General features: G+C 48.3%; 2 protein-coding genes and 1 long non-coding RNA gene across 5 annotated transcripts; 2 read left to right on the top strand and 1 right to left on the bottom strand.

The window, feature by feature from the left end:
* Positions 1 to 90,403: 90,403 nt before the first annotated feature.
* LOC140429610 (uncharacterized) lies at positions 90,404 to 101,827 on the bottom strand. Its single transcript, XR_011949137.1, has 3 exons — positions 101,337 to 101,827; positions 99,898 to 100,127; positions 90,404 to 92,001 (listed from the first exon to the last, which is right to left on the bottom strand). It is a non-coding gene; the product is annotated as an uncharacterized lncRNA (long non-coding RNA).
* On the top strand, positions 100,871 to 207,529 carry slc27a6 (solute carrier family 27 member 6). Its single transcript, XM_072516853.1, has 10 exons — positions 100,871 to 101,577; positions 123,207 to 123,416; positions 149,218 to 149,376; positions 151,935 to 152,059; positions 155,939 to 156,133; positions 185,027 to 185,117; positions 189,232 to 189,430; positions 190,553 to 190,650; positions 192,926 to 193,056; positions 206,109 to 207,529. Exons 1-10 carry the CDS (start codon positions 101,094 to 101,096, stop codon positions 206,283 to 206,285), a joined length of 1,869 nt encoding a protein of 622 aa, XP_072372954.1. The 5' UTR covers positions 100,871 to 101,093; the 3' UTR covers positions 206,286 to 207,529.
* Positions 207,530 to 258,964: 51,435 nt separating this feature from the next.
* isoc1 (isochorismatase domain containing 1) lies at positions 258,965 to 287,001 on the top strand. 3 transcript variants are annotated; one of them, XM_072516851.1, is made up of 6 exons: positions 258,965 to 259,319; positions 266,759 to 266,878; positions 275,630 to 275,833; positions 280,162 to 280,278; positions 284,107 to 284,224; positions 286,444 to 287,001. In XM_072516851.1, the coding sequence occupies exons 1-5, from the start codon at positions 259,071 to 259,073 to the stop codon at positions 284,176 to 284,178; spliced, it is 762 nt and encodes a 253-aa protein (XP_072372952.1). In that variant the 5' UTR covers positions 258,965 to 259,070; the 3' UTR covers positions 284,179 to 284,224; positions 286,444 to 287,001. The 3 variants fall into 3 exon arrangements, with proteins under 3 accessions (XP_072372952.1, XP_072372953.1, XP_072372951.1); XM_072516850.1 differs by lacking the exon at positions 284,107 to 284,224 and having other exon boundaries at positions 258,971 to 259,319; XM_072516852.1 differs by lacking the exons at positions 266,759 to 266,878; positions 284,107 to 284,224 and having other exon boundaries at positions 258,968 to 259,319.
* The last annotated feature ends 1,357 nt before the right edge of the window (positions 287,002 to 288,358 follow it).

Here is a 288,358-nt window from a genome sequence, read left to right as displayed (position 1 = left end):
TCGGATTGCCCAATATAAGGTCTTCTCCACCGTGGACCTCAAATCCGCCTACCATCAGCTCCCCATCCGCCCAAGTGACCGCAAGTACACAGCCTTCGAGGCAGACGGGCGATTAAACCATTTCCTAAGGGTCCCATTTGGCGTCACAAACGGGGTCTCGGTCTTCCAACGAGAGATGGACCGAATGGTTGATCAAAACGGGTTACGGGCCACGTTCCCGTATCTCGACAGTGTAACCATCTGCGGCCACGATCAGCAGGACCACGACGCCAACCTCCAAAAATTCCTCCAGACCGCTAAAGCCTTGAACCTCACGTACAACGAGGACAAGTGCGTCTTTAGCACAAACCGGCTAGCCATCCTGGGCTACGTAGTGCGCAATGGGATAATAGGCTCCGACCCCGAACGTATGCGCGCCCTCATGGAATTTCCCCTCCCGCACTGCTCAAAAGCCCTAAAACGCTTTTAGGGCTTTTTTAGGGGTTCTTTTCATACTACGCCCAGTGGGTCCCCCAGTACGCAGACAAGGCCCGCCCCCTAATACAGACCACGACCTTCCCTCTGTCGACAGAGGCTTGCCAGACCTTCAGCCGCATCAAAGCGGATATCGCAAAGGCCACGATGCGCGCCATCGACGAGTCCCTCCCCTTCCAGGTCGAGAGCGACGCCTCCGACGTAGCTCTAGCGGCCACCCTTAACCAAGCGGGCAGACCCGTGGCCTTTTTCTCCCGAACCCTCCACGCTTCAAAAATCCGCCACTCCTCAGTGGAAAAGGAAGCCCAAGCCATAGTGGAAGCTGTGCGACATTGGAGGCATTACCTGGCCGGCAGGAGATTCACTCTCCTCACGGACCAACGGTCGGTAGCCTTCATGTTCGATAATGCACAGCGGGGCAAAATCAAAAACGACAAGATCTTAAGGTGGAGGATCGAGCTCTCCACCTTCAACTACGAGATCTTGTATCTTCCCGGAAAGCTGAACGAGCCATCCGATGCCCTATCCGGCGGCACATGTGCCAACGCACAAATTAACCGCCTCCAAACCCTCCACGAGGACCTCTGCCACCCGGGGGTCACTCGGTTTTACCACTTTATCAAGTCCCGCAACCTCCCATACTCTTTAGAGGAGGTCCGTACAGTCACAAGGAACTGCCACATCTGCGCAGAGTGCAAACCGCATTTTTTCAGGCCGGATGGTGCGCACCTGATTAAGGCTTCCCGCCCCTTTGAACGCCTCAGTCTGGATTTCAAAGGACCCCTCCCCTCCACCGACCGCAACATATACTTCCTTAATGTGGTGGACGAGTACTCCCGCTTCCCATTCGCCATCCCCTGCTCTGACATGACCGCGGCCACAGTCATTAAAGCCCTGAACACTATATTCACACTGTTCGGTAGCCCCGCATACGTCCACAGCGACAGGGGGTCCTCCTTCATGAGTGACGAGCTGCGCCAGTTCCTGCTCAGCAACGGTATAGCCTCGAGCAGGACGACCAGCTACAACCCCCGGGGGAACGGGCAAGTAGAGAGGGAGAACGGCACGGTCTGGAAGACCGTCCTACTGGCCCTACAGTCCAGGGACCTCCCAGTTTCACGGTGGCAGGAGGTCCTCCCGGATGCCCTCCACTCCATCCGGCCACTACTGTGTACTAGCACTAACCAAACGCCTCATGAGCGCCTCCTTGTCTTCCCCAGGAAGTCCTCCTCTGGAACGTCGCTGCCGACCTGGCTGGCGGCCCCAGGACCCATCTTGCTCCGAAAAAATGTGCGGGCGCACAAGTCGGACCCGTTGGTCGAAAGGGTTCACCTCCTTCACGCGAACCCGCAGTACGCTTACGTGGAGTACCCCGACGGCCGACAGGCCACGGTCTCCCTGCGAGATCTGGCGCCCGCCGGCAACACACACACCCCCCCGACACCAATCACCCAACCCCCCCCCCCTTCCTGCCACCGCCGCACCCCAGCACCGCCCCCTTCCCAGGAGGATCGGCCCGACCAGGAATGAAGCCCAAGCTGAAACCGTAAGGCTCCCGGAGACGACAACACCGGAACAAGCACCACCACCACCGGGGCCGAGGCGATCGACACGGACGACCAGACCGCCCGACCGACTCGTGGCGTAGGTCTAACAGTACAATATGTGGACTTTTAACGAGAACATTTTGTCTTTTCCTGACGATTACTGTAAATAGTTTGAAACAAAAAAAAACCTTGTACATACTGTAATAACATGCGAAGGTTTTCCTCCCAGGACCAGCCTTGTAAACCCTTACCACCATGCGAAGCATCACCCCGCCGGGTTCATTTTTAACAAGAGGTGAATGTGGTAGTATGCATTAGGGGTCATGTGGGACTGTGAAGCCGTGATGTCATTGGCTGACAGATCCCGGGTCCTGGTTGGACGTTGACCTCTAGCTCCGCCCTGAAGGTATAAGTACCTGGAGTCCTCCCCCGCAGGCAGTCTACTACTGAACTGCGGGGGAACAGTCACGCTTAATAAAGCCTCATCGACTTCACTCTATTCGTCTCTCGGAGTCTTTGTGCGCTACAGCAATGTACCCCAATTCCCGGCTATCTGGATCCCCAAGTAGCGAAAGTCCCTTGTTACCTTCCTCAGCGGTAAGTCCTCTATTTCTCTGCTCTGCTCCCCTGGATGCACCACAAACAACTCACTTTTCCCCATGTTCAGTTTATATCCTGAAAATTCTCCAAACTCCCCAAGTATCCGCATTATCTCTGGCATCCCCTCCGCCAGGTCCACCACATACAACAACAAATCGTCCGCATACAGAGATACCCGGTGTACTTCTCCTCCCCCGAGCACTCCCCTCCACTTCCTGGAACCCCTCAATGCTATTGCCAGGGGCTCAATCGCCAGTGCAAACAATAATGGGGACAGAGGACATCCCTGCCTCGTCCCTCTATGGAGCCGAAAATACGCAGACCCCCGACCATTCGTGACCACGCTCGCCATCGGGGCCCTATACAGCAGCTGTACCCATCTAATATACTCATCTCCAAAGCCAAATCTCCTCAACACGTCCCACAAATAATCCCACTCCACTCTATCAAATGCTTTCTAGGCATCCATCGCCACCACTATCTCCGCTTCCCCCTCTGGTGGGGGCATCATCATTACCCCTAGCAGCCTCCGTATATTCGTATTCAGCTGTCTCCCCTTCACAAACCCAGTTTGGTCCTCGTGGACCACCCCCGGGACACAATCCTCTATCCTCATTGCCATTACCTTGGCCAGAATCTTAGCGTCTACGTTCAGGAGGGAAATAGGCCTATAGGACCCGCATTGCAGCGGGTCTTTTTCCTTCTTTAGGAGAAGCGATATCGTTGCCTCTGACATAGTCGGGGGCAGCTGTCCCCTTTCCCTCGCCTCATTAAAGGTTCTCATCAGTAGCAGGGCGAGCAAGTCCACATATTTCCTATAAAATTCAACTGGGAATCCATCCGGTCCCGGGGCCTTCCCCGCCTGCATGCTCCTAATTCCTTTCACTACTTCCTCCATTTCGATCTGTGCTCCCAGTCCCACCCTCTCCTGCTCCTCCACCTTAGGAAATTCCAGCTGGTCCAGAAAACACATCATTCTCTCCTTCCCATCCGGGGGCTGAGCTTCATATAATCTTTCATAGAATGCCTTGAACACTCCATTCACTCTCTCCGCTCCCCGCTCCATCTCTCCCTCCTCATCCCTCACTCCCCCTATTTCCCTCGCTGCTCCCCTTTTCCTCAATTGGTGGGCCAGCAACCTGCTCGCCTTCTCCCCATATTCGTACTGTACACCCTGTGCCTTCCTCCACTGTGCCTCTGCAGTACCCGTTGTCAGCAAATCAAATTCTACGTGTAGCCTTTGCCTTTCCCTGTACAGTCCCTCCTCCGGTGCCTCCGCATATTGCCTGTCCACCCTCAGAAGTTCTTGCAGCAACCACTCCCGTTCCCTACTCTCCTGCTTTCCTTTATGTGCCCTGATTGATATCAGCTCCCCTCTAACCACTGCCTTCAGCGCCTCCCAGACCACTCCCACCTGGACCTCCCCATTATCATTGAGTTCCAAGTACTTTTCAATACACCCCCTCACCCTTAGACACACACCCTCATCCGCCATTAGTCCCATATCCATTCTCCAGGGTGGACGCCGTTCTTTTTCCTCCCCTATCTCCAAGTCCACCCAGTGTGGAGCGTGATCCGAAATAGCTATCGCCGTATACTCCGTCCCCCTCACCTTCGGGATCAACGCCCTTCCCAAAACAAAAAAGTCTATTCGCGAATAAACTTTGTGGACATAGGAGAAAAACGAAAACTCCTTGCTCCTAGGTCTGCTAAATCTCCATGGGTCTACTCCTCCCATCTGCTCCATAAAGTCTTTAAGCACCTTGGCTGCTGCCGGCCTCCTTCCAGTCCTGGACCTCGATCTGTCCACCCCTGGTTCCAGCACCGTGTTAAAATCTCCACCCATTACCAACTTCCCCACCTCTAGGTCCGGGATACGTCCTAACATGCGCCTCATAAAGTTGGCATCATCCCAGTTCGGGGCATATACGTTCACCAAGACCACCGCCTCCCCCTGTAATTTGCCACTCACCATCGCGTATCTGCCCCCACTATCCGCCACTATGGTCTTTGCCTCAAACATTACCCGCTTCCCCACTAGTATAGCCACCCCCCTGTTTTTCGCATCTAGCCCCGAATGAAACACCTGCCCCACCCATCCTTTACGTAGTCTAACCTGGTCTATCAGTTTCAAATGCATCTCCTGTAACATAACCACGTCTGCCTTAAGTTTCTTAAGGTGTGCGAGTACCCGTGCCCTCCTTATCGGCCCGTTCAGCCCTCTCACATTCCACGTGATCAGCCGGGTTTGGGGGCTCTTTACCCCCCCCCCTTGTCGATTAGCCATCCCCTTTTATCCAGCTCCTCACCCGGTTCCCACGTAGCTGTGTCCCCCCCAGGCGGTGCCCTCCCGCCCCGCCCACCCCACCCCATACCAGCTCCCCCTTCTCCCCAGCAGCAGCAACCCAGTAAATCCCCCCTCCCACCCCCCCAGCTAGATCCCCCACTAGCGTAGTTACACCCCCCATGTTGCTCCCAGAAGTCAGCAAACTCTGGCCGACCTCAGCTTCCCCCCGTGACCTCGGCTCGCACCATGCGACGCCCCCTCCTTCCTGCTTCCCTATTCCTGCCATAATTATCATAGCGCGGGAACAAAGTCCGCGCTTCCCTTTTGGCCCCGCCCCCAATGGCCAACGCCCCCAGCTCCTCCACCTCCCTTCCTTCCTCCCCCACAACCTGTGGAAGCGAGAACAGTTACCGGGTCGCAGGATTAACAACATAAAAATCATCTCTCCCCCCTTTTTCCCCCCTCTTCGCCCCCCCATATTCGCCCCACCACTTTGTCTCAAACGTTCTTTTTTAATAACCTGCTTATTCCAATTTCTCTTCAACAATAAATGTCCACGCCTCATCCGCCGTTTCAAAGTAGTGGTGCTTCCCTTGATATGTGACCCACAGTCTTGCCGGCTGCAGCATTCCAAATTTAATCTTCTTTTTATGAAGCACCGCCTTGGCCCGATTAAAGCTCGCCCTCCTTCTCGCCACCTCCGCACTCCAGTCTTGATATACGTGGATCACCGCGTTCTCCCACTTACTGCTCCGAGTTTTCTTTGCCCATCTGAGGACCATCTCTCTGTCCTTAAAACGGAGGAATCTCACCACTATGGCTCTGGGAATTTCTCCTGCTCTCGGTCCTCGCGCCATCACTCGGTATGCTCCCTCCACCTCCAACGGACCCGTCGGGGCCTCCGCTCCCATTAACTCCCATATGTGTGCAGCATCGTGCTCACATATGCCCCGACGTCCGCCCCTTCTGCACCTTCAGGAAGACCAAGAATCCTTAAATTCTTCCTCCTCGCATTATTCTCCAGCACCTCCAGCCTTTCCACACATCGTTTACGGTGTGCCTCGTGCATCTCCGTCTTCACCACCAGGCCCTGTATATCGTCCTCGTTCTCGGCAGCCTTTGCCTTCACGACCCGAAGCTCCCGCTCCTGGGTCTTTTGCTCATCTTTTAGCCCTTCAATCGCCTGTAATATCGGGGCCAACAGCTCCTTCTTCATCTCCTTTTTAAGCTCTTCCACGCAGCGTTTCAAAAACTCGTGTTGTTCAGGGCCCCATATTAAACTGCCACCTTCCGACGCCATCTTGGTTTTTGCTTGCCTTCCTTGCCACTGCTCTAAAGGATCCACCGCAATCCGGCCACTTTCCTCTCCTTTTTCCATCCGTATCCAGGGGGGATTCCCTTCTGGTTTACCGCACAGTACTTTTAGCCGTTAAAATTGCCGTTGGGGCTCTTATTAAGAGCCCAAAAGTCCGTTCCACCGGGAGCTGCCGAAACGTGCGACTTAGCTGGTCATCGCCGCACCCGGAAGTCCTACAATGCTAAAATTAAGCTGGAAATTGTTAGGTCACCTATATTCGTACCTAGCACTTATTATATTTAATCGGGAAGAACAAGTACATGTTGGAAAGGAATAGTAAAACAGATATGAGTTTCTCAGACTAGAAAGAATTCAGTCAGCGGCTGCTTTTTATGTATTATACTGAGACATACCAGCTTTCCTGCAGAGATAAGGTCTGAGCAATATTTGTTACTGTCTGTATGTTAGTCCCACACCATTCTCCATTTATGCTGGAGGCGACCACCCACAATTGACATCCTCAGAGCAGTTAGCTATGAAACTGAATGGGTTACATAAATGGTAGGTGACGGAAGATGTTGACCTTTGTAAAATCTCTTCAATTCCCTGAATGGCTCACTTGGTAAGTTGTGTATGGACCTAAGGCAGGAAGGTTTCAGTTTAACATGAGTCCATGACAACACCAGTCTGAAGTTAACTCATATGAGCTGGAGCAGGTTGATGTGCCATCAATTAACACAAGACGAGTAGTGAACAAAACTGTGGCTTTAAAAAGCTAAACAGAAAGCCTCCTGGCCACTGATCCCGAACTGGGGCAGGGCCGGAGGTCAGCCACCTTTATACCGAGCCCGAGGGGAGGCGGAGCCATCAGGCAGTGGTTTACCACACTACATGTAGTACAGCAACAGTTTACCACAATACATATCATCCACTAACAGTGGTTTACCACGTTCACCCCCTGGTAAAAAAAAGAGTCCAGCAGGGGTGAAGTGGACTTAAAGGTCGAGTCTGTCGGGGGATTTGACCTTCCGCCGTAATCGCCTCAGTCCCGGCTGTGGTGCGTGCACTGGTGTCGAGACCTGCGCGTCCGGGAGTGTGTTGTCTCCTTCTTCACCCAGTAGTTGAGTCGGTGGAGGGGGGTGCAGTATAGGGGCGGGGGTGGTGATGATGGTCGCCGGTGGGCCTGCGGGTGCCAAATCTTGAAGTAGCCGGGTAGTGGTGGAGGGAGACGGTGTAGGGTCGGGGGTGGTGGTGATGGTCACTGGGGAACCTGCAGGTGCCAAATCCCGGAGAGAGACTGTGCCCTGCCGCCTGTCATGATGTGTCACGTAGGCATATTGTTGGTTGGCATGGAAGAGCAGGACTTTCTCGACGAGGGGATCCGATTTATGACTCCTTGCATGCTTCCGGAGGAGGACGGGCCCTGGGGCTGTCAGCCAGAATGTGAGCGAGACCCCTGACGTGGACTTCCTAGGGAAGGCAAGCATACGTTCGTGAGGGGTCTCATTGGTGGCAGTGGACAGGAGCGACCGGATGGAGTGGATCGCATCGGGAAGAACCTCCTGCTAGCGAGAGACTTCTAGACCGTAGGGCCAGAAGGACGGCCTTCCAGACCGTCGCGTTCTCCCTCTCCACCTGTCCGTTTCCCCGGGGGTTGTAGCTGGTCGTCCTGTTTGAGGCGATGCCCTTGCTAAGCAGGAACTGACGCAACTCGTCGCTCATGAAGGAGGAACCCCGATAGCTATGGATGTAGGTGGGGAAACCGAACAAGTTAAAAAAAGAGACTGTGCAGGGCCTTGATGACGGTGGCAGAGGTCATGTCAGGGCATGGGATGGCAAAGGGGAATTGTGAGTACTCGTCAACAACGTTGAGGAAGTACACGTTACGGTCAGTGGAGGGGAGGGGCCCTTTGAAGTTGATGCTGAGGCGCTCAAAGGGACGAGAGGCCTTTACCAGGTGTGCTCTGTCGGGCCGATAGAAGTGCGGTTTGCACTCCGCGCAGACGTAGTCCCTGGTCATGGTCCTGACCTCCTCGATGGAGTAAGGCAGGTTGCGAGCCTTGATAAAATGAAAAAACGGGTGATCCCCGGGTGACAGAGGTCATTGTGGAGGGCCCAAAGTCGGTCTACTTGTGCGCTGGCACATGTACCATGGGATAGGGCATCTGGGGGCTCATTGAGCTTCTCAGGTCGGTACAAGATATCATAGTTGTAGGTGGAGAGTTCGATCCTCCACCTCAGAATCTTTTCGTTCTTGATTTTGCCCCGCTGTGTATTATTAAGCATGAAGGCAACCGACCGTTGGTCAGTAAGGAGAGTGAATCGCCTGCCGGCCAGGTAATGCCTCCAATGTCGCACAGCTTCTACAATGGCTTGGGCTTCCTTTTCGACAGAGGAGTGTCGGATTTCGGAGGCATGGAGGGTACAGGAGAAGAAAGCCACGGGCCTGCCCACCTGGTTGAGGGTAGCGGCCAGGACAAAGTCCGATGCATCGCTCTCCACCTGAAACAGAATGGACTCGCCCACAGTGTGCATCGTGGCTTTGGCAATGTCTGCCTTGATGCCGTTGAAGGCCAGGTGGGCTTCAGCCGTCAGGGGAAAAATGGTGGATTTAATGAGTGGATGGGCCTTGTCCACATAATTGGGGACCCACTGAGCATAATAAGAGAAGAATCCCAGGCATCTAGAACATAGAACATAGAACAATACAGCGCAGTACAGGCCCTTCGGCCCACGATGTTGCACCGAAACAAAAGCCATCTAACCTACACTATGCCATTATCATCCATATGTTTATCCAATAAACTTTTAAATGCCCTCAATGTTGGTGAGTTCACTACTGTAGCAGGTAGGGCATTCCACGGCCTCACTACTCTTTGCGTAAAGAACCTACCTCTGACCTCTGTCCTATATCTATTACCCCTCAGTTTAAAGTTATGTCCCCTCGTGCCAGCCATATCCATCCGCGGGAGAAGGCTCTCACTGTCCACCCTATCCAACCCCCTGATCATTTTGTATGCCTCTATTAAGTCTCCTCTTAGCCTTCTTCTCTCCAACGAAAACAACCTCAAGTCCGTCAGCCTTTCCTCATAAGATTTTCCCTCCATACCAGGCAACATCCTGGTAAATCTCCTCTGCACCCGCTCCAAAGCCTCCACGTCCTTCCTATAATGCGGTGACCAGAACTGTACGCAATACTCCAAATGCGGTCGTACCAGAGTTCTGTACAGCTGCAACATGACCTCTCGACTACGGAACTCAATCCCTCTACCAATAAAGGCCAACACTCCATAGGCCTTCTTCACAACCCTATCAACCTGGGTGGCAACTTTCAGGGATCTATGTACATGGACACCTAGATCCCTCTGCTCATCCACACTTTCAAGAACTTTACCATTAGCCAAATATTCCGCATTCCTGTTATTCCTTCCAAAGTGAATCACCTCACACTTCTCTACATTAAACTCCATTTGCCACCTCTCAGCCCAGCTCTGCAGCTTATCTATATCCCTCTGTAACCTGCTACATCCTTCCACACTATCGACAACACCACCGACTTTAGTATCATCTGCAAATTTACTCACCCACCCTTCTGTGCCTTCCTCTAGGTCATTGATAAAAATGACAAACAGCAACGGCCCCAGAACAGATCCTTGTGGTACTCCACTTGTGACTGTACTCCATTCTGAACATTTCCCATCAACCACCACCCTCTGTCTTCTTTCAGCTAGCCAATTTCTGATCCACATCTCTAAATCGCCCTCAATCCCCAGCCTCCGTATTTTTTGCAATAGCCTACCGTGGGGAACCTTATCAAACGCTTTGCTGAAATCCATATACACCACATCAACTGCTCTACCCTCGTCTACCTGTTCAGTCACCTTCTCAAAGAACTCAATAAGGTTTGTGAGGCATGACCTACCCTTCACAAAGCCATGCTGACTATCCCTGATCATATCATTCCTATCTAGATGATTATAAATCTTGTCCCTTATAATCCCCTCCAAGACTTTACCCACTACAGACGTGAGGCTCACCGGTCTATAGTTGCCGGGGTTGTCTCTGCTCCCCTTTTTGAACAAAGGGACCACATTTGCTGTCCTCCAGTCCTCTGGCACTATTCCTGTAGCCAATGATGACATAAAAATCAAAGCCAAAGGTCCAGCAATCTCTTCCCTGGCCTCCCATAGAATCCTAGGATAAATCCCATCAGGTCCCGGGGACTTATCTATTTTCAGCCTGTCCAGAATTGCCAACACCTCTTCCCTACGTACCTCAATGCCATCTATTCTATTAGCCTGGGACTCAGCATTCTCCTCCACAACATTATCTTTTTCCTGAGTGAATACTGACGAAAAATATTCATTTAGTATCTCGCCTATCTCTTCAGTCTCCACACACAATTTCCCATCCCTGTCCTTGACTGGTCCTACTCTTTCCCTAGTCATTCGCTTATTCCTGACATACCTATAGAAAGCTTTCGGGTTTTCCTTGATCCTTCCTGCCAAATACTTCTCATGTCCCCTCCTTGCTCGTCTTAGCTCTCTCTTTAGATCCTTCCTCGCTACCTTGTAACTATCCATCGCCCCAACCGAAACTTCACACTTCATCTTCACATAGGCCTCCTTCTTCCTCTTAACAAGAGATTCCACTTCCCTGGTAAACCACGGTTCCCTCGCTCGACGCCTTCCTCCCTGTCTGACCGGTACATACTTATCAAGAACACGCAGTAGCTGATCCTTGAACAAGCCCCACTTATCCAGTGTGCCCAACACTTGCAGCCTACTTCTCCACCTTATCCCCCCCAAGTCACGTCTAATGGCATCATAATTGCCCTTCCCCCAGCTATAACTCTTGCCCTGCGGTGTATACTTATCCCTTTCCATCATTAACGTAAACGTCACCGAATTGTGGTCACTGTCCCCAAAGTGCTCTCCTACCTCCAAATCCAACACCTGGCCTGGTTCATTACCCAAAACCAAATCCAACGTGGCCTCGCCTCTTGTTGGCCTGTCAACATATTGGTTCAGGAAACCCTCCTGCACACACTGTACAAAAAACGACCCATCTATTGTACTCGAACTATATCTTTTCCAGTCAATATTTGGAAAGTTAAAGTCTCCCATAATAACTACCCTGTTACTTTCGCTCATATCCAGAATCATCTTCGCCATCCTTTCCTCTACATCCCTAGAACTATTAGGAGGCCTATAAAAAACTCCCAACAGGGTGACCTCTCCTTTCCTGTTTCTAACTTCAGCCAATACTACCTCGGAAGAAGAGTCCCCATCTAGCATCCTCTCCGCCACCGTAATACTGCTCTTGACTAGCAGCGCCACACCTCCCCCTCTTTTGCCTCCTTCTCTGAGCTTACTAAAACACCTAAACCCCGGAACCTGCAACATCCATTCCTGTCCCTGCTCTATCCATGTCTCCGAAATGGCCACAACATCGAAGTCTCTTCAGGGCCTTGGGGCAGTGGGGGAGGGGAAGTTCCAGGAGGGGGCGCATGCGGTCGGGGTCGCGCCTTAGGACTCTGTTTTCCACAACGTAGCCAAGGATGGCTGGGCGGGTTGTGCGGAAAACGCATTTCTCCTTATTGTATGTGAGGTTAAGGAGCTTAGCAGTGTGGAGGAAATGCCGGAGGTTTGCGTCATGGTCCTGCTAGTCATGGCCGCAAATGGTGACATTATCTAGGTACGGGAACATGGCCCGCAGCCCGTACTGGTCAACCATTCAGTCCGTTTCTCGCTGGAAGACCGGGACCCCATTGGTAACGCCAAAGGGACCCCTGAGGAAGTGGTAGAGGCGGCCATCTGCCTCAAAGGCAGTGTATTGGCGGTCCTCCGGGCGGATAGGGAGCTGGTGGTACGCGGACTTCAAGTCAACTGTGGAGGAGACTCAATACTGCGCAATCTGGTTGACCATGTCAGATATGAAATGAAAATGAAATGAAATGAAATGAAAAGAAAATGAAATGAAATTAAATGAAAATGAAATGAAAATCGCTTATTGTCACAAGTAGGCTTCAAATGAAGTTACTGTGAAAAGCCCCTAGTTGGGGTAGGGGTTACGCATCGAGCTACCTGTACCGGTTGATCGTCTGACTGTATTCGCTGACCATCCGGTGCTTCTCCCCAGTCTTGCCGACCACCACTTGGGCTCTCCACGGGCTGGTACTAGCCTCAATGATCCCCTCTCGTAGGAGTCGCTGGACCTCCGACCTGAAAAAGGCTCTGTCCCGGGCACTGTATCGTCTGCTCCTAGTGGCGACGGGCTTACAGTCCGGGGTGAAGTTAGCGAAGAGCGAGGGTGGGGCGACCTTAAGGGTCGCAAGGCTACAGACGGTGAGGAGGGGGCAGGGGTCCACCGAACTTTAAGGTAAGGCTTTGGAGGTGGCACTGAAAGTCGAGCCCCAGTAATAGGGCAGCGCAGAGATGGGTGAGGACGTAGAGCTTAAAGTTATTGTACTCTACGCCTTGTACCGAAAGGGTAGCGACACAGTACCCCTAGATTTCTACGGAAAGTGATCCGGAAGCCAGGGAGATTTTTTGGGTTGCGGGTAAAATTGGGAGGGAGCAGCGCCTTACCGTATCTGGGTGGATAAAGCTGTCTCTGCTCCCAGAGTCGAAGAGGCAGGCCGTCTCGTGCCCGTTGATCCGGACGGTCATCGTGGATTTCTTCAGATGATGAGGTCCAGACTAGTCGAGTGTGATGGAGGCGAGCTTCGGAAGGTGGTGGGTGGGCCGGTCGGAGGTAGCGGTGGCCAGCGTATGACTGGGTGAGCAAGGCTCCCGGGAAGTGGTGGAGTGGTTGCAATATAGCGGCCCCCATGGGTCGCACGTGGAGGGTGGCATCGAAGGTGGCGTCAAAGATGGCGGCCCCCATGGGTCGCGTGTGACGGGTGGAATCAAAGATGGCGGCGAAGATGGCGGCGCCCACCGGTCGCACACGGCGGGTGGCGCGGTAGATGGGGGTGGTCACGACAGACAACAGGCAGCACTACTGGCCTAGGAACTTTAGGGACAGGTTGGGCCTGGCAGACTTTGGCAAAGTGGCCCTTCCTCCCACACCCGTTGCAAATCGCTTTCCGTGCAAGGCAGCATTGTCTGGGGTGCTTACCCTGACCACAAAAGTAGCATTTTGGGCTTCCGCCATTGGCGGGCTGCTGCGCCGGACAGGCTTGCGCCGCACTCGAATCGGGTGATGGCGGCGCCCTCGACGTCCACAAGGGTGCCGCGTGTTCAGAGGTGTAGGCCTCCATGTTCTGGAAAGCCACTTCCAGCGAGTTTGAGAGCTGCATTGTCTCTGGGAGGCCGAGTCTACCCCTTCTAGCATGCGCTGGTAAATGTAATTGGATTTAATGCCCGCGGCATAGGCGTCCCTGATCAGCAGCTCCGTGTGTTGGACAGCCGATACCACCTGGCAAGCACAGTTCCGGCCGAGTACCCGCAAGGCAGGAATTCAGCTTGTGATTCTCCAGGGCGTTGTCGCCTCGTGGCAAGGTGGTGCCTGGCGTACACCTCGTTTACTGTCTTTATGTACTGTCCCTTCAGCAGCATTATCGCCTCCGTATACGAGGGGGCGTCTCTGATAAGAAGGAAAACTTGCGGGCTCACCCGTGCGTTGAGAATTTGAAGCTTTTGGAGGTCGGTGACGTCGTCGGTGGAGGATCCGAGGTAAGCTTCGAAGCAGCTTAGCCAGTGCGCGAATGTCGCAGCGGCGTCAGCTGCTTGTGGGTCCAGCTCCAGGCTTGAGTGATGAATTCATCTTAAAAGCTTAGCTTATTAAATTGATGTGCCATCAATTAACACAAGACGAGTGGTGAACGAAACTGTGGCTTTAATAAGCTAAACAGAAAGCCTCCTGGCCACTGATCCCGAACTGGGGCAGGGCCGGAGGTCAGCCACCTTTATACCGAGCCCGAGGGGAGGCGAAGCCATCAGGCAGTGGTTTACCACAATACATGTAGTACAGTAACAGTTTACCACAATACATATAGTACAGTAACAGTGGTTTACCACACAGGTGCGAAAAGTAGACTCGTCATAGTCCCAGATGACCATAAGCTGCTTTCCCCTTTGAGGGAGGTGGTGATTTAACCTCAGTGTGGTGAATGTGTTCACCATAGTATCAGCTGGCTGTGTTGCACTGTGGCCCAATGGTAATGTGATCTCCTTACACGTATTGTACTGGAACCTGGTGGGCTCCGCCTCTGGCTCCGCCCCCCCTCAGACAGTATATAGACTGGCCACCTGAGGGCGGCACACATTTGCACAGCAGACACAGGCAGGCAAGTTGTTGGTTAATAAAGCCTATGTTCACTCACTCTCATCGTCTTGCAGTGAATTAATGGTACATCAATTTATTAACCAAAGACATCATTATGGAAGCCACTCTAAAGCCTAATAAACTGGAACTCGACGCACGAGCAGCAGAAGCTAAGGAAATCGTCTCCCACTGGCTCTGCTGTTTTGAGGCCTACCTCGACTCCTTTGAAGCACCTCTCTCCGATGCCCTCGAGCTGCGCATCCTCCACAGCCGGGTGAGCCACCAAATATCGGGGATGATTCAGGATGCGGCCACGTACGAAGCGGCGGTCGCGATCCTAAAGAGGCAGTTCGTGAAGCCCGTGGATGAAGTGTTCGCGTGGCACCTCCTCACTACCCGCCGTCAATGCCCCGGGGAATCGCTGGACGAGTACCTAGAGAACCTGACGCTACTCGCCCGCAACTGCAACTGCAAGGACGTGACGGCCAATGAGCACATGAAGCTGATGATCCGGGACACCTACGTGGCTGGGGTCCGGTCTAACTACATCCGGCAGCGATTGCTGGAAAACGGGGCCACTGACCTACAGGACGCGGTAAAAACAGCCACCTCGTGGGAGGTGGCCTACCAGAGCCTCAGCGCGTTCCCGGCATACCCAGCGAACCCCTCGTGGGCACCACCGGCATGGCCGTCACCAGACCCGACTACGTCTCAGGCATGTGCTGCGCGGCTGCCTGTGCAGCCCGGGGGACCATCGTGCTACTTCTGCGGGCAGGGCCAACACCCCCGGCAACGTTGCCCAGCCCGCACCACGACATGCAGCAACTGTGGCAAAAAGGAATATTTTGCCAGAGTCTGTCTGGCCCGATCCAAAGCCCCGAAGTCGAAAGCTCACCAGGCCCGGTCCACGGACTCACAGACCCCACAAGGTGGCTGCATGCCTGCCGGTACTGCCCCCTTCAGATGCATCACCCGCCTCGTGCAGCTCATGGGGGGCGCCATCTTCAACTCAGCCCGACACGGGCGACCAGTGGGGGCGGCCATATTGGCCGGCATCTTCAACACCAGCCAACACGTGCGACCGATGGGGCGGCCATCTTGGTCGTCATCTTCGACTCAGCCCGACACGTGCGACCCGTGGAGGCCACCATCTTGTGACCTCGATATCTCAGACCACGCAGACTACCCGCAGCACGGCGCAGTAACCCTCGACCAGTCACGGCCAAAGCATCTGAGGAATTCGATGATGGCCGTCCGGGTCAATGGGCACAAAATCCCCTGTCTTTTCGACTCCGGGAGCACAGAGAGCTTCGTCCACCCCGAGACGGTAAGGCACTGCTCCCTCCACATCTACCCTGCATCCCAGACAATCTCCCTCGCCTCCGGATCCCATTCAGTACAGATCTGGGGGTACTGTGTCACGAACCTCGCGATACAGGGTGCTGAGTACGCCCAATTTAAACTGTATGTCCTCCCTCACCTCTGCGTACTCCTACTGCTTGGACTCGACTTCCAATGCAGTCACCGAAACCCGACGCTAAAGTTCGGCGGACCCTTACGCCCCCCTCACTGTATGCAGCCTCGCGACCCTTAAGGTCCCCCCCCCCTTCGCTCTTTGCGAACCTCTTCCCCGACTGTAAGCCCGTCACCACCAGGAGCAGGCGTTACAGTTCACAAGACATGATTTTTATCAAGTCGGAGGTCCAGCGACTCTTGACGGAGGAGAGCATCGAGGCCAGTAACAGCCCCTGTTAAGCACAAGTGGTGGTCGTCAGGACCGGGGAAAAGAATCGGATGGTTGTGGACTCCAGCCAGACCATTAACCGGTTCATGCAACTTGATGCGTACCCCCTCCCCCGCATAGCGGAGATGGCCAACCAGATTGCACAGTACCGGGTGTTCTCTGAAGTCTGCCTACCATCAGCTCCCGATCCGCCCGGAAGAGCGCCACTACACTGCTTTTGAAGCAGCCAGCCGACTCTTCCACTTCCTCAGGGTCCCTTTCGGCGTCACAAACGGGGTCTCGGTTTTTCAGAGAACGATGGACCGAATGGTGGACCAGTACGGGTTGCGGGCTACATACCCGTACTTGCACAATGTTACCATCTGTGGCCATGAACAGCAGGACCACGACGCCAACCTCCAGAGGTTCCTCCAGGCCGCCCAATCCCAGGGCAACCTCACATATAACAAAGAGAAGTGCGTTTTCTGCACTACCCGGCTAGCCATCCTCGGCTATGTCGTCGAAAACGTAGTTCTGGGGCCCAACCCCGACCGCATGCGCCCCCTCATCGAACTTCCATTTCCCCACAGCCCCAAGGCCCTCAAACGCTGCCTGGGGCCATTCTCCTATTACACCCAGTGAGTCCCCAACTATGCGGACAAAGCCCGCCCACATATCAAAGCCACGATATTCCCCCTGCCGGCTGAGGCCCTCTCGGCCTTCAGCCGCATCAAGGCAGATATTGCCAAAGCCGCGATGCACACGGTGGATGAGCCCATCCCTTTTCAGGTAGAGAGCGATGCGTCAGACGTCGCCCTGACAGCCATCCTCAACCAGGCGGGCAGGCCTGTAGCCTTCTTTTCTAGAACCCTCCACGCCTCCGAGATTCGACACTCCGCTGTCGAGAAGGAAGCATAAGCCATTGTGGAATCTGTGCGGCACTGGAGGCACTACCTAGCCGGTAGGAGATTCACACTCGTCACCGACCAACAGTCGGTAGCCTTCATGTTTGACAATGCACAACGAGGCAAAATAAAAAACGACAAAACCTTGAGGTGGAGGATCGAGCTCTCCACCTATACTTACGATATCAAGTATCGTCCTGGGAAGCTCAATGAGCCCTCAGATGCCATGTCCCGCGGCACGTGCGCCAGCGCACAAGATGACCGACTTCGGGCCATCCACAATGACCTTTGTCACCCGGGGGTCACCCGGCTCATCCACTTTATTAAGGCCCGCAACCTGCCCTACTCCACCGAGGAGGTCAGGGCCATGACCAGGGACTGCCAAGTCTGCGCAGAGTGCAAACCACACTTCTACCGACCAGACAAGGCCCACCTGGTAAAAGGCCTTCCGGCCCTTTAAGCGCCTCAGTATCGACTTCAAAGGGCCCTTCTCTTCCACCAACCGTAACGTATACTTCCTGACCGTCACTGACGAGTACTCCCACTTCCACTTCGCTATCCCATGTCCCGACATGTCCTCGGCCACCGTTATAAAGGCACTGCAAGGCATCTTCACCCTGTTCGGTTTCCCTGCATACGTCCACAGTGACCGGGACACCTCTTTCATGAGCGATGAGCTGCGTCAGTACCTGCTCAGTAAGAGCATCGCCTCGAGCAGGACTACGAGCTACAACCCGCAGGGAAACGGGCAAGTGGAGAGCGAGAACGCAACGGTATGGAAGGCTGTCCTTCTTGCCCTTCGGTCGAGAAGTCTCCAGATTCCCCGCTGGCAGGAGGTCCTCCCCGACGTGCTCCACTCCATTAGATCGCTCCTCTGCACAGCCACGAACGAGACCCCTCACGACCGTTTGTTTGTCTTCCCTAGGAAGTCCATCTCCGGGGTCTCGCTTCCATCCTGGCTAACGACTCCGAGACCTGTCCTTCTCCGGAAGCATACGAGGAGCCATAAGACCGACCCCCTGGTCGAGAGGGTCCAGCTGCTGCACGCCAACCCCCAGTATGCCTACGTCGCGCACCAAGACAGACGGCAAGACACGGTCTGCCTCCGGGACCTGGCGCCCGCTGGTTCCCAGGCCAACGCGACCCCCCCCCCTCCCCCCACCCCGCACTACCACTTATCGCCACCCCCCGAATCCCTTACGCCCCCCCAGGGCTCCTGTACTGTCCCGAGCCTACACTGCCGCCATCCACCACCCCCCTGCCGCCATCCACCACCCCCCCGCCTACCCCCATCCCTCAACCGTAGCCGACACACCGGACCGAAGCTCCAGACAACACGCTCTCGGAGTCATCAACTGCAACGCCCGTACCCACCGCACCGTCAGAGCTGAGGAGGTCCAAAAGAACAATCCGGCCTCCAGACAGACTGAACATATGATAATCCCACTTCATACCACTGGACTTCATTTTTTAACAGGGGGTGAATGTGGTGAATGCATTCACCATAGTATAAGCTGTCTGTGTAGCACAGTGACCCAATGGTAATGCGATCTCCTTACAGGTACTGTACTGGAACTTGGTGGGCTCCGCCCCCCCTCGGACGGTATATAGACCGGCCGCCTGGGGGCGGTGCTCATTTGTACAGCAGACACAGGCAAGCAAGTTCTTGGTTAATAAAGCCTATGTTCACTCACTCTCATTGTCTTGCAGTGAATTAATGGTATATCACTGAGGGTGACCACACCTTAGGCGAGGGGTAAGGTTGAGAAGGTGGGACCATCATGAATAACCAGCTGGTATGGGAATTGAACCCACATTGTGGGACTCACTCTGCATCACGAACCAGCTGTCCAGCCAACTGAGCGCAACTCTGGCAATTGCACAGAGAGTGGAGGAATTTGTCTCAAGAACAAGTGGGTTTGATGCTGTCTTGTGTCGTGATGGTCGACCCGCAAGGGAGAGGGGCAGCACTGTTGGGACTGCCATTTAAACATGCCCGACACAAATTCCGCTACCTGGGGATCCAAATCACTCATGACTGGACCGGGATCCCAAATTTACCCTGACCAGTCTGACAGAGAAAGTCAAAAAGGACCTGCAGAGGTGGAACACACTCCCACTCTCCCTGGCAGGGAGAGTACAGATGATCAAAATGTAGGATTGCCCAGATACCTCTTCCTACTAAGATCCATCCCGATCTATATTCCCAAAGCCTTTTTCAATGCACTGGACAAATTAATCATGGCGTTTGTATGGGGGGGCAGAATGCTTTGATCACAAAGAAGGTCCTACAGAAAACAAAATCCCTGGGGAGGGCTAGCCCTCCCAAACCTACAATTCTACCACTGGGCAGCGACAGCGGAAAGAGTGATGGGATGGATAAAGGGGCCAGAGGCCGAGTGGGTGCGTGCGGAGGAGGCCTCCTGCAAGGGGACCTACCTCTGGGCCCTCGCCACGGTGGCACTCCCATCCCAACCCAAGAAACACTCCAGCAGCCCAGTGGTGACAGCCATCCTCCACACGTGGAAGCAACTACAGCAGCAATTCGGACTGACCGAAATGTCCGACAAAGCCCCCATCTGCAATAACCACAGATTCACATCAACACTTACCGATGCCACCTTCAAAAGGTGGAGACAGGACGTGGTGACTTTGACAGTCAGGGACCTATACACTGACAGTAGGGTTACAACACTGGAAGAATTGACACAGAGATTCAAACTAGCTAAAGGTAACAAACTCAGATCGCTGCAGCTTAAAAACTTCCTATGGAAGGAGACAAGGACATACCCGCGACCACCACGACAGACACTATTAGAAGAGCTACGGGGCGCAGGCATCCTAGGCAGAGGGAACTGTCGTGACATGTACGAACGACTGCTAGAGAGGGCCGACACCGCAAGGAGGAAATCGGAGGCAGACTTGGGATTCGAAATAGGGTGGGGATTCTGGAGCGAAGCACTGCAGATGGTCAACTCTACCTCCACATGCGCAAGGCTCAACCTAACACAGTTAGAAGTGATACATAGGGCCCACTTGACCAGAACACGAATGAGCAGGTTCTTCCGGAGGTGGAGAATAGATGCGAATGGTGCCAAGGAGGACCAGTCAACCACGCCCACATGTTCTGGTCTTGCCAGGTACTGGACAGCCTTCTTCGAGGCAATGTCCAAAGTGGTGGGGTGAGGGTGGAGCCATGCCCGAAAGTGGTGGGCTTCGGGATTTCAGACCAGCCAAATCTCTTCATGGGGAGGAGGGGGGATGCCCTTATCTTTGCCTCCCTGATCGCCTGCCGTAGAATCCTGCTTGGTTGGCGATCAGCAGCACCACCTAAAGCTACAGACTGGCTCGCCGATCTATCAGAATTTTTCCAAATGATGAAAATCAAATTCACCATCCGTGGGTCGGAAGAGGGCTTCCACAAAACATGGGAGCCATTCACCCGACTGCTCCGAGACCTGTTTGTGGCCAACACATAAATAAATAGCCAGTAGCCAGGGGGAAATAGCCAGGACAAGATAGAAAGAGGAAATCGAAGGAGCACGGTGAGGTAGCAAAACCCAGCAAGAAAAAATAGGGAGCAGCAGTGAAAAAGGGGGAAAGGAAGCTGGGGGGGTGGGGGGGGGGTCAAGGAGAGAGGAGCTGGAGGTGGGGGGGGGAGGATAGGGAGGATTGTATGCTGAGCCAGACGGCGACAGACTGTAAATACAGAAATCTAAGAAGGAACCTTTGTGACTGTACAATAAATAAAAATGAACAGCAATGTATTAAATTTTGAAAATGCCAATAAATACATTTTTAAATCACATATGTTGCATTCCATAGGAATAATAGGACAAGGAAGAGTAAAGTTTTGTAGTTCCACATAGGTGTATAAGAAAATGTTATGTTCTTTAGTTCAATCACATAAATTCCATCCCTTCATACCACATCAGCTGAGGCTCATTTGGTAGCACTCTTATCTTTGAGTGCAAAAGTTGTGGATTGAACTTAGGACTGAAGGATAAAAGTTAAAATTAACACTCTGATGCAGTACTGAGGGAGTATTATGCTGTTGGAGGTGCTGTTTTCAAATAAGATGTCAAACTGAGGGCCTGACAAATGGAACAAAATAACCTCTACCCAAGTCTGAATCACAATCTCTATGGCAATGTGGCATGCTTTGGGATGTTTCAAACAAATATGTGAACAAATTGTTTTACCTTCAACACAACTCTTTGAGTTTGCAACCCACATGAATAATTTCTATCTCTAAGGAGTTTTACCACCTTTCCCCAGAATTTCTAGTTTTAGCTTTTCCTATGGTGATAATGATAGACCACGTGGCTCTGTCAAGATGTCCAGAAATAGGTCATCCATCACTGTTTACACTTCTAGCTTTGACCCTGAAGATAAATATAGGTTGGTTTTTAACTGCAATTACTTTGAACTTGTTCAGGGTTGTATATTCGTTTCTTAACCAAGTTTTTTTCCATTTAACACTTTAATTAAACGTTATATTCAAAAACATATGAATTAGATATTCACAACATTGGCAATGCATGGCATGCTCAGCAAGAAACAAGCATTTCTTAGTAGAGTGCAGATGACTACACATCGCCTGACATGACAAACTGAACACCCTGAAGCACAGCTGTTCTGACATGTCAAAGAATCTCAGCCTCTAGTTTTATGCACCCTGTGTTGCAGGTATTGCCTCTTCTGTAATGTTCTATGTTCTCTGTTCTATAGTTGCATCTCTCTGCTATTTCCACTATAGCCCAAATGCAAGTTTCTGAACAGCATGTACTGCTTCTGACCCCCTCACTGAATTTCAGCCACAGGTCTCTCAATAATAATAATGATCTTTATTGTCACAAAGAGGCTTACATTAACACTGCAATGAAGTTACTGTGCAAAGCCCCTAGTCGCCATATTCCGGCGCCTGTTCGGATACACAGTGGGAGAATTCAGAATGTTCAAATTATGTAACAGTAGGCTGTTGGTGCTGCTGGCCACATTGCCTTCATCTGAGATCCAATTGAAAACAGCCAAAGTGCCATCCTTTCTGATGGGATTCAGAAAACCTCTGTAGAAAGTAAACTCTCAACAAAATGCTGTGAACATCCCTTTTTCCAGTAGTAGGGAACAACATGGCTATGAGTGCTGAGTATTTAGTGCAGTATTTTCCATGCGTTTGATTCAGCACCCTGAATCACCATTGTGTTCACGCTTTGCTTTCTCTGACAAGTTTCAAGAAGGTTGGGAAACTGGTGGATGCAACATTAAATTTAAAAATAGGTTGAAACATTGCTCCAAGTGAGCACACATTGATAGACAAGCTGCACGTCCTGATGGGATTCTACACAAACCTCTGAATGTACCCAGTTACATAATGAATTGGCACGTTGGAGCTGGCTTCCCAACATGTTCACATTTTTCCCAGTCAGTTTTTACCCTCATCATCCAAGCCCAGACACACTCACTCCTCAATGTTACATTCACCCTTCACTGACTCAGTTCAGACATTTGGAAATCATTACTTGGGCGGAATAACAAAGTGCAGCCAGGGTCGATGGAACTTTGCCCAGCAAGAATCAATGCCTTCCGTAGAGGAAGGGAGGAGGTAAATCACACTAAATAGCAACCATTCAGTCATCAAGAAACCTACAGAATAAATGTTCCACTTGGATTTGGATTTGGATTTTGTTTATTGTCACCGAGGTACAGTGAAAAGTATTGTTCTGCGTACAGTTCAGACAGATCATTCCGTACGTGAAAAGAAAATACATAGGGAAAACATAAAATACACAATGTAAATACATAGACACAGGCATCGGGTGAAGCATACAGGAGTGTAGTACTACTCAGTAGAGAAGATGTGTGAAGAGATCAGATCAGTCCATAAGAGGGTCGTTTAGGAGTCTTGTAACAGCGGGGAAGAAGCTGTTTTTGAATTTGTTAGTGTGCATTCTCAGACTTTTGTATCGTCTGCCCAATGGAAGAAGTTGGAAGTGTGAAAAAGCAGGATGGGAGAGGTCTTTGATTATGCAGCCCGCTTTCCTGAGGCAGCGGGTGGTGTCGACAGAGTGAATGGATGGGAGGTGGGTTCGCATGATGGACTGGGCTGTGTCAGACTCTCTGTAGTTTCTTATGGTCTTGGGCCGAGCAGTTCCATACCAGGCTGTGATGCAGCCAGATAGGATGCTTTCTATGGTGCATCTGTAAAAGTTGGTCAAAATCAATGTGGACATGCCAAATTTCCTTAATTTCCTGAGGAAGTATAGGCACTGTTGTGCTTTGTTGGTCGTAGTTTCAACGTGAGTGGACCAGGACAGATTGTTGGTGATGTGCACACCTAGGAGTTTGAAGCTATCAACCATCTCCACCTTGGCCCCGTTGATGCAGACAGAGGTGTGTACGATACTTTGCTTCCTAAAGTCAACGGCCAGCTCTTTAGTTTTGCTGACATTGAGGGAGAGATTGTTGTTATTACACCACTCCACTAGATTCTCTATCTCCCTCATGTAATCTGACTCATCGTTGCTCGAGATCCAACCCATTCGGGTCATGTCATCAGCAAACCTGTAGATGGAATTGGAGCCAAATTTTGCCACGCAGTCTTGTGTGTATAAGAAGTATGGTAGGGGCTAAGTATGCAGCCTTGCGGGGCCCCGGTATTGAGGATTATCAAGGAGGTGTTGTTATTTATCCTTACTGATTGTGGCCTATGGGTCAGAAAGTTAAGGATCCAATTGCAGAGTGAGGAGCCAAATCCTAGATCTTGGAGCTTTGATATGAGTTTGGCTGGGATTATGGTGTTGAAGGCAGAGTTGTATTCAATAGACAGGAGTCTGATGTAGGAGTCCTTGTTGTCGAGATGCTCCAGGGATGAGGTAGGGCCAGGGAGATGGCATCTGCTGTGGACCGCTTGTGGCAGTATGCAAATTGCACTCAGTATGCAGAGCTTCAGTACATCAGGGTATTGGGTAAAGAGAATTGAGCTCCTGTTATGCAGCCAATCCAATTTTCTACCTATTACTTTTCACAGATGAAGATTTGGGTGGACCTCTTAGATTTCATTTGTGATTATATATGACTGAACCATCAATATATATTTAAATTCACATTCAGCCCACTTACTTATCATTGCAACATGATGGATTAAATTCAGTTTTTCAGAATCATCAACCTTTTTGTTAACTTACACATGGAAAGGTTGCAGTTTCCTGTCAGTTCACAATTTCTTTAAGTATAACGGAATGGACACTGAACCTCATTGAGCACTCTACGGGTGTAAATGGGATCCAATTTCATAGTCCAAAGTCCCACATCCCAAAGATGCCTGAAAAACATCCTGCCTGAGATGAGTGGTAATATTTTTCAGGTATCTGGAGTTGTCACCTCAAACAGAATAATGAACAAGTTACTGGCGGTTTTAGGACTGCCTCCATTAGATTGGTTTGAATAGGGGAGATGTCAGGTTTGCTCTACTGTGTGCGGGACCTGGATGCAGACTATCTGATAGCCACCACAGGAAAGATAAATGTAATAATTTTGTTTTAAATTGAACATCTAGCCAGAAGGAACAGGAATTCTCTTCCAGGATCCACATCACTCCTGATAACTACTGACAGATAACTACTACCTGATTACTATCACCTTCTCCCCAACTTACTTGAAGGCCACTATCAGCGACGCAGATGGCTACAATTGGATTCTTCAGTAGACCATGATTATATAGCTGTGGTCCAAAGAACAATTTATTGCGACCCTCGTGCTTTTGTCTTCATGGATGGGCGTCTTACCCTGCATGAATTAGCCGCTTCAAAATTGGTCTAACTAATTTCTAAGCTGCTGGTTAGCATAAATATGTATTCAAACATAATAAGCATTGATCATGCATGATACAGTCTGATGGGGTTTGCTTTAGAATTCATTGATTTTTAACATTGCGCCTTAGATAACATGTTGCATTTTGTTTCTGTCATCACACAGAATCATACGGTCCCACATATTTCTTTGATCGAATGGAGCATGCTGGAAGATTAATGGTGTATTTGAAAGTTTTCATAAATAACCCAACAGATATCCTGGAATGTTTACAATTGAATGATTATGTGACAGGATACTGTGGATACTTTGCTTTACAAGGAAACTATCTTATTAAAGTGAGAAAAAAACTCAGGTGTTTAAGGAAGAATAAATATATCATCATTGGGTATCCATTATGGCATCAATAACTTGGGAGTTCTCACTTTGACTATATTTCCCAAAATATGATGCCTTACTGAGGGGGTTGATTAAAAGTAACAATTGCTTTTCCTCAAGTCAGAGGCTTAAAGAGATAGGGCGGGATTCTCCGACCACCCGTCAGGTCGGAGAATCCCCGGGGGGCAGCGCAAATTCCGCCCCGACGCCGGCTACTGTATTCTCCGGCGCCGGTTTTCGGGCAGGGGCGGGGTTCACGATACGCCGGTCACCCCGGCAATTCTCCAGGCCCCGATGGGCCGAGCGGCCGTCCATTTTTGGCCAGTACTGCTGGCGTGGGTTACGCATGGTCCCACACGGTGGGACCTGGCAGGTAAGTCGGCGTGGGCGGGCCTCGTGGGGACACGGGGGGGATCCGACCCGGGGTGGCCCCCATGGTGGCCTGCCCCACGATCGGGGCCCACCAATCTGCAGGCGGGCATGTGCTGTGGGGGCACTCCTTCCTTCCCCTGTAGGGTTCCGCCATGGCCAGCGTGGAGAAGAAACCCCCCCCCCGGGCATGCGCCAAAATATGCCGGCCGGTCTGCGCATGGGCGGAACCACGCCGGCGGTTCCATGCATGCGCGAGACCACGCCATCCATTCGGCGCATGCCCAAACTCATACAGTCCCTTCTGCGTCAGCTAGAGTGGCGCCAACCCCACCGGCCTCCACCTAGCCCCCGGACGTGCGGAGAATTCCGCACTTTCGGGGGCTGTTGACGCCGGAGTGGTTGCCGCTGGTTTTCCCACCGGCGTAGTCCCCAGAAGGGAGAATCCCGCTGATAGAATTTTTAAAAACATAATTTTTTGAAGGCATTTCTTAAATTAACACTTTTCTTTCATTAGTACATAGCTCCCTCTCCTGTTCGACCGTATTAAAAATAAGTTAGGATTTCAACTGGGTCCATTGTTGGCAGCTGCTTGAACCAAGAGCCAAAGGTTGACCCCACATTGTGCCCGAGGCTCATGAGCATTATATACATGAGCAGTCAACACCGGTCAAACCCTCCAAAGGCAGCTTGAGAATTGCGGGAATCAAATGTCTAGTTTCTTTGCCTCACTGCTAGAAGCCGAATGGAAATGCCCAGGACGGCAGGAGGAGTGGGCTACAGTTAGGGAACCAATATGGAATGCAAACACTTGTCTCCTCCAGTGAGTAAACACTGAAGGAATTAGAGTTTGTAAAAGTTAATTTTCAGAGCAATAGACGTTGCTTGACAATAATCAAAATGTAACATGACAGTAACGTTTACTTAGACTGGAATGGAGCAAACCCTAACTTTTTCTGGGGTGTTTAGTTCACATGTGTGAGGTAAGTACAGCATATTTACACTGTTTAATGTATTTGAATGGCGAAGCAGATGCTGAGATGCAGCTGTAGAAGCATCACTGCATGACCTGCACCACCAGTGCAAAACCACACACCACAGTGGATACTGGATGTAGTTCAGGCAGGGTCTCACATTCTGGTGGTTGCCGCATGGACATGTGCCACAGCAGGAGGAGACAGGGTCAATCAAGCTCGGAATACTGCTGGGGTAGAAGCATCCGTGATGTCCATTTTGGACAACAAGCCTCTGGGATGGAACCTGCACGAGATGCTGGGGAAGCTGAAAGGGGTGTGGGAACATCAGGCAGAGGTGTCGGAGGCCATCAACAGAGTGGCATGTGAAGTGGAGAAGTCCGTCCACCTACTCTCTGATGAAGTGGTGCCAACATGTGCGTGCATTGAGGATTCCATGGGGAGAATTGTGAATGCCATGGAGAACCTGGTTCAGCAGAACGCCCAGTTTCTGCTGGAGATGCATGCAGACCTGCACTTCATCGTTGTAGACATTGGTGAGGTAAGATTTTGGAGACATGTGAGAGGGGGATAGGGTGGCACGGTAGCGCAGTGGTTAGCACTGCAGCCTCTTGGCACTGAGGACCCAGGTTCAATCCCAGGTCACTGGAGTTTGCACATTCTCCTCGTGTCTGCGTGGGTCTCATCCCCACAACCCAAAAAGATGTGCAGGGTCGGTGGATTGGCCACGCTAAATTGCCCCTTAATTGGAAAAAAAAAATTGGGTACTCTAAATTTATTTTTTTAAATGTGAGCGAGGGACCTTCAACCTCCCTCCAGTTGTTCCTCCACCTCATAGGGTCAGGCAGGGGCCATCGGGTACCCAAAGGAAGGAGGAACGGCTGTTGGACACCCCTGAAACTTCCACTCAGGACTCTAAGAGTGTCCAGCTCATCTGAATCCTCCTTGCTTGTGACTCCTTCAGTTTCATCACTGTGATTACACAGGAGCAGCTGCCCCACAGCAGTGTTCTTGTGTTAGAACACCAGTGGCACAGTCATCAAGAACATTAACGTACAACTGAAAGGGTCTGTCAAACATAGGTCATCCTAGCACTGGGGCGGTAGCAGGGCGTTTTTGAGAGTAACGAAAGATTGTTTTGCTGAATCAGGAAGTTCAAACTTAAGAGGAGCATTTTGAGAGGAGTACGGAGTTAAATCTTTAGTATGGACAGTAACATTCGGAATCCATTGTCTACAAAAGTTCACCAATCCTAAAAAGGCTCGCAGCTGCTTGGGCGATGTAGGAAATGGGGTCTGCAGTATAGGAGTAATGCGTTCCTGAGTAAGGGAGCGATCAGTAGCACTTATTAGGACAGCCAAAACTTTGACCTGCCGTTGGCCTTTATGAACTTTAGTGGGCGGGATCATATATCCCCATGAATGGAGACGGATGAGCAGGTAAATGGTGTCATGCTGGTTGTATACCACCACACTGGTTAGCGTTGAAGTCAGGGCTGGCAAGGAGTAAGTCATCAACATATTGGATGATGGTGGAGCCACCAGGAGTTGATAATGTCACTAACTGAGAGTGCAATGCTTGTGAGAAAAGGGTTGGAGAATGAATGAAGCCCTGCGGGAGCCTAGTCCAAGTGTATTGGTTGCCCTTAAATGTAAAGGCAAACAAATACTGTGATTCAGGGGCGAGGGGTATCGCAACAAAGGCATGTTGTAAATCAACAAGGGTGAAAACAGTCGCTTCCGGTGGGACATTACTAAGGATTGTCGCCGGGTTTGGGACAATAGGATGTCAGGGTTCCACTATCTGATTAATACGTCGGAGGTCTTGGACCAAACGCCATTCGTATGGTCTTCCCACCTTAGGAACTGGAAGAATCGGGGAGTTGCAGGGCGATTGGCATGGTACCACAATTCCCTGTTGAAGGAACGATTGAATCATGACCGAGACTCCTTCTTCAGCCTCGGGGCGCAAAGGCTACTATGAAATCGAGGGCAAGGGCATGTTAGGTTTAACTTTAATAACAACGGGAGGGACATTAGTGAGACCAACTTTGTGTTTGGAGGCTGCCCATAAATCTGCGGGTAGTTCAGAAGTCGTTGATTGGACTGAACGATGGTGGTGCAGTGTGCCAATGAGGACAAATGGGCGTGGAAAATATTCTAAAGTGCCTGCGGGTAGGATTTGACTTCCATTAAAGAAAGGATCAGCTTATCCTCGCAGTGCAGCTGCCAGAAATCCCAAGGACTTGGCACTGTAGCCTTCGTTCACAGAAAGGGTCAAGTGGGGTGACACAAGTCCCGACTGACGCCAGAGGCCATGAGGTAAATTGACAAGAAAGGTAGACCCTTCTTTTCCCCTAGTGAGGCCAACAAAGGAAATGGATTGCAGAGAACCGAGGGCGTCTTGGTAAATGCTCTCCAAATCAGGCGAGCATCCTGTATGATCGTAGCAAAGAGTGACATGTGGATCGGGAATATCTAAGGGAGGTGAAAAGTGTGAGGGATCAAAATCAACCAACCACCACTGTGGAGTAGTGAAAAGGGGAAAATTTCGAAGCTGGGCCTGCGGGATAGCTGATATAGTAATGCTGTTATCAAGGCAAACAATTTCCACCTGCAAGGGACACAGCAAGTCACGCCCGACACCGAGGACGCGGGTAACTGTAAAAGGGATGCAACATTCCCGGCCCTCAAATTGAACAGAGAGCGGCTTCGTAAGCGGATAAACAGCACCTTCCCCCATTAAACCAGCAAGTTCCACATGCTTATCAGAAAGGGGAAAGCAATGTTTCTGAATTAATGTTCAGTCCAGCGTAGAATGAGTCGTGCCGGTGTCAATCAGGAAGGGGATAGACACGCCCTCTATGTAAATCGTAGCGGTGGGCTCGTCAGAGTGGTCTGTTGAGAGGACCGGAAAGTTCGATCTGGCTAGTCAGTAGGGGTTAGAAGTAGTAAAGGGTGTCTGCCGACGGGGTTGAAATCTACCTTGTCGTCGGGGTGCTGGACAATCCCTAGTGTAATGGCCTGTACGTTGACAGTTGAAGCAAGTGACATTATATTTGGCAGGAGGACGACGCGGAGGAGCGCTGTCGAAATCCTCCATGTGTGGAGTGAAGGGGTAAGGAGCCTGTGAGCGATAACCAAATTCAGGAGGGTCCGTGCAATCTGGGCGATAGAAACGTGAATCTGTCTGAGAGTTCTGACCTTTAAGAGCTCTTCTTTGAGAGGGACGTTGGATGAATTCGGATTTAATTTTGGGCGAAGTGTCTTTGTAACAGGTCTCACGGTTGCGGCCATTGCTCCAATAATAAGACACAGCACGTTTCATTTGAGGTTTAGAATTGTCAGACCAGTCCATGTTATTAGTTTTAATACTGGATGCTACGCGGTCAGGCAAAACCTGCATTAATAGTGCATTAAATTGGGGAGACTGTGTGCCTGCATTGAAAGCAATGTCCCCGGGGTAAAGAGTGTACACGCCACAAAAACGGTCAAAACATTCTGGACCATCGTCCTCAGAAGTGGGGGTACATTCAAGGAGTTTGGCGATGTCAACGGGTTTACGGAGAGCCCGTTTTAGTGCAGGGAACATTAAAGTACGCTGATTGTCCTCCGTTTGGTGTGCGGCGCTGAAGGCCGTCCACGTGTCCCCGTGAAGTCTTAATTCATTTTTCCACCTTTCCCCTAATTCTGGGGGAAGAGATGAATAAATCAGTGAATATTGATCACGTGCGGTAGCACTGTACATGGTAGCAGTTCTACTCAAAAACTCAGTGAACCCCTCTGGGTCCTCTTTGCAGGAGGGACATTGGGCCATGATCAAACACAGCTCATGAGGTTTAAAAGCCTGCCACATCTCAATGAATGGGTTGTCATTATCACCAGCGTGGGGGTTGATAACACTCCTAATGGGATAATTTGCAGGGGGAGGTGGTGGCGGAAAAGTTTCCTCCTCCTTAAGTTGGATTGATAAATCAAGAAAAGCCTGATTAACAGAGGTGAAGGGTTGTTCCATATACGGCTTGCGTATGTGACCGAGTGCGTGTTGCTACGGGGGATGCGTTAGCAGGAGTTTCATTGGCAGTGGGACCATAAGGGGGAGTCTGAACTTGGGACGGTGGAATTGTAGGGTCAGGGTGTGCAGGATGAGGGTGGGGTCCAGGGGTTAAATCCTCCTCCTCCTCCGTATCGCCTGAATAGGGAAACATCGGCATGCCAGAACAACTGGGAGGATCCTCCTTTCGTTTAATTTGATTGGCTAGCCCTCTTTGCCTCTTGGTTGGAGATTTTTTTATTTTCACCTTGTTGTTTATGCTTCCTATCCCAAAGTTCACATTCCACTTTTAAAGTCTCCCAATTTTTTGCTTTACCATCCACACAATCATCAATTCCTTTTCTATGGGCGTTATCTCTCCAACTCATTAATAGTGATTGTTCGTGGCGCTTACTGGATTGCTTTTTCCACTCTGAGATTAAAAACTTCCACTTAAAACCGGCGTTTCTCTGCCAAATGATTTTCTCAGCAGAAATGCAATTATCGTAGTTCCAAGTGCCCCCTAGTGGCCAAATATCGTTATCCAATTTATGGCGCTGCAGATAATCTTCGTAAATTACGTTCATGAGAAGGGTTTTCAGAGCACATGAAAAATAGAGGGGACTTGCCCCCGGTTTTGTCTAAACTCTGTCCCATAATGTCAATAGAATGTGCCCCTGGCAATCAAAAAAAATCCCTGGTACCAAATCAAATTGCAGGGTCCCGGACCCAAAGTGTATAGAGGTCCCTGACCCAAATTTAAACCTGTAAAACAAGCAAGAGGTCCCTGACCTAAGGCTAACCACAATTGGGGTCCCTGACCCACAGTACTCTACTCACAATTTAATAAGTACAATTTAAATTCGAGCACCGTCACCTGTTTAGTTACTTCCATCAGGGATGAGGGGTCGAACCGCTAATCCGAGAGAGAGAGAGAGAGAGAGACCAAGGTTAATCTTACCTTGTGCCGGCGTCTGTCTCTTTCCTCTGGGTCTGGCTCGATCACTACTTCAGTCCCCCACGGAATTCACTCAGGATATTGGTAACTGCTCGCTTGAGCCAAATGTCATAGTCAATATTTTCCCGCTTCTGTGGTAGAAAAATTCAACACACTCGTTAAGACAGAATAACAAGCTTTATTTTCGAAAATAACTGCTTGCAGTAATGGCTGAAACTTAAAGTCAGAGGGCAGTCAACAAAACTGCTCAGTCTGTCACAAGTTCCGCGCTTTCGCGGAGAATTAAGTCAATATTTATACATTATCTTTATCAAAATTATATGACAACAGTATGGTCAGGAGTTTGATCGGAAATACAAACGGAAGCAAAGACCAGACCATGTTTGGTCATTTCACTCATATCATTATTTAGTCCTCGGAGGGAACATTGAAAGGTCAGGATAGACTTGTTTCTTCCTGAACTTATCTTTGTTTTAAATTCCTACGGCCCTGGGTTATGACGAGTTAGTTTTATCAGGAGTTGCCGAGGTCCGGTGTTTTGGAATGGCTCGACCTTCGCTGATCTTTTCAGACTTCAAGTTATGCAGAGTTGGCCTACGGCCATACTAGACTGAAAATAGTTAGGGCAGCATTCTTTTCCTGGGCCTGGGGAGCTGGAATGAGTAGTTTCAGTCTTTCTGGTATTGTATCAAACCTTTTGACCAGTCTTCCCATTGACCAGTTTTCCCATCATGCCATTACTTAATTCGTACCATATCACAACTGGCTCTTCCAGATTAGAAGCATCCGAGTCTACAGCAAGGACAGTCAAACCGGTAGAGTCCAAAACAGGGGTAGTATTCATGACCTGTTCAACTCCTTCTGTGGCCCCTGATGAATCCCCATGAGAAAATCTTGGTTCTACCACCACCACCTTTGCAAGTGGTATACTGGTAGCTGGGATTGGGTCCACCTGCCCCCTTTCAGGGATGGCAGTTTCTCGCCTTCTCAAATGATCAATGTGTTTTCAAATTTCATGGCCCTGTAGGTCTATGACATAGGATACGGGTCCAGTCCTGGCAACAACTCTTCCAAGTAACCATTCTGGTTCTCCACTAAACTTTCACATATACACTAAATGGCCTGCTTGAAATGATCTGTCATTCTTGGCTGTATCGTTGTGGCTTTTCTGTAGGGCCTCCACACTCCACAACAAATTTGGAAAAATAAGCCAAGTTCTGAGATGCCTGCCCATTAACAACTCTGCCAGGTTAACCCCAGTGATGGTATGCGAGGTTGAATTGTACAAGATCAAGAAGTCCACTAAGCAAAGCAGTAATGGCATATTTGCTTGTTTTTTCATTGATGTTTATGAAAGTTTGAACAGCTCTTTTGGCCAGCCCATTTGATATGGAGCAGTAGGGGGCTGTCCTTGGTGTGTTCTCTCACACAACGGTAACAAACCTCTAAGCCTTGTGACTACCGGTCACGTTTCTTCTTTTCTGGATCTGCTACTCCCTTGCTTCGGATGTCTCAAGAGGCAGCCACTTCCCGCCATAACTGGTTCACCTCGGTTTGCATGCTTTGTACTTCGAAAATGCTTTGCTCAGCACTTTCAGTTGCTTGAGCCAACTCAACCGCTTTGTCCAAGGTACCTTGGCTTCTGCCAGCAACGGCTTCTGAATATTTAAGTTGCTGATCCCACAGACCAACTGGTCACACAGCATGTCTCTGAGAGAAGTACCAATTTACAATGTTCCAACATTTGTCCAAGACTGGCTATAAAAGCACATACTGTTTTACCCAGACCTCTAACGGCTGTATACAATTTCTAGCATTGCATAATAATGGAGGGTCAGGGGTTGTAATGGGCCCTCACTCATTGTATCAATTGATCAAAGGACAGCTTCGCACAAGGTTATATGTTTGTGGTCGCATGGAGGTGGTGGGGGTGAAGTATGGGGAATCGGGATCTCAGATCATGCCCTGCAATGGCTGGAGGTTAGACTATGCTCGAGGCAGGAGCAGAGGGCAGGATGGAGGTTAGAAATGGGGCTTTTGGTGGACAAGGGGTTCTGTGAGAAGGGCGGTCGGTGATCAGAGACTATGTGGAGTTAAATCAGAATTGGGAGGTATCAGCGGCCACATTTTGGGAGGTGTTGAAGGCACCCCATTTTGCCACATTTTGGGAGGCGTTGTAGGATGAGGAGGGGGGAGTATGGATGGTTGTAGGACAAGATAGTCGAGGTGGGCAGAAATATTTTAATGCCCCCACCAAGGAGGGGTTGGTAGAGAGTAATATGTTACGGGGCAGTTTGACAGGATGATGATGGGGAAGTCAGTGAGGCAGCTACAGAGGTCGAGGAGAGTGCAGTATGAATATGGAGCCACATGATAGCCGATCAGCTACGGATGTAGGCCACGTCCAGGGAAATTCTGAGGCTACGGACAGGAAATGGGCAAGTTGTGTCTGAACAGGGAAGATTAATGAGGCATTCAGGGAATATTATGAGACGTTATATAGGGCTGACCCGGATCATAGATCATAGAATTTACAGTGTAGAAGGAGGCCATTTGGGCCATCGAGTCTGTACCGGCTCTTGGAAAGAGCACCCTACTTAAGCCCATGCCTCCACCCTATCCCCGTAACCCAGTAACCCTACCTAACCATTTTTTGGACACGAAGGGCAATTTATCATGGCCAATCCACCTAACCTGCACATCTTTGGACTGTGGGGGAAACCGAAGCACCCGGAGGAAACCCACGCAGACATGGGGAGAATGTGTAGACTCCGCACAGACAGTGACTCAAACCGGGAATCGAATCTGGGACCCTGGGGCTGTGAAGCAACTGTGCTAACCACTGTGCTACCGTGCTTCCCACCATGGTGACGAATGGGATATGGCGTGGTTTTTGGATAAGCTGGAATTCCCAAGGCTGAATGAGCAGAGGAGGTTGGCGCTGGAGGAGCTGCTAGGGCTGAGAGAGGTGATGGATAGCTTAAAAGGGATGAAGTCAGGGAAGGCCCCAGTGTTGGATGGTTACCCAGCAGAGTTCTATAAGGAGTTTGCAACAGGGTTGACACCACATTTACTGGGGATGTCTAGCGAGGTGCTCAAGAAAGGGAAGCCAACGGAGACATTGACACAGGCGTCGATCATGCTAATCCTGAAGAAAGGTAAGGACCCATTGGAGTGTGGGTCATACAGACCCATGTGACTGTTGAACATGGATGTGAATGTGTTGGTTCAGTTAGTGGCGGGGAGGATGGAAGGATGCGTTCTGGGTGTGGTTGCAGGACACCAAACCGGTTTTGTAAAGGGCAGCCAACTTTCTAGCAACATAAGGAAGATACTAAATGTGACTGTGACCCCGTCGAAGGGACAGGTACCAGAGGTAGTGGGGCTCTATGGACGCGGAGAATACTTTTGACCGGGTGGAGTGGCAGTATGTGTTTGTAATTTGGGGACGTTTTGGGTTTGGGCCGAGGTTTGTGTCATGGGCGCGTTTGCTGTACGTGGTCCCGGTGGCGAGTATACGGACAAACAAGATGAGTTCACGGAGCTTTGGGTTACACAGGGGAACGAGGCAGGGGTGTCCGCTGTCACTGCTGCTTTTCGTGCTGGCAATAGAGCCTTTGGCGATGGTCCTTAGCGGGTTAGTAGAGTGGTAGGGGATTGTGAGGGGGAGTAGGGAACACCGGGTGTCACTGTATGCAGACGACCTGCTGTTGTTCGTGTCGGGCTCGCTGAAGAGTATGGGGAGAAATATGGACATACGAGAGATGTTCGGGGTCTTCTTGACTATAAGCTGAATGTTGGAAAGAGTGAGGTATTTCCGGTGAATGCGGCAGGTCGGGAGCCAATCTTGCGGTGTTGCCATTTAGGGTTGCCAGGGACAGGTTCAGGTATGTGGGGGTTCAGGTGATGGGGGAATGGGTGACGATACACAAATGGAATCTGACATGGAGTTTGCACATTCTCCCCGTGTCTGCGTGGGTTTCACCATCACTACCCAAAGATGTGCATATTAGGAGGCTTGACCACGCTAAGTTGCCCCTTAATTGGAAAAAAGTAATTGGGTACTCAAGTTTATTTTTTATTTAAATCAAATGGAACCTGACAAAGTTGGTGGAGGAAGTTAGGGAGGACTTTAGGAGATGGAATATGTTACACCTGACATTGGCGGGGAGGGTCCAAGTGGTAAAAATAAGTGTTCTGCCCAGGTTCCTGTTTGTATTCCAAATCCTCCCGATCTTTATTCCAAAGCCCTTTTTCCAAGAATTGGATGCAGCGATTTTGGAGTTTATATGGGTGGGGAAGGTACCTAGGGTGAAGAGGGCCCTGCTACAGAGACAGAGGCACAAAAGGAAGGTTCGGGTTACCAAATCTGTTGCACAACTACCTGGCAGCAAAACCGGAGAAGGTAAGGTGGTGTGGGAAGGAGAGGGGTTCGAGGAGGAGTCTTGTAGGGGGTCGAGCCTGAGGGCCATGGTGACGGCGGCGCTATCACTGGCGCCGAGGAGGTACACGGTGAACCGGGTGGTACTGTCCACAACTAGGGTGTGGCACTTTAGGATGGAGGAGAGGTCCGAGCTAACACCGCTGTGTGGGAACCATGGGTTTAAGCCGGGGAGATGGTTGTCATGTATAGGTGGTGGAGAGATGTGGAGCTGGTGAGGGCAAGGGAATTATACCTGGAGGAGAGGTTTTCAAGTCTGGAAGAGCTGCACGAGAGGGTGGAATTGCCAAAGGGAAACGAGTTCAGGTATATGCAAGTGAGTGACTTTGTGCAGAAGGGATGGAGAGGGTTTCCCAAGCTGTTGGAGTACACCCTGTTGGAGTGGTTGCTGCTCCCTTTTGTAAAAGAGGAAGGTAGGATTGGGGATTTATACTGGTGGCTGGGGGAGAAGGGTGAGGATTAAGGAGAAATGGGAGGACCAGCTGGGGGGGGGGGGGGGGGGGCAGATAGGGTGGGGAGTGAGGTGATGTGCAGGGTCAATGCGACCTTCTTGTGTGCAAGAATGAGTGATTCAGTTTAAGATAGTGCATAGGGTGCATGTGACTCGGGCGAGGATAAGTGGGTTCTTCCAGGGGAGACAGACGGGTGTGAGAAGTGTAGCCGAGGACCAGCAAACCACACGCATATGTCTGTGGCTGTGTGGCGTTTTTCTCCGGGTGCTCCAGTTTCCTCCCACAAGTCCCGAAAGACGTGCTAGGTAATTTGGACATTCTGACTTCTGCCTCAGTGTGCCCGAACAAGTGCCGGAATGTGGCGACTAGGGGATTTTCACAGTAACTTCATTGCAGTGTTAATGTAATCCTACTTGTGACACTAATAAAGATTATTGTTATTAAAGTTGGGGAGAAACTGGGAGGGGGTGTTTGGGACGTTATCAAAGATTGTGGGGGTAGCGGCCGGGCCAGACCTATGGTGGCAATTTTTGGCATGTCAGAAATGCCGGAGCTGATGCAGGAGAGAAGGCTGACGTTGAGGCCTTCGCCTCTCTTGTTGCCCGGTGAAGGATTCTGTTGGAATGGCGGTCGACAACGCCACCAGGGGTGGCGGCCTGATTGGGGGACCTGTATGACTTTCTCCAGCTGGAAAAGATCAAGTTTGAATTGAGGGGATTAGCGGAGTGCTTTGAGACACGATGGGGACTGTTCACGACCATGTTTGAGGAATTGTTCGTTGCAGGAGGGAGGGGATGAGGGAAGGGGGGTGAAAAGGGGGGAAAACTTGCACAAACTGTGAACTGTGAGGTGTGGAGAATGTTTTCTGATTTAGTTACGTTTGTGTAACTTTGAATAAATTTGGAATAAAATACATTTTTTTTAAATGTTTGTGGGTCGCAATCTATAATAATATTGGGTGGTATTCTCCCCTACCCGGCGGGGCGGGCCGTACCGGCGCCGAGGAGTGGCGTGAACCACACCGGCGTCGGGCCGCCCAGAAGGTGCCCAACCGTGCCAACCAGCGTGTGCTGGCGTCATCCCAGCGCATGCGTAGGAGGGTTCTTCTCCGCGCCGGCCATGGCGGAGGTTGACAGCAGACGGCACGGAGGGAAAGAGTGCCCCCACGGCACAGGCCCGCCCACGGATCGGTGGGCCGCGAACGCGGGCCAGACCACCCTGCCCCCCCCCCCCCTCCCCCGAGGACTCTGCAGGCCGCCCATAGAGCCAGGTCCCGCCGTAACGGACCTGGTTTGATTTACACCGGCGGGACCGGCCGAAAACGGGTGGCCACTCGGCCCATCGCGGGCCGGAGAATCGCCGGGGGTGGCCGCTGCCAGCGGCTGACGACCGGCGTGGCGCAATTCCCTCCCCCGCCAAAACCCCGGCGCTGGAGAATTTGGCAGCCGACGTCGTTGTGGCAGGGCGGGATTCACCCCGCCCCCTGACGATTCTCTGGCCCGGCGGGGGGGGGGGGGGGGGGGGGGGGGTGGGGGGTGTCGGAGAATCCCGCCCATTATTTTTTGAGTCATCCAGACTTGAAACATTAGCTTCCTTCTCTCTCCACAGATGCTGTCAGACCTGCTGAGATTGTACAGTATTTTCTGCTTTTTGTTTCAGATTCCAGTATCCGCAGTAATTTGCTTTTATATAGCTATTTGTTTCTCTTCTGCCGTAATTTCACTGGCAGCGGAAAGGTATCGACACCTTTCGATCTATTGGTCCAATTTTCAACCCCCGGATCAATTTTTCTAAATAGTGGCATCGTGTCTGCGCCGGCCGTGTCTGCGCTGGCCATCAAGCGCCTATCTTTTCTAACCTCATTTTCCAGCACTTGGTCCATAACCTTGTATGCCATTGTGTTTCAAGGGCTCAACTAAATGCTTCTAAAGTGTTGTGAGGGCTCTTGCCTCTACCACCCTTTCAGACAGTGAGTTCCAGATACCCACCACCCTCTGGATGATAACTTTTTTTCTCAAATCCACTCTAACTCTCCTGCCGCTTACCTTAAATCTATGCCCCCTCATTATTGACCCCTCTACATTATTGACCCCTCTACTAAGGGGAAACGTCTCTCCCTATCTATGTCCCTTATATTTTTTACACCTCAATCAGGTTCCCCCTCAGCCATCTGTGCTGTAAAGAAAACAACCCCGGCCTAACCAGCCTCTCTTCATAGCTGAAAGGCTCCAGCCCTGGAAACATCCTGGTGAATCTCCTCTGCTCCCTTTCTAGTGGAATCAAATTCTTCCTATAGTGTGACGATCAGATCTGCATAAAGTACTCTAGTTGTGGCGTAAAGTGTGATTTATACAGCTCCACCGTAACGTCTCTGCTCTGGTAGTTTATGCCTCGGCTAATGAAGACAAGTATCCCATATGCCTTCTTAATCACTTCATCTACTTGTCCTGCTGCCTTTATTAGATGAGTCGTTAACCTGGCATCATTCGTACCTCATTCTCTCTCCATACTGAGCCCAATCTTACAGGCCTGCGTCGAAGGCCTCTAGCTCCCGAAAGAACAGCATTTTCGAACGTCTGCCCAATACATTGCTGCACGGCAATTTCCAGCAGTGGCTGGGTCGTCCAGAATCAAAGTTAAAGTTTATTTTGCTTCGTTGCCAGTATTAAGACCCAGGAAGCTGAAGGGTAGGGTGAAGCCGATTTATTTACAGTCACAAAAAGTCTGCCTCCAGCAGCAAATATATATACAGAGTAAAGTCCAGTTGGGACAACCAACATGCCGGTCCCTGTCTGGGCCGGCCTTTATACTGAGTTCTTATGAGCCCCAGCAGGGCAGGCCTCCACCTACGAGCAGGGAAGCTCATATTCCATGAGTCCATGGGGAGATCAATCAGGGTATCCCCGTGGGTCTTATGGCGTCATTACATTGGGCCTGGGGAATGGTTGGGCTGAAAACTGATGCTGAGCCAGATCGATGCATCAGTGCTCTTGCACCCTGGTTCAAGTCTGTGCAACTTTAGCATGACGACCTTATCGACTGACTCAACAAACCTTGTGTGGCAAAATAGAATGTTAATCTTGATACACCATCAATAATAGATGATGAATGATAAACGTAACTGAGGCTTTAATACACTAAACAGCAAGCCTCCTGCCTCTGGACCCGAACTGGGTCCGGAGGCGGAGACTTGCCACTTTTATACAGAAGCCCCGAGGGGAGGAGCCACAGACGGAGACAGCCTGGACAAGCCCAGGCATGTACAATACAGCACAGTGAATATAAGACAATAATACCCCCTGTTTCAAAAAAGTCCGGCGGGGGTGAAGTGGTCTTAAAAGTCCAGTCTGTTGGGGGCCTTGACCTTCCGCTGTGACCGCCTCAGTCCCGACTGTAATGTGTGCGCCGGCTTCGAGACCTGCGGCTCCGGGAGCGTGTTGACTTCTTCTTCACCCAGATGTTGAGTCGGCGAAGTGGGGGGCGGTGTATGGGCGGAGGTGGTGGTGCCTGTCCTCGGTGGGCCTGCGGGAGTCAGTTCGTGAGCGAGGTGGGCGGAGGTGGCGGATGACGGTGCAGGGTGGGGTGTGGTGGTGATGGTCGCCGGGGAGCCTGCAGGAGCCAAATCCCGAAGGGAGACTGTGTCCTTGGTGTATAACGTAGGCATATTGGGGGTTTGCATGGAGCAGCAGGACCTTCCCGACGAGGGGGTCGGTTTTACGGCTCCTCGCATGCTTGCGGAGAAGGACGGGCCCCGGGTCTGTCAGCCAGGACAGAAGCGAGACCCCGGAGGTGGACTTCCTGGGGAAGGCAAACATACGCTCATGAGGAGTCTCGCTAGTGGCCGTACATAGAAGCGACCGGATAGAGTGGAGTACATCGGGGAGGACCTCCTGCCAGCGGGAGACTGGGAGACTTTTCGATCGTAGGGCCAGGAGGACAGCCTTCCAGACCGTCGCGTTCTCCCTCTCCACCTGTCCATTTCCCCGGGGGATGTAGCTGGTCGTCCTGCTGGAGGCGATGCCTTTGCTGAGCAGGAACTGACGCAACTCGTCGCTCATAAAGGAGGAGCCCCGATCACTGTGGATGTAGGAGGGGAACCCGAACAGGGTGAAAAGGCTGTGCAGGGCCTTGATAACGGTGGCAGAGGTCATGTCAGAGCAGGGGATGATGAAGGGGAATCTGGAGTACTCGTCAACGATGTTGAGGAAGTACACGTTACGGTCAGTGGAGGGGAGGGGCCCTTTGAAGTCCATGCTGAGGCGCTCAAAAGGGCGGGAGGCCTTTACCAGATGTGCTCTGTCTGGCCGATAGAAGTGCGGTTTGCACTCCGCGAAGACCTGGCAGTCCCTGGTCACAGACCTGACCTCCTCAATGGAGTAGGGCAGGTTGCGAGCCTTGATAAAATGGGAAAAGTGGGTGGCCCCCAGGTGACAGAGGTCGTTGTGGAGGGTACGGATTCGGTCTACTTGTGAGCTGGCACATGTACCAGGGGATAGGGAATCTGGGGGCTCATTGAACTTCCCAGGTCGATACAAGATATCGTAATTGTAGGTGGAGAGCTCGATCCTCCGCCTCAGAATCTTGTCATTCTTAATCTTGCCCAGCTGTGTGTTATTGAATATGAAGGCAACCGACCGTTGGTCAGTGAGGAGAGTGAATCACCTGCCGGCCAGGTAATGCCGCCAATGTCTCACAGTTTCTACTATGGCTTGTGCCTCCTTTTCAACGGAGGAGTGTCGAATCTCGGAGGCATGGATGGTACGGAAGAAAGCCATGGGCCAGCCCGCCTGGTTGAGTGTAGCGGCCAGAGCAAAGGCCGATGCATCGCTCTCCACTTGGAAAGGGATAGACTTGGCCACAGCGTGCATCGCGGCTTTGGCGATGTCTGCTTTGATGCGATCGAAGGCCAGTCAGGCCTCAGTCGTCAGGGGAAACATGGTGGACTTGATCATTGGGCGGGCCTTGTCCGTGTAGTTGGGGACCCACTGGGCATAGTAAGAGAAGAACCGCAGTCATCTCTTCAGGGCCTTGGGGCAGTGGGGGAGGTGGAGTTCCAGGAAGGGGCACATGTGGTCGGGGTCAGGCCCTAGGACTCCGTGTTCCACGATGTAGCCGAGGATGGCCAGGCAGGTTGTGCGGAAGACGCATTTCTCTCTATTGTAAGTGAGGTTCAGGAGTTTGGCGGTGTGGAGGAAGCGGCGGAGGCTCTTATCATGGTCCTGCTGGTCACGGCCGCAGATGGTGACGTTGTCTAGGTACGGGAACGTGACCCGCAGCCTGTACTTGTCGACCATTCGGTCCATTTCCCTTTGGAAGACCGATACCACGTTGGTGACGCCGAAGGGAACCCTGAGGAAATGATAGAGGCGGCCGTCTGCCTCGAAGGCAGTGTATTGGCGGTCCTCCGGGCGGATAGGGAGCTGGTGGTACGCGGACTTCAAGTCGACTGTAGAGAAGACTCAATACTGCGTAATCTGATTGACCATGTCAGATATGCAGGTGAGTGGGTACGCATCGAGCTGTGTGTACCGGTTGATGGTATGGCTATGGTATGGGTGCTTCTCCCAGTCTTGACGACCACCACTTGGGCTCTCCAGGGGCTGTTACTAGCCTCAATGATCCCCTCTTGCAGGAGTCGCTGGACCTCTGACCTGATGAAGGCCCTGTCTTGGGCCCTGTAGCGGCTGCTTCTGGTAGCGATGGGCTTACAGTCCGAGGTAGGTTTGTGAAGGAGGGTGGGGTGACCTTAAGGGTCGTGAGGCTACAGACGGTGAGGGGGGGGCAGGGGTCTATTGAACTTTAGGGTAAGGCTCTGGAGATGGCACTGGAAGTTGAGCCCCAGTAATAGGGCAGCGCAGAGATGGGGGAGGACGTAGAGCCTAAAGTTGGTGTACTCTACACCTTGCACAGTGAGGGTCGCGACACAGTACCCCCGGATTTCCACTGCGTGGGATCCGGAAGCCAGGGAGATTTTCTGGGTCGCAGGTAGGATGGGGAGGGAGCAGCGCCTCACCGTATCTGGGTGTATGAAGCTGTCTGTGCTCCCGGAGTTGAATAGGCAGGCCGTCTCGTGCCCGTTGATCCGGACGGTCATTGTGGACTTCGCGAGGTGGTGCGGCCGGGACTGGTCGAGTGTGACGGAGGCGAGTGTCGGAAGGCGGTCGGTAGGCCGGTCGGAGGTGGCGGCGGCCAGCGTATGGTCAGGTGAGCAGGGCTCCCGGGAGGCCACAGAGTGGTCGCAAGATGGCGGCCCCCATGAGTCGCCCGTGGCGGGTGAGGTGCAAGATGGCGTCCAAGATGGCAGCCCCCGTGGGTCGCACCTGGCGGCCGAAAATAATGATGGCAGCGCCCACGGGTCGCACATGGCGGATGGCGCGGCAGCTGGGGGTGGCCCCGACGGGCAGCAGGCAACGCTGCTGGGCCTAGACGATTTAGGGGGGGTCGGGCCTGGCAGGCTTTTGCGAAGTGTCCCTTCTTCCCACAGCCGGTACAGGTCACGTTCCGTGCCGGGCAGCGTTGTCGGGGGTGATTACTCCGGCCGCAGAAGTAGCACTTCGGGCCTCTGCCGTTGGCGGGCAGCTGCGTGGCGCAGGCTTGCGTCCCACCTGGGTCGGTTGATGGCTGCGCCCACGAGGGTACCGCGCCATCGGAGGTGTAGGCCCCCATGTTCTGGGAGGCCACCTCCAGTGAGTTGGATAGTTGTACTGTCTCTGGGAGGCCGAGTGTCCCCCCTTCTAATAATCGTTGGCAGATATAAATCGAGTGCATGCCCGCGACATAGGCGTCCCTGATCAGCAGCTCCGTGTGCTGGGTAACCGATATCGCCCGGCAGTCACAGTTCCAGCAGAGGATGCGCAAGGCATACAGGAATTCCGCAAGTGATTCCCCAGGGCATTGGCGTCTCGTGGCGAGGAGGTGCCTAGCATATACCTGGTTAACGAATTTCACATAATGTCCCTTTAGCAGCGTTATTGCCTTTGCATACGAGGGGGCATCCCTGATGAGGTTAAAGACTCTTGGGCTCACCCATGCGTGGATGACCTGCTTCTTCTGGAGGTCTGTAAAGTCTTCGTTGAAAGATGCGAGGTACACCTCGAAGCAGCTTAGCCAGTGTTCAAAAGTCTCTGTAGCGTCAGCTGCTTGTGGGACCAGTTGCAAGCGATCAGGCTTGAGTGAGGAGGTCATATTGAGTGAAGAGTCCATCTTTAGAAGTTTAGTGTATTAAATTGATACACCATCAATAATGGACGACGAGTGATAAACGTAACTGAGGCTTTAATACACTAAACAGCAAGTCTCCTGACCTCTGGACCTGAACTGGGTCCGGAGGCGGAGACTTGCCACTTTTATACAGAAGCCTGAGGGGAGGAGCCACAGGCGGAGCCAGCCTGGACAAGCCCAGGCATGTACAAAACAGCACAGTGAATAGAAGACAATAACGTGGTTTACCACAAATCTGACAGAAGATAACAAGGTCCAGAGAAACTTTGGGCCTGAACCATTGTTGATTTTCTTGAGGTCATTTATTGTAGTGCACCTTTAATGCCAGTTTTCTTCAATGGTAGGATTCTTGTCTGTCAGTGAGATGGTCGTGGGTTTAGGTTTTATTCCAGGATTTAAGCATATAATCTAGACTGGCACGCTAGTACTGAAGGAATGCTGCAATGACAGAGCTATATGTGGGAATTATACAACTCTCTCTCCACCCTCAACTCCCCCGTGTCACACTGCCAAGCTTGGGGAACATAAAATTGGACACCCTGGCAGAAGCACCATGCCTGTTGACTACCCATCTGTGAGTATTGTATCCACGGTGGAGTAGGCATTGGCAGCTCACTCGCCCCTCGTCAATTTATGTCCATTTAGGGGCCACCTCCCGCCACTGTCAGGATTTTACCCATGACTGAGGAGGGCGGCGTTAAGTGTCAATCAGCATTTCTTCAGGCTGAGGATTAATGCTCCCTGGCTCGGGTTATGGCCGCACTGCATTTTCCTCCACTACCCAGGCAACCATTGGCCCCACCAGCCCCTCCCCCCACAACCACCTCACTGGGCTCTACCATAGTTCAGGCCCCATTGGCTCATTTTCTTCAGGGACACCACTGTTTCCAGCAGCATTGCTGGGATCAAAGAGTTTCCAGCCATTTTATCGTCTGGCAGATTTCAGAGGTGGGTCTTTCTCCTTGATGGTGGAAATCCTACCTCATGCCAATTAATGACCCAAAGACCATAAAATCACTGTGGGGTGACCTTGCCAAGTGGAAGTGGGCTTGCCCCCAATTTTATGTCAGGCGGTAGGGTATTTCCCCTGTCGCCCCCTCCTCTCCCACATCAAATTCACCTCACTGTCTTTTGGATCTTTTGAGCAAAAATAAATCATTTATATTCTTGCTGTTTATGAGATCTTGCGAAATGCAAATAAACTGTTTTATTTGCTTACATGCACTTGAAAAGTAATTCATTGGTTATAAAGTGATAGTATGTACTGAAGACATGAAAGGCAGTATATTAATGCAAATTCTCTCTTTATTACAGGAAGCACGTCTGTCAAAACTCAACAGCTCCTCATTAACCGAGCGAGACTCTCGGCTTCCCTCATGCGCCTCCCAACAGCCATTTACTGAAGTCTCATCGATGTCGGCTGCGAAACAGATGGTCAATGTCCTAACCTCTTATTTAGGAGAATATCATTGAGCCAACCAGCAACAACAATTCTTGTTTTAGACAAGGATTAGGTAACAGAGGCCAGTACAGGAGGGAAGAGAGAAAAGTGACTTAATAATGAAAGTAAAGAAAAGCATAATACTATTCTGCACCTTAATGGGGAACATTTTGTGAAACTGAAGTATTACTGCGTCATCTGATTTGAACTGCAGTGATTCTAAGCATTTTTAGCTGTAAGCAATGGGGAAACTGTATTCCCTCTATACAATTATATTACAATAGCAGCTGCGTCAGAATTTGGAAAATAGATCCAGTACTCAAGGCAGGTTTACTTTATAATTTTTGATACTTATATGCCAAGACTTTCTCAGGGCTTTACCTTTTCTACTGCCATACATTTGGTGAATGATACAATGGGTAGAGATAATTCACCAGTTTGAACAACAGTAGCATTTCAACATCACAATTCCACGCAGGAGATCTTGGCTCCAAAATTCAGCTCTGTGGTGCCTCTGGAATTGGCGTTGTAAAAGTCGGAGGTCCTTAAAATGATGCGCGCCGCTTTTCTGGTCACTTTCAGTATCGCCTGAGTTGTGCCCCACACTGGTAAGGGGGCTAGAGCAAGAGTGTCGTGGTGTCAAACATTCTCTCAGATTGGTTTGACACATGTTCAGCTAACATGGACTACGCAGGTCCAGCAGGATAACCTATGTTGCAGCTTGAGGCTGAACAGGCATCTAGCTGCACAAGAGACCTGCCTGCTAGTGCTATTTAAAGGCAGAGGTGCTTGCAAAGGCATTGTGGTGCAGTGGCAGCGTTTCTTCCAGCTCTGGGTTCAAATCCCACTTCAGGGTTTTGTGGCCACATCAGGATGGTACATATTGTGGCCAAGGAGGTTGGCTACCAGCCTGTAAATCCTTCCTGTCTGCCTGATGGAGAGCTGAATAATTTCCTGGTCAGCTATAATCCAGAAGTCAATGGCAATTCACTACAATATTTCTGCAATCATAATTATGGGCCAGTCCAATGGAAATCGATGGCTGCCAATGCCCTCTTAGGGCATGGTGCCTGAAGGAGGAGGTGCTCAACTTATTTTGGTGTTGGGCAATTTGTGGAAGTGTTGGGTTCTTGGAGAGGTTTGTGTGACTTGGGCTTCCTCTTGTGAGGCATTCCAAAATGAAAGGTCATAGTCTCAGGATAAGGGGTAGCAAATGTAAAACAGAGATGAGGAGAAACTACTTCTCCCAAAGGGTCGTGAATCTGTGGGGTTTTTCTACCCCAGAGTGGGTGGGACCATGCTGGGACAGTGAGTCAATTTAAGGAGGAGTTAGCAGATCTTTTATTAATAATGGGTTGAGGGTTGTGGAAAACGGGCAGGACGGTGGAGTTGAGGCCAGGATGAGATCAGCCATGATCGTATTGAATGCTGCAACAGGCTCGAGAGGTTGAATCGCCCACTCCTACCCATCGCTCGTACATTCTAAGAAAGAACTATTCTGCCAAATTCCACCTTCATCTTTTGGTGTGTAGTCCTGTAGGTAACAGCACCTCAAGCATAAACCTGGTGTTCTTGATTAATAAGGGGATTTCTTGATTAATAAGAGGATCAGGAGTTATGGGGAAAAGGCAGGAGAATGGGGATGAGGAACTTACCAGCCATGATCGAATGACGCAGCAGACTCGATGGACCAAATGGCTTAAATCTGCTCCTACATCTTATGGTCTTGCAAGTTTTGAAAGGGAATGCTGCTGCCCCTGACAGGGGAAGGAGGAGTTTTGTGGCCTGTTCACAGAAAGGCTGTTCTAGTTATGGGGTCTGCAGTTGCAGTCGTTCTTGACCTGCAGCATGGCATGGAGGTAGAAGCTGCAGAGAGGGGATGATGTGCATGGAGGGAGGAAGAGAATTCTCTACGGAAGACATTCCCCAACCATGAGTTTAAGAGAGGCTCCTCCTACCTCCACCTCAGCTAAGAGCAGTGTCTGTGATGCACCAAGGACATGGTCAATGAATTCTGCCACCTTCTCCAACAGAACTTGCAGTATCACAGCAGGGTGAGGATGGTGCTGCCAGAGACTGTCAGAGGCATTGTTTCTCTCAACTTCTTGGTGACTGGATCCTTCCAGGTGGAAGCAGGTAACATTGCCAAACTTTCCTAGTTTACTGTCCATTGCTCCATCTGAGAGGTGGCAGGAGCTGTATACGCCATCCTCTAACCAGAGAAAAGCAGGCTGCTCAGGAATATGACTTTAACAGAGGAGTGGGGTTCCCAATGCTGTGCGGAGCCAGCAACCACACCCACGTGGCTCTGTGGGACTCACATGTAAACAGTGAGATGTATGGGAACCGCAAAGTGTTCCATTCCATCAATGTGAAGCTGGTGTGTGACCAAGCCCAAACACTATCCTGAAAGCAGCACTGACACTTTCAACCTGAAGCAATCTGCCATTCCTCTGTCATTGTCCCATCATGCAAAACCAGAGGCTGACTGCTTGGGAACAAACCATACTCCCTATACCTAACTCATGAGTTCCTCCCACCATCTGCGGACAATGGACCTGTAATGGAACCATGCTGATCAGCGCATTCTCAATGATTCCAATTGTTGGACTATAGGGATCGAGGGAAGCTTTACAATCCTCACTGTAGCCTGTTCCCGAATTTGTGGTGATGTGCTGAATCCTCCATTGCTAGTTTGATGGTGCAGCCTTTGATACTAGGCATACAAGACTACCTCAGGAGGAAGAAAAGGAAGAAGAGGTGAATGCTTTGTTCCAGACAGGCTCTCTTGAGTGCCTTTGATTCCCTTCAACCAGCATCCCACGGTGGCACAGTGGTTAGCACTGGCGCCTCACAGCACCAGAGACCCAGGTTCAATTCCAGCCTTGAGTGACTGTCTGTGTAGAGTTTGTACATTATCCCCATGCCTGCACGGGTTTCCTCCGGGTGCTCCGGTTTCTTCCTACAGTCTAAAGATGCGCAGGTGGATTGGCCGTGCTAAATTGCCCCTTAGTATCCAATGCTTCGGTGGATTTACGGGGATAGGGAAAGGGCATGAGTATAGGTAGGGTGCTCTTTCAGAGGATTGGTGCGGACATGAAGGGCGAAATGGTCTCCTTCTGCACTGTAAGGATTCTATGAATCTATGAAAAAAAAACAGCATTTGCTACATTCTCTTAAATGTCCTCTTGGCCAAAATCCAGCAATAAAAACCACTGACAAAAAAAACCTTTCCATCAAAATTCATCCAACAATATGTTCAGTAATACATGCAAAATAATACATGCAAAGTATTGACACTTCTGCAACTCCTTAGTGCCTGGATAAGGGTGCCTTTACTACGTTTAGTGCTCCTATGTTTTGCCACACCAGAGATTGCAGCATGGCTTATGGATGGCTACTGACTTTCAGCGGGAAAGGCGGTAGATGATCCTGCAAGATGACATCGAGCAACTCTGGCCCTTATGACGTGGTTTTAGACTACACCAATTTGAGCGGCAGCAGTCTGGGCTGACTTAAAACAAGGGCACTGGTGCAGTGGCAAGCATAGGAGGGAAAATGCTGTCACCCTGAGAAAGGACAGCAGGTTAATGGACCATTGGGTCATTGGCACTCTCCCGGACCGGCATCTCAGCAATCCCCATAATCTATTGGATGACAAATTTCTGGACTGCTGTAAGAGCCTGCATGTCCCTTTCAGCACTGTGATCCATAGCTGTGATTGCAGTAGTCTGAGCCTGCTAGAATGGATCTCATGACCTTTGTCTGAGCTTCCACAGCAGCACTGAAATGTTGGGTGGATTCTAACCATGCTGTATTGGAAGCTGAGACAGTGGATTAGATGCAACATCATGATTGTGTCCACAGTCCAAAGATGTGCAGGTTAGGTGGATTGGCCATGATAAATTGCCCCTTAGTGTCCAAAGGTTAGGAGGGATTACGGGAATAGGGTAGAGGTGTGGGCCTCGGTACTGTATTCTTCCCGAGGGTCCTTGCAGACTTGATGGAACAAATGGCCTCATTCTGCACTGTTGGGATGGAGCCATTTTCACACTTCAAAGAATGGGTTTCATGCTCTGCGTGATGCTCTATGCCATGTTGGCACTGGACTGCTACATGCTCTTTGACAGTGATATGAAGCTATGCAACAAACCTGCTATGAACCAAACATCTCGATGTGTATCAATTTCAGAATTCTCCTAACCCTAATGCACGTCACCCCTTCAAAGTTCTTATCCGAGTCCCCTGTAACAGAGCTCATCTGTAAACACCACACCGCCTCCACCCCCCATGAGGGAGCTGGAAAATGAAAATCCGATCTCCCAATGCCCACTTGTGCCTGGTGACTCACCATGTTCAGATCCTGGAACCTACAATCCATTAAAAAGCGCACTGTGCTAGTGTCTGAGCGGGTGACTGCGAGTGTCAGATCATCTGAGAGTGCTTCATCAGACATCTGTAGCACCTCTCCCCTTCCTCATGAATATGCACTGGTCGGCAGTTCTTGGGTATCTGAATGCAGAAAGTCAGAAGAGGAGAGTTGGTACAAAGCAAGGGGTTTGGATTGTAAAGCAAGAGGTCCGTGGTCATATTATCAGCAGCTCGTACTTCCTGCCAGAAAACAGGATGAGGGTGAGATGGGATTGGAGAAGGGGTATCAGGCAGGACCACATCGTCATCATGGATGCTCTCAGTGGCAGCAGATGCAATGGCCTCTGTCACAGCCATCCTAAGATGCTGAGCACAGTTTCCTCCACTGGGTTTAGGTGACGGAGGTGCACCTATCCCCCTCCAGTTCAGCTCTGGTCTCTGTGGTTATGTGCCACCATGTCCTGCAAGATAGAGGGAAGAATGTCAGTGAGTGTGTTGCACTGATTTGGGGTGATATGTCCAGCATAGATGAATAGCTGGAGCTATGGGAAGCATTTGAGAAGAGGGTGTAAGGCTGGCAGCATTGGTAGGTGTGTGAGGGTGAGGTGGATTGAACAGCTCAGTCTTGTGAGCTAGGGACTGCTACTGGGTGAGTGATGAGGATGTGATACATCAAGATGCACGAGAGACTACTGGTGTGATGGTAGAAGGTGTTATCTGAAGATGGATTCACTGACTTTGATTACCTGTGTGAGGCCATTGAACTGCTCCTTGGGTCCAGACTCTTTGAATTGACCCCCCTGACCTTCTGCCCTCATGCCATTCTGAGGGGGTTCTTTGAGAGCTTCCTGCACCCCCACCCCCCAGTCCTGCAGAAGCATGGATCTGGAACTCACACTCCCAGCCCATTGCAAAAGTCAATTGGTGGCCAACATAATGCTGCCAGCTGGCTAGACAGATCAAGGATAGGACTTCCATCCCTCGGTTAGAAAACATCCCACCTTCTATAGCTGCAGCTCAATATTAAATCTAGGCAATAGGCTCCCCCCTCCTGTATATCTCCTGAACAAAGGCCTCTAGTGCAGCACACGAGAACCTCAGCGCCCTCTCCAACGCATGTTGTTCCATTTGGTGCCCTTCTCCTCTCAGCCACTTGCACTACGGGCACTCAATAGCAGCTTCCTTTATAATGAGCAATGCCCCACCACCCCCCCGCCCCCCCCGGAAAGCGGCAGGCTGCCTTTTGGAGGTGCCGGCTAGCTGAAACATGTGCTTGCCATACAAGTTGCCAGGCCTCCTGTTGAAAGTTCAGACAGACAACAGCATGGGTTGTGCTCAAATAAGTGTTACAATAATTCAAATGAAGAGACAGCATGACGTTTGCTTGCTGCCTGCCTCAATGGGACTGGGTACTGGCTAATCAAAAACCCCATGACCCAAAAAGAAGAAAATCAATTCTAACCCCTTCTGTTCATCTAGCCCATATATTGACTTGGTGCATTTCAAGCATCCCTGAACCCATAGTTCCTTCTTGATATTCATATTTTTTCCACCTGGCAAGTCAGAAATATGTTCCACATACTTAAAACCCCTTAACACAGTGCTTCCTGCATTTTCTAATTCATTCATTGATCTTATTTTGCAAATATGACCCATCATGCTTAAATTCTGTATATTGTGACAATGCACACTTGGATCTAATTTGTCCAACCTCTCACACATGGAAATACTTCTCTCATAATAACCTCCCAATCTTCCCTGTTCAAGAGGGCAAACCGGCAGGATAAACGGTCTTCCTTTGTCCCTTAAGTTCTAAGATCATTCATTGCGCCCATCTTTGTGCACCGTTGATTAACTGGATACATTTGATGATATTTAGTTGAGAAGGTCATTATTTTAATAAGAACTACTTGAAATTAATAAATAAATTTTAAGAAATTGTGCAGTTATGTAACTCTCTAAAGGAGAAGAAAAACAATATCAGCTTTTGAATTTCAATTATTGTCATGTGTACCGAGGCACAGTGAAAAGTATTGTTCTGCATACAGTCCAGACAGATCGTTCCAGAAATGAAAAAACATACGACAAATACACAATGTAAATACATAGACACAGGCATCGGGTGAGCATACGGAGTGTAGTACTACTCAGTAGAGAAGATGCGTGGAGAGAACAGTTCAGTCCATAAGAGGGTCATTCAGGAGTCTGGTAACAGTGGGGAAGAAGTTGTTTTTGAACTTGTCAGTGTTTATTCTCGTGCTTTTGTATCTCCTGCCTGATGGAAGTTGGAAGCGAGAATAACCCGCGTGGTAGGGGCCTTTGATGGTGCTGCCCACTTATAACCCGGGTGGTAGGGGCCTTTGATTGTGCTGCCCACTTATAACACGGGTGGTAGGGGCCTTTGATTGTGCTGCCCACTTTCCAAGGCAGCGGGAGGTGTAGACAGAGTCAATGGATGGTGGGTGGGTTCGAGTGATGGACTGGGGTGTGTTCACGACTCTCTGTTCAATTATAATTGAAGTTTTCAAAGTAGCCTTATTACAGGAAACCTATATGGGGCACTCCTTCTGGGCTGTTTCGTGCTTTGAACTGGCCTCATATTACTCCAGTAGACAGGAGGTTTCAGATTTCTGTTGATTATGTGGTAGAATGTCCATCAAAACTGTCGCAGGCAGGTAGTGAGTATCCATTTTCAGCAGTGGTAGAGTTGTTTACATCTTGCATAAAAATTTAAATTCTGAAAATACGCAACAAGATCATGGGCATTTCAAAAGAGAAAAATACAGATTGTTATTTCAATGCGCACTCTTTTGTCACAACACGTTCTAAGAAGAGACACCTTGTGCAATAATCGCTTTTGTTGAGATGCTGAATCCGCTGTGAGTTTACAATAATTTCTGAGGTTTGCGTCAGCCTTACCTTAGTGGTGGTACTCTAATCAGAGTCAGAAGTTACAAACCTGACTCCAAAGATTTAAACACAAAGCCTGAACAGTCATTTCAGTGCAATATTGAGGTCGGTTAAGTCTTGTGTAAGATGTAAACCCAAAGTATTTTTATATTTAACACCGTTGAAGCTGCGATCTTTTGGAGGAGACATTAAACCGAGGACCCCATCTATCATGGCAATATTTGAAGAAGAGTAGCAGAGTTCTTCTGCTGTTCTGTCCAGCAGAAATTCCTCAAACAGCACCACTAAAACCAGATTGTGTATTTGTTTGATTTGTTACTGTGCATGGGGCCATAAGGGTCATTTTGAAGTCAGTGGAAATGAAATTTGTATGGGATGTAAAGCAGACTGTCAAATCACGAACACCTCTTTTCAGTTATCACACAAACTTACCCAGAGTGCAGATTGGCTGCTACATTTCCCGAGATTACAGTGACTGCGTTTCAAAGTATGTGGCCGTATGTAGAACGCTTTGGGATGTCCTGAGGAAATGAAAGGTGATATACAAAAGCAAATTCTAATTGTATAACAATAATAAAAACAGAAAATGCTGGAAATAGTCAGCCAGTCAAGCACCAACTGTATAAGGAGTAAAGTCTGTTTCTTCTGTTCTGTTCTTCTTGTTCCCACATTTCCATTCTTTTCTCCCTTATTGTGCTTCATCCTAGGTTTGATTGGTTAGTTATGACCCTTGTATGGTACAATTTTGTAACAACCTCTTTGAAAATGACAGATTTACAAAAACAAATCTTTTGTCACACGCAGAGGTAAATAATTCCAGAATTTGAAAACTCGACATGGAAAGTGGCTGCAGTATCATAGCAAACAGCGATGTCAACCTAACAAGGCAACTTCATAGAATCATAGAATTTACAGTACAGAAGGGGGCCATTCAGCCCATCGAGTCTGCACCGGCTCTTGGAAAGAGCACCCTACCCAAGGTCAACACCTCCACCCTATCCCCATAACCCAGTAACCCCACCCAACACTAAGGGTAATTTTGGACACTAAGGGCAATTTATCATGGCCAATCCACCTAACCTGCACATCTTTGGACTGTGGGAGGAAACCGGAGCACCCGGAGGAAACCCACACACACACGGGGAGGATGTGCAGACTCCGCACAGACAGTGACCCAAGCCGGAATCGAACCTGGGACCCTGGAGCTGTGAAGCAATTGTGCTAACCACTATGCTACCGTGCTGCTTCTGTATATGCAACAGCTGAAATTTTATTCGCCAGATCTATTATTCAGATCCATTTATATTGTACATTTATGCCTGCCAGAAATTTAAAACTCACTTAAAGCACAACTTTAACACCACAATGCCTTGACTTCTGAATGAGTGGTAAAATGATGAAATAGCTCCACCTTCAGACAAGAAAATGTACTGCAAGCTATATTAACTTTATTTCTCTTGGTGCCTTGTAGGGGTTCTCTACAAGGGTTCCCTTCATAACCGCACTGTGGGTTTACTACATCACATGGACTGCAATGATTCAAGGAAGTGATTCGCCACCAACTTCTCTAGGGAGATTAGGGATGGGCAATAAATGCTGGTCGAACCAGCAACACCCACATCGCACGAAAGATCACAGAATCAACAAATTCCTACAGCACAGAAGGAGGCCATTTGGTCCATCGAGTCTACACTGACCTTCTGAAAGAGCACCCTACCTAGGTCCACTCCCCCACTCTGCATCCTTAGAACTCTGTGAACCTCACCTAACCATCGGACACCAAGGGACAATTTAGAATGACCAATCCCATCTAACTTGCACATCTTTGGATTGTGGGAGGAAACCAGAGCACCCGGAGGAAACCCACGCAGACTCAGGGAGAATGTGCAAACTCCACACAGTCACCCGAGGCCGGAATTGATCACGGATCCCTGGAGGTGTGAGGCAGCAGTACTAACCACTGTCCCACTTGTGTTGGGTGTTCTGATGTACAAACGATCCAACACGGCTGGAGATAGTGTAACTCAATTTTATTAATTACTCAACTGTAACAGCACATGGTGAATGTCTGAGTGGCAGGCTCTGAGCTCGGTGCTCTGAGCTGGCTGCTGCTGGAATGGGCGGGCACTGTAGTATCCCCTGTTTTTATAGTGCGTGTGCTCTCACTGGTGATTGGCTGCGATGTTGTGTGTGTTGGTTGGTCCTACTGCATGTCATTCAGTGTGTGTGTGATTGCACCATGATATGCTTATCTAAATATCATGACATCCCCCTTTTCGCAAAGAATATGTGCTACATGATAATAAATAAAGAAGTGTGGTGAGTGCATCTAATCATGTGTGTGCAATATTTACACCAATATGTACATGTGGCTATACTATATACACAGGAAGGTGCCAGGTGCAGAAACTAACTATGTTACACCAAGAATGAAACCAATGTTATTAACAAACAACAACAAAATCTTAAACAGTATGCCAAAAAGTCTGAAACAGTATGTCAGAACAAGTCAGTGTGTCCAATATGAAAGGGTTCATAAATTAAGTCTCTCAGGTGGGCGACGAATTTGGATTGACCGCCTCAAGGGTGGGTCAGGATCCACCGGCTGAGGAACAGGCCAGGCCACGGTCGAGTGAGGAGGATGCAGGGTGCCTGGAAGGTCAACAAAGTCCATTGCAGGGACAACAGGAGGGCGTGGCACCGGTGCAGGATCACGTAGCGAGCGTGGAACCAGACGAAGGGCACGCCGATTGCGGCGGCGAATAGAGACGTCAGGCAGACGAACCAGGAACGAGCGGGGAACTATCTGTCGGAGAACCTCAGCGATTGCCGACCAGCCATCCTCCGGAAGATGTATGCGGACATTATCTCCAGGCGCCAGGGCAGGAAGATCAGTCGCCCGAGCATCATGTGTTGCCTTTTGTTGTTCACGCTGTTGCTGCATCCGCCGAAGTACCGGAGCATGGTCGAGGTCTGGGACGTGAATGGATGGCACAGTGGTCCTGAGGGTGCGACCCATAAGTAGCTGGGCCGGGGATAGGCCCGTGGACAGTGGGGCCGAGAGATAGGCCAGCAAGGCGAGGCAGAAGTCAGATCTTGCATCAGCAGCCTTGCAGAGGAGCTTTTTAACGATATGGATGCCCTTTTCTGCTTTGCCATTCGACTGAGGATGCAGAGGACTGGACATCACGTGTGTGAAGTTGTATGAGCTAGTGAAGGAAGACCATTCCTGACTCGCAAAGCAGGGGCCATTGTCTGACATCACGGTGAGCGGAATGCCGTGGCGAGCAAAAGTCTCTTTGCAGGCCCGGATGACAGCCGATGACGTGGTGTCGTGCAGGCGTATGACCTCTGGATAGCTGGAAAAGTAGTTGATGATGATGTAGTCTCTGCCGAGCGCATGGAACAGGTCCAAGCCCACCTTCGACCAGGAGGACATGACCAACTCATGGGACTGAAGGGTCTCACGGGGTTGTGCCGGCTGAAACCGCTGACAGGAGGGGCAATTGAGCACAGTGTTAGCAATGTCCTCACTTATTCCCGGCCAGTACACAGCCTCTCGGACCCTCCGTCGGCACTTCTCAACGCCGAAATGGCCTTCGTGCAGTTGTTCTAAGACAAGCCGGTGCATGCTGTGTGGGATCACGATGCGGTCCAGCTTCAGGAGGACACCATCAACGACTGCGAAGTCGTCCCGAATGTTGTAAAACTGTGGGCATTGTCCCTTGAGCCACACGTCCGTCATGTGGCGCATCACACGTTGCAGAAGGGGGTAGGCTGCAGTCTCACATTGAATGTGGGCCAGGCGTGCATCAGTGGCCGGCAGATGTGAAGGCTACATGTGCGTCGACTTGGCAAATTAACCCCTCAGGGTCGGACGGCGTGTTGACTGCCCTGGACAGAGCATCTGCTATGATGAGGTCCTGACCCGGGGTGTAGACAAGTTGAAAGTCGTACCTCCGGAGTTGAGCAGAATGCGCTGGAGGCGAGGGGTCATATCATTGAGGTCCTTTTGAATGATGCCAACCAGCGGGCGATGGTCAGTCTCCACAGTGAACTGGGGAAGGCCATACACATAGTCGTGGAACTTGTCAACGCCAGTCAACAGACCTAGGCACTCCTTTTAAATCTGCGCATAGCGCTGCTCTGTGGGGGTCATGGCCCGTGACGCATAGGAGACTGGGGCCCATGATGAGGCGTCATCCAGTTGCAGGAGGACCGCCCCAATGCCGGGCTGGCTGGCGTCAGTCGAGATTTTTGTCTCCCTTGCAGGACCGAAAAACGCCAATACCGGGGCGGTGGTGAGCTTGACCTTGGGCTCCTCCCATTCACGCTGGTCGGTGGGAAGCCACTGGAATTCAGTTGTCTTCCTGACAAGGTGTCAGAGGGCTGTAGCTTGGGAAGCAAGGTTAGGGATGAACTTCCCCAGGAAGTTGACCATTCCGAGAAAGCGTAGCACCGCCTTCTTGTCTGTGGGCTTCTGCATGGCCGTGATGGCTGCCACCTTGTCGGCATCCGGCCGCACCCCCAACTGGGAGATGTGGTCCCCCAGGAACTTCAGCTCGGTTTGTCCAAAAGAGCATTTGGCTCGGTTAAGACGCAGGCCCTGGTTCCGTATCCGTTTAAAGACGCGCTGGAGGCGACTGATGTGCTCCTGTGGTGTGGTGGACCAAATAATGATGTCATCTACATAGACGCGCACCCCTTCGATGCCCTCCATCATCTGTTCCATGATGCGATGGAACACTTCAGAGGCCGATATGATGCCAAATGGCATCCTATTGTAGCAGTATCTGCCAAATGGAGTGTTGAAAGTGCACAGCTTCCTGCTGGACTGATCCAATTGAATCTGCCAGAAGCCCTTTGAGGCATCAAGCTTGGTGAATATTTTTGCCTAAGCCATCTCGCACGTGATCTCCTCACGTTTGGTATGGGGTAGTGTTCCCTCATTATGTTGCGATTTAAGTCTTTCGGGTCTATACAGATCTGGAGCTCGCTGGAAGGCTTCTTGACGCACACCATGGAGCTGACCCATGGAGTCGGCTCCGTTACCTGGGAAAGCACTCCTTGGTCCTGAAGGTCCTGCAGCTGCTGCTTGAGGCGGTCCTTGAGGGGTGCTGGGACCCTGCGAGGTGCGTGAACTACCGGGGTGGCATCCTGTTTAAGCCGGCTTTTGTACGTGTAGGGCAGTGTGCCCATGCCCTCGAAAACATCCTGGTTGTGCGTGAGGATTGAGTTGAGCTGCGCCCTAAAGTCTCCATCTGGGAAATCGGACGTGCCTTCTGGAGAGAGAGAGTGTACATGCCGAACGAGGTGGAGGATTTTGCATGCCTGTGCGTCTAGCAGAGAGTCCTTTGAGGAGCCCACGATTTCGAATGGTACATAAAAACATAAGAACTAGGAACAGGAGTAGGCCATCTGGCCCCTCGGGCCTGCTCCGCCATTTAATGAGATCATGGCTGATCTTTGTGGACTCAGCTCCACTCTCCGGCCCGTACACCATATCCCCGAATCCCTTTATTCTTTAGAAAGGCATCTATCTTTTTCTTAAAAACGTTTAAAGGAGCCTCAACTGCTTCATTGGGCAAGGAATTCCAGAGATTCACAACCCTTTGGGTGAAGAAGTTCCTCCTACACTCCGTCCTGAATCTACCTCCCCTTATTTTGAGGCTATGCCCCCTAGTTCTGCTTTCCCCGACCAGTGGAAACAACCTGCCCGCATCTATCCTATCTATTCCCTTCATAATTTTATATGTCTCAATAAGATCCCCCCGCATCCTTCTAAACTCCAATGAGTACAGTCCCAGTCTTCTCAACCTCTCATCATAATCTAATCCCCTCAACTCTGGGATCAACCTAGTGAATCTCCTCTGCACTCCCTCCAGTGCCAATAAGTCCTTTCTCAGGGAAGGAGACCAAAACTGAACACAATACTCCAGATGCGGCCTCACCAACACCCTATACAATTGCAGCATAACCTCACTAGTCTTGAACTCCATCCCTCTAGCAATGAAAGACAAAACTTGATTAGCCTTCTTAATCACCTGTTGCACCTGCACACCAACTTTTTGCGACTCGTGCACCAGCACACCCAGGTCCGTCTGCACAGCAGCATGTTTTAACATCTTACCGTTTAAATAATACTCCATTCTGCTGTTATTCCTCCCAAAATGGATAGCCTCACACTTGGCAACATTGAATTCCATCTGCCAGACCCTAGCCCATTCACCTAACCTATCCAAATCCTTCTGCAGACTTCCGGTATCCTCTGCACTTTTTGCTTTACCACTCATCTTAGTGTTGTCTGCAAACTTTGACACATTGCACTTAGTATGGTAGTATGGCTTTACGTGAGTTGTGTGTCACTTCAAGCTGGCACGACCCCATTATAGTCAATGAGTTGACAGTTGGATGGCAGAATAGGTGGTTTAACCTTCAGGGTCTGGAATGCAGACCATGCGAGGAGATTGGCGGAGGCACCAGTGTCCAGGCGGAATCTGATTTGGGATCGGTTGACCGTCAGGGTGGCACACCACTCGTCATCCGGATCAATGCTGTGTACTGACCGCGGCTCATGCTTTCGACTCGGGGACAGCTTGTTCTTGTTGATGACAGCAAGACGGAAGGGCTCCCTATCCTCAGTGTCACTGGTCTGTGTGATGTCGGGATCGGACTCGGTGAACGTGAGTTGAATTGCCCGAACGTTTCTGCGAGGCTGGTTAAACGGGTACGAGTTGGCAGGGTGAGCTGCTCGACAGCAGGCAGCATAGTGGCCCAACCTGCCACAGCGTAGGCATTGTCGCGCTTTGGCAGGAAATTGCCGCTTTAAATGGGCGGAGCCACAGTTGCCGAACATCGTGACGTCAGTGCTTTCGTTGCGCCTCCGCGCAGGAGCGGTGCGGTCTTGCCTAGTGCACGCCTGCGCATTGCGATCCTGTGTGTCAGCGTCCCCTCTTTTGGCACGTACAAGCGCGGGAGGCCTCGGAAAGCGCGCAAAATGGCCGGCCTCCTCCAGGCCGCGGCCTGGGAGGTACTCGATCGTCTGGACCCGCTCCGCCTCGTGGGGCCCGTGCCGCTCCGTTTCGGCCGCCTGGATGTGTGAGTACCGGCTGGTGGCGTTTTCATGCAGGACGCAGGTCTCGATGGCAGTCGCCAGGGTGAGTTGCTTGACCCGAAGGAGCTGCTGGCGCAAGGTGTCCGACATGACTCCGAAACTATCTGGTTGCGTATCATGGAGTCAGAGGTGGTCCCATAGCCGCAGGACTGCGCGAGGATGTGGAGGTGTGTTAAATAAGACTGGAAAGGTTCGTCCTTACCCTGCAGGCGCTGCTGGAACAGGTACCTTTTGAAGCTCTCGTTTACTTCAATGCTGAAGTGTTCGTCGAACTTCAGGAGCACCGTCTTGTATTTGGTTTTGACCTCGCCGTCCACAAATGTAAGGGAGTTAAAGATGTGGATGGCGTGTTGCCTCGCCGTGGAGAGAAGAAGGGCAATCTTCCTGGTGTCCGATGCATTCTCCCTGTCTGTGGCCTCGAGGAAGAGCTGGAAGCGCTGCTTGAACAGTTTCCAATTGACCCCGAGATTGCCAGCGATTCGGAGCGGCGGCGGCGGGTTGACGTTCTCCATGGTGCAAGACAGCGGATTGCTGATACGTTGCAGGTAGGTCTCACAGGCGCTGGTTTGTGTCCACTTCTGGTATCATGTCGTGTTGGGTGTTCTGATGTACAAACGATCCAACACGGCTGGAGATGGTGTAACTCAATTTTATTAACTACTCAACTGTAACAGCACACTGCTAACTTTGGTACGTGCATGACCAGCTAATCTGTGGACCCTGTCCTATCACTATCTGGGTGAGGCACTCAGCACATGGTGAATGTCTGAGTGACAGGCTCTGAGCTCGGTGCTCTGAGCTGGCTGCTGTTGGAATCCACGGGAACTGTAGTGTCCCCTGTTTTTATAGTGCGTGTGCTCTCACTGCTGATTGGCTGCGATGTTGTGTGTGTGTTGGTTGGTCCTACTGCATGTCCATCAGTGTGTGTGTGATTGCACCACACCATGATATGCTGATCTAAATATCATGACACCACTGTTCTGCCCCTCCTTTTTGCAATGGGAGCAGGATCGGCAGCGGGAAGTGGAAATCTTGTGGGAATCCCAAAACGTGGATTACGCCGGTGGTTTTCGACTGTCCCCGCCCCTACCAACAATGTATTTTTTCAGCGCAAAAATTAATTATACAATTATGCATAAATTAATTATCATTGTTCTACTTGCATAATTAGAAACTTGTTACTTGGTGTGAGCAACAATTCTGTCATGACAACATCAACTTTTAATTATACAGTGCCTTTAACATAGTAAAGTGTCTCAAGGCACTTTGTAGAAAGATTATAAAATAAAATGACTCCAAGTCACAAAAGGAGATATGAAGTCAGATAAACAAACGTCTGATAAGAGAAGTAGATTTTAAGGAGTGTCTTCAAGGAAGAAAGAGAGGTGGAGAGGAGAAGAGGTGTAGGGTGCGAATTTCAGAACTTGGACCTCGGCAGCTGAAGGTGCGGCCGCAAATTGGAGCAACGACAAGCAAGTTGCTTTGTAGGTTTAACTGTGGCTGGTTGGGTTTCCTGGACCTCGGGGCAGCCAACAGCTGCACTTTGGCAGCACGCTAGCATAGTGGTTAGCACAATTGCTTCACAGCTCCAGGGTCCCAGGTTCAATTCCCGGCTTGGGTCACTGTTAGTGTGGAATCTGCACATTCTCCCCGTGTCTGCATGGGATTCCTCCTGGTGCTCTGGTTTACTCGCAAAAAGGTTAGGTGGGGTTACTCAGTGACGGGGGATAGGGTGTAGGCATGGGCTTAAGTAGGGTGCTCTTTACAAGGGCTGGTGCAGACTCAATGGGCCAAAGGGCCTCCTTCTGCACTGTAAATTCTATGATTCTAAGGTGAGGGCAGCCTTGTAGAAAGTGACTTCACAATGTAGTGCAGCAGGTTAATTCTAACTGTGTGATATGCTAATGATTCACATTATACATCATCAGAGGAAATGAAGCAATGCCTCACGATCTTGCTCTCTCCAATAGACCTTCATAGAATCATAGAATTTACAGTGCAGAAGGAGGTCATTCGGCCCATCGTGTCTGCACCGGCCCTTGGAAAGGGCACCCTCCACCCTATCCCCGTAACCCCACTGTGGTGATATGCATCACTGTAAATACACAAGGGGCTAATGTAAATACACTTAGACTAGATAGACACTAGAGGGAGCACCAGAGACATCATGACACACAGACAGTCAACCAATAGGTCAGTAAGATAGGACACGACCAATGGGCATTCAAGACACATCCAGACGTGACACTACCACAGGGGGGCATTACACCTACCCATATAAAAGGACACAGCACACATGATCTTTCTCTTTCCAGTGGAGACACTTAGTGAGTACAGACAGGGTTGATTGAAACACATCACACCCACCACGTGGATTATAGCAGACTGGTTAGTTAGTCTGAGTAGCTATAGAAGGATTAACAGGAGAGTCAAATTCAAGTAGGAGAATTGTTAATAGTTTAATAAATGTGTTAAAGCTATCTCCAAGTCTGAACCTTCCTTTGTCAGAGTGTACATCAAGGAAGCAGCTTATGCTAGGTCAAGAGCATAACAAAACATGGTACCAGAGAGTGACTGTTTAAATCCATATAGTTTCAACTCAGCAAACCGTGACAACCAGCAACAGCACCCAGGCAAGATGATCGAGATTCCGGTTCCACAGCGGCTCAGTTGCCACGGCAATCTCAGTGTAAACTGGCATGCATTCAGGCAAAGATTTGAGATCTTTCTGGGAGCAGCCGACCTACAAGACGTGGCCGATGCTGAAAAGACAGAGCTTCTGCTCACAATTGCGGGTGCAAATGCAGAACAAATCTTCAAAACCTTCAAGTACTCCAGAGGGCAAGAAAAGAGAGACTTCCAGACAGTCCTGGACAAGTTCGAACAATACTGTGAGGAAAGCACAAAAAAAAAACAGACAATGTTAAAAGAGCTGCCAATACTAACCAGGAGGCGGAGGGAGGTGAGCAACGAACGACAATTTTGATTGGCAGCCATCTTGGAAAAGGTGCCGCACATGCGCAATTGAGAGAAGGGCGCAAAGTAAAGGAACAGCAATCTGTACATGCGCAATTGCTTCCTACGCTCTATGTCACAAGCTTTGTGGCGTCAGAGGCCCCGGATCATGTCCACTTAAAGGGGAAATGTCCAAAAACAAGAAAAAAAACTTTAAGCCTCAAAACAAGATTCTTTCACCTGGAATGACAGCACCATGCCTGAACTTCGACCAGTAGCTGAAAGTAACCTCCGCAGAACCCTGCATCAAGCAGTTAGCACTGCCCAAAGAGATGATACAGTCCTTGAAGACTACGACTCAGAACTTGATTTCTTCTTTGGACATCGTGAGCCCAATGCCAGCTCTGACACAAAACGTGATGATATGGTCCTAGAAGACTACGACTCAGACGATGATTTCATCTTTGGAGATGGCAATCCTACTACCAAATCCGAACCGCGCCGAGATGTGTTGCACAGTGACGAATCCGACACAGACGCGGATGTGTTCTTCGGATTTGAGGATCTTCAGCCCAGCATATATGACATCCCGACTCGTGAGTGCAGGATTATGCTGCGGCCTGACGCCAAGAGACAAAAGCGGTACAAGCCCACAGAGAGTGGCCTGCTGCCACACAGAGAGTGGTCCACGCACAGCGAAGAGTCCCCGACTCCACACAGAGAGTGGTACACGCGCCACGAAGGGTCCCAGCCTCCACACAGAAAGCGATGAAAGACTCCACAGCGAGACAACTGCACGTCTCCACACAGAAAGTGACTCCAGTAACACAAGCCTCCACAGCGAGCTTGTGGATTGACTGCACGATAGAAGAAACGCAAGACTCCAGTGCGCAATCCTTGCATGAACAAGAATTGACACGAGTGACACAAGCCTCCACAGCGAGCTCGTGGATAGCCTCCATGATAGAAGCAACGCAAGACTCCAGAGCGCAGTCTTTGCATGAACAAGAAGTGATGACAGTCTCCACAGCGAGACCAATGCACGATTCCACACAGGGAACGCTGCAAGACTCCACAGAGGGAGTGACTCAAGCCCCCACAGCGAGCTCGTGGACAGACTCCATGATGGAAGGAACGCAAGAGTCCAGAGCGCAGTTCTTCCATGAACAAGACCATGAGGGTCTAGTGACCGCCACTGTGCAACCAGCAGCAGGCGATGCAAGTCTGCCACGCTCAAGTGAACAACAGAAAGACTATGACTGTCTGCCACGCTCAAGTGCACAGCAAGAAGACTATGACAGTCTACCACGCTCCAGTGAACGACAAGAAGACACTGAGGCTCTACCCACTGTATGTGCGACAAGTGACGACGGTATCCCACTTCCCATACCAGATGTGCAATGTGATAGACCTCAGCTAGTGTGTACAGAGGCACTCGACAATCACAGTGAGACTACTGGTGACACCACGTTAATTCAAACCTCATCCGCTCGAGCCTCTCCACAAGCAAATACATTCCTGAACGTTTTGACTCCGGACGGGGAGCATCAAGAAACATCAGAAGATTCAAGTGAACCTGAAATGACTCCGGACGGGGAGCATCAAGAAACCTCAGCTGACTCAAGTGAACCTGAAATGACTCCGGACGGGGAGCATCAAGAAACCTCAGCTGACACAGGTGAACCAGAAACGACTCCAGACGGGGAGCATCGACAAGCCAAAGCTGATTCAAGTTAGCTGGACATGACTCCAGACGGGGAGCGCCGCAAACTCAGTGACGGCACGCTCAAGGAAACAGCAGATGCCACCAAGGACGCTTACACGAGTAACTGTGTGAAGGACTCGTATTATCCACAGAGTGTGGTCATTGAGCGTACCAAAGGCAACAACGTCAACAACAAGCACGACGAAAACAACAACAATGGAACTACGACTGGTCCGACATGGTACAACTCTGCAAATGAGGGACACTGTTACTGCTCAGCTCAGCACAATGACATACCATGGCAAGACGATGCATTTTACCAATTCACGTTTGCTACACTACCAACAGGCAACCCGGCTTTCAGGACAGATGCCATCAAGAATTGCTACCATAAGCATCGAAAGAAAGAGTCCAAATCAATCAATGAAGTGATTTGAACACTTGAACACCTCCTGGTGACCAAACACCAGGACACTGATAGCGTTCACAAGGGAATGACAACGTCACCATTGACACTTCTATACCAGACCATATAAATTCATGAACTATAGGACTCATAACTTGTATTTTGTATTGTCTTATCCTCAAAGTCTTCGCAACTATTATTTGGTCTTGTATACTATTGTATAGTCATCACAGTCATCATAACTTGTATATAGTATCACTTATCTACCTGTTTTTGTTCAATTTTCTTTAACAATGTACAGAAAATATGTAACATGAAAAAAGGGGGATGTGGTGATATGCATCACTGTAAAAGTGACTTCACAATGTAGTGCAGCAGGTTAATTCTAACTATGTGATATGCTAATGATTCACATTATATATCATCAGAGGAAATGAAGCAAGGCCCAACGATCTTGCTCTCTCCAATAGACCTTCGTAGAATCATAGAATTTACAGTGCAGAAGGAGGTCATTCGACCCATCGTGTCTGCACCGGCCCTTGGAAAGAGCACCCTCCCACCCTATCCCCGTAACCCAGTAACCCCACTGTGGTGATATGCATCACTGTAAATACACAAGGGGTTAATGTAAATACACTTAGACTAGATAGACACTAGAGGGAGCACCAGAGATATCATGACACACAGACATTCAGCCAATAGGTCAGTAAGATAGGACATGACCAATGGGCATTCAAGACACATCCAGGTGTGACACTACCACAGGGGGGCATTACACCTACCCATATAACAGGACACAGTACACATGATCTTTCTCTTTCCAGTGGAGACACTTAGTGAGTACAGACAGGGTTGATTGAAACACATTACACCCACCACGTGGATTGTAGCAGACTGGTTAGTTAGTCTGAGTAGCTACAGCAGGATTAACAGGAGAGTCAAATCCAAGTAGGAGAATTGTTAATAGTTTAATAAATGTGTTAAAGCTATCTCCAAGTCTGAACCTTCCTTTGTCAGAGTGTACATCAAGGAAGCAGCTTATGCTACGTCAAGAGCATAACAAAACACCCACCTAACCTATTTGGACACTAGGGGCAATTTAGCATGGCCAATCCACCTGCACATCTTGGGACTGTGGGAGGAAACCAGAGCACCCGGAGGAAACCCACACAGGCACAGGGAGAACGTGCAGACTCCACACAGACAGTGACCCAAGCCAGGAATCGAACCTGGGACCATGGAGCTGTGAAGCAACTGTGCTAACCACTGCGCTAGAGTGCTGCCTTGTGGAAAGATGTGGACACAGTAAGAGGTGTTCCAATAAATTTAATATTTTCCTTATCTCAGCACTCCATGCATATTCTGTGTTAGCACAAGACCAAGAATTATATGCACAGCAGTTCTTGTGGACCAGGAGGAGCTCAAATTTATTTTCCTCTTCCTCCCATAATTGCGAGCTCGCACAGCATCAGACTTCCCTCACCACCTCGTACAAAATTAGTTGTTGAATTTGCATTGTTCAGTTGTTCAATTGTGCATCAATGATACCTATTATCATGAACGCTGAACTTTCCAAGGTAAAAGGAGAATTCCAAATAAACACCTCAGCTCAAAGACATGCCCATGTGATCCAGTTGCCATGGAGAGAAAAACTAAAAAGAAACCTGTTGAAATTGGGTGGCAGTTGTTACATTTTTTCACAGTATCTCACATAGAAAGGGCAGTGACTGTTTGAGACACGGGAACAAAGATGTTAATGCTGTGTAGTGTTAACAACCAAGCAAGATGCATGTGTGAGTCTGAATTTTGTTCAAAAAAAAGGGAATAGAGATGGGGGAGGTTCTTGAAGATTTAAGGAATGGGGAATCATCAAGGTAGGACTTTCTGGTGGTAATCGTATTCAGGAAAACTCGGGCTGATTAGAATGATTGTTGAATGATATTGAAACTTTTGACTTGGCATGGCAGGCAGAAGTGAATCTCTGCTGGTGAGCTGAGTGTAACTTTGGGACTGTACCCGTAATGCTACATATCAGTCAGAAATGTGACATTGCATAAAAGTGTTTTGTAACACATATTTTCGATGTGCTAGTTAATGAATCAAAACCGTACCTTTTTCATTAGTTTGGTGTATTTATTGCTTGTTAATTAATGTTTAATCTATATTGATTTTAGTTTGTTAGTGTAACAGTCTGAAAAAGTGGAATCTTGTCCATCGGTCCATTTGTCGTTTGGAAATAATCTCTTTTTAAAGTTAGTTGTCTCGATGGGGATGAGTGGCGAAATTCTCCCCCAACGGCGCGATGTACGCCGACTGGCGCCCAAAACGGCGCCAATCAGACGGGCATCGCGCCGCCCCAAAGGTGCGGAATGCTCCGCATCTTTGGGGGCCGAGCCCCGACATTGAGGGGCTAGGCCGACGCCAGAGGGATTTCCGCCCCGCCAGCTGGCGGAAACGGCGTTTGTTGTCCCGCCAGCTGGCGCGGAAATGACATCTCCGGGCGGCGCATGCGCGGGAGCGTCAGCGGCCGCTGACAGTTTCCCGCGCATGCGCAGTGGGGAGAGTCTCTTCCGCCTCCGCCATGGTGGAGACCGTTGCGGAGGCGGAAGGGAAAGAGTGCCCCCATGGCACAGGCCCGCCCGCGGATCGGTGGGCCCCGATCACGGGCCAGGCCACCGTGGGGGCACCCCCCGGGGTCAGATCGCCCCGCGCCCCCCCCCAGGACCCCGGAGCCCGCCCACGCCGCCTTGTCCCGCCGGTAAATACCTACTTTAATTTACGCCGGCGGGACAGGCAATTTCTCGGCGGGACTTCGGCCCATCCGGGCCGGAGAATCGAGTGGGGGGGCCCGCCAACGGGCGCGGCCCGATTCCCGCCCCCACCCAATCTCCGGTACCGGAGACTTCGCCAACCGGCAGGTGCGGGATTCACGGCGGCCAACGGCCATTCTCCGACCTGCTGGGGGGGTCGGAGAATGACGCCCCATAACATGATGTATGGCCCCAATATTTAAAACAATTAATTGCCAACATGTTGGCATCACTGACAAGACTGGCATTTATTGCTCATATCTAATTGCTCTTGATGAGCATTTTCAAACCTCTATAAGCTGCAATTGAGTTGCTGGCTCAGACAATTTAGAGGACCGTTAAGGATCAATCACATTGCTATGGGCCTGGTGTCACATATAGCCCAGACCAGGTAAGGATTCCTTCCTTGAAAGAAATGAATGAACCAACTCAGGTTAGTAATTAGAGGAAGCAGGCACAAATTGAACATTAATTTATTTTAACTATATACAAAGTTCTGCATAAAACTGCATCTCGCTCACAGTACAATTCTTGCTGGAAGGACTAGTCTCTCTAGGCCCTGCTTTGGACCAGCTTATATATCAGTACATAACGAGCCTCAGGCGGGTGGCCTCCGTCACCTGTCTGCGAAGAACGTACTCCATGGGTCCCAGGGGAACATCAATGATGGTTTACTCGTGATCCTCATGGGGGTTATGATACCCCTCTGCCATCGCCTCCCCCCCCCCCTCCCCCAAGTGCAAAAGTCCCCCTTCAGCCACCATTGGAGCTTTTCCTGCAGCTACGCTTCTGCCTTAGGCGGCTCTGGGTCGGGTGGAGTGTAGCATTTCCTGGCCCACTGTTGGGGCCTCGGTCCGCAGCATGCTGTCGTCTGCTGGAATGGATTTCTCTGCCTCCATGTCAGATTCGGAATCATTTTCCTCCTGCTGGATCGGGTGATGATGGCTGGGACCCCAGGCTGAGGGGTAGTCCCTGATGCGATGGAGATGCCAATGCTGTGAGTCGGTTGTCTAGACGTAGGGGTTTCCATTTCATCAGGTGGGCCAAATGCTAGCGGTGGACATTCCCCTGAACAAGCATCTTCTAAGGCCTGCACCTGCTCGTTCCAGTACAATACCTGGGAGCCACAACGCTCCACCCCCAAATTGCAGGTATAGAGAGAATCCCCAGAGTGAAATGTTCTTCCTGGCACCCTCAAGTCATGGTGTCATTCCTGAGTTTTCTGCTGTGTCTTTTCTTTGCCATCATGACACGGAAAAGTGAAACTCAGCTGGGTTCTGAGTCTGTGGCCCATCAAGAGCTCTGTAGGAGCAATTCCCATTGTCACATGGGGCATCAAGCATGTCCACAGACCCTGCGGGTTGCTTCTTCAAGCCCCTTTTGAAGGTCTGGACCGCCCGTTCCGCTAAACCATTGAGGGAGGGATGGTATGGAGGGTTCGACCATGCCGAATGCTGTTCCTCTTCATAAATCCGGCAAATTCCTCACTGATGAATGGCATCCTATTATCCATCACCGGAACCTCAGGGATCTCACGGATACTAAACATTCCCCAGAGCTTCTCTACTGTGGCCCTAGTCATTGTGGAAGCCATATTGCACACCTCCAGCCACTTTGAGTGGGCATCCATGACCACAAGGAAGATGGAACACAGGAACAGTCCCACAAAATCTGTGTGGAAGCGCATCCATGGATGTCCCGGCCAGTCCCCCAGATGCAGTGAGGCTGTCGGCGGGAGTTTCTCATGTTCCTGGCACACTAGGCGGCTGCGCACTACCCTCTTGATGTCCCCATCGATGCCAGGTCACCAGACATAACTGCGGGTCAATATTTTCATTTTAAGTGCAGCGGATGGCCACTTTGAAGGTCCTGTAGCATGGCTTCCTGCCTCTGTAGGAGGATGACCACCTGATCTTCCCACAATATGACGCCATCCTCTATACTGAGCTCAGCAGATTTCTGGGCAAAAGACTGGAGGGTTATCGGAAGGGCCTCCTTATTCTCGCCACTCAACAGCATGAGACAAAGCTTCGCCAATCCCGGTCCTGCTGTGGCCACATGCATATCTGTAAAGCCTGAACTGGCAAGGTGTCCATGAAATTGAGGATCACAATCACCTCATCCAGCACTTGTGGGGGCGGGGATCTCACGGCCAACGGCAAATGGCTGAGGGCATCGGTGTGGGCAATTTGCATTCCCAGGCGCTATTGGAAGGCATATTTGTACGCCGCGAGGAGGGGCACCCAATGCTGGATCCGTGTTGATGCAATCGGTGGGATTCCTTTATCCTCCCTGAAAAGGCCAAGTAGCAGTTTGTGGTCAGTTATAATGACAAAATGTCACCGATAAACGTACTGATAGAAATGTTTTCTTTCAAAATTTTTTTAATTCTAAATTTAGAGTACCAATTCTTTTTTTTCCACTTAAGGGGAAACTTAGTGTGTCCAATCCCCCTACCCTGCACATCTTTGTGTTGTGGGGTGAGACCCACGCAGACACGGGGAGAATGTGCAAACTCCACAGGGACAGTGACCCAGGGTTGAGATCGAACCCGGGTCCGCGGCACCGTGAGTCAGCAGTGCTAACCACTGTGCCACCGCGCAGCCCCATTTATTCAAAGAATTATTGCCACCTTTATCTTTATCTTTATTCTTTATCGAAGCATAACGTCGCTCTGAGTCTGCCAGAGTCCTCGAAGCAAACGCAATGAATTTTTCCATGCCACCGTCCCATGCATGACCATCACTGCCTCTATACTGCAGGTGGAAGCATTGCATGTCAATATTAGAGGCATAATGTGTAACAAGCTGCGTTGAAGATAAATATTTCTTAACAGCAACAAAGGCATTGTCCTGTAGAGCGCCCCAGTCCTTCTGCAATAGCACAAGGAGCGGAGCCAACAAAGTGGCCAAATTGGCAATGAACCTCCCGTAGTAATTGATCAGGCTCAAAAATAATTGGGAGTTCTGGAGTTTGTTGGTGTCGATCACTTTTTATAACGTGAACCTTATCCTTCACTGGGTGTAGACTACCCCTGTCCACCATGTAACCAAGATAGGTCATTTCTTCAGCACGGAACAGTCATTTGCCTCTCTTCAGTCAAGTGCGGACATGGGAAAACCATTGAAGTACTTCCTACAGGTTATCCATATGTTCCTTTTCAGTAGATCCAGTAATGATCCCATAATAGGCAGCCACCTTCAGGAGGCCCTGCAAAATGTTCTCCATCGTCCGCTGAAAGATTGTCGTGGCTGGTGAAATCCCAAACAGGAGTCGGGTGTACTCAAACAACCCCCGATGAGTATTAATGATGGCAAACCTCCTGGAGTCCGGGCCTAGCTCCACCTGCAGATACATATGGCTCATGTCCAGCTTTGTGAAGGAGCATTCTCCAGCCAATCTGGCGTATAAATCCTCTACTCAGAGTATCGGTCCAGATACGAAGCCCTTTCACAGTAAGCAAAGGCAGAAAGTCTTGTCGGGCTTTGTTACCGGCACCACTGGCGGGCCCCTCCACAAACTGCACCGCGTGTATGACTCCCAGATCTTGCAGGCAGCGATGTTCTGCATCGACCTTCATCAGCAAACTATAAGGTACAGATCTCTCCCTGAAATATCAGGACTGAGCCTCAGGATCCATGTAGATATGGGATTTGACCCTCCTTTATTCGACCCAGACACTCCTGGAACACTTTGGTGCATTTACCCAACATGTTACATAGGCTTCTGCTACCCATCTGAAAGACCTGTTGCCAGTCGAAACGAAGGACTTGTAACCCATCTTGCCCCAATAAATTTGGTCCCAGATCCTGCACCACAACCAATTGAAGTCATACTGACTGCTGCCCATTCATTATCGGAGTCACGGTGGTCCCCACAACTTTTAAAAGCTCATCAGTGTAGGTCGCCAATCTTGCCTTGGTATCATGAAGTGCCAGCTACATGATCCCTGTACGAAGCCACGAAATGTACCGAGATCCACAATGGAGACGGCTGCACCAGTGTCCATTCCCATCATCACCAGATGCCCATTGACCTGTAGTGTGGTACCTCATGGCAGATTGGTACAGAAGGTGAAGGCGCAGGGGATCAGAGGTGAGCTGGCAAGATGGCTACAGAACTGGCTCAGTCATAGAATACACAGGGTAGCAGTGGAAGGATGTGTTTTTGAATGCAGGGCATTCCTCAGGGATCAGTGCTGGGACCCTCACTGTTTATAATATATACAAATGATTTGGAGGAAAATTTAACTGGTTTGATTAGTATGTTTGCAGCTGACACAAAATTTGGTGGAATTGCGGATAGCGATGAGGACCGTCAGAGGATACAGCAAGATATAGATCGGTTGGAGACTTGGGTGAAGAGATGGCAGATAGAGTTTAATCCAAACAAATGTGAGGTAATACATGTGGGGCAGCACGGTAGCATTGAGTTATAGCACAATTGCTTCACAGCTCCAGGGTCCCAGGTTCAATTCCGGCTTGGGTCACTGACTGTGCGGAGTCTGCACATCCTCCCCGTGTGTGCGTGGGTTTCCTCCGGGTGCTCCGGTTTCCTCCCACAGTCCAAAGATGTGCAGGTTAGGTGGATTGGCCATGATAAACTGCCTTTAGTGTCCAAAATTGCACTTAGTGTTGGGTGGGGTTACTGGGTTATGGGGATAGGGTGGAGGAGTTGACCTTGGGTAGGGTGCTCTTTCCAAGAGCCAGTGCAGACTTGATGGGCCGAATGGCCTCCTTCTGCACTGTAAATTCTATGATTTTGTATAATACAGATGTGAAATATACAGTAAATGGCGGAACCCTCAAAAGTACTGATCAGCAGAGGGATCTGGTTGTACAGGTACCCAGGTCACTGAAAGTGGCAATGCAGATGGAGACGGTAGTCAAGAAGGCATACGACATGCTTGCCTTCATCGGCCGAGGTATTGAGTTTAAAAATTGGCAAGCCATGTTGCAGCTTTATAGAACCTTAGTTAGGCCGAACTTGGAATATAGTGTTCAATTCTGGTCGCCACACTACCAGAAGGATGTGGAGGCTTTGGAGAGGGCACAGAAAAAATTACCAGGATGTTACCTGGTATGGAGGGCATAAACCATGAGGAGAGGTTGGAGTAACTTAGTTTGTTCTCACTGGAACAACGGGGGTTGAGGGGCGACCTGATAGAAGTCTACAAGATTATGAGGGGCATGGACAGAGCGGATTGTCAGAAGCTTTTTTCCAGGGTGGAAATGTCAATTATTAGGGGCCATAGGTTTAAGGTGCGTGGGGCAAGGTTTAAAGGAGATGTGCGAGGCAAGTTTTTTACACAGAGGGAGGTAGTGGAAGCAAATACGATAGTGACTTTTAAGGGCCGTCTTGACTAATACATGAATAGGATGGGAATAGGGAGAGATACGATCCCCGGAATGGTAGGGGTTTTTCGTTCAGATGGACAGCATGGTCGTTGCAAGGTTGGAGGGCCACGGCCTGTTCCTGTGCTGTAATTTCCTTTGTTGTTTGAAGAAGGCGAAAATTGAACATAAATTATTTTAACTTTATACAAAGTTCTGCGTAAAGCAGCATTTTGCCCCCAGTACAATCTTTGCTGGCAGGACTAGTCTGTCTAGGCCTTGTTTAGGGCCAGCTTTCATATCAGTACATAACGAACCCCAGGCAGGCGGCCTCAGCCCCTATCTGGGAAGCTCTTACTCCACAAGTCGCATGGGAGGATCAATGATAGTTTCCCATGGTCCTCGTGGGGGTTATGACACTCCGGTTTCATGATACTCGACCAGCAGCATCATGATCACTTTTACTGATACTAGTTTTTTTATTTCCAGTTTTTTTTAGCCTAAATCCAAATTCTTAAAATCCAGGTATATATTTTAACAAGGTTTGTTATTTTGGTGTATACTTTCTAGATAGCAGAAGGTATAATTGCCTGGTTAAGGTTTTCCAGACACTCTTATTTAAAAACCTTATAGTTACTTTGTGATTTGATTTATTTTGTAAACGCTATTAATGTACAAGCACGCTTTGTTCAGTGTAGTAGTGTCAGAATAGAGGCCGCTGTAGGTTTGTAGATGGAGTGAATATCGGGGTGAAGGTTGGTGTTTACATTGCAATCAACCTCTGACCATCTTGGCCTCTTGAATTCAGCTCAGGTCCAAGTTTGCCAGATCTTTGTCGGCACCCTAATTGGAATGTCATAGAGCGAACAATTGTTCCATCTTGAGTGGTAAAGGAAAATAAAGCAGCAGAAGAGTTACTTTCATTCTACAAAATATTAGCTGAGAGTGGGTGACTGCACTCTTTGTTTTTTTTTCATGTAATAAAAACAATTCATTATTATCCTTCATTTGTCTTGCCATATTTCATTTTAAACATCTCTTTGCATTATATCTTTTTAAAACTCCTGAGACTGGATTCTCTGAGCCTCCGTGCCGAAATCGCGTTCGGCGTGGGGGCGGAGAATGGCCGTTTACCCAGAAGTCGGGACCGGCGCAGCTGAAGCGATTCTCCGGGGGTGTCGCTCGCGCACGATCTACGCGGCACGGGTAGGGGACCATTGACAGAGACCGCCCCCCGCGATTCTCCATGCAAAACTGTCTGAGTTCTCGACGGCATGGTTCTAACCACATATCGGCCATCGGGAACCTCGGGTGGTGGCTGCGGACTCAGTACGCGGCCGCCCTGGTGGGAGGGCGGGAGGATCGAACACCGGGGAGCCGCTCATGGATGGCCAGGGGAGCGATCAGGCGGCACGGACCCGCGGGCGCGCACAATCTCGGTGGGGGGGGGGGGCTACTGCGAGTCTGCCATGTCGCACGGCGCGGCCACCGCAGGTCGCCGCCGTGCGAATGAGCGGACTCCCGACCGGAAGTGCAGCGCCCCGTATCCGCAGCCAAAGCTACGAGCAGTCCGGGGCCCTGCCAGCCTCCTGCAGATGGGAGAATCACTCAGGACGTTCTTAAGGAAAGTCCAGAGTGAAACGCCAGCATTTTTACGCTGGCGTGGGGACATAGCCCCATTTTTGGAGAATCCATTTGATACATATTTCCTGATAATTTTGTGAAATTTCCCTTCATGGCCTTAAGTGATTTATTATTTTCTTTATGTTGCTTAGTGATCCTCTTTAATCAGGCAAGAATGCCATCAAGCTTGATACCTTTACTTTGCTGAAGTGTTTATTTCATTCACACATAGTCAAAGTCACCTCCTTGAAGGAACACCATTCTTCTAGTCATATTCAAACCTGTTAGGCTCATTCTAAGAAGTCTGATCCAGGGCACAATGTTTGGCCTCTTAATAAATTGGTAATTTTAAAAACCTCTCCAATTATTTTGCTGTCAAATGTGATCTCACTGCAATCACGGGATACCTACCTTTGTGCTGGGGAATAGATTGTCCATAGAACTCAAACTAAATCCAAGATGTTGGCTCCCTTTGGCTCTTTTACAAACGCTATCATAATGTCCCATTGAATTCAGAAAACCCTTCCTTGTCTTACTGGAGTAGCCATCTAAAATGGCCAACTGCAAAGGACCATGGGAATTGTGGTCAACTTGGACACAGCCAAGTACACAGCCTCTGTGTATTGTGCAAAGAAGCCAGACCTGACAGAAACTTACACCCATTAAAGGTCAATCACCATTTCCTCCAGGACAATAGAACTCGAATCAAGGAATGGCAACAGTAGCAGACTAACCGGCGCCATTTCCCCTTATTTGGAAAGGCCTACGAGCCTGGTACAATGACAGCTAGGACCCGCCCAGCCACCGAGGTATCCGCCCCCTAATTGGCCAGGATCAATGAGGGTGATCGAATTGGATCTGGAGTTAGGACCGACCAAAAGGGCGTGAAAGAGAAGAAGGATAAGAAGCCCTGTGCAGTAGGGATCGGCCTCTTTTGGACCAGCCTGTGTGCGACCAATTACAGCATATCAACCAGCCAAGTTCAAGGACCCGCGATTGCTACCTGAAGGACGAGCCCAGCCGAGACGAACCTGACGACTTCCAACTGACCCACGTGGACACAGATAAAGGCCTTATCTCGCACAGAGCCGGTCACCCCGAAGTTAAGTAAAGGTCATCTTAGTTATTAGGTCTAGTTTAGTGTGTAGCCGCATGTAACATTGCATATAGAAATAAGTCTTGTGTTTGTTAATAAATTGTCTTTTGAACTAATATACTGGTTGTGTGGTCATTTGGTCAATATAAGAAACAGCTTGTGGTTCACATAGAAAACAAAAAGTCAACACTGGTCACTAAGGAGACATTGTACTGGGCAATTTCTGTTCAGGTACAATATCTGTTACAATTCCTGTGGGGGAATCGCAAACCAAAAACAGCAAATTTATTAAATGACTCCCAAATGAAGAAATTACCAACAAAATGTCACCTTTTGTATCGTTTAATTTTAACATGAATCATAATAAATGCAAATTAAACATGAATGAACAGGCAAATAAAAAGGAAAATTTGACCTCATGTAGTTGATCCAACAAAGATATATCTTACACAACCACAAGCATTCTCCTTCTCCCTGGTGTCATGTAGCAGCTCCACAGTATGCAAATCTTTATTCACTCAGGGGAGGTCAGGAATCATTCAACATCTCCTTTCACCTTTGGATTTCACAAATACGTTTAGCATCAGAAATGTACATTACTGTGAACGCCCTCTCAGTTCATGACAGCCCTGATAGTTTAGTTTTCTATAGTTTCTTTTCAATTGAGCAACTATTAACACCCTGGTTTAAGTTTTGACAATTCAAGAAAACACACTGATCCTTACTGTTTCCAGGCTATTCACATAGCTTTCCGGGATTTAGAATTTTTGTTTAGTTAGCTCGCACATTAAGCGGGATTCTCCCGAATCCCTGCGAAGACCCGATGGCGTAAAAACCGGCGCGAACCACTCCGGCGTCGGGCTGACCGGAGTTGGGGTATCCTCTGCACTTCCGGGGGCTAGGCCGGCGCCGGAGGAGTTGGCGCCGCGCCAACGGGACTGCGCGAGTTAGCACATGCGCAGATCTGCCAGCGTGGTTCAGCGCATGCGCAGAACGGCCGGCGTATTCTAGTGCATGCGCAGAGGGGTCTTATCCGCGCCGGCCATGGTGGAGCCCTATAGGGGCCGGCGTGGAAAGAAGGAGTGCCCTCACGGCACCCTGGTAGTACTCCCTATATGCCTCATTTATCTTCCCTGGCTCTGACACCACAACCCCAGCCCCAGACCGTATCTTCAATATTTCACTAGTAGAATCAAAATGGGGAGGTGTCAGTGGCCATTTTTTGGGAAGCACAGAAGGCAGTGGTCCGGAGGGAAATAATTTTGTTTAAGTCTCGTGCAGATAGGAAAGGAGGGAGAAACATGTCCATCTCGTGAGCAAGATAGTGGAGGTGAACAGAGAATATTTGAGGGTGCCCACCGTGGAGGGATTGGCGAGGTAGAAAAAGTTGCAGGGGCAGTTTGACAGGCTGACAGTGGGGAGTGCGGTAGGGCAACTCCTCAAGTATGGGGAGAAGGCAAGCCGCATGCTGACGCACCAAGGTCATCCCCACACGCCCACTACTTGCCTTCAAACAACCGTGCAACCTCAAACAAACCATTGTTTGCAGCAAACTACCCAGCCTTCAGAACAGTGACCACGACACCACACAACCCTGCCATGGCAATCTCTGCAAGACGTGCCAGATCATCGACATGGATACCACCATTACACGTGAGAACAACACCCACCAGGTACGCGGTACATACTCGTGCGACTCGGCTAATGTTGTCTACCTCATACCCTGCAGGAAAGGGTGTCCCGAAGCGTGGTACATTGGCGAGACCATGCAGACGCTGCGACAACGAATGAACGGACATCGCGCGACAATCACCAGGCAGGAATTTTCCCTTCCAGTCAGGGAACACTTCAGCAGTCAAGGGCATTCAGCCTCTGATCTCCGGGTAAGCGTTCTCCAAGGCGGCCTTCAGGCCACGCAACAAGGCAGAATAGCCGAGCAGAAGCTTATAGCCAAGTTCCGCACACGAGTGCGGCCTCAACCGGGACCTGGGATTCATGTCGCATTACATTCATCCCCCACCATCTGGCCTGCGAAATCCTACCAACTGTCCTGGCTTGACACAATTCACACCTCTTTAACCTGGGGTTACACCATCTCTGGATCTGTAAAGATTTAATCACCTGCTAATGGTCGCATTCCAAGCATTGTCTGGCATCTTTGAATCTGTCTATATATATGTTTCTGGAACATACCTCTTCATTCACCTAAGGAGCAGCGCTCCGAAAGCTAGTGACATCAAAACAAACCTGTTGGACTTTAACCTGGTGTTGTAAGACTTCTTAATGTAAACCAGGACAGAGCTCTAGTTTTGCCGTTGTTTGGATGATGTCTGACTGACTCTTAGCTTCACAAGGCAATATTACAGGTTCTATAATCTTGGGGGAGCATGTGACACACCTCCCACTTCTTCCCCTTGGTTTGGATGTAGGATGTATAGTCCTGGTCCGAATCCTTGAGATTGTTAATGTTTCATCCATTAATAGGTTTACCAGAGGTTTCAGGGTCATTTTGTCCTTGCAGACAGATTGTCTCCATTGGCCAAGGCTGGCCCTCAGGGGCCTTTGTGCACTTCCTAGAATTTGATTTCTGCAGTCACAGGTGACATTAGCTCATCTTTAGTTTTCAAGGTTGTTGTGGCATTTTGAAGGCTAGAAATTCCTATTGTGCGAGTCATAGCCAGTCATAGAATTACATAGAATTTACAGTGCAGAAGGAGGCCATTCGGCCCATCGAGTCTGCACCGGCTCTTGGAAAGAGCACCCTACCCAAGTCCATACCTCCACCCTGTCCCCATAACCCAGTAACCCCACCCAGCACTAAGGGCAATTTTGGACACTAAGGGCAATTTAGCTTGGCCAATCCACCTAACCTGCACATCTTTGGACTGTGGGAGGAAACCGGAGCACCAGGAGGAAACCCAAGCACACACGGGGAGAACGTGCAGACTCCGCACAGACAGTGACCCAGCGGGGAATCGAACCTGGGACCCTGGAGCTGTGAAGCAATTGTGCTAACCACCATGCTACCGTGCTGCCCAAAATTGAAGTAGAAGTAGAAATCACTTATTGTCACAAGTAGGCTTCAATGAAGTTACTGTGAAAAGCCCCTAGTCTGTTCGGGGAGGCTGGTACGGGAATTGAACCGTGCTGCTGGCCTGCCTTGGTCTGCTTTCAAAGCCTGCGATTTAGCCCTGTGCTAAACCAACCCCAGTACATGGCTTCAGTCAGTGTAATGCCCTTGTCCATTATATTTAAAAATATATAAAATAGCCAGGAGGATCCAGATACATATATTTTCTTTCAAGTCTACTTGGCATGACAAGTATAATAATAATAATAATAACCGCTTATTGTCACAAGTAGGTTTCAATTAAGTTATTGTGAAAAGCCCCTAGTCGCCACATTCCGGCACCTGTTCGGGGAGGCTGGTACGGGAATTGAACCCACGCTGCTGGCATTTTTCTGCATTACAAGCCAGCTGTTTAGCCCACTGTGCTAAACCAGCGCCAAGTGTGAGATTACATGTGTGATAAATATATGGACATCTGTTTGTTTTATTTCTTAAGTACTTGTGTAATTGTTAAAATATTTGCTGCTAAAAAAGTCTTGATTCACTACATTAATCATGACTCACCATATTATACAATCTACAAAATGCGGGAAAATGGGTTGAACGAAGAAAATCAACATGATCCAGTTAAATGGCAGAGCAGGCACGAGGGATCGAATGGCCTCCTCCTGATCCTATGTTCCTACATTTTCCATCCTGGCTACTTTGTTGTGCTACTGTGCATCCCTGGATTCAGTTTGGAAAAATATGGCAAGTATGATGGATAAATTATTTGCTCATTTTACACCATAATCTCCGTCTTATACATTCCGTATAACTGTAGAAAATTAACAAAATCTATAATATGCTGGATCAAAAACTTAATTTAAATTGTATTAGGTTGACCTATTAAAAAATAACTATTTTCTGGATGCTGAGAAAAGGAAAAGAAATAGTGTTCTTGTCCTGGGGATCCCAGTTAACATCAGCCTTGGAATAGTAACAAAAGAGTAGTTTTTAAGTGGTCAGAAACAATTAACAAAGAATTGCATCTGGTGACCTGGAGTGAGGGGGAGGCTGGCTAACAGCATGTAAATTATGCTTCATGAATCTGCAATGAAGGCAGTTTAAATATTAATAAAATGTTTGTAATCAGGCAGCCGTAACCTTGACTTTTATAATGATATTATTTCAAAAATTCCGTAGGTTGGTGTGTAATGTGTTAAGTCTTTTGTTGTTTCTTGCTGCTCTATATCATCAAACATTATTGGGCAGGGATTCCAGTTTGGGACCAATCAGGAAATTGTGGACAAAATGCATTTTAAATTTCACTGGTTATGCTAGGCTACAAGATTTCCACTAAAATTCATTTATAAAATCAATAACAAATCATAAACTAATCAATGCAATTGGGCAACATAACTTGAGTGTATTTTTTCCTTTCTTTTCTTTCCATTGAAATAAATTCACTGAAAATAGGTTTATGACAAAATTAAGCGTTTTAATAAGAACGTTCACTCCTTTACCAGTGAGTAACCCGATTTTAAATAACTGAAGATTACGTCAAAAACATCCACGTTTTTCTCCCCAGTTTTCCCGCTGAGACCTTTGTACACTTGGACATTTTTTTGAAGGGAGGCATGTTTTGGATTGGCATTGTGATGGATGGGGCATAAACACACTGGCAAGCCTGGCTTCACAGATATCAGGGCGCCTTTATACAAGGGTACCCTGAACTCAAAGTTAAATTAAAGACCCCCTTCTTCCCCCACCACAGACATCGGGACCCACCCCCAGCAACACCGCCCAAGGATCGCTGGCATCAACTCCCTCCATCTCCCCCCAGTTTGCACACATTGGGTCCCGTCCAATGGGTCTCACTATAGGCCTTGCCACTGGCTCCACTTCTTCAGTCCCCACTCCTTAGCACTGATAGATATTTTTAAATGTCTTTTATTACAAACATATATAAAAACAGGTTACAACAAATAAACACCCCAGGAAACATACTTCCCAATAATCAACTATACAGTCTGTACACCGTCTGTGATACCCGCGTAGCGGTTGCGGACTCAGTCCGGGGCCGCCACAGTCGGGGGAGAGCGGATCGGAGGGCAGGGGGACCTCATTTGGGATTGGGGTTTTTTTGTGCGGGCGGTCCAGGTTGGGCGAGTGGCCAATCGGGGCACTATTTCCGCGGGCTGAGTCTGCCATGGAGCACAGTGCGGCTGCTGGAGGCCACCGCTGTGCGCATGCGCAGCCTCTGACCCGGAAGTGCGGGGGGCCGTATCTGCAGCAGGAGCTGCGAGTTCCACGACAGCTGCCTGCTAGCCCCCTGCAAGACAGTGAATCTGTGGCCTTTTGACGCCAGCAAAAGACCACAGTTTTCACGACGGCGTGGGGACATAGTCCCAAAAACGGAGAATCCAGCCCCTGATTTCAATCGCATTAATGGGATTGAAATGTAATCAAATTCATTTAAATCAGCTTATCACCCTTTCCTGGCGAGATCCGTTTCGCGCCAGCAGGAAAGGCCAGGGAAGATGGCAAACTTTTTTGTGACCAGCGTGAGTCCCATTTTTGGCTTTGCACCGAATGTTCCCGACATAGCAGGGCAAATTGGCCTAAAATCGTCCCAATTGACACAATTTGAAGAGTCGGACCAAATTAGAGCAATAAGTGGAATCTTGCAATTTTGATCTGTTGATTTGGCCATTCGTTGTGAGCAGGGCTTGATTCATAAATCAATGAATCAATTTGGCCCAATTTCACTGTCAAAACCCAGAAATTCAGCACCTGTTTGTTTAATTTTAGTACAATTTAGTCGTCAAACATTTTTCTTACAAAATCAAAATAAATCCACTCATAAGGAGTAACATTGAGAGCGTCTCCCGTTATTGAGAAGGGAACAAGGGAGAGGACTAAGAAGGGCAACATTGCAAGACCCAGCGTAAGGGAGGAAGTGGAAGGACAGGGAGTTAGTGATCAGGAGACCTGAGATGCAGATGAATGAAGAGGAATGGGGAAGGGAAAAGAGGTGACAAAACAGCAGAGGAAAAAGAGAAGGGGAGGTACAAAATAAAGAGAATAGTCTGAAAGCAAGAGGAAGGATTACAAATGATTAATGGATGGTTCAATGGGAAAGAGGTTGGAATTGGGTAATTTTAATATTCCATAACTCCTACCCCTCCATTCTGTCTTCCCAATTTTCTGCCAACTTGTCTTGACTTCTCTTCCTGTTTCTTTCCCCTTCGCCATCTCCCTCATTCTCAACCGTCCGGTCTTTCTCTTCCTTGCATCCCCTTTTTCTCCAATCCCTCTCCTACCTCATCTTCCTTTCCAACCCTCTTCCCATTTTATCTCCTTTCCCACCTTCCTCTTCTTATCTGCACCTTCCGCCATCTGCCCCATCTTCATTTCCTTACTGGGAAACTGCAAACCTGCCATTTGTATCTCCTTTATAAAACAATGGGCTAGATTCTCCATTGGGAGACTAGGGCAGGTTTCTCTGTCCCACTGCACCAGATTTCTGGTACGGCATGCTGTCGGGATTCTCCGTTTCACCGGCTGTTCAATGGGGTTTCCCATTGTGGGGCAGCCCCACGCCGCCAGGAAACCCCCGGGCTGCAGGCAAAATGGCGAATCGCGACAGCGGAGAATTCAGCCCATTTCTCCCGCCGGAGCTGAATTGCACTAGTTTTACGGTCCCCTTGTGGTTGTAAAGCAGGATGCAATTCAGTGTTCCACGCCATGAAAATGTATGAATGGCGTGGGATACGAAGGATTCCCAGGGGAACCCACTATTGGCCACCACCTTGAGTAGGTGGCCTGATTGAAAGGACCCGCGGCCGGCACCCCACCACATTGCAAATCGACCCTGCCCCCCCCCCCCAACACACAGCAGCATCTCACCCCCAGATTGCCCCCCCACCACCCCGAAGTACGGAGGTGACCCGACCCATCACTCCCAAAGACCCCTGAAATAGGGGGACCCCCCCCCCCCCCCAGGGACCCCTGAAATAGAGGGACCCCCACTCCCACCCCACATCTCTTTGGTAAGTATTACAACTATAATGCTTCCCACTGCCCCTCCCTGGACAGCTCTCTTGCTTCCAAACGGGGGTCCCTTTTCTGGGGTGGGGAAGGAGGGGTTGAGTGGTGGGGAGGTCTGTGCAGGGAGATCCTTTAGGCAGGGGCTCCCTGTGGGAGGTTCCTCTATAACAGGGGTCCCTGTAGGGGGGACGTCCTATCACAGGGGTCCCTGTAGGGGAGTTTCCCTATCACAGGGGACCCAGGGGGGTCTCCCTAGCACAGGGGTCCCAGGGGGGTCTCCCAATTACAGGGGTCCAAGGGGGTCTCCTTATCACAGAGGCCCCTGGGGGTGTCTCCCTATCACAGCAATCCTTGGGGTCTCCCAATCACAGGGGTCTTGGGGTTCTCCCTATCACAGGGGTCCCTGGGGGGGCCAGAGATCCATCAGGGGGTCTCCCTATCACAGGGATCCTTGGGGTGGGTCTCCCTATCGCAGAGATCCCTGGGCGAGTCTCACTATCACAGGGGTACCTGGGGAGGGGGGGGGGATCAGTTCACCCCTGTACTTGGGAGTCGTGGGGGTGGGGGGGGGGGGGGGGGGGCACCCATGAATTTGGGAGTTGCAGGCTGTTGTGCAGTGTGAGGGGGGTGGGTCAGAATCAAATGCATTGCGGGGGACAGTATGTTTCGGCCTCTGATAGACTCGGACGGTCTCCACCATTGTGGCCCACATGTGGTTGACCACTTGGCCAATCGCGAGGTCCTCGAACCAGGGCCACGATTGTAGAGGCCACATGCGAACTGTGCCCACATGATTCCCAGCCGTGGGGTCCAGAGAATCACAGGAGGGTGGAGCATAGGGCACCGGGTCCATTACGACCCATTTGCTTTTATTTATATGCTCCTGCATGGCAGAATGGTGGCGCAGTGGTTAGCATTGCTGCCTCATGGCGCCGAGGTCCCAGGTTCTATACCGGCTCTGAGTCACTGTCCGTGTGGAGTTTATACATTCTCCTCGTGTTTGCTTGGGTTTCGCCCCACAAACCAAAGATGGGCAGGGTAGGTGGATTGGCCACGCTAAATTGCCCCTTAACGGGAAAAAATGAATTGGGTACTCTGAATGTAAAAAAGAAAATTTCTATGCTCCTGCTGGTGGCGGAGTGGAACACGTTCACGCCGCCAGCTGGGGAGTCGTAGTCTGGTGTTTGGGTCAGCGGCTGGCGCGATCCTGATTTTTCCCCGTTCCCGATTCTCCGTCCCATTGGGGAACGAATTCTGGACGTGCCAGGATGGAGAATCCTGCCTAATACAACACTTGCCTTGAAAAGATTTGGAAAACTATGAGCCCAATCACTTGGTTGGTAGAGTTCTGGATGTGGGCAGACTTCCAGCCTCAATGGAATAATGCTCATTTGGTGAGGGCAGTTTCAATGAATGAGGCTAACTGAGGGAGTGGGTGTTAGCACAATAGAATTTATGTTCGACAGGGAGGGGATTGATACAGTAGAAATCATGCTCAACGTAGAGGGGGTCAGGGTTACTAGAAATGATTAGTGGAAGGTTAATGTTTGCTTGGAAAGCTTGGAGAAGCTTGTCTCGGAGGCAATTGTTGGAAATGCAGATTGGTGTGCAAGGCAGGGTTCCCTTTTGGACTCTGCTAAGGGAAAATTAAGTTTTTCCAATCTAATATAAAGACTAAATGGAACAAAGTGGACAGTTCTTCACCTTTCATTTCATTAAATAAAATTACAATGCTTGGCATATGAGCACTATGCGGCTGAGGCCTACCTTCCATTTATACTCTGTTAGTGAAGCTTATCTCCAATGACTGAGATTACACAGCTGTGCCTGAGGGTGAAAGATCTGTCCATGAGAAACCATAGCCTTGAGGTCTGTGAAAGCAGGTCTCTGACAATGAAATTCCTTTCACACAAATAAACTTTTTGTACTATTGCAATTGCAGTCTGTGGCAGGCATGTCCATTTTTTATTATTGAAATGATCACTGGCTGTGCAGAAAATTAGAAAACCATGAGCAGAGATGGGCAGGCTTATAAAACAATCGGAAAAAAAATCTCAATTCTAATCTTACATTAAAAGGGCAAGTTGGAAGTTTATTAAAAATACTGAAACTGTGTTGACACGAAAAAAAAATCATCAAAACGTAACTGAATTAAAGAGCTGAACCTTAACTCCCAAAAATAGATTGGTTGGGGTTGAAATTCTGAGGTTCAAATAAAAAATCTGATGCCCAACCCCAGTTTACCCACTTCTGGATTTAAAGGGGGCCAGACAAGGGACAGCCTGCTCTCAGAAGGCCAGATGCCCAATGAAATATTTTAATGAGGCAGGCATTTTAGCTGCACTTTATCTCAATGAATAACCTTACATTATATTGAAGCCTGTTCTTATTCACGTGTTGCTGCAAATGGAATGCTTTGCAAAATCCCATGTGCCTTCAAGTTTGACTAAAGCTTTGATTTGTCCCAGTAACCCTCAATTTGTGATATAAAGGCAGTAATTTTGAATCTTGCCACCTGGATGCTAACCGGGTGAATTATCCACCGTTTTCAATTTTCATTCTATTCAAAACAATTTGGCGATGACCCTTTTCATCAGATTAACCCTAACCCTAACCCAGCTGTCCAATTTGATAACAACTTCCGGGCGGGGTTCTCCGCAGCCCTGTGCCGAAATTGCGTTTGGCGCGGGTGTGGAGAATAGATGTTCACGCGGGATATGTAGCCAGCGCCGGTCCCCGGAGAATCGCTCGCACGAGGATTACGCGGCGCAGCTGGGGGACCATTGACAGAGGCCCCCACCAGCAATTCTCGGGGCAAAACTGGCCGAGTTCCCGACGGCGTAGTTCTAATCACGTCTGGCCGGTCAGGAACCTCGGGTAGTGGCTGCGGACTCAGTCCGCGGTTGTCCTGGTGGGGCGCAGGAGATCAAGTACCGGGGGGGGGGGGGGAAAATCGGGCATGTTATCTGTAGCGGCGCGGGGCCGATTGTTGGGATCTTCTTTGTTGGTCCAGATCCTCCGGCTAAGTCCGCCATCGTATTTGGAACAGCCACTTGAGGCCGCCACCGTGCGCATACACGAACTTGAAACCGGAAGTGCGGGGGCCGTATCCACAGCTGAAGCTGCGAGAAGCACTCCAGAGCCCTGCCAGCACCCTGCAGGTAAGTGAATATCTGCTAATATATTTAAGGAATCACCAGAGTAAAACTCCAGTGTTTTTTTAAAATATTTTTTTATTCTCCTCCTTTTTCACATTTTCTCCCAAATTTACACCCAACAATAAACAATAATCAGAAACGAATGTAATGTCAATCCCCATATCAATAACAACTATCCCATTCTCCCACCAAACCCCAGACATTAGCCCGCATGTTAACTAAACAAATGACAAAGAGGAATTAGGAATCACCATTAACAAACAGTCCCCTCCCCCCAACCCTCCCAGCCCCCAACCCCCCTAATGTTCAATGTGATCCAATTCTCGAAAGTGCATAATGAATAATGCCCATGAATTGTATAACCCCTCTATCCTTCCCCTCAGTTTAAATTTAACCTTTTCAAGCATTGAGAATTCCAGCAGGTCCCCCCGCCACGCGAGGGCACAGGGTGGCGTGGTTGCTCTCCATCCCAACAGGATCCGCCTTCAGGCGATCAACGAGGCGAAGGCTACAACATCTGCCTCCGCGCCCATTTCAAACTCCAGCTGGTCTGACACCCTGAATATGGCCCCCCGAGGGCCCGGGTCCAGTTTCACGTGCACCACTTTGGAGATTACTCTTAACACCTCCTTCCAGTAATCCCCCAGCTTTGGACAGGACTAAAACATATGAATGTGGCGAGGCCCCCCCCCCCTCCCGCAACGTTCACATACATGCTCTACCCCCTCAAAGAGCCGGCTCATCCTCGCCCTTGTAAGGTGTGCTCTATACACCACCTTCAGCTGTATCAGCCCCAACCTCGCACACGAGGTGGAGGCGTTCACGCTGCAGAGCACCTCACACCAGAACCCCACCTTCATACCCTCTCCCAACTCTTCCTTCCACCCACTTTGCCTTGATCCCTTCTAGTGGCGCCTTCTCCTCCTCCAAAATAACCTTGTAAACCGCCGATACTACCCCCTTCTCCAGTCCCCCTGTCGCCAGCACCTCCTCCAGCAATGTGGAAGCCGGCTCTACTGGAAAGCTCTGTATCTCCTTTCTGGCAAAGTCTCGAACCTGCATGTATCTAAATATTTCCCCCTGCTCCAGCCCATACTTCGCTCCCAGCTCCTTCAATCCCGAGCTGCTCCATCATTGCAACAATACTAGTGTCTACCCGAAAAATTGGAAAATTGCCCAGCAAAAAGCAGGACAAATTCAGTCTGGTCAATTAGTGCCCCATCAGTCTCCTCCCAATCATCAGAAAAGTGGTACCTGTTCCATTGGCAGTGTCTCAAGATTAAAATCCCAGATGTCCTGTAGAAATGGGACATGTAGTTGGGAAGAGTTATTTGTTGAAATTTTACCAGCCCCAGGTACAGTAAAGGTTTCAGGCCCGCTCCAAAGCTGCAAAAGCAATACGGTTTCCCACAGCAAGCCGAGGGTGAGATTTCGAAGGTTATTAACAGTATGTTAGACTAAGGAGTTATTCGACCCGTAGCTTCCATAAATAATGCCCCAATTTGGCCCATAAAATAGCCCGACGGCTCATGGTGACTAACGATTGACTTCCGAGAACTTAATAAGGTAACCCCTTTAGCAGCCCCCACCGTTGCCACGAGTCCCGTGACCATGCTCAACCAGGGAGTACAGGCAAAATATTTCACAGTGCTGGACATCAGCAAAGACTTTTGGTCCATCCAGTTAGACAGGGCCTGCCAGTATAAGTTTGCATTTACGTTTCAGGGGCAGCAGTACACGTGGACATGCCTACCGCAAAGATTCCATAATTCCCCCTCCATTTGCCACCGACAATTGCCCAACGGACTTTCAAAATTTTCCCGACCCGAATGCCTAATACAATATGTAGACGATCTGCTCTTGCAAACGGACACAAAAGAGGAACACGTAGAGCTCTTATCGGAATTACTAGGCCTACTGCAGTCCATCGGATGTAAGGTCAACCCCCAAAAGGCCCAGATTTTAAAGGAAAAGGTTCTTTATTTAGGCACCATCATCACCCACGGGAAGAGAGAAATTCAGCAAAAACGGATCGAGTCCTTCATCAAATTGCCCCTGCCCCAAAATGTCACTGCACTCCGGTCATTCTTAGGTTTGGTAGGATATTGCAGAAATTATATAGATGGTTTGGCCACCAAAGCAGCCCCACTCTCAGAATTCCTTAAAAAGAACGCCCCATGGGAATTTCTTCCGCAGCACACAGACGCCATTTAAAACGCGCCCCAGGCACAGCCCCCGCTTTACAAGTTCCAGACCCAGACTTGCCCTATGCCATAGAAGTAGCAACCACCGCCTGAACCCTATCAGCAGTACTCCTGCAAGAACGACACAATCACTTAGGACCCGTAGCCAATGCCTCAAGAGTATTAGACACCATAGAGCAAGGGTTCGCAGCCTGCAAATGGCACTTGCTTGCAGTCTTTTGGGCAGTACAGTACTTTGTGTACATCACAGGCCTTAACCCAGTAACAATCTTGACTGAGCACACCACCACTCAACTATTACTAGACGGTAGATTAAAGGACGGTTCAGTCAGCCAAATCAGAGCAGCTCGCTGGACACTACTGTTACAAGGCAGGGACATTACGGTAAAACGCACTAAAACCCACACATTTCTGGCCGATAATCTCCAATAACATAACATAACATAGAATTTACAGTGCAGAAAGAGGCCATTCGGCCCATCGAGACTGAACCGGCTCTTGGAAAGAGCACCCTACCCAAGGTCAACACCTCCATCCGATCCCTATAACCCAGCCAACACTAAGGGCAATTTTGGACACGAATGGCAATTTATCATGGCCAATCCACCAAACCTGCACATCTTTGGACTGTGGGAGGAAACCGGAGCACCCGCAGGAAACCCACGTGTACACGGGGAGGATGTGCAGACTCCGCACAGACAGTGACCCAAGCCGGAATCGAACCTGGGACCCTGGAGCTGTGAAGCAATTGTGCTATCCACAATGCTACCGTGCTACCAATATGCAGGGACCCCACATGAGTGCCAGATCATAGCAGCCCAACACCACACAGGATCCTTTATCCCAAAGTCACTACATCCACGAGCAGGCAGTAAGACACAGAATTCCCAAACCACAGGGGCTACTTTGAAAATTTATGTAAACGGTTCCTCCGCAATCAAAAATGGAGTTACAATTACTGGTTGTGGAATTTACGTGGAAGACGCGCAGGGACGCCCACTAGAAGAGATGTCTTTAAAATTGCCCGGCCACCTAGGTTCACAAGCAGCAGAACTCGCAGCCATAGCCTATGTAATTCAGCACCCCGACTCTTTTCCAACCCCCGCAGACATACACTCGGACAGCCTGTATGTGTGCAATAGTTTAACAGAATACCTGCCCCTGTTGGAATCTCGAGGTTTTGTTTCAGCCGATGGAAAACCCCTACCCTCTGCCCCGTTGTTAAAGCACATTCGCAAGACAGCCTCAGATCGCACATAGGGTATCGTTAAAGTAAGAAGCCATCATCGCTCCTCCCCACCCAGTAATGTAAAGGCAGATGCCTTAGCCAAAGTAGGATCACGCCACGGTCACTTCTGGCAGCCACCCGAAAGTGAACCGATACACTCAGTCCAGGTTTCCCAGACCAATATTGAGGATCTATCTGAAAATGAAATGAAAATCGCTTATTGTCACAAGTAGGCTTCAAATGAAGTTACTGTGAAAAGCCCCTAGTCGCCACATTCCGGCGCCTGTTCGGGGAGGCTGGTATGGGAAGCCCAAAATCTCAAGCCTAAAAAGCAGACGACACCCTAAATCAGGTTTTAGACGGCAACTTCCCAGCCCCTTGTGATAAATGGAAGGACGCACTGACTGTACAGGACGGCATAGATTAAAAAAACGGAATTTATATGGTCCCCACCCAGGACAGAAACCAGCTCATTTACCAATTTCATGACGGACACGGACATCAGGGGATAGACAATACCATTGCCCATTTAAGACCTTTGTGTTGGTGGCCCGATTTAAAAAGCGATGTAACCCATTATGTCGAGAATTGCCTTATCTGTGCACAGAACAATCCCGAAGGTTACTCAAAGAAAGGACAATTACGTCACACCCGACCTGTGAATGGCCCTTGGACAAATTTGCTAATTGATTACATTGGCCCCCTTCCCCCTTGCAGAAATGGTTTCAAGTACATGCTGGTTGTAATCAACACCTTTACTAAATGGGTAGATGCATTTTCCTCATGGACAAACACAGCAAAGGCCACCGCTAAGATTTTGACCCAACAGATATTGACACGCTGGGGTCTCCCCCGCAGCATTGAGTCAGACCAAGGTTCCCACTTCACCGGCAGAGTCATGCAAAATATTTTAACAATTTTTGGGATCAGGCAGAAATTCCATACAGCATATCACCCCCAATCCAGTGGCATTATCGAGAGAATGAATCGAACTTTAAAAGCGACCATTAGGAAGATGGTGCAACAGGACAATACCACGTGGGACACAGTCCTCCCATTTGCTCTCATGTTTATTCGGAACACCGCTTCCAGTTCCACAGGTTTCACCCCCCACACTCTCATGACCGGATGGCCCATGAAGGTATTGAATATATTTTTTAAAAATTTTAAATTGTTTTTATTAAAGCTTTTTCCAACCAGATTTTTTACATAACAAAATAAACGAAAGATATTTAACAAAACAAGGTGGCTGCTGTCATTATATAAAACGAAAATACACATTATATCAACAAGTCCCCCCACCTGAGGCCCCCTCCCCCGATGCTGCTGCTGACACTTTACTGCTCCCCTAGAAAGTCAAGGAAAGGGTGCCACCGCCGGGAGAACCCCATCAAGGACCCTCTCAAGGCAAACTTTATTCGCTCCAGGCTGAGGATCCCCGCCATATCGCTAACCCAGGTCTCCACACCCGGGGGTTTCGAGTCCCTCCACATTAGCAAGATCCGTCTCCAGGCTACCAGGGAGGCAAAGGCCAGTACCTCGGCCTCTTTCGCTTCCTGCACTCCCGTATCCTCCGACACCCCAAATATCACTATTATTGAACTCGACTTCACCCGCGTGTCCAAAATCCTGGACATAGCCCTCGCAAAGCCCTGCCAGAATTGTTTAAGCACCCAGGCATGCCCAGAGCATATGGACATGGTTCGTTGGACTCTCTGCACATCTCGTGCACCTGTCCTCTGCCCCAAAAAACTTGCTCATACTTGCCGCCGTTATATGCACCCGATGCACCACCTTAAACTGAATTAAACTGAGCCTGGCACATGATGCGGACGAATTCACCCTGCCCAGGGCATCAGCCCACAGGCCCTCATCTAGCTCCTCGCCCAGCTCCTCCTCCCAATTGCCCTTCAGCTCCTCCACTGAGGCTTCTCCGCCTCCTGCAGCTCCTGATATTTGTCTGACACCTTCCCCTCTCCTACTGTAGCCATCTGGGATGGCCACTTCCAGAATACAAAATGGACGCTCACAAAGAATGTAGGGAAATGTGGACAATGCTAGACAACAAGCAGGCACAGAGCCTGAATGTATATTTGGGAAGCAGTTACCAGACGGAATCGAAACTCTGGGTCGATTAGCATATTGATGGCCCATCTCCGAGGAACAAAGGACTAACACTCAGGTAGTTGATACTGTCGCAGACATCCCGGCGCCAGTATCCCAACCGAAAGACACAAACAAAGCAAGGCTAACGGCCACCTAGGACACGTCCAGCCATCAGGGCACCCACCCCTTTATTGGTTAAGATCGATAACAATGATCGAGAAGCGGCCTAATTAATTGGGACCAAGTTTAAGGCTCGCCTAAAAGCATGCGAAGCCCCTCCAAGTATAAGAAGGAACCCCCACGAGAGATTTGCTCTCTTGGATTTGACTCTCAGGCGGAGAAACCCATCCAACATCATCACCAGAAGCAAGTAAGTTCAAGGTCAATGCTCGCTACCAGACAGACGACCGTAGCTGTTCTCCTGTTTCTCGTCGAACCCAACAGCCTCAGATCTGAACAACGGCCATTGTTCCTCTGACTAAATGGGCACCCGAAGTTAAGTATATGCGTTAGCGTTAGAGATAGTTTAGTTTGTAGTACTGTTGTGCATGAGTAGATCTTACTGTGTGTGTAAATAAATAGTATTGACTTTGAACTGACTATTTAAATAAATAGTATTGACTTTGAACTGGTGTATTGGCTCTTTGATCGGTATCCGGGTTGAACCTTGTGGCGGTATCGAGAGATACCTAGCGACTCTGAAAGTAGAAACATAAACATAATTAGGAGTAAGGAAGGCGACCATATTAACTGCCATATTTATAACCAGATAAACAGAGCATCACTACCCAGACGCCAGACACAACCCTGTCCTGTATCCTTCGAGGGGGTACCAGCGGAAATGTCCCCACCTGCTTTTTGAGAAAGTCCCGAACCTGGAGATATCTGAAAGCATTTCCCGGGGGCAGGCCGAACTTCTCATCCAGCGCCTGCACACTGGGGAAAATCCCATCTATAAACAGGTCCCCCATCCTTCTAATACCTGCCCTATTCCGGCCTTGAAACCCCCCTTCTATCCTGCCCGGAGCAAATCTATGGTTATTCCGTATCGGGGTCCAAACTGAGGCCCCCTCCTCCTTCCTGCGCCTCCTCCACTGACCCCAGACCCTCAGTGCCGCCGTCACCACTGGGCTTGTGGTGTATCGTGCTGGCGAGAACGGCAGCGGTGCCATTACTAGTGCCCCTAGGCTGGTGCCTTTGCATGACACCGCCTCTAGCCGCCCCCACCTCCATTACCCACTTCCTAATCATGGCCACATTAGCTGTCCAATAGTAGCTGCAGAAGTTCGGCAGTGCCAATACCTCCCCCCACCCCCCCGGCTACGCTCCAAGAATAATCTTTTGACTCGCAGGGTTTTATTTGCCAACATAAATCCCGTGATAATCCTGTTAAGGTATTGAATATTTATTAGGCCTCGATCTGGCAAGCCCTACAATAACCGCCCTCACCCACGATAAAGCAGTCCAACAGGTTACAGATAACATTAAAGCAGCACAACTCGCAGCTGTCCGATTAAGCGCTAGAAGGAAGCAGAGTAAAGCCTGCTTTGACAAAACCATCCACACCGTAGAGTACACAGTCGGCCAGCAAGTAATGGATTCGCTTTACAACCCGAGTTCTTTCTTCTCCCCCAAATTTGCTGGACCCTACTCCATTTCAGACAAAGTGAGCCCCTCCGTGTACAAGATAACGTACCCCAACGGTAAAACTGGTTGGTTCCACATCAACCAACTCAAAGTCTACAGATCCCAATGTAGCCATTCCCACCACATCTCTCTGGCAATAGGAGACGATCACGCCCCGCCGATCGACAACCTAGTTCAACGCTCCCCCAGCCATGCCAGCATTTATCCCTTGTCCATGCCCACAGACCCGAACTTGTCTCCGCCCACTGGTACAGACTTTCACCTTGCACTTGACTCCGACGACAGCGAGAGCCTCCCGGATTTGATTACTATCCCTGAACACTGGCACGATCTCTCTGCCCCCAGTCACCCCAGAATGACGACTTAGATATCTATGACCCCCCTATATGCCCTCCCCCAGCCACCGCCACAGCCACCGCCCGACCACAGTAACTTGCCCTCCACTCCCACCGCCCCTACGCCTCACGACAAACAAGCCCATCTTTGGCACCGTGACAACTCTTGCAGACTAGTACGGCACGGCGATTTGGATTATCCGACGGCCCGCGTGGCCAAGGCACAGAAACGGCAGTCACGGGTCTGGCAACCGGGAGATGTTGATGATTCAGATACTGACTCTCGTTTCAGTAATGCTTTTACAACACTGTTTGGTACAGAACCCTGAGGTGTCCAGATGATGAGAAAGAGACATCGCCTAAGTATTAAGGTGTCCAAGTTCTGATGGAGACTGCCCGCCTTTTTCCTTCTTCTTTTTACTACTACATGGTTTTAATTCATGTCGTCCGACACAAAATTACTCTTCTGATTCGAGGGTACGATACCCAATGTCAGTTAAAGGCACAAGTTTGTTGAGTAACAGATCACTGTTTTCCCAGTCTTTCTGAAAAGTTTCCACACGACTACAAACTCTTACCGTCCATCCAGGTCACCCAGGTAGGGAGTAACGGAACTAATTCCCGGCCCTACCCGAGGACACTAAACTTATCCGGTCAGTTAAGGTCAGGTAGTGGAGCAATGGCATTAACCCCCGCCCTACCCGGGGATTCCACCCATTCTTATCCTGCAGCGGCCCACACGCACCTCATGTTCCCGTCACTTCATATGCTCTGGAATGGTTCTCTACACTATCTTTGGCAGGCCTTAGTTTCACCTTCTCTACTCCCCTTTTGGTTGGGGTATAAAGAATGCATTTTGCCACATTCTGTACGCTCACCCCTTCTTTCCTTTACCTTCCGTGACCCCCTGATCGCTCCCCACCTGCTATTTACACATATGACACAATTGGTTACTATACACGCTGCTGCACGCGAACTACCTCTGAACCCTGGGATGAAACTCTATAAAACTGGCCGCCCTGAAATTCGGCTGTTTAAGATAAGCCTCAACCACCACTGGTTGCAAGTAAAGAAATTGTCCGCCCACTACCCGCATCGACCACAAGCTGCGAGAGTCTCTGTACTTTAAAAATTTGCATTTCTTGTCTCACAAAATGGTATTTCAAAAATAAAATGAGGGAGTCACACATGATGACAATCATAACGGGTAATTGGAGTAAGAAGAGAAAGACTAATAAAACGAGATATTAACCAAAGATAATAACAGATACTATGCTTGCACAACCAGGATCACCCGGAAAACAGAAAACACAGGATGAAGGAAGGACTGTTGACATGCGTTTGGGTCATCGCTGGACGTCTGCAACTGTAAGCGCAACGGACTGTTTTAACAAACCCCACACCAGCCCCGAACACTACCACACAACAGGCCACCACCAGCCCGGACACTACACCACACATAAATACAGACATCGAAGCCCCCACCTGGTGCGAAAACATTGCCAAATGGAATCCCCTTTCACACATAGTCGAGGCCCTTCTAGTATTTGCAATAATCTACAGTGTCATTCAGACACTCCGACTTTGTAGATGGCGAGCAAAAGCCTCCCGCTCCCCGATATATACAGTCCGATCCCCATTCTTTGTAATTCAACAAAATTAAACTCATGAAACACTCGCTGCTAAAGATAAACCATTTACCTCTTTAACTTTATTAGGATTAAGTAGAAATGTGATGCTGCTGTTTTAAATTTTGTGCTGTATATAAGTTATTTGATATCCACCAGCAGCATGAGAGTAGCTTAGATAGTGGTAGCTGGAAATCAACTGTGTGGGTAAATTAAATGTTTTATAGAGACCTGATTATAGTAACCGTTAGAGATGAATTAATTTATGGATGTATTAATGGAATATTAGGTAAATGTCCCAAACCATAAGATGGAGTAGAGTAGAACCTTGCCTTGACCAAGGGTGACCGGTCCACCAAGGATGAATGGGGATCAATAGTGTGATCCACCACGCTTCGCGTTCAGGATCAAGAGGACAGAATGTAGCCATCTAAGATGGCCACCTGCAAAGGACCATGGGATTATGGCCAACCCAGGACTCAGCCAGACACAGAGCTTATGTGTATCTGAAACACAGGTAACCAGACCTGATCGAAACCCCCACTCGTTTGCATTTTAATGACCCATTTCCCAGGACAATAGAACTCCAATCAAGCAACCGGTACAGCCACAGACTGATCGGCGCCACTCTCCTTACTCAGAAAGCACAACTGCAAAGGTGAATAACCGCTAAGGACCCGCCCAGCCACCAAGGCACCCGCCCCTTTATTGGCCGAAATCGAAGACCTGTCGAACTATTGGGTATGAGGTTAAGGACCGCCCCAAAGATCATGAAATCCCAGAAGGATAAAAGAGAGCACAGCCATGAGATCGGTCTGTTTTGGATCTGGCCTGTGCCAACCCAATTGTAGCAGCAACAGCCAGCCAAGTTCAAGACCAACAATCACTACCTGACAGATGAGCCCAGCAGAGACAGAGACACTTTCTTCGAACCAGCCACTTGAAATCCAGATAAGGGCCTTATCTATTTGCACAGTGCCGGTAGCCCTGAAGTTAAGTATAGGTTATTGTAGCTGATAGGTGTAGTTTAACTCGGATGCACGATCAATGACCACAAAAGCTAGGTTGTAGTCCAACTGAAGGCTTTAATAAGCTAGATGTTTCCCCCAGCAGCTCAGGTACAGAAAGAAGGCTGCTGGGGCGGCACAGGCTCTTATACCCCGCCTTGCAGGGCGGAGCTACCATACAGCTTGACCAATAGGAAACATACAATATCTACCAATGGTGTTCCAGCATTAAAAGGTTCCGTAATAACTCTACACAGACTAGCACATTCACCCACTGTTAAAAAAAAGAGTCCGGCGGGGGTGGTGGCTTGATATTACAACATGGTAGAAATTAAAGTTATGGAGGTACCGCAATACCTCCGTACAGCGTTTTGTAACTATTTTCAGATTCACAATTACTATATGCACTTTAAAATGAAGCAATCCGTAAATCGGGGGCTCTGGTTGTCCTCTGTGATCGTCGAAGCTTTGGTGGTGACGCCGGTGGAGGCTCGGGCGTCTGTGACTCCGGGAGCGTGGCCTCGATCTCTGTGGCAGCTTCAACACCCCTAGACGGCGCTGGTGGGGAAAATGGTTGACCTGGGAAGGGAGCGTCTGCAGGGTGCGTCGGTGGGTGGGGGGGGCCTAGACGGGGCCGGTGGAATGACTGATCCTCCTGTAAGGTGCACCGGTGGGAGGGAGTGTGGGACTGGTGGCTGGGGTGTGCGTGGGGATCCGGCGGGCACCAGGTCTCGTAGGGAGACCGTATCTTGTCGGTCGTCTGGGTATGCCACGTAGGCATACTGGGGGTTAGTGTGGAGAAGATGGACCCTCTCGACCAATGGGTCCGACTTGTGCGCATCAGGAGGCTCGTTTAGCTTCCCGGGACGATACAAGATCTCGTAGTTGTAGGTGGAGAGTTCGATCCTCCACCGCAAAATCTTATCGTTTTTTATCTTGCCCCGCTGTGCATTATCGAACATGAAAGCAACCGACCGTTGGTCAGTGAGGAGAGTGAATCTCCTGCCGGCCAGGTAATGCCTCCAATGTCGCACAGCTTCTACTATGGCCTGGGCCTCCTTTTCGACTGAGGAGTGGCAGATTTCAGAAGCATGGAGGGTATGTGAGAAGAAGGCCACGGTTCTGCCCGCTTGGTTGAGGGTGGCCGCCAGAGCTACGGCAGACGCGTCGCTCTCGACCGGGAAGGGGAGGGATTCGTCGATGGCGTACATCGTGGCCTTTGCAATGTCTGCTTTGATGCGGCTGAAGGCCTGGCGGGCCTCTATCGACAGGGGAAAAACTGTGGATTGGATCAGGGGACGGGCCTTGTCCGCATAGTTGGGGACTCACTGGCATAGTAAGAGAAAAACCCAGGCAGTGCTTCAGGGCCTTGGAGCAGTGAGGGAGGGGGTACTCCGTAAAGGGGCGCATGTGTTCAGGGTCGGGGCCTATAACTCCATTTCGCACTATGTAGCCGAGGATGGCTAGGCGGTCGGTGCTAAACACGCATTTATCCTTGTTATACGTAAGGTTAAGGATCTTTGCGGTCTGGAGGAATTTTCGGACTTTGGTGTCGTGGTCCTGCTGGTTGTGGCCGCAGATGGTGACATTATCGAGATACGGGAATGTTACCCGTAAACCGTACCGGTCAACCATTTGGTCCATCTCACGCTGGAAGACTGAGACCCCGTTAGTGACATTGAAGGGAACCCTTAAGAAGCGGTAGAGCCGCCCATCTGCCTCAAAAGCAGTGTATTTGCGGTCACTAGTGCGGATGGGGAGCTGGTGGTAGGCGGACTTAAGATCCACCATGGAGAAGACCTTGTAATGCTCGATCCTGTTTACCAGGTCGGATATGCAGGGGAGAGGGTACGCGTCCAGCTGCGTAAACCTGTTGATGGTCTGACTGTAGTAGATGACCATCCTATGCTTCTCCCCGGTCTTTACCACCGCTACTTGAGCTTTCCAGGGACTGTTGCTAGCTTCAATGACTCCTTCCCTCAGTAGCCTTTGGACCTCTGACCTAATAAAGATCCAACCTGGGCACTGTACCGTCTGCTCCTGGTGGCGAAGGGTTTGCAATCCAGGGTGAGGTTCGCAAACAGGGAAGGCGATTCAACCTTGAGGGTCGCGAAGCCGCAAACAGTGAGGTGGGTGTATAGGGCCGCCGAATTTGAAAGTTAGACTTTGGAGATTACACTGGAAGTCTAAACCTAGGAGTGTGGCCGTGCAGATGTGGGGAAGGACGTAGAGCCGGTAATTTGTAAGCTCCCTTCCCTGGACCGTGAAGTTTGCTACACAAAACCCCTTTATCTCTACTGAGTGGGAACCGGAGGCCAGGGAGATGTTTTGATCAACGGGGTGGACGAGGAGAGAACAGCGCCTTACCGTGTCGGGGTGTAGGAAGCTCTCCGTGCTTCCAGAGTCGATTAAGCAGGACGTCTCGTGCCCGTTGATTAGTACTGTTGTTGTAGCAGGTAAGAGTGTTCGAGGCTGGGACTGGTCCAAGGTCACCGAGGCTAATCGCAGCAGTAGAATGTTCTCTTCGGGCGGTGTGCGGTCAGCTGAGCTGGGGTCCTGGGAGTCCATCCAAGATGGCGGCTCCCATTGGTCGCACATGGCTGGGGGTGCACAAGATGCCGGCGCCCGGGGGCCGCACGTGGCCCTGGAGGAGGAAGATGGCGGTGCCCGCTGGCCACACGGGGACTGTGGAGAGGTTCGTGGTGATGGTTTGCATTCGCCACCGGAGACCGCAGCGAGCGTACGGGCCTGGCATACCACCACGAAGTGGCCCTTTTTAGCGCATCCCTTGCAGGTGGATGTGCGGGCCGGGCAGCGCTGCCAGGGGTGCTTGGCCTGCCCGCAAAAGTAGCAGCGGGGCCCCCCGGGGTTGCCAGGCCGCCTTGCAGCGCAAGCTTGTGGGGGGATGGGAGATGTCTCGGGATCGGCTGCAGAGGTGTTCCACGCTGCCCAGGGGGCTCCGCGCGATCGTGAATGTAAGCGCGGGCGTTTCGGGAGGCCACATCCAGGGAGCCTGCAAGGGCCCATGCCTCCTTGAGGCCTAGGGTGTCTTTTTCCAGCAATCGCTGGCGGATTTGGGAGGACAGCATACCTGCCACGAAAGCGTCCCGGATCAAGAGTTCTGTGTGGTCGCTCGCCGAAACTTGAGGGCAGCTGCAATTTCTCCCCAACACCAGGAGCGCATGGTAGAATTCTTCCAGTGATTCCCCAGGGATTTGTCGCCTCGTTGCTAGCAGATGTCGGGTGTAGACCTGGTTTACCGGGTGAATATAATGTCCTTTTAGCAGCTCCACTGCTGCATCGAAGTCGTCTGCGTCCTCGATGAGGGTGTAAATTTCCGGGTTCACCCTTGAGTGCCGTTCCGAGATATCGTTTAAAACACGCCAGCCAATGCTTGAAGGATGCCGCTGAGTTCGCCGTGTGGGGGCTGAGTTGCAGACACTCCTGCTTGATTCGGAGCTCCATCCTTTTAAATCTAGCTTATTAAATTGATGCACAATCAATGACCACTAAAGCGAGGTTGTAGTCCAACTGAAGGCTTTAATAAGCTAGATGTTTCCCCCAGCAGCTCAGGCACAGAAAGAAGGCTGCTGGGGCGGCACGGGCTCTTATATCCCGCCTTGCAGGGCGGAGCTACCATACAGCTTGACCAATAGGGAACATACAATATCTACCAATGGTGTTCCAGCATTACCAGGTACCGTAATACCTGTACACAGACTACCACAAACTCGTAGTAGATATTGTGTTTGCATGTCGAGGTAGCTCTTGTGTCTGTAAATAAACCATCTTTTGAACTAACTAACTGGTTGTGTGGTCATTTGACCGATATCAGGGAAGGCTTGTGGTTCACCAGCATTATTATAGAGCAACATTGGTAACATCACTTAGTCTGCAGTTTATGCTTGCATTAAGCAGGGAAATAGAAGTGACCAGAGGAAAAGTTTTCAACTGTAATACTTCTACACAGTCTTTACCATATTAGAATAGGAGTTTGCCCTCTGCTGTGTCCTGGGTGGTCTCTTCCACTGCATTTGACCCTTCTTCCCTGAATCAGTGTATCATGATAAGACCGTCCAAACTCACTATCCATGCCATCTGGGGTGCCGATGTTGGTGCTTGAACCTGTCATAAAAGGTTAACACTATATTTGAGAGGTTCTTGCTGTCAGTTTGTGTGACAGCAAGGTTCAAATCATCTGAAAAGCCTGGAAAACAGAAGAGAAATTAAGCAATTAAGGGCAAGAGTGGAGTAGCAGATGAGTGGCTATGCATTGCACTGCTAGTTTGTCATACTGAGTTTGTGAATCAGTGAGTGAGAGAGTTAAGTGGAAAAAGAAGAGGGAGGATGGTCAAGCACAGTGTGTAGTCTCCAGTTGGGCATCTCCAATGGCATCTATCAGCCCTGTCATCTCTATAGAGGCAGGATCTCCTCCTGGTCTCACATTTTTCCTTCCTTTGTGCAGCAGCTCTTCTTGCAAGGAGGAGGTATGTTAGTCTGTGCCCTGTTTTCAAATGCCTTGAGGTGTCCTGAGGTCGTGAAAGTCATTGTATAAATGCAAGTCTTCCTTTACTAGCACTGGCAGCTCACTGGTTGAATTTTAATTCGGCTGGGCCACGAAAATGACCAAAGCGGCTGCCAACTCCATCAGATATGCAGTGTGCACCCAACCATTGTACACCACATATGAAAACCACCAGCAAACATTTTCAGCCTATACTCCATTTGCTCCATGCTAAATCTGCAACATCCTGAAGGCTGACACTTTGTGTGTGACAGCTTTGTAAGACCTGACTTAATTGCAAGACATTTCGTTATGTGGGATAAGCAAAGACCATCTAGCATCAAGCTTGACAATGTTGAATGAGAGTTGAACATGCATTATTAACTCAAGGCAGCGGCGGTGCAGGATGTCCCGCCTTTTTTGGCGTTGGAAGACATTTCACTTTCACTGTATGGTCACTGCACTTGTCGTTTATAGAAACGTCTTAAGGAGGGGAGAAAAATAAATGATTCCATGTTTAACGTGGTGAAGGGGATTTAAGTGAAACCGGGCAGAAGAGACCACCGAAGGTGCTCATAAAGCACAGCAAGAAGATTAATCGACTTTGTTTTAGTTCTTTCTCGTCACCTCACCGTTTGCCAATATTTCTGGGCACACAGAGCTGGGAGAATGTTGTATGTGGCCGCGGCAGCAGTCGCGGGAATAATCGCCCTGTTCTTCCTCCTCAATCTCACCTTTCCCACTCTGTGCGAGGATGTGCGCTTTGTGTTAAGAGCGAGCCAGTTCGGCTTGAAGGTTTTGAAAGTTTACCTCAGTAAGAGGGTGCCCACTGTGCTGGACGGCTTCGCGCAGCGGGTGGAAGCACACCCGCACAAAACCTTCCTCTTGTTCGAGGGCCGGCCTTACACTTACCGGGACGTGGACAGGCGAAGCAACCGGGTAGCTCAGGTCTTCCTTCAGCAGCAGCCGCCCGGCGTGAGAGCGGGAGACACGGTGGCGCTGCTGATGAGCAACGAGCCCGACTTCGTGTGCGTCTGGTTCGGCTTGTCCAAGCTGGGCTGCGCCGTGGCTTTCCTCAACACCAACCTCCGCACACGCTCTCTCTTGCACTGCCTGGTCAGCTCCGGGGCGAAGACCTTGGTCCTGGGCGCAGGTAAGAAAGGATTTGCGCTTCCTGGCGCCCTTCACCTCCTCAGAATTGATTACTCAAAAGTCCTCAAGAGTCAGCAAAGTACTTAAGTGTAAATCGCTGGATTAATTTAGGGAGCGCAGCAGCCGATCTGCCCGCGATCGGGTCAATGATCACATCATGTGTTGGATGACATTGGGGAGGTCTCTGCTTTTCTTTGCAGATTGCCATGGGGTTGACATATGTCTTAGATGGGAAACAGGAGGATCTTGGTTTAACGTCCCGTCCAAAGGATGGGGCCTCAACGATGTCGTGGCATCTTAGCACTGCACTGGCGTGTCAAAGATTATTGTGGTCATGCCCCTCAACTGGGGCTTGAACCCATGATTTTGACTCTGATTGCTACTCCTTCCTTCACTTGTTCTTCGACAGTGAAGAAGACAGTCAAAATATTATCTTATTTCCTGCAGTCAGTTTCTTCAGGACTGATGAGGGCACGTTTTTTTCAGACAAGACTTCGTCAATAGTACTTGGGCCTCAGACTTGGAGGTGCTTTCATGGACGTTCTCCACCAAGGTTGAACCCACTTATGGATGTCTGATTTGGATAGTTTCACAGTCACTTTTAATGAGTTCTTTGGATTTCTTTTATAAAAGCAAAATACTGTGATGCCGGAAAGCTGAAATAAAAACAGAAAAAGCTGGATAAACTTAACGGGTCTGGCAGCATCAGTGGAGAGAATTAATAGAAATATGGGGCGAGAATCTTCGCCAGCGGGATTCTCCATTTTGCCAGCGCCCAGGGGTTTCCCAACGGATTGACCAACCAGCATGACGGAGAATCCTGCCAGCGGGTCGTGGCACAAATGTGGCAAGGCGGGTCAGAGAATCCAGCCCGTTAACTCTGTTATTCCCCTCCACTGATGCTGCCAGACCTACTGAGTTAATGCAGCATTTCCTGTTTTTATTTTATATCTCTTTTGCAGGCCACTGTAGGATTGCTTCCCACTTATTAATTCCCCATAAAAGAGATTTCTTTAGGGTTACTCCAGATACTTCCATCACATGTTCCTATGCATTGACCTTGGGTAGGGTGCTCTTTCCAAGAGCCGGTGCAGACTCGATGGGCTGAATGGCCTCCTTCTGCACTGTAAATTCTATGATTCATAATCAAAGCATCTATTTCCGGAACATTAGCTTTTGCTTTAAGAGTTTCAAAGTCAGGAATCTTGACTTACTGTCAGATAATCATCAGTTACCTCAAGCAGCTGAGGTGAAAATGATTGTTGTTTAATTTGGCATTGTGTTTGTGTTGCATAGAATTTACAGAAATGTCCAAGCATCCTCGACATTGAGCAAGGTTATCAGACCAACGGCCCTCTATACTTTGAGCTCAGGCTGATGCCTTTCTTTTTTATGGCTACCCCAAATGCTTTAATTGGTTTTGGTGTTTCTGTATCGTTTCACACTTTTCCGGACAGGGAGAATCTGTCCAAAGCCTTGAAGTGTGCAGTAAGCAATAATGATGATGGGTGAGGTGTAGTCCTTGCTAATGGCTTGTTGGAAGTATCTTTAAACCTGGAACACAAGGGCGGCGTGGTGGTGAGCACTGCTGTCTCACGGCGCCAAGGACCCGAGCTTGATCCCGGCCCCGGGTCACTGTCTGCGAGGAGTTTGCACATTCTCCCCTTGTCTGTGTGGGTCTCATCCCCACAACCCAAAAGATGTGAAGGCTAGGTGGATTGGCCACGCTAAATTGCCCCCTAATTGAAAAAGAAAGAATTGGGCACTTCAAATTTGTAGAAAAAAAAGGAAGATATGCCAAATTGGAAGCAAGCTGCTGCAAAATAGTTTGTGATTGCTTTGCATATCATTCTTAAAGTGGTCCACAATTGCAGTACTGAGCTTGAGCAGATGCAATTGGTAATATTACATGTTTACATTATAGGCTTGCAATCCCTTGAGTATTGAAGATGAAAGGGCAACATACTGAGGTGTTTAAAGGTGATTAAATGAGTTGTTCAATTAGAGAGAGGAAAGTTGGTGGTGGAGTCCAAGTCAAGGTGTCATAGCCTTAACTAGAGCAAAGCCATTCCTTCCACACAAAGGGTAATAGGAATCTGAAACTTTCTTTTCCAAAAAGCTTTTGAGGATTAATTAAAATTTTCAAAATACGATCAATAGATGTTTATTGGTCCTGAGTGTTAAGAGTTGCAGAAGTAAGGCAAGTAGATGGACCAAGATTCAGATCAACCTTGATCTATTTAAAAGGGAGTACAGGCCTGAGTAGCTGAATGGCTTACCCCAGTTCCGATGCTCCTCACATCACTTGGAGATGTATATTTCTTCCCTTTTACGACATGTTTGTCGAGAATGTATATTTTTATGATCCCAGTTGATGCTAATGCTGGACAAGTTAGATAACAAATTGAAACCTGGCTTAATAGATACTAACTTTGTTTCTGTTAGAATGCATGGAAGAAAGTTCCTGAACAAATTAATAGGAGTCTGCTGATGAATTTTGAACACCCAAGTAAAATATTTACTAAAACTACAAGAGTTAACTATATTATACCAGACAAAAGGCTGTAAATATCTCTATACAAACACAAGAAGATGATTCAATTTCCCAATATTCTTTTACCCAGCAATACCTTTACAGATGCATAAACCAGTGAAGTAGTACCACAAGCTTGACACAAAGGCTCCTTGCTTGAGACTGGCACAAGAATGGTTAGCACTGTTGCTTCACAGCGCCAGGGTCCCAGGATCGATTCCCGGCTTGGGTCACTGTCAGTGCAGTGTCTGCACATTTTCCCTGTGGGTTTCCTCCAGGTGCTCCGGTTTCCTCCCACAAGTCCCGAAAGACGTGCTTGTTAGGTGAATTGGACATTCTGAATTCTCTCTCTGTGTACCCGAACAGGCGCCGGAATGTGGTGACTGGGGGCTTTTCACAGTAACTTCATTGCAGTGTTAATGTAAGCTTACATCTGACAATAAAGATTATTAAAAATATATATATATAAAATTACAAACCGTCAGGGCAGCATGGTGGCACAGTGGTTAGCACTGCTGCCTCAAAGCACCAAGGTCCCTGGTTCGATTTCGGCCCTGGCTCACTGTCTGTGTGGAGTTTGCATAATCTCCACGTGTTTGCGTGGGTTTCTCCCCCACAGCCCAAAGCTATGCAGGGTAGGTAAATTGGCCAAGCGAAATTGCCCCTTAATTGGAATAAATTAATTGGGCACTCTAAATTTAAAACAAATTACAAACCATTTTCTTCTGGTTAATTATTGATCATTCACTTAATGCTTTTCACACAACTTGTATCTCCCCCCGAGACACCTCAAACCACACTCTAAACTCATTATTGCATCAAGTGCAGAGCAAACACATGAGCTCCCTCAACTCGGTCTCCCAGTAGCCTTGTAATTTTTCTTATCAGAGAGCTTAAAATTCCTGTCTTCTCTCTCTGACAGCCACTGAACTCTACCCTGTCTTTCCCTGTCCTGCGTCACTTGATCACTGTCGCTAGGCAATAGTGAGGCTTTTCTACTTTGCTTTTGAATCCATGAACTCTTGGCCTTCCTCAGCCCATCTCTTGAACCACCGGGCTTGTAAAACCTCATTAAAGTGTGTATTATACATATAATAAAAAGACTGAGTTTTCAGCCACAGGGCCAGCCAGACTTCAAGCTAAGAAGGCTCTTACCAAACCAACATGAAACTGAAACCATTCTACCTGCTGAGACATAAAATACATATATTATATATATATATTACTCAATTTATAAACTGTACATTTTTTCCAACAAGAGGTGTATGTAAAAGGTTTGAATGTAATGCTTTGAAAACTAATTTTGTTGGAAGCAAGTGCATCAATCTATGTAACCTAGAATCAGAACTTTACAGCCATAAATGGGATCAACAGCTTAAACTTTGTTTAGTCAAATAAAGTTAGTTGTAAATTCCTTTATAACTTGAAATAATTTACATGAAAACGAATAGCCACATGCCAGTCCCCTGCAGCAAATAATTTTACAATGACATGAAGAAGGGGAATTTTCAACAGAAATTCAATGCATTGCAGGGATTCATTGCTCAGAAGTCACTGTGTATGCAAAGGTTTTTGGCTGCATTTTATGTTTGCCAACTATTCACAAATTTCTTTCTTACTGCGCCATTTCCTCCCATCATGCACCCCCCAACAACATCCCCTGAAAGGAGTATATCCACTTGTACATATTCAATCATATATTGTAGGATATATATTGGGCTGGATTCTCCGTTTAGGAGACTAAGCCCCCACGCCGGCGTGAAAACGGTGGTGTTTTACGGCAGGAAAACTGGCGCAAAACGACCACCGATTGATTCCCTGCTCTGGGGACATGGGGGAGGGCGGGGAGCTAGCAGCCAGGCAGTGTAGAACTTCCAGCTCTAGCTGCCGATATGGGCCGGAGCATTGCCAAGTCCATGGCCGCGCATGCGCATGGTGACGTCCTGCAGCGACCACGGCGTGCTTCATGGCGGACGCAGCCCGAGGACTTGGCTCGCAAAAATAGCCCCCCCACCCCCTGTGGCCAGTTCGCGCACCACGGATCACCCCACCAGCCCCGAATAATGCCCCCCCTGCCCACGGATCGGCCCTCCCCTGACTGGCAGCGCTGGTCTGACTCCGCAGCTGCCACGCTGAGTTCCCGCCGGATGAGACCATGAGCGTCCCATGGGATCCCCGAGAGTTGGGTCTCGGCTGGTTGGGGACGGAGCATTGCAGGGCGGGCCACAGGCACTGGCCCTAGAGTATGTTGCTTTTCAGGGGGCAGAGCATCGCAAAAGAGGCGCCGTCCGCGATTTTGCCGTCATCGGGGATTCTCCGTTCCGTCGCCGAACGCGATTTTGCCGTCGGGGATCGAAAATCCAGCCCATTGTCTGGTAAAGAATGCTGACTTGTTTTTCCAACATGATATGCATGATTATTTTTTACTATATTGTACAAATGTACTGTCTGAAAAATTTAACTGGTGTCAGTTTGCTTTAATGTACTAATATCTTAAAATCATGCACTTAAATTGGCACTAACAATAGCCGTATCAGTGACAAACCTGTGATTATTCAAGCTTCAAATATTAACTCCATTCATAGCTCAAACTGTAATCAAATTGATGGGGGCTTCTTATAGATCAAATCAACATTATGTGAAAGTTTCACATGCTGTCCAGTAATACTTCACTAGCATTAGTGATGTAATTACATTTCAAAAGTGATTTTGATAAATCCATGATAAATTGATATCACTTTTGCAATATTAGTTTTAATCGGCGAAAGTCAAATATAAGCAGCAAAAAGAAAAATTATGAATTGGTTTGTACACTATTTATAGCACAGAGTCATTCAGCCCTACAGGTCAATGCTGGCATTTATAATAATAATAATCTTTATTGTCACAAGTCGGCTTACATTAACACTGCAATATAGTTACTGTGAAAAGCCCTGAGTCGCCACATCTCCCACCCGTCTACATTTAACCCCAATAGCGTAGCCCTCTGTTTCTTTAGTCTTCATGTGGACATCTAGCTTCCCTTTAAATGCATCTATGTTAGTTGGCTCAATTATTCCTTGTGGAACAAAAAATGTTCTCTTCTTCCAGTCCTAAGAATGGGGATTACACAGCAGACAATTCCAATTCACGTGCAAGTCCTGCCAGCAAACCAGAGAGGGTTTGACTAATACTTTCCGTCACCACGATCAAATATCATCACTTCTCCGGAGTTCATGAGCTTTCTAATCCTATCCACATGAGACAGCCGTATGAATCTGCAGCAGTAACTTTTCAGGCCCAGTGTATCAAGTGCATCACTGTCTGTTTTAGTAGAGATACACAAATTAGTAAAAGTAGCTACAGATTATTAAGTCCATAAAACAAAGGGCATGCAGGGGTTCTTTTCTAGAGGGTCAGAACTGTAAAGCAGAAGAGTTTAGTTGAACTTGTATAGAACCTTGATGATACCGTACTTGGAGCCCTGTGAACAAGATTTACTGGACGTATACCAGAACTGAGAGTTAAACCTATCAGGAAAGATTGAACTGATTGAGCTCTTTCCACTAGAAAAAAGATTGAGGGGTGACCTGTTGAGTTTTTTAAGTTTATGAAAGTGCCCTGGGCTCTGCCTCTGGCATCCCTCCAATTGCCGGATCCCTGGGGCATCTCTGCCTCCACCTGCTGTGGATCATCAGCTGTGAGGTTCTCACCATTGAGTGGCCCAGAAAACTGCCTACTACTGAATCCCACCAAGGTGTGAGTATCTGCGCTGGTGGAGGGTGTGGGTGACAGATGTGATGCCTCTTAGAAAGATAGGATTCCTACAGTGCAGGAGGCCATTCGGCCCATCAACCCTGCAGAACCCTCTGAAACAGCATCCCTACCTACTCCCTGCCCTATCCCTGTAACCTCACCTAACCTGCACATCTTTGGACACTAAGGGGCAAATTATCATGGCCAATCCACCTAATCCACACATCTTTGAACTGTCGGATGAAACAGAGCGCCTGGAGGAAACCCACGCAGACACAAGAGGAACATGCAAACTCCACAGTCACCGAAGGCCGGAATTGAACCTGGGTGTCTGGCGATGTGAGACATCAGTGCTAATCACTGTGCCATCATGCCGCCAGTGAATGAAATAACCCTGTGAATATGTTAAGTACTAGAAATTATCTCAAATTTTATCATCTTCACTTCTATAAGATTTCCCACTAGCCTTCGATAGTAATGGTGATGTCCGAGAACTTCCCCTCTGAGCTGCTCGGGTCAGTGGTAGCCAAGGGGTGTGAGGATGGTCCGGCCTGCTCGTCTGATTGCCCTGCAAGGGAACAGAGATAGCATTAGTCCATCACGGGGAATAAATGATGCGAGATGTTTACTCACGTGAAGCTTGAGGAATGACTGTATGTCCTTAGGGTACTCACTTATGTCTTCTGCCACAGCCAGCTCCATTCCCAAATTGTACATGTGCAATTGTAATCATTACTCGTTTATTATAGTAAATGCTGCCTTTCCAAGCATGGAATATTTTTTCTTAAATTTCTTTAATGCTCTTGACAACTTGGTACAAACCGGATAGAATGACAATGTCGCCAGTCATTGGAAGCTTTGCTCAGTTTCAATTCTACTCATTTCAGATTGTAAACTAAAGACAATTCAGTCTTGTTGTGCTTCCAGCGGATTTGTTCTTCGGTTAATGCCGCATGGATATGCTGCCAAATAAAGGACAAAACATTGCCAGAGTAACTAGCAAATATGCTAACAGTCTTTACTGATTTTTATATGACCCCTGTTATACAAAGTGCTGCAGTAATTTTATTTAAAAACCAAAGCAAGGTCTGATGCAGTTCTGTAACATTTTGCACATTCTTACCAACATACAGGCAGCAAGTGATTTCTGCTCCATCAGCTGCTATACAGCGGAAAGCTTTTAAGGGATTGGGTTAATGTGGATTCAAGGCTTTGTTTATTCTTTTGCAAGGTTGGACATGTATTGAGTATAACAATGCCCATGGTTACTGATATAAAATCAGAAAGTGCTGAAAGTCTCAGTAGGTCTGGCAGCACCTGAGGAGAGAGAACTAGAGGGCGCGATCTAACAGAAACGTTTCCAAGTGTGGTAGCGAGCAGAAACTGCTGGGTGTTCCCTGACAGTCGACCCGACGAGGCCGTCACCGGTATCTAACATTAATTAGGACACTTAATGATGCCTCACGGGCTTCATGCTGGAAATGACTGTCCTGCCAGCTGATTCATCTGGACTGCGCTCCGCAACTCCCTGCTAATGAGGGGGAGCAGCTCTTAAACTAATCCTGCAGAGCAAATCCCAGACAGCACGCAGTCATGCCACCGTGTAGACCAGCCCCATGTTTCGGTGATACCACCCTGGCCTGGCTGTTGGATCCAGTGGCTCCAGACAGAATACCCTGTTCCCCCCAGGGGGTTGGAGGGTCAGCCACAGGACAGCCAGTGCCGTCTGGGAGGAGTTGGCTGTTCAGCGAGTGGAATCCTTTCCTGTTAATGAAGAGCACTCCTGGACCATCTGGTGTGCACAAGGTGACATGCATGCCATCCAATACCCCCTGGAGTTGGGGCATCCCGGCAATGGTGGAGAATCCTGCTGCCCGGGCATCTTGATGAGCATGGTCCACATCAAACTATATAGACAGCTGCTCGGCAAACCGGGATCAGTGACTTCACGGATGCACTTGTGGGCTGGTGGTTGGGATATGCTGCACAAGTCTTTCCTCGAATCCTGGAATCAACCCAAGGTGTAAAGGTTCAGGGCTGCAGTGACTGTGATGACCAGTGGGAGCGGGTATCCTCCTCCTCCACGTGGTGCCAGGACTGCAAGGACATGGCACAGGTGCTGCACCGTCCCCTTATTGAGGCAGAACCTCCTGTGGCACAAGATGTCCGACATCTCTTTGACAACCAGCAACACCTGTACACTTTGGGGCGTTGCCGGTTTCCCCCTCTAGGTCTTTCTCTGGCCTGATAGGCGGCCGGGTCCTCAGGATGTGGGGTGGGCCACTGCACATGGGCTGCCACCTTGAGCCTCTGTCAATGCTGCTGCCACCACTTTCTCTGGCATCTGGCTGCCTGGACTGCCACCGCCAGCACGAGGGCAGCTGCTGCAAGTTTCACAATATCACCCATTCTGTGATATCTGTAAGGAATTTGAAAGGGTGTGAGACCGACAGGACTTCCACCCTGGTACCCTCAAGTCCCCAAAGCCTCGCCCATCCTTAGATTCCCTGCCAATGAGCTGATTGTGCTGGAGGAATATCATTGAGGGTTTCTTACTCATAACTATAAAGTGATCCCAATGGAAAAGAGAATTTATGCAGAGGATGGCCAAGTGCAGGATCGAGCTTGGCAGATAAATTATCTGTCAACATCCACATGTGAAGAAGGGTTGCCACTTGGGCAAAATACTATAGTGCAACAGTAGCAGTACCATTAGGAGAGAAGTAAGAGGAGGGACTGGGAAATAAATAGCAAAAACCTGGCTCAAAAAATTATATGGGTTAAAACAAAAATTGCAGCTGCTTTGTATCCAAATTTTATGTATTCAGCAAACATGTATGAACTACTTGGTCTTCACTTGTCGCAGCTTAATATTTCATATTCACCTTTTGTTTTATAATATTAAGAGTTATTACTTGATACATAAATTAAGTTTGTACAAGGAAACGAGCACATATCAGGAAATAATAATTTGTAATCCAACTGGTTTGTTCAGGATTGAAGTAAAACCATAAAATACTTTAAGTAACATGTGGGTATATATCAGCAGTGATAAAAGGAAAAGATGAGTTAATATTTTGAGTGAAATTTTCATTAGTTCTAGTGAAAGCGTAGAAGACTTAGGGGTGATCTTATAGAGGTCTATAAAATAATGAGGTGCACAGATAAGTTAGATAGCCAACATCTTTTCCCAAAGGTAGGGGAATCTAAAACTAGAGGGCATATGTTTAAGGTGAGAGGGGAGAGATACAAAAGGGTCCAGAGGGGCAATTCTTTCACACAGAGGGTGGTGAGTGGCTGGAACAAGCTGCCAGAAGAAGCAGTAGAGGCGGGTACAATTTTGTCTTCTGAAAAGCAGTTAAACAGTTAGACAGTTATATGGGCAAGATGGGTATGGAGGGATATGGGCCAAATGCAGGCAATTGAGACTAGCTTAGTGGTAAAAACTGGGCAGCATGGACAAGTTAGGCCGAAGGACCTGATTCCATGCTGTAAACCTCAATGGCTCTAAAGAGCTGCAATTGGAATATTATTTTTTCCCTTTCTAGAAGCTGATGGACCAGTAATACATTTCCACCACCTTCAAATTTTATTTCGAATTTCCAGCGTCTTTAGATTTTTTTCATTTTGTCTTTGGAATGGTTTCGTGTAAATGCGCAATTTGTTTTAGTTTAAAACTCAGACTATCTCAGAAGAAAGAGAATTACATGTCAAAAACGCAATACCAGCTCAAGGAGCTAAATCCCTGCTCCTATTTCTTATGTTCTTTATACAACAGAGCACCACAGATTGTTCTAAATATTTGGTGTCTGATCTGTGAATAGTGTTTGGTTTCATGTGCTGGTTTCTTTCTTCACTGAACCGTGAGATTTAATTCTGTATTTCCCTCAGCACAATTTGGGATTGAATGAAGCACTGTTTGAAGCAATGAACTTTACCTTTCCCAAAGACATACAGATTTTAAAATTTAATTCATTTGGTGTTCGCAGCAAGAACCACACCTCCATTGAATTACTTTAATACCTGTTTAAGCGTTCTGCCAGTGTGAGCAGTCTCTGATGGCTGGGGGATGGGCCTTACAAAGTTAGAATCAGCCCTAAAGTTAAGCTGCCGGATTCACTAAAGCTGTCTGCTAAAATGATACAGTGTTTTAATTGGATTAGGGAGTGGGGGTGGGGTGGGGGGTGGGGGGGCATGGTTTGGCAGGGGATTTTGTTTAAACCATGATTATGTAAATTTGGTTTTATTGAAGTAGTCAACTAGTCCATTTTATTTCAGGATAGTTTGTGACTGCACAACACCCACATTGGGAGCCACCAGCACAATAATAATAATAATAATAATAGCTTATTGTCATAAGTAGGCTTCAATGAAGTTACTGTGAAAAGCCCCTGTCATGATATTCGGGTAAACATCATAGCACATACATACATACATACATACTGATGGACAGATCAACGGACCAATCAACACACACAACACAACAGCCAATCACAGGCAAGAGCATACACAGTACAAAACAGGGAACACGACACTTCCTAGCAACTCGAGCAGGAGACGGCTCAGGGCACAGAGCTCATTACAAGCCACTCAGACATCCACCATGTGCTGAGTGCCACTACAAGATAGAATTAGGAATAGGTCCACAGAATCAAGGGTCATGATCGAACCTCAGTAAACAGTTTACCAGTGTAAATAGATGTTCGAAATAAAACTGCGTTGTACCATTCGCAACCGTGTTGGTTCGTCTGTGTAGCAGAGTACCCAACACTTCAGCCCCTAGTTGCCACATTGCTTCGTGCACCTTGGCGGACTCAGACCGCAAACCTGGACCATGGAAATAGTGCCCACGATCGGCTGGGCGCCTGACCAAGCCCACCCGCACAATAACAGTCCAGTCCCGAATGAGGCCCCCCCACCCTGTGATCGGCCCGCCCCCGACTGTGGTGGCCGCGGGCTGAGTCCGCAGCCGCCTCGCGAGTATCCCGAATGGTAGGACCATGAGTGGTCCAAGCTGTCGGGAATTCGGCCAGTTGGGGGTGGAGAATAGCGGGGCGGACCTCGGGCAATGGCCTCTGGTGGTGGATAATCGGCGCAGCATACTCCCCAGGTACGCCGCTTTTCGGGGGGCAGAGAATCGCTGAACTGGCGCTGGTCCCGATTTCAAGCGGGAAACTGGATTCTCCGCCAGCCCTTGATCTTTTCACTGCAGGTATTGACTAACTCAAAACTGTTATCGCGCTCTTGGAGTGGACTGGGTGCCATGGGAATTATCATAGATTATCATAGAATTTACAGTGCAGAAGGAGGCCATTTGGCCCATCGAGTCTGCACCAGCTCTTGGAAAGAGCACCCTACCCAAGGTCAACACCTCCACCCTATCCCCATAACCCAGTAACCCCACCCAACACTAAGGGCAATTTTGGACACTAAGGGCAATTTATCATGGCCAATCCACCTAACCTGCACATCTTTGGATTGTGCGAGGAAACCGGAGCACCCGGAGGAAACCCACGCACACACGGGGAGGATGTGCAGACTCCGCACAGACAGTGACCCAAGCCGGAATCGAACCTGGGACCCTGGAGCTATGAAGCAATTGTGCTATCCACAATGCTACCGTGCTGCCCCATTCTTGGCCTCATAATAAAAATTGAATTGTGCCAGTGGGGACAGGTGTTGTGCAATGTGGAAGAATATCTGCAATAAGAAGGGGAGGAGTTAGAACTTAATGTTCTAGCTATAAGGTATTCGGGAAAGATAGCAAAGGGAAAACAAAGTGTGGAAATCAGAAAAACTATTAAAACAGTGGAAAAGGATGATGCAGTTGAGGAGTCAAAAACAGAATCTGTTGATTAGAAATAAAGTACAATAGCGGAATTATCACATGACTGGTATATGCTATGGGACACCAAATAGTGGAAAAGAGATTCAGGAGGAAATTTGTGGGCCAATTAAAGAGAGATGTAAGAACTACATGGTAGCAATTGGGGACATCTACGTATAAGCAAACAAACAGTTAATAATGGAGGAAGGATGTGCTGGCCTTGGAAAGGGTCCAGAGGAGCTTCACAAGAATGATCTCTGGAATGAAGAGCTTGTCATATGAGGAGCAGTTGAGGACTCTGGGTCTGTACTCGTTGGAGTTTGGAATGATGAGGGGGGATATTTTATTCAAACTTGCAGGATACTGAGAGGCCTAGAGTGGACGTGGAGAGAATGTTTCCACTAGTAGAAAAAACTAGAACCCGAGGACACAGCCTCAGACTGAAGGGACGATCCTTTAAAACTGAGATGAGGAGGAATTTCTTCAGCCAGTTTTAATGGATCGTCCCTTCAGTCTGAGGCTGCGTCCTCGGGTTCTAGTTTTTTCTACTAGTGGAAACATTCTCTCCACGTCCACTCTAGGCCTTTCAGTATCCTACAAGTGTCTTTAAGGCAGAGATAGATAGGTTCTTGATTAATAAGGGGATCAGGGGTTATGGGGAGAAGGCAGGAGAATGGAGGTGAGAAATATATCAGCCATAATTGAATGGTGGAGCAGATTTGATGGACCGAATGGCCTAATTCTGCTTATGTCATTTAGGAGAGTTAACTTTCTAGGCATTTGTGCCCAAATCTCTGAAGGTGACATGGCAGGGTAACAGTAAAGCAGTCACCATATTTCCGGATGACCATAGTCTGCTCTCCCTTTTCTGGGGGAGAGCTGACTGGTGGTGATTTAACCTGAGGATCACCACACCTCAGGTGAGGGGCAAGGTTGAGAAGGCGGGACTTTCATGAGCAATCTCAGCCGGTACAGGAATTGAACCCGCTCTGTTGCCCTTGCTCTGCATCACAAACCAGCTGTCCCGCCAATTGAGCTAACCCGGCCCCAACAGGTTAACAAAGCAGTTAATAAAGTATAAAGCACCCTGGGTTTAATAAGTCAACCTGAAGGTTACAAAAACCAGAAGGCTTATGCCAAATCTTGAAAGCCATAGGAGTGAAAATGGCCTTTTGGTAGTACAGAGCTTGAGTATTGCTGAAAGAAACAGACATTTTTGTTGAAGCTTTTCAATCTGCACTGATCAGGACATTCGCAGGAATACAATGCAAGGGAAATCAACACATGTATCATGTATGGGAAGAGAGTGCTGATTAGTTTGCAAGTGAACTCTGATTGTTGGAGGCATTGTAATGGAGAATGCACCATTTGATGGTGGCTGACAGTTAATCGCCAAGCATTATTTGAAACCAGGCAACTTGACTGATGGGTCAAGGTATTGCCCTGAGGAATGGATCAGTGATTGGCTGTCACTTTGATTAGCTGAAACAGGCACAATGTGTGTTCATGTAATTTCTGTCTGCAAAGAACATTACATGCAAATGCCCCACTGTGAACTTGACTGACAATCTGTATTGGTTGTCAGCATAATTCTTCGTGCTATGGCATGGCAGATGGTAAGTGCCCAGCTGCCCAAATTCCAAAGGGAAACTTTAAACAAGCTGCCATAATGGTTTGCAATTTGTACATTATGAGGAAGAATCTGAAGCCAAGATAAGTAACCCTGAGAAAATTTATGATTATTTTAAATATAAAATTTTAACATTTATCAAAATAAAGAAAAAGAAAATGATGGTTAAAGACACATGGGGAGCGATCCAACAGCCACACCGCACCAGAAAAGCATCTCACCGTGGCGCAATGTGGCCAAAACCCCGCTCCCAGGATCTGCCCGGCTCAACATGCCTCATTCAACGTGATCTCGTGAGACGTTATGATGTGAATCCCGCCCACAACGGGCAGGATCACCTTTTAGCAAATCTGCATATTAGAGCTAGGGAGTAAGTCTCACTCTAATGTGCAGATTCCCGATATACATGAGGCTTTGGGATTCAGCCCCTTCACCTCAGAGACCTCAGGCGAGCGCCGGACAGCACTGGTCCGCACAAACGGGGACCAAATGGAACAGCACTCATGGGGGTCTCCCAGGAGATTGGATGCCCCAGCTGCATGCCCTTTGGGCAGGGTAGTGCCTTGGCACTGTTGGTGCCACCTGGGCATCTTGACACCCAGGCAACACTGCCAAGGTGCCTGGCTGGTACTGTCTGGGTGCCAGCCTGGAATTGCCAAAGTGCCCAGATGGCACTGCCAGCTGGCATGGGCACTGCCAGGGTGCCACGTTGGCACTGCCAATGTGTCAAACTGGCATTTTCTGCACACGTGTGATCAAGCCAGGTGTGCCTTGCGTGGGTGTTAGGGGGTGTGGGGCCGGGGATCCTCCCATAGTGCGTTCCGGCTGGGGGGAGGTCGGGGATCGTTTCGGGGGCCTCATTTTGGGCATCCCGATCTCTCACTATACTGTAGCTATACTACACTGGATAAAACGGGACGATGTGCGACCTTGGCCACGCATTTCCCTTTCCGGCCCCTTATTCAACTGCAAGCACTGGGAAACACATGGCTAAACGCGCTTGCTAGGGGACTTTGTTTCCTTTTGGGAGAATCGCACCCATGGTCTTTGCATGGTTAACAGTTCCTCAACCGACATTTCTGATAAGACATTGGCCTAAATAAACTCAGAACTAAAACCTTGTTTTTAAGGCAATAGTCTTTATAGTTTTATTAATCTATTAAACTTCCAGGACATTACCACACCAAGCCCTGCTGCTCTAGGGGAAATCTCACACAGCCTCTCCTCTCTGATGGTGATGGCAAACCTTCTGCTATCTACAGTGGGCAATGTACAGATATTACCCAACCAGCCGTGCTTGCAAAACCCAAAACACAGTTCGCAACATTGGATGTGATTCCATGATTGGACAACATTTGCTAAATAATCCTCCGTGTGCTAAGAATTACGCTGACAACCAATTTCAGATTGTCAGCCAAGTTCGCAGTGTGGCGCATTTGCATGTACTGGAAGCTACATATATTAACACATAAGGCCATGTTCTTTGCAGACAGAAAGAACATGTACACACATTGAGCCTGTTTTAGCTAAACAAAATAAGTTACAGCCATTCGCTGGTTAAGGGCGGCAGGTTGCGCAGTGGTTAGCATTGTTGCCTCACTGCATCAGGGAGTCGGATTCGATTCTGGCCTCGGGTGGGTGACTTTCTGTGTGGAGTTTGCATGAGTTTGCACATTCTCCCTGTGTCTGCGTGGGTTTTCTCCGGTGCCCCGGGTTCCTCCCACAATCCAAAGACGTACAGGTTAGGAGGCTTGGCCATGATCAATGTGTGGGGTCACAGGGATAGGACGGTGGAGCGAGCCTAGGTAGGGTGCTCTTTCAGAGGTTTGGTGCAGACTCAATGGGACGAATGGCCTCTTTCTGCACTCTAGGGCCCCAGAGTAATCCTCTGACCAATTAAGAGTCAAGCTGCCTGGTTTAAATTTCAAACCATGTTTTGAAATTGACTGTCAGGTAACATCAACTAGTGTATTCTCCATAACAGTGCCCCATACCACTTACAGTCCACTTGCCAACCAATCAGCACTCCCTTCTCATAGTTTATAAATTTGTTGAATGCCCTTCTATGATATTCTTGTGAATGTCTTGATGAGCGGAAGATGAAAAGCTTGCACATAAGTGTCTCTTTTTTCAGCAATACTGTATTGTGTTTAATTCTGGGCACCACTCTTCAGGAAGGATGTGAAGGCTTTGTAGGAGGTACAAAACAGAGTTAGTGGATTGATTCCAGGGATTATAACCATGTGAATGGATTGAAGAAGCTTGGGTTGTTGGATCTTGAAGCAGAGGAGACCAAGAGGAAATTTGATAGAGGTATTAAAGGTGATGTAGGGTTTAGATACGGCAACTGCTTGCAAGAACTGAAGAGTTGAAAACAAGAGGGCATGGATTTAGGTTGTTTATCAATAGTAGTTCTGGCCTCACTGAAGTATCAAACTGCTACGGATAACGCAAATAAAAATAATAAAATCAAGTGGAACACTTGGCATTGACCTAGGTGCTAGAAACAAGAAAGATGCACCCTGCACTATGCTATGTCCCCTTCACTAGCATCTGGGGACTTGTGGTAACATTAGGAGAGCTGTCCTACAAGGCAGTCGAACAACAGCCTGATACAGTCATGCTCACCAAATCATATATTACAGCCAACTAGGATGGCACGCTGGTTAGCACTGCTGCCTCACAGCACCAGTGACCCAGGGCCAATTCTGGCCTTGGGTGACTGTGCGAAGTTTGCATTTTCTCTTCATGTGTGCGTGGTTTTACTCCGGGTTTTCTCCCACAGTCCAAAGATGCGCAGGTTACATGGATTGGCCATGGTAAATTCCCCTTTGGGGTAACACGGACTGCAACACGATGCAGATAAACGATAAAGCATACACCAAACGTAGGTGTTGGTTCAATAAGATTTATTGAACTTCAGTAACGAAGCACACAGCTGCCTGTGGGTTTACTCTCTACTACTCTTAGTAAACTAACATTAACTATCTAGACCAGGTTAGCTCTGATCCATGTGTAGAAGGTGTTGAATGATTTGTACACCCTGACTGTAACTACAGTTGTCACCAGTGGAAAGAGGCGGAGTGCTGATGCCTCGTGTGTTTTATAGTTGGAAGCCCCCCTCTGGTGTTCTGTCTGGTGATTGGTTGTGTCCTTTCCTGTATGTTGATTGGCTCACCTGGGTGTCTGTCACTGCCTGCTTTTACCTCATGATGTGCATATTATGACATCCCCCATTAAAAAAAAAATTGTCAGCTGCTTAGAGCATATATGACATATTTACAAAAGTAACTATGTACAGCAATTGGTGAGTGAATGGATATGTACATGTAAGGTGTCTAGCATACAGAAACATAACAGTGTATATACAAAAGAACTATTTATAAGTCCAGTCGTTGGGGCTGTCGTCGGATTCTTGTGGACCGCCTGAGAGGTGGAGGCGGGGATGATGGTATCTTGACAGGTTGGCATGCAGCCAGATTGGTGGCCTCGTGGAGCGAGGTGTCCGGATAAGGCAGAACGACATCTGGGAACGCGAGATCCGGTGGTGGGCAGGCAAGTTTGCATAGTGCCCTTCTGTTGCGCCGGACAATAGATCCATCAGCCATGCGAACCACAAACGACCTGGGAGCAGCCTTTCGAACAACAACAGCTGGAGCTGACCAGCTTCCACCAGGCAATTTGACGCGAACAGCGTCCTTCGGAGAGGGCACGGGCAGATCAGCAGCGTGAGCATCATATGTCAACTTTTGCCGGGTTCTGAACTGCTGCATCTTTTGCAGCACTGGAAGGTGATCCAGGTCAGGTACATGAATGGCCGGAACAGTCGTTCTCTGGAGCTGTGACGGGATCAGGTTGCAAATCCAGCAGCCCTTGCTGCACACTTCGAACGTGTCTGCGTTGGAACTGGGATTGCTGGCCCCCTATCGGAGGTGCAGACCTGCACAAAGCCGCATAATAGTCAAGCTTCTTGCAGTTGAGACATCGCCTGCCTCTTACAGGGCATTGCCGCTTTAAATGGGCGGTGCCACAGTTGGGGCACGTCATCACATCGACGTTGTGACGCTCGGTGCGTCGTCGCACATGTGCAGTGCGGTCAGCCGCCGCTCGCACCTGCGCAGTGTAGTTTTCAGCCTCTATGTTCTCCCGACCATGGTGCGCATGCATGGGACCCCTGGAAAAGTGTGCAAAATGGCCACCTTCATCGATGCTCAGGCGCCACATTCGGGCGATGGCCTGCACACTCTCAGCCTCATGGGAGGCAAGTTGGCCCTGCTCTGCCGACTTAAGGCGGAACAGCGACTTTTCGCCTGTTCGTGGACTTTGCACGTCTTGATGGCCACTGGCAGGGTCATATTTTTTATTTTTAGGAGCTGCTCCCGCAGGGCGTCGGAATGGATGCCAAACGCGATCTGATCCCTGATGAGGGAGTCAGCGGTGTCACCGTAATTGCAGGATTGCGCTAGAATGCGAAGATGAGTGAGAAAAGAGTGGAAATGCTCATCCTTACCCTGAAGGCGCTGCTGGAAGACAAAACACTCAACGCTTTCGTTCGTCTCGACCTCACAGTGACTGTCGAATTTGGCTTAGATGGCCTGGAACTTGGTCTTGTCCTCACCGTCGGCAAAAATTAGTGAATTGAAGATTTTGATGGCCTGGTCCCCCGTGCTTTTTCGGCATTGGACGCACTTTCGAGGCCCGAGGCCTCAAGGTATAGACTGAATTTCTGCTTGAAGACCCGCCAGTTGGCGCCAAGGTTCCCGGAGATCCGGAGCTGTGGAGGTGCCTGGATCTTTTCCATGCCGCTGGAAGGCAGTTGCTGGCCGTCAGTGAATTTTCAAAGGTAAATTACTTAGAAGCAGTAGCCACTCCTGGTATCATGTCATGTTATGAAGTTAAACGTGGAAAAGGAAGCCTCCTGCTGATTCTCATCTACTGCCCTCCCTCAGTTGAAAAATCAGTACTCCTCCATTTTGAACACCGCATTGAAGAAGTGATAAGGGCAGCACGGGCATAGAATGACTTGGTAGCGCCACCACTGAATTGGCTGACTAAGCCTTGAATGGTCATTGCTGCCAGAGTGAACCTGCACAGGAGTAAGAGAACCAACAAGAGAGAACTAAGTACGTGATCTTGTTTTCATTAATCTACCTGTCACGGATGCACGTGTCCATGACGGTATAGGAAGGAAGGTCCACCTCACAATCCTTATGGAGACAAAGTTAAGCCTTCACATTGAATTCAGCCTCCATCGTTTTGTGTAGCGCTACCACAGTGTGCTAAATGGCATCGACTGAGAAAAGATCAAAATGAAGCTCTGTGGGCCATCAGCGGAAGCAGAATTGTATTCAACCACAATGTGTAATCTCATGGCCCAACATATCTTCCACATTCTTATCATTACCATCAAACCAGGGGATTACCTTGGTTCAAGGAAGAGTGCAGGAGGGTATGCCAGGAGCAGCACCAGCCATATCTGAAAATATGAGATGTCAACTTGGTGAAGCTACAACACAGGACTACATGCATGTAGAAACAGCGGAAACAGTATGCTATAGATAAAATGAAGCAATCACACAATGAGTGGATCATATCAAGGTTCTTGCCACATCCAGTCATGAATGGTGGTCGACAGTTAAATAACTAACTGGAGGAAGCGACTCCAAAAAGCATCCCTACCTTCAATGATGGGTAAGTCCAGCATTCAGTGCAAAGGACAAGGGTGAAACACTGACAAACATCTTCAGGCAAAAGTGTTCAGTCCTGAGGTCCCCACCATCATGGATACCAGTCTTCAACCAATTCAGTTCACTCTGCATGATATCATGAAACAGTTGAAGGCACTGGATACAGCAAAGGCAGTGGTCCTGACAATATCCTGGCTATAACTTTGAACACTTGTGCTCCAAAACTAGCCACACCTTTAGCTAAGCTGCTCCATCATTTTTTTTAAAATATTTTTTATTCTCCTTTTTCACATTTTCTCCCAAATTTACACCCAACAATAAACAATAATCAGTAACGAATGTAATGTTAATCCCCATATCAATAACAACGATCCCATCCTCCCACCAAACCCCAAACATTGGCCCGCATGTTAACATAAACAAATGACAAAAAGGAATCAGGAATCACACATAATCACCATTAACACACACAGTCCCCCTCCCCCAACCCTCGCAGCCCCCAACCCCCCTAATGTTCGATGTGATCCAATTCTCAAAAGTGGATAATGAATAACGCCCATGAATTGTAGAACCCCTCCATCCTTCCCCTCAGTACAAATTTGAACCTTTCCAAGCGTTAAGAATTCCAGCAGGTCCCCCCGCCACACCAGGACACAGGGAGGAGAGGTTGATCTCCACCCTAACAGGATCTGCCTTTGGGCGATCAACAAGGCGAAGGCTACAACATCTGCCTCCGTGCCCGTTTCCAACCCCAGCTGGTCCGACACCCCGAATATGGCCTCCCGAGGGCCCGGGTCCAGTTTCATGTGCACCACTTTAGAGATTACCCTAAACACCTCCGTCCAGTAATCCTCCAGCTTTGGACAGGAGCAAAACATATGAACGTGGTTTGCGGGCCCCCACCCGCAATGTTCACACATATCTTCTACCCCTTCAAAGAGCTGGCTCATCCTCGCCCTTGTAAGGTGTGCTCTATACACCACCTTCAGCTGTATCAGCCCCAACCTCGCACACGAGGTGGAGGCGTTCACGCTGCGGAGCACCTCACACCAGAACCTCTCCTCCATATCCTCTCCCAACTCTTCTTCCCATTTTGCCTTGATCATTTCGAGCGGCGCCTTCTCCTCCTCCAAAATAGCCCCGTAAACCACCGATACTACCCCCTTCTCCAGTCCCCCTGTCGCCAGCACCTCCTCCAGCAGTGTGGAAGCCGGCTCTACTGGGAAGCTCTGTATCGCCTTTCTGGCAAAGTCTCGAACCTGCATGTATCTAAATATTTTCCCCTGCTCCAGCCCATACTTCGCTCCCAGCTCCTTCAATCCCGAGCTGCTCCATCATTGCAACAATACTAGTGTCTTCCCGAAAAATTGGAAAATTGCCCAGCAAAAAGCAGGACAAATTCAGTCTGGTCAATTAGTGCCCCATTAGTCTCCTCCCAATCATCTGCAAAGTGATGGAAGATGTCATCGACAGTGCTATCAAAGAGCATGTACTCAGCAACAATCTGCTCATCCATGCTCAATTTGGGTTCTGTCAGGGCTACTCATTCTAGAACTCATTACAGCCGTGGTCCAATTCTGGAAAAATATAACTGAATTTTAGAGGTTGAAATTAGAGTGACTTCCTTGACATCAAGGCTGAATTTGATCGAATATGGCATCAAATAACCCGAGCCCAAAATTAGAGTCAGTGCGAATCAGGAATTGGGTTGGGGGAAGCTTTAAACTAGTTGGGCCTTACGAGCAAGAAGGATGATAGTTTTGGTTGTTGGAGACCATGTGGCTCATTCCAAGGGTAGTTAGTGTCTTTGGTTCAAACATTTTTAGTACTCCAACATAAGGTTAGAAGTGGTCTGCATCGATTTCAGAAGGCAATTCACCACCACCTTCTTAAGGGCAATTGCAGATGGGTAATAAATGCTGGTCTTGCCCATGGCACCCATAGTCCAAGAACAAATTAGAAAAAGCTTTGAAAAGTTGAAACCGAAATATTGCAGCGATATAAGGAACGATTTGGGAAGGGGGACTAGTTCCAATGTTCTATTAAAGAGCTGGCACAGACATGATGGGCAAAACAGCTTCTTTCCCAGCTCTCCTATTCCATGATTCTAAATTTACTGCCTATGCTCATTTATTATTTTGTAAGTAAATAATATTCTTTAGAGCTTGTGATGTTTGATTTTCAACTTAATAAAATTGTGTTTTTTTATTACTTGCAGATCTAGTTGATGTTGTGGAGGACATTCTTGCCAATATCCATGAGAATAATATCTCTGTTTGGGTTATGGGGAAAGGTTGTACTCTCCACGGGGTGAATACCCTAGCAGATAAAGTAGAAGAAGCACCAGACAGTCCTGTGCCAGCATCGTGGAAATCTACAATCTACTTAAAGTCCACCTTCCTCTATATATTCACTTCAGGCACAACAGGTATTTAGGGTTCTGTTTTTGTTTTCTTCCTTGGCCTAATTGTGCTCCTGTCTTATGGTATATGGTCTTAATTGGTTCTTCAGAGACAACTATATTTGAAGAATGCAAAAATGATGTATCCTCTTTCCACATTACAGTACTATAACTTGAATCTGTTTTGCACCTTCGACTTAAACAAAATGCCCCAAGGTATTTATTTCCAAGAAAAGAGAAAGATCAATGGACATGGTTCAAGGATTAGACACTAAACCATGATCAAGAAATTTGTACGGGTAACAAATTGTTTGGTCAAAAAGAAAAGCTACTCAATTCTGGGTAAGGAGAAGTGGAGAGGAGTAGGGAGGGAATTCCAGGGAACGTTAAAGTGGTTGAAGGTTTTGCTACTCTAGATGTGGTGAAGGTTAGCACTGTTGCTTCACAGCGCCAGGGTCCCAGGTTCGATTCCCGCTTGGCTCACTGCCTGTGCGGAGTCTGCACGTTCTCCCCGTGTCTGCGTGGGTTTCCTCCGGGTGTTCCAATTTCCTACAACAGTCCAAAAGATGTGCAGGATAGGTGGATTTCCCCTTAGTGTCCAAAAAAGGTTGGGTGGGGTAGTTGGGTTATGGGGATGGGGTGGAGGCATGGGCTTAGGTGGGGTGCTCTTTCCAAGGGCCAGAGCAGACTCGATGGGCTGAATGGCTTCCTTCTGCACTATAAATTCTATGATTCTATGACATTGGAGGGTTGGCGGGGGAGATGTACTAAAGGTATCAAGAGAGGCTAAGGCTGGAAGAGCTTTCCAAGAATAGTGAGACAAGTCTGTGGAAGAGTTCAAAAAATATTGCATTTAATTTGTATAGGCCTGGGAACATTCTGGATCACCAGTGACTGGGTTAATGGATATTTCAATCTTAAGAAAAAGATGAGTGATGGAAGATTGCATGTCCTTTGCATAAGATTACAACAACAAAAACATCTTGCATTTATATCCTGTCACTAACATGGTAAGGCTCTTCATAGGACCATAGTCAGATATGAAGAACAATTTTCTGATAAGAGATGAGCTTGAATAAAACTCAATTATATAAACCACAACAAATAAAATACATAGAGGCATAGAGTACAAAAGCAGGGAAGTTATGTTGAACCTGTATAAAGCTCTGGTTAGCCCACAACTGGAATATTGTGTTCAGTTCTGGTCACCGCACTTGAAGAAGACTGTGAAGATCCTAGAGAGAATGCAGTGAAGATTTATCAGAATGGTTCCAGGGATGAGAGATTTTAGCTACAAGGTCAAATTCCTGGGGCATTAGAACCGGTTCTGGGGGAGGTGGGACCAGTACAAACCAGTAGGGGGGGGTGTTTGCTAGAGATATTGGGGAGGGTTTAAACTAATGTGGCAGGGGGATGGGATCCAATGTAGGAAGTCGGAGGGAAGTAAAACGGGGCCAGAAACAAAAAGCAGTAAAGGGGAAAGTGTAAGACAGAGAAGCCATAGTCAACAATCAAAAACGGCCACAGTACAGGGTACAATGACTGAGGAGAGTGTTAAAAGGGAGGTGGCCAATGCAGGATTGAGACTGTTGTACCTAAATGCGCGCAGTATACAGAAGGTAAATGAGCTTGTTGTGCACATTGAAATTGGCCAGTACAATGTTGTGGGCATCACCGAGACGTGGCTGCAAAGGGATCAAGTCTGGGATCTAAATATCCAAGGATATATGTCCTATCGAAAGGACAGGCAAAGGGGGCGGGGTTGCATTGTTAGTAAGGAATGAAGTTAAATCGATAGCAAGGAACGATGTAGGATCAGAAGGCATAGAATCTCTGTGGGTAGAGTTGAGGAATCGCAAAGGTAAAAAGACCCTGATGAGCGTATGTACAGGCCCCCTAGCAGTAGTCAGAATGTGGGGCAGGAAATAAATCAGGAGATAGAAAAGGCATGTAAAAAAGACAATATTACAATAATCATGAAGGACTTCAATATGCAGGTGGACTGGGAAAATCAGGTTGGTAGTGGATCCCAAGAAATGGAATTTGTGGAATGTCTAAGAGATGGTTTTTTGGAGCAGCTTGTGACAGAGCCTACTAGGGAACAGGCAATTCTGCATTTGGTGATGTGTAATGAGGCAGACTTGATTAGGGAACGTAAGGTGAAGGAACCCTTAGGGAGCAGTGACCACAATATGATAGAATTTACTCTGCAGTTTGAGAGGGAGAAACTGCAATCAGATGTAACAGTTTTACAATTAAATAAGGGTAACTAAAGACATGAGGGAGGAGCTTGTCATAATATATACCAGTATATCATGGTGCAGCCACACACTTATGGACACACAGTGGGCCCAATCAGCATATACAACACCGCAGCCAATCACCAGTGAGAGCACATGCACTATAAAGACAGGGGACATCAGAGTTCCCACTCATTCGAGTAGCAGCTAGCTAGGAGCACAGAGCTCACAACCTGCAACACAGACATTCACCATGTGCTGAGTGCATCAACTGGTTAGGACAAGGCAAAGGTATTTAGTTAACGCTGGTATCGTATTTACCCACAGTTCAAGTATGTTTAAATAGTTAACCTTTTAATAAAATAGTGTTGCACTACTTCAAGTGTTGGTGACCTGTATGTGATCCAAAACACCCAACACATCATGATACCAGGGGTGGTTGCATACTAGCACATCTTAGACCTACCTGCAAGCCATCTGCCTTCCGCCAGCATTCCGTCATTCTGCAACATGGACAACATCAGCCCGCCGCCGCCGCTCCGCATCGCTGGCAACCTTGGGGCGAACTGGAAGATTTTCAAACAGCACTTCCAGCTCTACCTTGGGCTCCTCGGACACCAGAAAGATTGCTCTTCTCCTCTCCACGGCCGGGGACCATGCCATCCATATTTTCAACTCTCTCACCTTTGCAGATGACGAAGACAAGACGAAGTTCAAGAGGGTTCTCTTCAAATTTGACACTCACTGCAGCGTAGAGATGAATGAAAGTTTTGAACGCTACGTGTTCCAGCAGCGTTTGCAGGTTAAGCACAAACCTTTCCAATCCTTTTTAACGCACCTCCGCATCCTTGCGCAATCTTGCAGCTATAGGCCCACCTCCGACTCCATGATACACGACCAGATCATTTTCGGTGTTCAGTCGGAACCCCTACGTCAGCAGCTCCTCAAAGTAAAGATGTCCAAAGATGTGTGGGTTAGGTGGATTGGTCATGATAAATTGCCCTTAGTGTTCAAAATTGTCCTTAGTGTTGGGTGGGGTTACTGGGTTATGGGGATAGGGTGGAAGTGCTGAACTTGGGTAGGGTGCTCTTTCCAAGAGCCGGTGCATACTCGATGGGCCGAATGGCCTCCTTCGGCACTGTAAATTCTACGATAAAGCAACTCACCCTAGCGACCGCCATCGTGTCCAACATGAAAATGCCACCAGTTGGTACTCCCATATACAAGCGGCTGAAACGGCGCGGCAAGGTCCCCATGAGGCGGAACGGGTCCAAGTGATTGAACACCTCCAGGGCCTCAGCCTGAATGAGGGCGGCCATTTCGTGAGCTTTGCGCGGACTCCCGCGCTTGTACGCACCAAACGAGGGGACGGCGACATGGAGGAACGTAATGCACAGGCGCGCACCGCGCATGCGCGGTGGCGCAGTGAACGTGCTGACGTCATGACGTGCGGCAACTGTGGTTCCGCCCATTTAAAGCGGCAATGCCCCCCAAAATCTCGACAATGCCTACGATGTGGAAGACTTTGCCACTATGCTGCCTGCTGTCGAGCAGCTCAGCGTTCCAATTCATATCGCTTCAGCCAGCCTCGCAGGAATGTTCGGGCAATTCAACCCACGGTCACCCAGTCCGATTCCGACCTCCCACACAGCAGTGACACCGAGGACCCGAAGGCGCCTTTTTGAGTCGGTGTCGTAACGAAAAACAGGCTGTCCCCGAAGCAAAGCCACCAGCCGCTGTCAGTATATAGCATCGATCCAGACGATGAGTGGTGTGCCACCCTGACGGTCAACTCGAATTCGTCGCCCACCTCAGAGACTTGATTTGTGAACTTTGCACCAATGGACTCTCTGGTGTGTTCTGTTCTTCCGCTTAATCGTTCAAGTGGTTTGTATATAGTGTTCATCTCGTTATTTGTGTGACACACTTTTTTTCTGCACCAGGCACCTACCCATGTAAATAGCTTAGTTTTATGTACATAGTCCTGAAAATACTTCGCACACACGTAGTCAGGAACATTCACCACACACTATTTATTGTCACGCAGGCACATTTTTTTAGATAAAAGGGGAATGTCATAATATACACCAGTATATCATGGTGCAGACACACACTGATGGACACACAGTGGGACCAATCAACATACACAACACCACAGCCAAACACCAGTGAGAGCACACGCACTATAAAGACAGGGGATATCAGTGTTCTCACATTCGAGTAGCAGCTAGCTAGGAGCACAGAGATCACAACCTGCAACACAGACATTCACCATGTGCTGAGTGCATCAACTGGTTAGGACAAGGCAAAGGTCTTTAGTTAAAGCTGGTATCGTATTTACCCACAGTTCAAGTATTTTTAAATAGTTAACCTTTCAATAAAATAGTGTTGCACTACTTCAAGTGTTGGTGACCTGTATGTGATCCAGAACACCCAACACATCAGAGCTGGCCAGAATTGATTGGAGAAGGAGCCTAGTAGGGAAGACAGTGCAACAGCAATGGCAGGAGTTTTGGGGGGTTATTAGGGAGGCACAACAGAAATTCATCCCAAGGAGGAGCAAACATGCTAAGGGGAGGACAAGGCATCCATGGCTGACAAAATGAAAATCGCTTATTGTCACAAGTAGGCTTCAAATGAAGTTATTGTGAAAAGCCCCTAGTCGCCACATTCCGGCGCCTGTTCGGGGAGGCTAGTATGGGAATTGAACCACGCTGCTGGCCTGCCTTGGTCTGCTTTCAAAGCCAGCAATTTATCCCTGTGCTAAACAGTATTTTACCAATTTAGGGATGTCAAGGACAGCATAAAGGCTAAGGAAAAAGCATACAAAGTGGCGAGGATTAGTAGGAAACCACAGGATTGGGAAGCCTTTAAAAGCGAGCAGAGAACAAGTAAAAAAGCAATAAGGGGGGAGAAGATGAAATATGAGTGCAAGTTAGCTAGGAAGATAAGGATAAGATAAGGATGATAAAGGAAGATAGGAAGAGATTTTTTCAATATATAAAAGGTAAGAGAGAGGCAAAAATAGACATTGGACCACTAGAAAATGTGGCTGGAGAAGTAATAATAGGAAACAAAGAAATTGCAGATGAACTGAATAGTTACTTTGCATCAGTCTTCACGGTGGAAAACACCAGTGGGATGCCAGAGCTCCAGGAGATCCAGGGGGCAGAGGTGAGTGCCGTGACCATTACTAAGGAGAAAGTTCTGGGGAAACTGAAAGGTTTGAAGGTGGATAAGTCACCTCGACCAGATGGACTACACCCCAGGGTCCTAAAAGAAATAGCTGAGGAAAGTGTGGAGGCATTAGTGATGATCCTTCAGGAATCACTGGAGGCAGGAAGGGTCCCAGAGTACTGGAAGGTGACTCATGTAACACCACTGCTTAAGAAGGGAGGGAGGCAGAAGACGGGAAATTATAGGCCGGTTAGCCTGACTTCGGTCATTGGTAAGATTTTAGAGTCTGTTATTAAAGATGAGATCGCGAAGCACTTGGAAGTGCATGGTAAAATAGGACTGAGTCAGCACGGCTTTGTCAAAGGGAGGTAGTGTCTAACAAATCTGTTACAGTTCTTTGAGGAGGTAACAAGCAAGTTAGACAAAGGAGAATCAGTGGACGTGATTTATTTAGATTTCCAGAAGGCCTTTGACAAGGTGCCGCATAGGAGACTGTTAAATAACTTAAAAGCCCATGGTGTTGAGAGCAAGATCCTGGCATGGATGGAGGATTTGATGACTGGCAGAAGGCAAAGAGTGGGGATAAAGGGGTCTTTTTCAGGATGGCAGCCGGTGACTAGTGGTGTGCCTCACAGGTCTGTGCTGGGACCACAACTTTTTACAATATACATTAATGATCTGGAACAAGGTACTGAAGGCACTGTTGCTACGTTTGCAGATGATACAAAGATCTGTAGAGGGACAGGTAGTATTGAGGAAGCAAGGGGGCTGCAGAAGGACTTGGACAAGCTAGGAGAGTGGGCAATGAAGTAGCAAATGAAATACAATGTGGAAAAGTGTGAGGTTATGCACTTTGGAAGGAGGAATCTAGGCATAGACTATTTTCTAAATGGGGAAATGCTTCGGAAAGCAGAAGCACAAAGGGACTTGGGAGTCCTTGTTCACTATTCTCTTAAGGTTAATGTGCAGGTTCAGTCGGCAGTTAAGAAGGGAAATGCAATGTTAGCATTCATGTCAAGAGGGCTAGAATACAAGACCAGGGATGTACTTCTGAGGCTGTATAAGGCTCTGGTCAGACCCCATTTGGAGTATTGTGAGCAGTTTTGGGCCCCATATTTAAGGAAGGGTGTGCTGGCCTTGGAAAGGGTCCAGAGGAGGTTCACAAGAATGATCCCTGGAATGAAGAACCTGTCGTATGAGGAACGTTTGAGGATTCTGGGTCTGTACTCATTGGAGTTTAGAAGGATGAGGGGGGGATCTTATTGAAACGTACAAGATACTGCAAGGCCTGGATAGAGTGGACGTGGAGTGGATGTTTCCACTTGTAGGAAAAACTAGAACCAGAGGACATCACCTCAGATTAAAGGGACAATCCTTTAAAACAGAGTTGAGTAGGAATTTTTTCAGCCAGAGGGTGGTGAATCTGTGGAACTCTTTGCCCCAGAAGGCTGTGGAGGCCAATTCACTGAGTGTCTTTAAGACAGAGATAGATAGATTCTTGATTAATAAGTCAGGGGTTATGGGGAGAGGTCAGGAGAATGGGGGATGAGAAGATATCAGCCATGATTGAATGGCGGAGCAGACTCGATGGGCTAAGTGGCCTAATTCTGCTCCTACGTCTTACGGTCTTATGTTGGAGAAGTTGGCATTCTTCTCCTGGGAGCAAAGAAGATTGAGAGGAGATATGATAGAGGTGTACAATATATTATCATATGTACATATGAACCAGTGAATTAGGAGCAGGACTAGGCTACTTGACCCCTCAACCCCTTCTCCACCATTCAATAAGATCATGGCTGAGCTGATTGCAACCTCAAACCCACATTCCTACCTACCCTGTGATAACCTTTCAGCTCCTTGATAATCAAGAGTCTATCTAGTTCTGCCTTAAAAATTTTCAAAGACTCTGCTTCCGCTGCCTTTTAAGGAAAGAGTTCCAGAGACTCACGACCCTCTAAGAGAGTAAAAATTCTCCTCATCTCTGTTTTAAATAAGTGGCCCCTTATTTTCAAACAGTGACCCCTATGACAAGACGGAACATCTATCTTCTCCACATCCACCCTGTCAATACCCTCAGGATCATAAAGTGTCGATCAAGTCGCCTCTTACTCTTCTAAACCAGTGGATACAAACCTAACTTGTCCAACCTTTCCTCATAATACAACCTGCCCATTCCTGGTATTAGTCTAGTAAACCTGCTTCTCAGCTCATACATCTTGTCTTAAATAAAGAAACCAATACTGTACAAACTACTCCAGATGTAATCTCACCAACGCCCTGTACAACTGAGGCATAACCCCTCATCAATTTATAATCAATTCCCCTCACAATGAGGAAAGGTTTAGATAAGGTATATAAAGAAAAGCATTTCCCATTAGTTGATGGTACAAGAGCTAGGGGAGGCAAAATTAAAGATTTGGGCAAGAGATGTGGGCATGATGTGAGGAAAAACAATTTTATGCAGTGAGTGGGATGGCTTGGAACTTGACACCTCAGATGGTAGAAGTGGAGACAATGAATGATTTCTAAAAGAAATTGGACGGACACTTGAGGAAAATAAATTTGCTGGGGATAGAGTGGAGAAAGGAACAGACTGATTGTTCGACAGTGAGCCATTATGATCTTGATAGGCCAAATGGCCTTCTGTACATTTACAACTCAATCACTCTCTATGACCTGGTATAATGCAGCATTTAAAAGTACAACTGCCTAAATTGATTTGACTACATCATGAACATTGGCTATAGTTTCTTTCGATTTCTTTCACACTGATGGTGCTGTTCCTTCACTGAAGTCATTTCAGTTAAGAGTAACATGCAAAATCCAATAAAGCATTTTGTATTTCTCATTATCAGTGCAACATAATTGACATAATTAGCATTAAGAAAATCCCATAGTTCTTTGTGCACTGTTAGGTATTCTCTGACATAGAATTTACAGTGCAGAAGGATGCCATTCGGCCCATCGAGTCTGCACTGGCCCACAGAAACAGCACCCCACCCAAGCCCACGCCTCCAATCTTCCCAGCAACCCCATCTAACCTTTTGGACACCCAAGGGATAATTTAGCATGCACATCTTTGGACTGAAATGAAGTGAAAATCGCTTATTGTCACAAGTAGGCTTCAAATGAAGTTAGTGTGAAAAGCCCCTAGTCGCCACATTCCGGCACCTGTTCGGGGAGGCTGGTACGGGAATTGAACCCGCGCTGCTGGCCTTGTTCTGCTTTGCAAGACAGCTGGTTAGCCCACTGTGCTAAACCAGCCCCTGGTTTACCCTCCCTGTGGGAGGGAACCAGAGCACCTGGAGGAAACCCACGTAGGCACGGGGAGGAAGTGCCCCACAGCATTCTACTTCAAGTCAATTCTTTAAGGGGACCCTGCTTGGATGAGATTCAAAGCATTATTGAGGTACCCTCAACAATGCTGCTTAGAGATTAAACTGTAAAGAAGGCTTTATTAGGCTAATAACTATGCTACAGATTTGGACGAGAGCTGACTGCTATACAGACCATGAGGCAGGCCTTTATGTATGGCTCCCAGATGGGCGGAGCCAGAGGCGGAGTCCCCAGGGTTCCAAGCCTGGTCTTAAAGGGGACATCACCTTACATGATGATAAGGCAGTAACCGTTCATCACATTCACCCCCTGTTTAAAAAGGAGTCCGGCGGGGGTGAAGTGCCATCATAGGTCCATCCGTCTCGGCAGCCGGATCGTCCTCCTCGATCTCCTCAGTTCGGGCGGTGGTGCGGTGGGCACGGACGTCCCGGTTGAGGGCACATCCGGGAGCACAGCGGTCGGAGCTTCGGTCCGGGTCGGGGCAGAGGAACTAGGCAGGGCCGGGGGTAGCGAAGCCGGCGCCGGCGGGGTGTGTAAAGGGGGGCGACGGGTCCTGCAGGGGAGCGGCGCGGGAAGGGGCATCTGTGGTGGAGGATCCAGCGGGCGCCAGATCCCGGAGGGAAACCGTATCTTGCCTGCCGTCGGAGTACTCCACGTAGGCGTAACTGGGGTTGGCGTGGAGCAGTCGGACCTTTTCAACTAGGGGGTCCGTTTTATGGCTCCTCGCGTGCCTCCGGAGAAGAACAGGTCCCGGAGCCGTCAGCCAAGGTGGAAGCGAGACCCCGGAGGTAGACTTCCTGGGGAAGAGAAACAATCGCTCATGAGGGGTCTCATTTGTGGCCTTGCAGAGGAGTGACCTAATGGAGTGTAGGGCATCGGGTAGGACCTCCTGCCAGCGGGTGGTTGGGAGATTTCTCGACCGCAGGGCCAGAAGGACAGCCTTCCACACGGTCGCGTTCTCCCTCTCCACCTGCCCGTTTCCCCGTGGGTTATAGCTGGTCGTTCTGCTCGAGGCGATGCCTTTGCTGAGCAGATACTGAAGCAGTTCATCGCTCATGAACGATGTACCCCGGTCGCTGTGGATATAAGCAGGGAAACCGAACAGGGTGAAGATGCTGTGCAGTGCCTTAATCACCGTGGCTGAGGTCATGTCGGTGCAGGGAATGGCGAATGGGAAACGGGAGAACTCATCGATCACGGTGAGGAAATAGGCATAACGGTTGGTGGACGGGAGGGGCCCCTTGAAGTCCACGCTCAGTCGCTCAAAGGGGCCCGAGGCCTTCACGAGCCGAACCTTGTCTGGCCGATAGAAGTGCGGTTTGCACTCCGCACAGACCTGGCAGGCCCTGACCATGGCCTTGACCTCCTTGGTTGAGTAAGGTAGGTTGCGGGACTTGATGAAATGGACGAGCCGGGTAACCCCCGGGTGGCAGAGGTCATTGTGGATGGCTTGCAGGCGGTCCTCCTGCGCGTTGGCGCATGTGCCGCGGGACAGGGCATCTGGGGGCTCGTTGAGCTCCCCTGGACGATACTTGATATCGTACGAGTAGGTGGAGAGTTCGATCCTCCACCTCAAAATTTTATCGTCTTTTATTTTGCCCCGTTGCGTGTTATCGAACATATAGGCGACCGACCGTTGGTCGGTGACGAGGGTAAACCTCCTACCGGCGAGGTAGTGTCTCCAGCGCCGCACATCCTCCACAATGGCTTGTGCCTCCTTTTCGACTGCAGAGTGTCGAATCTCGGAGGCGGTGAGGGTTCGGGAGAAGAACGCTACTGGTCTGCCTCCTTGATTGAGGGTAGCAGCCAGGGCGATGTCTGATGCATCGCTCTCTACCTGGAAAGGGATGGTTTCGTCCACCGCGTGCATGGCGGCCTTGATGATGTCGGCCTTGGCGGTTGAAGGCCAATTGAGCCTCAGCCGAGAGGGGAAAAGTGGTGGTCTTTAGGAGTGGGCGGGCTTTGTCCGCATACTTGGGGACCCACTGGGCGTAATAGGAGAAAAGCCCCAAGCACCGTTTGAGGGCCTTGAGGCTGCAGGGGAGAGGGAGTTCCTTAAGGGGGCGCATGCGGTCGGGGTCGGGACCTAGGACCCCGTCTTCCACGACATAGCCGAGGATGGCCAGCCAGGTGGTGTGGAAAACGCATTTGCCCTCGTTATAGGTCAGGTTAAGGGCTCGGGCGGTCTGGAGGAACTTTTTGAGGTTAGCGTCATGGTCCTGCTGATCATGGCCGCAGATGGTGACATTGTCCAAGTGCGGGTATGTAGCCCGCAAACCGTACTGGTCCACCATTTGGTCCATCGCCCTTTGAAAGACGGAGACCCCATTTGTGACACCAAAGGGGACCCTGAGGAAGTGGAAGAGCCGGCCGGCTGCTTCGAAGGCAGTATAGGGGCGGTCTTTTGGTCGGATGGGGAGCTGGTGGTAGGCAGATTTGAGGTCGACCGTGGAAAAGACTCGGTATTGGGCGATCCGATTTACCATTTCCGCGATGCGAGGAAGGGGGTACGCATCAAGCTGCGTGAATCAGTTTATGGTCTGGCTATAATCCACGACCATCTGTTTCTTCTCCCCGGACCGGACTACCACCACTTGCGCTCTCCAAGGGCTGTTGCTAGCCTCGATGACCCCCTCTCCCAGTAAACGCTGGACCTCTGACTTGATAAAAGCCATATCTTGGGCACTGTAGCGCCGGCTCCTGGTGGCGACGGGTTTACAGTCGGGAGTGAGGTTAGCGAATAGCGAGGGGGGTGCGACTTTCAGTGTCGCAAGGCAGCACACCGTGAGGGGGGGCAAGGGACCGCCGAACTTCAGTGTCAGGCTTCGGTGGCTGCACTGGAAATCCAGTCCGAGCAGCAGAGGGGCACAGAGGTGAGGGAGGATATAAAATTTGAAACGGGTGTATTTGGCACCCTGGATCGAGAGATCCGCAATACAGTACCCCGTGATTTGTACCGAGTGGGACCCAGATGCGAGGGCTATGGTTTGGGATGTGGGATGGGTGCGTAGGGAGCAGCGCCTTACCGTTTCAGGGTGGATAAAGCTCTCCGTGCTCCCGGAGTCGAAGAGGCATGCAGTGTCGTGCCCGTCGACCTGGACCTGCATCATGGAGTTCTGCAGGTGTTTTGGCCGAGTTTGATCGAGGGTGATCGCACCCAGTCGCGGGTAGTCGGAGTCGTAAAATGGCCGCTGCCGTTGGTCGCACGTGTCGGGTCGAGAAGGTGGCCGCCGACCAGATGGCCGCTCCCATGATTCGCACGAGGCTGATGACGCGTCAGAAGAGGACGTGCCGGGTCGGTGCGCAGCAGCATTGCGAGGCCTGCGGGCCTGAGAGCCTGATTTTCGGGCCGGCTGTCCTTTGTTTTTCTGGCCCCTGGGTCTGGCCAGGCAGACCCTCGCAAAGTGCCCTTTCTATCCGCAGTCGCTGCAGATCGCGGAGCGGGCTGGGCAGCGTGGGTGTGGGTGCTGGCCCTGCCCGCAGAAGTAGCAAGGTGTGCCCCCATGGTGAGCGGGTCGCCACGTGGCGCAGGCCTGTAATACGGGCGAGTCTGAGGAAGTCCGGGGGGGCCTGGCAGAGTCCGCGGGGTATGTACCCAAGTTGTGTCGGGCCACCTCCAGCGAGGAGGCGAGCGTTAGCGTCTCCTGGAGGTCTTTTGCCCCGTTTTCGAGCAGTCGCTGCCGGATGTAGGTCGAGCGGATGCCGGACACGAAAGAATCTCTGATGTGCAGGTTCATATGGACTTCCCCTGTCACATCCTGATGGTCACAGTCCCTGGCCAGCGCGGTGAGTTTCTCAACAAACTCGTCGAGCGATTTCCCCCGAGCGCTGCCGGCAGGTAGAGAGCAGATGCCGGGCGTGCACCTCATTGACGGGTTTGACAAACCGCTTGCGGAGCAACTCAATCGCTTCCTCATAAATCGTCGCCTTTTTGAGCGTGGCGGAGATTCTGTGACTCACCCGGGCGTGGAGTAGGCGCAGCTTGCGTGGCCCCAGGATGGGAGTCTCTGAGGAGTCCAGGTAAGCCTCGAAGCACCGCAGCCAGTATTTAAAAATGTCCTTTGCCTCCGGCGTTCGTGCTTCCAGATTGAGCTTCTCTGGTTTTAGGCCTGCGTCCATCCTGAATCTAGTTTAGCCTAATAAATTGAGGTACCGTCAATAATGCTGCTTAGAGATTAAACTGTAAAGAAGGCTTTATTAGGCTAATAACTATGCTACAGATTTGGACGAGAGCTGACTGCTATACAGACCATGAGGCAGGCCTTTATGTATGGCTCCCAGATGGGCGGAGCCAGAGGCGGAGTCCCCAGGGTTCCAAGCCTGGTCTTAAAGGGGACATCACCTTACATGATGAAAAGGCAGTAACCGTTCATCACAATTATGTAGGTTTTTAAAATCGCAGAATGGTTACAGCACAGAAGGGGGCCATTTGGCCTGTCTTGTTTGTTGTGGTTCTCTGCAAGAAAAATTGACCTAGTGCCATTCCCCTGCCTTTTCCCCATAACCATGCACATTTCCCTTTTCAGAAAATGATCCCATCCCCTTTAGAATACCTTGATTGAACCTGCCTCCTCCACACTCCCAGGCACTGCATTCCAGATCCTAACGATTCGTTGCATAAAGATTTTTCCTGATGTTACCATTGCCCCTTTTGACAATTACCATAAATGTGTGCCTCTTGTTCTCCACCCTTCCACCAATGGGAACAGTTTATCTGCCCAAAACCCTTCTTGATTTTGAATACTCTATCAAACTTCCTCTCAATATTTTCTTCTGCAAGGAAACAGTCCAGCTTCTCCTGTCTTTCCACATAAATAAAGTTCTTCATTCTGGGAACAATTCTTCTGAATCTTTTCTGCACTCTCTCTAATGCTTACACGTCCTTCATTAAGCCTGGTGCCCAGGAATGGATGCACTGTTCCAAACCAGTACTTCATACAAGTCGCTTTTGTATTATGCACCTATTTATAAAACCCATTTGATAAGATGGCTAATCTGTTTGTGTTTTAAGTTCTACAGTCCCATCTACTTATAACCTTTGATTTCCTTGCCTAACAATTTATCTAACTCTGCTTTAAAAACGTTCAGTGACCCTACCTCCACCGTCTTCTGAGGCAGAGTTCCAAAGTCGCACAATCCGCAGAACAAAATATTCATCTCATCTCTGTCCTAAAAGGGCAAAATTCCTAATTTTAAAATAGTGGCCCCTAGTTCTGGATTCACTCACAAGGGGAAACATCCTTCTATGTCCACCTTGTCAAGTCCATTCAGGATCTGGTACACTTAAATTAAATCACCTCTCACTCTTCCATACTCCAGTGAAAATGCGGCCTGTCTGTCCAACCTTTCCTCATTAGACAACACACACATTCCACTTAACAATCCAATAAACCACCTCCAAAGCGTTTCCATCCTTCCTTAAATAAGGAGACCAAAACTGCGCACAATATTTGAGATTTGGTGTCACAAAATTCTTGTACAACTGAAGCACAGCATCCTTACTTTTATGTTCAATTCCGCTTGTAATAAAGGATAGCATTCCATTATCCTTCTTAATTACTTGCTGTACCTGCATACTAGCTTTTTGTGACTCATGTACTGGTATACCTCCTAGGTATATTAGTGCATGAGTCTGAGGATACAGTGTAGGCCATTTAGGACAGAGATGAGAAGTTTCTTCACCCAGAGTGCTGAGCCTGTGGAATTCGTTACCATAGGAAGTAGTTGAGGTCAAAACAGTATGTTTTCAAGAAGCAGTTGAATATAGCAGTTGGGGTGAAGGGGATCAAGGGATATGGGGGAAGGCGGGATTAGGGTATTGAGTTGCTTATATCCTGGCTCTGAATGTTCAAATACTCTTGGTCCAATGTTCTCTGGGCCTTGGAGACCGAGGGCCCTGCCACATCAGAGCAGATAGCAGCATGTGTGGCTCTGAACGTGACATGAATTAGAACTGATCATGTAAAAGGATTCCAAGTCACCATTGTGCACATTGCTATGTTTCAGTGGCTGCTGATACCAAGTCACCTATGATTGGGTGTTGTATGGTATGAGATATTAAATTCTGCCATTATCTCTATATGCAGAGACTCTGTTTATCTCAAACTCCTCTGAAGCTGTCAATATGGCGATGGCTAGTCGGCCACATTCTGTTCAATGACCACCACCACCACACCCCACAACAATTATTGAGGACCGCAGTGAAAGTTTGGTGTTTCATTGCATTATGATGAGGATCGAATTGTCAGATGTCGATGCTATGAAATGCTTAGGCAGAGAGGGATTGGTGCACCTACAAATACAGAAACATAGAATCATAGGAAATAGGAGCAGGAGGAGGCCATTCGGCCCTTCGGGCCAGCTCCACCATTCCTCATGATCATGGAAGCTTCATGGCAGCTTGCTGGGAATCTGATGAAAACGTGCCTGATGGTCGTTCTGTGGTTGGATAATTGCTGAACACTGACGGAGTGGAAGCCCTTTTTGTTGACAAAGACTTGTTTGTGATCTGGGGGCACTTTGATCTCCATGCATGTAGTCATGACTCCCTGGACCAGTGGGAAACCAGCCAGAGTGACAAATCCAAGCGCCCAATTATTCTGGCTGGCCTCGTCAGTTGAGAAGTGCACATGAGTCCCAGTCAATGCTCCCACTAAACTTGTGAGTGACCATACAGCCTGGAAGGTATAATGCAGGTCTTATCCTTGTGATAAATACCGCACAAATATTGAAAAGCACTTTGCAGTGAAAAGCTGACCAGACAAAAGAAACAAAATTTTATGGCCTCAGACCTGACAAACATGATGTTGGCCACCTTTGAGGGCAGCGGACTGTGAGATTCTACAGATATCACTTACCGATCCCTGGATGAAACCAGAGGCAAAGAAATTAAGATGTGGAGATGCCGGCGTTGGACTGGGGTGAGCACAGTACGAAGTCTTACAACACCAGGTTAAAGTCCAACAGGTTTGTTTCGATGTCACTAGCTTTCGGAGCGCTGCTCCTTCCTCAGGTGAATGAAGAGGTATGTTCCAGAAACACATATATAGACAAATTCAAAGATGCCAAACAATGCTTGGAATGCGAGCATTAGCAGGTGATTAAATCTTTACAGATCCAGAGATGGGGTAACCCCAGGTTAAAGAGGTGTGAATTGTGTCAAGCCAGGACAGTTGGTAGGATTTTGCAGGCCAGATGGTGGGGGATGAATGTAATGTGTCATGAATCCCAGGTCCCGGTTGAGGCCGCACTCATGTGTGCGGAACTTGGCTATAAGTTCCTGCTCGGCAATTCTGCGTTGTTGCGCGTCCTGAAGGCCACCTTGGAGAACGCTTACCCGGAGATCAGAGGCTGAATGCCCTTGACTGCTGAAGTGTTCTCCGACTGGAAGGGAACATTCCTGCCTGGTGATTGTTGCGCGATGTCCGTTCATTCGTTGTCGCAGCGTCTGCATGGTCTCGCCAATGTACCACGCTTCAGGACATCCTTTCCTGCAGCGTATGAGGTAGACAACGTTGGCCGAGTCGCACGAGTACGTACCGCGTACCTGGTGGGTGGTGTTCTCACGTGTAATAGTGGTATCCATGTCAATGATCTGGCACGTCTTGCAGAGATTGCCATGGCAGGGTTGTGTGGTGTCGTGGTCACTGTTCTGAAGACTGGGTAGTTTGCTGCAAACAATGGTTCGTTTGAGGTAGCGCGGTTGTTTGAAGGCAAGTAGTGGGGGTGTGGGGATGACCTTGGCAAGATGTTCATCGTCATCAATGACGTGTTGAAGGCTGTGAAGAAGATGACGTAGTTTCTCCGCTCCGGGAAAGTACTGGACGACGAAGGGTATTCTGTCGGTTGTGTCCTATGTTTGTCTTCTGAGGAGGTTGGTGCGGTTTTTCGCTGTGGCGCATTGGAACTGTCGATCGATGAGTCGAGTGCCATATCCCGTTCGTACGAGGGCTTCTTTCAACGTCTGTAGATGTCTGTTACGCTCCCCCTCGTCTGAGCAGATCCTGTGTATACGGAGCGCTTAAAGCGAAGTGCTAAGGTGACCATCCTTCATGAGGTTATCCGTGGGTTTGCCGTAAAGCGAAGTGCTAAGGTGACCATCCTTTGACCACTTCGCTTTACCGCAAACCCACGGATAACCTCATGATGCTCCACTTCTCCAGCTTCCACCCTAAACACATTAAAGAAGCCATCCCCTATGGACAAGCGCAACCTCAAATGAACCATTGTTTGCAGCAAACTACCCAGTCTTCAGAACAGTGACCACGACACCACACAACCCTGCCATGGCAATCTCTGCAAGACGTGCCAGATCATTGACATGGATACCACTATTACACGTGAGAACACCACCCACCAGGTACGCGGTACGTACTCGTGCGACTCGGCCAACATTGTCTACCTCATACGCTGCAGGAAAGGATGTCCTGAAGCGTGGTACATTGGCGAGACCATGCAGACGCTGCGACAACGAATGAACGGACATCGCGCAACAATCACCAGGCAGGAATGTTCCCTTCCAGTCGGAGAACACTTCAGCAGTCAAGGGCATTCAGCCTCTGATCTCCGGGTAAGCGTTCTCCAAGGCGGCCTTCAGGACGCGCAACAACGCAGAATTGCCGAGCAGAAACTTATAGCCAAGTTCCGCACACATGAGTGCGGCCTCAACCGGGACCTGGGATTCATGTCACATTACATTCATCCCCCACCATCTGGCCTGCAAAATCCTACCAACTGTCCTGGCTTGACACAATTCACACCTCTTTAACCTGGGGTTACCCCATCTCTGGATCTGTAAAGATTTAATCACCTGCGAATGCTCGCATTCCAAGCATTGTTTGGCATCTTTGAATTTGTCTATATATGTGTTTCTGGAACATACCTCTTCATTCACCTGAGGAAGGAGCAGCGCTCCGAAAGCTAGTGACATCGAAACAAATCTGTTGGACTTTAACCTGGTGTTGAAAGAAATTAAGGACAGTGGTGACATTGACACCTGGTCCACTTGAGTCAGCAGCCTTCTCCCAGGAGACTGCAAATGTCAGCAACCAACAGACAGGAGACTTTGAGCCTCATGTATTCAGCCACATCCAAGAAGAATATCCTCTGCCTGTAAACCCTGTATTGGGGATATCACCTCCTGCAAACTGAACATCTGCTCATTCCATCACTCCTGGAGAGCGACAGGTTTATAAGCAGAAGGTTGCTGTTACACCTGCTTTCGTTGTTATGTTGCTGTGCATCTTGCTCCTCATCTGAGGTCCATGGTAGAGCGGTTATGAGCAGTTCCAAATCTGACCAGCATGTTGAAAGCAGGAAGTGCAGATTAAGACAAAATACTTCAAGGCAGGAGAAATGATCTCCCAATGTATTGGAAATCATCCCCACAGCAGTGAAATTGCTCTCTCAGTAGAAGCTCCTGTGAGCAAAAAGCCTTTCAGTTGGGCAAGGAAACAGTTGTCAGATCTTATGCTATGAAGGTTTCTTGCTTGGCAGTTGCTCAGCCCTGTGAAATCTCAGTGTCATCTTACCTTGCTTTTTCTGGTGCATTCCAGGAAACCCCAGCGGGATTCTCTGTTCCTGAGCCTAAGTGTTGACGCCGGGGCAGGGTTCGTGGACTTTTATGACAGCAAAGCTGGAGCCGCACCAGGAGCAATTCAGCGACCATTGAAGGGATAACCCTACCACCATGTGGAACACAATCGATTCCAACGGGAAACGGTGCCAGATTCACTGAGTTCGCGATTGACACTCAGGAGGCTGACAGGCTGCAGCCGCATATACACACTTCACTCCCCACACACACCATCCCAGCCAACAAGATGGCAGCGAGGAGAGCGGCACCCCATTTCACAAACACCGAGCTCGAGACCTTGCTAGGAACCGTGGAGGAGAGGCGGGTGACACTGTACCCCAGCCCAGGAAGGAGGCTACCTGCCACCGCCATTCACTGGGCCTGGGTGCAGGTGGCCGAGGTCGTCAGCGCCATGAGCAACATCATCTGGACTGGCCAGCAGTGCAGGAAGAAACTGCACAACCTCCTCAGGGCAACCGGGGCGTGTAGGCAGCAACGTGCCCCTCGTACCAACCTCTGACCCACACCCCGTAACCCTCACCCTGCACCACATGCCGGCTCCCATACTGGCCGCCATGGCCAGGTGCCATGGCCACTGAAACCATCAGCACCCCACCCCCTGGGCTTCATGCGTCGGACAGTTTAGCACTGTGCGTTTTCTATTCCGACCCACACACGGGATGACTGCCCATAACAGCCGGAAGGGGGAGAACATTGGAGGGGGACTACCAGACCTGTGGCTCCTCAGCGTGGCAGTGCAGAGGGCACTAGATGTGGTCGGCGGGCCCGAGGAAAGGGCAGTCGCCAGAATGGGGGTCGGCATCGGGTGAGGAAGTGAGACCTCGCTGAGTTGCGGTTCTCCGTAACACGTGTGTCACCCCGCCCCCCCCCAAAACCACCCCCTATCACTCTCACACTCTTTCCACCTCAACATCGCTCCAGTGTCCCAACCCCAGCACTGCCCAGTCCCCACCTCCGCCAACCCCAGGGATTTGATGGGACCATGTGATGGAATGACCAACTCGCATGAAGAGATCACCCAGGTGGAAAGTGCTACCGGGACATTGTCAAACGATGCGGAGCACCAGAGCACATCCCAGAGCGGATTATCATCATCCTCTATCTCAAGGGCCAGACCTGCTGTTGCTGCCAATCCAGGGCCCACACCCTGTAGGGCGCAGGTAAGTATCACGGAGGGGGTTGCAATTGGGGGGGTGGCTGGGGGTGGGGTGGTGTGTCCGTGACCACAGCAGATAATCCCTGTCACCCAGGAGCTAACACCCCAGCCGGGGGTGTGCCTCAAAGAGGCCAGGAACCATCGAATGCCAGGATGGAGACATCGTTCCTGGGTATCGGGCACAGGCATGCATGATACGCACCTAATGCTCACATACGAGCTACACGTTCATCGAGTGGAACCCCTTTCAGGTTGTGAAGAGTGGCCTGCCATCTGCAGGTGCTCGTTGATCACCCCCTGAACCTGGGGCATCTCAGCAATGACAGTGAACCCCGCTGCCCAGGCATCCTGGTGGGCTCAGTCCACATTGAAGTGGGTGTATTATGCCAACTGGCTATATAGCGCCTCCATGATGGTGCGGATGCACCTGTGTACCGAGCTCTGTGAGATCCCAGATAGGTCCCCACTCGGCGCTGGAAGAACCTCGTAGCGTAAATGTTCAGTGCGACCGTCATCTTGATGGCCACTAGGAGCGGGCGTCCTCCCCCATTCCCCGTGGTGCCAGGTGTGCCATGATCTGGTAGATATGTTACACTGTCCCCCTGCTCAGCTGTCGTCTTCAACGGCATGCCCGGTACGGCAGGTCTTCGAATAACAGGCTCTGCTGATACACACAAGGCCTTATGCGGCGCTTCCTTTGCACCTCCTCCTCCTCCTCAGCCTGTTGGGTGGCCGGCCCTCCATCCTCAGTGGCTGGCTTCTGTTCTTCTGGGGCAGGCACCGCTACTGTTGCTTCCTTCATCTCGAGCAGCTCCAGCTAGTACAGCTGCTGTACATCCCCCAGGGTTGCAACGACTAAGAGGAAGGCACCTTCCCTGGTTGTATTCCAATATCCATTGTGTGCAGGGGGTGAAATGCCGACACGTTAGCCTGGTGCGTCTGGCACTGGCGCCCTTCCCTGTTGCCAGGCATACCGCCGGCGGGTGCTGCCCATGCCAGCGGTACCCTCTGTGGCCCCCATCTGGCGCCATCTGTAGGGGCTATGGTGGGCGTTCCTCTCGGGTGGGTTGGAGGGGGTGATATGGCGGATGGTGGGGTGCGGGGTTGGTGGCACCCATACTGCCGGTGGCACTCTGCTGAACCAGGGGCCAAGGTGCTTGGTCAATGGGGTGCGCAGCAAATTGGCTGCCAGTCCATGCCTGGGCACCACCCCAGTCCCTTCAGGGGGGCCACTCTTGCTGCCCCCCGCCCTGGTTGAGCCCCCAACCCAGCCAGCCTGATCAGTGTCAGGACCAATAGCCCACGTTCATGCCTTTGCGTGTCCTACTTCTCTCTCCCTCAGCAGCAACGGCACCTGTTTCCCGATTTTTAAAAGCACAAGTAAACCTCGCTGTTGGTAATTCCCTCCAGCGGAGGCCGAGAATCAGGAGGTCCCAGAGAATGCCAGGTCAGGCCTGTTAATGATATGCAAACCACGTTTACTGTACGTGCGGAGTGGAAAGCATTGGCGCCGCTGTCGAGGCGATTTGGCCTGAACCCGCATCCGTCACGATTTCGGTGTCAAATCAGATTTTCCGCCCAAAATCACTGTTCCAAATATAGGCGTCGGCAGACAGAAAATCCCTCCCCCCGCCCCCCCCCCAATCATCTTTTAAAGATAGAATTCAGTGTTCAAGCAGATATTTAGTGTGGTAGTCACCACTGTTGTATTGTATATACTGCACTGCATACGAGGGTATTACGGTAAGGCCCCTGTACTACAGGTACGGGGGTAGATCCCTACCTGTTGGCTCCGCCAAGTAGGCGGAGTATAAATGTGTGTGCTCTCCGAACTGCAGCCATTTCGGCAGCAGCTGTAGGAGGCCACACATCTCTGTGTAATAAAGCCTCGATTACCCTCTACTCTCTTCTCGGCGTAATTGATATTACATCAATTTAGCGGCGATTGAGCGGGCCTGGCACACTGCAGCAAAATGTCCTTTCTTGCCGCAGGCCTTGCAGAGCGGGCTCCGCGCCAGGCAGCGCTGCCGCGGGTGTTTTGTCTGTCCGCAGAAGTAGCACTTGGGTCCCCCGGGGTTGGTTGGCTGCCGCGCAGCGCAGGCGTGGGGTTGGCTCGGGGCGGTTGCTGATGGGGTCCATGATGGGGTGGCCGCTGGCGGGGTCCACGATGCCCATGAGGGGTGGGCCGTGCGGTCGGGGGCATATGCCTGTATGTTGCGTGAGGCAACTGTGAGCGAGAGCGCTAGTTTCTTGGTCGCCGCGAGGTCAAGCGTAGCCCCTTCTAAGAGGCGCTGGCGGATGTAGGCCGACCCTATGCCCGCAATGAACACGTCTCTCATTAGCAGGTTAGAATGTTCAGCGGCCGAAACAGCCTGCCAATCACAGTCTCTCACCAGGGCGAGCAGGGATCGCCAGACATCTTCCACAGACTCACCGGGAAGTTGGTGCCGCGTGGACAGGAGGTGCCTGGCGTAGATCTTGTTGGTCTGCTGAATGTAGTTCTCCTTCATGGCCTCTGCTTAGGTAGGCGCGTCCTAGATGAGGGAAAAGACATCGGAGCTCAGCCGCGTGTACAGAATCTGGAGCTTCTGTGCTTCTGGGATTGGGTCTGTCGCAGATCCGATTTATGGTTCAAAGCAAGCTAGCCAATGTTGGAAGTCCTTTTTGGCGTTGTCTGCTTGAGGATGCAGCTGCAGGCGATCCGGCTTGATGCGGAGATCCATCTTTGTAAAATCTTTACATATTTACACAGCAGACCCACCTGTACCACAGGGACATTGCCGTGCAAAGCAGATTGTGGTCAGGTTAAAAGTGGAAGTTGACGGATTCCTACCGGCTTCCTGACACACTGGTAATAATGACCTTTATAATCGGCCACCTACTCACGCACTTTCCCAGCTTGTAAGGTTAAAACTGCCCCTTTAAGATTAAAAAAATAAGTTATGCTGCACCTTTATAAAACATTGGGTAGGTTAACGGTTAATATTGTGTTCATTTTAGGAAAAAGGTCAAGGCCTTGCGATGGTGCAGAGGAAATTTACCAGGATAATACCAGAATACAGGGACGTCCCTGATCAAAAATACTCGGGATGCTGGGTTTGTTCTGCTTAGAGCAGTGAAGTTGAAGAGATTTGTTTGGTGTTTAAAATGATGAAGGGTTTTGATACAGTAAATAAAGGAGAAACTGCTCAGTGACAGGAGAGTCATTAACCAGAGGATACAGATTTAAGATAATTCACAGAAAAAACTAGAGGAGAAATAGAATCATACAATACAGAAGGAGGCCATTTAGTCCATCATGCCTGTTGAAATTGTGCACGGGTATGGAAAAGGGAAGGGGATGGGACTAATTGGATAGTTCTTGTTCACACAGGTTTGATGATCTGAACGGCCTTGAAAATGAAATGAAATGAAAATTGCTTATTGTCATGAGTAGGCTTCAAATCAAAAGCCCCTAGTCGCCACATTCCGGCACCTGTTCAGGGAGGCTGGTACGGGAATAAAACCGTGCTGCTGGCCTGCCTTGGTCTGCTTTAAAAGCCTGCGATTTAGCCCAGTGTGCCAAACCAGCCCCTAGAAATTAAATCTCCCAGTCAGGGAATTGAACCCCGGTCTCACGCGTGACAGGCGGGGATACTAACCACTATACTAATGAGGAACTGCTTGTTCTGTGCTGTATGATTTTGTGCTGACATCATGCATACTAATCAACAAGTCATGGTGAGGCAGAATAAAGGAAATTCACGACACCGACTTTTCTAGACTGCTCTGTTGCGCTCGAATTATGTAAAAAATCATTACGTAAATCCACCGATTAACCAAAGTCTTACTGCTAATGACAGGACGATGCACAGCTCTATAACCATGCAAGAAAACAGCTAGTTGCTTTTATTTTTATAAAAGGCAAAGAGTGAGAGGTGAAAGGGTACATGTGCCACTATGACATAAATGAAATGCATTGGTGTCCATGTCTGAGCAGAAGACAGGATTAGCAGATTTACTGGTGTCGAGAAAGTTAAGATAAATTCATCAGTCTTGTTCAAAGTTATCATAGAATTTACAGTGCAGAAGGAGGCCATTCGGCCCATCGAGTCTGCACTAGCTCTTGGAAAGAGCACCCTAACCAAGATTAAAACCTCCACCCTATCCCCATAACCCAGTAACCCCACCCAACACTAAGGGCAATTTTGGACACTAAGGGCAATTTATCATGGCCAATCCACCTAACCTGCACATCTTTGGACTGTGGGAGGAAACCGGAACACCCGGAGGAAACCCATGCCCACACGGGGAGGATGTGCAGACTCCGCACAGACAGTGACCCAAGCCAGAATCGAACCTGGGACCTTGGAGCTGTGAAGCAATTGTGCTATCCACAATGCTACCGTGCTGTCCCAAAGAAGGTTTGCGAGAGAAATAATTATCCCACTTGTAGAATCAGTACCAAAGGCATAAAATTAAGGCTTAATAGTAGAAGCAAAAATGGAGAGATGGATCTTCTGGATGGAAAGTTCGGAGAGGCAGCTTTGGGCAGGAATTTCAGCGGGATCAGAAGATCCCGGCTGGAGAAATTCTCATGGAAAAGGATTATTAGTCTATGAAATGCATGACTATGAGTGACAGTAAAAGTTGATTCATTCACAGTGGCTGATTTTCTCTGATCCCAGTGCGCCCTGCATTCAGCCGAATCTCCATTCACTGCAACAGGACCGGAGAATCCCATTGGCGTGAAGGATGGAGAAGTCTGTCCAGTGTTTAAGAAAGATTTTGATCAATGCTGAAAAATAATATTAAAACAGTACAGGGAAAGAGCAGGAAACTGGGAGAAAATATGGCTCCAGTATGGAAGAGGTGCAGAAAGCTGCTCAAAATAAAAATCTAGGCGATTTAATTTCTGTGCTTCTATCAATTCATTTTTGAATTTTGGCAAAGAGGGGGGGGGGGTGAAATTTTATGCAAATTCAATATTCCTTTTACATGCTTATTGACCATGGCAGTTAGTTTCATTCACAACTCCTCAATAATGAAACATTCCATGCCTGCATGCAGCCCAACATGGACAACATCCAAGCTTAGGCTGATAAGTGGCAAGTAACTTTCACCCTGCAAAGTGGCAGGTAATGACTATCTCAAACAGAACAAAGTCTATAACCACTTCCCCTTGCCATTCAATATCAAATCTCCCAATGCCAATGTCTCGAGGGAATCGTTATTAACCACAAACATAACTGACAAACAACAGATATACTGTGGTTGCGAGTGCATATAGGCCCCTGTGACCCACCTCTTGACATCCCACAGCTTGACCATCACCTGCAGGGCACAGGTAAAGAACATGATGATATATCCCCCATTTTCCTGGAAGGTTGTAGCTCCAAACATTTGACATCTTCCAGGACAAAGCACGTGCTTGATTAGCACCCTACCCACTACCTTAAAAATTCTCTCTCTTCACCACTGATGCAATGTGCCAACAGTTTGTGCTATCTTCAAGATACAACGCAGCAGCCCAACAAGGTTTCTTCCAAGGCTGCTTCCAAATCCATGATCTCCAGCACCTAATAGTATAAGGGAAGCCACCCCCAAGTTCCCCTCCAAGCCACACCCATTCAGATTTGGAATTATATTCCCATTTGTTCATATTCAAATTCCTGTAACTCTCTACCAAACGGACTACCTTCAACAAACAGACTCCAGCAATTTAAGACAGCTCACCACCATGCCAGGGACTCGGGCTCGATTCCCGGCTTGGGTCACTGTCTGTGCGGAGTCTGCACGTTTTCCCCGTGTCTGCGTGGGTTTCCTCCGGGCACTCCGGTTTCTTCCCACAAGTCCCGAAAGACGTGCTTGTTATCTGAATTGGACATTCTGACTTCTCCCTCAGTGTACCTGAACAGGCGCTGGACTGTGGCGACTAGGGGATTTTCACAGTAACTTCATTGCAGTGTTAATGTAATGTAATAATATTATTATTACCTTCTTAAGCAAAATGAGGAATGTGCACTAAATGCCAGCCTTGCCAGTGAAACCCACATCCAGTGAATGAATAAATAATTATTGTTTACTAAAAGAAATTGGTGTGACCATAACTGAACCTCACCATATGAAATATAGAAAAAGGATGGAAATTAAAGCCAACTCTGTTATGAATTGGGCATATTTTATACTTAAGAAGAGCACTGTGTTATGTGTCTTCACTTTAGGAGGAATAAATTCCCCCCGGTTAATGTTACATTGTGGCACTTCAGTTTGTTAATTCTTTACTTTTACTTTTGTGTAAAGTTGAATGGTCTTGCAATGTAATGTAATTTTGAAAATTTTCAGGGTTACCAAAGGCTGCGGTGATCACTCAGCTGCAATCCTTAAGGGCTGGTGCTGGCTTTTGGGTGTTTGGAGTCACCAAGGACGACATCATCTATGTTCCACTTCCTTTATATCATGGTGCAGCCTCTCTTTTAGGCATCTGTGGTTGCATTGAGATAGGTATGTTTGTTTCTGAATTAAATGCTAACTACTGCCTGAGAAAAAAAGAAGTGCTGCTGTACAGGGCTGGATTTTCACCGAGTCGGGAAGATTTGAGAACCTTTTTAAAAATAGTGGATAGTTCGCAATTCCAGAATTGCCAACCCCATTCCCATGGTTTCCGATTTTCAGGGTTTGGAGCCTGCACTCCTGACCTGGTGGGCTCAATTGTGGAGATAGGCATGTCTGACCCTCCACAGTTTTATGAAGTCCGCCAGCTTTTCAAGGACTTGTGGTTCATGGCACCTCAGAGGTGCCGTTAACCGTAATCTGCATGAGGGAACCTTTTAAAAATTAAGTTCAAAAGGTCCTGCTTATGCTCCCCATGCCAAGGTGTGCCCCTCCACCAGCCAACCCCTTCGTGGTAACTCATGCCGCATTTCAACCTATTCCCTCTCACCCATCCACGATGGCCCTCCCATGTCCTCTATGCCAAGAAATGACCCCAAACAACACCAATAATTCCTCAAGTCCCACACGCCAACTTTTGGCACTTCCCTGCCCATTCACCCACTATATACTGTATTGAACCAATTAACTGTGTCATGACAATGGGATGTATTAGAAAAGCTTTTTAAAAAAAACAGTAATTCATTGAAACCTATCCACTTTTTTACTATAGCCCAATAAAAGTGTCAATTGTCCAGATTCCTTGAAGTATCATTGCTGAAATTGCAAGCACCTGAAACTTATTTTTCTTGTGTCAATAAACATTGTGCAATTGACTGCATAGAGTGGAGAGCCAGAGCTGTCAATCAAACAACATTTTCCCTGGGGTCTATATTTTGCAGTATTATGCATTTTTGGCTGAGAGCCCTGTTATCCATTAGAGTATTAAAACATGGGAACATGAGGGGCCAGAGGGTATGGGTGGGGGACATACCTAGGTATGGGGACACGAGGGGCGGGAAGGGGGGGGGGAATGGGGCATGGGGAGTGTATTTGGTGTGAGGGGTGAGAGCTGGAGTTCATTCTGTTTCATCATTAATGGGATGAAGGCACCAAGGTGGGCCTTTTAAACAGCCTGCCTCAGCACCCTTCTGAACATTCCTTTTTCCTGGGTTGTCGGGTCGACTGCTGCCCACACTCACCAACTGTCACCCATCACCCTACCCCCGCCGCCCCAGAATGAAAAAAGAAAATCCCATCCTTCTTGGCACTTTCTCCTGAGGTGAGTGGGCAGAATTGGGCATTATCCAGACTCCCGCTACCCACCTTTAAGATGAAAATCCAGCCTGTTGTAACAAGTTACTCTAACCTGTTGAGCTCCAGGCTAAATTATCTGTGTTTATTTTTAAACATGTATTTATTTGTTGCAGTTGACAATATTAATTTTGGGGGTTGAGTCCTAAACTAGGATTTGTGCTCATAAGTTTGATATTCCAATACAGAACTGAATTATGGGTGGCACTCTTTATTGGAGGAGGTGCCTACCTTCTCTCATGGTTCAAATGAATGGTAAAGACCCATCGAAGATGGGGCATAAACAAGTAAATTGTCTGAGAGCAGGTCAAGGATTTAAAAACGTTTTTTCTCCCGACGCAAAGGCGGGCGCAACAAGGCTGCTGACTCGCGCTCATTGTCATTCTCCCAAGAGTCTTGGGTCCTAACTTTTAAAAGATAGTTGTGCATCCAAGACAACTTACTGTCAGCATTCCAATTTTTGGCATCCTCCCTCACTGACACCTAATGTCAACCTAGACAGGAGATTGTGTCCTAACCCATCACCTCAATGTGCACATCCCAGGAAGAATGAGTGGATAATAATCAAGAATGGAATCTTTAGTTGATATTGTTTCTCTCTAAATATTGTTGCCAGTGAAACCAACATAGAATCAGCAGAACTACTCTAATTGGCATCAAATAATTGAACATAGATTAGAGATCAATTATTAGATCTTATTGGTCTTAACACCTTACAAGAGGCAAGAACCGTAAACACTCCTGAATAATCATTGAATAATGATAACTTGGGCAAGGTGCTAGAGGGTAACTGGCACCCAGTGAGCCATATGTCAACAAAAATTGAATAATTCCAGGAGACGAGGGAAGAGGAGAAAGTTAGTGAGGGAAAAGAAATAAGAAGCAAGTTATAATCTGAAATAAAACCAGAAATTGGAAGTAAATTCTTCAACATCTGAAAGGAGAAGATACTGGTTAGCATTTTGGATTGACGTATCAATGAATCACAACCTGAATAATGCTCATCCATCTTCCTTTTCAGATTCTGAAGAAATGGTATGTCTTCCAATATTTCATGTTTGGTGTGGTTCAATACTTGTATTAGTTGGGGCATTTACCCACTGAGCTGTCTGACGGTTAATTTGAAAATTAAGCTCTGAAATTCTTTGGCTTATATTTCAACCCATCCAAATGTACTTTATCTGTTGTGCTCCTGACCCATAACGCTTGTAATCATAATTGTCACAGAGCTCAATTTATTGACAGTACGTGATTAGGAGAACAATTTTTGTGTTGCTGCCCACATGCCTAAAAGGTACATTTTTGTGTTCATTTAGGTGCAACATTGGTGCTAAAGAAGAAATTCTCAGCTAGCCAGTTCTGGAATGACTGTCGAAAGTACAATGTTACAGTATTCCAATATATTGGGGAACTCTGCCGCTATCTGTGTAATCAGCCAAAGGTAATACTTATATGACAGAGCTTTTTACTAGCCATAATTTTAGCATGTTTTCCAAGCACTGTTTCAGTTGTGTTGTTAGCTGATGTGGAGCATCTTTACTGAGCTCATCTTTCCTTTTCTTAAAAAACATCAGAACTTGCCACCTGCCGACTTGGGGAGCACTAAAGATTAGGTTTAATTTAATTCTGATTTTTTTTTTTGTGATTTCCTTATTCCGAGCAGCAAATAGGAACTTGCGATGTTTTAGTGGGTGGCTATTTTCTCCTATAGTGATATTAAGAAGGTTTTATATACCGTTAAAATGTATGTTGTAAGTACTGAGAGTTTATAGTTCGGAGTGTTAGATGCTATCAAGGTTTTTTTAAAATACAAAAACAGTGAATGTTGGATTTTCCGATAAACAATGCAATGTGGAAGAATAAATGTATTAGACTAACCGGTTTGAAGAATGGCATCGATTGGTAAAGCAATTTGAAAGAAGTGTAAGATTAGACAACAGTTTTTCACTTTGTGAAGAGGGAGAAGACAGCACACAGGAGGTGATGCAATGGAAAGGTTCAAAATAAAGTTACGATACAGATGAAACAAATAGTAAAATATGAGGTTAAATATAGAATAGTGCCGAGGATATTTTAATTTTATTCTTTCATGGGTGGGTGCTGCTGGCAAGGGCAACATTTATTGTCCATCCCTAGTTGCCCTTAAGAAAGTGTTGGTGAGATGCCTTTTTGAACTGCTGCAGTCCATATAGTGTAGGTACACCCACAGGGAATAACATTCCAAGATTTTGACACAGCGACAGTGAAAGAATAGCCATATACTTCCAAGTCAGGATGGTGTCTAGCTTGGAAAGGAACTTGCAGGTGGTGGTGTTTCCATGCATCAGCTGCCCTTGTCCATCTAGATGGCAGATGCCACGGTTTGGATGGTGCCTTGATGATTTGCTTCTGTGCATCTTAGATGGTACACGGTGCTATAACTGTGTGTCAGTGGTGGAGGGAGTGAATGTTGAAAGTGGTGGAAGGGGCGGATCAAGTGGGCTGCTTTGTCCTGGATGGTGTCGAGCTTCTTGAGTGTTGTTGGAACCGGATAAGTGGAGAGTATTCCATCACACTCCTGACTGGTGCCTTGTAGATGGTGGACAGGTTTTGGGGAGTCAGGTAATGAGTTAATCGTTACAGAATTCCAAGCCTCTGACTTGCTCTTGGGGCTATAGGGTTGAATTTTATAATTTGTGGCTCCATGTTGTGGCTCAGGTGAGAGAGTCGGCGTACATCTTGCCAGCCACACAGCCAGCATTTCTCAACATATAATTCAGCACTTGGTGCACGAAAAAAGCCGCAACTTTGGGAATTCCGAGATCTCCGATTTTAAACAAAAGTCAAAGCCTCCCACATGCACAAGGGAACCTATACCGTCACGGATACGAGGCCCCCTCACACCCATGGAGGGCCCCAGAGGGGGTTCTGCTGCTCAGCACTGCCCCTTAGAACTGCCCTTGGCACCCCAGCACTGATTCAGGGCAGTGCTAGCATGCCAGGGGCAGGCCAGGCTACTGCCTGGGCATGTCCCCCTCCACCAGGGGCTCTGCTTACCTGTGCAACGCCGGCAGGTTCCCTTCACCTGGTTCCCATTTTAAAAAGCTGTTGTAAACCTCGTCGACATTACATCACGTTGGCAAGGGGGAGATACCTATGTGGGGGGACTATAGGGTGGGGAAACCCTTTAGTGATATTATAATTTATTGAAATGAGGTTCCTAACCTTGTGGGTGGGGGGGGCAAGGAAAATCTCTTGCCGTATTTTTCACCCGCGTCACCATTTGAGCTTGCAGAGAAAGTAGGCACAACATTTCTGCCACAGTATTTATATAGCTAGTCCAGTTAAGTTTCTGGTCAATGGCAACCCTCAAGATGTTGAAAGTTGGAGATGCAGTGATGGTAATGCCATTGAACATCAAGGGGAGATCGTTAGATTCTCTTTTGTTTGAGATGGTCATTGTCTGGCACTTGCGTGGCGCGAATTATACTTACCACTTATCAACCCAAGCCTGAATGTTGTCCAACTCTTTATGGATACAGACCACTTCAGTATCTGAGGAGTTTCAAATAGTACTGAACATTGTGCAGTCATCAGCGATTATCCTCACTTCTGACCTTAGGTTTGAGGGAACTATTCGCATTTAGCTTTCTGTATTGAGAAAGTATTGATGACAACCTGATTTCTGCTCTCCAGTGGAACTTTGAAATATGAAGGATTCAATTTTACATAAATGCTGCCACTAACAGTAATGCCGTTGTTGCTTCTTGTAAGTTAAGAGCAATAATGAGTTGGCAATAATAGGGTTGGCAATAATGGTCACTCTGGATTCCCTGCTGAATGATTGTTGACCATTGTGGAGATATTCTCTGAATTTAGATTTATTTTGCCCATCAAATTCAATACTTTAGGTTTGTGTAATTATATTAAATATGCAACTCAAGGCAAATGTGTTTTCAAGACCCCGTAGGTCAGCCTTGAGACCAACTATGGTAGATGCTACTTATCTTTTCAAACATTATTAAGGGGGAATTTATCTAAGTTACAGACTAAAGGTTATAGGCTAAAAATCTCCCACAGTTCAATGTTTACCTGTAATAGCACACAACCTGACAATTTTATTCCAGTTTATTTTGATCCTGGATTGCAGGGAGGCAACAGCAAGAAACGGCTCTATGGTTGTATGGGGTTGATGGCTTCCTATAGTTTAGGAGGTGCAGTTGATGGCACCCACATTGTTTTCGAGATGGCCACAGAACACCCAATCAATAATGTCAACAGGAGAACTCTCAATTTTTAGATTGCATATGGCAACAATGAAAGGATCCTGTTTATCAACACCCAACATGCAGGAGACAATTATGATGCCTTCAATACTCACAAACCAACCCTCCGGGACCTCTTGTTGGAGGAGGATCAAATCAATAGATGTGTTCTAGGTGATAAAGCCTATCCTCTGTTCCCATGGCTAGTGACGCCAATAACAGTGGTCTGAACAACAGTAGAGGAGTCCAATAATGAGACATATCCCTTTACTAGACTAACAATTAGCAGGCTACGGGGATGTTAAAAGCATTCTGCCTGGACTGGAGAGAAGGGGCATTGCAATATATTCCAGTTGGGGCGAGTAGTTTCAGCCTGCCTTTGCAGCAGGAAGAGCTGCAACTTGAAATGAGTGACAAGGAGGGTTCTGCTCAGGTGGAACCAGAATTAAATGGAGCAAGCCACCGTGATGATCAACACTCAGAGGATTTCTACACGGGACATGAACACAGCGCATCTCTGAAATCTTGGGCGCGATTGTCTCAAATTCACTCTAAGTGTTGCTGCCAGCAGGGAATCGGGAATGTTTTCCGCTGGAACTGGGACTACTGCTCAGATGCCATTCAATGGCACTTTGAAATTTTTCTTGAAGGTTGGGTTTTCCACTGCCCTTGAGAGGGGCGCTGAATTCTGAATTCTAAATATTCTGAATTCTCTCTGTGTACCCGAACAGGCGCCGGAATGTGGCGACTAGGGGATTTTCACAGTAACTTCATTGCAGTGTTAATGTAAGCCTACTTGTGACAATAAAGATTATTATTACTGCCAAATCTGCTTTAATTTTTATTCGTCTTCTGCATGGTTTTACTCGCTGCAGGCATCCCACAGCAGAGGGGAGACCGGTAAGTTAATATTCTCTTTTTTCCCCTGAAAAGGGCCAAAAGCACGTCGCTAAACGGGAGCAGCTTTGTACGCGACCGCTCACTGCATCGCCACCACCGGAAGTCCGTGGATACTTTATCACTGCTACTTCGTGACTGTACATATAGGTTTAACTATTACACTTTTTGTTTTACAGATAGAAGGTGAAAAGCATCACCAGGTGCGCATGGCTGTCGGAAATGGTATAAGGACTGAAGTCTGGAAAGAATTTCTAGAGAGATTTGGCAACATTAAGATGTGTGAGTTTTATGGTGCAACAGAAGGAAATATTTTCTTTATGAATTACACAGGCAAATTGGGAGCTGTGGGACGCACTAGTTCCTTATATAAGGTGAGTAAAAATTTAGTTCATATGAATGAAAGCTGGAAATGTTTTGGATGACCTTGTTTAATCTTTGCCTCAAAGAATTATTTTGGGATTTAATTTGATTGCGGCGGAGTGTTGGGACAGTGAGTGACTTCCACTTTCCAGCTTTCTGGTGTAATGTCCTGGTCAATGCTTCCCCTTGTTGCAAATGTTACAATGGAGAGAATCTGTCATTTACGAAACTAACTGGAGTTTCACTTATCTAGGTCGCTCAAAGGTGGGTTATTCTTTACACCTGTTTGTTTGATGCTGTTAATATTTATGCAATTCTGTGTTCCAATTGAAAATTGATACTACAAAGGATGTAGAGTTAAAAATGAAACTACTATTTGCAGCTGGAGGAACAATAAGCAAGGAATTAAATTTCATTTATATAACAAAAAATGGTACTAAGCTTTGATTCTATTTTTTATTTTGTTCCAGCTTCTTTGAAAAACTGTTAGCTAAAATTGTCGACTCTTTCAGACTATTTGCGACCCACTTATATTTGTGCAAGTGAACTAAAGTTACATTTGTATAGCAGTCCATCATATCCCAAAATCCTCCATGAACAAGTTAACTTTTTGAAATTAATCACTACGATCATGCAGTCAAGAGGTAGCTCTATAAGATGAAACAGCTGCTGAAATGATGGCACAAGCAATCACCAAGGGGATTTTAGATCCCAACCAAATCCTGCAGGGAAGAAAATAAGCAATTGTGACTAATTCAAAATTAGAAGTTGGTATAGTTTCTTTCCAACGGGGAATTTCCACAGCGGATAATAGGTAATTTGAGGTAGTCAATTGACTGATCTGCTCAATTCAGTTTGCCTGATGAGTGTCAGAAAAACCATTATGACTGAAGTTGCTTTAAAGTGTACTGAGTACATGAATGTTATTCAGTTATAAGAGTCAATAGAAGAGGGTTGGAACTTCAAGCAATGGGAAAACCTGCTTACCGGAGACGAGGGATTGACTGCTAAGGGCAGTTATGGGACATGGATTTCCTGGAACATGTAATTGTGACGATGGCATTTATTGACTGTTATATTCAGAACTGTTTTAAGGTCACTGGAGACCAGTGCTAGAATTGGTGGAAGGTACTGATGAGATAAGGAGGTCTTATGGTGCTGTGAGTAGTGTCCCTGCCTACGACTCAGAAGCTCCAGGTTCAAGTTTCGCTCCAGGACTGTTGTAAGACGTTGGATACTGTTTGGTAGGGCTTGATGAAGTGTTTGGTGTCTAAAGTGGATTAACTGAATGCATTTATTAACTACAAGAACTATGTACATATATACAGTAAGGGGTTCAAGATGAGACACAGCTCTGTCCAACTGTAGACTGGTACCAATCACTAGCTTTCGGAGCACTGCTCCTTCCTCAGGTAAGGAACATTCACCTGAGGAAGGAGCAGTGCTCCGAAAGCTAGTGTTTGAAACAAACCTGTTGGACTTTAACCTGGTGTTGTAAGACTTCTTACTGTGCTCACCCCAGTCCAATGCAGGCATCTCCACGTCACAACTGTAAACTGTGGTGGTAGGTAGCTGTTAATTTATCCCTTTTTTTCCCATGGGGGATGAATGCTGTACTTGTCTCCATAGCATTTTTCCATCATCTTTCATCATGCTGCTGGCGGTGACGCATATGGAAGTTCACGTTTCAACAATGGAACTTTTAAACCCACTTATTTCACAATTATAGCCAAATTTCTGATTACTTTCTTTCCCAGTTGTTCTTTCAATCTCATGTTAATCTTATATGTGCCATGCCCTTATGCTTTACAGACTTGATGGTCAAACAAGGCCAAACAGATTGAGTATCAACCTGAAAATCTTTCCAACACATGATAATGACAGTCAGTAAGAGTGGGAGAGATTCCTGGTCAACCATGTGATGGAAAGAACAGTGGAACCTCTACCATATCCATTCATTGCTCCAGACTGTGACATATGCATAAAAGTTGCCACAGCAACTCAGACTTCCTGAGTGACTTGTTGCATAACAACTCTATTGATTAGGTGCAATAACTAAATCAGCTCAGATGATCTAATCATGCATCGTATGATGCAGTATTGAGATAATTAAATATTGCATGTAATCTAGGAACTATTCTAAACAGCACTTAATTGTATTGTCAATTATTTAACATCATTGGAAATTTTATTTCATTTAATAAGTGAACTATTTAGTGCGGTCTGACAGAAAATTTTACTTGTTTATTGAACTCCATGTGCACACTCAAATTTATACCCGGTGTGTGGACTGGTCACAAATTGTATTTTAAAAACTAGACATTGGTCCAGAATCTTCATGCAAAATAAAAGCTAGTTTCATGCAAATGCCTTTATTAGTGTGTAAATCATCCAGCAATTCAATATGAGGAAGAGATACCCCGTGCGTTGCCACAAGCTGCTGGACGATTTACGCACTCTGCCTTTTGCCTCGTGAAGTCGTAGCTCGAGGTCAACCACTCAAGAGGCTCAAGAATTTGTTGCATTTGTGCAATACTTCAGAATTAAACTTACCACAGAAAACTTGGGCTTGTTAACAGTGTAATGATGAGGTTTATGTTCCTGCAAAGCCATACAACCTTTTCAGTTCAGAAAGTAAGTGATTCTTAGAAACCTTTACAATTTTTTTCACCTTAGTTTTCCATCTTGTCTTTCTTTCTCTTTCTTAATTAATTCAATCTTTCCATCTCTTTATTTCTTTCTTTAACATTGCTTTGATTTTATTTCACACTATTACCTTCTCCATTATTCTTCTGTATTTTCCCCATTCTAACTACCTTCATGCCCAGTTTCCAACAGGTGGAGGTGAAAATGGTTAGAATTGCCCCTGGGGTGTCAAAACTGAGAGCATCTCTTATCCTGTGGACTGAAGATTTGAGGTGCGCAGTCGTTGTTTACCATTATCAGCATTATCACGTAACACCTAGTCATGGATGGGTGTGGGACTCTAACTGTAAAGCAGTATAAATAACCAGAATCTATATACTGGACATTAACAGAGGTGGGTTACATAGGTGTGGGGTGCTGTGGAATTGGAAATCCATGGTGTGTGTCATTTGGCATCGATAGCTTCCTGCTGGTAAAGTGAAATCTTAAAACATTGGATAGTCTGGGGTAACTCTAATTTAATTTTTTACCTTTTTTAATGTTTGCAAAGAGCTGCCTTAACACTGCTGGCTTCTCTATTGGCCTCATGCAGCTTTAAACACCAGGATACCCAATTGCAGTATATCTATTTGCTGTGCCACTAGGCCTTTATGCCAATTTTGATTTTTCAAACTTAAGCTGAAAACAGTATTGCAGTTTGAAAATAATGTGAAACCTGGGACAGTTGAGTCAACTGATGGCAAGAGAATAATGTTGCATATTTTGTTCTTCCACTTCCAACAGGGATGACTTGAGTATTGTGTTTTGTGATAGGGAGCCATAAAGAGCTTATTGTTCATAGCTGTTGCTTTGGTTTGTGCAATGCATCCTAGTTTTGGCTCAAAACTCCAGCTAAGACAAATATTCTTTTGAGAGAAGATTTTACAACACATTAGGCTCAATTTCAACCAAGGGCAGGCAGGAGTTGGGGGTGGGAGGAACTACAGAGAGTTCACTCTGAGGCACTCGCCATTTTAATTCCTGTGCTTCAATTACATTTTCCACTAGACAGCAGACACCACCACAATTTTAGTCAGGTGTCTGAGGAAAAGTTATCCAAAAAAATTAAGCATGTGTCTGAGGAACTTGTTCTTTTTAGGGTTAACCAGAAATTGATGTGGCTGCTGGAGAAACATTGTGGAGTATTGGGGAGAGAGAGAGACGAGGCAGAAAGAGGTGTGATGTTTGAATAAATTGACTCTGTGTAAGAGGTTTCAGCTTGTCGGGGGCAGGGGAGTGAGTGATGTGGTGGTGGAAAGAGTACAAGCGAGGACTTGGAGTCAGTATTGACATGTGGAAGCCAAAGTTAAGTTTGGTTCTTACTGAGATTCTCAGTTCTGAGCTCTCACCTTTGTCCAGATCCTGAACAGAATCCATGGAGAAAGTGAGAGATGAGGGGTACGCTAAAAGTGGCGTCAACTCGGTTCTCTGACCAAATCTTGTGCAGTGCAGATGGTTTCTCGCTTAGTTAAGGGATGAATATCAGCCGGTTGTAGGATTACTAATTGTACAATAATGACACTGATTACAACCGGATACATATGAACTACCAGTGGGCTATTCTATTACTATTGGGTATGAGAGGGATTGGAATATTGCTAGCATTAATATCGTGCAATTTCAATGAGTTACTATTGATTACTGATGGAATAAATGACCCACGTCTGTTTTCTCCCCTTTGAACCACACTGCCATCTTCAGTTGTCTCCTTTTCCGCCCTTAGTTACCCTTCTTCTCTTGATGAGGTAGGCTTCCTGCTTCTTGGAACATCTGCACAATAGTGGTTGGGCGAAATAATGAGCAAAGTGATGTGTTAAGTGAGTTGGTTTAACGTTGACTGCAACTGGATGCAGTGAAACGAGAAACAGGCTTCCGACACAGGAGATAGTCCAACACTGCTTTATTGAACTTGCTGATTGCTGTATATAATCTGCTGTGGGTTGACACTCTATTAATCTAACTGATAACCTCCTACTGGCTTGACCAGACTAGCTCTCTACCACATGGAGATGGTGCTCACTGGCTTGTGCACTCTAACTATCTCAATAGCTGTTTCCTGTGAGAGAGAGAGAGTCTTAATGCCCTGTGGGCTTTATAGTGGTGGTGTCCTGTCTGGTGATTGGTTGTTCTGTGTCGTGTGTGTTCATTGGTTATCCTGTGTGTCAATCACTGCCTGTCTGCATCTCATTATATACATGAGTGGATATTATGACACAAAGATTGTCAACTGCAGGAGGCCTGACCTTTATAAGGTACATGCAGTAACAATTGCAGATGCCATGTAATTGGATATCACAAGGCCAAAAGATCACATAATCAAACCTCCAGGAATACCTCAACCTCAGTTGCTAACCGCAACTCTTCCTGGGGCAGGAAGGAGTATCCTTGCGCAGTTACTGCTCTTGTGCACCGGCCATGATGTCACTCCCACTCCCAGTTTCAGGAGGAAGATGGACAAGTACTACTCAAATTGAGACACTTAAGGTAAAATGAGCTGAGCTTCACACTGAATTCTTTGCAGCGTTTTTTTTTGCCTGCCCTAGTTAAAATCAGGGAATCGAAGTATCGTCACTAAAATATAGGTCTGAAACTTTTCACTCAAGAACCCATTCAGGATTACTGAGTCCAGCAATGCTGGATGTACTGCAGTATCAGATTTCTACACTTTTGAGCAATTTCCATATACTTATGCCAGTCTCTAGACATGGATAAAATTAAAATAAATCGAGAAGTAGGCTTCAATGAAGTTACTGTATTATTATTATTAAGTATAGAAGTGAAAAGAATTTCCGTTAATTTTTTTTTTTAATAAATATTTTATTGAAAATTTTTGGTCAACCAACACAGTACGTTGTGCATCCTTTACACAATATTATAACAACACAAATGAGAATGACCTATTTTATAAACAAAAAATGAATAAATAATAAATAACAAAAATGAAAACTAACCCTAATTGGCAACTGCCTTATCACAAGTAACACTCTCCAAAAATATAATTTAACAGTCCAATATATAATTATCTGTCGCAGCGACCTATACATATTATACAGTATATATTAACAACCCTGAGAGTTCTTCTGGTTCCTCCTCCCCCCCCCCCCTCCCCCCCCCCCCCCCCTCCCGATCCTGGGCTGCTGCTGCTGCCTTCTTTTTTCCATTCCATCTATCTTTCTGCGAGGTATTCGACGAACGGTTGCCACCGCCTGGTGAACCCTTTAGCCGACCCCCTTAGAACGAACTTAATCCGCTCTAGCTTTATAAACCCTGCCATGTCATTTATCCAGGTCTCCACCCCCGGGGGCTTGGCTTCTTTCCACATTAACAATATCCTGCGCCGGGCTACTAGGGACGCAAAGGCCAAAACATCGGCCTCTCTCGCCTCCTGCACTCCCGGCTCTTGTGCAACCCCAAATATAGCCAACCCCCAGCTTGGTTCGACCCGGACCCCCACTACTTTTGAAAGCACCTTTGTCACCCCCATCCAAAACCCCTGTAGTGCCGGGCATGACCAAAACATATGGGTATGATTCGCTGGGCTTTTCGAGCACCTCGCACACCTATCCGCCACCCCAAAAAATTTACTGAGCCGTGCTCCAGTCATATGCGCCCTGTGTAATACCTTAAACTGAATCAGGCTTAGCCTGGCACACGAGGACGACGAGTTTACCCTGCTTAGGGCATCTGCCCACAGCCCCTCCTCGATCTCCTCCCCCTGCTCTTCTTCCCATTTCCCTTTTAGTTCATCTACCATAGTCTCCCCTTCGTCCCTCATTTCCCGATATATATCTGACACCTTACCATCCCCCACCCATGTCTTTGAGATCACTCTGTCCTGCACCTCTTGTGTCAGGAGCTGCGGGGATTCCCTCACCTGTTGCCTCGCAAAAGCCCTCAGTTGCATATACCTGAATGCATTCCCTTGGGGCAACCCATATTTCTCGGTCAGCGCTCCCAGACTCGCGAACTTCCCATCCACAAACAGATCTTTCAGTTGCGTTATTCCTGCTCTTTGCCACATTCCATATCCCCCATCCATTCCCCCCGGGGCAAACCTATGTTTGTTTCTTATCGGGGACCCCCCCAAGGCTCCAGTCTTTCCCCTATGCCGTCTCCACTGTCCCCAAATCTTCAGTGTAGCCACCACCACCGGGCTTGTGGTGTAGTTCCTCGGTGAGAACGGCAATGGGGCTGTCACCATAGCCTGTAGGCTAGTCCCCTTACAGGACGCCCTCTCTAATCTCTTCCACGCCGCTCCCTCCTCCTCTCCCATCCACTTACTTACCATTGAAATATTAGCGGCCCAATAATACTCACTTAGGCTCGGTAGTGCCAGCCCCCCCCCTATCCCTGCTACGCTGTAAGAATCCCTTCCTCACTCTCGAGGTCTTCCCGGCCCACACAAAACCCATGATGCTCTTTTCAATCCTTTTAAAAAAAGCCTTCGTGATCACCACCGGGAAGCACTGAAACACAAAGAGGAATCTCGGGAGGACCACCATCTTAACCGCCTGCACCCTCCCTGCCAGTGACAGGGATACCATATCCCATCTCTTGAAATCCTCCTCCATTTGTTCCACCAACCGCGTTAAATTTAACCTATGCAATGTGCCCCAATTCTTGGCTATCTGGATCCGCAGGTAACAAAAGTCCCTTGTTACCTTCCTCAACGGTAGGTCCTCTATTTCTCTACTCTGCTCCCCTGGATGCACCACAAACAACTCACTTTTACCCATGTTCAATTTATACCCTGAAAAATCCCCAAACTCCCCAAGTATCCGCATTATTTCTGGCATCCCCTCCGCCGGGTCTGCCATGTATAGTAGCAAATCGTCCGCATACAAAGATACCCGGTGTTCTTCTCCACCTCTAAGTACTCCCCTCCACTTCTTGGAACCCCTCAACGCTATCGCCAGGGGCTCAATCGCCAGTGCAAACAATAATGGGGACAGAGGGCATCCCTGCCTTGTCCCTCTATGGAGCCGAAAATATGCAGATCCCCGTCCATTCGTGACCACGCTCGCCATCGGGGCCCGATACAACAGCTGCACCCATCTAACATACCCCTCTCCAAAACCAAATCTCCTCAACACCTCCCACAAATAATCCCACTCCACTCTATCAAATGCTTTCTCGGCATCCATCGCCACTACTATCTCCGTTTCCCCCTCTGGTGGGGCCATCATCATTACCCCTAACAGCCTCCGTATATTCGTGTTCAGCTGTCTCCCCTTCACAAACCCAGTTTGGTCCTCGTGGACCACCCCCGGGACACGTTCCTCTATTCTCATTGCCATTACCTTGGCCAGGATCTTGGCATCTACATTTAGGAGGGAAATAGGTCTATAGGACCCGCATTGTAGCGGGTCCTTTTCCTTCTTTAAGAGAAGCGATATCGTTGCTTCAGACATAGTAGTGGGCAGTTGTCCCCTTTCCTTTGCCTCATTAAAGGTCCTCGTCAATACCGGGCGAGCAAGTCCACATATTTTCTATAGAATTCGACTGGGAATCCATCCGGTCCCGGGGCCTTTCCCGCCTGCATGCTCCTAATTCCTTTCACCACTTCTTCTACCGCGATCTGTGCTCCCAGTTCCACCCTTTCCTACTCTTCCACCTTGGGAAATTCCAGCCGATCCAAGAAGCCCATCATTCTCTCCCTCCCATCCGGGGATTGAGCTTCATATAATTTTTTATAAAATGTCTTGAACACTCCATTCACTCTCTCCGCTCCCCGCTCCATCTCTCCTTCCTCATCCCTCACTCCCCCTATTTCCCTCGCTGCTCCCCTTTTCCTCAATTGGTGTGCCAGCAACCTGCTCGCCTTCTCCCCATATTCGTACTGTACACCCTGTGCCTTCCTCCATTGTGCCTCTGCAGTGCCCGTAGTCAGCAAGTCAAATTCTACATGTAGCCTTTGCCTTTCCCTGTACAGTCCCTCCTCCGGTGCTTCCGCATATTGTCTGTCCACCCTCAAAAGTTCTTGCAGCAACCGCTCCCGTTCCTTACTCTCCTGCTTCCCTTTATGTGCCCTTATTGATATCAACTCCCCTCTAACCACCGCCTTCAGCGCCTCCCAGACCACTCCCACCTGGACCTCCCCATTATCATTGAGTTCCAAGTACTTTTCAATGCACCCCCTCACCTTTAGACACACCCCCTCATCTGCCATTAGTCCCATGTCCATTCTCCAGGGTGGGCGCCCTCCTGTTTCCTCCCCTATCTCCAAGTCTACCCAGTGTGGAGCGTGATCCGAAATGGCTATAGCCGTATACTCCGTTCCCCTCACCTTCGGGATCAACGCCCTTCCCAGCACAAAAAAGTCTATTCGCGAGTAGACTTTATGGACATAGGAGAAAAACGAGAACTCCTTACTCCTAGGTCTGCTAAATCTCCACGGGTCTACACCTCCCATCTGCTCCATAAAATCTTTAAGTACCTTGGCTGCTGCCGGCCTCCTTCCAGTCCTGGACTTCGACCTATCCAGCCCTGGTTCCAACACCGTATTAAAATCTCCCCCCATTATCAGCTTTCCCATCTCTAGGTCCGGAATGCGTCCTAGCATCCGCCTCATAAAATTGGCATCATCCCAGTTCGGGGCATATACGTTTACCAAAACCACCGTCTCCCCCTGTAGTTTGCCACTCACCATCACGTATCTGCCCCCGTTATCCGCCACTATAGTCTTTGCCTCGAACATTACCCGCTTCCCCACTAATATAGCCACCCCCCTGTTTTTCGCACCTGCCCCACCCATCCTTTGCGTAGCCTAACCTGGTCTATCAGTTTCAGGTGCGTTTCCTGTAACATAACCACATCTGCCTTAAGTTTCTTAAGGTGTGCGAGTACCCGTGCCCTCTTTATCGGCCCGTTCAGCCCTCTCACGTTCCACGTGATCAGCCGGGTTGGGGGGCTTCCTACACCCCCCCCTTGTCGATTAGCCATCCCCTTTTTCCAGCTCCTCACCCAGTTCCCACGCAGCTGTATCTCCCCCAGGCGGTGCCCCCCTGCCCATCCCCTCCCATACCAGCTCCCCCCTCTCCCCAGCAGCAGCAACCCAGTAATTCCCCCCTCCCACCCCCCCCCCGCTAGATCCCCCGCTAGCGTAATTACTCCCCCCATGTTGCTCCCAGAAGTCAGCAAACTCTGGCCGACCTCGGCTTCCCCCCGTGACCTCGGCTCGCACCGTGCGACGCCCCCTCCTTCCTGCTTCTCTATTCCCGCCATGATTATCATACCGCGGGAACCAAGCCCGCGCTTCTCCCTTGGCCCCACCCCCAATGGCCAACGCCCCATCTCCTCCACCTCCCCTCCTCCCCCCATCACCACCTGTGGAAGAGAGAAAAGTTACCACATCGCAGGATTAGTACATAAAACTCCTCTTTCCCCCCTTTTTAACCCCCCTCTTCGCCCCCCACATTCGCCCCACCACTTTGATCAAATGTTCTTTTTAATAACCCGCTCATTCCAGTTTTTCTTCCACAATAAAAGTCCACGCTTCATCCGCCGTCTCAAAGTAGTGGTGCCTCCCTCGATATGTGACCCACAGTCTTGCCGGTTGCAGCATTCCAAATTTTATCTTCTTTTTATGAAGCACCGCCTTGGCCCGATTAAAGCTCGCCCTCCTTCTCGCCACCTCCGCACTCCAGTCTTGATAAACGCGGATCACCGCATTCTCCCATTTACTGCTCCGAGTTTTCTTTGCCCATCTAAGGACCATTCCTCTATCCTTAAAACGGAGGAATCTCACCACTATGGCTCTGGGAATTTCTCCTGCTCTCGGTCCTCGCGCCATCACTCGGTATGCTCCCTCCACCTCCAACGGACCCGCCGGGGCCTCCGCTCCCATTAACGAGTGCAGCATCGTGCTCACATATGCCCTGACGTCCGCTCCCTCCGCACCTTCAGGAAGACCAAGAATCCTCAGGTTGTTCCTCCTTGCGTTGTTCTCCAGTGCCTCCAACCTTTCCACACATCGTTTCTGATGTGCCTCATGCGTCTCCGTCTTCACCACCAGGCCCTGTATGTCATCCTCATTCTCGGCTGCCTTTGCCTTCACGACCCGAAGCTCCCGCTCCTGGGTCTTTTGTTCCTCCTTTAGCCCTTCGATCGCCTGTAGCATCGGGGCCAACAGCTCTTTCTTCATTTCCTTTTTGAGCTCTTCCACACAGCATTTCAAGAACTCTTGTTGTTCAGGGCCCCATGTTAAACTGCCACCTTCCGACGCCATCTTGGTTTTTAATTTCCGTTAATTTTTAATAGGCGCTAATTATTTTTCTTTTTTTCTTTTCCCTCAGCACTTTCCCCAATATTTCTTTGATTTATTGATTTTGATTTGATTGATTTATTGTCACATGTACCGAAGTACAGTGAAAAGTATTTTTCTGCGGCTGAGGGAACGTACACAATACGTACATAGTAGACAAAAAGAATAATCAACAGAGTACATTGCTAAATTGTACATCGACAAACAGTGATTGGTTACAGTGCGGAACAAGGGACCAAACAAAGCAAATACATGAGACAGAGCAGCACAGAGCGTCGCAAATATTGTTCTTGCAGGGAACAGATCAGTCCGAGGGGGAGTCATTGAGGAGTCTAGTAGCTGTGGGAAAGAAGCTGTTCCTTTGCCTGGATGTGCGGGTCTTCAGACTTCTGTACCTTCTGGCTGATGGAAGGGTTCTTTACTGCAGAAGCAGAAATAATCTGTTCTGCTAGTGTCATATGACTGACTGGCAAACTTCCAGCTCCTTAAAATATGACCTAAATCTGTACATCTGAGGATTCTCAGATCCAACCTTAAATTGTATTGTGGATGGGAGCAGGCTTTGGGGAGTCAGAAGGTGAATTCCCAGCCTCTGACTTACTTTTGTAATCATTGTATTTATATGGTTTTTATGGTCAAAATCAAGTTACCTTCCTGGTTGATGGTGTTGTGATGTGGGGTAGGATTCTCCCCTACCCAGCAGGGCGGGGGGGCCCGGCGTGATGGAGAGGCGGGAACCACTCCGGCGTAGGGCCGCCCCAAAGGTGCGGAGACGGGGCCAAGCCCTCACCTTGAGGGGCTAGGCCCGTGCCGGAGTGGTTTCCACTCCACCGGCTGGCATGGAAGGCCTTTGGCGCCATGCCAGACAGGGCCGAAAGGACTTCGCCGGCCTGCGTAAGTCCACGCATGCACGGGAGCGTCAGCGGCTGCTGACGTCATCCCTGCGCATGGTGAAGACCATGGCGAAGGCGGAAGAAAAAGAGTGCCCCCACGGCACAGGCCCGCCCGCGGATTGGTGGGCCCCCATCGCGGGCCAGGCCACCGTGGGGGAACCCCCCGGGGCCAGATCACCCCACGCCCCTTCCAGGACCCCGGTGCCCGCCATGCCACCTGCTCCCGCCGGTAAGGTAGGTGGTTTAATCCACGCCGGCGGGAGAGGGTTGACAGCAGCGGGACTTCGGCCCATCGCGGGCCAGAGAATCGCCGGGGGTGGGCCCGCTGACCGTCGTGGCGCAATTCCCGCCCCCGCCGAATCCCTGGTGGCGGAGAATTCGGGACACGGCAGGGGCAGGATTCACCCTAGCCCCTGGCGATTCTCCGACCCGGCGGGGGGTCAGAGAATCCCGCCCATGATGTGCATGCATATTTAAGGAAACATATCTTAAACTACTAGCAATCACTACCACTCCAACAAGACATGATGGACGAGTCTCATGACTTGTTAGGCAGTCTATGAGCAGCAGAACTTGCAGTAAAATGTGTTGTACTTAGCTTTTAGTGAGAATTCCCTTTATATAGTCTTACCTTCAAATAATGGATTTGCATTATTGTGTCACCGAGCCTTGCACCTAAAAGAGGAATGTATCATGGTGGCAGTTTGTGGTTTCTGAATGTTATTTTGATTATCATGTACATCATTCAAAACACGGTAGCAGTAATTGAAGCATGTTTATGAAGATGTAACTAAGCAGAATACAAGCTGTCGTGTTGGGTGCTCTGCTACATAGACGAACCAACACGGTTGCAGATGGTACAACTCAGTTTTATTGCTAACAATATTAACATCTGTAAACTGGTTACTGTGGTTCGTTTACTACCCTCTAACCTGTGGACCTAGCCCTAACACTATCTTGGAGAAGCACTCAGCACATGGTGAATGTCTGAGTGGCTTGCTATGAGCTCTGTGCCCTGAGCTGTCTCCTGCTGGAATGAGCGGGAAGTGTCGTGTTCCCCGTTTTATAGTGTGTATGTTCTTGGCTGTGATGTTGTGTGTGTATTGATTGGTCCATTGATCTGTCCATCAGTGTGTATGTATGTTTGCACCATGATGTTTATCTGAATATCATGACATCCCCCTTTTTTACAAGAATATGTGCCTATGTGGAAATAAATATAGATGTGTACTGAGTGCAGCTGAATGTGTGTGTGCAATATCTACAACATGAACATGAGGCTAAACTATATACATAGGAAGATGTCAGGTGCAACATAGCAACGAGGTTGTACCATAAATAAAACAAGTGTAAACATCAAGCATCAAAAGGAACTCCTGTAACGACAAAAAGAGAAACATATTAACATAGCTGTATAATATGTTCGTGAGTCCAATGTTCATACAGGCTCACAAGTCCAGCCTAGTAGGTGGGCGACAAATTCGGGTTGACCGCCTCAAGGGAGGGTCAGGATCCACCGGCTGAGGAATGGGCCTGGCCACAGGCGACAGAGGAATGGGCATGGTGGCAGGAAGCTCCACGAAGTTGACATCAGGAACAACAGGAGGGCGTGGCACCAGTGTATGATCACGTAGCGAGCGTGGAAGCAGGGGAAGAGCCCGGCGATTGAGCCTGCGAATGGAGCCATCAGGCATGTGAACCAGGAACGAGCGGGGAGCCACGCGTCGGAGAACTTTGGCAGTTGCCAACCAGCCACCCTCTGGTAGGTGGATGCGGACGTTTCCTCCAGGCGCCAGGGCAGGAAGATCAGTTGCCCGAGTGTCAGGTGTCACCTTCTGCTGAGCACGCTGCTGTCGCATCCTTTGCAGTACTGGAGCATAGTTGGGTGTAGGGACCAGAATGGATGGCACAGTGGTCCTGAGGGCGCGACCCATCAACAGCTGGGCTGGTGAGAGGCCAGTGGCTAGTGGGGCCGAGCGATAGGCCAGCAGGGCTAAGCAGAAATCCGAACCGGCATCAGCAGCCTTGCAGAGGAGCCGCTTGACGATGTGAACGCCCTTTTCTGCCTTGCCATTTGACTGGGGATACAGAGGACTGGACGTCACGTGTGTGAAGCCATACGAAGCAGCAAAAGAAGACCATTCTTGGCTTGCAAAACACGGCCCCTTGTCCGACATGACAGTAAGCGGAATGCCATGGCGAGCAAAGGTGTCTTTGCGTGCCCTGATGACAACGGACGATGTCAAATCGTGTAGGCGTATGACTTCTGGATAATTTGAAAAATAATCAATTATGATGACGTAGTCCCTGCTGAGCGCATGAAAATGGTCCACACCCACCTTCGCCCAGGGGGACGTCACCAACTCATGGGGCTGAAGTGTCTCAGGGGTTGCGCCGGCTGAAACCTTTGGCAGGTGGGGCAGTTGAGCACCATGTTGGCAATGTTATCGCTGATGCCCGGCCAGTATACAGCTTCTCGGGCCCTCCGTCTGCACTTCTCAACCCCAGATGGCCTTCATGTAGTTGGTCGAGGACCAGCTTGTGCATTCTGTGTGGAATCACAATCCGGTCCAGCTTTAGGAGGACACCGTCAATGACGGCCAAGTCGTCCCGGACATTGTAGAATTGTGGGCACTGTCCTTTGAGCCACCCGCCCGTCATGTGGCGCATCACACGTTGTAGAAGGGTGTCAGCTGCAGTCTCCCGGCGAATACGGGCCAGACTTGAATCATCAGCCGGCAGATTTGCCGATGTGAAGGCCACCTGCACTTCGACTTGACAGACGAACCCCTCCGAATCGGGCGGTGTGGTCACTGCTCTGGATAGGGCATCCGCAATGATGAGGTTCTTTCCCGGGGTGTAGACCAGTTGGAAGTCGTACCTCCGGAGCTTGAGCAGAATGCGCTGGAGGCGAGGGGTCATCTCGTTCAGGTGCTTATGTATAGTGCTGACCATGGGGCGATGGTCGGTTTCCACTGTGAATTGGGGGAGACCATACACATAGTCGTGGAACTTGTCTATGCCGGTTAACAAACCCAGGCACTCCTTCTCGATCTGCGCACAGCGCTGTTCTGTGGGGGTCATGGCCCGCGAGGCATAGGCAACCGGGACCCATGATGCAGTGTCATCCCGTGGCAGGAGTACCGCCCCAATGCCCGGACTGGCTGGCATCAGTCGAGATCATCGTATCACGAGAGGTGTCGAAGAACGCCAATACCGGGGCTGTGGTGAGCTTAATTTTGAGCTCCTCCCATTCCTTCTGGTGTGCCGGCAGCCACTGGAACTCCGTGGACTTCTTTACTAGGTGGCGAAGAGCCGTTGTGTGGGAGGCAAAATTGGGAATGAACTTCCCCAGGAAGGTGACCATGCCTAGAAAGCGTAGCACTGCTTTCTTGTCTGCCGGCTGCAGCATGGCTGTAATGGCGCTCACTTTGTCCGCATCCGGACGCACTCCTGACCGGGATATGTGGTCCCCCAGAAACGTTAGCTCAGTTTGTCCGAAAGAACACTTGGCTCGGTTGAGGCGCAGGACGTGTTCCCATAGCCGGGTAAAGACACGCTGGAGATGACTGATGTGCTCCTGTGGTGTGGTGGACCAGATGATGACATCGTCGACATAGACGCGCACCCCTTCGATGCCCTCCATCATCTGTTCCATGATTCTGTAGAATACCTTGGATGCCGAGATGATGCCAAACGGCATTCTATCATAGCAGAACCTGCCGAAAGGAGTGTTGAAGGTGCACAGCTTCCTGCTGGACTGATTCAGTTGGATCTGCCAAAAACCCTTCGAGGCATCAAGGTTTGTGAAACTTTTAGCCTGGGCCATTTCACTCGTGATCTCTTCCCGTTTGGGTATGGGATAGTGTTCCCTCATGATGTTGTTCAGGTCTTTCGGGTCGATGCAGATCCAGATTTCGCCAGAGGGCTTCTTAACGCACACCATGGAGCTGACCCATGGCGTGGGCTCCGTGACCCGGGATAGCACCCCTTGGTCCTGGAGATCCTGCAGCTGCTGCTTGAGGCGGTCTTTGAGTGATGCTGGGACTCTGCGAGGTGCGTGAATGACCAGGGTGGCATCCGGTTTGAGCCGTATTCTGTATGTATAGGGCAGTGTGCCCATGCCCTCGAATGCCTCCTGGTTGTGGGCGAGGAGCGAGTGGAGCTGTGCCCTAAATTCTGCATTCAGGAAGTCTGATGTGCCTTCTGGAGACAGAGCGTGTACCCGTTGAACGAGGTGGAGAACCTTGCATGCCCGTGCGCCTAGCAGAGAATCCTTCGATGATCCAACTATCTCGAAGGACAGTGTGGCCGTGTATGTATTGTGTGTCACCTGCAGCTGGCAGGATCCCATGGCCGGGATAACGTTTCTGTTGTAGTCGACCATCTTACAACGGGATGGCCGAATTGATGGTCTGACCTTCAAGGCGTAGAAGGCTGACCATGCTATTAGGTTGGCGGAGGCACCAGTGTCTAAACGGAATGTGATCGGTTGACCGTTAGGGTGGCACACCATTCATCATCCGGATTGACACTGTTCACTGGCATCGGCTGGTGGGTCCTGCTTGGAGACATCCGGTTCCTGTCAATGGCCGCAACGCGGAAGGCTTCCCGGTCGTCTGTATCACCGGTCTGTATGTCGTCCGGGTATGACTCGGAGTACGGAGGCTGAATTGTCCGCGTATCCCTGCGAGGCTGTCGGAATTGGGGAGCGTTGGCAGGTTGAGCTGCTCGACAGTAGGCAGCGTAGTGGGCCATCTTGCCACAGTGGAGGCATTGTCGATTCTTTGCCGGACATTGCCGCTTTAAATGTGCGGTTCCGCAGTTGCCATACATCGTAATGTCATGGCGTTTGTTGCGCCATCGCGCATGCACAGTTCGGTCCTGCGTAGAGCGCGCCTGCGCGTCACGTCCCTCTGCGTCGACGTCTCTTTTGGCGCGTACAAGCGCGGGAGGCCGCGGAAAGCGTGCAAAATGGCCGCCCTCGTCCGGGTCGCGGGCCGGGAGGAACTCGATCACCTGGACCCGGTCGGCCTCGTAGGACCCCTGCCTTGCCGATTCGGCCGCATAGGACCCCTGCCGTGCCGATTCGGCCGCCTGGAATTGGGAGTAGCGGCTGGTCGCGTTTACATGGAGGACGCAGGCTTCGATGGCGGTGGCTCAGGTGAGGTTTTTAATTTTGAGGAGCTGCAGGCGTAGGGTGCCCGAGGTGACCCCAAAAACAATTTGGTCCCGAATCATGGAATCGGAGGTGGCCTCGTAACCACAGGACTGTGCAAGGATACGGAGGTGTGTTAGGAAAGATTGAAAGGGCTCATCCTTACCCTGCAGGTGCTGCTGGAAGAGGTACCTCTCAAAGCTCTCATTTACCTCGACGCTGAAGTACTGCTCGAGTTTGAGAAGGACTGTCTTGTACTTCGTCTTGTTCTCACCTTCCGCGAACACCAGGGAGTTGTAGATGTGGATGGCGTGTTGCCCTGCCGTGGAGAGGAGGAGGCGATTTTCCACTTTTCCGAAGCATTCTCCCTTTCTGTGGCTTCTAGGAAGAACTGGAAGCGCTGTTTAAACAGCTTCCAGTTGACGCCGAGGTTACCAGCGATTTGGAGCAGCTGCAGCAGGCTGATGGTGTCCATGGCGCAGGATGGCGGATTCCTTAAGATGCGTAGGTAGGTCTCACAGTTACTGGGTTCCAATCCTGGTACTATGTCGTGTTGGGTGCTCTGCTACATAGACGAACCAACACGGTTGCGGATGGTACAACTCAGTTTTATTACTAACAATATTAACATCTGTAAACTGGTTACTGTGGTTCGTTCACTACCCTCTAACCTGTGGACCTAGCCCTAACACTATCTTGGAGAAGCACTCAGCACATGGTGAATGTCTGAGTGGCTTGCTGTGAGCTCTGTGCCCTGAGCTGTCTCCTGCTGGAATGAGCGGGAAGTGTCGTGTTCCCCGTTTTATAGTGTGTATGTCCTTGCCTGTGATTGGCTATGATGTTGCGTGTGTATTGATTGGTCCGTTGATCTGTCCATCAGTGTGTATGTATGTTTACACCATGATATTTATCTGAATATCATGACACAAGCCTCAATCCTCCATTCGCATCTGAAGCAGAATACTGGTGTCAAAGTGAAACAACTATCGAGCCTTATGTGTAAGAATTCTGTAGCTGAGATATGCAGAGGCCCCTGATGAGGGACTACTCAGGGAGAGGTGCAGTCTCCAGACGGAGTTCGACCTTTTGACCACAGGGAAGGCAGAGGCACAGTGGAGGAAGGCACAGGGGGCGATGTATTGAGTATGGGGAGAAGGCGAGCCGGATGCTGGCACATCAGCTCCGTAAGAGGATGGCAACGAGGGAGATAGTTGGAGTCAAGGATGGAAGGGGAACTACGGTGTGGAGTGCGGTGAAAGTAAATGAGGCATTCAAGGCCTTCTGTGAGGAGCTGTACAGGTCCCAGCCCCCAGTGGGAAAAGAGGGGATGCGATGATTCTTGGACCAACTGAGGTTCCCGAGGGTGGAGGAGCAGGAGGTGGCTGGTTTGGGGGCGCCAATTGGGTTGGAGGAGCTGATTAGAGGACTGGGGAGTATGCAGGCAGGGAAGGCCCCGGGACCGGATGGGTTCCCGGTGGAGTTCTATCGGAAGTATGTAGACCTGTTAGCCCCGTTGCTGGTGAGGACTTTCAATGAGGCAAGGGAGGGGGGGACCCTGCTCCCGACAATGTCGGAGGCGACGATCTCTTTGATCCTGAAGCGGGATAAGGACCCATTGTAATGTGGGTCGTACAGGCCGATCTCGCTCTTCAACGTAGATGCTAAGTTGCTGGCAAAAGTGTTGGCTACGAGGATTGAGGACTGTGTCCCGGGAGTGATTCACGAGGACCAGACGGGATTTGTAAAGGGCAGGCAGTTAAACACCAATGTGCGGAGGCTCCTAAATGTGATTGTGATGCCACTGGTGGAGGGAGAGGCGGAGATAGTGGCAGCTATGGACGCGGAGAAGGCCTTTGACCGAGTGGAGTGGGAGTATCTCTGGGAAGTGTTGCGGAGGTTTGGGTTCTGGGGAGGGTTTATTAGCTGGGTTAAGCTCCTATATAGAGCCCCGGTGGCGAGTGTGGTTACGAATCGGCGGAGGTCGGAGTACTTCCGGCTGTATCGAGGGACGAGGCAGGGGTGCCCCCTGTCCCCCCTGTTGTTTGCATTAGCAATTGAACCTTTGGCCATGGCATTAAGGGAGTCCAGGAAATGGAGGGGGGTGGTCCGAGGGGGAGAGGAGCATCGAGTGTCGCTATATGCAGACAACCTGTTGCTGTATGTGGCGGATCCAGTGGAGGGGATGGTGGAGGTCATGCAGATCCTAAGGGAGTTTGGGGACTTCTCGGGCTACAAGCTCAATGTAGGGAAGAGTGAGCTCTTTGTGGTGCACCCGGGGGTTCAGGGAAGAGGGATAGACGCCCTACCATTGAGGAGGGCAGAAAGGAGCTTGCGATACCTGGGGATCCAGGTAGCTGGGGAGCCCTGCACAAACTTAATTTGACGCGGCTGATGGAGCCCCTCGTCCCTCGAGGAGGACTTCAAACGATGGGACATGTTGCCACTTTCGCTGGCGGGCAGTGTACAGTCGATTAAAATGGTGGTCCCCCGAGGTTTCTTTTTGTATTCCAGTGCCTTTCAATTGTGATCACCAAGGCGTTTTTTAAGAGAGTAGGCAGGAGCATTATGGGTTTTGTGTGGGCGCGCAAGACCCCGAGGGCAAGGAGGGGGTTCCTGGAGCGTAGTAGAGATAGAGGACGGCTGGCGTTGCTGAATTTGGGTGGCTACTACTGGGCAGCCAACGTGGCGATGATCCGTAAGTGGGTGATGGAGGGAGAGGGGGCGGCATGGAAGAGGTTGGAGATGGCGTCCTGCAAAGGAACGAGCCTGGAGGCGCTGGTGACGGCACCGTTGCCGCTCTCGCCGACAAGGTACACCACGTGTCCGGTGGTGGCGGCAACGCTAAAGATCTGGGGGCAATGGAGACGACACAAGGGTGCGATGGGAGCCTCGGTGTGGTCCCCGATCAGAGATAACCATCAGTTTGTCCCAGGAAGGATGGACGGGGGGTTTCAGAGCTGGCATCGGGCAGGGATTAGAAGAATGGGGGACCTGTTCATTGATGGGACGTTTGCGAGCCCAGGGGCGCTGGAGGAGAAGTTTGGGCTACCCCCGGGAAATGCGTTCAGGTACATGCAAGTGAGGGCGTTTGTGAGGCGGCAGGTGAGGGAATTTCCGCTGCTCCCGGCAAAGGGGATTCAAGACAGGGTGATTTTGGGCGTATTGGTCGGGGAGGGCAAGGTGTCGGCAATATACCAGGAGATGAACGAAGAGGGGGAGGCTTTGGTAGAGGAGCTGAAGGGTAAATGGGAGGAGGAGCTGGGGGAGGAGATTGACGAGGGGTTATGAGCTGATGCCCTAAGTAGGGTTAATTCCTCTTCCCCGTGTGCCAGGCTTAGCCTGATACAATTTAAGGTCATTCACAGAGCGCATATGACGGGGGCGAGGCTGAGTAGGTTCTTTGGGGTGGAGGACAGATGTGGGAGGTGCTCAGGAAGCCCGGCGAACCATGCCCATATGTTCTAGTCGCGCCCGGCACTGGATGGGTTCTGGAGGGGTGTTGCGAGAACTATATCTAAGGTGGTGAAAGTCCAGGTCAAGCCAAGTTGGGGGCTAGCACTATTTGGAGTGGTGGACGAGCCGGGAGTGCAGGAGGCGAAAGAGGCCGGCATTCTGGCCTTTGCGTCCCTGGTAGCGAAGGATCTTGTTAGTGTGGAAAGATGCAAAGCCCCCCAGTGTGGAGGCCTGGATAAATGATATGGCAGGGTTTATCAAGTTGGAGAAGATAAAGTTTGCCTTGACTGGGTCTGTGCAGGGGTTCTCCAGGCGGTGGCAACCGTTCCTAGACTAACTCGCGGAGCGTTGGATGTTCGGTCGACAGCAGCAGCAACCCGGGGGGGAGGGGACATCTCTTTTTTGGGGGGGGGGGGGGGAAGAGGTTTTTTTCTGGGGGGCATTTGAGCAAGAAAATACATAAATGATCCGGAAAGTTGATATGTACGGGAGGAATCCAATGTACAAAGTTCTGTATTATATTGATTTGCCATGTTTATGTCTTGCTATGTGAGTTTTCCTTTCTTTTTGTTACAGGGGGGGTTTGTATGGTTGAAAACTTTGTTGAAAAATTCTTAATAAACATAATTTTTTTTAAAAGAATTCTGTAGCTTTGCAGTGATTTTAAACACACCATTCTGTTCTGGGATCACACCTCACTCTAGCCAGCAGGAATCAGGGGTGTCATTCTCTGACCCCCCGCCGGGTTGGAGAATCGCCGGGGGCTGCCGTGAATCCCGACCCCGCCGGTTGCCGAATTCTCCGGTACCGGATATTCGGCGGGGGCGAGAATCGGACCGCGCCGGTTGGCGGGCCCCCCCGCTGGATTCTCCGGTTCGAATGGGCCGAAGTCCCGCCGATAAATTGCCTGTCCCGCCGGCGTGGATTAAACCACCTTTTGAACGGCGGGACAAGGCGGCGTGGGCGGGCTCCGGGGTCCTGGGGGGGGTGCGGGGCGATCTGGCCCCGGGGGGTGCCCCCACGGTGGCCTGGCCCGCGATCGGGGCCCACCGATCCGCGGGCGGGCCTGTGCCGTGGGGGCACGCTTTCCCTTCCGCCTCCGCCATGGTCTCCACCATGGCGGAGGCGGAAGAGACTCCCTCCACTGCGCATGTGCGGGAAACTGTCAGCGGCCGCTGACGCTCCCGCGCATGCGCCGCCCCGATATGTCATTTCCGCGCCAGCTGGCGGGGCAACAAAGGCCGTTTCCGCCAGCTGGCGGGGCGGAAATCTCTCCGGCGTCGGCCTAGCCCCTCAATGTTGGGGCTCGGCCCCCAAAGATGCGGAGCATTCCGCACCTTTGGGGCGGCGCGATGCCCATCTGATTCCCACCGTTTTGGGCACCAGTCGGCGGACATCGCGCCGTTTGGGGAGAATTTCACCCCAGGTCCCAGAAAGTTGTTCAAATGTTAATTCGTAAAAAGGCTAACTGCAACAAAGTTTAATAAGGAATATAAATTAAACAACAGATGAGAGTGAAACCTCATTTTCAGTAGAAATCCACAGACAGAAGAATTAATTACTGGTGAAATAAAGTAGGCTGGCTGGGAAGAAGAATCTATCCCAAAACTACTCTGAACAGCTTGAAGATGCTTACAATTTGTTTTCACTAAGTTTATTTCAGAAGCCCTGTGGTCATATTCATAACAAAATCATTGTTTTGTGGATGGAAGTTCAGTAAACGAGGGACAAAACTCTGAAACAATTCAACAGCACCACCATTGTAATCGATCAATAGCTTATGACCGTCAAAGATATTGGCCCGAATATCCATGCCCGAAAGTGGCGGTCTTAGGGGTATCAGACCAGCAAGATCTATTTTTGGGGAGGAGGGCGGACACCCTTGCCTTTGCCTCCCTGATCGCCCGCCGTGGAATCCTGTTCGGCTGGTGGTCAGCATCACCACCCAAAGCTGCAGACTGACTGTCTGACCTCTTGGAATCACTCCAAATGGAGAAAATCAAATTTGCCATCCGAGGGTCAGACGACGGCTTCCACAGAACATGGGAGCCATTCACCCAATTGTTCCGGGACCTGTTTGTGGCCAACGAACAAGCAGAAGAATAGCCAGGTAGCCAAGAAACAGGGGAGAGTAGCCGAGGAGGGGGAGGCGGGGGGGGGGTGGGGGATAGCCGCTAAACCTAAGAGAAAAGAAAGGCGAACCACAGGAGAGGGGGCCGGGGGAAGGGCGCAGAAGGGGGAGGAGGGGGGAAGTGGGAGGAGACGGAACAATAGAGGAGAACCAGTGAGGTGGGGGGGAGGCAAGGGAATGACAGCCGGAAGGAGGGCACGGGAAACGATAATAAACTTGGCATCTACAGGAGCAGCAAACAAGGAAAATCCGGACTAAAGACCGGACAAACGGCTGAAGCGGAGGTGATCGCGAGACGACAACGACAGCAAACACCGTCCGGGAGAAGCAAGCGACAACACCAACACCAGATCTATTCCCGTATTGCCCTGTGTAATTGTTCTGTAATTGTTTCCCCAGCACCCAAATGTATATGTACCCACCCCCCCCCCCCCCAGTTTCCCCCCCACACACAAACAGATGCCTACTTATGTGCTAAAAACAATATTGCCAATTGTACAGAGCTGCTGTTATTGAGTTAGCACATAATACCCTACCAGTTATTTTATTCTAACTTTTTCTTTGTTGTTGTTTGTTTTGTTTTATGTGCATGTTCCCTTCTCTTCTATGTATATATATATATGTATGTGTATTCTATTTTGTGTACATAACGGTATATATACTTTGTTCAAAAACCCAGTAAAAAACATTTATATTTAAAAAAAGATATTGGCCACTGAAGGCACCTCAGAGCCAAATTGACTCTAAAAGCACTGGACGAAATTGATTCGCCAATCCTCCAGCCACATGTTTCTCAGCAGCAGGAAGGGATGCACCATTCACTGGTGGCGGGATTCTGTTCCTCCCCTTGTCAATGGAATTTCCCATTGAAGGCATCCCATGCCGCCGGGAAACCTATGGATGGGAATGCAGTGCCGCCAGCAGACAGCCGGAGCATTCTTGCCAATAGCTGTCAGAATGCTCCATATAGAATTAAAGATCCTGCAAGAAAGGTGAAAGATGACCACAAAATTTCCAATACTCAATTGGAAGGCAACCAAACACCTGTCTGAATTTACTTTGTTTCGTCAACATAAGCTTTCTTTTTCTGAACCTCAATATTTCAAATCAGGTAAACCAGCCATTAAAATTAAAATTGGTATTGGCTGTGGAGGCGTCCAAAAACTGAACACATCAGGGATATTCAATGACCAGCATAAAGATCCAGCAAAAAATAAGGTCAACACTTGAAGATCATTTATGAATAAAGCTGATGGTTCAGACTGCTCAGAAAATGCTGAAAACTATTATAGCTTCTGCTCATGCTGCAGATCATAGGTAGCAGTTTGCAAAAGGCGAAGTGAGATAAGATTGCTGAGTTGAGCTGTATGTAACGCAAAGGTCAAGAGATATCTCTCTTAATATTTGATTTGATATTATTTTTCTGCAGTAATAAAAATACTGAAGTAACTATGAGGAAGCTTAAGAAGAGTGTAAATCCCTACCGATCGATGAATGGACTCGGAAGGGATCTTGACCTGTGTCCGAGTTAAAGTTGGAAAATGTTTATATTGTTTCATGTTTCAACTTGTCAGATTAGAGAAAATAGTTCATGTCAGCAATCTTAGGTAGTCTCCAGGTTTGGGAAAGATAGGCAACATCTGTGGTGGGCTTTTGTGTTGACACAGAGCATGACCATGGATAATTCAGGCCCAATTATGCTGACCAGAGACAACTTCAGTTTAACAGTGCAATGGAGCGGTCCCTGGGCAGCATAAAAGGGAGGGAATCTTAGACATCACGAGAAAATAAGATGACAGTCAACAGAACATAACACAGAAAATGATGCACCGTGGCATTGGAGAGCAAGGACCAGAGGTCGCTGTCACATCTACTGCCGCCATTAAGTCTTGATTTATATATTTATTAATTGAGCTTATTAAACTCATGCCACTAATCACAAATTCAGTGTCCATACCTGGTGGATCAAAGGGTGATCTGACTATCTAACTCAATTCCTTACAACACTGAAATGTATGTAAACACAAAAGTGACAAGTGATGATTCGACTAAACAACACCAAACTCACTGTACAATGACTCGGAGAATCCATCTCTGAGATCCATTAAACTCAAGTGTGGCTACAACAACTTACCTGACTCACCCCAGATATTTTATGTTGTGGACATCACAGGTCCAATGATCACAAGCCTACCTACATTAAAGGACTTGTACTTTGTCGCCATCCATGGTATCATCAAGACAATGGCGAGGACTACAGACCACAAGGAGCATCATTAGAAATCCTGTGCTCGCACATTGGGAGAAGATCACCAAATTCTGCAATGCAGCTCATCAGCTAACAGGCTAATTGGCACTGCTTAAACTGAATATGTATATCCATTCCAAATCTGCAAACTTCATACTACAGAACCAATGTGGAATTGATATTCAGCAGCCATCGCTCATCATTTTTCCCAGGAGTATGTGATGTGCTACTCAAAAAATAGAGGAAGGTGACAGAGGCCCACAACTGGGTCATGAATTACCACCAGACAGAAAATTTGATGACAACACCCAACTGAAGGCACCTGGAATCCAACAGAAATCATCAGCACATGCCCAGAACCTAGATCATATCAAGTACAAACATCAAATGGAATTACAATGCAATGAAACAGATGCCAAATCAGGACAATACTAAAACCAGAAACACCAAGTAACCCTACTGTGACTGGATCTAAAATGCAATACAAACAAAGCACTCCCTAACCAACATTCTGAAAGTATACAGCAGCTTCCAGCAAATATCATTATAACTAACACTGGAAGGGCAAGCAAATATGAAATACCTTTCTGAAACTTGTAAAGCTATTTCTGTGTTAAGTTACATTCAGAGCAATGTTCTTTGCCTTCATCATGGAAATAGTTTGATTCTTTAAGGGTAAATTATTTGATTGTGGTATGATCTGCAGGCACCTTTAAAGGGCATACCTTAAACCAATGTTAGTCAAACCTTTTTGCCCAGGACCCATTTTTACCAACCGGCCATTCTTCAGGACCCACGCCGGCTGACCTTCACAGCCACGCTGCCCAAACTGCGTGACCCACCTTTTTCGCTTACCTTTAATGTGACAGCTGAGCCTGCTTGGTCCTCACAATCTCACTTGCTTTGTCATTCAGTGTTACGTTTCTGCAAAGTTTATGTCTAAAAGAAGAACATAACAAATGGTATCCCAAACTATTGATTGGAGATGTAGGCAGGGTTGGTGATGGTGTTTGACTGTCATGGGGCAACGGTTAGAATTTCTCTTGTTGGAGATGGTCATTGCCTGGCATTTGAATGTTCCTGGTAACTTATTAGTGTGCAAGCTAGATGTTATCCTGGTTGTGCTGTATGGCGGCATAGACTATTCCATTATCTGAGGACTTCTGTACTTCTATAGTCAAATGATTGCAAATGTTTTAGCCTTGTTTTTGAAGTTTTTTTGTCGAGCTTGCTCCTCCGGTTAGTTTAATTGCCTGCCACCATTCACGGTTGAATGTAACAGGACTGCAGGACTTTGATCTGATTAGTTGTTTAGCTCTATCTATAACGTTGATTACCCATTATCTAGTTGACAGGATTTTGATGATTGTTTTCTGGAATTGCAACTGAAAATTACACCCCTCCCCACCCCTGCACAAATTCGAGGAATTTTGTAGACATTTTCTTTTTAAGTACTTCTCTTGTTAAAAGCACCTTAAGCCAAGCTGGCTGAATGGTGTTTACCTATTTGCTACAGCTTCAGTGGCTATAAAGAAGTCCTGGTATTTGTCCATCCAGGTGGAGAACACATTATCTAGAAAGCAAGATTATGACTTTGTTTTAACTGTATTTCTTGAAGATATATGCAGCATGCTTTGTTACTAGAGTTACGTTTCTGGCCATAGCCATGTAGCACAACTAGCAAAGCATGCTGCATACAACCTCAAGAAATAGCCTCTTGAATGTTGTGCTGAATATTTGGACTTTCGTTATGCAGATGTGAGAAGGTATATCCAACAGAAGGTTCACCATTATCTTTTAAAGTTTAATTCAGTACATTTTCACAATTTTTTGTTTATTCTTGTTATCTTTGACTTTGGTTGGTAAATATACTAAATGTAAAAGAAAACACTACTAGACAAACTTGTTTAATTAAGTTCTTGCAATTTAAATCAGTTTGGAAAAAAAGTGAAGCACATCATTAGGCTATGTTATGGGCCAACATGGGAAATGTTTTTCTCAACACTGTTGCAGTCCAGGCGCTTAGAATAATACACTTGGTTTTGCAAAGGATTCTTGATTACAGTTCCTAATGGCAATGTGCAGCATACTTTACCTCAGTGTTGAGATCATAGATTTTCTACAGTTCAGAAAGAGGCCATTTGGCGCATTGAATCTCCACCTACCCTCCCAAAAGAGCACCCGAACCTAGGCCCACTCACCTGCCCGCCCCTGTAACCCCACCTAACCTGCACACCTTTGAACACTAAGGGGCAATTTGGCATGGCCAATCCAGTTAACCTGTTCATCGTTGGACTGTTGAGCGGAAACCAGCACCGGGATTCTCTGAAAACGCGGCTAAGTGTTGACGCCGGCATAAACACCGTCAACGGGCCTCTTGGCCCAGCGATTTTGTTGCCCACAGGGGGCCAGCATGGTGCTGGAGTGCTCTGCGCTGCTCTAGAAGCCGTACACAGCCCTGCACTGCTCGCCACTGGTTCGCGCAATGGTGGAGCCACACAGCGGGCCGGCACAGAAAAAGGTAGGTTCCCCCCTGGATCACATGCCCCCGCCGATCGGTGGCCCCCGATCGCAGGCCTGGCCGTCATGGAGGCCCCCCCCGGGGGTCTGTCCCCCCCCGCCCCCCCCCCCCCCCACCAGGACGGCCACCGTGGCCGCGGGTCCGAGCTCCCATTGGGTGGAACTATGTTAGAATCACGCCAGCGGGAACTCGGCCGGTCAACCGCGGAGAATCACCGCGGGGGCCTCTTTCAATGGTCACCAACCGGCGCCGTGTCGATTGCACGCGCGTGGCTGGTGCCAATTCTCCGGTCGCCGGACCGGCATCACGGGCCGTCTGGCGTCATCTCTGATTCTTCGAGCCGGCGCGGACTCGGAGAATCCCAGTCCAGAGCACCCGGAGGAAATCAATGCAGACACGGGAAGAACGTGGAAACTACACATAGACAGTCATCCAAGGCCGGAATTGAACCCGGGTCTCTGGTGCTGTGAGGCAGCAGTGCTAACCACTGTGCCACCCCGTCATAGTTTTCTGGCTTTTTCTTTTACACAACTTTTGTATATAGGGTGAACAGCAGTGGAAGAACAATAAATTACTTACCTAAGTTAGAGTTTTCAATGTTTAAATGTAGTTCATCCAACACAAATATTTCCTTTCAGTTTTGGAGCAGTTGTAGTTGAAGCTTAGTTCAGATTCCCTTCTCTAACAAGTTAGAAACAAAGCTCAGAAAAAGGCTTAAACACTTCAAAGGGAGAGAACGACTGCTTTTCAAAATTACACAAACGTTTCAAACATATGGGCCGGGATTCTCCCCCAACCGGCGGGCGGGCCGTACCGGTGCCAAAGAGTGGCGTCAACCACTCAGGCATCGGGCCGCCCGGAAGTTGCAGAATCCGCCGCACTTCTGGGGGTTAGGCTGGCGTGAGTTGGCACATGCACGGGACCGCCAGCGTGTTCTGGCGCATGCGCCAGAGTTTCTTCTCCGCGCTGGCCATGGCGGAGCTTTACAGCGGCCGGCGCGGAGTGAAAGAGTGCCCCCATGGCACAGGCCCACCCACAGATCAGTGGGCCCCGATCGCTGGCCAGGCCACCGTGGGCCCCCCCCCCCCCCCCCCCCACCCTCCTGAGGACTCTGCAAGCCACCCTCAAAGCCAGGTCCCGCTGGTATGGACCTTGTCTAATCCACGCCGGCGGGATCGGCCGAAAACGGGCGGCCGCTCGGCCCATCGGGGCCCGGAGAATCGCCGGGGGGGTGGGGGGGCACTGAAAACGGCCCCCAACCGGCGCAACGTGATCCCCGCCTCCGCCAAAAAAAAACCCGGCGGAGGGTCGGAGAATCCCGCCCATGGTGCTCAAGGTGATTGTTGAATGAGCTTGGCTGAAGTGTATACGTATAATGAGGAAGGTTATATCAAAAGTAAGTGATCTAATGTTTACAAGACTATTCCTCCTTTTAAGAGGATTTTCATGAACTTTACATAACCAATTATATAATTGTGGAATAGTTAGTTTTGGTTTGCATCAGATGTAATTACATGGAAAATAATTATTTTCAAATCTTTTCATTCTTTAGGCATTTCTATCATATACACTGGTGAAGTATGATGCTCAAAAGGAGACACCCATAAGGAATGAGCAAGGACGATGTGAAAAGGTTGGCAAAGGTATGTTTAAAGGGAATTCTGTTGTAACTTTGGACCAACAATAATCCACATTTTTAACATCACTATCTCTGCTAAGGTCCAAAACAACTAATAACTAGTATTTTAATATCTATACACAAGTGCAGGCACAAAATTATTACATCGCAATAACACAGTCAATAGGATAGATGATCATGTGAGCATCTATTTCTCACTGGTTGCCTGCGTACGTCTGGGACTTTGTTCTTCTCGACCTTAGATCTACTTTCAAACGTTTACCAGGAACACCAGCATCTCCTCCAACTTCCCACTGATCATCACATACTTACCCACCGGATCAGCCACAATGCTCTCCACCTCAAACGCCACCCTCTTATTAAGCAACACCGCTACCCCCCTCATCTTCATATCTAGCCCCAAATGGAACACCTGCCCCACTTTTCCTTTCCTCAGCCTCACCTGATCCCCCAACTTCAGGTGCGTCTCCTGCAAAGGCACAACATCCGCCTTCAGACTCCTCAAATCAGTGAACACACGCAACCATTTAACCAGACTATTCAACCCTCGCACATTCCACATGACCAGCCTGGCCGGGGGGCTCCCCCCCCCCTCCCCCCCATCCCTTTTTAAGCCAGCCCCCATCCTGTGTCACGCACCCCTGCAGGCCCACTGTTGGATGTCCACCGCCTTCTCTCCCTTCCCAACTGCGCCACACCAACTCCACCCATGTCAGCAACCCCTCCCTACCCTCAAATAAAAAAGCCAACACCAACCCCATTCTCCCCCACCCCCCCCCATGCCTTCCTCCTGGCAACCTCCCACTTCATGCCTGGCTGGCATGGTGGTCCCGCCAAGGCCTCTGACTTCCCCTCACCCCTCCAGTCTACCCCTTACCCCCATCCTTCCAACAACCGACAAACAAAGAGAAACAAAAGAAATACTCACTATCGCCGCTCTCCCATTGAAACAGACCCAAAGTTGCCCACCCCATATACCTTACAATGAACACAAAGCTCCTCCCCAAAGTTCAATGTCTTCACATTTCGTCCAGTCCATGGTCCCTCATAAAGTCCGTCGCCTCCCCTGGCGAGTCAAAATAAAACCCCTGCTTCTGATGTGTCACCCACAAGCAGGCAGGGTACAAAAACCCGAACTTCACCCCCTTTAAGAGGGAAGCCTTTATCCAGTTGAACCTGGCCCTCCACTTCGCCAGCTCCGCACTCAAGTCCTGGTAGACCCGCAGCTCACTCCCTTCTCAGTGCACTTCTCAGTCTACCTCGCCCATTTCAGAATTTTCTCCTTGTCCAAATATTGAAGCAGCCTCACCACCATCGCCCTCAGTGGTTCCCCCACCTGTGGCCTCCTTCTCAGTCCCCTGTATGTCCATCTCGAGGGGCCAGTCAAAGGCCCCCCCCCCCCCGCAACACCCCCATCTACCTCTCCAGCATGCTCGAAACATACTTGGCAGTCTCTGCTCCCTCGATGCCCTCAGACATCCTGACGATCCTCAGATTCTGCCTCTTGTGCGGCTCTCAAGGTCCTCCAATTTCTCTCTAAGGCTTTTCTGGCTGTCCAGCACCATCCCCAACTCCGTCTCCAGTGAGGCCAGCCGCTCCTCGTGCTCCCCCATGGCCTCCTCCACCTTCTGGATCTGCAGGCCCTGAGCCTCCTGCATCCTGCCTCTGCTCCACTCTCTCAATCGCAACTCAGAACGGCTCCACCGCCTTGGCCAAATCCTTCAAAGCCTCTTTCCTGCTGCTCCATCGTCCACTGAACGGGTAGCACTGCCCCCTTGTCCTCCGCCATCTTCACCTGTGGCGCACCACAAAAACCATCTTGCTCCAGCTGCTCTCTCTTTCTCGTGGCACTTCTCATCAGCTGATCCATACACCAGCCTCACCAGAGGAGTGACACCTTCCCCGGGTACTCGCACACCTTTTGCCCTCTAAAGAACCCCCATACTGGTGGGGAAGGACTGAAAAAATCCACCTTGAGCAGGAACCACCAAATGTGCGACCACTTACTCCATGGCCACCACCGGAAGTCTAACCACTTTGTGATACGAGTTATCCCCAGGTTTCTTGGACTGAACAAAGCTTCTTAACAAATTGAATGCTTTGCTTTCAATTGTGTTTAGGAATGAAAGGACCTTAATATCATCTGAAATATTATTGGCTAGAATATCATAATGGAATTTTCTTAATATGATTTCCAGTTCTCTGGGTCTTCATTAAATGAGCCCATCATGTCAAAATTTCCCACCACTTTTTAACAGTACCGGAATTTTCTCCCAACTTCCCTTAAATTAATGTTCTAGTTTAATAAAGTGATGTGGTGTTCACCAGCTTTAAGTCGTATCGCAAGCTGTGAGAGTCTTTTGTTCCCTGCCCTGCTCTACCTCTGTGTCTTGCTGTTGTTTATGTGCCAAGGTCTGCAGCCTGAACTCCTCGGTTTAAAATCGGGACGGGTTCTTCCTTCAAATTTTTGCCCCAAAAACACCTCGAAGGAGGTGAGGATTCTCAAGTCCAACACCCCATCGCCAGTCTGGGCCCTCTACTACCAATTATGAGAGAGCTTTTGCCTCAGCCATAGTCGTCACTGACTGCACGATACCTTGGACACCTTCACCCATGATGCCGACGTTGTGCACCAGGCTCTCCACTGCGGTTGTCACCCTTGCAGTGTTGCCTCGGTGTCACTTATTGCCGGCGCCGTCTCCTGTGCCCCTGGCCTCTCGGACTCCTCCAAGCGGCTGTGGATCTGCTGGAGTAACGATGATATCTCCCTCTGAACGTCCATGTTGGTCCCTATCGTCTCCAACAGCTCCACAGGCTCAGCATCAGGCTGGGACCCAGCTGGATCCTGGGATCCAGCAGCCCTCCGACTGCTGTTTTGCCTGGGGGTTCCTGCTTCCACCTGATGTGCATCATCAGTGGTCTGGTGTTCACCAGATTGTGCCCCAGAGGCCTGTCCACTAGCATGTCTCACCAAAGTGTGCGTATCTGCGCTGATGGGGGGTGCAGTTGGCAGCTGTGCCGCGCCTACGGTGGTATCCTCAGAGCTCTCCTTCAAGGTATTCTCCTCGGAGTCAGGAGAGGGTGCCGCCTGGGATGGGCCGGCACCATCGGCTGGTGGGCCTGCAGGAGAATGGACATTTGGTCAGTGGGAGGGATGGGTCAGTCAGTAAAGCAATCACTACTCACGTTTTAAAGGTTCCCCGGGTGGATTCCAGTGGTTCCTCACCTCTGCAGCGTCCGCCAGCTTCCACGTGGCTGATCGATCTTGTCCTCGGCCACCCCGTCACTTCCAGGACACGCTCAACAAAGGAAATAAGGACTCTTATGTCCGGGACCCCACTGCTAGTCTGGTCCCTCTCCCAACAATTCTGGGAGAGCTCTTCCGGAGGAGACACAGTGAGGGTATCGCTAGCCACTCACGTGGTTCACAACGGTGGGAGAGGGGGTGTGAAGGAGCTCATTGTTCCTGCACTGAAGGCCAGTCCTCTTGGTCATACCCTCCGATCTGACAGCTGCCGCCACCTCATCCCAGCCAGCACTGGCTGCCTTGTGTCTCACCCTCTGGGGAAACAGGACATCCCTCCTGGCCTCCACACATTCTAGCCACCTCCCCAAGTCAGCATCTCTAAATCTTTGGGCCGGTCTCCTGGACACCATTATTGCTAGCTGGCTGGGCAAGTGCAGCTTAAGTGATGCTCGACCTGGTTAGCAAGGGGCTGGTGAGCACAGTGCTGGCGAATCAGCTGGCAAGCATTCATTTGCGACGAGAAGCCCGTGAGGCGTCGTTAAGTGGACCAATTACCGTTGAATGGCATTGCCGGCTTCACTGGGCCTAGCACCGAGAAGATCACGGCAATTCCCGCTCACTACAACTGCACTGAAAAAGTGCTCAATTAGATGTGAAGCACATTGGGGCATCCTGAGGGTGCCAAAGGCTCTATACAATTGCAAGTTCTCTCTCTCTTTCTTATTTAGCACGTGATGACCAAACACAGTGGAAGTTTGGATTGTACAGAGTGCAGGCACAAGATTGTTAATTATAGCCCAAATTTTGGCCGCATTGTTATTTTGACCTTTTTGCAAACTGACATTATCAATTTATTCTCCTCCTACGGTAGGTGAGACTGGACTCCTCATATCTCCAGTGACTAAATGGAACCCATTCAGTGGTTATGCCGGAAACAAGAAGTTTTCACAGCAGAAGCTACTGGAAAATGTTTTTAAAAAGGGGGACCTCTACTTCAACTCTGGGGACCTGATGTCTGAGAGCCACGATGGCTACATTTACTTCCGTGATCGGATTGGGGACACCTTTAGGTAAGCAATATTAAATGTGAAACACCTCCACCCTTTATTCCATTGAGGATGAATAATGGGTTTCATTTGCGTTCACAATTAGAAGCCAGGGTGGCAACATTTTCTGATTTTCTATTGAAATCTCAAGATCAAGTTGTTGATTTCAAATAAATTTGTGATTTTACTTCAGTGTATCTATTATCAGGTGTCAACAGTATTAATTCTGTCTTGTACGGACTTCACTGCAAACAGAATTAATAAATGATGTTTTGTGAACAACAAAAATACCCATAGTTAAACCCCCCAGGAGACCCACGGGAATGACCCAATTCATCTCCCTATAAGCGCCGTGGAGTATGAGCTCCCCACTGAGGGGCGGAGGCCTATCAGTGGGCCAGTTAACTCCATGCCATAAAAGCCAGCCCAGGTTGGAGCCGAGATGGACAGTAGTCCTGACTGGGACTGTTACTCCTCCATGATTACTAAACCCATGCAAGAACTTTTAACGGTCAGCAGCATGCTTACTGAGTGCTCTATGGCAGGAGTCACCTACCCACAGATTAGGAAATGGGTTCTAACTATTTTCATTGCACTAGGGAGAAATTAGCTAATAGGATTCCTTCAGAAAGCACCTTATTTCTACCAAGCTCTAATGTCTCTAATGGCAGTGGGTGATGCAGTGGCAGAGTGGTTAGTACTGCTGCCTCACAGTACCAGGGACCCGGGTTCAACTCCGGGGGTACTGTCTGGGTGGAGTTTTCACATTCTCCCCAGGTCTGTGTGGGTTTCCCCCGACTGTCCAAAGATATGCAGGTTAGATTCATTGACCATCCTAAACTGCCCCTTAGTGTGTCCAAAGATGTGCAGGTTAGGTGGATTGGCCATGAACAATGCGCGAGGTTACAGGGGTGCGGTGGGGGAGTGGGCCTAGGTAGAGTGCTCTTTCGAAGGGCTGGTGCAGACTCAATGGACCGAATGGCCTCCTTCTGCACTGTAGGGATTCTATGAACTATAATTCACCATTTACAGAAATCTGACTACTCTAAACGCATGCTCAGTGCTTCAACCAGAAAACAAGTATTCACCATGAAAACTTTCCCATGTTAGTGATATAACCATTGCTCTGAATGTCTTTGTTTTTAGGTGGAAAGGGGAAAATGTTGCAACCACAGAGGTGGCTGAAATTATCGGAATGCTGGACTTTGTAGAAGAAGCCAATGTATATGGAGTAGCTATCGAAGGTGAAGAATAGCTGTGTTATAACAGTCATTAATTAAATTTAGACTTTAAAAAATGATTTAGTCTTATGTTAACTATGGCATTTGGGTCTTGTTTGGACATCATCTAATTGTGGCGATTTCATGAGTATACAATGGGTGCAAGAAAGATGAACACTGGTGAAACGCGAAAGGAAAACAGAAATTGAAAGGTGGGAGCCCATTGCACAGTTGTGGAGAACCTGTTGATGGGTTTTGAAAGCACAGAATGAATAGAACCCTAGAGGGATTGGAGAAAATTTCAGAGAACATAGGGTAGTCAATGGGAATTGGAGAAAGCTCTCCTGTGGTTGGAGTAACAAAGGAAGATGTCTGTGGTTGGTGGATACAGTCAATCTAAGTCCCAACACATCATGATAGGAGTTCCTCAGGGTAGGGTCTGAGGCCCAACCATCTTCAGCTGCTTTATCAATGACCTTCCCCCATCATTAGGTCATAATTTGGGATCTTTGCATAATAATTGCACAATATTGAGTATCATTTGCAACTTCTCAGATACTGAGGCAGTTCTTATCTATATGCAGAAAGAATCCTGGACAACATTTAGGCTAGGGCTGATAAGTGGCAAGTATTGACACCCCCCTTAAGCGCCAGGCTGTGATCTCCAATAAGAGAAAATCTAACCGTCTCCCCAGACATTCAATAGAATTACCAGTATTGAATTTCCCACTCGCAAAATCCTTGGGGTTACCATAGACAAGAACCTGAACTTAGCCAAGCCATATAAATACCATGACTACATGAGCATGTCAGAGTCTGGGAATTCTGTGCCGAGTAACTCATCAACCTGTCTCCCCAAACTCTCTCCACCATCTACAAGGCACAAGTCAGGAGCACGATGGAATTCTCCCCTCTTGCCTGAATAATTACAGCCTCAATAACACTCAAGAAGCTCAAAACCATCATGACAAAGCAGCCTGCTTGATTGGCACCCCGTCAGGATCTTAAACAGTCACTCCCTCCACCATCGACACACAGTGGCGGCGGTGTGAACCATATACAAGATGCACTGCAGCAACTCACCAAGCCTCCTTCAAGAGCACCTTCCAAACCTGCAACCTCTACCTCCGAGAAGGAAAAAGGCAACATACACAAGGTAACATCATAAGTCAAAAGGTCCTCAGCAAGCCACACACCATCCTGACTTGGAACTATTTCACCGTTCCTTCACTGGCATTGGATCACAATTCTGGAACTCCTTTCCTAACAGCACTGCAGGTGTACTTTCTCCAGAAGGTTCAGGAAAGGGGCTCTCCACTACGTTCTCAAGGGAAATTAGGGATGGGCAATAAATGCTGGCGTTGCCAGTGATGCCCACACCCTATGAAAGAATGGAAGCAAAGGAATTAACCTAGTTCACCTTTGTTGAACTGTCTCCCATACAAGTATATCTCTTGTTTAATAAGGAGACAAAAATTGTATGCAGTGCTCCAGGTCTCGTCAATACCTTGTACAATTGCAACAAGACATTCTACTTTTATATGCCATTTCCCTTCTTTAAAGGCAAACATCCGATTTGTCTTCCTAATTTCTGTACCTGCGTGTTAACACGTTTGCAATTTGTCTATGAACACACAAAAATCCCTCTATACCACAGGGTTCTGCAGTCTCTATTCAAATAATATTCTGCCTTTCTATTCTTCGCACCAATGTGGACATCTTCACATTTTCCCACATTATTCTCAACCTACCAAATTTTGCTCACTCACTCAACCTATAAATATCCCATTGCAAATTCTATAAATTGCAGTTTTGTCCTCACAACATCTTTTCCTACCTATCTTTGTATCATCAGCAAATTCACTTACTCCTGTCATCCAAATCATTATTATAATTTGGAACTAAGTTGAGGCCCAGCACTGCTCCTTGTGGTACCCCATGCCACAAGTTACAGTTGGCCAACATAACAATGAACCATTTATCCCACCTCTGTTTCCTGTTAGGTAGTTCATAACATCTTGATGGGATAATGGTGGATGAGAAAGAATTAAAAGAGGGCAATATAAGAAACATGGCAAGCAAGAGCTTTGAGGAATATGATTGCTTTCTTATTTATGAATGGGAATTGTTTGGAAGATAGACATGCGTTGTATTTATGTGTGCAAAAACTGTGACATTTGAGCAACTCAGCATGCTTTGTGTAATAAATCTATGTTAAGCAATGCATAATTGCATATTTCTTTCCATATATAACTTTGTGAAACAAATTTCAATTAACCATTTTTATGTATTGTGGCAGGGTATGAAGGCAGGATAGGAATGGCAGCTATCATCCTGAAACCAGTTCAAGAGTTTGATGGAAAAGAATTATACAGTCATGTTGTGAAATATCTGCCGAGCTATGCCTACCCACGGTTTCTAAGGATCCAGGTCAATATTTACAAATTCTTTAATCAATTTACACATCCAGAAAGTTTGAGTTATCATTAAATAGGCAGTTGGACTTAGGGGCTGGTTTAGCACAGTGGGCTAAATAGCTGGCTTGCAATGCAGAACAGTGACAGCAGCGCGGGTTCAATTCCTGTACCGGCCTCCCCGAACAGGCACCGGAATGTGGCGACTAGTGGCTTTTCACAGTGACTTCATTGAAGCCTACTTATGACAATAAGTGATTATTATTATTAAATATGAATATGACATACTTTGCAAAACAAAATTTCACGGGTAAATTATCAATTTCAGTTCAAAAATATGACATTCCATTAAAGATTGGGACTAGCTTAGTGGTAAAAACTGGGCGGCATGGACAAGTTGGCCGAAGGGCCTGTTTCCACGCTGTAAACGTTAACATGACTAGGCATAAAAATCTACTTAAGCCAGAAACAAAGTATCAAGCCATGTGAAGAGCAGCAACAAAAAGGACCACAGAATTAGGTTTTTATGACAAAGTTTGGAAGCACTCACAGCAGGTGCAGAAAATATATTTTGAAGCTAATCAAGACCTGCACTCATGGGGGTGTGTGGCAACAATATATTTTTAATTACAATGCAAAGTCAAGTCGTATCTATTGAGTTATCCGAATTGAATCGTGATTGTTGCTGTATGAATTAATTAGCTCAGCATTTTAAATCTATATCAATGCCTTAGATTAGGGGCAAAGGCATGGTAGCTGAGCTTGCAGATGACACAAAGATAGGTAGGGAGAAGATAAAAAAGAACACAAGGAGGTTGCAGATGGATGCAGAGAGATTGAGTGAGTGGGCAAAATTCTGGCAGATGGAGTATAATGTGGGAAAGTATGAAGTTGTTCACTTTAGCAGTAACAATAAAAAAAGCCAGGGTGCCAGGCTGGCAGTGCCAAAGAGTGGGGCCTGAGGGGGCCATGCAGGGAGGGGTTGGGGGGGGTGGTATGAAGGATGGGTGGCATTTAGCGACCCCATAGTGGGGTATGCTCACTTGGTGGGGGAGGGGGGACGGGCGATGCCCCAATGCCCACAAGTATGATGGATGTGGGAAGGAAGCGCTGCATGAGGCCTTGTGTCCCAACAGCGTCTGTCTTTCGAGTACCTGCCGGACCGGGCATGCAGTCAAATACTCCGGCGGCTGAGCAGGGGGAATGTGCGACATATCTGCCAGATCAGGGTGCACCTGGCACCATGGGGATATGGGGGAGGGCACCTGCCCCCAGTGTCCGTCAAGGTGATGGTCGACCTGAACTTTTACGCCATGGGGTCCTTCCAGGGCTGAGTGGGGACTTGTCCGAGATCTCACAGACCGTGCCGTCACAGAGGCTCTGTATGCCTGGTCGGTGCAATATATCGAATTCAATGTGGCCCGAGCCCATCAGGATGCACGGGCAGCAGGGTTCGGTGCCATCAAAGGATGCCCCAGGTCCAGGGGGTGATCAATGGGATGCATGTACTTCTACGAGCACCGGCCCATGACGGGTTGGTCCTCATAATTTCAGTTTAACATACAGCTGGTGTATGACCATGAGCACATCATACATGTCTGCACTCGATACCTGCGCAGTGTGTACGACGCCTTCACCTTGGCACATCCGACAGTTCCTGATACTTTCGAAGTACACCCCTAGGTGAGGGTTATCCGCTGCGATTGTGGCTGATAACATCTATCCAGAGGCGACAGACCGAGGCGGAGACCTGCTGCAACAACGCTAATGCAACGACTCGGTGCATGATTGAGCGGTGCATCAGCATCCTGAAGATGCGGGTTCAGGTTCTGGAGGTGCCCCCAAGTATAGCAGCAGGAGAGTCTCCCACATTGTGGTGACCTGCAGAATCCTTCACAACATCGCCCGACGAGAAGGCCCAGGATGGGCAGGCACAGGAGGCCACACAACGTGTGCACCAGGGCCGGCGTGCACAGGACACTCTAATAGCTTCCAGGTTCACCGACTGGGCGGCACGAACATCCCATCCCACCCCCACACCCTCACCCGCCCTCCCCAGCTGACCTGACCATCCGTCCCGTGACCACCCACCCGGCAGCCCCCCCCATCCCCTTACAAGCCCCTCTGTGATTGCTACCAGCCTCACTATGGGGTACGAGCCCTGGGTTGGCAGTAACAGCGAGTCTGGTCCATAGGGTGGAGGATGATGACAACCCACTCTGCAATGAGCGCTGATGCTCCATGTCGTTTGACAACGTCTGATGCCTGTCCATGGTAGCACTTTACCATGCACCTGCATGCGAGCTGGCCGTTCCATCACATGGTTCCACCGAACCCTTGGCAGAGGTAGGGACAGGATGCGAGTTGGGGTTCAGGGGGAGGGGCAGGGTACCGGAGCAATATGCGGTGTCCGACCTTGGGGGCCCTGCCCACGCCCACTTCCAATGTCCGCCCATCTCCCTCGCACCCTCTTCAGCCAGCCCAGCCCATCCCACACATCCTTCTGAACGAGCACCGAGCTAGTTTGGAACTGTTGTGCACCGGTGTTTGTTTTGAACGAAACGGGTCAACATCTCTATAACCACTTGTGGCCTAGCCCCTAATGCTATCCTGTGTTCTGCACCCATGCCAACTCAACTGGTGTCTACCTTTCTGCCCTCCTTCTTCGGGGTGCCCAGTTACCCCCAGGCTACTCAAGTGATGGGGGTGCGATCAGAAGGAACTCTTGTGGCTTCCCCGCCACCTGGTGCTGCCAGTCCTGGAGGCCAGTTCTCATCTCAACCAGGGTCTCCATGCTCGTGGCCATGGACCACAGGGACTGGGCCACCTCCCTCTGGGACTGCGCCACATCACTCAATGGCTGTGCCACCTCCCACTGGTACTGGCTCAGGTCTGCCACCACCCAGGCAATGCCATTGATTCCCGCAGTCATACCCGTTGTGACTGGGCCAAGGTCTGGAACGCTGTTACAATGTCCAGGTGGACCTGGTACATAGCTCCCTTTGATGTGGAGATGCCAGCGTTAGACTGGGGTGGGCACAGTAAGCAAACTTACAACACCAGGTTAAAGTCCAACAGGTTTGTTTTGAATCAATAGTTTTCGGAGCGCAGTTCCTTCCTCAGGTGAAACATTCATGAGATTATTGTAGCTTCAAATGTACTTTGTTATCCAGGTTAATCTTAAAGCCTGTGTGTATTTATTTAGTTAACAGGGGAGTAAAGGAGTATTGTATTACAATCTATTTTTTGTCATGATTTAATGTTTAAATGTATTTTTCTTATTGTCACCACTAATTAGTAGTCCTATGACTCTGTTCTTCGACATTTGATTTAAAAAAGACGGAGGTAGATAGATTCAAAGGGAATCAAAGGTTTCGGAGCTGATGGCAATGTGGAATTTGAAACATAAACAGATCAGGCATGATCTCATTGAATGGTTGAGCAGGCTCGACATGCAGAAAGGCTTATTTCTGCTCCTTGTATGTTCATAATGTAGCTGAACAATCCACATCAAGGCTCATCCCAGCTTCCACCTTCACAGCGATTGAAGTGGCACTTGTGAAAGAATGACTATCCACTTTAGATACGTGGGGCGGGATTCTCCGACCACCCTCAGGTCGGAGAATCCCCGGGGGAGGCCCGAAGCCCGCCCCAATGTCGGCTGCCGTATTCTCCGGCGCTGTTTTTCGGGCGGCGGCGGGATTCCCGCCACGCTAGTTGGGGGCCGTTGTCAGCGCCCCAGCCCCCCCCCCCCCCCCCCCGTCGATTCTCCGGGCCCCGTTGGGCCGAGCGGCCGTCCAGGTTTGGCCAGTCCCGCTGGCTTGAATCACTCAACTCACGCACTGGTGGGACCTGGCAGGTGAGTATGCGTGGGCGGTCCTCAGGGGGACGCGGGGGGGATCCGGCTCCATGGGGGGTCCCCACAATGGCCTGGCCGCGATCGGGGCCCACCGATCTGCAGACGGGCTTGTTCCGTTGGGGCACTTCTTTCTTCCGCGCCGGGCCCCTGTAGGGCTCAACCATATTGTCCGGGGGCCAGAGAAGAGAACCCCCCGCGCATGTGCGAAAATACATCGGCCAGTCTGCGCATGCGCGGAATCACTCCGGCCATTCCGCGCATGCGCGAGATTATGCCGGCCGTTCCGCACATGCGCAAACTCGCCGCCGGCTGGAGCGCGCTAAACCCTCCGGTGTCCACCTATCCCCTGGAAATGCGGAGAATTCTGCAGTTTCGGGGGCTGTTGACGCCAGAGTGGTTGACACCGGTTTTCCCACCGGCATGGGGACTTAGTCCCCAGAAGGGAGAATCCCGGCCATGGTATCCTAATTTAACACCCGTGAATCACCCTATCATTCAGATAAATGTTGTTCAGTCTGTTTCAGCTTCAACATTGGCATGGGATTCACTTACAGGAATGATTGATCTAATGGACCAGAGCAATCTATGATGAACCAAAAGTCATAACAGACGACAACTGTGATACAGCCAAGTATGGTGACTTGTCTTTCCAGTGTTCAGTTGGCAAAAGATCTGACTTATTCATGACTTGATGTTAAACTTGCAATCTAATCCCACAACGATAATCATAGAATCAAAGGTGATTACAGGGACATAGAGCTGCGTATTTTTTTCTCTCTCTCTCTCTCTCTGGTAGCCGCTCAAAGTGAGACAATACTTCCCACGTAGTAAATCCCGTGGCAAGAAACTACGCTGCAACTACCACACTGTTCTGGATGACCAGACTACTTTGCCATTGACGTACTGGAAGGAATTGCAGGTTGATAATCAACCTCTTTGGCCACATTATGAACCACGGTATCAAATCTCAAAGTGGAACTCAAACCCAGAGTTCTGGTTCAGAGGTTTAGGGACACTACCAATGTGACACAAGACCTCCTACTGAATGTTGTCTACATGTATATGACAGCTGATGCCATGGCTATGGACAATGTCATGAGGAGTACAATGCAAACAGGGAGCAATAAGGGCCAAATATAGAACCTTGAACTGTTGCTCTGGGGCCATATGAGAGGCGGAGGAGGAGAAGCCGTTGTCAGAAATGCACACTACACTCCCCACACACACCATCCCATATAACAAGATGGCAGCAAGGAGAGTGGCCCCAAGATTCACCGACGCTGAGCTGGAGACCCTGCTGGACGCAGTGGAGGAGAGGCGGTTGCCCTGTACCCCGCAAGGAGGCTGCCAGCTGCCGCCATTCGCCATACCTGCGCGCAGGCGGCAGAGACAGTCAGCGCCACCAGCAACACCATCCGAACCGGCCAGCAGTGTCGGAAAAAACTGCACAACCTCCTCAGAACGGCCAGGGTGAGTAGGCAGCAGTGTACCCCTGGCACTAAACCGTCCTACACACCCAAACCCCCACCCTGCACCACATGCTGGCACCCATACCAGCTGCCATAGCTGCACGCCACCCCCCCACTCCATCCCAAGAGAAGGCAGCCCATCACCGCCTGGGGTGGATGAAACGTGGAGGGGGAGCGCCGGACCTGCAACCCCTCGATGTGGCAGAGCAGAGGGCCCTGGACGTGGCCAGCAGCCCTGTGAGAGCTACATGGAAATTGCACCGGCGCTGCTGAGCCCAGTCACTACGAGCCATGGCTGAGAACATCAGCGGCATTGCCCAGGCGCAGCCAAGAAACAGAGGGAGGTGGCCCAGTTCCAGAGGGAGATGGCAGTCACTCGCTGAGGTAACACTGACCTAGATTGTGGTGGCACAGTCAATGGATGATGTGGCGCAGTCCCAGGCGGTGATGGTCCGCCAGCATGCAGACCCAGCATGCGAGCTTACAGGACTGTCAGCGGCAGGTGGTGGGGAGCCTCGAGGGATGTCTCCGCTCGCACCCCCATCAAATGGAGTAGCCGGGAGGGGGCCATTAGGCACCCCGAAGGAGGAAGAGGTAATGGGTCCCGTACCGGTGACTCCCGCAGGGCAGGTGCGTGAACACTGCAGCAGCTTGGACTCCACCCCCCCTCCCCCAGAACAGGGCGGCACCACACCACTTGGGACACCTAAGCAGCAGCCGGTCCCATCCAGGCCTGGTCGCCCCAGAGGACGGCCGCCAACAGGGATCCAGGTCGCAGGACGGGAATCACCACAGGCCGCCTCCAATCCTGCTGTATCGTCTGGGGATCGACCGAGATGTAGTGTTAGGACCTGTAAGGCCAGAAGATTAGAAACCAGTTTAGTTGACATGGGTACAGGGCACATTTTAATTATCGGGGCCAGGATACAACTCTGTATATATGTTGTGACTTTAAACACCTGTTCATAATCTTACAACTTGCCTCAGTGTTCTGTCAGATGGGTGTGAGGGGTGGCCTGGTCTGGGCTGGCCAGAGAGGTGGTGCAGTGGAGGGGCGGGGGGGTGAAGAATGGGCGGACATTATGGGTGGCATGGGCTCACCGTCCCCACCACCGCCACCCCAGGGATCCAATGGCACTGTGTGATGGAATGTCCGGCTCGCATGCAGGGCTAACATGGAAAGGAGTTAAATGTTGTCAAACGATGCGAAGCACCAGGGCTTATCGCAAAGAGGGTTGTCGTCATCCTCCATCCCGTAGACCAGACCTGCTGTTACTGCCAACCCAGTGACCAGTGTCCATACCCCTGGCCGGTTCTCTACCTGCACTCTGCACCAAAGCCAGTGAATCTGGAGGCGATGCGCATTGGCCCTGCCGCGCATAAACTATTTTTCATAAGAGCGAGGTGTTCGCGATCCAGGCACAGGGGCAGGAGAGGAGACTGAGGGAGTTACCGTTCAAAGTGGTGGGAAAGTGTTTTAGATACCTGGGGTCTGGGGTCAGCTCCATAAGTTAAATCTGGGCAGGGCGGCCGCGCGTTTGAAAAGAGACTTTCGCAGGTGGTACATGCTCCCGCTGTCATTGGCGGGGAGGGTGCAGACTGTGAAGATGCAATCCTCCTGAGGTTGCTGTTCGTTTTTCAATGTCTTCCAATTTTTAATCCCAAAGGCTTTTTTCAGGAAGATGAACATGGCGATCACGGGTTTTGTATGGGCTGGTAAGACCTCGAGGGTGAAGAAGGTACTTTTGGAACAGGGGAATGGAGAGGGGGACTTAGCCCTTCTGAATTTTATGAACTATTACTGGGCGGCCAACATATCGATGGTTAGGAAGTGGGTAGTGGGGGAGGGGTCAGTGTGGGAGGGAGTAGAGGCGGCATCGTGTAAGGGTACGTGTTTGGAGGCTTTGCTAATCCTGCCGTTCTCATCGGCTCAGTACTCCACAAGCCCAGTGGGAATGGCAGCCCTGAGGGTGTGGGGACAATGGAGACAGCACATGAGATTAGAGGGGGCATCAGTGTGGTCACCGATCTGTGATAATCAGCGGTTTGTTCCTCGGGGGCTAGACGGGGGCTGTAGGAGATGGCAGCAGGCAGGGATTGAGAGATTTCTTCGTTGAGGAGGGTTTTCCGAGCCTGGAGGCATTAGAGGAGGAGTTTGAGTTGCCGGGTGGGAAGGGGTTTCGGTACCTGCAGGTACGGAACTTTGTCCGGAGGCAAGTTCCAAGCTTTCCTCCCCTCCCCCTGAGGGGACGACAAGATAAGGTAATGTCATGAAAGGAGGTTGGGGAGGGGAGGATCTCGGAGATATACAAGGAATTGATGGAGTGGGAAGGGATCCCAATCGTGAAGGGGGAGGAAGAGTTAGGAGGGGAGCTGGAAGTCGGACTATGGGAAAAGGTCTTGAAGAGAGTCAATTTATCCTCGTCATGTGCCAGGCTTAGCCTAATCCAGTTAAAGGTGGTTCATAGGGCCCACATGATGGTAACCCGGATGAGTAGGTTTTTCGAGGAAGTGGAGGACAGGTGCGGATGCTGCGGGGAAGCCCGGCGAATCATGTACATATGTTCTGGGCGTGTCTGAAGTTGAGGGGATTCTGGGAAGGATTTGCGGACATCATGTTAGAGGTCCTGCAAGGGAGGGTGGCCCCGAGTCCAGAAATGGCAATATTTGGGGTATCAGAAGATCTGGGGGCCCAGGGGGAGAGGGAGGCTGATGTTCTGACCTTCTCCTCCCTGGTGGCCCAGAGACGTATTTTGGTGGGATGGAGGCACTCGGAGCCTCCAAAGTCAGGAGTGTCAGCGACATGGCAGGGTTTCTCGAGCTGGAAAAGATTAAGTTCACCTTGAGACATACAACCCAGGGGTTTGCTCGGAGGTGGCAGCTGTTCATCGACTTCTTTAAGGAAAACTGAACGTCAGCAGAAAGGGGGGGCAGGGGAAAAAGGGGGGGGAGAAAATGGGAGGCATGGCCGTGTAAAATAAGGACAGGGAATAATATACGGGTAGTTAGCAGCTAGGGCGGGAGGGTAGTTGGGTATGTTATTGTGATGTGGTCGAGTGCATCGGGCTGCTAGGTTGTTTAGAATGTTAATTTGTTAAACTGTGAAAATTACAAATGCTTCAATAAAATATTTTCTAAAAAAAACAATTTTTCATACAGGCCCAAAATGTGGTTTGATTTAATTTAGTTTTACAGTATCAATGTTACAACTTGACTAGAGCATTAAAATTGCTGATTCAGTACTGTAGTCCAGATGCTACTCCACCCAGCAAATGTGCTAACAGGAATGGAATGAAGTTAAACCCAACCCATGGAGGAGAGACAATGAATGCACGTGGACTTGTTGACCATAACGACAGATAACGACATGTAGTATGAGGCTTGAATAAAGGGAAAGAATGCAGAGAATCGAGAATAGGGGAGTGCAGCAGCTAAAGCAGCTGAGTAGGAAGCTTTGAACTTAGTGACAAATAGGTCCGTAAGCTCCTTCCACTTTGCTCTGGAGATGAGGATCATGACTTGTGCTAAAAGGAAATTTAAAAGAGAATTTGTAAAGGTTGTTACAGAAGTAATTAATGAAGTGTGTAAATAATGATTTACATGGGAATCTTTTCGTAGAATTTACAGTGCAGAAGGAGGCCTCTCGGCCCATCGGGTCTGCACCAGCCCTTGGAAAGAGCACCCCACTTAAGCCCACACCTCTACCCTATCCCCGTACCTCCACCTAACCTTTTTTGGACATTAACCACAATTTATAATGGTCAATCCACCTAACCTGCACATCTTTGGACCATGGGAGGAAACCGGAGCACCCGGAGGAAACCCACGCACACACTGGGAGAACGTGCAGACTCTGCACAGACAGTGATCCAAGCCGAGGATCGAATCTGGGATCCTGGATCTGTGAAGCAACTGTGCTAACCACTGTGCCACCGTGCTGCCCTTTGTTGAGTAAGTTTGGATATTGTTGCCAAAGATGTTAGGCATGATTTAACGGCCTCATCGTGCCTGACCTGGTGAGAGGCCGCTCACAAGATTCTCGATGCTTGAGGTGTCTCGCGAGATTCATCTGAGCCTCGCGAGATGTCGAAATCTGGATCTCATCTCCACTGGGTGAGAACCAGATCAGCATATTTAAATGAGCTGTATTATTTAATACCGGGCCAGGCCTTTTAAGATCCCGGAGCAGTTGGAGACGGGGCACAGTGGGACCCTGGTCCTCCCTTTGGCATGTGAGTACATTGGGACTGCCACCCGAGCACCTTGGCACTGCAACCCTGGCAATGCCAAGGTGCTAGGATGGCACTGCCACATTGGCAGGTCCACTGTCAGGGTGCTGGGTAGCACTGTTGAGGTGCCCGAGTGGCACTGCCAGGGATATGGGCCTGAGGGTGCCATGCCAATAAAAGCAGGGGTGAAGGGGCGGGGGTATAAAGAGTGGGGGTTAAAGATGGATATGAAAGGCCTAATAAAAGTTGAGGGATTGAAGGGTGGGGGTCCTGAAAGGAGGGGGCCCAAAAGGTGGGGTGAGGAGACCTGAAAAGGGAAGGGGCCCTCAGCGACCCCAAAGTGGGGTGTCCTTGTGTGCAGGGAGTGACACTGTCAGTGGATGTGGTGTGTGGGGGACCTTCAAACTCACTTAGAGATCAGGGCACCCTTTCAAAATGTTGCCCCGATGTCTGAGGAGCCATTCTCTTCGGCGAGTTCAGCTCCCCTCCCCCCATTGCACCCCCCCACTCCCCCGCTTACTCACTATTCCCCCTCTCCCTCAATGACCTCTCAATGACCCTCAACGTTCTTAGCCTTCCATGCTCTACCACTGTGCCAAGGTGTGTCCCCTAGATGCATATCAGAGCTGGAGGCAGCCTTCTGCCTATCGCGCCCCATGACCTTCGATGCCCCTGGTGGGCATTCTCTGGTGGGCCCTCGGAGCGGAGGGCCATGGTGCACCTGCCGGCGACTCATGCCCTGCCGTGCCGCACTGTTCTGGATGCTGACTCCGAGAAGATGTCCGGGCGGACTGAATGGGCCAAGTGGCCTCCTTCTGCACTGTAGATTTTAAGATTCTAGATACGGGGCCCAAAACTGTTCACAATACTCCAAATGGGGTCTGACCAGAGCATTATATCGCCTCAGAAGTACATCCCTGTTCTTGTATTCTAGCCCTCTCGACATGAATGCTAACATTGCATTTGCCTTCCTAACTGCCGACTGAACCTGCACAATAACCTTAAGAGAATCGTGAACAAAGACTCCCGAGTCCCTTTGTGCTGCTGGTTTCCTACACATCTTCCCATTTAGAAAATAGTCTGTGCCTCCATTTCTCCTTCCAAAGTGCAGAAACTCCCACTTTTCCACCTTGTATTCCATCTGCCACTCCTTTGCTCACTCTTCTAGCATATCCAAGTCCTTCTGCAGCCCGCCTGCTTCCTCAATACTACCTGCCCCTCGTCTGCGTGGGTTTCACCCCCACAACCCAATGATATGCAGATTAGGTGGATTGGCCACACTAAATTGCCCCTTAATTGGAAAAAATGAATTGGATACTCAAAATTATTTTTTTTAAACTGCTACCCGCCCCTCTACGGATTTTTGTATCAACTGTAAACTTAGCAACAGTGCCTTAAGTTCCTTCCTCCAGATCATCAATGTATATTGTGAAAAGTTGTGGTCCCAGCACGGACCCCTGAGGTACACCACTAGTCACCGGCTGCCACCCAGAAAAAGACCCCTTTATCCCCACTCTCTGCCGTCTGCCAGTCAGCCAATCCTCTATCCATGCCAGGATTTTACCGTTAACACTTATGAACTTATTTAACAGTCTCCTATGCGGCACCTTGTCAAAGGCCTTCTGGAAATCTAAATAAATCACGTCCACTGATTCTCCGTTGTCTAACTTCCTTGTTACTTCCTCAAAGAACTCTAACGGATTTGCAGACACGACCTTCCCTTGACGAAGCCGTGCTGACTCAGTCCTATTTTATCATGCACTTCCAAGTACTCCATGATCTCATCTTTAATAACGGACTCTAAAATCGTACCAATGACCGAAGTCAGGCTAACCGACCTATAATTTCCCGTCTTCTGCTTCCCTCCCTTCTTAAACAGGGGTGTTACATTAGCCACTTTCCAGTCCTCTGGGACCCTTCCTGCCTCCAGTGATTCCTTAAAGATCATTACCAATGCCTCCACAATCTCCTGAGCTATCTCTTTTGTAACTCTGGGGTGTAGTCCATCCGGTCCAGGTGATTTATCCACCTTCACACCTTTCAGTTTCCCTAGAACCTTCTCCTTAGTAATGGTCACCTCAGCCCCCTGGTTCTGCTGGAGCTCTGGCATCCCACTGATGTCTGATGCAAAGTAACTTCAGTTCGTCTGCCATTTCTTTGTTTCCTATTATTACTTCTCCAGCCACATTTTCCAATGGTCCAATGTCTATTTTTGCCTCTCTCTTACCTTCTATATATTGAAAAAAACTCTTCCTATCTTCCTTTATATTCCTAGCTAGCTTGCACACATACTTCATCTTCTCCCCCTTATTGCTTTTTTAGTTGTTCTCTGCTCACTTTTAAAGGCTTCACAATCCTCTGGCTTCCCACTAATACTCGCCACTTTGTATGCATCTTCTTTAGCTTTCATACTGTCCTTGACTTCCCTCGTCAGCCATGGATGCCTTGTCCTCCCCTTAGCATGTTTCCTCCTCCTTGGGATGAATTTCTGTTGTGCCTCCCGAATAACCCCCAAAAACTCCTGCCATTGCTGTTCCACTGTCTTCCCTGCTAGTCTCCTTTTCCAATCAACTCTGACCAGCTCCTCCCTCATGTCTTTGTAGTTACCCTTATTCAATTGTAATACCGTTACATCTGATTGCAGCTTCTCCCTCTCAAACTGCAGGGTAAATTCTATCATATTGTGGTCACTGCTCCCTAAGGGTTCCTTCACCTTAAGTTCCCTAATCAAGTCTGCCTCAATACACATTACCAAATCCAGAATTGCCTGTTACCTCGTAGGCTCTGCCACAAGCTGCTCCAAAAAACCATCGCTTACACATTCCACAAATTCCTTTTCTTGGGATCCACTACCAACCTGATTTTCCCAGTCCACCTGCATATTGAAGTCCCCCATGATTATTGTAATATTGCCTTTTTTACATGCCTTTTCTATCTCCTGATTTATTTTCCGCCCCATACCCTGACTACTGCTAAGAGGCTTGTACATAACTCACATCTATGGTCTTTTTACCATTGTGATTCCTCAACTCTACCCACAGAGATTCTGTGCCTTCTGATCCTATATCGTTCCTTGCTATCAATTTAAATTCATTCTTTACTAACAATGCAACCCGCCCTCTTTGCCCATCTGCCTGTCCTTTCGATAGGAAACATACCTTGCATATTTAGATCCCAACCCTGATCCCAATGCAGCCACGTCTCTGTGATGCCCACAACATCGTACCAGCCAATTTCAATGTGCACAACAAGCTCATTTACCTTGTTCCGTAAGTGGTGTTTGCAATTACATTCGGAAATTGAGATTTAAAATGGACTAGTTCCTATTTTTGCAGCATGCCCGAAGTATGCATAAAATCACAGGTCAAAATGTTGATGGCTTTGATCACGAAGACAGTGAGACTAAATAAGTACCAGTGCAAAAGCATTGGTAGAAGGTCATTGTTGAGACTTTCTTCCAGAAATACTTACATAAACTAAAACCAATTGTATTTGTTTTATCACAATTTAGGAATCCATGGAGATGACTGGAACCTTCAAGAGAAAAAAAATAAATTTGGTGGAAGAAGCATTTAATCCCATGATAATAACGGAGCCACTGTATTTCCTGGATCCTTCTGTGAAATCTTACATTTTAATGACAGAACAAATCTACAACCAAATTTTGTCATTGAAGATAAAATTATGAACCACTGTTTGTAATTTGGGCATTTTATTACATGTCTATGGGAATCCAACATGACCACTTTCTCAGCAAATAATTTTATAGCATTAATTTTAATAGCAATTATGTTTTATTAGTACATTTTATCTAAAGGTGTATTTTTTTGCAGGAAATATTTTTAACTTGCCTTGTAAATAATTTTAATTTGTATCTCTGTAACAAAAACATTATTGATATAAATATATATATAAAACGCATGTTAAAAGTAGCTCAAGTTTCTCAGCTCTAATAAAGCCTGGGCGGGATTCTCCACTCCCGCGCCGAAGTGGCCGCGCCGTCGTGAACGCCGTCGAGGTTCACAACGGGGCAAAACGGCCCCGATCCCGACCGATTCAGGCCCTGACAATGGGCTAGCATCGGGGCCGCGTCATCTACACGCGCCAGGCCTTGTCGCACGTGTAAAGGCGGCGCCGCATAGATGACGTGGCCGGCGCCGCATAACTGGCGTCATCCGTGCATGCGCGGTTGCCGCCCTCTCTAAGTCCGCCCCGCAAGAAGATGGCGGACGGATCTTGCAGGGCCGCGGAATGAAGGAGGTCCTCCTTTAGAGAGGACGGCCCGACGATCGGTGGGCACCGATCGCGGGCCACCCCACATTTGAGGTACCCCCCGGTGCAGGATCCCTCCTCGCCCCCCCCGCAGGCCGCCCCCCCAGCGTTCCCGACGGCAGCGACCAGGTGTGGATGCCGCCGGGGGGGAACCCGCCGTTTTGGCCTGGCCGCTCGGCCCATCCGGGCCTGAGAATAACCATGTTGGGTGTCTCCGGCAATTCTCCGGCCTGCGGCCCGCGGAACTCGACCGGGCCGTTCCCGCCGCTTGGGAGAATCGTGGGAGGGCGTCGGACCGGCGTCCCGGGAAATTTTGGCGGCCCAAGGAATTCTCCCAACCGGCGCGGGAGTGGAGAATCTCGCCCCCCAGTATTTGACTTTTTAATTGGACAAAGTAGCATTATAAAAATGCTCCCACTTTGATTTCTTGTCTTTTGTATTCCATACATTAAATTCAAAATTATAATGCTGCCCTTTTTACCAGGCGCATTTGATTTTTTAAATTTCTTACAGCAGGAGCCACAATAATCTTCATTAATTGCATCGTTGTAATGTTCAATGCAGTAATTCCTATAACAAATAATTTGGTCGTGTTTACTGACCACATTTATTTTCTGGAGCTCACTAGGCTCATGAGGAAATAAAAGCTGCCTAGCTTAATTTTGTCACAGGCTCCTTTTCTTATTTTCCGGCACTCCTTTCTCATTTTCACACAAAAATCGCAGGACATCATTCTTCCTTCGTTCTTGGGTATTTTCTCTCAACTCCCAACTTAGAATGTTCAATTGAAAATCAGGTTCATCTCAAATTCTAACTATTTGATGCAATGAAACAGGCATATGATGCTTTTTATGTAAGTTATTAACGGGCCAAATGAATTTCTGCGTAGTCGATCGTGGTAAGACCCTAGGGCCTCTAATATTGCTGATGCAGCTTTATATCACTCATAAATGATTGAATTAAACAATAATATTCAACGGGAAGCTGCAGAATATGGATTTTATAGCATACTATCATTCTCCATCAGGGAGACTGAATGTTTGACTTCCTGGTCATCATAACTTCCCATGAGAAGGGTATCAATTGAAACACCTCAGTCACATTGACTTTCTTCCTCCTCACATCAGAAAATACTTTGCTCCACTTGGTGTATTATACAGCTGGCTTAGCTACATTTGGCAGATATGTCATATAACCATTTTCCATCATTCCACAATGTTGGAACACTTCCAACATATTTGATCCCTAGCCCAGCATTTGTCTATTGAAGAGAATCCATTAATAATTTATTTTGCCTCACTGTACTTCCAGTTCACACCTTCCGCTTGCCACCTCCACCCTCATTCTCACTGCTTCCTGCCCCAAGGTTCAGTGACACAATGGTTAACACTGCTGCCTCACAGCACCAGGGATCCGAGTTCAATTACTGCCTTGGGCAACTGTGTGGAGTTTGCACTTTCTCCCTGTGTCTGCATGGGTTTCCTCCGGGTGCTTTGGTTTCCTCTACGGTCCAAAGATGTGCAGATTAGGTGGATTGGTCATATTAAATTTAATGCCCAGAGATGTGCAGGTTAGGTGGGGTTACACGGATAAAGCAGAGGATTGGGCCTAGATGGGGTGCTCTTCTAGAGGGTAGGTGCAGACCCGGTGGGCCGAATGGACTCTCTGCACTGTAAGAATTCTATGGTTCCTGCTCCTTCCCTCTCGCTGCCTCCCTCCCTACCTAAGGTGGGGGGAGGGAGGAACAGGAATGCTGCTTACCTCCTGATTTAAAAACTCATTAAGACACGTTAAGGCTCAACATTGACATTTTTAACGTGGTGCCTGGGTTACACACCTTCAGAAGCAGCTCAGCTGAAAGGAGGCAGATAAAGAGTTGTAGAGCCAGCCATGGCTGCCTCAGGACATTGCCCTGGCCCTGGGGCAAAGGGGACCTGACACTTGGTAAGACGGTGTTTGTGGTGTTGCACAAATGGGAGGATTGGCATCTCTCTTGCATCACAGCGGCGTAAGAGCAGGGGAAAGGCTATCAAGGATGATCGGGCAGCCTCAAAATTCTATTAATCTAGCCCAGCATGTATTTGCTGATCATTTGTGACACTCTGCAAGCCCTCTTGATCTCTGGTGTCCACAGCCAAGGTGGCAGCAAACTGACTTTGTATGACAGGCATCTGAGCTTCCACTGCAGCACTTGGATGTTGGATGGTTTCTGTTTGTGCTGCAATGGAAGATGAGGCTTTGGCTTTCAGACACTACATCATGATTGAGTCCACAAGTCCTCCAATGGATTTAGCCACTGCTTTCACGTCGGAATGGATGAGTTCAAAGATTTGCGGAAAGCCCTGTACAAAGTTGGTGCCTATTTCTCCATGACATTTACCTCTTTTTTTCTGGTATGGTCAGTGGATTTTATCATACCCATCAGTCTTATCTTGTAGCCTGCCTCATTAAAGTTTTCATCTGAGTCTGCAGCAGGAATTGTACTCCAGCTAAGTGACACTTTTTCTTTACTCTTTTATGCTGTGGGTGTCGCTAGCAAGACCAGCAGTGAACTGAGTGGCTTGCTAGCCCATTTCAGAATTTAGCAGAGTCAACCACATTGCTATGGATCTGGATTCACATGTAGCACACTGGGTAATGATAGCAGATTTCCTTCCCTTAAGGGCATTAATGAACCAGATGGGGTTTTATACCAGTCCATTACTGAGATGAGCTTTCCATTCCAGATTTATTCATTGAATATAAAATCCACCAATGTGGGATTTGAATCCATATCCCCAGAGTACTAGCATGGGCACCTGGTTTATTAGTCCAGTGATATCACCACCATGGCACTGTCTTCCCACAACCTTTGGCCTCTGCACTGGTTGCAGGTTGCTGGTACCCACTGTTTCACCACATGTAGATCCCATCGCTAACCTATCCTCTAAGTACATGCAGTGTCAGTATCTGAGTTAGTGGCTGCAAGTACGAAATTGAATTAAGGTGTTTCTTTATCATTGGTGTCTTGCTGCTCTTCCACTTGTTGCTCTTCTATCACTGCCTGGCCAAGACAAAGTTTTTCAGTATCTGAACGGAGAAAGGCACAATGGTAAAGTTGCAGTGAGCAGAAGGGAGAAAACAAGAGGTGCACATGTCTACCATCTGCCGCTTATAATTTAGAAGTGATGGTAGTGTGCAGTGAGGGAGGAAGTGGGACTTGGAAAGGAGGATTAAGTATGAGGGTACTGTCACCTTCTGTAATTTAAGCCTTTCCGTTGTCCACGGTCTCAGCAATAGCCATTTAAATTATGGTGAGCACCGTCTTTTACCCATTGGAGTAACACATGCGGTAGGCCTATCCTTAACTAGTTTTTTCCTGCTGCTGCTGATTGTATTACATTTTGTCCTGAAGCTGAGAGGAAAGTGGGTCATTCAGTATTGTTAGGAAAACAAAGTTAGTTTTAAGGGATTTATATTTTTACTGGTAAACACTAGAAGTAAGATAGTTTAAGTGGATTTAATTTAATGTTTCTGGAAGAGATCTATAGTTACATTCATGCTGCACAAATGTGTATGTGGGGTTGGTTTCAGTACCAACTGGGATTCTGTTGTGATAGAGGGAGCTACGGCATGAAGATTAAATATAGTTGCTTGGCAACTAGAGGTCGCTGTAAGCAAACAATCTTTCCTTTTGGTGCACGATCAATTAGACTTGAAGATGAGGGCTTCTGGGATGACATCTGTTCTTATACCCCGCCTGTCAGGGCGGAGCCACATACCAACATCCAATGGCAAGCTGCTAGGCTTACCCAATGGTCTACAGCCTCTCGGGTACCGCAATACCTGATACTACCACATTCACCCCCTGTTAAAAAAAGAATCCAGCGGGGGTGGTGGCCAGTGGTTGCAATTGCATTTAACATGGTATGATCAGATATGGAGGTACCGTGAGTATTTACAAGTGTGGCAGATGTATATAGTCAGTGTTCATGTACAGATACAGTTACAGTGTAGCAATCAGTCAGTCGGGTGGTCTGGTCGTCCTCCTGGATCGTCTGAGCCTCTGTGGTGGTTCTGGTGGGTGTCCGGGCATCTGCGACTCCGGGAGCATGGCGTCGTCGTCCATGGCAGCTTCGTCACCCCTACCCCAACCCTACCACCCCTTGCTGGTGGGGCAAATGGTGGACCCGAGAGGGGGGCGCCTGTAGGGGGCGTCGGTGGGTGTGATGGCCTAGGCAGGGGCGGCGGGAGGACCGACCCCCCCAGTGAGGTGCTGTGGGGGGGAAGGGGGTGGGGGTAATGGTTTGGGTGCGCTTGGGGTTCCGCGGGCGCCAGGTCCCGGAGGGAGACTGTATCTTGCCGGCCGTCAGGGAACGCCACGTAGGCGTACTGGAGGTAATCGTGCAGCATGTGGACCCTCTCGACCAACGGGTCCGACTTGTGCACCTGCACGTGCTTCCGAACCAGGATGGGTCCGGGTGTCGCTAGCCAGGTTGGGAGTGAGGTCCCGTAGGAGGACTTCCTGGGGAAGACTAGGAGATGTTCATGAGGTGTCTGATTGGTGGTTGTACAGAGCAGCGACCGAATGGCGTGGAGGGCCTCCGGGAGGACTTCCTGCCAGCGGGAGACTGGGAGATTCCTGGACCGCAGGGCCAGTAGGACAGTCTTCCAGACAGTTCCGTTCTCCCTCTCTACCTGCCCGTTTCCCCGGGGGTTGTAACTGGCCGTCCTGCTTGAGGCGATGCCCTTGCTGAGCAGGAATTGACGCAGTTCGTCGCTCATAAAGGAGGACCCCCTATCACTGTGTATGTACGCGGGGAACCCGAACAGTGTAAAGATACCCTGGAGGGTCTTGATGACAGTGGTAGTGGTCATGTTGGGGCAGGGGATGGCGAACGGGAACTGGGAGTACTCGTCAATCACGTTCAGGAAATACGTGTTGCGGTCGGTGGAGGGGAGGGGGCTTTTGAAGTCCATACTGAGGCGTTCAAAGGGACGGGAAGCCTTTATCAGCCTTTATCTCTGGCCGGTAGAAGTGAGGTTTGCACTCCGCGCAGATCTGGCAGTCCCTGGTGACTGTCCTGACCTCCTCGATGGAGTAGGGCAGGTTGCGGGCCTTAATAAAGTGAAAAAAGCGAGTGACCCCCGGGTGGCAGAGGTCCTCGTGGAGGGCTCGGAGGCGGTCCACTTGTGCGGTGGCACACATGCCACGGGACAGGGCATCGGGAAGCTCGTTTAGCTTCCCAGGATGGTACAAGATCTCGTAGTTGTAGGTGGAGAGTTCTACCCTCCACCGCAAGATCTTGTCGTTCTTAATCTTGCCCCGCTGTGCATTATCAAACATGAACGCTACCGACCGTTGGTCAGTGAGGAGAGTGAATCTCCTGCCGGCCGGTAATGCCTCCAGTGTCGCATGGCTTCTACTATGGCTTGGGCCTCCTTTTCGACTGAGGAGTGGCGGATTTCGGAAGCATGGAGGGTACGGGAGAAGAAGGCCACGGTCTGCCTGCTTGGTTGAGGTTAGCAGCCAGAGCTATGTCGGACACATCGCTCTCGACCTGAAAGGGGAGGGACTCGTCGATGATGCGCATGGTGGCCTTTGCAATGTCTGCTTTGATGTGGCAGAAGGCCTGGCGGGCCTCCATCGAAAGGGGGAAGGTTGTGGACTGGATCAGGGGTCTGGCTTTGCCTGCGTAGTTGGGGACCCACTGGGCGTAATAACTGAAAAACCCAAGGCAGCGCTTCAGGGCCTTGGGGCAGTGAGGGAGGGGGAACTCCATAAGGGGGCGCATGCGTTCAGGGCCGGGGCCTATAACTCCATGTCGCACTACGTAGCCGAGAATGGCTAGGCAGCCGGTGCTAAAGACGCATTTATCCTTATTGTACGTTAAATTAAGGATTTTCGCGGTCTGGAGAAATTTTCGGAGGTTGGTGTCGTGGTCCTGCTGGTCATGGCCGCAGATGGTGACGTTATCAAGATACGGGAAAGTTGCTCGTAAGCCCTACCGGTCTATCATTCGGTCCATCTCGCGTTGGAAGACCGAGACCCCATTAGCGACACCAAAGGGAACCCTTAAAAATTGATAGAGCCGCCCATCTGCTTTGAAGGCAGTGTACTTGCGGTCACTAGTGCGGAGGGGTAGCTGACGGTAGGCGGACTTGAGATCCACCGTGGAGAAGACCTTGTATTGTGCGATCCAGTTCACCAGGTCGGATATGCGGGGGACAGGGTACGCATCCAGTTGCGTAAACCCGTTGATGGTCTGACTGTAGTCAATGACCATCCTATGCTTCTCCCTGGTCTTTACCACCACTACTTGAGCTCTCCAGGGGCTGTTACTGGCTTCAATGACCCCTTCCCTCAGTAGCCTTTGGACCTCTGACCTGATGAAGGTCCGGTCCTGGGCACTGTCCCGTCTGCTCCTGGTGGGGACGGGTTTGCAATCTGGGGTGAGGTTCGCAAACAGGCAAGGCGGGTCGACCTTAAGGGTCGCAAGGCAGCAGACAGTAAGGGGGGCTATAGGGCCGCCGAATTTAAAAGTGAGGCTTTGCAAGTTACATTGGAAGTCTAACCCCAGGAGTGTGGCCGCACAGAGGTGTGGCAGGACATAAAGGCGGAATTTGTTCAATTTCCTGCCTTGGACAGTGAGGTTCGCTAGGCAAAACCCCTTTATCTCCACCGAGTGTGACCCGGAGGCCAGGGAGATTCTTTGGTTTACTGGGTGGGTAACAAGTGAACAGCGCCTTACCGTGTCAGGGTGTATAAAGCTCTCCGTGCTCCCAGAGTCGATCAGGCAAGACGTCTCGTGGCCGTTGATGAAGATCTTTGTCGTTGCTGTTGCGAGTGTCCGAGGTCGATTCTGGTCCAGCGTCACCGAGGCCAGATGGAGCAGTTGTGGGTTGCGATCGGGCAGCATGAAGGCGGCTGTGCTGGGGGTCTGGGGCCCCATCCAAGATGGGTCTCCCATGGATCGCACCTGGAGGTCGGCAATGTACAAAATGGCGGCGGGGATGGACAAAATGGCGGCGCCCATCCGTCCAGCGTGGTGTCTGAGGGGCAAGATGGCCGCGGCCGTGGGTCGGGTGTGGTCTTCGGAGAGGGGCGTGGCGGTGAGTGCTGGCCGCCTGGGGCCCGAAGGGATGGTTGCCGCGGCGGTCCGGAGTCATTGGAGACCACGGCTACGGCTCGTGCTTGGCAGACCCCCACAAAATGGCGCTTCTTGCTGCACCCTTTGCAGGTGGAGGTGCAGGCTGGGCAACGCTGGCGGGGGTGTTTCGCCTGCCTGCAGAAGAAGCAACAGGGCCCAATGGAGCTAGTGGGCCATCTAACAGCGCAGGCCTGCGGGGACACGGGGAAGGTCAGTGGTGCTGCCGCTACGGGATGCCACGCAGCCCAGGGGGCCGCCGCGTGGTCGGGCGCATAGGACTGCGCGTTTTGGGAGGCCACATCTATGGACCCTGCCAGGGCCCGTGCCTCTCTCAGTCCCAGGGTGTCCTTTTCTAAAAGTCTTTGTCGGATCTCTGAAGAGCTCATACCCGCTACGAAGGCATCCCGGATCAGAGGTTCCGTGTGCTCGCTGCCCGAAACTGGCGGGCAGCCACAGTTTCTGCCTAGCACTAGTAGCGCACGGTAAAGTCCTCCAGTGATTCCCCTGGGCTTTGCCGTCTAGTTGCAAGCAGGTGACGTGCGTAGACCTGGTTCACAGGGCGTATATAATGTCCCTTTAACAGTTCGATCGCATCATCATAGTCCTCCGCCTCCTCGATGAGGGAGAAGATTCCAGGGCTTATTCTCGAGTGCAGAAGATGCAGTTTCTATTCTCTTGAAGGGGTGCCTCCGTCCGTATCGAGGTAGCCTTTAAACCACGCCAGCCAGTGCTTAAAAATCGCAGCCGAATTCTCCGCATGGGGGCTGAGTTGTAGACACTCCGGCTTGATTCGGAGATTCATTCTTTCAGCTCAAGAGTAGTCTATTAAATTGATGCATGATCAATTAGACTCGAAGCCGAGGTTATATCACAACTGAAGGCTTTAATAGACTAGATCTGTTCCCCAGCAGCTTCGGTACAGAATGAGGGCTGCTGGGACGACATCTGTTCCTATACCCCGCCTGTCAGGGCGGAGCCACATACTAACATCCAATGGCAAGCTACTAGGCTTACCCAATGGTCTACAGCCTCTCGGGTACCGCAATACCTGATACTACCACACCTTTATTCTTTAGTTTTAACTGGAAGTTAGTGCAGATAGACCACTGGAGTGCAACCATCTCCCACAGCTCTACTAACAGCAGTTGGAGACAAGGAAGTGAGTGAGATAGCAGCCCTCATCGCTCTGCTCAAGACAGTAAAATGCAAGAAAGCAATCTTCAGGGGAACTAAAGGATGGCTCGTTCTAGAAACTTGGAAATAGAACAGGATATTGATCATGGCAGCACAGACAAAGCTGAAAAGGAGTCGGCTGGTGAGAAACGAAGTTTCTAACAGTTTCGAAAGCAGTCCTAAAGGTTTCTAAAGTAATCTTAAAGTTTGGATGGATTATCGTCTGCAAAACAAATTTTAAAGTAATTGGGAAGGTGGTATTGGCTGGATATCAGAAAGTCAGTCGAGACAAATAAAAATCCTAAAAAAAAGTTGGCATAAAACCTGGGGTGGAGTCACTGGTTGAAGTGGAGCGGAAGCTCTGTTCAAAAGCGCCCTTTGGAAAACGTGGAGTAGATTTTGAAATGCAACCTACAAGTGGAAAGATTTATTGCGGGAGAATGTTTTAAAATGTGTTTTTGTGAGTGGAGTTTGGAAACTCTCATGTGACAATCATCTGGGGGTATTCTGAGGAGAAATCCACAGACATTAGCTTGGGTTCAGAGTGGAATATGCCAATCTGTGTATTTTTTAAAAAAGGACCTTGTGTGCTAATGAGACCATTGTAGCTTCAAATGTACTGTGTCATCCATATTAATCTTAAAACCTGTGTGTAATTGTTAACATGAGGGGGGAGTAAAGCAGTATTATATTATAATACATTTTTCATATTTAATAAATGTTTTTTTCTTGTTAAAACTAATTAGTGGTCCTGTGACTCTGTTCTTCCACATTTAATTAAAATAAATAAAAATTATAGGGCTGGATTCTCTGCCCCACCGCGCCTTATTTCTGCTCCGACCCGCCGGCAGGATTCTCCGTTACGCCGGCTGGTCAATGGGGTTTCCCATTGTGGGGCAGACCCACGCCGTCAGGAAACCCCTGGGCGCCGGCAAAACGGAGAATCACGCTGGCGGAGGATCACGCCCATGGTCTTTTGAGTCAGGATTCCATTCTAGGATCTTCCCGCCCAGTTATAACATCAACTGGGTTCGTAATAGTATGGTGCAATAGTTTGGGTGATGTGCCTTTCGTGGTTGGGTAGCAGAAATGTGTACAAACAGATGTGGATATAAAGCTTTCAATAATGCAAAGTGTGTGCGGAAGAGGTCAGCTCTGAATGTTAGCTAAGCATCATGATCATTAGAGCTTATTGATGGGGTTGTGGTTCATTGATCAGTTTCTCAGGTTAGTGATGTAGTTCATTGGATACAGTATTTGAAGATAAATTCACTGATCTTGAGCACTTGTGTGAGATCATTGAATATTTTGCGTCACTGCAGCCAAGGTCTCTGGTATTGACTCTTGATTATGACTGCCGTGGCTATCTAGTCCCACTGGCCTCTGAGCATTTGTCTGGACAGCCTTCTGGGCCTATGTAGATACTGGACTCCATCATTCTCTGCAATCTCTTCACCAAGGCTTCCACTACAACATGAGACCCTCTCATATGTGCTATCATTCAACCATTTTTCACATCCCAGTGACATACAAGGACTTCAACTACCTGCTCCAATGTACCTCCCGTTTGAGTAGTGGTGCGGGCTAGCTTTAGTCCCTGTTAGCCTCCCATGATTATGGAACCCTGCCAAGGCATGCAGTCAGCCTGCTTAGTACTGGGTGCATGATAAAATCATGCTGATGAATATGTGGCACAAAGTTGACATGTTACTTACATTGCACTGAATGGTCATGGCTTAATCATGTTTTACAAGTCCCACACTTGTTTCGGGGCTGTCCAATGAAACTCACTGTGATTCTAAATTATTTTAAAGCATTCTATGAGGGAAAGAAAATTTGGAACGACCAGTTTTCAGGGATGGAGATCAAGTGTGCAGAGACCCCATGCCTGGTCCCCTTGAGTTTCATGCTGCCTTCCTATCTAGATGATTTCAGCGTGCAGCCCAGCTCTGAATATGCTGCTGACTGACTGCATGCTCAATAGGGAACCTAGGTGAGTGTGTGGTTTGCACAGTGTTATAACCTGCCTACTGACGATTGGCTGGGGACTAATGATTATCCCACAATCCTATGGGAGTATGAACTTCCCCAATGAGGGGGGCGGAGAAACTCCTACTATAAATAAGCTGGCCAGTCCAGGAACCAGGAGGAAGGAGAAGGTAGCAAGGGAAGTTACTGCTACGACTATGTATATATTGTTATAGTAAATAAACTTTATTATTTGTATCCTTAAAACTCGTGCTGGATTCTTCGGGGCCTTTACAAAACTGGCGACGAAGGTAAAAGTGAATAGCTGTCTACACTGCTGAAGCCACCTCCCTGGATTTTTGTTGGATACAGGTTGGAAGTTGTTTTCTATTATACCATGCCTCTGTACGGACGTTTGGATGTTTTTGATGCTGCGCTGGAAAGCTGGAACCAGTACACGCAACGGATGCGTTACTATTTCCGGGCAAACAATATCACTGAAAACGAGCGCCAGGTGGTCATATTGCTCACCGCCTGCGGCCCGCATACGTTTGGGGTGATTAGGAGCCTTACGTACCCAGCTGCGCCGGACACCAAAACGTTTGACGAACTTGTGAATATAGTGGGGCAACACTTTAACCCAACCCCGTCCACGATAGTCCAGCTTTACCGGTTTAATACCGCTGAGAGGACCCCTGGAGAATCCCTTGCCGATTTTTTATCCAGGCTACACGGGATTGCGGAATACTGTGACTATGGTGAGACCTTGTCAGAAATGTTACGCGACCATTTGGTTTGCGGTATTAACAATGCGGCCACCCAGAGAAAGTTGTTAGCGGAGCCAACATTGACTTTTCAACAGGCAATACAAATAGTCTTGTCCCGAGAGAGCGCAGAGCGAGGAGTACAGGAGCTACAGGGAATGGAAGTGCATGCCTTGGGGCGAAACCCTTTCCGCCCAAAAACGTCCCCCCGCACTCCTGCGGTACCTTGGGCGAGGCAACGACCAGACCGACGCCAGTGGCCATCGGACATTCCTCCCCGAAGGGAGCCTTCTCCAGAGCCAATGGATGAGGAGCCATGTCCGTGTCAGACTTGTAGGCGCCGACCCCGTCGCGGACGGCGGTCCTGGGGACGCCAGAGGCGCCGTCGTTCCGACCGAAACTGGGACCAGCCCAGGGGCCGTAACTGGGACCAGCCCAGAGGCCGTACCTTCCATGTGGATGAACCTGCGGCGACCACCCCTGAGGACGTGGAGACGGAGGACGACTGCCTGCAGCTGTATTGTGTGGCAGCTCCCCGTGTGGCCCCCATTAAGGTGACAGTACGGGTCAATGGCCACCCGCTGGAGATGGAGTTGGATACTGGCGCAGCGGTCTCCGTGATCGCCCAGAGGGCATTCGACCGCATCAAGCAGGGTATACAGACCCTTACACTAACTGACTCACAGGCCAGGTTGGCCACCTACACGGGGGAACCACTGGACATTGCAGGAACTACAATGACCCCTGTTGTCTATGGACGCCAGGAGGGGCGTTCGCCACTTATCGTAGTGCGTGGCCATGGGCCCAGCCTGTTGGGTCGGGACTGGTTGCGCCATTTGCGGTTGCAATGGCAGCACATCCTCCAAACAGTTTCTGGAGGGTTGACTGAGGTGCTAGGACGATACCCAGAGGTATTCCAGCCTGGTCTGGGGAAAATAAAAGGGGCCGTAGCCCGTATCCAAGTTGAACCAGGAGCCACACCGCGCTATTTCCGGGCGCGCCCAGTGCCTTACGCTTTGCTCGAGAAGGTAGAAGGGGAGCTCACTCGTTTGGAGAGTTTGGGTATTATCAGGCCTGTCCGTTTTGCTGACTGGGCAGCACCAATTGTGCCAGTAATGAAGCCAGATGCCACAGTTCGCTTGTGTGGCGACTATAAACTTACAGTGAATACAGTTTCCCGACTCGACCGATACCCAATGCCTCGCATAGAGGATCTCTACGCGAAACTTGCAGGCGGACTCTCATTCACAAAATTAGATATGAGTCACGCCTACCTGCAGTTGGAGCTGGACCCTGCCTCCCGACCATATGTAACAATTAACACACACCGGGGCCTGTATGAATATACACGGTTGCCCTTTGGAGTATCCTCTGCCTGCGCAATTTTTCAACGTGTTATGGAGGGCATTTTGAGAGGTTTACCACGTGTGGCTGTCTACCTAGATGACGTGTTGATTACAGGGACGTCGGAGCAAGAGCATTTGGAAAATCTGGAGGCTGTCCTTAAACGCCTTTCGGAGGCTGGAGTCCGTTTACGTCACACAAAGTGCGTATTTCAGGCAAAAGAAGTAGTCTACCTAGGTTATCGGGTGGACCGCGAGGGTCTGCAACCCGTCGCAGAGAAGGTGCGTGCAATTCAACATGCCCCCACCCCGACTGACACTTCGCATCTTCGTTCTTTTCTCGGTCTCGTAAACTATTACGGGAAGTTCCTCCCCAATCTGGCAACTACGCTGGCCCCCTTACACCTGCTGCTAAAGAAAAATCACACCTGGGTTTGGGGTCAGCCGCAAGAAACCGCTTTCCGGCGGGTAAAGCAACAATTGTCGTCATCTGGGTTACTAACCCACTATGATCCGGGAAAGCCTTTGCTCGTCACATGTGATGCATCCCCGTATGGTATTGGGGCTGTCCTGTCCCACAAGATGGAGAACGGGGCCGAGCGACCGATAGCTTTCGCCTCCCGCACATTGACTGCAGCGGAGAAGAAGTACGCGCAGATCGAGAAGGAGGGCCTGGCAGTGGTTTTCGCGGTGAAACGCTTCCACCAGTATGTGTACGGCCGCCATTTCACTATCGTGACTGATCATAAGCCCCTGCTGGGACTCTTCAGAGAGGATAAGCCGATACCGCCCATTGCTTCTGCACGGATCCAGCGCTGGGCTTTGTTGCTTGCTGCATATGAGTATTCTCTGGAGCACAAACCAGGTACGCAGATAGCAAATGCCGACGCACTGAGCCGATTGCCTTTATCGACCGGCCCCATGTCGACCCCCACGACCGGTGAGGTGGTCGCAACCCTAAATTTTATGGACACCTTGCCTGTCACGGCATCACAGATCCGTGAGTGAACCCAGACGGAGCCAGTCCTGTCAAAGGTTCGGCACATAGTCCTGTATGGTGGGCAGCATAGACAGCTCCCAGGCGAGTTACGGGCATTTTCCTCCAAGCTGTCAGAGTTCAGCGTGGAAGACGGCATCCTCTTGTGGGGGACGCGTGTGGTTGTCCCGGAAAAAGGCCAGGAGCTGATATTATCAGACTTGCACAATGGGCATCCGGGCGTGACCAAGATGAAAATGTTGGCCCGGAGTTATGTCTGGTGGCCAGGCCTCGACACCGACATTGAGAAGGTGGCCCAAAACTGCTCCATTTGCCAGGAGCATCAGAAGCTTCCGCCGGCCGCGCCCCTACATCACTGGGAATGGCCAGGGCGGCCTTGGGCACGCTTACATGCAGATTTTGCAGGCCCTTTTCAGGGATCCATGTTCCTCCTACTAATTGACGCCCAGTCCAAATGGCTGGAGGTGCATAAGATGCAGGGGACAACGTCCTGCGCAACAATTGAAAAAATGCGTTTATCATTTAGCACGCATGGCCTCCCCGAGGTGCTGGTCACGGATAATGGCACTCCATTCACGAGTGAGGAGTTTGCTAGGTTTACAAAGATGAACGGCATCCGCCATATCCGCACTGCCCCTTACCACCCGGCTTCAAATGGGTTGGCAGAGCGTGCAGTGCAAACATTCAAAAGAGGCCTAAAGAAGCAGTCTTCCGGATCAATGGACACGAGACTGGCTCGGTTTTTGTTTACGTACAGGACCACCCCCCATACAGTGACTGGGGTAGCTCCCGCAGAACTCCTAATGGGCCGGAGACTTCGCACCCACCTTAGTATGGTCTTCCCGGACATTGGCGCAAAAGTACGCCGCACACAAGACCGGCAGGGACCGGGATTGTCTCAGCATCGTCCGATTCGGCAGTTTGCGCCCGGTGACCCAGTATTCGTGCGGAATTTTGCTGGTGGTGCCCAATGGGTTCCTGGGGTAATCTTTCGCCAAACGGGCCCTATATCGTACCAAGTGCAAGCCCAGGGTCGTCTCCAGCGAAAACATGTAGACCACGTCCGGTCCAGAAGATCATCCCCGCAAAAGATTCCCCGCCCCCGGAGCTCAGTTCAACAGCGGCAAAGACCAGAAACAAGGGAAGGTAGTCCTCCAAATCTTCCACTGGTGCCTCACTCAAAGCCTGCACAGGTCATGACGGGACCGAATGGGGACAGAGACGCTGACATGACGGAGGCAGCAGACTCTGACTCCGAGATGGAGACACAGGATGAATCAGAGGGGGAATCCTCGGGTCCACAGGCCGTGGATGTACAACCGCGCCGTTCATCACGGAAACGCCGGTCTCCGTCTCGTTATACGCCGCCTGATCCAGCGCCGCGTGCAAATGGCGTCCGGCCTGCGGCCAAACGAGTTCGACGCCTTCCTTCGCCAGGGCCTACGGTGGATTCCTTGGACTTTGGGGGGGAGGGATGTTATAACCTGCCTACTGACGATTGGCTGGGGACTAATGATTATCCCACAATCCTATGGGAGTATGAACTTCCCCAATGAGGGGGGCGGAGAAACTCCTACTATAAATAAGCTGGCCAGTCCAGGAACCAGGAGGAAGGAGAAGGTAGCAAGGGAAGTTACTGCTACGACTATGTATATATTGTTATAGTAAATAAACTTTATTATTTGTATCCTTAAAACTCGTGCTGGATTCTTCGGGGCCTTTACAAAACACAGCATTCAGTGAGATGCTTGTTTTAAAGGCACCCCTCTTAAAGGGGAGCTGCATTCATTGTGCAGAAGCTGCTGCAGACTGTGGAAAATCTGGATAGAGTGAAAAGCACCAGAAATGGTGCACGAGGTAAAAGAGAGGGCTGCCAGGTTTTATGTTGCAGCACAGGAATAATTAGTACAGGCGGTGGAAAGGAGGAGAAACGCTGTGTCTGCCGGAGGTCCACAAAGCAAGCCCTGAGAAGAGAGTGGGGGCAGATGTTCACAGAGGTCAATTCCTAAACCTAGCACTGAGAATTTTGAGATTCTGAGATTATGCCAAATGGCATTCTGTTAAAGCAGTAACAGCGTGCTGAATGTACACATTTTTTTGCTTGTGTCATCCAGTTGCATTTGCCAAAAACCTCTCGAAGCGTCAAGTTTGGAGAATATCGTCGCATTTGCCATTTCACTAGTTATTTCCTCGCGTTTCGGTATTGGATCGTGTTCACATCTGATGTTCATATTCAGATCCTTCGGATCAATACAAATCCTGAGGTCACCATTGGGTTTTTTCACGCAACCATCGAGTTTTACCCAATTTGTAGGTTCTCTGATCTTGGAAATAATCCCAAGTTGCTGCATTTGTTCCAGTTCTTGCATGAGACGGTCACATAACGGAGAAGGAATGCTTCTTGGAGGGTGTACCACTGGTTTAGCATTTGCTTTGAGATTAATTTTGTATTGGAAAGGAAGAATACCCATATCTTCAGATGCATGAGGAAATGTTGCTAGTATGCTCTCAATGTCTTCCTGCACAGGATTCGTTTCACAAGGTTTAAGTCTTGACAGGCTTGTACACCTAATAGTGATGAACGTCTAGCTTCAATAATTTTGAATTGCAAAGATATCTCAGTATTTTTGTTTGTCACTAAAAGATTTCATGACCCTAAAGAAGTAATTGTTTTACCATTGTAGTCACGTAACTGGCAGTCAGTTTTTTGAATCTTAGGACGATGACATAGTTGGGATAAATCAAAAGTATTGATTAAATTAGCAGCTGTTCCCCTGTCCAGTTTGAACACAATCTCAGAACCATTAACTTGAGTATTCCATTCATCTTCCGAGCTAAGCGATTGTATTGGATGCAGTATCTGTGGATAGGAAGTGTCCTTTACAGTTGCCTGGAACTTCTCAACAATTCCCACAAAGAAATAATCTTGAAGACAATAGGCATCTATATTAAAATTAGGGTTATCCATCTTTGAGGGATCTGCACTTGTGTGAACACTCAGAACATTCATATTTTTCTTTATTGAATTTGATAGAATAGAATATAGATAACAGAATTTACAGTGCAGATGTGTCCCTTTTAATGCAGATCTGCATTGCACAGTGAAGTGATTCATTGTACCACATTTGGAACAAACGTTTCCATGTGCTGGGCATTTATTTTGTGGGTGGGCGTGTCCACAACGTCCACACATCATGATGTTGCTTTCGTCATGCGCAAATTGGCTGTACCCATGCGCAGAACGGTCTTCTTCCAAATCGCATAGATTTTTGAAGTGCGCATGCGCAGAACGGCTATGCGCATGCGCAATACGGTTGCCGACCAAAACGCGCCTATTTCTTAACTGTACCACAGATCCAACGCAGTCGGCCCCGAAGTGCGTTTTCGCGCCCTTTTCTGTAATCTGTATATCGGAATTCTGATTTCTTAATATTTCATTCGCCCTACACATTTTAGTTGCATCTTCCAATTTTAAATCTTTTTTGTCTTCATAAACATTCTCTTAACTTTTCATCTTTGATGCCAAAAATGATTTGATCCCTAATCTTTGAGTCTGAAAGGATTGAAAAGTTGTAAGTTTGTGACTTTAATCTCAGATCAGTAAAGAAGCAATCTATCTTTCTGCACTCTTGTTTTAAAGAAAAATCTCTCATCGGTTTCATTTATCTGAGCTTTGCAGTGATGGTCAAATTTTTCAATCACTTCCTAAATTTCTTTATATCATCTGCAGCACGGTAGTAGAGTGGTTAGCACAGTTGCTTCACAGCTCCAGGGTCCCAGGTTCGATTCCCGGCTGGGCACTCTCTGTGCGGAGTCTGCACGTTCTCCCCGTGTTTGCGTGGGTTTCCTCTGGGTGCTCCAGTTTCCTCCCATAGTCCAAAGATATGCGGGTTAGGTGGATTGACCATGCTAAATTGCCGTTAGTGTCCAAATAATGTTACTGGGTTACGGGGATAGGGTCGGTACATGGGCTTCAGTAGGATGCTCTTTGTAAGGGCCGGTGCAGACTCGATGGGCCGAATGGCCTCCTTCTGCACTGTAAATTCTATGATTCAATCTGCGGTGGAGAAATGGAAGGAATTATATAGTTCAATTGCCTGTGGTCCAACCATTGTTAAAAATAAAGCAATTTTGCGGAAATCACGAGCTGAGTCTAAATCTGAGGCAGAGGCAAATAGGTAAAGTTGAAATTGTTGCTTGATAATTTTCCAATTAACATCTGTCATAATATACACCAGTATATCATGGTGCAGACACACACTGATGGACACACAGTGGGACCAATCAACACACACAACACCGCAGCCAATCACCAGTGAGAGCACACACACTATAAAGACGGGGCATCAGAGTTCACGCTCATTCGAGTTGCAGCTAGCTAGGAGGACAGAGCTCACAGCCTGCAACACAGACATTCACCATGTGCTGAGTGCATCGACTGGTTACGCCAAGGCAAAGGTCTTCAGTTAAAGCTAGTATCGTATTAACCCACAGTCTGAGTACGTTTAAACAGTTAATAATTCAATAAAATAGTGTTGCACTATTTCAAGTCTTGGTGACCTGTATGTGATCCAGAACACCCAACACATCATGATACCAGGAGTGGTGTGGTATTAGCACTTCTTAGACCTACCTGCAAGTGATCAGCCTTCCGCCAGCATTCCGGCATCCTGCAACATGGACAGCATCAGCCCGCCGCCGCCGCTCCGCATCGCCGGCAACCTCGGGGCCAACTGGAACATTTTCAAACAGCGCTTCCAGCTCTTCCTTGAAGCCACGGACAGGGAGGGTGCCTCGGACACCAGAAAGATTGCTCTTCTCCTCTCCACGGCCGAGGACCATGCCATCCATATTTTCAACTCTCTCACCTTTGCAGATGATGAAGATAAGAGGAAGTTCAAGACGGTCCTCCTCAAGTTTGACACTCACTGCAGCGTAGAGGTGAATGAAAATTTTGAATGCTACGTGTTCCAGCAGCGTTTGCAGGGTAAGGATGAACCTTTCCAATCCTTTCTCACGCACCTCCGCATCCTTGCGCAATCTTGCAGCTACGGGCCCACCGCCGACTCCATGATACGTGACCAGATCGTTTTTGGTGTTCAGTCGGACCACCTACGTCAGCAGCTCCTCAAAGTAAAGCAACTCACCCTAGCGATCGCCATCGAGACCTGTGTCTTACATGAAAACACCACGAGTCAGTATTCCCATATACAAGCGGCTGAAACGGCACGGCAAGGTCCCCACAAGGTGGAACGGGTCCAAGTGATTGAGCACCTCCAGGGCCTCAGCCTGGATGAGCGCGGCCATTTTGCGTGCTTTTCACAGACTCCCGCGCTTGTACGCACCAGACGAGGGGACGGCGAAGTTGGCACCACGCACGACCGCACCGCGCATGTGCAGTGGCGCAGCGAACTTGCTGATGTCACGACGTGCGGCAACTGTGGCTCTGCCCATTTAAAGCGGCAATGCCCCGCAAAATCTCGACAATGCCTACGATGTGGAAGACTTGGCCACTATGCTGCCTGCTGCCGAGCAGCTCAGCCTGCCAACTCATATCGCTTCGGCCAGCCTCGAAGGAATGTTCGGACAATTCAACCCACGGCCACCGAGTCCGATGCGGACCTCCCACACAGCAGTGACACCGAGGACCTGAAGGCGCCTTTTCGAGTCGGTGTCGTAACGAAAAACAGGCTGACCCCGAAGCAAAGACACCAGCCGCTGTCAGTATACAGCATCGATCCAGACGATGAGTGGTGTGCCACCCTGACGGTCAACCGGTCCCAAATACGATTCCGCCTGGACACTGGTGCCTCCGCCAATCTCATGGCGTGGTCTGCTTTCTAAAGCTTTCATGTCAAACCAGCCATCCTTCCATCGGCCTGCCAGCTATTGGACTACAATGGCAACATCATTCCTGCTACCGGCTCGTGCCAACTTGAAGTGACGCATAAGTCACGGAAAGCCATCCTTCCTTTCGAGATTGTGGGCTCCTCGAAGGACTGCCTGCTTGGCGCACAGGCGTGCAAGCTGTTGAACCTCTTTCAAAGAGATCACTCTCTTTCCCTCCTAATGACACGTCTGCTTTCCAGGACGCTGACTTCAGGGTGCAACTCGCGACCAGCACCGCGACGTCTCCGAAGGCATGGGCTCCCATATATTTACAAGATCCTACTCAAACAGAATGCCACGCCTGTGGTGCATGGTCGCAGCACCCCTCAAGGACCTCCTCAAGCAGCAGCTGCAGGACCTCCAAGACCAAGGAGTGATCTCCAGAGTTACAAAACCAACCGACTGGGTCAGTTCCATGGTGTGCGTAAAAAAGCCTTCCGGCGAGCTGAGAATTTGCATTGATCCCAAGGATCTGAATCGCAATATCATGAGGGAGCATTATCCAATTCCCAAGCGCGAAAAGATCACATGCGAGATGGCTCGCGCCAAGCTCTTCACCAAACTTGACGCCTCAAAAGGATTCTGGCAAATCCAGCTCGACAAATCCAGCAGGAAACTTTGCACATTTATCACCCTCTTTGGCAGATATTGTTACAACAGGATGCCGTTTGGGATCATATCGGCTTCAGAAGTGTTCCTCAGGATCATGGAACAAATGATGGAAGGCATTGAAGGTGTTCGCGTCTATGTCGACGACATAATCATTTGGTCCACCACCCCGCAGGAGCATGTCAGTCACCTCCAGCGCGTGCTCAAACGCATACGGGAGCAGTGCCTCCGCCTCAACAGAGCCAAATGCTCCTTTGGTCAGACGGAACTCATGTTCCTCGGGGACCACATCTCCCAGTTGGGTGTGCGGCCGGATGCGGACAAGGTGGCTGCTATCACAACCATGAAAACGCCAGAGGACAAGAAGGCGGTCCTCCGATTTCTGGGCATGGTCAACTTCCTAGGGAAGTTCATCCCTAACCTCGCCTCTCATACCACGGCTCTCAGGAACCTGGTCAGGAAGACGACAGACTTCCAATGGCCCACGAGCGCGAATGGAGAGAACTCAAAGCCAAACTCACTACGGCCCCGGTCTTAGCTTTTTTTTATCCAGCGAAAGAGACAAAAATTTTGACTGATGCCAGCCAATCTGGCATTGGGGCAGTGCTCCTGCAACGCAATGAGGCCTCATCATGGGCCCCCGTTGCATATACCTCACCATGACCCCCACAGAACAGCGCTACGCGCAGATAGAATAGGAGTGCCTGGGCCTTTTGACCGGTGTCGTCAAGTTTCATGATTATGTGTACAGCCTTACCCAATTCACCGTCGAGACCGACCATCGCCCACTGGTCAATATAATACAGAAAGACTTGAACGACATGACGCCTCGCCTCTAGCGTATTCTGCTCAAGCTCCGGCGATACAACTTCCAGCTGGTATACACCCCGGGAAAAGATCTAATTTTTGCCGACGCTCTCTCCAGGGCAGTAAACACTCCGTGTGACCCAGCGGGATTCATCTGCCACGTTGACGCCCATGTGGCCTTCGTGGCCTCCAATCTACCTGCCATGGATGAACGCCTCGTCCAAATACGCCGCGAGACAGCAGCTGACCCTTTGTTACAGCGAGTCATGCGCCCCCCAACGGACGGGTGGCTCAAGGCCAATGCCCGCAGTTCTACAACATTAGAAATTATCTGGCAGTAGTCGATGGTGTTCTCCTCAAACTGGATCGCATTGTCATCCCGCACAGTATGCGCCAGCTTGTCTTGGAACAGCTGCACGAGGCCCATCTTGGCGTGGAAAAGTGCCGCCGGTGGGCCCGAGAGGCAGTGTACTGGCCCGGCATCAATGACGACATCGCAAACACAGTGCTCAACTGCCCCACCTGTCAGCGGTTCCAGCCGGCCCAACCACGTGAGACGCTACAACCCCATGAGTTGGTCACGTCCCCTTGGTCCAAGGTCGGCATGGACCTGTTCCACGCGCTGGGCAGGGATTATGTCCTGATTGTAGACTACTTTTCAAACTACCCGGAGGTGGTACGTTTACACGACATCACATCGTCTGCAGTCATCCGTGCCTGCAAGGACACCTTTGTCGACACGGCATCCCACTCACTGTGATGTCGGACAATGGCCCCTGCTTCGCAAGCCAGGAATGGTCCAACTTTGCCAGGAGGTACAACTTTGTGCATGTGACATCCAGTACCCTGTACCCCCAATCCAATGGCAAAGCGGAGAAAGGCGCCCACATAGTCAAACGGCTCCTCTGCAAGGCTGCCGATGCGGGATCCGATTTCTACCTCGCCCTGCTGGCCTATCGCTCGGCCCCACTGTCCACTGCCTGTCGCCAGCCCAGCTGTTCATGGGTCGCACCCTGAGGACGACGGTGTCGTCCATTCATGTCCCAGACCTCGACCACGTTCCGGTCCTTCAACGAATGCAACTGTCTTGTGCACAGCACAAGGCGGCTCATGACTCCCGTGCAGCTGATCTCCCTGCTCTGGCTCCAGATGACAATGTCCGCATCCATTTTCCGGATGGTGGCTGGTCTGCAACCGTTGTGGTTCTTCGGCAGGTGGCTCCCCGCTTGTTCCTGGTTCATCTAACGGATGGCTCTATTCTGCGCCGCAATCGACGTGCCCTTTGTCTCGTTCCGCGCTCACTACATGATCATCCACCATTGCCACCCCCTCCTGTTGACCCTGATCTGGACTATGCAGAGATTCCGGTTACTCTGCATCCTCCTCACTCTGACGCAGTCCAGCCCGCTCCTCAGCCGGCAGCTCCCGACCCACCCTTGAGGCGGTCAACCAGAATTCGTCGCGCACCTCAGAGTCTTAATTTGTGTACTTTGTGGTCTTATGGACTTTCTGATTTGTTCTGTTCTTCCGTTTAATCGTTTACGTGGTTTGTATATAGTGTCCATCTCGTTATTCTTGTGACATACTGTTTTTCTGCACCAGGCACCTTCCCATGTGAATATCTTCGTTTTTATGTACATAGTCCTGTAAATATTTTGCACACACGTCGTCAGGAACATTCACCATACACTATTTATTGCCTCGCAGGTACCTTTTTATAAAAGGGGGGATGTCATAATATACACCAGTATATCATGGTGCAGACACACACTGATGGACACACAGTGGGACCAATCAACACACACAACACCGCAGCCAATCACCAGTGAGAGCACACGCACTATAAAGACAGGAGGCATCAGAGTTCATGCTCATTCGAGTTGCAGCTAGCTAGGAGGACAGAGCTCACAGCCTGCAACGCAGACATTCACCATGTGCTGAGTGCATCGACTGGTTAGGACAAGGCAAAGGTCTTCAGTTAAAGCTAGTATCGTATTAACCCACAGTCTGAGTATGGTTAAACAGTTAATGATTCAATAAAATAGTGTTGCACTATTTCAAGTGTTGGTGACCTGTATGTGATCCAGAACGCCCAACACATCAACATCTATATTATCAGAAATGAGGTCTCGTCTTGTCTGGGTGAGTTGATGTAACAGGTCTGGAAGCAGTCTTGCCGTCAAAGTCTGAGCATGTGTTGTTTTTCTGTTTTCTTAGATTCTATCTAAGTTTAGCTAAATTACTTAAGTAATTCCCTGGTACCATGTGAGAATTTCCCACTCCTGGCAGCATGCGATGTTCCTGCATAGTTCGTAGTGTTTACAAAGAACATCAAGCTATGCATTTAAAACAAAGCTAGTTTATTTTACACTACTTTAAATGGTTCACACACTCTACTAAGTAATAGCTAATAAAACAACAGTATTAAATCTATGCTAGAGTAATCTATGTCTTTCTAATACAACTAACACTCTATCTCAACCTCTCACTGTCCTTCTCCTTAACCTTCTCCCAAAATGCTTCGAGACACAGCCTTTTATAAGACTACTCAGTGATGCCATCTAGTACTGAGATACATGAACATCATCTTGTTAACCACTTACACTCCTTAGATTATACATATCACTACAACATCCTTTCTTGTTTCCTTGATATACCCAATCAATTGCAGTTGGAATAAGTTAGACCTTCTTGCATTAGGCACAGCAATCTTCATGTCAGCTGCTAAAACAGTAATTCTTGACCAAGAAGGGTTTGCCGGTCTTTTATTGATGATTTCTGAATGCAAGAAACATCCGTATGTGGGTGTCACTGGCTAGGCCAGTATTTATTACCCATCACTAATTGCCCTTTAGAAGTGGTTTCCCGGCTTTTAGCAGCTTTTCAGATGTGATTTTCAGATCTCATACATTGTTTTATTCAAGAGCATTCCCTTTGGGCATCAATGAACATGGTTCTTCTAGAATCCACCTGAAAGTTAGATTTCTCAATGTGGTTGGCTCCTCATGCTGGTCATGGGAGTGAGGTGATGCTGATGTCTTGGCTCCTGACATACTGTCATTGCTGGCTGAATCTCTGGAATGTGCACCTGGATAACCCAGCCCATCTGGAGTGGTTCCCTGGGGCCAAAACCACTGGAGGCCTTGCATGTGCCGCTGTCCTGAGGACCAACATATCATAGTGGGCAAGAGGAAGATAAAAAAGGGTGAAAATTGTCTCCTTGAAATTAAGGAGATGGAAGGGACTGGAAGGTTGCAGTTGTGTGCAGGGTGCTTCACATGGATTCCAGAGTGACAGTGCAGGTGTTCAGTGAACAACCTGCGTACTAAACCTGAGTACCTCCCCAGAAGCTGGCCGTGCATTCAAACAGAATGAGTTCAAAGGGCTGGGTAGTTTCATCCAGTAGCCTGTTTTTGATGGGGACTATGGGGAGAATTTTCTCAGGTTGGTGGCGGTGCCTTTAAGCCAGTATCCCAATGTGTCCCTGTCCTCCTACCTCTTCTGAGGCAGGCAGGGAATGAAAATGAGAAGCCCCACAGCTGAGGTAGGAGGTCATTAGGCAGAAAATTAGAAGAGCTTTCTCCGCAAAAAAAATTTTTTCCCAAGAGGTGATCCTGTCCCACACTGTCTCTTCAATTTGGCATGTTCGAAAAATCGCAAGATTTCCTCAGTTTAACCGACAAGACTTTGATCAGTTACATTGGAGATTGGCAGATACAGCCAGGTGAGAGGCAGCTTTGAAAAGCACTCCTTCAGTCAGAGAGCCTCATCACTGAATATCAGGACATTGTCAGTTCATTGGAAGGCACTGCACCTAAATGGCACCTCACCCACTATCTACCAGCGTTTTCAGTGGCATGGGAACAGCTCATGCAGTTCAATCATCCACCTCCACTGAGGCTCAAAGACAAAGTGTTCCAGAAGCAGTAGGAACAACACCAGAGCAGCAACATGTCTCTCCCCGTGAAAAGGAAGACGGTCACCAAGATGCTGGAACAAGGTGAGACCCACAACAGATGATCTAATTCATAAGACCCAGCTATTATATGTAAAAACCAGTGACTCAGGAGGATCAGGTCTGTTACAATAGGTCACTGCTGACTGCTACACCTCATGGTGCTAGATTGCGTTCCCAGCAGATCCGGCAGGCATTCAGGGGCAATGACTGACAAGGTGACTGGAAGTCCATCCACCACTTCCCCCAACCAAATCGCTGCATCTCGCCAAGTTGTGTGCTCTTTTTTTACAAGGAGAGAAAGCAGGGAGGTGTGAATGGTCATTATGACTACAGAGCAGTGGAGGGTGGAGGGTCACTCTGAGACATGGTTGCATAGGGACAATAGGCTGAGGGTGAGTGTGATCATTGGCTGTTGAAATGGGGAGGTGAAGTGTCTGGAGAGGGAGGGGTGAGTGGAGCTGTCTTGTGGAATTCTGTGCAACAGAATGCTGTGAAAGTCAGGATGTGGGACTTGACACCTTGAGCTTCTATCCCACTCACTTGTCATGTCCTTGGGAGGTCTTGGATTCCCTTGGTACACAGTCTCCAGGTTGGAGAGGACTTGCTGTTGCTTCACATTTTCTCAGCCACTTCCATTTATTTTTTTATTTTATTTTTTTAAAATTTTAGCATACTCAATTAATTTTTTCCAATTAAGGGGCAATTTAGCGTGGCCAATCCACCTCCCCTGCATATCTTTGGGTTGTGGGGGCGAAACCCACACAAACACGGGGAGAATGTGTAAACTCCACACGGACAGTGACCCAGAGCTAGGATCGAACCTGGGACCTCGGCGCCGTTTGGCAGCACTGCTAACCACTGCGCCACCGTGCTTTCCAAGCCACTTCCATTTATACCTACTTGGTTGGAGATGTTGTCCCTTTTCTTCAATCTTTGGGAGAGTTCACTTTTCTTAGACCTCCAGGTAAGAGTGGGAGACCGCAAGAGCAGTCTCCTCGGGTCTATTTTCCATTTCTGTGGACACTGTAGCATGAAAAGAACAACTGCTGATGAACATCTCTGTAACATGCCATAATCCCTTTAAGGAGAAATCATTCCTCTGACAAAATAGGAACATCATTCCACCCGGTCTCCCTAATTGGTCATACAGCCCAGAGGCAAGCTGAGGCAGGGGGAGATGGTGGTGCAGCGGAATTGTCACTGCATAGGGTAATGGTTTGGGGGGCCAGATTTGAATCCCACCATAGCCGATTGTGAAATTTGAATTCAAGAAAGAATCTGGAATTCAAAGTCTAATGATGACCACAAAGCCGTTGTTGATTGTTGCAAAAATCCATCTGGTTCACTAATGTCCTTTAGGGAAGAAAATTTGCTGTCCTTACCTGGTCTGATTGATATGTGACTTTAGATCCACGGCTATGTGGTTGGCTCATAAATGCACTCTGAAATGGCCAAACAAGGCACTCAGCCGCAATTGGGATGGGTAACAAATCCTGGTCCAGTCAGTGGAACCCACAACCTAGGGGTAAATCAGGGAAAAAATTGTCTGCCTTCTGGAATGAGCCACTGGAACGCTTGCTTGGGGTCCTGACCCAAAAGAGAGTCCCGAGATTCCGCAAAGGACCAAGATGGTAAGATTTGGCCAATTTCATATGCAATAAGTAAGAAACAGCCACGTGTTACAAATATGAATTTAGTAAGATTGTTATGTTTTAGGACAGTCTCTGGGGTAAGAACAGGAATGAGGGGGGTTACATGACCTGAATTTTTATCTGACAGCTTACCCTGGGTTGTTAGAAATGAAAGGGGAGGGGGAGTTTTTTTTACTGGGACGAAGATACGAGATATTCACAACTGTAAACAATGACCAGGCAGATATGTTTGTCATGATATTCATATTAACATATCATGGTGCAAACACACACACACACTGTTGGACAGATCAACGGACCAATCAACACACACGCAACATCACAGCCAATCACCAGTGAGAGCACACGCACTATAAAATGGGGAACACCACAGTTCCCGCTCATTCCAGCAGGAAATAGCTCAGGGCACAGAGCTCACAGCGTGCCACTCAGACATACACCATGTGCTGAGTGCCTCACTAAGATAGTGCAAGGGCTGGGTCCACAGGTTAACTGGTAAAGTACGAACCACAGCCAGAAGTATACAGTAGATGTTATCAAGAATAATAAAACAGAGTTGTACCATCTACAACCGTGTTGGTTCGTTTGTATAGCGGAACACCCAACACGACAATGTTGACCGTGGATAGACTGTTAGTCGCCAAGTCATAGTGAAGTGTTAGGAATGTCAGTTTTTAAAGTGAAATACTTTCAGCTACCTATTTAATTCCAAAATGAAATGAAAGTCAGTTCGAGGGTTTGAAATTTCTTGTTGGAGAAGGGGAAAGGAGTCAAGCGGGAGCTGAGAAGAACTTTGGACTGGTTATCCTGGAGAATGAACTGTTTACTTAAGGAACAGAATAAAATATAACTGTGGATAGGAATTTTTGGACATTTTTAAAAGTTAAATGGAGGCGACACGGTGGCACAGGGATCGCACTGCTGCCTCACTGAGCCAGGGACCCTGGTTCGATTCTGACCTCAGGTGACTGGCTTGTGTGAAGTTTGCACTTTCTCACCGTGTCTGCGTGGATTTCCACCAGATGCTCCGGTTTTCTCCCACAGTCCAAAGATGTGCAGGTCAGGTGGGTTGGCCACGCTATATTGCCCCTAGGTGGGGTTATGGGGATACGGTGGTGTATTGGGCCTAAGTGGGTTGCTCTTTCAGAGGGTCCGTGCAGACTCGATGAGCCAAATGGCCTCCTTCTGCACTGTAGGGATTCTAGGATCTTTTCTGTAGGTTAGAATATAAGTTCCCTCCTGAATAGTGCTTATACAATGTTGCTTTTAGTTTAATAACAGTAGATTACTGGAATGCTGGAAATCTGAAATAAAAACAGGAAATGCTGAAAAATCACAGCACAGCTAGCAGCATCTGTGGTACGAGAACGTTTTGAGTTGAATATGACTTCTTCAGACCTAAAGGGAGATAGAAATGTGATGAGTTTTATGTTGTTGAAAGGGAGGAAAGGGAGGTAGAATGAAAGGGAAGCTCTGGGATAGGTTAGAGGATATGAAGATATCATGGAACTACTGGCAAAGAGAGTGGTAATGTTTGTAGTAAAGAACTACATAATGAATTGCTTTTAGTTATTACAGTAAAAGTCTCACAACTTGAAATCTTTTGCAATTTTTTCAGTCAGTCATGGGAATTCAAAAATATCTTTTTTTAAAGTTATCAGTCTCTATGGGCATCATAACACATGGAAGAAGTGAAGTAACAGATGTGGTGGTATGATTCTGTTGAATTGGAGGAAGGTGATGCTGCTTGTACACGTAAGTAATTGCTTTAAGTGGAGCTGGGCACCTATTGTGCAGAATAGTGTTATGGGCCAGGGTTTAGAGAACCCCAAAGTGTATCATGGAATTCACCTGACACACAACTTTTAATAGATTGTGGTATGGGGAGTACACGGGCCTACCTTACAAGTGTAGTGAAAAGAGTTAAAGTACTTTTGAGTTAAAACAATGTTTATTTATGAAACCAGTTAACACTTTCTAAACCCACAGTAAACATCTTAACAACTATCAACACCAATAAATCCCCCAAAGAATATAGTACGATATAAGTGACTCTTAATCTTTCTTTGCGACATCTATAAGACAAAAAGAACCCTTTGTACAGAAAGACATTAGACAGTTTTACCCCAATGCATGCACCAATGCATCAACTACTGAGAACAGTTACCATGTTGAAATCACCAAATGGACATTCATAAGCTTGCAGAGATTCTTACACATCTTGCTGTGATTGCAGCTTTTCCAAATCTATAACGAAACTAAACCACACCCTGTAGCTGCAAGTCCAAAAGTAAAAGCTGACAGATAGCCCAGCTCCACCCACACTCTGACATCACTGCAGTAATAAACACCCGTTTCTTAAAGGTATACCCACTACAGCTATTCTATAAAAAACACCAATTTCTTAAAGGTATTCTCACATGACACTAGGGAGTTGGATACTTTAAAGTATTGTGAATGACTGGCTGTGGGGATGCTGCTATAAGAGGGTGAAGAACGTGCTAGTGTTTAGGGTGGGCATGGGGGGACAGGGAGAGGGGTGCAGTGAATTGCCTTGCATACCCTGTTGAGCATGCAGAACATCTGAGAACATTGTTCAATACTGTCACTGCGACTGCCATCCAAAAAGTATGAGCATTAGTTCTAGATGATTTGATGGCATACAATCTCAGGAGTCTATTCATCCGGCCTTCAATGCCCTCCATAAAATACCTCCACCTTGGTGCCACACTCAGTTAATCTCTGAGCACAGAGAGCACTTAATCATAATTCTGATCAAGTATAATTAAAGATACAGGTAAACCAGCAATAAAATAATGGGAAAAATGAAATAGCCAACCAGTGTTGCTATCTTATGTCCTTGCCCCTGGATAGCATCAGCTGGATAATGCAATTCAAAGGCTTCTGACTGAGCTGTTTACACCAGTTTTACCCCAATGCATGCACCAGTGGATATGCAAATCAGTACACCCAGGAAAAATCCATGCTTCTCCTTCTGGAGTCCATTGATGAATATAATTATTTTTATTTAAATATAAAACAGCATTGTAAATAACACCACAGAAATACTGCACCAATTTCGCACTATTTGCCTCAACCTTTCTAATTGTTGAAACCCTGTTAGAATCCAGTGTGATAAATATGCCTGTTGCTCTTTTTAACCTTAGTCTATTTGCTCTGATTACGTCACCTTTGCTCATGAGTCGCCAGGTATCTTTATGATACCGCCACGTGGTTCAAGTTCAGGTTATGATTAATAATACAGCACACCGCTTAATAAGGATTAAAACAACGGTCATTTATTATATACAACAAGCAATATTAATACCCTAATACTACTATTTATATAATAAACCTATCACTACTGGCCAATACTTAACTTTAGGAAGAGCCCACCAGGTCAGGGAAACAAATGGCTTGTCCAATCAGATCTGGCCCACGGGATTCAAAAGGCTGCTACAGGTCGGTGGCTAGGTGTCTCTACCGGATAGCGATCGTTGGATTCAAACTTATAGTTGCCGGTGGCTGGTCTTGCGAAGGTCTCGAGCAGGCGAAGAGGAGAGAGAGAGAGATCTGAACTTGGACCTTCACTTTTATAGGGCCCAGGGGCTTCCCGCCTCCCGGGGCGGCCCTTGACCCTGAGTCCCAAGTGATTGGATTCTGTCCCCAATCTCTGGGGTCGATGTGTCCAATGGTGAGGCGATTCCTCGATCGGGGGGGTGGTCGCTCACCTGTCTTTGTTTCGGCCACTGCAGGCGCCGACAGATCTGACCCGGTATTCAATTGCTAATATGTTGCAATTGTTCCCGGGGATAGCCGATTTAACTGTGGATGTCTGAATAGATGGGCTGCAAACAGTCCTGAATGCAACTGCGAATACCTGGGTTGATGGGCTGTTGATAGCCCTGAGTATCGATCTGGGCTACCTTCCCAGAGCCGAATATGCAAACTGTCTGCAGCTGCCTGCTTGTGTCTTCTTGGCTGCTTTTCCCAGCAGTCTTTCGGGTTAGCCGTTTTAAACTGGGTTTTGGCCAGATTAATCGGAACGCAGCCATTTTACATGGCTACATGCCCTATTTCTATGGATTGTGGGGACCACATGAATTACTTCCTGTTGTTTGTATTCAAGGATTAAGGTTCTGTGAAAGCAGTTCACATTCAGTACGCTGATTCAAAGTTAAAAACAATTTACAATTAAAGTGAGCCTCAGAACCATGGTTAATTATATTATGTTCAGTGTTCGTTGTCTAGCAAGGAATCCACAGAACTGTTGGTGACTTGTCCAAACCAGGATCTTTATTAATGCACACATGGTAAGGTAACGATCTGATACAGAGCAAGTTATCATGGAGTTTCTTTCTACCCCCCTGGAACTACCTCTATGCACAACTGTTCTCATGTACGTCTTACAACCTTCTGAGGATCACTGGATCTGCCCTAACTTATATCTGAGTGCCTTGTCACATAACCACTGTCTCGAGACCGCATGGTGGATCTGTATCGCCACCTGCTGGTTGGAGGTCGCACCACCAACTATATACAAAACCATCTCCAGGCATGTTACCACAAATTACTCTTCAGTGTTCTTCACAGCCTCTTTCAACATTCTGAGATGAACATCATCGGGGCTTAGCAATTGTTTTATGTTTTGTCTCATCAACTATTTGTAATATATAGTTGAACACCAGGATTAAGAAAAAAATGTCTTTATTCCACTGGCATCAAAACTGTACAAACATTCAAGGAAAGCGGAACTCCAAGAAACAAACTACTGACAGAGAATATTCATCAGCGATGCTCTTGATCTCTGCCCTATTTGTGGCCTCAGCTTCTCAATGCAGGACTCATCAGATTTGTTCTGTTACTCAGCTCTTGGCTGCAGTCCTGCTCCCTTCTCTCTCCGTGAGCCACCATAGTCTCAGGAGTGTTACCACTTAGATTGACGAGGTCTTCAATTCCCCTCCTGGTTCCTTAGCCATCCTCAGAGGCTTCAAGCTGCCCCTTGCTGCTTTCTCCCTGGCCTCATGGAATCTGGATCCGCCTTCAGCTTGTTCCAGACCCTGCTCTCTGCAGAGAGGGGTCCACGTGGGCCAACCAGTTCCAATGCTTGTTGCACTCATCCCACCATTGTCGCCTGCTGTTGGAGGTCCGGCTACATTTTTGTAATAGATTGTTCTTTCTAAATGTTTTTAGTAGTGAAATCTACCTCAGGTAGTCTTACAGTTCCATTTTCATCTCAGTCTGCAAAAACTGAGACAAGCTACTTGTGGTTATCGCTGCCATTCCATAACTTCCAAGTACAAGATACCTCCCTTCGTTTCCAAGTATTACCACACTTTTGTAATCCTTTTCTTCTTAACAGGATATTTCTTGACTTTGTGTCATAGTTTAAAATCGTGGGCAACCAGTTTCATATCTCCCAATTTTTATTTGCATCAAAAACAGGCACATCTCCAACTCACTGTTTTACTCGATATTATTTACAACTGGTAATTGCCTAAAGTTCCTCAATAACCAGCATTGTGGAAACAACCCACTCAGCCACTGCGTTTGCTCTGCTGGTTATATTAAATTATTTTGTTCAACAGCATAGGGTGTTGATCTTACTGCACAAATTGGAGCTCTGCTGTAAATCCGATATACAATCTTGAATGTCAGGAACTTTCTTGGCATGGCTCCTGTTCTATTACATTTCTTCACTGGAAATGCAGCGGACACCCTTTTGTCATTGGGAACGATTGAAAATTCATGAGTGTTAGAAAAAACAATTATTTATTGAGAGAATTTGCATATATGATAGCACATTCGGCTAAAATTGATATCTTCTATCTCGCTATTACTACTCTAAATAGTTTTTTTTTGGATAGATTTAGTGTACCCTATTATTTTTTTTCTAATTAAGGGGCAATTTAGCATGTTCAATCCACCTACCTTGCACATCTTTGGGTTGTGGGGGCGAAACCCACGCAAACACGGGGAGAATGTGCAAACTCCACACGGACAGTGACGCAGAGCCGGGATCGAATCTGGGACCTCCCTCTAAATAGTCATAATAGTAATATGACAGTTTCAAATAAGGCGGTTTAATGGCTGAATAAGAAATTTGAGGAGATTTTGAAACCGAGGAAATGTGCCCCTAAAGTGTTTTAAATAAGCATGTTATCAGCTACATTGTGCTTTACAAATTGCATGGAATGTATTTATTTTACTGATGGCAGTGATTATTTTGGTATGTTATTAAGTGAATTTTAAAAGCAGAGCTCCCCCCAACTTCATGTCATAATGTTCCTGGGTGATATATTTCCACACAAATGTTTAGCTTGGCCAAGCATTACATAATTAAAATGGAATTCTACTGTTGCACTCAGAAAAAAATTATTTTGTCTCAGGAGGTGAGTCTAAGCAAATGATTTCAAGGAAATTAAATAAAATAACAACATGGAAACATGCCATTTTGCCTATCTAATCCTTGTTAGTGTTCATCCTCCATATGAACAGTAATCCATGTGCCTCCCTTCTTTCTATACCTTTTTATTAGCCATTGGTTGTTCAGTCCTTGGAGCCTGTCTAACATATTTTCAGATATAGACATGGTCCCTGCTTCAAACACTACTCTGGTAACTGTTTCCACAGTGTAGTACAATCAATCACTCACGAGACGAGATGAGAATGAGTCAATCGATGGCTTTATTACGCAGACTTGTTCCCCAGCAGCACAGTTACAGAATGCGGCTGCTGGGAGAACCCGGGCCCTTATACTCCGCCTTACTGGGTGGAGCCAGTAGGTGGCTGATCCAATTGGGACCTGGCATCTATCCACCAATAGCCCCTCGGCATCACAGCGTACCGTAATACCCCTAATGCATACCACCACATTCACCCCTTGTTAAAAAATAACCCGGTGGGGGTAGTGGGCTGTATGGTGGTAGGGGTTTACAGAGTCGGTACCTGGGATGCCACTAACACAGCGGCTATGATCCGATGTAAAACTACTAGCACTATTTACAATGCCACTTTTACAGGGCAACTGAATTATTTACAGAGGCATTTCTTGCTTTGTTGTAAGGATTCGATGAGTTGAATGGGTGCCCTGGTCATCCTCCCCGATTGGCCCAGCTCCGGTGGTGATGCAGGCGCTGGCTCGGGCATTGTCGTCTCTGGGAGCATAGCGATGTCTCTTCATGCTTCACTAACCCTAGGCGGGTCTGAGGGAAGGACCGATCCACCCGGGAAGGGGGCAGCTGTGGGGTCCGCCGGTGGGAGGGAGGGTGTGATTGGTGTTGGGGGGGTGTGTGTGGTTCCGGCGGGCACCAGGTCCCGCAGAGAGACCGTGTCCTGTCGGCCGTTGGGGTATGCCACGTAGGCGTACTGAGGGTTCGCCTGGAGGAGATGAACCCTCTCGACCAACGGGTCCGATTTGTGCGTCCGCACATGCTTTCAGAGCAGGATGGGTTCCGGGGCTGCCAGCCAGGTCGGGAGTGACGTTCCGGATGAGGACTTCCTCGGGAAGACAAGGAGGCGTTCGTGAGGTGTTTGATTTGTTGTGGTACAAAGCAGCGACCGGATGGAGTGGAGGGCGTCTGGGAGGACTTCCTGCCAGCGGGCGGCTGGGAGATTTCTGGACCGCAGGGCCAGCAGGACGTTCTTCCAGACAGTTCCGTTCTCCCTCTCTACCTGTCCGTTACCCCGGAGGTTGTAACTGGTCGTCCTGCTTGAGGCAATGCCTTTGCTGAGCAGGAATTGATGCAGTTCGTCGCTCATGAAAGAGGACCCCCTATCGCTATGTATGTAGGCAGGGAAACCGAACAGTGTAAAGATGGTGCAGAGGGCTTTAATGACCGTGGTCATGTCGGGGCAGGGGATGGCGAATGGGAACCGGGAGTACTCGTCAATCACGTTCAGGAAGTACGTGTTGCGGTCGGTGGAGGGGAGGGGGCCTTTGAAGTCCAGACTGAGGCGCTCATAGGGACGGGAAGCCTTTATCTGGTGCGCTTTATCTGGCCTGCAGAAGTGCGGTTTGCACTCTGCGCAAATTTGGCAGTTCCTGGTGGCTGGTCTGACCTCCTCGATGGAGTAGGGCAGGTAGCGGGTCTTCACGAAGTGATAGAACCGAGTGACCCCCGGGTGGCACAGGTCCTCGTGGAGGGTTCGTAGACGGTCCACTTGTGCGTTGGCACATGTGCCGCGGGATAGGGCATCGGAAGGCTCATTCAGCTTTCCGGGACGATACAAGATCTCATAGTTATAGGTGGAGAGTTTGATCCTCCACCGCAAGATCTTGTCGTTCTTGATCTTGCCCCGCTGTGCATTATCGAACATGAAGGCAACCGACCGTTGGTCAGTGAGGAGAGTGAATCTCCTGCCGGCCAGATAATACCTCCAATATCGCACAGATTCCACTATGGCCTGGGCCTCCTTTTCCACTGAGGAGTGGCGGATTTCTGAGGCATGGAGGGTGCGTGAGAAAAGGCCACGGGTCTGCCCGCTTGGTTGAGGGTGGCCGCCAGAGCTACGTCGGACGCGTCGCTCTCGACTTGGAAAGGGGAGGGACTCGTCGATCGCGTGCATCGTGGCCTTTACGGTATCCGCTTTGATGCGGCTGAAGGCCTGGCGGGCCTCTGTCGACAGGGGAAAGACAGTGGACTGAATTAGCGGATGGACCTTGTCTGTGTAGTTGAGGACCCACTGGGCGCAATAAGAGAAAAAGCCCAGGCAGCGTTTCAGGGCCTTGGAGCAGTGGGGGAGGGGGAACTCCATAAGGGGGCGCATGCGTTCCGGGTCTGGATTTATAACTCCATTTCGCACTACGTAGCCGAGGATGGCTAGACGGTCGGTGCTAAACATGCATTTCTCCCTGTTGTATGTGAGATTTAGGGCATTTGCGGTCTGGGGGAATATGCGGAGGTTGGCGTCATGGTCCTGCTGATCGTGGCCGCAGATGGTGACGTTATCGAGGTACGGAAACGTGGCCCGTTGGTCCATCTCCCGTTGGAAGACCGAGACTCCATTAGTGACGCCCAATGGAACCCTTAAAAAGAGGCCCATCTGCTTCAAAAGCAGTGTATTTGCGGTCGCTCGGGCGGATGGGGAACTGGTGATAGGCGGACTTAAGGTCCACCGTGGAAAAGACCTTGTACTGTGCAATCCGATTGACCATGTCGGATATGCGGGAGAGAGGGTACGCATCCAGCTGCGTGTACCTATTGATGGTTTGACTATAGTCAATGACCGTCCTCTGCTTCTCCCCGGTCTTCACAACTACCACCTGAGCTCTCCAGGGACTTTGCTGGCCTGGATTATGCCTTCCCTCAGCAGCTGCTGGACTTCTGACCGGATAAAGGTTCGGTCCTGGGCACTGTACCGTCGGCTCCTAGTGGCGACTGGCTTGCAATCCGGGGTGAGGTTCGCAAACAGGGAAGGCGGGTCGACCTTGAGGGTCGTGAGGCCGCAGATAGTGAGTGGGGGTATAGGGCCGCCGAATTGAAACGTTAAACTCTGGAGGTTGCACTGAAAATCCAACCCCAGGAGTGTGGCAGCGCAGAGGTGGGGGAGGACGTAAAGCCGGTAGTTCTTGAACTCCCTCCCCTGCACTGTGAGGTTCGCGATGCAGAACCCTTTGATCACTACAGAATGGAACCCTGCCACCAGGAAAATCTTTTGATTACTCGGGTGAATTGGAAGGGAACAGCGTCTTACCGTATCGGGATGTATAAAACTCTTCGTGCTCCCAGAGTCGATCAGGCAGGGCGTCTCGTACCCGTTTATGAATACCGTCGTTGTTGCCGTTTAGAGCGTTCGGGGCCGCCACCGGTCCATGGTCACCGAAGCCAGTCGCTGTTGCTGCATCGGGGCGTTTTCCTCCGGCCCCGCGGGGCCGTCCATCCCGGTGTCCTTAGCCATCAGCCAAGATGGCCGCGTCCACGGGTCGCACACGGTCGGGGGTGGACAAGATGGCGCCGCCCATTGATCGCACGTGGCCGGAGGAGCACAAAATGGCGGTGCCCATCCCTCCCGCATGGAGTCCGAGACCCAAGATGGCGGCGCCCGTTGGCCACACATGGATTGTTGGGGGGGTTGAGTTTGGGGTCCTAGTTCTTCCCCGGAGATTGTGGAGACCCCCCGGGCCTGGCACACTGCTACAAAGTGCCCCTTTTTGCCGCACCCTTTACAGATGGCTGAGCAGGCCGGGCAGCACATTCGGAGGTGTTTCGCTTGTCCACAAAAGTAGCAGTGGGACCCCCCCAGGTGATCTGTCGCTCTGGCAGCACAGGCCTGCGGGGGGGGGGGGGGGGGGGGGCGGGGGTTCGGTTGCGGTGGGTGTCCAAGGTTCCCAAGGGGCTGCCGCACGGTCGGGGGCGTAGGCACGGGTGTTCTGCGATGCTACATCGAGCAAGGCAGCAAGGGCTTGTGCCTCCTTGAGGCCTAGTGCGTCTCTTTCCAGCAATCGCTGGCGAATTTGAGAAGAAAGCATACCTGCCACGAAAGCATCCCGAATCAGTAGCTCTGTATGTTCATTAGCCGAAACTGGTGGGCAGCTGCAATTTCTCCCCAGTATTAACAGTGCACTGTAGAATTCGTCCAGCGATTCCCCGGGGATTTGCCGTCTCGTCGCGAGCTGGTGGCGTGCATAGACTTGGTTGACGGGCCGAACGTAGATTCCTATCAGCATGGCGAGCGCCGCCTGGAAATCGTCCACGTCCTCTATGTGAGTGTAGATTTCCGGGCTCACCCTGGAATGCAGGACCTGCATTTTCTGGTCTTTCGTAGGTACGCAGGTGGCCGTTCGGAGGTATCCCTCAAAACACGCTAACCAGTGTTTAAAAATGGCCGCTGAGTTTTGTTGCTAACTTTTGCCTTAGTTTAATTGCTCTGTTTTATCACCTTTGCTCTTGAGTCGCCAGGTATCTTTCTGATACCGCCACGTGGTTCATGTCCGAGTAATGATCAATAATCCAATACACCGCTTAGTAAGATTTAAATCAAAGCACATTTATTATACACAGTAATCACTACTCATGCATAAATTCTACATCTAAGCTACTTCTACGACTAACAGGCCAATACTTAACTTGGAACTGGCCCACCAGGTCAGGGAAACGAATGGCCTTTCGTTCGGGTTCTGAGCCTGCGGGATTCAAAGTTGGTACAGGTTGTTAGCTAGGAGCACCTATCTCGTAGCGAGCGTTGAAGTAAGACTTACTAGATTTCAGCGATGGCTGGACCGGTCACTGTCAAGGGTTGGTTCGCGTTGTTGAGTGACCCGGTCAAGAAGAACGATTTGAACTTGGACTCTATTCTTATAGTCCCCAGGGGCTTCCCACCTTTGTCCCAATCACTTGGTTCGATTTTCTCCAATGCTGGAGCGATTCATTGATCGATGGGCGGTCTTGAGATGGTCGTTCACCTCCCTTTGTGTAGGCTTCTGCTGACGCCGACGAGTCTGGGTTGGCTTTATGTATCTAAATGTTGCTCATTGTTCCTGGGGATTGCTCATTTTTTATTTTTTAAAATATATATTTTATTCAAATTTTTTGGCCAAACAAAACAATACAAAGGTTTTCCTTTTTACAACAGTAAAACAGTATAAATAACAGTGGCCGTTTTTAACAAATAAATAAATAATATATAAACTAAATGGCAACTGCCCTATCAAAAATAATAACTTTCCAAAAATAAAATCAAACAATCCAATATACATAGCCTAATACAAATATTTATACAAAAAAAAAAACACCCCTGAGGACCCGCCCGGGCCCTCGCTCCCCCCTCCCCCCTGGGTTGCTGCTGCTACCTTCCCATTTCCTTTATCGTTCTGCGAGGTAGTCAATGAACGGTTGCCACCGCCTGGTGAACCCTTGAGCCGAACCCCTTAGTGCAAACTTTATCCGTTCTAGTTTTATAAACCCTGCCATATCATTTATCCAGGTCTCCACGCCCGGGGGTTTGACTTCCTTCCACATAAGCAATATCCTTCGCCGGGCTACTAGGGACGCAAAGGCCAAGACATCAGCCTCTTTCGCCTCCTGCACTCCCGGCTCTTCTGCAACCCCGAATATAGCCAACCCCCAGCTTGGCTCAGCCCGGACCCCCACCACCTTCGAAAGCACCTTTGCCACCCCCACCCAGAACCCCTGTAGTGCCGGACATGACCAAAACATGTGGGTGTGGTTTGCTGGGCTTCCCGAGCATCTCCCACACCTATCCTCTACCCCGAAAAATTTACTGAGCCGTGCTCCGGTCATATGCGCCCTGTGTAAAACCTTGAATTGTATCAGGCTTAGCCTGGCGCACGAGGACGAAGAGTTTACCCTACGTAGGGCATCAGCCCACAGCCCCTCCTCAATCTCTTCCCCCAGCTCTTCTTCCCATTTCCCCTTCAGCTCATCCACCATGATCTCCCCCTCGTCCCTCATTTCCCTGTATATATCCGACACCCTACCATCCCCCACCCATGTCCCTGAGATCACTCTATCCTGAACCTCCTGCGTCGGGCGCTGCGGGAATTCCCTCACCTGTTGCCTCGCGAAAGCCCTCAGTTGCATGTACCGAAATGCATTCCCTTGGGGCAACCCATATTTTTCCGTCAGCGCTCCCAGACTCGCAAACGTCCCGTCTACGAACAGATCTCTCAGTTGCACAACCCCAGCTCTTTGCCATGCTCCAAATCCCCCATCCATTCTCCCCGGGACAAACCTACGGTTATTTCTTATCGGGGACCGCACCGAGGCTCCCGTCCTTCCCCTATGTCGTCTCCACTGCCCCCAAATTTTTAGTGTTGCCACCACCACTGGACACCCTCAAAAGTTCTTTCAGCAATCGCTCCCTTTCTTTACCCTCTTGTTTCCCTTTATGTGCCCTTATGGATATCAGTTCCCCTCTAACCACCGCCTTCAACGCCTCCCAGACCACTCCCACCTGAACCTCTCCATTGTCATTAAGCTCCAAGTACATTTCGATGCACCCCCTCACCCTTAAACATACCCCCTCATCCGCCAATAAGCCCATATCCATTCTCCAGAGTGGGTGCTGTTCTTTTTCCCCTCCTACCTCCAGGTCTACCCAATGTGGAGCGTGGTCCGAAATAGCTATGGCCGTATATTCCGTCCCTGTCACCTTCGGAATCAGTGCCCTTCCCAAGACATAAAAGTCTATCCGTGAATATACTTTGTGGACATGAGAGAAAAATGAGAACTCCTTACTCCTAGGCCTACTAAATCTCCAGGGGTCTACCCCTCCCATCTGCTCCATGAAGTCCTTGAGCACCCTGGCCGCTGCCGGCCTCCTCCCGGTCCTGGACCTCGATCGGTCCAGCCCTGGATCAAGCACCGTATTGAAATCTCCCCCCATTACCAACTTTCCCGCCTCCAGGTCCGGGATACGTCCCAACATACTCCTCATAAAATTTGCATCATCCCAGTTCGGGGCATATACGTTCACCAGAACCACCGCCTCCCCTTGCAATCTGCCACTCACCATCACATATCTACCCCCACTATCCGCCACTATGGTCTTTGCCTCAAACAGTACCCGTTTCCCCACCAAGATAGCCACCCCCCGTTCTTCGCATCCAAACCCGAATGAAACACCTGCCCCACCCATCCTTTACGTAGTCTGACCTGGTCTATCAGTTTCAGATGCGTCTCCTGCAACATAACCACATCTGCCTTTAATTTCTTTAGGTGTGCGAGTACCCGTGCCCTTTTAATCGGCCCGTTCAGCCATCTCACGTTCCACGTGATCAGCCGGGTTGGGGGGCTCTTTACCCCCCCCCCCCCTTGTCGACTAGCCATCCCTTTTTTTACCCCAGCTCCTCACCCGGTTCCCACGTACCCGTGTATCCCCCGACGGCAACCTCCCGCCTTGACCACCCCATCCCATAACAGCTCCCCTTCTCCTTAGCAGCAGCAACCCAGTTAACCCCCCCCTCCCCCCCCCCCCCCCCCCGCTAGATCCCTTCCTAGCGTAGTTGCACCCCCCATGTTGCTCCCAGAAGTCAGCGAACTCTGGCTGACCTCGGCTTCCCCCCTTGTCCTCGGCCCCCACTGTGCGAGGCCCCCTCCTTCCTGCGTCCCTGTTCCCGCCATAATTACCATAGCGCGGGAACAAAGCCTGCGTTTCCCACTCGGCCCCGCCCCTAATGACCGGCGCCCACAGTTCCTCATACTCCCCCCCCTCCCCAACATGGGGAAGAGAGAAAAGTTACAGGATCGCAAGATTACCAAACTGAAAAATCATCCCCCCCATCTTTTTTCCTCGCCCCACATAATCACCCCACCACTTTGTCCCAGAAGCTCTTTCTCTCGCCAGACTATTCCAGCTTCTCGTCCACTATGAATGTCCACGCCTCTTCTGCCGTCTCAAAGTAGTGGTGCTTCCCTTGGTGTGTGACCCACAATCTCGTTGGTTGTAACATTCCAAACTGGATCTTCTTTTTGTGAAGCACCGCCTTAGCCCGGTTAAAACTTGCCCTCCTTCACGCCACCTCCGCACTCCAATCCTGGTATACGCGGATCACCGCGTTCTCCCACCTGCAGCTCCGAGTTTTCTTCGCCCATCTTAGGACCATCTCTCTGTCATTATAGCGGTGAAACCTCACCACTATGGCTCGAGGTATTTCTCCTGCCCTTGGTCTTCGCGCCATAACTCGATAAGCTCCCTCCACCTCCAAAGGGCCCGTCGGGGCCTCCGATCCCATTAGCGAGTGAAGCATCGTGCTCACATATGTCCCGACGTCCGCCCCTTCTACGCCTTCGGGAAGACCCAGAACCCTTAAATTCTTCCTCCTCGAATTATTCTCCAGTACTTCCAGCCTTTCCACACACCTTTTGTGCTGCGCCTCGTGCGTCTCTGTCTTCACCACCAGGCCTTGTATTTCATCTTTGTTTTCAGCAGCCTTTGCCTTCACGACCCGAAGCTCCTGCTCTTGGGTCTTCTGCTCCTCCTTTAGCCCTTCAATCGCCTGTAATATCGGGGCCAACAACTCCTTCTTCAATTCCTTTTTCAGCTCTTCCACACATCACCGCAGGAACTCTTGTTGGTCTGGGCCCCATAACAAACGGCCACCTTCCGACGCCATCTTGCTTTGAGCTTGCCTTCCTTGCCGCTGCTCCAGAGGATCCTCCGCAATCCGGCTGCTATCTTCTCCTTTATCCATGTGTGTCCGGGGGGGATTCCCTTCTAGTTTACCGCACAGTGTTTTTGGCCGTTTAAATTGCCGTTGGGGCTCCTATTAAGAGCCCAAAAGTCCGTTCCACCGGGAGCTGCCGAAACGTGCGACTTAGCTGGTCATCGCCGCACCCGGAAGTCCTGGGGATTGCTCATTAATATGCAGAAGGCTGGTGTTTTGTTTTGCTGATGGTTGCCGGTATCGATCTTGTCTGGCCTTTCCAGAGGTAAATACACACTCAACCCGCAGCTGCTTGTTTGTGTCCTGTTGGCTGACTTTCCCATCAGCCTTTGCCGTTCGCCATTTTAAATCGGGAGTTAGCCATTCTAAATCGGGAGTTAGCCATTTTAACTGGCAACATTCCCTCCTTGTGATCCTAACACGAAGCGTGAAGGATCACATAACTATGTTGCTTTCCATTCCCTGACCTGGGGGGAACACTTCCTTCATGGCCTCTGCACTGACCATAGCTATGCAAAAAAATTTTAACTAACAATTCTAAGGGCGCTATGTCAAACAGGGACATGCATTACAAAACAATAAACTGGGAACCTCTAACTATTCTCAATACACTACACTCACTTAAACATTTCATTATCCTACCTTCCTCAATCATACAACAAAATCATAGCATTTCATACACAGTCTTTCCTGGCTTGGTAGTCAAGCTCAGGATCATACAATTTGCTCATTAAAAGTTCTTTACATTTCTTTATTTACAATAAACGCAACCTTCTTTTGGGAGGGTGAAAAGGTTGATTTCATCCTTTATTTGGGTGGGGAAGTTTTCAATGGGATAGGCAGCCGGGGTGCCGAGCGTTGCCGAATTAGCTTTATTATTATTGGGCGGGCAATGCTGAGAAGGTGCTGGGGTGGTGTAGTGACCCAGGTTCTGTATGTGGGCAGATAGAGGCAGGGCGGTGCAGGGGTGCGTAGGTGACGGCATCACTTCCGTTTTCTCCAGCTCGGCACTCCTTGAACCTGGTGGTCATTGCTTCTTGAAGGATATGGAGACAATTCAGGCAGCATTTAAACTTGGAGCCATGTAGAGGCTGGCCCCTGCCTGTGCCAATTATTGGTTTCAGCCGTCGAGATTGGACGCTACGTTCAGGGTGTGGGAAGGGAAGGAGCTCGAGAGATTCAGGAATTTGCCTATAGAGGGGCGGTTTGCCAGCTTGGAGGAATTGTCGGCAAAGTTTGAGCTGGGAGGGGCAAACACGTTCAGGTACATCCAGATTTTGTATGGGTAGCCTTCCCAACATTTCCCAAAGCACTGAGGACATCTCTGTTGGAAAGAATACTTTCACTGGTGGGTTGGAAGAGGGTAGCACACTTGGCATTTATGGGTGAATTATGACTAAGGACTCGGACTTGGTCGGTGGGGTGAAGGCGAAGTGGGAGAGGGAGTGAGGTGTATAGTGGATGATGAAGTGTGGAGCGAGGCCCCTCGCAGGGTGAATTCCACATCCTCATCTGTACGGCTTGGTCTAATCCAATTTAAGATAGTGCGCAGGGCGACCTGACCAAAGTTAGGTTGAGTGTTTTTGTTTCCAGAGGTAGAAGACAGGTGCGAGCGGTGTTCCAGCAGGCCGGCCAATCACAGACAAATGTTCTGATCTTGTCCTAAACTGATAAGCTTTTGTATCTCCTTCTTTAATACCATGTCGGTGATTCTGAATATCGATCTGGAGCCTTGACCTCTGTTGGCCATTGTCGGGGTGTCAGACTCGCCTTCGCCTCGCTGATTGCCCTGAGGTGAGTTCTTCTGGGGTGGAGGTCATCGTCTTCACCCTACCCCTTGGTTTGGTTGGGGACCTAATGACATTTTTGTACAAAATACACAGTTAGGGGGTAAAAGCAAATTATTGTGGATGCTGGAATCTGAAACCAAAAGAGAAAGTGCTGGGAAAACTCAGAAGGTCTGGTAGCATCTGTAAGGAGAGAAAAGAGCCAATGTTTCAAGTCCAGTTGACCCTTTGTCAAAGCTGTTAGGATTTGGTTGCGAGGTTCTACCAGGGACAGCATCCATTCATTACCTACTTTAAGCTTTAAGGAATTAATCACCATCAGTGTCAGTTGCTGGCCAGTGGGCAGGGGTATTGTTGTAGAAATGAATTGTTAAATGGAAAATCTTCAATAAAACTATTTGAATAAAAACAAAATGCCTTGCGTTTGTGCTCTGAAAGAAACACTGGAATGGGTACTGGTCATAGCATTTCCGATTAATGTTTTTAAAACTCATTCATGGTATGTGGGCATCGCTGACCGCACCAACATTTATTGCCTATCACTGAGTGCATTTAAGAGTCAACTACATTGCTGTGGATCTGGTGTCACATGTAGATTTCCTTTCCTAAAGGACATTAGTGAACCAGATGGTTTTTTACAACAATCAACAATGGTTCCATGGTCATCATTAGATTTTTATTTCCAGATTTTCACTGAATTCAAATTTCACCATTTGCCATGGTGGGATTCAAACCCTAGTCCCTGGATTTCTGGACCAGTGGCAATGCCACTCGGCCACTGCCTCTCCTAAATGATGCGACAAACAGTTAATATTCCATGTCAACATCATGAATTAAGAACATGGAATACAATGATATTTGGGACCTGCATTTACATTCATGATAGGCAAACATGGGAAAAACAATAGCCCTACTCTTAAATGTTCAAAAGAAGCAAAGGTATAAAATGAAAAACAATATTGTAGAATGATATTAAAGCCTGTCATTTAATCTCAGGTAACATGCAATTAAACTGCTTGGAAAGCTTTCATTGGAAACTTGTTTCATCCTGTTAGACCTTTGTACCATAATCTCCTACTTGCTATAATTCAGTGGTAATGAATTAAACATAAGAAACCGCAGTAGTCTAAGGAAATGGAAAGATAAGCCTGTTAGTTGAATCCTGAATAAAGCACAAAAATAGTAAATTCTAATCTAAAATAATTTTGTTGCACTAACCTATTCCCACATGTACTCCCATCTCATAAAACATTTCTAAAAATCAATCAATAAAACCATCAAAATGGTGTAAAATTGTAAAACCAGCTTGCAAATTATAATTGCAGTGCTAAATCTATAATTTGTCACAGACTTCATTAGGCCGCTTTGTAATTTATTCTGTGGTCTAGGGCAGGCTGTTAAACATTGTTTAATTTTCTGTAAATAAACAGCCCCCCTGATTCAATCAAGCAGCACATACAATAAGAAATTGTCATTCCAAAGAAGGGCAATTGCCTCAGAACACAAAGGACAAAGAACAAAGAAATGTACAGCACAGGAACAGGCCCTTCGGCCCTCCAAGCCTGTGCCGACCATGCTGCCCGACTAAACTACAATATTCTACACTTCCTGGGTCCGTATTCCTCCATATACACACAGCGGGCGGGATTCTCTGATCCTGAGGCTAAGTGTTGACGCCATCGGAAACGTCGTCGCTTTTCTCGACGGTGTCAACATGGCCTCAGGATCAGCAATTCTGGCCCCTACAGGGGGCCAGCATGGCACTGGAGCGACCCACGCCGCTCCAGCTGCTGATCCTGGCGTCAAATGGGCGCCGCGGGGTCCGCACATGTGCATGCGCAGTGGCACTGGCGCCAACGCGCGCATGCGCAGTGGCTCCCTTTTCCGCGCCGGCCCCAACGAGAAATGGCGTAGGGCTAAAGGGGCCGGCGCAGAAGAAAGGAGGCCCCCAGCCCGAGAGGCTGGCCCACCGATCGGTGGGCCCCGATCGTGGGCCAGGCCACAACGGAGGCCCCCCCAGTGACGATCCCCCCTCTCCCCCCCACAGCCCACCCCCCCGGACCCTTCCATGCCGAGGTCCCGCTGGCTGAGAGCAGGTTAGAACGGCGCCGGCGGGACTCGGGTTTTTTGCGACGGTGGGAGGGGCCACTGAGAATCGGCGGGGGGGGGGGGGCACGTAGAGCGGCCTCCGGCCGGCACCACGCCAACCACGCTGGTGCCGATTCTCCACTCTGCGGAGAATCGTGTCCTGGCGTCGGGGCAGCGTAGCGCGATTTGCGCCAGTTGTGTGGATTCTCCGGAACTGCCCCGGGCTGAGAGTATCCCGCCCAGCCTCTTTTAGAATTTGTTGAACTGTCTCGAGATTCCCACCCACATGGTGCTCATTTTTCCCCTCTTGTTATGGCTGGTAGATTGTAATTTCCTCTCTCAACACCACCTTCACAAATGTTCATAATCACCACTTCTGCTTTTTAGTAACCTCTCCTGCAGTGCCAGTGTGGATATAAAGGAGATTTTGTCAAAGTTCAATTGAAATTCTCAAGCTGTAGTTGCAGTTTGTCTGCAAAGCCTGGGCATTATTTGTCAGTTTTTCACAAATGCTATTTTGACCAGTAATCCCCCTTCTGATTCTGGTTGTTCGCAGCTGTCAGCTCCTGTGTTTTATAATTTACACTTAGACATCTGTCTTTCATCAACAAATATTTAGCCCATATTTATTTGGCTAGCACTCATATTCCTCTGTGAAAAATATAGTGGTAGGAACCAACAGTATGAATATAATGGGGACGGGGAAATTTGAAAACTATTTTTATTCTGGGTAAAGAAGTGCAATCACAGACAGGAACAGAAAAATATTTAAATGTACAACCATTGCGGGGGTGAGGAGGAGGAGGTTGGCAAGGGTTTTTCAGCCTTACAACATAGAGCGTAAATAGAACTTCCCAGATAAAACAGAATAGTGCTAATGTAGCTAAAGGTACACACGTGTCCAAAATAAGTGAGCACCAAGATCACATTAGTGAGCATATAGAAATGGATGGGATATCAAATATAATCTGCACAGACTTGTTAAAGGTGTATTATGATTTGCAAAGTTAATAAGATCATTTGATGAAGCTGTTGTTAAAGTGGATGATATAGAAGAATAGAAAACTTACAGCACAGCACAGAGGAAGGCCATTCGGTCTATCATGTCTACCAGCCACAAAGTCTAATCCTATTTCCCAGCTCTTGGTTCATAGCTAGTGTAGGTTACAGCACTTCTGGTACATTTCCAAGTATTTTAAAAAAATACAATGACAGTTTCTGCCTCTATTTCTAGCTACTCTCCTCGAATCCTTCTTTACTTTAATTTTACATGCCCAGTTATTGACTTATTTGTTAAGAAAAACAGGTCCTTCCCACCAATTTTGTACAAGCCCCTTATAATCGTATAGACATGATGTGAAGATGCCAGCGTAGAACTGGGGTGAGCACAGTAAAATGTCTTAAAACACCAGGTTAAAGTCCAGCAGGTTTGTTTCAAACCACTAGCTTTCGGAGCACTGTTCCTTCCTCACCTGAGGAAGGAGCAGTGCTCCGAAAGCTAATGATTTGAAACAAACCTGTTGGACTTTAACCTGGTGTTGTAATCTTATAGACCTCACTTAAATCTCCCCTTAGCTTCCTTTGCCCAATCTTTTCTTATATCTAAAATTGTCCACTCCTTGCAACATCTGCATTATTCCTCTCTGTACTCCTTGTAATGTGATCACATCCATCCTGTAATGTGATGACCAGACATCATGCAGTACTCCAGCTGTGGCACAACTAGCGTTTTATACATTTCGAGCATAACTTTCCTGCTCCTATATTCAATGCCTAAACTAATAATGGAAATCCCATATACTTTCTTAACCACATTATCTACTTGTCCTGCTTGCTTCAGCTTCACCTCTCAGTATCCTATCATTTATAATGTAATCCTCTGTCCTGTTTGGCCTCCCCAGATGCTTTATCTCATACTTCTCCGGATTGAACTCCATTTGCCACTCTTCTGCACAAAAGACCAGTCCATTGATAGTTTCTTGCAGTCTACAGCTTTCTTTCTCACCATCAATAACACCACTTGTTGCATCACCTGAAAACTTCTTTATGCGTTAGATGCAAAATAAATGGATTTTCACAAAACATTTGGGAGGGCTTCTCACAGGAAACAAATTTAGGCATATTAAGACAAAACAAAGCAGTATTGATAGAAAGTTGACTGATATTCAGGAAACAAAGCATTAGGATTAATAGGTACTGTGCAAGGAGGCCTGGGGTGAGCCATGTCCTGCACGTTGGTTGATATCCTGTTGTCCCCTTTGTGGTCAGGATGCTTTTTTTATTTGACTCAGCAGTTTTTTCTCTTTCTCATGTGGATGTTTTACCCTTAAGGTTTTTTTCTTCTTCTTCTCATCATCTGGGTGAGCATTGTGCAGTTATGAATCCTGGTTTGGCTCAATAGTCCATGGGAGGTAGGTTCCCATTATTGTACTGGGAGGAGAGTGTCGGCCCCACTCCTCTTCCAGGGCAGCCAATTATTAGATGTCTTTAATGATCTGCCCAGCAACAGGTGCCTTTGATCTGCCTAGCAGCAGGTAGAAATCTGCCTAGTGACAGCAGTAGCCAGCATTAAAAAGGCATACTGAGATACAAATTTACAAGTAACAAGAGGCAGGTGTCTAGACAAATGATATGTAGTTTCTAGCACCCTCAGAAGCAGAGAGGCAATTTTTATATCTAACAGTCTGTGAGGCTAATCTCCAATCTCACAGCCAAGAGCCTAGGCTAACATCAAAGTCTTCGAATCAAGGACGTGCAAAAACCATCGTAAAGGCAGTTTAAAAATCTTCACTTGACCAGGATTGGACAAGCAGCTTTACAGCATTTTTTAAATTTTGTACATCAGTCTGGCCTACAGGGGACCCCTGGATATATCCAACAGAACATCAGGATTCAGTGGAACCCAGTTTGGGAAACCCTGCCTAATTGGATCTTCCTTAATCTTCTCTAAGTGTTAGCTGTGTGGTAACTTGTCAAAGTTTTCTAATGTGTATGCACATACACCATATGCAATGCATTCCCCCATCTAACCTGTCTTACATCTCCTTAAAGGACTCTATCAGGTTTGTCAAACATGATCTTCCCTTCTGAAATCTGCGTTGGCTGCTCCTAATTGCTTTTTCTTCAACTAGATAATTAGTATTTTCACATTTAATTAAATGTTTCTCAGATTTTCATCAGACTGATGTTAATCTACCTGATTTGTAATTATCCATGTTAGCTCTGCTTCATTTTCCCTGTATATTCTGTGCACAGAAGGCAAGTTTCATTCCAGGGGAATCTTAAGCTCATCTGTGGAAGTTGGCTTTTGCATTAAATATGAGTTTTAAAATGTCTGAAGAGAATTCAACGTACGTTGAAGAGAATAATTGTAAATCAAATGTGCATGTGCACTGGCTGCCTATATAAGGAGCTTGCTGCATGTCAAAGGGAATCTCATATGGAGGACCTACAAACACAGTTGGCTGTAGAGCTTTTCAATTTAGATTGACTCCATTGAAAAGAAAGACAGAAATCCCGGTGTGTTTCACAGTGGTATCCCATCTTTATTATGATAAAGTTTTGTTAATTAACTGGAATAGAATATTTTAATAAGGAAGATAAATTAATCATAAAATAAAATTGTGCTGTCTGGAATTCTGACTACATCCAGTGTAGGATGTGGCCATTCCCATGCCTTTTACATTAGGGAACTCTGCCATATACTGACACATTGGCAAGGTATATTGTCAAAAATTACAGACCAGAAATCTATCCTGTTCTAACCATTTACCATGGGCACATTGGAAGAATTATCAGATTATCAACCTGCTTAACTGCATCATGAATGTTCCTTCCATGACCAACAAGCCATGGAGTGGATTTTGAACCCAGAATTTCTGTTTAGGAGGCAGAGGTGTTATTCGCTGAGCCACAAGACCTACAATGGTTATTGCACTACATCAAATTTGAATTCCTGAGAAAGAGTGAGCTGGACCTGTGGTACTGGAGAATCAACCTTTTTAATTGTGCACAACTAGCCATAATGCCTCAAGGGTCAGATATTTTAGCACTACATATAAGGTTCAGGAATTGACGAGAGGGCCTTCATTGCCACCAACATCCTACTGGAATTACATTACTGTACAGCCAAGCTCTGAGTCTCTTTCACATTGCTGTGAAGTGGGAAGGATAATGCAATGGGATGTAGGCAAGTAAAATCACAAAATGCAACTGAAATTTGCTGAAAAATTCTAGCAGCATACAATTCAGAATACATAATGAGAGAAAGAGAATATTTGGATTATTAAATGTATTAAATGAATAACCGACTAAAAAAAAACTAACACAGGTAGTGTTAGCAGTAAAAAAAGTACTGCTTGGACAAGGAAACAGATGTACATGAGGAAGTGGAGAAAATGAAGAAGTAGGAATAGCATTAACAGAAGAAATAATAATAGGTCTGAATGTTGAGCAAGATAGATTGGGGAAGGCAAAATAGATGAGTGGACAGTCTTAAAGACATAAACAAGCCACTGAGGCTGCGCAAATGTCCAAGGGAACCACCCACTGGACAGAAAAAGTATGTTAACGTGAACATATAATGTATGATGAAGCGTGAATACTGACATATAATGTATGATGAAGGCGTATAAGGAAGAATGTGAACCTCAGTGAAACCTGATCCAATCAGGAGGAGAGGGCAGGAGAATGATAAACGAATAAAGTATATATAAACAGACGAAACAAGCTATTTGGTGTGCTCCTGTCTAGGAGGCACCCGACTCTGCAGACTTGTATAAGGATAAATAAAACTAACTTGCTTCTAGTATTTTGTCCTCAGTGTCAGTGATTGTGAACACACATTCAAATCTCACACATAATATGAATGTAAGGGTTGGTATTGTTGCTGGGATAACCTGTATTCATGGGTTACATAGTTTGATCAGATTGCCAAATCATTTTCAATGTTTTTCTTTTAAAAATTCAGTCTGCTTCCAATTGCAAACTTGATATTCCAGTTGTCCTATTCAAGGGCTCAGAGTAATCAATGCATTGCTGTTGGCCCAATATAGGAAGGGACTGGCTTAGGTAGCAAAGTGGTTAGCATTGTTGCTTCACAGTGCCAGGGTTCCAGGTTCAATTCCTGGCTTGGGTCACTGTCTGTGCAGAGACTGCATGTTCTCCCTGTGTCTGCGTGGGTTTCCTCCGGGTGCTTCAGTTTCCTCCAAAAGATATGTTTGTCTGGTAATTTGGACATTCTGAATTCTCCCTCTGTGTACCCGAACAGGCGCCGGAATGTGGCGACTAGGGGCTTTTCACAGTAACTTAATTGCAGTGTTAATGCAAGCCTACTTGTGACAATAAAGATTATTATTATTGATTAGTTTACTCAGGTCGCCAAGGTGATTTAAATGTATTTCAGATTTCATCACAGGACTTGCCCCCATGCTCCAACCACTAGTCCAACACATCCATCCTTGTGGCCGTCTTATGCCAATTCGATAATATTTAATGTTCAATACTTTATAGCTGGTAAAGAGATTGAGAAGTCATAGAATTCCTACAGTGCAGGAGGCCATTTGGCCCATTGAATCTCTACAAACTCTCCAAAAGAGCCTCACCTAACCTGCACATCTTTCGACTGTGGGAGGAAACCAGAGTACCCGGAGGAAACCCACGCAGACACAGGGAGAATGTACAAACTCCACACAGTCACTCAAATCCAGAGTTGAACCCAGGGATCTGCCCCTTTGAGGCAGCAGTGCTAACCACTGTGCCACCGCGCTGCCCCTTGTTTCAAAAAAATGAAAAATTACAAAAAATGTATTGTCCCTACGATTAATCTCCAGGGTTACACACACCAGTGTCCTGGAGATTGAATTTCAATGCTTGTAGACTCCAGGCCAATGCTGGAGCATTGGCAACATTTAATAAAGATAAAAAAAGATTTTAAAAAACATGGACGTTTGCAGAGTGGCGCAGCGAGCTGGAAGGGCGGGGTTGAGGAGGGAGCAGGGATGAGGAGGGGGCGGGGCACCGCGTGACCGGGCTGGGCGCCAGGGGGAGTGGGCGGAGTCGCGCGTGAAGGAAAAGGACGTGAAGCGGGGACAGGGGGCAGGGTCAAGGTGTCATGAGGCAGGGTCATTGCCTGGGCAGCACGGTAGCATAGTCGTTAGCACAATTGCTTCACAGCTCCAGGGTCCCAGGTTTGATTCATTGCTTGGTTCACTGTCTGTGCGGAGTCTACACGTTCTCCCCGTGTGTGCGTGGGTTTCCTCCGGGTGCTCCGGTTTCCTCCCACAGTACAAAGATGTGCAGGTTAGGAGGATTGGCCATGATAAATTGCCCCTTAGTGTCCAAAATTGCCCTTAGTGTTGGGTGGGGTTACTGGGTTATGGGGATAGGGTGGAGATGTGGGCTTGGGTAGGGTGCTCTTTCCAAGAGCAGGTGCAGACTCGATGGGCCGAATGGCCTCCTTGTGCACTGTAAATTATATGATTCTATGAGTGGGCGGGGTCGAGGCCGGAGGGGGCGGTGTTGAGGCGGATGGGGGCATTGCTATTGCGTGTGGGCCGGGTCACGGCATGAGGTGGCGGGGTCATTACGTGTGAGGCGCAGTCACGGCATGAGAGGGCGGGGTCATTGCGTGTGGGGGGCGGAGTCGCGGCGAGGGAGGGAGGGCGGAGTCGCGGCTGGAGGGGGCGGAGTCGCGGCCGGCGAGGGTGGGGTCGCGGCCGAGGGGGGCGGGGTCGCGACTGAGGGGGGTGGAGTCGCGGCGGAAGGGGGCCGAGTCGCGGCTGGCGGGGGCGTGGTCTCTGTGGACCCGCCCCTCGCGCTCGAGCCTGATGTGAGCGCGCGGAGCGGGTGCGGGCCACACTCTGATTTCGGGGTTAAAGTTGAGAGGGTGGACATTTACGGTGCAGCAATATGGCGGAAGCGCAGGTGCCGGTCTTGTTCTGCTTCTCCACCTTTTCCAGAGCCTCGACCGTGCCGGCCGGCTCGGGCCACGAGATACTGATCCAAAAATTCCTGGCTCTTTACGGCGGACTGATAGGCGTCCACCGCAAGTTCCTGATCCAGCTGCACTCGGCCGAGTGGGGCGAGTACGTCGACCTGCCCAAGGGATTTGTCGTCAACGAGAGATGTAAACTGCGGCTGGTGTCTCTGCAAGTGCCGGTGAGTCCCGGCCCGGATCAGCCCCTTGTGTGTGTCAGTGAAAAGTGTTTACAATGTTCCAGTCAGGTATACACGTGTGTGCAAATAAGGGTTGATGTTACTGCATTAACCGGTTTATTAGATGTTGCAGTCTTCAGAATTTAATACAGTACGAAGTCTTACAACACCAGGTTAAAGTCCAACAGGTTTGTTTCGATGTCACTAGCTTTCGGAGCGCTGCTCCTTCCTCAGGTGATGAATGAGTCATTCACCTGAGGAAGGAGCAGCGCTCCGAAAACTAGTGACATCGAAACAAACCTGTTGGACTTTAACCTGGTGTTGTAAGACTTCGTACTGTGCTCACCCCAGTCCAACGCCCGCATCTCCACATTCAGAATTTAAGGCACAGTGCTCCTTTGTCATCTTACAGAAATAGCAATTTAGCACTGAGACACCTAACTTTTCATTTATATATTTTTAAGAATCTAAATCGACGTGCTAAGAGTCCAGTCGATTTTACTTTAAAAGAAAACAAAGTCAGTAGTTAACTGCAGAGCTGATTCCAGTTGATCGTATTGAACACGATTGCATTCAGTAATATATACTTGATGCTACTTCCGCACAAAAGAAACATGCCAGAAGTTGGTGCTATAATTCATTGCAAATATTGTTCAATTTTTTGATTACTATGCCATTGATTCAGAATTTGTCAAAAATGTATATTTGTTAATGCACGTAAATACGTTATTTTCATCAGTTAATTTGGTGTTATAGAAGTCCTATAGTGTGGAAGGGGACCATTCGGCCCATCGAGTCTGCACTGACCCTGCCTCGGCTGACTCACCCACCCTATCCTTGTAACCCCACCTAATCTGCACATCACTGGACACTAAGGGGCAATTTAGCATGGACAATTCATCTAATCTGCATATCTTTATACTAATGGGAGGAAACCGGAGCACCCGGGGAAATCCAGGGATACATGGGGAGGAGCATGCAAACTCCACACAATCACCCGAGGCTGGAATTGAACCCAGGCCCTTGGTGTTGTGAGGTAGCAGTGCTAGCCACCGTGCCCCAGTAGTTTTGCCTAATATAGCCTTATTGTCAACAATATACCAATTAAAAGTACACTTTTATTTCAGACAGCACCCATTCTGCTGAGGCTTCTGCCTGTAATATTTGGGACTGCAGCTGCCTGACCCATAATCCAACTCCATTTCACCGGAGATTTACTGTCCCAGCTCCCACTCCAGCCATAAAGTTAACGGATGGATTACAGATGCTCAGTAGTGTTGACTATAATGTATGCTTTTATTTAGATGAAGTATCTATTTTGTTTTCTAATATAACTTGGATAAGGACATTAGAGACTATGAATTACTATTTTTGGCTTTTAGGCACTGACTGATTTAAATGTTTAGAAATGTTCTTGTTCCTTTATATTAGCCTGGCCATTGCACCTACACTGAGATTTGCAGAATAGTGGCAGAGCTTCAGTGTTGAAATATGCATCTTGATTGTAATTAGGTGCTTCGTTTCAATTTCGACTGGTGTGAAAAATCAGGGGAAATAAATAATTTAGTTTATTGGTTATATTTTTTGATTTTATTTATTATTGTCACATATATAAATATACAGTGAAAAATATTGTTTCTTGCATGCTGTACAAACAATGCATACCGTACATAGGGAAGGAAAGAGAGACTGCAGAATATAATGTTACAGTTATAGCAAGGTGTAGAGAAAAGATCAACTTAATACGAGGTAGGTCCTTTCAAAAGTCTGTTGGCAGTAGGGAAGAAGCTGTTCTTGAGTCAGTTGGTACGTGACTTCAAACTTTGGTATCTTTTTCCTGACGGAAGAAGGTGGAAGAGAGTATGTCCGGGGTGCGTGGGGTCCTTAATTATGCTGGCCGCCTTTCCGAGACAGTGGGAATTGTAGACCGAGTCGATGGATGGGAGGCTGGTTTGGTGATGGATTGGGCTATGTTCACAGACCTTTTGTAATTTCCTGTCGTCTTGGGCAGAGCAGGATCCATACCAAGCTGTGATACAACCAGAAAGAATGCTTTATATAGTGCATCTGTAGAAGTTGGTGAGAGTCATAGGTGACATTCCAAATTTCCTTAATCTTCTGAGAAAGTAGAGTCGTTGGTGGGCTTTCTTAACTATTAGTGTTGGCATGGAGGGACAAGGACAGGTTGTTGGTGATCTGGACACCTAAGAAAGCTCTCGACCCTTTCTACTTCGTTCCCATTGATGTAGACCGGGGCATGTTCTCTACTACGCTTCCTGACGTCGATGACAATCTCCTTTGTTTTGACATTGAGGGAGCGATTATTGTCGTCGCACCAGTTCACCAGATTCTCTATCTCATTCCTGTACTCTGTCTCGCCATTGCTTGAAATCCGACCCACTACTGTGGTGTCATCTACAAATTTGAAAATTGAGTTGGAGGGGAATTTGGCTACACAGTCACAGGTGTACAAGGAGTATAGTAGGGGGCTGAGGACACAGCCTTGAGGGGCACCGGTGTTGAGGATGATCATGGAGGAGGTGTTGTTGCCTATTCTCACTGATTGTGGCCTGTGGTTAGAAAGTTCAGGATCCAGTCGCAGAGGGTGGAGCAGAGGTCAAGGCCACGGTGTTTGGAGATGAGTTTCGTAGGAATGATGGTGTTGAAGGCTGAGCTGGAGTCGATAAATAGGAGTCTGACATAGGTGTCTTTGTTATCTAGCTGTTTCAGGGTAGAGTGCAGGGCCATGGAGATGGCGTCTGCTGTGGACCTTGTTGCAGCGGTAGGCGAACTGTACTGGATCAAGGCAATCCGGGAGGCTGGAGTTGATTCGTGCCATGACTAACCTTTCGAAGCACTTCATTATGATGGATGTCAGCCACTGGACGATAGTCATTAAGGCACACTGCTTGGCTTTTTTTTGGTACAGGGATGATGTCGTCTTCTTGAAGCAGATAGGGACCTCAGATTGTTGTAAAGAGAGGTTGAAGATGTCTGCGAATAACCCGGCCAGCTGATCCACACAAGACCTGAGTGCCTGTTCGGGTACCCCATCCGGGCCAGTGGTTTTCCGAGGGTTGACCTTCGGGAAGGCTGCTCAGATGCCTGCAATGGTGATCTCAGATACAAGTTCATCCAATGCTTCTGGGGTGGAGGGTTTACTCTCGCTGACCTCTTGTTCAAAGCATGCATCAGGGAGGGGTGCATTGGAGCCGGTGATTTTACATGCCTTCATCCTGTAGCCCGTTATGTCTTGCAGACCTTGCCATAGTCGGTGGGGGTCTGTGTGGAACTCGAGCTTGGTCCGTTCTTTTGGCATCTTTGGTGGATCTCCTTAGATCATATCTGGCTTTCTTGTATAGGTCAGGGTCGCCTGACTTGAACTATGGGGCTAATGGGCGGATAACATTGCAGATTGTGTGAGTACTTTTACAATTGTGTGATTGGCATGTTGTAGAATTCAAAGTGGGGTTAGCCTGCTGGCAAATGATAATTAGTCAATAGAAAATTTCAATGATATAGCTGAATATTTTAGAGTAGATTGAAATGGTTTACACTGCTGGTGTTATAAAGTGCAGTTGGATTAGAATTCATTACCACACCAAGCTTGAACCAACATGTTAATACTTGACAAAACATACATTACATAAAAAATAATAATAATCTTTATCATTGTCACAAGTCGGCTTACATTAACACTGCAATGAACTTACTGTGAAAATCCCCTTGTCACCACACTCCGGCCACAGAGGCAGAATTCAGAATGTCCAATTCACCTAAATCAATCTCTAGATCTTACTAATGTTCAATAATATGAAGCCATTTTTATTTTTATATAATGTGCAATTAAATCATTTGCATTGCATTCAGGTGATCTGGATGTATATATGGGAGAATTTTGCATTTGCAGTTTCGTGTTGAAATGAAGATATTTTAATTCATCTTCTGTGTCAGTATGATAAATGATGACAGGACTGAGGAGAAAATTGTCATCACGTATGGTAGAAGGTTCTGGAAAGTGTAACAGCTGCATTGGAGACAGTGAAGAGGAAACCTGCTGCAGGTTTTCAAACGGTATACAAACGAAGAAATGGACAAAGAAACAAGAAAGGTACTGGACAAAGAAGTGATTTTGAAAATGTGGTTCGGTCAAACAGCTGTACAAAATTTCATGGATAAGTATGTATCTTTCTTGCATTTTAATATCTAGAACCTTATTTTGTAAAAATATGCATGGAAGAAATAAATTAACTATGGTTATTAGACATTTAAGTACTTTTGTTCTAAAATTGTGTTTTCTATTAACAGCATTTGCAATTGTTTCGCTCCAAAGCTGTAGGAACACCAGGCACTCAAAAGGAATATCGATAGGTGTTGAACATTATTCAACAATTACTAGCTTCAAAATCATAGCAAACCGACATTCAGATGGATGAAAGGAACACCACAGCAACATTTTGAAGCAGCAACGCAGTGTATTGCTGGTCTGTAACTAGTTGGGGCCGGTTTTGCTCAGTTGGCTGGGCGGCTGGTTTGTGATGCAGAGCGAGGCCAACAGCGCGGGTTCAATTCCTGTACCGGCTGAGGTTATTCATGAAGGACCTGCCTTCTTGACCTTGCCCCTTGTCCCTCGCCTGAGGTGCGGTGACCCTCGGGTTAAATCACCACTAGTCAACTGTCCCCTTAAAGGGGAAAGTAGCTTGTGATCATCTGGGACTATGGCAACTTTACTTACTTTTACCAGTGAGATCAGCTAACTAGTAATGGATCCAACATAAAACAGCAAGATTTGGACTGCACTCAGACCTAGGCTAAGTGACAAACAAGTAACATTCATACCATTTAAGTGCCAGTCAATGGCTGTTTCCAAGAGAGAATCTCTAACCATCCCCCCTCACATTCAAATGCAATGCCAGCACCACTACTACAATCTACTGCCGACATCCTGGTGATTACTGTTGAACAAAAACATAACTGGACGAGCCAAATAAATAACTCCGCTACAAGAGCATGTCAGAGGTTAGGAATTCTGTGGCAAGTAACCAACTAAAACCTGTTCACCATCTACAAGACACAAGTCAGGAATATGATTGAATACGCTGCAGTTTTTTGGATGAGTCAAATAACACTCCGGAAGCTCAACTCCATTTGGGGCAAAGCAACCTGCTTGATTGACACCCATTCACCAGTTGACACATTCGCTGCCTTCACCACTGACGCAACAACAGTGTGCATCATCTACAAGATACACTGCAGCAACTGGTCAACCCTCCATTGGCAACACATTCCAAACCTGAAATCTCTACTTCTGAGATGGACAAGGGCAGTAGATGCATGGGAACACCATCACCTGCAAACCACACACTGTCCTGACTTGAAACTATTGTTGCTGGGTCGAAAACCTGAAATTGTCTCCACAATAGCACTGTGGGTGTATCTACACCAGATGGACTTCTGTGGTTCAAGAAAGTGGCTCACCTCCACCTTCTCAAAGATAATTAGGGATGGGCAACAATGCTGACCTTGTTAGAGATGCCTGCATCCTGAGTACTGTTGTACCTCACTGTTCTGCATGATATCAAGTAGCAGAGTTCCATTACAATGACTTGATGTATTGTGCTGTAGCAATGATGCAGTGACTGACTAGCAGGTCCATTGTTCTTGATGCTCCCTTTTGTTTTATTTTGGTACACTCTGAACTTGCATAGCACAATTTGGCCTGGCTTTCATAAATTCTTATCCTACAGATGCCAAGACCTTCTGTGGTTATTGCAACATGAGATCGGCAAACATGCTTAATTGTCTTTGGAGATGGGGATTAGCTCTCCTCAACGGGTTTCTATTTCATTATCATAATCAAAATCTGTATGACTCCAGTAAGATGTTGAATAGCTATCTATGGAATCTTGAAAGAAGGACTATCAATTAACTTTGGACTCTTCAAAGACTGCAGCTTTTACAGTACACTACTCCCCAGAAGAAATATAACCTATGCATACACAATTAATTTACTTCAAGCAGATCAATTGATTATCAATATAGGTGCTATATAATGAGGATTTTGTTTATTACTAAGTTGGCAAGCTACTTTTGTTCTTATGTAAACTTAAAAATGGTACACCGGAATCACCAGATTCTAAGAATATGCTGATTTTTCTCACCCAGCAAATCAGCTGAAATTTTTCATAGTTATGATTTTTTTTTTTTGATTGGGGGGAAATTATGTAATTATCTTTATACATTGTTAACAGTTTAAAATGTTTATGTTGCCCTAAATTAAATGATTTAAATTATTATTATGGCTTCTCATTTTTTGAGGGACCCGGGTTCGGACTGGTTTGGGTCATGGCCTGTACGGAGTCTGCACGTCTGCGTGGGTTTCCTCCAGGTGCTCCGGTTTCATCCCACAAGTCCCGAAAGATTTGCTTGTTAGGTGAATTGGACATTCTGAATTCTCCCTCCGTGTCCCCGAACAGGTGCTATAGTGTGGCGATTAGGGGATTTTCACAGTAACTTCATTGCAGTGTTAATGTAAGCCTACTTGTGACACTTAAAAAGATTATTATTAACTTCATTTTTTTTCTCCAGCTATAGTTTCTATGTCCAGCATTTGCAGACATATTGCACAATAATAGATGTGAATAATTCAAACTAATTTCCCAGTGGTTTGCACAGCGTGTAAGTGAAGAAGCGATGGATCAGAATATTCAACTATTCGATGTATATTATCTGTCGTCCGAATGTGATTCAAATATAAGATTTTTAAAATATATATGTGCACTTTTCCCAGATAGTACTCATGTGAAATTCACCTTTTTGTAATTTGACAAAGTCAAAATAGGAAGTATAAAAAGGAAGTATTTAATTTTCATACAAAGGCAGACAATATTTCCAATTGCGATTATCACATGTTACTTTTAGCAATATTCTAAGAAAAAGATCAAAAAAATTGCAAAAATATATTTGGAGGTATCTGCATTGAGCTAAATTTCACAAAGCAGGTTTGTTAGCTTTTACTAAAAATTTGATTTCAAATCTGGTATTGTGTCAGGGAAAGCTCATTTAACAAACTCATCAATGATGTATTGATGCTACAGCCAGGAGTGTTTTTTGGTAATTAGCAATTATTATTCTTTGTTTGCATATCCACGAAGCGTAAAGCTGTAAGTGCTGATCCAGAAAAATGTTGTCTGCTAATCCGGGGAATTACAAGCTCCTGAATATTAGTTAACCCTTTATAAAGAAAAAACCATTGAGCATAAGCAACCTGCCGCATTGTCCTGCTCTTCCATGCCTTGAGTTGTAGGTGTGAGAAATTCTGCATATTGTTGACTGATGATGATTATTAAAATTGGTGTTTCTATCATCTGCATATCAAGTGTTTGCTATCTTGAACACACAAACTGGAATTCTGATATGATTTTTAATTTTTGTTTTACCAGATGACTTCCCTTGGAAACCTTGTGGCTTCCAGCACTGTGTTTTTCTGTTGTGACATGCAGGAAAGGTTCAGGCCTGCAATCAAGTATTTTGGAGATATCATAAGTGTAGGGCAAAGGATGGTGAGTTTTCTGAAGTTTATTATTTTTCATTCGAAATTTTGCTCACCGCATTGCAACAAAGTGAGAAAAATGATCTACCCTTTGTCATGGTAATTGTGAATACAATTCTGAACTCAGTAATATCCTTTCCTCTTAAATTTTTTCAAGTTGTTCCACAGTCTAAATGATATGCAATTTTTATTTTAATATTGGTAATTGGGAGCAGATTTTCATTCTCGGTTCTCTGATCGCTTATCTCATTGTTTGTGAGGTCTTGTGAGCAAACTGGCTGGTGCATGTCCTGAACTATAATAGTGATTACAATTCAAAATGTACTTCGTTAGATGTGACAAGCCTTGAGAACATGGGAACAAGAGTATTCATTCAGCCCTTCGTACCATTCAATGAGATAATAGTTGATCTGCAATATAATTTCATGTGCGTCTTTGCCTCAAATCCTTAGTGCCTTTAGTTAATAAAAAATCCATCAATCTTGGATTTCAAAGTTTATTGAATAATTACAGGAAAAAGAGGACATGTAGCCTGTCCATCTCATTGCTGGCTCTCTACAAGTGCAGCTCAGCCAAACCCAAATTCAGAATGTCAAATTCACCTAACAAGTACGTCTTTCGGGACTTGTGGGAGGAAACTGGAGGACCCGGAGGAAACCCACGCAGATACAGGGAGAACGTGCAGACTCCGCACACACAGTAACCCAAGGTGGAAATCAACCCTAGGTCCCTGGTGCTGTGAAACAACAGTGTTAACCACTGTGCTACCATGCTGTGAAGCACATAGTGGCTAGAGCCTAGGATACTCTGGGTTGGGGATTTCAATGTCCATCACCATTACTGAAAGCTGTCTGAAACCTAAAGATTATAGCTGCTTGACTGGGTCTGCGGCAGGTGGTGAGGGAACCAACAAAAGGAAAAAACCTACTCGACCTCACTGACTCACCATGACAGCATTGTCAGGAATGACCACCGCACAGTCCTTGTAGAGATGAAGTCCCATCTATACCCTCCATACTCTGTGACACAACCACCACAACCATGTTTAAATATAATAGATTTCAAACTGATCTAGCAACTTAAAACTGGGCATCCATGAGGTGCTGTGGGCCATCAGCAGAATTGTACTCAACCACAATCTGTAACCTCATGGCCCGCTATATCTCCCACTTTACCATTGTCATCAAGCCGGGGGATCAACCCTGGTTCAATGAAGAGTGTAGGGATGCACTCCAAGAGCAGCACCAGGCATACCGAAAAATGAGGCGTCAAACTGATTAGGCTACATGCATGCCAAGTAGTGGAAGCAGCATGCGATTGATAGAGGTAACTGATCCCACAACCAAAGGATCAGACCCAAGCCCTGTAGTCCTGCCACATCCAGTTATTAATGGTGGTGGACAATTAACGAGAGGGGGAAGCTTCATAAATATCCCCAACCTCGATGGGGGAGGCCAGCACATCAGTGTAAAAGACCAGGTTGAAGCATTCACAACCATCTTCAACCGGAAGTGCTGAGTGGGTGAACTATCTGCCTCCACCAGAGGTCCGCAACATCAGAGGCCAATCTTCAGTCAATTCAATTCACTTCATGTTATATCAAGAAATGGCTGAATGCACTAGACATTGCAAGGGCTCCGGAATCTGATAATATTTCTGCAATAGTACTGAAGACTTGTGCTCCGCACCTAGCCGCACCCCTCTCTAAGCTGTTCCAGTACAGCTACGGTTTCCTCCCATAAGTCCCAAAAGACGTGCTGTTAGGTGAATTGAACATTCTGAATTCTCCCTCAGTGAGCCCGAACAGGCGTTGGAGTGTGGCAACTAGGGGATTTTCACAGTAATTTAATTGCAGTGTTAATGTAAGCCTACTTGTGACAATAATAAAGATTACTATGGTCTAACGATCCACCTAATCTCAAAACCCATCCTCCACCCAGACACAAGACAGACTCTCATGATGACGGGAATGGGGGGAACAGTTTAAATTGAAACGGGGATTAATAGTTTTGAGATTATGTTTTGCTGCTGATGTAGCTCCTTGTAGTCAGCGATCTAATTATGTATCGATTCTGCAGGTTGTAGTAAGCTTTCCAAAATCAACGGCCAGAGAGAGCGAGTCAAAGCTGCCTCGGTCCCGGATCTCTTCACAGCACACATTCCAAAACAGGGGCGGGATTCTCCGAAACGGCGACTAAGTGTTGACGCCAGCGAAAACAACAGACCGTTCCATGCCAGCGTCAACAGGCCCCTTGGCCCAACGATTCACTTAACCTGAAGGGGGCCAGCAGGGGGCTGGAGTGCTCCGCCCAGCTCCGGCTGCCAATACGGGGCCCTGCACTTCCGGCTGGGGGTCTGTGCAAAATGGCACACCCACACAGCGGACCGGCCCCCACAAAATAGGCCTCCCCTCCCCAAGACCGCGGGCGCCCGCCGATTGGTGGCCCCCGATCGCTAGCCTGGCTGACATGGAGGCCCCCCCCCACCAGGGTGGCTGCGGACTCAGCCAGCAGCCGCCACTCTGAGTACCCGCCGGGTGGAACCATGTTAGAACCACGCTGGCGGGAACTCGGCCAGTTGCCGACAGAGAATCGCCGCGGGGGCCTCTTTCAGTAGCCCCCGACAGGCGCCGCATTGACTGCGTTAGTGTGTAGCCGCGTGAATCATTGCATATAGTATATTAGTTCAAAGGACAGTTTATTAATAAACACAATACTTATTTCTATATGCAATGATTCACGCGGCTACGCACTAAACCCGACCTAATAACAGATGACCTTTACTTAACTTCGGTGTGACCGGCTCTGTGCGGGAGATGAGGCCTTTATCTGTGTCCACGTGGGTCGGTCGGATGTCGTCCGGTTCATCTCGGCTGGGCTCGGCTTCCAGGTAGCGATCGCGGGTCCTTGAACTTGGCTGGTTGATATGCTGCAATTGGTCGCACACAGGCCGGTTCCGCCAAAAGAGGCCGATCCCTATTGCGCAGGGCTTCTTATCCTTCTTCTCTTTCGCGCCCTTTTGGACGGTCCTAACTCCAGATCCAATGGATCGATAGGGTTTCGATCACCCTCATTGATCCTGGCCAATTAGGGGGCAGATGCCTCGGTGGCTGGGCGGGTCCTAGCTATCATTGTCCCAGGCACGTAGGCCTTTCCAAATAAGGGGAAGTGGCGCTGGTTAGTCTGCTACTGTTGCCGTTCCTTGATTCGAGTTCTATTGTCCTGGAGGAAATGGTGATTGACCTTTAATAGGTGTAAGTTTCTGTCACGTCTGGCTTCTTTGCACAATACAAGGAGGCTGTGTACTTGTCGGTGTCCAAGTTGACCACAATTCCCATGGTGATTTGCAGGTGGCCATTTTAGATGGCTACAAACCCTAGTTTCTGTAATCTCTCTGATACCTAGACTCTAAAGGTTAAATTACATTCTGCTAAATCTATACTGCAACCCCTCCAGCAACAATATCCTTGAAGATGAGAGGCCCAGAATTACTCATCATACTGACAAGGGTCTAACAAGAGCTTTGTACAGCTAAAGTACTATCTACCTCCTTATATTCTAGTCCTCAAGATATAAAGGCCAGTTTTTCATTAATCTTTTTGATTTATTTCCTGTGCCTGCCAATGACATTTCAATTTATGTGCTCATAAAACAATAGAATTTACAGTGCAGAAGGAGGCCATTTGGTCCATCGAGTCTGCACCAGCTCATTAAAGAGCACCCTACTTAAGCCCACACCTCCACCCTATCCCAGTAACCCCACCTAACCTTGTTGGACACTTGAGGGCAATTTAGCTCTGGGTTCCGGAGCTAAATTGCAGGTTAGGTGGATTTGCCATGTTAAATTTCCCCTTTGTGTCTTAAGGATGTGTGAGATAGGGGTGTGGGACCTAGGTGTAGAGTGATCTTTTGGATGGCTAGTACTGACTTAATGTGCTGAATGGCCTCCTTCTGCACTGTAGCAATACTGTGGTTGACTAGAAATCTCTCCTGCTTTTACTACCTGCACATAGGTACATTGGAAGGATTTGTAGTTTCACAATCAACCTGCTCGGCTGGCTTATGAATACCTTCATGACCATCCAGTCCTGGAATGGGATTCAAACCTGGAGTGTCTAGCTCACAGGCAGAGTGCAACCCATTGTGCCACAAGACCTCCCTATTTCTATATCTTTTCCCTATTTCCACTTGGGTGTTCAGGGGCTGTTGTGTTCATTATTGTTGTACTGCCATTTTTACCATGCACTTTGCACAATGATTACCTATTAATTTTTATGTCGTACTTAGCTTGGAAATAGGGCCACTGCATTCACAGTTCTGTCTACACCATCCCTGTGCCTTACACAAATATATCTTGAACTACAATGTGTAAATTTCCCACTGAATTCCCACATCTCTCCCTATTCTTGACACCAATTCAAACATTCGGCTTCAGTGCAATCATTTTTTAAATAACTCTGCTTGTGTTGTATGGGAGTGTCTACTGTTTGCTTCTACATTTATTCCCCTTGGTGACAGTAGATGACATTTGTCATTGGAAACCTGATCATTTGCTTATCTAGATATTAGCATAATGCCGTCATTTGTCATGGTTGGCTTGAATTTGAGATGATTATTCCTTCCTACCATCCCTCAGCCCCACTCAGCTGTTACGTCTTAACTTGACCAGTTGCAGGACCTTCCCAACAACTGCAGCCATGGCCTGGTGCGGCCTATTTTTTGGTACATGGCAAAGCCTGGGCGAGAGTTTGCACAAGGGCTTGGATCTATCCCATCTTGAGCGACACTGCTGTCCTTGCTACGAAGTCTTATCTTACCGTGGCCAAAGCAGCATGACAACAGACCAATAGCTGATTGATGCACTGAATACCTCTCTCTTGATAATTCCCAATGAGAGAAGTTTGTTTTAATTGGCACCATTTTTACATGTAGAAAAATTCCTGTGAACAGAATGGAAAACTACCATTCTTGCTTCTTACAGTTATTGCTGGCCTTGACAAAAATACAGGCACTGGATATTTTCTTGCGAATTTACCTTTTTAACCTCAGCAAAAATCCATTTCTGTGTGTTTGTTATGGTGGAGTGAGAAACATACAGTGCAAATTCCCAGTGGTAGTAATGCAGCTGGAATACCAGTTAGCCCTGTAGGTCATGAGACCAATCTTTTCAGTGTCAGAGACTGTGTGCTGCACAGTGGCATTAATCCCAAAATGGATGCTTTGTAAGATCATAACACATTTGAGTTGCTAGATTTTTCTTTGGAATTTCATTTTCATTTTATGAATAAATTTAATTTATTCAAAGCATAAGAATTTGCAAACCATCATTGTACCATAGACTATTTAGAAACCACAATATGGTGAGAACACACAATGTGATGAGAACCACATAATCCCAGAATATTATGTGTTCTGCCCTTTGATACATGGGACTGAGGACATGAAGACACACAGGATATACACAAACCTTTGAAAGTGGCTGAGCTTTAAAAATAAAGGCAGAGTACAAAAGCAAGAAAGTTTTGTTGAGCGTTTATAAATCACTGCGTAGATCTCAGTAGGAACATTCCAGAAAGGTTTCTCATCAGTCATTAATAAAATTGAGTACCCTATAAAAACTCAGTTTCTCCTCGTAAGACAAAGTATAACTTTTTTCAAGGTTTTTTTCCCAGCAAGACTTAACACTGTTACTTAAAAGACATGTTCTCGTCATTTCAGTGAATTCTAGTTGATTGCCGTCTCGGGTTTCTTCAATAGTACATCCGATGGAGAAGCATAGAATCACTGACAGCAATTTCTGAATTCTTCTGTTGGTTTCAGAGGGATGATGTTGCTGAACGCTGCCAGTTTCACTGACGCTACTACCCCAAAATCTAGGTTAATACGAGAACTCAAATGATCTAAAATCGTAACTGACTAATGACACATTCCTCATGCTGTGGTCTTGGGTATTAATAGCTCTTAACGTCTGTGCTTAATTGTTCTGTCACACTTCCTGTGTCACACATAGAAGGTTTATTATATTTTTGATAATGTCAAGAATGTTCCTTTATATTTTTTGGGTTTGTTTAGGTGTCTTTGGCAATGTATGATACATGGCATTATTAATTTTGGGTTCTCTCAAGAGTGGTTAGGCCACTTCTAAGTCGAGTCCTGTCAGATGTCGCCAGTAAATGTTGCTAATGTTTGGTTGGCTCTTAATTGTGCTCTGTTTAATTATGTTTGCTCAAGAGTCGCCAGGTATCTTTCGACACCGCCACAAGGTTCAGAACCGAATACTGATCAGTGACTCAATACACCAGTTAGTAAGTTCAAAAGCAATGCATATCTACTCATGCATAAACTCTACAAACTAAACTACCACTATTACTAAAGCCTATACTTAGCTTCGGGTGCCCACTTAGTCAGAGGAACAATGGCCGTTGCTCGGTTCTGAGGCTGCTGAGTTGAGCTGTTTACAGGGTAGCAACTAGGAGCGTCTATCTCGTAGCGTGCGTTGACTTGGGACTTACTTAGTCTGGTGCAGCTGCTAGGCTGGTCTCTCTCTTCGGTGAGAGCCAAAGCCAAAGGAGGAGGATTCTCCCTTGGAGAATATCTTTTATACTGAAAAGGGCTTCGCGCGCTTTTGGGCGGGCCTTGAACTTGGCCTTAACTAATTGGGTCTTTCTCAATCAGTTGTTTTCCTCCAATAGAGGGGTGGTTCCCTGATCGCTGGGCGTGTTAGTCTGCTTTGTCTTAGCTTCTTCTGGCGCCGGGGAGTCTGCCTTAACATTGTGAATCTAAATGTTTCCCTTTTGTCCCCGGAGATGGCTCATTAGTATGTAGATTGCTTGGTAGTTTCTGTCCTGTCTGAGAGTTTAAGGTTCTAATCAACAGACAGAGCTTACACCTGCTTGTTTCTTAGCGTTGTCCAATTTTCCCTGCATTCTTTGCGGGTGTCCATTTTGTAATCGGGACGTGGCCATCCCAGATGGCTACACCGGAAAGTGGGGCTGAGTCCACAAAAGATCAGCCATGATCTCATTGAATTGCGGGGCAGGCTCGAGGGGCCAGATGGCCTACTCCTGCTCCTAGCTCGTATGTTCTTATGTTCTTTAACAACACTACATATCTGGCTATTTTGGAGGAAAAGTCAAGGAATATAGCATGGTACCAGGATATTGCTAGATTAGACAAACTCTAACAGCAAAACTAGAACGTAACTCAGACTTCGAAGAACAGACTGTTTCCAGACCTGCTACTTCAAAATACTGAAGAATCCCAAACACTTTGGGCCGCATGGTAGCATAGTGGTTAGCATAGTTGCTTCACAGCTCCAGGGCCCCAGGTTTGATTCCTGGCTGGGTCACTGTCTGCAGAGTCTGCACATTCTCCCCGTCTCTGCGTGGGTTTCCTCCGGGTGCTCCAGTTTCCTCCCACAGTCCAAAGATGTGCGGGTTAGGTAGATTGGCCATGCTAAATTGCCCTTAGTGTCCAAAAAATGTTAAGTGGGCGTTACTGGGTTACGGGGATAGGGTAGATACGTGGGCCTCAGGAGGGTACTCTTTGTAAAGGTTTGGTGCAGACTCGATTGGCCAAATGGCCTCCTTCTGCACTGTAAATTCTATGATCTATGATGATCATGGAGAAAGTGCAATCTCTATGACAGCTCAGGATATCTGGTAAACTGGATATAAACTGGAAAGTTTTTAAGGAACAGTTTCAGCTATACTGTTCTGTATCGGATTCAGACAATGCCAGTGATAATAGAAAACTAGCATTCTTAACAATGGCTAGTCCACAAGCTATAAATATAATGTCATTGAGAAATTTGGTCTGCACTGCAGGACTCAAATAAATGAAACATATGAAAGATTTATCTTTACGAAAAGGATGCAGAAAGATGGGGATTGATTGCTTCATAACAGATGTAAAACTCAAGATGTAACTTCTCTATATTATCTGACTATGATCAGAGACCAAATTGTTTTTGGGATCATAGATGAAAAGCTCAAAGAACATTTTTTCAGACAAAAAGATCTGAAGTTAGAATACGCTATTGAAATGTGTCGAGTGAATGAATTGTCTAAAAGTCAGTACTCTGAGATTTTAAAAAAGTAAAGGCCATGAAAACGAGCCTCGAGACCGACTGCTTTGGAGCTGTGATGCAGTTCAGAAAAATGCGCATTTCTGATGGCAGCCATATTGCGCACGTGCATTCCCGACCCGCACATGCGCAATTCACCAAACAATGTGAGATGAACGAAGACCGTACTGCACATGCGCAAAGACAATTTGGGTGTGACGAAATTAAAGTCATGACGTGTGGATGTTGTGGACACACCCATCCACATAAAAAATGCCCAGCACTTGGAAAGACTTACTCAAAATGTTGCAAACTCAATCACTTTGCTGTGCAATGCAGAACTTCACTTAAAGCAACACAATTTAAATCTACAAATCTACCGAAGACGCACATGAATTTAAGAAGTGTTGACACAACTGCAGAAACTTTTAAAAGTGGTAGCACTGATAATGATGTTGATGTTTATAGCTTAGAAGATTTCTTCTGTGTAGGAATTATTGAGAAGTTCAATGCTACTGCAGATGATCCTTCTAATCCTCAAATAGTACAATCTTAATCTAGGACAAAAGTTCGGCACAACATTGTGGGCCAAAGGGCCTGTTCTGTGCTGTATTTTCTATGTTAAACGGTATTGAATGAAATGTATTGTGCTATCTACTTGTGTGTGTGTATTTATATTTTTAATATTATATTTCAGTTGCAGGGCGCCCACATTTTGGGAATTCCTGTTATTGTCACTGAACAATATCCAAAAGGACTCGGGAGTACTGTAGCAGAAATTGATGTGATAGCAGCCAAAATGGTCGTACCGAAAACTAAATTTTCAATGGTTGTACCAGAGGTGGAAGATGCTCTTAACGAAATGCCAGGAGTTCAAAGTGTTGTGTTGTTTGGAGTTGAGGTATGTAGATATTTGGTTTTATGTATGTTTATTTTACCCTTTAATTGCCATATATTTTCTTTTTGCCAAGATACATGATTAATATATTTCCTTTTCTATTTTTTCTTTTTAGAAATAAGCATCTTTATACTCTGTTGTTTTAGTTTGGTCTGGCTGGGATTAACACCAGATGATCTATTGAAATACAAAAACAGCCTGTGGTTCAGCATGCGTGTATTTTAATCCTTTTCTTAAAATTAATACCATTCCATGCCTCTTATGTTCCTTTGTAACATATGTAATATTTTCTTATTAAGAGCAGCAAATAGCTTGTTTCCAAGATTCTGGCCAGTGTTATGTTTTAAAGTCTCTGGGTGACATTCAAATTAAGAATTAATCCCTCTATATGCAGAATGAGATTGTTTGCTCTCTCTTGCCAAGAGTCAGAAAAATAAACTAGCTCCCAGCTCAGATCAGCTTACCAAAGAAGGTTTGAAAATTCAACCTGGGACTCACCTGTTTTTAGTGCTGCATTGGATGGCTCGTCTGACCACTCAGCTGTCAAATTGATTACATTGAAACCTGAACTACATGAGGGACATACAGTTCCTTTATTTGCTGATGTATTTATTAGCAAAATGATCATTATCTGATCAGTAAGTTGGGTCAGACAACTTTCCAGAGATTGGCTATGTTTTCTGCGTTTGCTCCTTGTTGTTTTATTCGCCCACTGCTGGTATTATCCCATTCCTGGTAGTATGACTAATTCTGACATCCTGTGACATGATTTAAGTTTATCTTCTATTTATTAGGTTTTCCAGTTCATTACCGTATAGGGATCCTTTTCCTTTGAGGGAGAGATGTGCTGATCCTAGGAACTGCTACATTAGTAGCCTGCAAAGAGAAGTATCTGCTCTAGAACTGGAGTGCATGGCTTAACCCAGCTAAATTGGAGAGGACTAATATCCTGACTAAAACCACTCCGTCCCTCTGGCTGCTAGTGTTTGAAATGTTGGAGATGGGTAGGGGGTGTTGGTAGCTGATAAGTACCTGATGTACTGGTAGGAATGGAGTTGCCCACCGGAGCTTTAGCAATCTGATTTGTTTTGACCATGTTGACATTGATCATGTAGTAACAGATGATGACAGCTCTACAAATTGTTATTGTATTTAACTTTACAAAGGATCTGTCCGGCCTTTATAATTTTCCCTCAAAGCTGTGAGCTAAGCAGCAGTTAGAATTGTGTTGCACAAGCGACATTCCCTTTAAGATGCACACATATAACCTACAGCAACACAAACATCTGTGCGACTCCCACCAACCCACCACCACACACATAAGAGGAACCCCCTCAATGACCCCCCCCCCCCCCCTTCAAGTTTTGCAGAAGCTGTTGTAAACCTCGCTGACATAACGTCATGTCGACGGGGGGGGCAGGTGGGGCAGGTGGTATTCCCTACCTGGCGGGAACATATAGCAGGGAAGCCCTTTTAATACATTTTAATTTATTTAGGGGAGGCAGTGCAGTAATGTTATCGTCGCTGGACTCCAGAGACCCAGAGTCATTCTCTGGGGACCCGGGTTTGAATCCCGCCATGGCAAATGGTAAAACTTGAATTCAATAACAATCTGGACTCCCCCCACACCACCACCACTTCTGACATCTTAACTATTCTCAAAGAAGTCGATAAACGGCTGCCACAGTTGGGCAAACCGTTCCACAGACCATATCAAGGCGAACTTTATTTTCTCCAGCCGAAGAAACTCTGGCCGGTCACTCGCCCCCATCCCTGGTATCGGTGACCCCGGGTCCCTCCATTCCAATAAGCTCCTTCTCTGGGTTACCAGGGAGGCAAAGGCCAAGACATTGGCCTCTCTCGCACCTTGGACTCGCCGGTTTTTGTGACAGTCCAAAGATCGCCACTTCTGGACTCGGGACTACCCCCACCTTCAAGACCACTGACCTAACGTTGGTAAATCCCTGCCAGAGTCCCCCAAGCTTCGGACAGGCCCAAAACATGTGGACATGATTCGCGGGCCCACCCGAACATCGCACACGCCTATCTAGAGATTCTCAGTCTTGAGAGATTTTCCGCCGGTGTTGCCATATTTGCACGCAGCGATTGACGGTTGAAATCCAGCCGCCCACCCCCCCCCCCCCAAATTGTGGTTTTTTTGCCTCTCATTACTTGTCTTCCAGAGTATTACGGTTCCAATTAGTAAGACCAAAATTTAGGTTATTTATGTAATAAGTAATTCTGTACTGAGTGGAAATCATTTTTGCTGCTGATCACTATCCTAGTGCCTTTCAGATGTTGATGAGCTTCGCAACATTGCAAACAGCCCTGATACTTTCAGCCACCACTATTATCCTAACACAAGTGACTGAGCTGGGTGCAATTAGTGTACATCGGCGAGTTGACCCCACATCTGATGTCATCAATGAGTTGCATGTAATTGAAGAACTGGCGATTCAGCTGAAAAAATTAGTGTCATTCTGGGCGGGGTATTCCCCGCCGGCTTTGTGGATGAGTCCCAGACCTGGGGCTGGATTCTCCAAAAATGGGGCTATGTGCAGGGGCTGGCAGGGCCCCGGAGTGCTTCTCGCAGCTCTGGCTGCGGATACGGGCTGCCGCACTTCCGGTCGCGAGTCCGTGGATGCGCACAGCCGTGCCGTGCGCGATGGCGGACTCGGACCGACATCGACAATGTAGGCCCCCCCCCCCCGAGATGGCGAGCGCCCGCGGATTCAAGCCGCCTGATCGCTCCCCTGGCCGCACATGAGGCACCCCCTCCGGTGCTCGATCCCCCAGCCCCCCACCCAAGATTCCCGACGACCAATACGTGGTTAGAACCGCGCCGTAGGGAACTCAGCCAGTTATGGCCGGGGGGGGGGGGAGCGGAGGCAGACGGCGGACCTCTGTCAATGGCCCCCTAGCCACGCCACGTAAATCGCATGTGAGCGATTCTCCTGGGACTGGAGAATCGCAGGAGCGGCGCCAACTACGATTTCCGCGTAAAGGGGGATTCTCCGCCTCTGCACCAAACGCGATCTTGGTGCAGGTCTGCGGAGAATCCAGCCCCTGGATTCTCACACATTCTTGGGGGGCCTTGGAAAATTTCTTCCTGGCTAGCCCAAGCTTAGGATTTTTTTCAGCAATGGGGAGCTGAACTCACCGGCGAGACCGGCTCCTCTGAGATTGGGCATTTTGAAAGGGTGCCCCGATCTCTAAGTGAGCTTGAGGGTTCCCCACACACCCCACCCCTCTGACAATACCACCCACTGCAGATCTCGGCATTACCTGCTCTTTCCCCCCCCCCCCCCCCTTCATGTGAACGCATTCCAATATGGGATCACTGAGAGCCCCCCTCCCCTTTTAGGCCCCTTTCCAAGCTGTGAGGCCATTTCATATGCCCCCATTCATGGGCATGGCCCTGACTCTTGGCGGTGCCAACCTGGCACCCGGGCGCACTGCCACTACCAGCCTGGCACCCAGGAAATGCCCCTGGCAGTGTCGCACGGGGGGGGGGGGGGGGGGGGGGTTGCTAGGAAGACCCGTTTCGATGGCCACTCGGGGGGGGGGGGGGGGTCTCCGAGGCCATTGGAATCCCAGATGGTTGAGGGTGGGGCAGTACCCTGGTACTGCCTGGGGCAGTGGGGACCAGTACTAATCTGCACCCAGTTGAGGCCTTGCTGGTGTGGCTGGTGACTCCCGAGTGGCAGGTGAATGCAGTGTTGGCATATTTAAATGAGCCTAAGTTTAAATCTCATTATCTGGATCACTCCCTCACTGGGTGTCACGAATTGAGTGACTTGCGTTCATCTTGGCACCCGTCCTGAAGCCCAATCTGGGCACCTCCCTATTCACCCGAGCTGGGCGCAATAAGTTGACTGAATCGCGCCAATTGTGTCTTCAAGCAGAATTTTTGAATCAATGCACCCCACCAACAAGGTTTCTCACCTCCCCATCCATAATGTTTGCCTCGTAACATCATCGATCCCCACCCTGTCTCAACACATTTGTCACAGAAACCTCATCCGTGCCTTTGTTTGCTCCTGACTCAACTATTCCAGTGTTTTTACTGGCCAGCCTCCTATCTTTCACCCTCCGTCAAAATCACCTTAGCCAATACTGCTTTTATCCTGCCCTGCCAAAACTCATCATCCTAAAACTCGCTAATTTACATTGGCTTCAGGAGCACCACAATCTCAAATTTAACATTCTTATTCTCTTGTTTAAATCCTTTCATTAGTTCTCCATCTCTATATTAAGAATCTAAATTTTCAGTAAAATTTAGATTGACTGATGTTTAACTTGTGACTAATTCCCTTTTTTTTCCATAATAGACTCACGTCTGCATACAACAGACTGCCCTGGATCTGATTGGAAGAGGCCTTGAAGTCCATATTATAGCTGATGCAACCTCTTCAAGAAGTATGATGGACCGAATGTTCGCGTTGGAAGTAAGATTTAAAGAAATATTTAAAATATATAGTTTAGTGAGATCCTTATTAGAACAGAGCGGTGGCGCAGTGGTTAGTGCTGCTGCCCCCACAGCGGCGAGGACCTGGGTTTGATCCCGGTCCCGGGTCACTGTCCGTGTGGACTTTGCACATTCTCCTCGTGTTTGCGTGGGTCTCACCTCCCAACCCAAAGATGTGCAGGATAGGTCCATTGATCACGTTAAATTGCCCCTTAATTGGGAAAAAAAAATTGAATTGGGTACTTTAATTTTAAAAGAAGCAAAAGAGGGATGCTTACAGTCAGAATCACTTTTAGACTTGAGCAATGGTTGCTACCAGCTGCAAGACGATGCATTCCCCTATTCCACTTTGCTAGAACCTTCAAGTCACTGTGCACCTGCAGATCATCGGGTGTGAATGTGATGACAACAATCCCATCTTGAAAGCTAGTCCTTTTGTCTCATTTGGTCAGATTCATCAGAAATTCTGTGCAATGGTGGTGCATGCAGACAGCCCAATACTAAAAGGCAGCATGTACTGCTTTCTTACTGAACTGTGCTGTAGTAGATGGTATGCAAAAATAGCTGTTAATTGCTGTCTGCAAATTTTGCATGCCAATCCTTGTGGCTTGCTCCTGTATTTACGTCTCCCTTCTTGCTTGCCTGCTGCTCTTGGAAGTTTCAAGGTGGGTCACCTAATGTGTCCAACGCCTCTTCTGCTCAGTTAGTATTCTATTCTTGATCTGGCGCTAAAATTCACCAAGGCCCGTTAGCAAGCATGAGAATTACGTACCCAATGCCTGCTTGAGATGATGCAGGTAGTATTGAAACTTTATGCTGTATTGGAGTGTGCAGTCCAGAGCTGAATGTGGTACTGAGTGGCTGTGTGCTCAGCTGGTATGCCTACCATCAGTTAAAGCTAGCCTGTACTTGATAAAGGGGAGTGGTTAACAGAAACTGTCTCCAAAAGTGTTTCAGGGAAGATATCAGACCAGAGATCATGCTTCTACATTCTCTTTTACATTCTTTCATGAGATGTGGATGTCGCTGGCAAGGCCAGCATCTGTTGCCCATCCCTAATTGCCTAGAACTGAGGGTCTTGCTTTCAGAGGGTATTTAAGAGTCAACCATATTTCTGTGGGTCTGGATCCATAAGTACGCCAAACCAGGTAAGAATGGCAGATTTTCTTCCCTAAAGAACATCAGCGGTGCTACAAAACTGCACTGTGTGGCTCTTGTTTTTCTTTTTAGATTAAGGGGCAATTTAGCGTGGCCAATCCACCTACCCTGCACATCTTTGGGTTGTGCGGGCGAAACTCACGCAACACTGGGAGAATGTGCAAACTCCACACGGACAGTGACCCAGAGCCGGGATTGAACCTAGGACATTGGCGCCGTGATACAGCAGGGCTATCCACTGTGCCACCGTGCTGCCCCGCTCTTGTTTTTCTGACCTTGTTAGACGGAAGGGGTTGCAACTTTAATCTTTTGGCAATGAGGGTCCTCCTTCTTTTCTGTTATGTGCTTCTACCTCAATCCAACTGTGCTCTTTGGCTGACTATACATGCTGCCCCTCGGTCCCATGCCTAAACCTTCTCAGGTGGATGAGTTTGAGCTGATGAGTGCATAAAGGTTTCTGGCGTGTTATTACCAAACAAGAGGTTTGCGTTCTGGTAAGGGCCGGAAAAAGTCACTTGGAAACCCACAAGTTACTTTTTTCACAGTAACTTCATTGCTGTGTTAATGTAAGCCTACTTGTGACATTGATAAAGATTATTATATAAAAAGGACAGTGCTAAAACCAGAAACTAAAAATGACTTATTTGACTAGAATATACACTTGATATGGCAACCGATCCTCCTGAAAAACTTTTGATAATGTTAGATTAAACAGTGTTCCAAAATGAGCCTTAGAATGCAAACTCTGCACTGGGATTCGGAACCATGAGGTCATGTTGCAGCTGTACAAAACTCTGGTGCGGCCGCATTTGGAGTATTGTGTGCAATTCTGGTCGCCGCATTATAGGAAGGATGTGGAAGCATTGGAAAGGGTGCAGAGGAGATTTACCAGAATGTTGCCTGGTATGGAGGGAAGATCTTATGAGAAAAGGCTGAGGGACTTGAGGCTGTTTTCGTTAGAGAGAAGAAGGTTAAGAGGTGACTTAATTGAGGCATACAAGATGATCGAGAGGATTGGATAGGGTGGACAGTAAGAGCCTTTTTCCTCGGAAGGTGATGTCTAGCACGAGGGGACATACCTTTAAATTGAGGGAAGATAGATATAGGACAGATGTCAGAGGTAGGTTCTTTACTCAGAGAGTAGTAAGGGCATGGAATGCCCTGCCTGCAACAGTAGTGGACTCGCCAACACTAAGGGCATTCAAATGGTCATTGGATAGACATATGAACGATAAGGGAATAGAGTAGATGGGCTTTAGAGTGGTTTCACAGGTCGGCGCAACATCGAGGGCCGAAGGGCCTGTACTGCGCTGTAATGTTCTATGTTCTACACGGTAATCCATCTCCATTCTGGTTTTGGCTGCAGTAATGGCCTATTTCTCAAAAGAAATGAGTTTCCCACCACTCATTTACGAGTCCTCTCTGTGATTATACAGTGATTTCTTTGCAAGGTGAAACCGGCATGATGCACGTTGCAGAAGATGCGCTGTCTGTTAAGTGTTGCTAGAGGCTACCATTTCCAATGTGCGTCACCTGGAATACCCAGGAACAACATCTGCACTTATGCTTGCCACCTTTGCATTGTTGTACATCTGTAGCCATTTTGGATCAATGTGAAAATGATACAAGTTTGACCTCTGTTTTCATAATTACATTTTTGCTGTTAAAACTGATTTGTCTTCAATTATATTGCATTTTCAATTTACAGTTAACATTACAACTCCATTTTCATAAATATATTGATGTATTTCATAACCAATCCATCTGAATTTGTGGTTCTGCATATTGCATGCACAAGGATTTATGGGTCTGGATTTTCTTTAGTTATTCCACCCCAAATCGGGGAGACTTACTGGCAGATTCTATCCACTCTTTTTCTCTCCCGTCAGTGACAAAACACTAAGCCACAGGTCATCACTTGCCTTTAAATGACCATGGTGAGGCAGAATGCAGAAAGTTCTCTAGTTGGCCGTGTTGCCACCTCTGATATAGCCAATACCTAGTGAGGTATTGGTAGTCTTTGGCTAGTGATGCAAGCCCTTATTTAACATACATTCTTACAAATTAGGAGCAGGAGTAGACCATATGGCCCCTTGAGCCTGCTCTGCCATTCAAGTAGATCCTGGCTGATCTGATTGTAACCTAAATCCCATATTCCAGCCTACTGCTGATAACCGTTCACCCTTTTGTTAATCAAGAATCTATCTGGGCAGCACGGTGGCGCAGTGGGTTCGCCCTGCAGCCTCACAGCGCCGAGGTCCCAGTTCGATCCCGGCTCTGGGTCACTGTCCGTGTTTGCACACTCTCCCCGTGTTTGCGTGGGTTTCGCCCCCACAACCCAAAGATATGCAGGGTAGGTGGATTGGCCACGCTAAATTGCCCTTTAATTGGAAAAAATTAATTGAGTACTCTAAATTTACTTTAAAAAAAAGAACCTATCTAGCTCTGTCTTAAAAATACTCAGAGTCTCCCTTCCACTGCCTTTTGAGGAAGAAAGTTCCAAAGACTCATGACCCTCTTAAACAACAAAAATCTCCTAATCTTTGTCTTAAATGAGTGACCCCTTTCTATTATCAAATGTCCCTACTCTTGAATGATTCCTTAGTGCAATATGACGTTTACACGTTATGTCCCTTTCTTTTATTTTCAGGTAACAATCCACCTCATCACTAATCTGCACTCCTACCATTTCCTTGCTAAGCGTCCAGACTGGATATTGTGAATGATTCACAAAGTGAAAGCTGAGCTAAGGTCACAAAGTTCAGGCAGTAGGTGAAAGTCCAAAGCTCCTTGTTTGCATTCAGAACATTTCAGCCAATAATTTATCCTGCCCTTTATTATTTTTGTTCATGTTCAAGCATGGCAAAAAATGTGTCCAGCATTGAAGTATTTTTTTTGAGTTCATGCTCCCAATAAGTATTTTTTTTGAGTTCATGCTCCCAATAAGTAGCCTCATCCACAACTGGGTCTGTCAGAAATTCAGGCAGACGATTATCTGGCCATTAATTTTAAATGGCTGGTTCACTGTGTGCAGTAGACTGTGCCTTATTGATTGAGTCAGAAAATGTACCTTTGTATCTCAGTATTGTTTTTACTGAAGGGAATCCGAAATGGATAAAAATAGGAGGCCTCTTTCCTTCTGTTATAGCTTGTTCCTATGTTAAATAGTCAATTATTTGACTCCTAATGTGATCTTACTTTGAGACACTTCTCATTTTGTCCACTTGTTTTCCATACCATTTCTTGCTGGGACATTTAAAACTGTAGATGTATCGATGAAGTCAAATATAAACTTCCCATAGAGAAGAGTGGTTAGATGATACCTGGATAAAAGAATTCTGTGAGCATTCAGGCCTCTGACCTTCCCGTTGTTTGCCTGCCATTTTAAGACGAGGCCCTGCTCCGATGCCCACATGTCTGTCCTTGGCCTGCTGCAATGTTCCAGTGAAGCTCAATGCAAACTGGAGGAACAGCATCTCATCTTCCAGTTAGGCGCGCTTCAGCCTTCCGGTCTCGACATCGAATTCAACAACTTCAGACGATTAGCTCCACCCCACCTCGACCCCTTTGTTTTCATTCCATTTCATTTAACTGTCTTTTACCTTTTATTTTTTTCTTGTCTTTCTTTATATATGTATTTCTTCCCCCCCCCCCCCCCCCCCTCCAACATATCATGTCCATCCTCTCCTTACCTTTCCTCCCCATTGCTTCCACCTTCCTCCCTACATCTGTCACAGCTTACTCTCTGATTTTAGTTTCTTTGCTATTTGGCCTTTCACACCTTTTATTCTCTCTGGGGACTGCCATTAGCACTCTTTCCCCTTGATTTCTGTGACTATGACTCATCTTTATTTCCTCACCCCACAGTATAAATATCTCCCATTTTCTATGTCTTTTGCCTTTGACAAAGGGTCATCTGGACTCAACGTTAGTTAATTTCTCTCCCTACAGATGCTGCCAGACCTGCTGAGATTTTCCAGCATTTTCTCTTTTGGTTTTGGATTATACCCTCTTCACCAAAGTCCATTTACTGTTGGTCATTGACAGGATTGTGTCCGAAGCTTGAAAAACTCCTTGGCAAACAATATTAACACAGAATAAATGCTGGATCCACCAAGTTTATTACAGTAGCTCTTCCCAACTGAAGAATAAAAGTATAGGGTATTTAAAAAATTGATATCTAAATAAAACAATCTTGCTGAGAATTGTTTAAACCTCTACGGCACTTAACTGTCAAATCTGAAAGTTCTCTAATGTTGGCTTGATATACAAAATCTTTCACTATTTGCATAACGTGGGAATTGACAGTGGGGCAGAGTCGATTGAAAATTGATTTGCTAACAATATCTTCTGGTACTTTAATTTTTCATGCTTGAATCTGTTGAATATTCAGTTATAAGTCTACAGTCATCAGAAACCAAGGTAGGCCTCACCTACTCGGTTTCTTGATTTGTTTCCTCTCTTGTCAAAACTAGGTGTACAGACAGTAGGTAACAGTAAGCTGTCTTTGACAAACAGGTGGAAGTTTGATCCCTGGAAGTTTGAAAACTACTGCCTGATTGGATAAAAGTCATAAATGATACATTGAGCCACTGGAAAATTCCAAATCTAGTCCTTGATTTGTTATGGGCATTTGATTTCAGTCTTGGCACTGGTTTAGTTGCTAAAGTTCGTCTCAGAATTTCTTTTTGAAGAAGGAGGGAGGAAACCGTCTTGATTCACGTTTCAGTACGATCAATGACTGAGGGCGGGTAGGATCAGGTGTGGCTTTGAGTCACTCGTGCTTGCCACAGTCTGAAGTTCACACATGAAGCAAAGCTTCATGATTTGGTGGGTCCTAGGTGGCCGGGGATTTGTTGAAACTACCCAAGCTATCTTCGGTAAAGGAGAGGAACAAATTGATGGCGGGGAGAGGAATCAAAATAACTTTCCTTTTGCACTATTGTCTCCGTTGAACTGTACTTGAATCTTTTGTTTCTTTTCACAGCGTCTAGCCCGCACCGGGATTATAATTACTACCAGTGAAGCCGTGCTCCTGCAACTAGTTGCTGATAAGGATCATCCTCATTTCAAGGAAGTTCAAAACCTCATTAAGGCAAGTGCACCAGAATCTGGGCTGCTTTCCAAGGTCTAAAGTAATAAAGGGAACCAAAAGCATCCAGTTGTGTTGTCTGACTAAGAAGAAGTCATCTGAAAGAACTGGAGATGCATTAAGTCCTGACCTCACAGAAGAACATCACACATAAGTGCTTAAAATTCTTCAGGAACCAATCTGTTCTTTTTGTAGTCCTAATTTGCTGTCTGTCTGTCTGGTGTGGTGGCAGGTTTTAAATAATCCAGATATGTGTAAACTACGTACAATGGAGCTGTATTTCTGTAAGCGATAACCGGTGCCTATTTATTGAAGTAAAAGATTATTGTATTGCAACCCCTGGAGTAGTATCTCATGGTTTTGATTATTTGTGCACTTTGTAAATGCAACTACATGTTGTTCCGTGGAATCGCTTTTGTAAATCATTGCAATCAATTAAACGGCTTTAAAATATACAGTGTGTATTGTATGCCTTTTATATAAAAATTTTTTTTTTTTTTTTAGGTTTGATTGGAGGAAGCTGAACTAGCAGTAATTATCAGTTTAAAGTCCAAGTCCCAAGTATAAATTCCAATTGAATCCCGTCATGTAAAGTATGTTGGAGCTGGACAAAATTAAATTAATATTATAATTCTGGGGAGCAGGTCCAATTCCAAACTTCTGTTCTCCAATCCCAACCATTCGCTCTTCTGTTCCCAGTCTTCAGTTCCCTTCCTCTTCTCACAGTAAACAACTTTTGGACTTAATTGTAACCAAAATTAAGACTATCCCTAATTGCACCCACTTCAAAGTGACCCGAGTATATCCTTTGCTTTATCCCAACCTTCCATCAAATATTGATGGAAGTGCCTCAAAATGTAGCTGCTCGACCATTTCTGCATCCAGTTGCTATTGATTTTTGCTATGTATTAACTACTATCTTGCAAGTTTCTTCTTTAATCTTACCCGCCCCCACAGCTACTTGCTGTCACCGTTTCTTCCCCTGTGAAACTTAGTCAATCAAGCAAGGTGCCTGAAATCCCCTTGGCTTCTGGAGTATCCTCCGTTGTGGGAAGTCCTGGATTTCATACAGCTTGGGAACTTGTGTAGTTCCCCTCAGCCAAGAATGCCCACTTAGTGCTGCGAGGCCTTCATCTCCCCTTCCATGAATTGGTTGTCCTTGACTCCCTTGGCACCCAGGTCATTGTGACAAAAGTGTTGACTAGCATGGATGAATAAACTCCCAATCAAAGTAATACACACTAGACCATGGCTATCTGTGTGATCTTAATACCAGATGCCTCGCAATGTCCCACAATATGTGTGCCCCTGTCCTTAATGTCATGGATTTCAACTGACTGCCATTTACTATTGTGAAAGAGCAGCTAGTGTCTTTTGGCAGCCCATATGTACTCCGTTCACCAGTTGAAGCTAAGAAGTCAATTTATATCTAAAAATTGTACCATAACTGGCCTAATCATCCCTTGCGTGTTAACTAGCCTTCAGATTCTTCTCGTAGGCTTTCTAGCAATCGTTCCCTTGTGGCAGACTCTGCCAAGTTTAAAAAAAATAAAAATTAATCTTATGTCCACAAGCCTCCAACTTCTGCTTGTATTGCTCCTTCAGCTTCATTTGGGTTGATTTGCACAGTCGATCCACTGGGCATTTTATGGGACAATGTGAGGCCTCTGGTTTCCCACCCACGTGACAGTTTATCTGTACTGTAAAGTTCTTTTCAATGACCACAGAAGTCTAGCTTCTCAAGAGTTTTTACTTTCCTGCTTAAGAAACTAGACTCTTAAATTGTTTATAACACTCATGTAGAAAAGAC

Source organism: Scyliorhinus torazame, chromosome 9 (assembly GCF_047496885.1).
Source record: "Scyliorhinus torazame isolate Kashiwa2021f chromosome 9, sScyTor2.1, whole genome shotgun sequence".
NCBI classification, from domain to species: Eukaryota; Metazoa; Chordata; class Chondrichthyes; order Carcharhiniformes; family Scyliorhinidae; genus Scyliorhinus; species Scyliorhinus torazame.
Note: the sequence above shows the minus strand (reverse complement) of the source record. Positions and strands in the feature narration are given on the sequence as shown.

Coding starts and splice junctions, on each gene's coding strand:
- slc27a6 (XM_072516853.1), top strand. CDS start 101,094: ATGTTGTATGTGGCCGCGGCAGCAGTCGCGGGAATAATCGCCCTGTTC. Junction 152,060..155,938: donor ATCTGTGTAATCAGCCAAAG/GTAATACTTATA, acceptor TTTGTTTTACAG/ATAGAAGGTGAAAAGCATCA. Junction 193,057..206,108: donor CACGGTTTCTAAGGATCCAG/GTCAATATTTAC, acceptor ATCACAATTTAG/GAATCCATGGAGATGACTGG.
- isoc1 (XM_072516850.1), top strand. CDS start 259,071: ATGGCGGAAGCGCAGGTGCCGGTCTTGTTCTGCTTCTCCACCTTTTCC. Junction 259,320..266,758: donor TGGTGTCTCTGCAAGTGCCG/GTGAGTCCCGGC, acceptor TTGTTTTACCAG/ATGACTTCCCTTGGAAACCT. Junction 275,834..280,161: donor TTGTGTTGTTTGGAGTTGAG/GTATGTAGATAT, acceptor TTTCCATAATAG/ACTCACGTCTGCATACAACA.